General features: G+C 40.7%; 7 protein-coding genes and 2 long non-coding RNA genes across 27 annotated transcripts; 6 read left to right on the forward strand and 3 right to left on the reverse strand.

Moving 5' to 3' along the window:
- Window positions 1-4005: 4005 nt before the first annotated feature.
- TESMIN (testis expressed metallothionein like protein) lies at window positions 4006-80565 on the reverse strand. Its single transcript, XM_037403081.1, is given in 23 exon segments — window positions 4006-6717; window positions 11284-11385; window positions 31382-31462; window positions 33668-33774; window positions 36931-37040; window positions 39881-39950; window positions 44337-44454; window positions 50919-51035; window positions 52390-52541; window positions 52851-55526; window positions 56800-56882; window positions 65172-65289; window positions 66191-66343; window positions 68062-69574; window positions 70987-71162; window positions 71682-71819; window positions 73307-73388; window positions 73994-74065; window positions 74331-74372; window positions 74719-74810; window positions 76226-76302; window positions 78067-78175; window positions 80135-80565. Coding segments are annotated over 7 exon segments (717 nt in total). The 5' UTR covers window positions 74733-74810; window positions 76226-76302; window positions 78067-78175; window positions 80135-80565; the 3' UTR covers window positions 4006-6717; window positions 11284-11385; window positions 31382-31462; window positions 33668-33774; window positions 36931-37040; window positions 39881-39950; window positions 44337-44454; window positions 50919-51035; window positions 52390-52541; window positions 52851-55526; window positions 56800-56882; window positions 65172-65289; window positions 66191-66343; window positions 68062-69381.
- On the forward strand, window positions 29132-37266 carry GAL (galanin and GMAP prepropeptide). The gene is made up of 6 exons (XM_037403083.1): window positions 29132-29386; window positions 29466-29546; window positions 30156-30210; window positions 31631-31717; window positions 34619-34696; window positions 36941-37266. Exons 2-6 carry the CDS (start codon window positions 29466-29468, stop codon window positions 36991-36993), a joined length of 354 nt encoding a protein of 117 aa, XP_037258980.1. The 5' UTR covers window positions 29132-29386; the 3' UTR covers window positions 36994-37266.
- On the forward strand, window positions 34706-36924 carry LOC119154988. Its single transcript, XR_005106571.1, has 3 exons — window positions 34706-35051; window positions 35090-36004; window positions 36153-36924. It is a non-coding gene; the product is annotated as an uncharacterized LOC119154988 (long non-coding RNA).
- Window positions 80566-85319: 4754 nt separating the features above from the next.
- On the reverse strand, window positions 85320-131120 carry CPT1A (carnitine palmitoyltransferase 1A). Of its 11 annotated transcripts, XM_037403069.1 has the most exons (24): window positions 130994-131120; window positions 127176-127363; window positions 126984-127105; window positions 126754-126811; window positions 124980-125101; window positions 117932-118010; window positions 117638-117792; window positions 116436-116575; window positions 115875-116046; window positions 112519-112620; window positions 111663-111800; window positions 110736-110813; window positions 109760-109867; window positions 108732-108819; window positions 104395-104590; window positions 103089-103277; window positions 101972-102077; window positions 99999-100115; window positions 98954-99118; window positions 97554-97688; window positions 93194-93346; window positions 92002-92106; window positions 89889-89981; window positions 85320-88395 (listed from the first exon to the last, which is right to left on the reverse strand). In XM_037403069.1, exons 7-24 carry the CDS (start codon window positions 117776-117778, stop codon window positions 88309-88311), a joined length of 2313 nt encoding a protein of 770 aa, XP_037258966.1. In that variant the 5' UTR covers window positions 117779-117792; window positions 117932-118010; window positions 124980-125101; window positions 126754-126811; window positions 126984-127105; window positions 127176-127363; window positions 130994-131120; the 3' UTR covers window positions 85320-88308. The 11 variants fall into 11 exon arrangements, with proteins under 11 accessions (XP_037258966.1, XP_037258970.1, XP_037258969.1 ...); XM_037403073.1 differs by lacking the exon at window positions 126984-127105; XM_037403072.1 differs by lacking the exon at window positions 126754-126811.
- Window positions 131121-131461: 341 nt separating this feature from the next.
- On the forward strand, window positions 131462-135316 carry LOC119154760. The gene is made up of 3 exons (XR_005106529.1): window positions 131462-131590; window positions 132180-132479; window positions 134961-135316. It is a non-coding gene; the product is annotated as an uncharacterized LOC119154760 (long non-coding RNA).
- A 13595-nt stretch (window positions 135317-148911) lies between these two features.
- On the reverse strand, window positions 148912-173418 carry GTF2H1 (general transcription factor IIH subunit 1). Of its 4 annotated transcripts, none has more exons than XM_037401516.1 (15): window positions 173068-173418; window positions 169252-169420; window positions 167274-167466; window positions 164591-164753; window positions 162820-162913; window positions 161968-162117; window positions 160438-160517; window positions 159511-159641; window positions 158254-158341; window positions 156848-156936; window positions 155915-156032; window positions 154947-155037; window positions 153357-153472; window positions 152343-152435; window positions 148912-151674 (listed from the first exon to the last, which is right to left on the reverse strand). In XM_037401516.1, the coding sequence occupies exons 2-15, from the start codon at window positions 169403-169405 to the stop codon at window positions 151588-151590; spliced, it is 1647 nt and encodes a 548-aa protein (XP_037257413.1). In that variant the 5' UTR covers window positions 169406-169420; window positions 173068-173418; the 3' UTR covers window positions 148912-151587. The 4 variants fall into 4 exon arrangements, with proteins under 4 accessions (XP_037257413.1, XP_037257412.1, XP_037257414.1 ...); XM_037401515.1 differs by lacking the exon at window positions 173068-173418 and adding an exon at window positions 172385-172580; XM_037401517.1 differs by lacking the exons at window positions 152343-152435; window positions 173068-173418.
- Window positions 173419-173750: 332 nt separating this feature from the next.
- HPS5 (HPS5 biogenesis of lysosomal organelles complex 2 subunit 2) lies at window positions 173751-196777 on the forward strand. 5 transcript variants are annotated; one of them, XM_037401511.1, is made up of 23 exons: window positions 173755-173951; window positions 175388-175557; window positions 176001-176111; window positions 176841-176905; window positions 177532-177724; window positions 179823-179956; window positions 181195-181410; window positions 181742-181813; window positions 182046-182134; window positions 183146-183324; window positions 183550-183708; window positions 184811-184970; window positions 187011-187134; window positions 188894-189040; window positions 189858-189932; window positions 190449-191056; window positions 192407-192530; window positions 192733-192888; window positions 193431-193550; window positions 193864-193977; window positions 194300-194406; window positions 195058-195343; window positions 195816-196777. In XM_037401511.1, exons 2-23 carry the CDS (start codon window positions 175450-175452, stop codon window positions 195874-195876), a joined length of 3408 nt encoding a protein of 1135 aa, XP_037257408.1. In that variant the 5' UTR covers window positions 173755-173951; window positions 175388-175449; the 3' UTR covers window positions 195877-196777. The 5 variants fall into 5 exon arrangements, with proteins under 5 accessions (XP_037257411.1, XP_037257408.1, XP_037257407.1 ...); XM_037401510.1 differs by having other exon boundaries at window positions 173755-173934; XM_037401512.1 differs by having other exon boundaries at window positions 173755-173934; window positions 175394-175557.
- A 5096-nt stretch (window positions 196778-201873) lies between these two features.
- Window positions 201874-203519, forward strand: LOC119154953 (serum amyloid A protein-like). Its single transcript, XM_037403021.1, has 4 exons — window positions 201874-201983; window positions 202333-202465; window positions 202778-202916; window positions 203318-203519. The coding sequence occupies exons 2-4, from the start codon at window positions 202360-202362 to the stop codon at window positions 203457-203459; spliced, it is 387 nt and encodes a 128-aa protein (XP_037258918.1). The 5' UTR covers window positions 201874-201983; window positions 202333-202359; the 3' UTR covers window positions 203460-203519.
- Window positions 203520-203661: 142 nt separating this feature from the next.
- SAAL1 (serum amyloid A like 1) lies at window positions 203662-218464 on the forward strand. Of its 2 annotated transcripts, XM_037402185.1 has the most exons (12): window positions 203662-203833; window positions 204493-204606; window positions 209003-209086; window positions 211413-211492; window positions 211878-211937; window positions 212202-212317; window positions 213410-213593; window positions 213871-213953; window positions 214084-214272; window positions 215074-215270; window positions 215802-215894; window positions 216438-218464. In XM_037402185.1, the coding sequence occupies exons 1-12, from the start codon at window positions 203717-203719 to the stop codon at window positions 216528-216530; spliced, it is 1410 nt and encodes a 469-aa protein (XP_037258082.1). In that variant the 5' UTR covers window positions 203662-203716; the 3' UTR covers window positions 216531-218464. The 2 variants fall into 2 exon arrangements, with proteins under 2 accessions (XP_037258082.1, XP_037258083.1); XM_037402186.1 differs by lacking the exon at window positions 214084-214272.
- Window positions 218465-218832: the final 368 nt, after the last annotated feature.

Consider the following 218832-nt stretch of genomic DNA (forward strand, 5'->3'; position numbering starts at 1 on the left):
ACAAGTTGAATTAACAAGCTACGTAGCCGTGAAGGAGATACTGGCAGCAAAGCAGTTGAAACTACTTCAGCCCTGTTGCCGGCAGTTTGGCAAAGTCCTCTAGCAGTTGCCCTTCCTTCTGTTAATGACCTGTCGCATCGGTCCCCAGCCCCTTCACACCGAGCTCAAAACTGAAGAGGAGTGTTTTGTCTCCCCTCCATCCCTGATGGGTGGGATCAGTTGAGTGGAGGTATGAGAGGTGATCAGCAGAATTAACCCCTCGGTGTAGTTTGCCGTTTAATTAAAGGGGGGTGGTAGAGCTAAGCTAGGCTGGCTTACCTAATGCTGACGCTGGATTTAAGGGCTCTTCCCTGTTGCTGTGTTTAGTGTTAACAGCTTGTCTGGGAGGCGAGTTAAGCCTGGCATTTGACGGAGACGTGATGTAGTGTCAGCTTGTGCTGGGGAGGCGTAGGGTTTGTTTTACCCATGAACTGTAATACGTGTCCAAGGAATCCTGAACTTGAAGGGAAGGCTTCGGAGGTGTGTTGCTGGGGGGAGCGTATGGGCGCGTGTACACACCCACACACCTTTAGCTGTATTTTCCCAGCGCTGCTCACATAGGCTTACGAAGGTTTGAACACACTAGGAGAGTTCCTCTGAGTGGCTGCGTTGCCCAACCTGTTTAATCAAATTTAATTGTCATGAAGTGGAGTTTGTCACCTCTGTTAAGAGATGGACTGAACTAATATCCTTGTACAGCTTTGACTTCCTGCAGTGCATTTAGCAGCAGTGAGGATGAAATAAGCGTGCTTTGAATGTCCTGCGCTATCTGCGTTGCCACGTTTCACAGAGCTCTTTCAAAGGGCTAAAGGCTCAGTCACTTGAAACTGAGGAATAGTGATGTCAGTTGATAGCAAAGGGCAATGGATGTAACCCTCCGGACTGCTCTGGTAAAGGATTTTTACTCGAGCAACGGTGTGTTGCACAAGTGGCTGGACCAGCAGGATGTGCAGTAGCTTGCTGCCTCGTCAGGCCTCTGCGTTACCTGGCAGAGTGGATGAATCGCGCCTTCTCGGCTAATTAAACCCATTATTTTTAAGTGTAAGCCTTGTACTAGATTTTCTAGGAAGACTAAGTTAAATTATAAGCTGTGGTCTTGACTGTTTTTAAGAAAGCCTTCCCTCTGTTCAGTGAGTTGTCAGGTGCTTGCTGAGAAGAACGCAGGATAGTTGAAACAATCTCCTAAGCGTTGTAACTGCAACCCTGTGTGACCGTGCTCTTGACTGGAACCTCCCTTTGTGCTCCTGGTCAGCCTCCTCGCTACCTCTGGGAAACAGTGCGTTCGTGCTGATGCCTGCATACTCCTGTGGGAACTTGCTATGATACTAATTCTGCGCGTGAAATCCACTGAGGAGTTATGAAAGACTTACAAGGAAGATAAATCAGGTCGTTACTATTGTTCATTATGAACCTATTTTTCTGTTGTAATTAGCTTTAAATTTGTTTTCAGACATGCATCTTACACAGTTATATCAGGAAGTATTTATTGTATATAACTGATGGCTCTATTAATATACTTGAACAATCACTTCTGACTGTCTCAGAATAAATAGTGCTTTCTCCGGTGTAGTAGAAGTGCTTCAAGTTTCGTTATGAAAGTGTCTGTGTTGTTTCCCAAACCAGGATGGAGAACGGCAGTTACTGCAGCAGCAAGCCTTTTTTGGTTTTAACCTCTGTCTTTCTGCAGCTTACTTCCTAACAGGTAAGGATTTGGCATCCTTCTGTTCCATTATTATTTGAATATGTAAGGTTACAGCGTGGAGGAAGACTAAGGCAATAAAATAAAAAAATTAAAATACTCTTAGCATAAATACAGAGGCATCTTCCTACCTGCTTTTCATGAAATCTTTTGGACTTGCCCAGACCTGGCTTGGCTTTCTGGTTCAGATTGTTCCCAGCCTGTGATTTGCCCTGTGCTTAGCCTTGGCTAATGACTCGTGTGTAATTACGCTTCTCTTAACGATACCTCAGGGAAGTCGGCGTATGCTTCTTACTCTTCTGCTATAAGCTGAAGCAGTAATGACAAGTGAACTTTACGCTGTGTTTTGCTAGTAGTGTCTTTCAGAATTTCTCTCTCGTAGACGAATCTGGCCTTAGTGTTTGATGCATCTTTTTTCCTTGGAGAGGAGAACTTTTTCTGCATTTTTCTTCTGTAAATCGGTAAGTACCTTGCAAAATGCAGTAGGATTCCCTTCAGTGCATCTTTCTGGCTGTAGCTGAAGTACTGTAATTCTGATTCTAGGCCCTTCTGTAGCAGTGTTTTCCTTTCTCCCTCTGGATCTATGGTGTGGGTGTTCTCTGTGTCCCAAAACATGGATTCTGAAGGCTGTAACTGGGATCGTCTGTTGGCGTAGGGTCATCCAGAGAGCCAGATCTTGCCTAGTTGAATAGTTCTGTCACTCGTCTCTCACGAGATTCACCTTGAGTTTTTGCTCAGGTAAAGTTTATCTGGTTGACTTACTGCTTCAGCCTGTGGATGATAATTAGGTAGGTTGGTGATTGATTCTCAAGGCACAACACTTATTTTTTTTCCCATGGAGCCTGGACCTGTTCCAGATCTGTTGCAACTGCTTTTGAGCTCCGCTATGTGCTGTCCTTCCCGTCTGTCTGAACTGGGGGAGGGTTCTTCCCCTCTTACCTACGCCAGCGTATGTCAGATGTTGTCACTTTTGTCTTGGGGCATAGACTAACCTGGTTCTTTTGTCAGGGCACCAAGGCTGAATGTGTACACCGCAAATAAAACATGTGTTTCCTTACACCAAACAGAATTAAGTGTTTAGAAAATCCCTCTGCTTTCATTTTTAAATGAAAGACAGGAGCTGCTGACTGCCTTTTACTGGTTCTTCTATCAGACAGTGGCATCAGATGGCTAAGATAAACCTAGAGACTGCTAAAGCTCAGGTGACATTGTTTCTGTCTTTGCTCTCCAGGGCACCTTTCCTGCTGCACCTTTACAGAAGCGCTTGTTAACGCCGTGTCGGTTAAAAAGGCTTGTGCTGTCGGCGGTGCTAAACCCTTGTTCCGACGCGTGCTTTGGGCTTTGCAGCGAGCCGTGGTGGACTGTGCACGTTCACCAGCCAGCACTCCGATGAGAAGAGGTAGTAGCTGGGGCTTGGTGGGGCCTGGCCCTTCGCCGCGCTCCCTTCAGAATTAAGCGGCTTGGGAAGATAACGGGGCTGAGGAAGGTTTTGTTGTGCCGGTACTGTGCGTGTCGAGTTTGAAGTACTAGTCTTGAAGACAAGTCTTTGAACTCGGGAACCGGTGGGTGGCTTCCTTGTAACCACATTGTTTTAAAGTGTTATTTACGTGATTCCTACGTAATGCACATTGATTGCTATATGTAGGCGCCCAAGACAATTTTTAACTAAGCCGTATAAATATATAGGTAGCTCCACACTTGCGTGCACGCACATCAGTGGGTAGGGAATGTTCTTTTAACATAGCTAGCTGCAGCGTATGTGGTGCATTTCCTAAACGCGCTGAACTGTAGAATAGTAAGAAGAAAGAGGTACCTGGGCATATGGTACAGCCCATTCTGAAACACTTCAGTAAACAGAAAATGTTTTTAAGCTCCCGGCTCTGCGCGCGTAGACACGATCAGTGGTCTCCATCCAGCTGAGCGGAGTTTGGTGAGATTGGTGAAGGCCAACTTCAGCTTGTGTCAAAGATTCCTCTGCGTCTTGTCGCAGTCCAGCTACTTGAGGCATTTGAGCCTTTTTGCTGACAGGTTTATAGCTTCCCAGAAACCGAGGCAAGAATTCGTATTTGTGATCGTTGAATCGGCGCTCTCTGCTTCCTCCAAAAGTGGTTCATCCGTGAACTTGCACTGATGCTGTTAATCTGTTATATATATATGATAAAAATATATTATTTTATATATATATATTTATATATATATAACTGCTGTGGTTCTCCTAACAAAAAGGCTTTGTTAACCTCAGAGTGGAAAGGGTAATGGGGAAAGAACTTTTTTTTTTTTTTTTTTTTTATAAACAATGTATGGCTTCGTGTGCTACAAACCTCTAAGAATGTTTCAGAAACTCAACAATAAGCATAAGCTTTTCTGTTAGCTACAGCTTTTCTGCTGAGGAGGAATGAAGGTAATGATGTTTACTACTAAGCTGACACGCATCTATTAGGTCTTCAGCTTACTGTCTGTGAGGATTGCTCACTGCTTTTCTGCGAGGGAATTGATGAAACACCACAGTAACTATACCGCATGTATAGTACCTGGACTCTGAAACAGCTCTTACTCCAAGAAGTGAAGGAGCGAGCAGAATCTGTGTCCTTTAATACCCTTTAATAATAAGGGAGTTGTATCCCCTTTGCGTTAACAGCTTCATCATCAGGGTAATTTCTTGCAGAACTTAAGCAAAAGGAACAGTGCTAGAGATGAAGGGCGGGGGGGGGGGGGGGTTGTACGCTCAAAACCCGGCAGTTACAAATGAGGTGACAGAGAAATTATTCCAATTTTGAACTCTTTTTACAGTACAAGTAGCCCTTGCTTTCTGTGCATTCTATACGCAAGAATCGCGGCAGCATTGTATTTGGCATTCTCTTTTGCCAGATGTCTCATGGAAGATTTCACAGAAGTGAGATCTGGGGCCATGCAAAGTTAGAACTGCAAAAATCACATACTCGAGACAGGTATTTATGAAGTAAATGTTCCCTTTTCATAGCTGGTAGAAGCTCAACAGAGCTGAAAGCTGACAAGTACAAGCATGTGTGTCTGAAGCAGGAGGACGCGATTCAGAACATCTCTTCTGCAGCTCTGTGTGACAATAAAGAAGGAAAAGCTGGACAATTTAATATAAGAAAAGTTTTTAAAACTCTTTACAAAGAAGTATGCCAGAATTATCTTACTAGTGTATTAAAAAAAAAACCCTCAAAACCAATAAAAATTGCCAGTCTTGGCTGTAGTACTGGAATTCTGTCAGGGAATTCGTAATGTTCCCCATGCCCTTAAAATAAATCTCTAACAAGTCACTAAACTGAGATTTAGCCAGAACTGGTCACTTTTGCAAACACTTTTACAGCAAACGTTTCACCAACACGTTTGAATTGAAGACCAAGATAACACTTTTTTTGTCAATTACTGGTGGTGTGTTGTTGGCCTAAGACTAGCGTTACTAGTTGGTGTAAGACTAGGTTGCGTTTTTAGCATCTAAAACTTAATTAGCTGTACCCATCTATTAATACCTTCTCATATTTCTTTAGTCTGAAAGAAGTGACTTGTTTTTTGTATTTGAGAAGGCAGCATTCCTGAGCTGCAATAGGTAGATCCAGAGTGTTCCTCTAGAGGAGCCTGCCCCTCCAGTGATTGTCGGGAAAGCCCAGGGAAATAGCTGCCTCATTTAGCCATATAGTTAATTAACTAAAACTGAATGGTACAGGTAGGCCTTTATCATAAACAGTTTGGGTCTTCTTTCCCTAAAATACCCCTTACTCCCACTGCATCAGCCTTTTATGATAGACTGACTTGGTATCTGTGTTGGGGAAGGGGAAAGAGACCAGCTTCACAGTTACACTTGCAAATTTCTTGCTTACTAGTCAGAAGAATAAATAGAAATAAAATTTACGTGATGTTCTTTGACATTAGACAGCAGTCACATAGGCAGCAGTGTATTGTGTTTCTTAGGCAGGTCAACTTGCCGCTTACTGGTTGACTTACCTGGCAGAGCAGTAAATGATGTAAAATCCAAAGTGAAGACAAGAACCATAAAGCTTTTGAATGACAAAAAGACAAATCTTCAAACCGAGAAGGGTACCGTGAAGAAGCAGTGACAAGAAAAATGCTAAGGAATTAAGTAACTTGTGACTTCAAGTGGCACCATACAAATCAAGTGCCTCAGATGCGCATAAATTCTGATCAGTAATTTTAAAAACGTGAATTTAAAAGTGTGTTCCATTGCTATCGTCGGGACTAGCTCTCTAGGGTGCAACCCCATTTGTAACACTGTCTCACAGACTTGTGAGGCATGGCTTCCCTGTAACTGTCCATGTTTGCCAAAAAGATCGTATTTATTGACTTATTTTCTAATTTTATTCCTTTCTACAATCCACGTTTGCTTGTTACTAGCTTGGTCTCTTTAAAAACACCTAAAAATAGGCCTTACATTTTTAATTTTCTACTTCTCTAGTACAAAGCAGCATTTATCATCTAGTACCAAGAACAGTTATTCTCTATCCTGCCCTGGATTGGCAGCACTGATGTCAGGACTTCTCCCTTGCGTGAGCCTCTGGGAGGCGAGCACAACGATGTGAGCATCGCTGTACTGGCCGCTGCAGAGCCTCCACCCAAAATCCCCGAGGGCAAACACAAGAAACTTATTTTATTGCTGTCCCTCCTTTGGTTGCAAGCTAAAATGGTTTCTCCTCAGAAGCAGCTCATGAGGTCTCAGTATCTTTTTTTGTGGTTGCATCATACTTCATCATACCCACTCACTCCATCTCTTTTCAGAAGCATTTTGTGACTCACGTGGCAGGACACAACCCCCCTGTTGCTGCACCGGCCATGTGTGGTGGTCTGCTGCTGTGACCGAGGTGGCCCAGCACCGACACTTGGGTTCTGAAGCCTTCGGTTATGGAACTTTCTTGCCACGCTGCTGCACCCAGTCATCCACACGCTAGGAGTCCTGACGGTGCGCCCTGGGCAGAGTCTGTCGGTAGCTGGGTTCTCTGTATTGGATAGAAAGGATGAACCATTTTTTATTGGTGGTGATGACCTCTAAAATCAGACACATAGTACTCCTGGGTATACACACGTAAAAGCTTGGGGCTTTTTTTTAGCGATTTCACAGACGTGGGTTAGTGATTTCATGTGCACAAGCAGACAGGGTGACTGTTTCTTACAAACGCACGTGCTGCTGCCATTACAAAGGAGTTGGGTACTTGTAAAGCTATCTCAGCTGTCCAAAATTAAACATCTCCAGAGTCTGTTTGGGCCACTTTGGCTGCTCAGAAACGGGAACGTTTTGCCAACTAAGCTATCTAAAAGTTAAAGAAAATTTTCTGAAATTACAAGTTAAGAAAAAAGCATACGTAAAAGAGAGCCAATATGGTAACGGTTCTCCAAGCTCACAAACGAGTTGCTCAGATCGTTTAGATGACACCGCAAAGTGTGTGTTGCCAGCCGATGCAGTGAAAGTGAATACCTGCAGCTCTAGGTACGATTTCAGATTTGTATCTTTGATTCTTACTGGATCGCTCTCAAAAAAACAACAAGCCAAAACCATTTGTGGTCTATGTATGCAAAAACAATCAAAGAAATTGAATCGTATTAAGAATTTGATGCTTTGATATGAGCAAGGATCAGGCTTTTTATATCTTTACAATTAAGTTATTTTGTGAAACGTAAGACTATTCTGTGAAAGAGTGAGGGTACTGACATTAATGTCACATTAGCCACAGAGGTGGGTCATAGTGATGTATGTCATTCATATGAGTGCTTTCATGGCAAATTCCAAAATGACGAGGATTTTAATGAGCTGATTTGGAACTTAGTCTTAGAAAATGAAGAATGATGAAAAAAAAGTCATGATGTGATCAGACTCTGAAATGGCCTAATAAAAAATTGTGAGCAACCAGGTAATTTTTTGAGTGATAGACACATACCTGAAACACAATGTGGGAAAAGCTAAATTGCTGTAAAACAAAAAGGGGTCACCAGAGTTGTTGAAAGCAGATGTTCCCTTTATTTTTATCTGTGCATCTCTGTGTGTAAGTTGGGATCAGTCGGTTTGCCTTTACTGATCTTGAGATGATACGATAGCTTTGTGCTTTCACGTAGTCAGCGAAGCTGTGAGGCATAAGGCCAAACATCAGCTGAATATAAATCAGTAATTCCAAATGTCTGGATAAAAGCAAACTGAGTGGTGTAGTAAACAGAGTAACACATGAAATAGTTACTCCGTCCAGCATGGGCAAAAAGCCTCAGCGGGAGAACTTGGGAACACCTTTTATGCTTCTAGAAGAATGTACCCATTTAGACAGAGAACACAGACACGTGAACCAGAGAGGTCTAGTAAATGTAACTTACGTAAAATACTTGTAGAGATTATTGGTTAGCTGTTAGAAAAGTGAAGGGAGGAGGAAATCTTCAAATAGGAAAGAAAACAAAGTAGTAAAATGTGGTCTTTAAAGCTGCGTTTTCAGCCACTTGATTCTTGATAATTTAACGTCTGCCCTTTTGGACTGACACAGCAAATAACTGTTGCTCTACTTACAGCTAAGAAATTGGCTATAATAAATGGTGCAAAAGCCTGGATAGTTTATCTTCCTGATAATAATTTCTTGCAAATTCCCAAAACAAATACAAAATGGATCTTCTGACTCATCTGTTTTACTGTGAAATACAACTTGCAGTCAGTCTAAATTGATTAGATGAATGTTCTGTTGCAAATAATCTACATCCTGTTGAAGGGGCTATTGGACTATATGCAAAAGCAATGCGGATTTATTAATTTAGCAGAAATCAAACACTTATTTCAGAATAAGTGACTTGGAAATGCTTCATTACTTCAAGAGGGATGTAGAGGTGCTGTAGAGGTCCAGAGAAGGGCAATGGAGCCGGGGAAGGGGCTGGAGCACAGCTAGTGTGAAGAGCAGCTGAGGGCACTGGGGGTGTTGAGTCTGGAGGAGACTGGGGGGGGACACACACACCTTACTGCTTTCTACAACTACCTGGAAGGTTGCAGGCAGGTGGGGGTCGGTCTCTTCTCCCAGGTAACAAGTGACAGGACAAGAGGAAACAGCCTCAAGCTATGCCAGGGGAGATTTAGATTGGATATTGGGAGAAATTCCTTTACTGAAGGGTTGGTCAAGCCCTGGCCCAGGCTGCCCGGGGAGGTGGTGGAGTCACCATCCCTGGAGGGGTTTAAAAACTGCGTAGCCATGGTGCCTTGGGACGTGGTTTAGGGATGGACTTGGCAGCCCTGGGTTAACAGGTGGACTTGGTGATCTCAGAGGTCTTTTCCAACCTAAATGATTCTGTGATATCTTGTTCTCTATTGTGCAGTTCTTTGTTTGAAAAAGAAAATCAACTTTTCTATTATCTATTGTAGTAAAAGAATCTCTGATATAATAATATAGGAAAGAACACCAATGCAGACAACAGACAAGTGATTCAAAACAGATGTGAAATTCCCTCCATGTAGAAAATTATAGGCACTGGTGATGACATTAGATGCATATGACTAATCACAGTTAATGCTTGCTGTTGCCAATTAGCTTTATTAGCACAAGCAATTTGAGCACAGGATGACATTACTTTAATTACTGTAAGCAGCTTGTTCATTTATTGAGTAGTATGCATTTAGAAAAGGGTTATTCTATCTGCAAATTAATCATAACCCTTTTATCATTAGAATTCAGGAACACTGAGGAACAAAGACTTTACCATGCAAATAGAAAAAAATGGGTGATGAAAGTCTGGCAGTAATTTTAGTATTTTACTATTTTATTTTTTGATAAAAAAAGACAAAAGCTATTGTATGATTCCTGTCTGAAAGCTGTACATGAGTGAGACAAAATTGCTACCATTAGAGTTCAGGCGCAAGACATTATGACCATTAGGTGGTAGCAATGCAAAAAAAAAGTAATCTTGTGAAGGTGTACAGTAAAAAGAAGGCTAAAGGTATCTAGAAAAATCAACAACCCACACTCCAAGCTGCACAGGAAACAGAACTTATTTTTCCTTCTTTATCATATGAAGATATGTTTGTTGGTCTGTGGCACAGGTATCAATTTTTCACACAAATTCACATATGAGAATACAATCTTCGAAGAGTTAAATACGCATAATTTCATTAGCAAAATGCAGAAAGAGTCATTGTGCCAGTATGTTTACTCAGAATGCTATAGCAAATGAAACAGAGCTGCAACTGTGAGCTTATTTCATTTGCACCACCATGCTGGCTCACAAAACTATTGCTGCAGAAATGTCAGATACATGTTGATGTTTTGGAAACAAGAATTCAAAATAAGGTTTTCTTTTCTTTGTGGGTTTCTCCTAAGTCTTTGTTACATACCAGAAATTGTTAGTTCATAATTCAAAAGATCAAACTTATTTTTTCTATATTTTAAGTCTGTAGATAATTTGGGCTTGAATCAGGCATCGTATTCTCCTGATATATTTTACAATAGCTATTTGCAATTTTTCTTTTCAGCCATCTGTTGCAAATCTTGTTTTGAACAAGATATCCACTGTTCAAAACCGAATGTTTGTCTTTATAAAAAAGTGACAGTCTTTAGCAGTTGTTGACTTCTGCGCTATTGTTATTCTTCTCTTTTGTTCATCCAGAATTCCTGTAGAAGCCACAGTGCTAGAAAAAGTAGCCCGTCTGTGGCTTGTCTTACGTGGGCTCCTGTGGCAAGGCTGTGGACTCTGCTGTACGCAGGCTTTTAGGGAGTGTGAATCCCTGCTGTGGGGTAAAAATAGTTCGTAAAGGCCAGCAAGGCTGGTAACGCTGGCTTGCCCTTGGCAGCACAACCAGCTAAGGCTGCTGAGACGCTGGACAAAGTTGCACAGAGATGTGGAAGTGTCAGGTTGGACAGAGGAAGGTGTCCCTGCCCGGGGCAGGGGTGGTTGGAGCTAGGTGTTCTTGAAAGGTCCTCTCGAACCCAAACCACTCTGTGATTTGATGAATCAAAGGTTCATCCCTGTCTCCTTTTGCATGTAAGCTGTTTCTGGAAGTCTCCTTCTCCTTAAGGTAATACATGTGCCTTGCAGGCGTCTAAGCAACTTCAATGTTAAATGATTTTACTAAGCACAATGTTGGCTAAGGCAGGTTGGGTGACTTAACGCTTCGGTTTCCCTGTTGCCTGCGGCCACGAACGTTCCGTGAACTGTCCTTAAAATGAAGGCATACACAGGCCACACCACCGTTGTGTGCTGCATCAGCTGTGTTCAGTGTCCTGTCTCCATCTTGCAGTCCCAGGACATCTGCAGCTGGCTTCTGACAAAACTGGGTTTGCCAGCCTAAGTTTCTTTTCAGTAGCGTAGACGGCTTTCTTATACTGGGATGAGAGTTTAACTCTCCTGATGTACCTCTGTCCACAGAAGAAGAATTTTGCTGGTAGAGCGTACTGGTAGTGTGTACTGCTGCCCTTTGCTGTAAGCCGTTACACTAAGCAGGCTGATCAATCATCGCCCGAAGGATCTAGCCTTCAAGCCTACCTTTGACAACAGTCATCAATGACAGAACATGAATTGTTTAAAATACACTTAATTTTTTTCAAACTTACCATAGTTGAAAAATATCTTCTTTCTCCATAATCTTAGTATCATTTTCCATGTGTGATTCAATTCAAGTCTGCAGCGTGCACAAACTCCTATAAAGTATCTCCCTGAAAAACAACAAACCCTTAATTCTCTTCTAGCTTTACATCCATTTTCTACTTCCCTGGATGCATTCAGCATTCAAAAGCTTTGTAAATACAGAGGTTGCATCCGAGTTCTTTGGGCAGCATGCTCTGCACTTCCAGAACGCCAAAGGTGTCGATACTGAAACTGCTGAAGGCAGGGGGGCAGTAGGTTTGAAGCGTGCAGGCTTCATGGCAAGCACCTTAGTAGCCCCAGCATCTGAATCAACCGAAGAAGATACACTTCAAGTAGAATTCAGATATGCTGCCCCAAAATAAACACAATAAAAGAATTTAAATTATTAAATGGCTGTATGAATGTTCAGCTTTGTGATGTTTTTGATCTCATACTGTATTTTGTTTGTTGTCTTCTTGGCATGGAATGAACTTTTTTTCTTCTTTCTGGAGCAACAGTTGTCCATGGCAGACTGTCACAGCTTATTCCCCGGATGACGACAGTTCTGTTCAGAATGGAGCTCCCTTCTGACTCCTGTGCTGATGGTGATGCTGCGGAGCTCTCTAGCAATACACACACACGTATGAAAGGGCAGAGGTATGTATATACGCAGCAATGGTCCAAGGGAAAGCTTAGGACTTCAGAAAATGAGAGCATTTGGCAACTTGTGTCTGGCTTGTGTGGTGCTTCCTGATTTTTTTATGTTTGTTTTAGGGGGGAGGATTTTTTTTGGTTGTTGTTCATTAAGGTTACAATTTGAAAGTTTCTTTCCTTTGGGTGCAATATTGGCTGAAAAGTTATGGTGCTTGTCAAAGACTGGGATTACAGCATCATTCTGTAAGAACGTCATTAAAATAGTTGGGAGACAGGGATGAGATTATCCCTTTAGCGTGCAAATACCTACATTTTCATTCAACAAAAAAAATTACTATCAATAATACTTTTCACATTTCCATCTATGTGATACAACCACTACAGAAGTAATATATGTTGATGTGCAATTGACATGTAATATTTCTTTATTATTATGATATACTAAATTGCCAGGCATTGTTACGGAGAGTACCCTGCTGTAATTAATATTTACCTACATCCTAGGAATAACTATAGTTTATGAAGATAAACCCACAGAGTGGAAGGCATTGCCAGAAGTTTTATTTAAGTACTCTATCCCTTTTTCTAGAAGCTGTTTCCGGGGAGCAGGAAGTATCTGTGAGGGCTGAGGACCAGGCAGCAGGCCTAGTTCTTCGACATCCATCCTGCATTCAGGACAATACAAAGATTAACGTTCTTGTTAATTAAATTATTGGCCGCCTTTTTTTTGTTGCATCTATATATGCTGTGTAACTTTGAGTAAGTGAAAGTGTAGCCGTAAAAAATGTTTCTGGGAAACTTGGCATCATTCATTGAAATGTCTGTAAGTCTTTAGGACATAACTACGGAATAAAAGGAAAATTTACAGCTACGGCAGAATAGGAAATTGGGTATCCAGAGCACGTTTGTCACAGATGACAGCGAAACAAAAAGGCAGGCTAGGTCAGGATATGACCTGCAGTCTGGAAAGTGCTGGAATCAGCTGAGGAAAAAGGCAGGCAGGCAGGCAGGAAAGAGGGAAGGGAGGAAGAGAGGAATGCAGGAAGCCACTTGTATCATCTTAAAGTCAAGGATGGCAATCCGCTGGATTCTGGCAATCGCTTTTAAAAAAAGGAGTACCACTAGGATCCCTTTTTTTTTTGTCTTCTTAAGAATTACCTGAGCCCAAAATACTGTGATTTCATCCTTAAGCCAGGTGATGGAAGTACACTCATTTGATAAACTATTTAAAGAAATACATATTTAGTATTGACTGAAAGGCAACAGACACAACAGAACCTATTTACCAGTTTTACAGAACCTCAACAGAGGTAGCCAGGCCCTTTGGTCTTTAAGCGATCATCACCTAAAGGGGCTGACAAGGCTGGAGAGGGACCTTTTACAAGGGCAGGTAGTGACAGGACAAGGGGTAACAGTTTTAAACTGAAAGAGGGCGGATTTACATTAGATATTAGGAAGAAATAGTTCCCTGTGAGGGTGACAAGACACTGGCCCAGGCTGCCCAGAGCTGCTGTGGGTGCCCCATCCCTGGCAGTGCCCAAAGCCAGGCTGGACGGGGCTGGGGGCAACCTGGGCTGGTGGGAGGGGGCCCTGCCCGTGGTGGGGGGGTGGGACTGGGTGATCTTTAAGGTCCCTTCCGACCTAAATTGTTCTGTGATTTTGTGATCACACACAGAAGAATCATTGCCTGGTTCTGTGGACGCAGTTCTGCTAGAAGAGGTGAATTGTAAATGCTAGCAAAAAGCTGTAGCAGCAGTTGGGTTGCTAAGCATTTAAGAACTGTCCTGGGGGGTGGGGGTGGTACTAAAAATCAGATACACATCACATAGGGTCACGAACTGGAGGAAAGAGTCTTACCAGCCTACAAAAAAAAAAAAAAAATAATCAGGTTTGGAGAGGGAATAATGACCAACTAGCAGCCATCAATAGCATGGAACTGGTCACTGGACAACTGCTCATCACGAGCTGCAAGAAGTAGCTCAGGATCAGAGCCACAACATTTTCTCTAATTGCATAAGCCGTCCAACAGGCATGCCATGAAATGGAGGATACTGAGGCTGGAATAATTGCATTTCCAGATTTCTGCGTGAACAGATCTGGGACTAGGCACAACAGTGTTGGGGATGGGCGTTAGCAGAGCTGAGCCTTAAAGCTGTCGTCTGTTACTTTTTCTGTACCTGAATGGCAGACATACGTCATGGAACAGTACCAACGCTGTAGATTTTTCTCTCTGCTGAAGCTCACTCATGGAAAACGGAGATCAAGCTAAGCCATCACCTTGGTCAGTAGTATTTCTTACAGGCTAATGTGGATGGACAATATTGCCTCTTAGAACTGATAGCAGCGAGGAGTCAGCCTGGTTTGTGTTACAAATTGCAGGAATTCAGATGAAGACAAAGGAGAGTTCAGTACTGGTGCCAAGGATTGCTCACTTTTACGTCCCAAGATATTTCTCAAAAATGTATTGCTGGATGTATACCAAAGCCATTTTAATTATTTCCTGGGATTTACAGCACCTGAAGGGCATCTGAATCCAAATCCTTACTTATACAACACAAAGAGTGAAAACGAACCTCTGTGATAGGAATATGCCCATAACAGAATGGGCAAAGCTTGAAGACGTGTATAGGAAACGGGAAAGTCACCAAGCAAAAGACAAAATTAAAAATTAAAACTGGGAAAGAAATTACATCTAGCAAAAAATTATAGAGTAGGAGAAAACTGGCATGGGAGACAAGCTAGAGGCTTGCTGTCAATTTTGTAGGAGAAAAGATGGTAAAAACAAAAGGTGAAGGCAGTTTTAAGGGAAAGTCTGGAATGCAGCCGAATGCCTGACTCAGGACCCTACAGCCTGCACAATGGCTGTTATTCGGAGCACGTGGAGAGGCACAGCTTCACACCTAACCCCCACCGCTAAGGTAAAAAAGCTACTGCTCTGCCTGCTGGAGAGCGGATACGCATCCAGCAGGCACGTGAAAGGGGCAGCTCATGCAGGTGTGCTCCTGAACGAGCTGTTCTGTGTGCCTGCACTCATCGCACAAATACACCATCCACGTCTGTGTTGTGCTCAAGGGCCAGTCTGAGTAATTAGCGTCTATCCCACTTTTTCTGCACAGTTTCTACTCAGATATAGTTGTTGATAGTATAATTGAGAGTATGAAACGATGTGCATTTATGCATGTGCTGCATCGAAGTGAAGGGCGTGGTTGAAAAAGTGAATACAATTTATAACATGTAACTACATGGGGAACTGGATCCCCACCGGGTTTGCCACCTTAAAAAGCTCTGCAGCGGGGAAAAGTGAGGAAGAACGGGAGGATCTCACCACCGCCTTCCTTCCAAAGCCCTGCTTAGGGAAGGAACAGCAATCACTTGGTTTTGCTTAGACCTGACTGTAATAGTTGTAAATTACATGAACTATAAATGCTGATCAGTGTTACAAGGTAAAACTGCTTGGAGAGGTTTCCTAAATAAGGTTGGATATATGTTGAAGGTTTGGATTTTTTTCAGTCTCACCCTGACTAATTACAGAACCACAAACAATAAGCACCACAAATTTATGTAGACATAACAGTACAGGCAAATGGAGACAGAAGAGGCTAAATTAGAATTTACAGGTAATCACATATTAAGGTATCCAAATACAGAGTTAGAACCCGAAATTTAGGGTGTGGGTTTGTTTTTTGGGTTGGTTTTTTTTTTGGGGGGGTTTTTTTGGTTTTTTTGTTTTTAGTTTCAGATTTAAACACTGCTTAATAAATAAGGAAGCTTGGCAGTTAACACCTCCACATACTGCATTTTGTATAAGAGCGATGCTTATTTAAAAAGAACTGCTGTATGACTGGGACAACGGTTCCACACCCCCCCACCCCTAACCAGCGTTAATACAGTCTTGGTCCAAGTCCTGCTGAATTCCCTCGAGCTTTATGAACAGTTTCATTGGCAGGGCGGGGTTGAGGGGTGGAAAGGGAAAAGTTCAAAACAAATACAAGATGGAAAAAAAAAAAAAAAAAAAAAAAAAGCGAGGAACCGGAACTCTTTCAGCAAAATTCAATATGGAGAATATCCAAGGAACCTGACTAAGCAACAAAACAGTGTCTGGAAAACAGAACAATAAGGATACGTGGAAGTGCACACAAACAAATGTAATTCACATTGCTTACAGTGGAATTATTTTGCTGATGAGAAGACTGTTTTACTATTTAATATTTTTCTGAATAGTTTACGAATTAGTACTTTCTTTAAAAATGCTATCTTGAGAAAAGATGAGTCTGCTTCTTTATAGCCCTGAATGACTCACAAGGCTTCATGGCTGACACCAATTGCATTTTAAAGGTCTTCATTTACAGAAGCTAATAAAAAATATTTTGGACACCTCTAAATATTGAAATGGCTTTCAAAGCATTAAAATTTCCCTAAATATCACATACATTATTCAAATATGAGTTAATGCAGGAATAAAATGCAAATAAAATAAGCAAGCTAACCATAAATATACACAAAATGAGTAAATTTCATTTATATAAACTATGAATGTCATTTCTAACTGTAGGCCATACAGTGATAGCTGACAGAAAAAATGTGATGCTCTTTAGAGATATGGTAACAATTTCTGAAACCAAGAGCAAGATCTCAGTGGTGACAGAAAGCATGGAAAAGAAATTATCTAGCCATGTCTAATTCTTGAGGTTCGGATCAGAAAAAAGCAGAACTTCCACTTCAAAGGGTTTTTTTCTCAATCTTCAAAAACTGCAGTCGTTACTAGTACTACGCACACAGGATCTATAGGACCTTTGCAATAAAAGAAACTTAACTATAATACATAGCAAGTTATGCTGGTTTATGCAGTCAACGATTCTTCCAGCATTTTCTGTTTCATTAGCTGACTTGTTTATACCTGGGTTACAAGTGAAAAAGGGAAACATCGTATTTAGCAAGCACAGTTTGAAATTTGAAACCAAGTTCATAAACAATTAATTGAAACCTTAGGACAAGACAAAATCAGGTTTTTCTACATCATGGTTAGTTTATTTTGTTAACAAGCCGATTTTGTTCATGTTGAAAAATTAGGATTTAATCAAGAGTGACATTCTTCAGAATTAGTTTGCAAAGGTGTTACTTCTTGTTGCAGTTTCAGTTAACTTGCATGGTAAATCAATAAAATAAGGAAAAAATAATCAGTTATAATGTCAAATCAAAGACATACAAGCCATTCAACAGACAGGACTGATCATTCTTTCCTTCTGTTCCTCTTCTTGAGGTGTTTCGATTTTTCCCTGTGAAAACCTGGCACGTCGGTTTATCTGAAGAGGTGCAAACGAAAAGCATGGCTCATTTTTACTTTGCAGCTAGGTCAAAGAAAGTTCTCCGACACATTCAGATGTCTGCTGCTAAAGGCGGCAGCAAAAGCATTTGCATCATTTCCCCACATTATACAATGAAATCTTCCAACCACTTAGCTCCAAGTTCAGCTCTTAAAATGCCAAGGATTTCAGCAAGCCTTTACCCGCCGTTTGCCAGTGGGACTCTAGGTACTGTTTTAATGTCAATACCTAGAACTTGAAAGATCATAACCTGAACTGTGAAAATACCCTTTGCAGATTTCTTACTTCGTTCCACTCATCATCTTTTTCCCCATTAAGCTGAGGTCCAATTTCATCAGTGAGAACAAATGCCTACTTACAAAACATACAGTCTACTTCCTACAGCAGTTGACTGCTGTACTAATTATTATTTACATATATATATATATATAAAATTCTATGTATTACCAACAGGGTAATATACAGGACCAGAACGTCAATTCCCAGCAGAAATTTCTGAAAGCAGGCCACATTTACGTGAACTAAACAAACTTTCTGACCAAGTCATTTCGGAAGCCTGTGCAGACAGTCTGCCGCACCAGTCAGATATTAAGAATAAATGAACATATTGAAAATATATTGAAGTTGGGGACAGCTGTCCCTGCTGTGTCCCCTCACAACTTCTTGTACACCCCCATGGGGCACCGTGAGAAATAAAGCCTTGATGCTGTGCAAACGCTGTTTAGCAAGAGCTGAAACATTGGTGTGTTACCAACCCTATGAACCGCTGCAAAGAAAATTAAATCTATGCCAGCCAAAACCAGGACACTGATAAAGGTGAAACAAGTCACAGCAGGCTACTGAACGCTGGTGGAGCACTGAAATCCTCCCCTTATAAACAAGCACTGTATTCTCATTTTCCTTCGAGTAACGAGATTTGGCATGTTGGAAGACAGAATTTTGACCATTTGGTAAATAACTTCCCATGCCCACAGTGTAGGTGTTTACACAACAACTAGTTGTTCCAAGTTGCCATTATAGTTGAAAGACAGCTCATCAATGGAGTCCAGAAAACGACCTATCTCACCTTAAAATTAGCTACAGGTAGCCGTAGTTGCGCTCTTAAGTTCCAACAGCCCACGCTGTCTCTTGACTCTAACGGAGCTAATATAACTGACTAGCTCACGTGCAGCCGCCTAAAAGTAAGGAAGCAAAATAAATCCTACCCCCATTTTTTTCCACATGTTTTGACAAAGGAAATTTTAAAATGTATTTTGCTTTAGCCTAGAAAGACGTTTACAAGTAAAAAGAGATTTTTTTTCATTCCCCCCCCCCCATGAATCCACCTTTCTCAGTTAGCTGTTGTTTCTAATGAAAATACTCTATAAAATCTTTTAAATCCCCAGTAATTTAAAACTTCCTTTTGGGAGAACACTCCCCTTCCCATAGAATAACATCTTGTAACTCGGGCATCTGTCAAAGTGTGTAGTTTTTCAGTATTGTACTGGGGCTTTGATTATGAAACACTTCCTTTTCGCCTTCACCAGGGTCTGCATTTACGACTTTCAAGGACTAGAATAAGGTAAGACATTTTGATTAGCACATGCCAGACGGGGAAGCAAGGCTCTATTTTTATGCATGTGTGCGTATCTTTACCCGGTAGTGGAGGCAGTCCTTTTGGCTACCCACGCTATTTCCTCTGTTTGTTAAATTGTAACACAAGGGTCATGCCAGATTCTTCAGCTACTGGTATCAATTCTTTTTACAAAGATTTATTCATGATACCCAGGACATATAGAGAAAAATAAACTGGAAACAGTGTAATTATCCCTATTGTCATCATGCTAGCAAAATCTGCCTTAACACAAGTGTTTACTACAGAAACGTTTATGAAAGTGCTTGTTTTCTTCTTGAAGTGCTAAATGCACACAGTTTACTTTTTCAAGACAGTAGATATCTAATGAAAAACAGGCATAAGCATTTTAACAGTCTATAATGTTTCTTTGTTTTTTCAGTATATACAAAGCTTATTTGATAAATATTATTCAATTATACAAGAAAACTAGTAAACTAGCTGTCTGCCAGGCATATTTCTGCTTTTTTTCTGGCTTATTTAATTTGCTTTATTTGATTATTTAGGGAAAATGGAGCCTGTAAATTTTCAGTAATAATTGAACTGCTGTGGTGTAAGAAAGAAAGAGAAAGAAGGAATAAACACACAGAGAAGTATCTCACCACTGAATTAATCTGAAGGAAAACTACCGATTTGTTTTACCTCAGCATTTGTACATTTAGAGGATTAAAATTTCAGATGAAGGATGATTTTTTTGTATTCGATATAAAAAGAAAAAAGTACAATGAGGTACTAGTTAAAAAGTACAGGCAGAAGTTAAAGAAAGTAAGAGAACATACTTACATGAACATAGGAAATTCAGTCTGGACTGATCTATAGACTTAATGCAAGTATTACAGATCTTTAATGCTGAAGATTTTGCAAGTAGATTAGAAAAAAAGATAACATTAGCAATTGCATTGTGTATGATACCTTTAGTATCACATATATACGCATATAGTGTAGTTTTCAACCACACATGAGAAAATACGCATACTTAGGTGTATCATAATAGATCTAAAAAAGGTAAATGCAGGCAACGTTTGCAACATGCAGCTATTAAAACCAAGGAAGGGCATAATAAGGATTTCCTTCAGTTTCTTGTATGCCTCTGAATTATCCGTACTGTCAGTTGGTTTGATAACTAAGCCGATAATGTTAAAAGCTGAATGAATATTCACTGTATATCTGACTGGATCAGTAGGACTTAATTGCTGCTTGTAAGTGACAGCAGTGACCACCCTTCCCAAAGAAGGAAATGGGGTGCTCTCATTAAAAATATCCCTTAAAACAACCTGAGTCTGCTTCCTTGGGTTTTGCTTTGTGGAATCTTCTCATACTGAAGCAAGGATTGATTGGCAAGAAAACAACATTTCTCAGAACAAAATACTACATAGGAAATCTTTTTGTCTTAAACAATTAGTTGGATTAGTGTTGTAAGTACAAGAAACTGTAAATACTCTGTGTTGAAGAGAAGGACAGATGGACTCCAGTGAGGAAAGTTTAGAGAACAGATTGGGGAAGAGCTAGAAACATAACTTCTTCCCATTAAATATATCATTAGCAAAGGTTTAAACTATACCTCCTGCAATTTTATTAGTAATGATAAGCAAACTAAAATAATGATAGAAACTAATAGATCTAAAATGGAGAGATCATGTAGTTGAAGTGCTACTCTTCTGGAGTATTAAGTGTACCTGCATTATTCCTGGCATGTTCACTGAACCCGTTCTCTAGAGAAGCCGCCACATTAATCCTCTACCATTGTATTTCTTATTACATTCTTTTTCTAACCATATAGTTAGAAAGTTTTTCCGAACAACTAACCTCAACACATTTTCTTGCATATTAATCCAGCTCTATCTTCTTCTACCCCCATTAGGTATGGATAACAACTGATCACCATTTTCTAACTTTTTTTATTGTTTGACAAATTGTCATCACGGCTGGAATTATTTGCCAGTAATGTAGGTCCCTACAGGTGAGCTACATGTTAAAGGTTCTGTAACAATCAATGGACAGGTAGCCAAAAGAGTCACTGGAATCTAGACCGCCACTCAACTAACAACATGTAGGTACTTAATTATCTAAAGTGGAGTCATTCTTGACCATATCGATTCCCGCTCCACCGACTATCACGGGAGCTTGACACCTTACACATAACTTGCTAGAGCCAAGAAGCTGAATCCCATCCCATGTGTCCCTCTTCTTCATTCTCAAGCTTTTTCTTGTGGGGTGGGGATTACCTCAACCCTGTATTTATTTTCTGTAAATAGGAAACCTGGGGGCCAAGAAGCACTGCTAAGGAACCAAAAGGAGTTTGGTAGGAAGTAGCGCCCCTCCACAGCCGTGCACACCTGCCAGAGAGAATGCTGTTCTCTGACCACCCCGATTTATTTCCATTTTGCCAGGACTATTGAGGGATTCTTGGGGATTTTTTTCATTTGCTTGTTTTTAAAGCTAGTATTTCAGCAGGTTGTGTGAGCCCTCTCTGCACCTTAATGGCCTTTCATTTGTGGTTTTAGCTTGCCAAGAAACCTTCAGCCTTCTCTTATTGCCCCAAAATGCAAATAGCCTGGCTATTTGCATATTCTAAATCCCAGTCTAAATTAAGAGCATGAACTCCCTCTGTAGACAGTGGAAACAACAGGCAGTTTACAGGGCAAAAAATCTGCACACAAACAGCATGTAAACTGTTTTTGTTATACTGAATTCATAAATACTCGTTTTCCAGCAATACACCACCATTGCACAGGCATCTTATTTAGCTTATCTTGTGCATGACGTCATTGGCATTTTTGTTCTGCAAAGCTGTGGAAAAGGTCAGATACAGCACAGACATACCGACTTTTCTCCCCCTTATTCCAACGAAAATACTAAAACACATTAACGAAAGATTTTCAAATAAAAAAAATGCCAATACACCCACATTTGTATGTCAGAAAATATTGATGGAAAGTAGGATCTTGAGAGATGTTAAGCACTTCTAATTCCACTGAGAATCAGAAATGTTGTGAATGTTCAGCACACATCAGGATCTCGCTATATATCCGTCCAAATACAACAGAAGTTTTGCCTTCATATGAATCACAGGTGTGAGCAAAGATAACTTTAATTTTTAGCTTCACGCAATCTCTTCCGAACTGTATGTCTCAACATGTCATAACATTCTTGTTTTCTATCAGAGCTGAAATTCCACATTGGAAAGCTGGACCACTGAGAATTGTTTTTAGCCTGAGATCAAATTATTTTGGTCTTGGAGGGGGTTTTTTTGCTTGTTTTGGTTTTTGGAATGTTGTTTTTTTTTTTCTTGGGGAGAACAACTTCTGCCTCATAGTTACTACTAGTGTATTCTTATCACCAGGGCATCAGGTGAAAAAGACTTCTAGAGAAGAACAAAAGAAAGGTTTTTCCCTATTTATTCTTCTGTTGGGAAGATGTGGGAGAAAGTCTGTTCAGCTAGCACTGCCCGTCTGCCTTGCAAGAGATCAAATGTGCTCAAGCCATTCCATTTCTGGAATACAGTGCAAAACACCACATTTTCCCTAACCTGTTTTCAAATTACAGTGAGCCTGTAAGATGGAATGGGTTATTTCTTATCAAAGCAGAAAAAGACTAATTGGGTGCATTTACAGTAGGATAATGAAGGCTGTGTAATATCATCCTCTTAATGCCATTTTGTGTTTTAACAAAATAAAAACCAGTAACAGCAAAGATACAAAATTGTATTTTGTAACCGAGTATCTATCTTTTAACATTCCGCCTAATTGTCTTATACTTTAATGAACTTAATATAAAAATATTTTTGGAAAGTATTTGATGTATTATTCTGTAGCTCCTTTCTGCATTACTACGGATGTATTTTATGTCTGAAATGCCTACTTGTGAGGCTTTTTGTGTTACAATATTGCAACATACTTGTTAATGAAGCAATTGGCATTGTGTCCCGTTAAAAAATAAAAGCCATGAAAGCACTGACCTCTTTTCCTATGGGTCCCCTTATTTTAGTACACATAATTTGATGACTCACTTATTGTAATTTAGAAATAAGATTTTAAGTGGATAATAGAACATAGAACAGCCCAGGTTGGAAGGGACCTTCAAAAATCATCTGGTTCAACCTGTTATCTAGCACCCCGTCCACTCGAGACTTCAAAACCTCAGTGATGGGGACTCCACTAAGTCCCTGGGAGACTGACCGTTTCACTGCCGAATATTTCTTTTATCAAGATGAAACCTCTCCCAGTGCAGCTTGTACCCTTTGCCCCTTGTCCTCTCCACGTGGCTCCTTGTGAAGAGACAGCCTCCACCCTCTTTGTAGCTGCCTTTTAGGTACTGGAAAGCTGTGATGAGATCCCCCCCAGCCTTCTCTTCTCCAGGGTGAAAAGACCTAACTCCTTCAGTCCCTCCTCACAGAACAGGTTCTCCAGCTCTTCGATCCTCTTTGTGGCCCTCCTTTGGACCCTCTCCAGCCTGTGTCTTTTTTGAATTGCACAGACTAGGACTGGGTACAGTACTCCAGGTGTGACCTGACAAACGCTGGCTAGACCAGGATGATCACAACTCTGTTTCTGCTAGTAGAATGCATCTGTAGTAGATGCATCTGTGTAGAGTTATTAACACATGTACCCTCAGTAATAAAAATAAGAAACAATATAATAGGCATCATTTCACACTAGGCAGGAGGTTGAGGCAAAATACTTCAGATCTCTGTTGCCTATAAATAAGAAAAGCTTCTCAGCTTTTGGCAACGTTAGAAGTTGCTCACCAGGAGACAGGTAACTGTCATCAGCAGCTCCTCACATCATTTCTCATCAGTGGGTAAGCAGTAATTCCTCCTGAGATCTTGCAGGAGCAGAAACAGCTCCCTTGCATTTGGTAGGTGTGAGCTTCCACTGAGCTGACCGTTCAAAAGAGGAGGTAATTGGTGACTTAGGAATTAAATGGAAACATAAGCCAAGAACCAACCTCCTTCAGGCAAGCATCAGAACTTGGGAAAAGAGCCTCTGCATTTACAAGTCCTGGACCTGCCCTCTGAGTCAGAGGTTCCCAGCTGTGCAGGACTCTGCCAGAGTTGCTGCTTCCCAAAAAGCTGAGCTCTAACCTCATCAGGAGCTGAAAGCCAAGCTCTGTTGCCTCTTACAGAGCTGAGGTACGTATTTGCTTCTGAGAGAGGCGGCGGCTGCAAAGCCATCCTCCTCCTTGGCCCACGGAAAAAATTGCTGGAGCCGTGGGTCTCCTGGAATTTCAATGAGGCTTTGGCGTGTAGCCACTCTGCCCGAAGAGCCGTGGACTGGGGAGGCGTAAGACTAGAAATGGCAGTAGGGTGTGCAGTCTGTATTGATCCACTACTAGCAGAACTGGACACCCTTGCAAATGGTATTTCTTAGATTATTTCAAATCCTCAGTGCTTTTCTCAGATAAACCCTCATCAAGAGGACCTCTGCTTTAACCAGACTTGTTTTGGATATGAAGCTGATCTGATTGTACTGGCTAGCAACCTGTCCTTGATACAATTAGCCATTAGGTTAACATCTAACCAAATAGCACAGATACATTATTCTCCTGTCAGTTTTACAAAGCAAGAATCAAAACAAAGTGTTCTTTATAATTTCTCACAATTCTGATGGGTATATTAATCAACTTTCAGAATTTTTCTCTGAAGATTTTACTCTGTTTTTTCCTTTTTTATACACAACTAGTCTAAAAAATCAATGTGCTGCTTGAACCAAAAAACATTTTTAAAAGATATAAGATGATCTAACATGTGGTAGTCACAGTTTTGTTACAGTGTTATATGTTGTGTGAATAATAGCTCTGGCAGCAGACATTGATGTAATAACAGGAAATTATTAGTTGATATCAGTGTAATTCAGAACAGAAAACAGCCCTTCATTCAGAAGGTATCTATAATATTTAGCTCTGTTTGATACTGAGCTGCAGGTGGTAAAAATGGCCGAAAGATTCACTCAGTGAAAATTGCCTACATTGTACAGAAATTACAAAATGGGAAAATGATAGAGAACAATAGCAAAGAATTTTGAAGGATGAAGAAAATGACTCTTCTCTTACTACTTTTATTAAAAGGAAAAAAAAATGTTCTCTGTTCTACATCCATTAAAGAAGAAACAAGTTCTACATATATAAGGGAAAAAATAATCAAGAGGTTTCTCGAAGACTTAAAGAGCAAACTACTTTCAAAATTCTAGTTGCATGTTAAAGTTCTGTCATCTTCAGATAAATGCAGTGTCATCTTCAAATGATCTCTGCTTACCTTAACACTGAGCAGCTGACATGCAAGTATTTAAGGGTGGGGTGATAATGTTGAACAGAAAGAAAAACCCTAAGTAACTTTTCAACTCTGTGACAGTGTACTCATGTAAATATCACCAAAACAGCATTAAATCTTTAGATCAGTGAAGCAATTCACAGCCTTGTTAGCAACTGGAACGTCTCATTGCTTCTGGATACTCAGATCTGTCCCTGTCCATACTCTGTTCCAAAGAAGTTTGTGCCTTTCCCACCCAGAATTAGGTTTAGCCACAGAAAACCTTGCATTTTGTCATCTCCATGCTCAATTATGGTAAATCTCCATATTCGAGGTTAAAACACTGATCTCAAAAATCTAAAATTGTTTCCAGTGCAGGAAAAACAGAAACACGTTACTGGTGTCACTGATAAATACTGAATCAGACTCAAAGATGGACATCTTCAACTAGTTAGCTGGATGATAACAGTCCCCCAATAAAGCATTTGCTTTCTGTAACGTCGGTGTTTCAGTGGAATTACTCCAATGTACAGGAGACAAATTTTCCTGGTAACTTATATCTCAAGCCTAGAATTCACTGCCGTTGCTCATATAATATCCAAAGATTTTCTGTATGTACTTGAGGATGGTCTTAAACAACATATGCATAGTGATTTTAACTGGGAAGCAGGAACAAACCCCACTTATTTTTCATGCAGATGGACATGACTCTGTGAATGGAGTGGGGTTTAATATTCGATTTTAATATTCATTGGTAAGTTGCTGAAACCAAACCCGGCTATGCAACTTCAACACAGAAATTGCAGAAACACCTTTTCCTGCTTTATTCATTACCTCTCAGTAAGCTTGATCGTGAAGGGAGCCACTGTACCTCCAGACCCTTCCAAAATATACTGCAAAATCCACTTTAATTCATTTTTTTTCCCTGAATATTATACAAAGTAGCCATTCTTGGTGGTTTGTGGCTTTTGTTAAATAAAAATAAAATAGGCTATCCTATCTCATTAATTGTATATAATGGAAATTTCTACCATTAAACACGTAGTAGAATCCTTAGGATTTACTACTTGTTCTCAGAATTAAATCTCCAGTGACAAAAATGCAATTAATTTTCCCTCCAAGCCCAATGTTCTTATTTGTTTAGTCCACATTATCATTTCCTTAAAAACTCAAAACTTTTTACTCTGGCTGAAAATGGTATTCTCTCTTGTGCTTTCATTTTATTATTATGAAATGCAGTTACAATTACAGACCAGAGTACATGCTGTTGTGTGAGACAGCCAATGATAATCTTGTCATGTATCAATTTAGAGGCATTAGAGACAGTTTTGTTATAAATGCTTATTGTTCTTTTGACTTGAGCAAATTTCAGATGAACTTCACTGTGAGTTTGTCTGATGGTGAACCTCTCGTGAGCACTAGGCATAACCTAACAGCCACTGCAAATTGCGTTAAGCCTTGACAATTAGCCAAACAACAAATGAATCAATGGAGGAATGAGTACATTGAAGGGTCACCTCAATAAGAAAATAAACCATGTAGTCACAGAGATGGCCATTTTTCAAGCTAAGCTAGAAAAGGCAGCTTCAGACTAATTCTAATTCTTCTGTCTGAGCAGTGCGATTTAAAATTCCTATGGAATAAAAAACGAGTAATAGCATTCTTGACAAGGAAAATTGAGGGAATGAGAGCATCAATTGTAAGAATGACTGATAAAATTATTTAATTGACACTAACCTAAAGATAGATTTAGGCACAAAGTATGATGGGCAAGTGATGGATTAAGCCTTTGAGTATAGAAAGAGGCTTTATTTTGCATCTGACTCTAGCTGAGATGAAGAGATCATTTTACTAGTCATTTGACAAGGAGATGCAAGTATTGTGGGGAAAAATTGGAAGAGAGATTGCAGGTTAAAATACACCTTTTCAAACACTTTTAACAAGAACCTGAAGAACAAACTGCAGTCAAAGATAACAGAACTTACACATTTTTGTAATATTGCTTGAATACAAATTTTGACATCTCTTGATATAACTTCAGTGGTTTTGAGTAACACAAAAAAAACCCATTTTGTGTCACAGAGAAGCTTCAAGTTTCAAAAATGACTTTTGGGGAGCTATCAGTTGAAAGCTAGGATATTTCAGCCAGAAATGCATTTTTGGTAAGGTAAAGGGAAACAACACTTTGCAAAAATCATATTGCTATTTTCCAGATCTGTCTGGTCTGAATTGTGAGGATCATGCAGTGGCTGACAGAACATCCTCAGCAAATGACACAAAGCATCAGATGAAATCTGCAAAGTTGAGCTTCCCGTTTGTGCACATTAGCATTTAAGAACTGTATAAAATAAACTTCATTCAAGCAGTTTTAGATCAGAGAACCTACAACACGTCCAGACACCCTACTGCTCCTGACAAAAGGGGGTAGGAAAGAGACCTACAAGACAGAGCCCCTGCTTCTAGCCTGGATTAAGAACCTTACGCTACATTAAAGAAAAAAAAAAATCGTTTGCTTTTAAACTGGTGAATGATATGTGTATTGCATCGATCCATAGCCATGTCGGCTCTCCATTCAAGCTCACATACACACTGTGTGAAAGTTTGCAGACAACCTTAAGCAGCTTCAGAAAATGGAGCTGGAAGCACAGCTTAGTCTGTGCAACTTCTGTGATGTTTTTCCTACTGAAAGGTGGATCTGAGGGACTTGTAGTGAATAAACTCAGAGAAAATACAATTTGGTGGGGAATCTCTGCCTTGTAATTCAATGTTGCACATCCCAATGCCAGCTGTAACCACAGCTAAGGTAAGTAAATAAGTGAAACTTCACGGCTGTAAATTAACAAACAGGTAGTTTGAAAAAGGGGCTTGTCTAATCGCTGGGGAGAGGTACATCCCTAGCCTTTCACACATAACCTTAAAAAAAGAAAGGCCAATAAAGAAAAGAAAAGAAAGCGCAAAAAAAATAAGGGGGGAAGCGCAGGAAAGGAAGGGCAAAAAAAAGAGAGAGAGAGAGAAAGGAAAGGCAAAAAAAAAGAGAGAGAGAGAAAGGAAGGGCAAAAAAAAAGAGAGAGAGAGAAAGGAAGGGCAAAAAAAAAGAGAGAGAGAGAAAGGAAGGGCAAAAAAAAAGAGAGAGAGAGAAAGGAAGGGCAAAAAAAAAGAGAGAGAGAGAAAGGAAGGGCAAAAAAAAAAGAGAGAGAGAGAAAGGAAGGGCAAAAAAAAAGAGAGAGAAAGGAAGGGCAAAAAAAAAAGAGAGAGAGAAAGGAAGGGCAAAAAAAAGAGAGAGAGAGAAAGGAAGGGCAAAAAAAAAGAGAGAGAAAGGAAGGGGAGAAAAAAGAGAAAGAGAAAGGAAGGGGGAAAAAAGAGAGAAAGAGAAAGGAAGGGGGAAAAAAGAGAGAAAGGAAGGGGGAAAAAAGAGAGAAAGAGAAAGGAAGGGGGGGAAAAGAGAGAGAGAGAAAGGAAGGGGGGGAAAAGAGAGAGAGAGAAAGGAAGGGGGGGAAAAGAGAGAGAGAGAAAGGAAGGGGGGGAAAAGAGAGAGAGAGAAAGGAAAAAAAAGGAGAAAGGAAGGGAAAAAAGTGCTATCTCGGATAGAAAGCAGCAGGGGAGTACAGTAACAGGGGTTTAACTCGGCTCCTTCGGCTGCGGTGCTGGAGCGAAGGGCACGGCTCCAAGGGACTGCAAGGGGGGCTCCAGGGCCGGCAGGCACAGCGGGGGTCTCAGTCCTCACCGTTCCCAAACACAAAGCCCGCACCACACCAGCCGCACTTGGCTCCGCTCCCGTACCTGAGTGCCTGAAGTGACGCGTGTCCGCCTCAGGGCGCTTTATCCCGGCCGAGACCCTGCAGGCGCAGGGGGAGGCACCGCCAGCACCCCCCGCGGCACGGCACGGCGCGGCACGGCCCCGGCCATTACCGGCGCGCCCGCGGCGGCCCCCCCGTACCTCTAATTGAATCGCTGGAAGTTCACCCCTCCTCACGCGGCGGGCCGGCGGGGGGGAGCTGCCCGCCCCCGGCCCCTCCCGCGCGGTGGTGCCGCAGCCCATAAAGAGCGGAGCGCAGGGCGGCCGGGCAGCTCTGCCTCGCGGCCATGCACTGAGGGACGGGCCGCCCGCCGCCGTGGGACCGGACCGGACCTCAGAGCGCAGGCTCCTCACAGCGCCGCGGGGCGCGCGCGTCTCCTCACGGCGCCTCCCGCGTCCCGCCGCCTCCCGCGTCCCGCCGCCGGCCCCGCGCGCGGCAGTGGCGCCCCGGCTGAAGGTACGGCCCGGTGGCGGGGGCCGGGGGCTGCCGGCGGAGGGCAGCGCGGTAACGGAGGCCGTTTGCCGTCTCTTTGCAGATGCAGAGGTGCGCTGGCTTCCTCCTGCTGTCTGCCGTCTGCTGCGCCGCCCTGTCGGAAACGCTGGGGCTGGTTCTCTCGGTGAGTAGCGGGCTGACCCCGGCCCCCTGCGGCGAGCCCCGGGCGGTGAGGGGGGGGGGGTTAGTTACAAACCTGGGGGGCTGTCACAAGCTGCCCCGGGCGGTGAGGGGGGGGTTAGTTACAAACCTGGGGGGCTGTCACAAGCTGCCCGGTCACAAATAAGGTGGCCGAGGGGGGAAGAAGAGCGTCTCGCTCATAGACCCAAAGCTGGCGCGGGAAAGGGACGCGTGGGCTCTTGTAGGGAGGTGGGTAGGTAAGTGCAAGCAATTAAAAGAAAACACTGCTCTTTAATAAGGTGGTGGTCAGGTTGTGATAGTAACGTGGAGTGTAAAGCCAACATCTCTGCCTCCAAAGTGCGATTTGCAGTTTCCCTTATATATGAACTCTTCAGATAGAAGGGATGTCAGCAGCGGAACTACTGGCTTAGGCAGAGAGAATTCCCCATTAATATTTGCTTCAATATTACTGGCTTTCATTTTTTACAATATTGCTTCATTTCAAGCCTTTAGAAGATGCTTTCTGCTAAGAGAAAGTATGTTTGGGTGCTGTTAGCTTGGGCTTCAGAAAGCACAGTGTAGTTTGTGCAATAACACACTTGCATTATTTAAGGCAAAAGAAAAAAGGGGCTGGACTTTGAACAGTGCTGGTTACCTACTTGGGCCACGTAAGTCAAGCACTTTTTTAAATTTCTCATTATTTCAAAATGCAGAAAGCTTTTTTTCTTTTCTTGTAAACCAGTCTGCTGTAGTGTGCTAGGCACTTCTCTGATGTAATTCTGTCTAAACCTGCAAGACTGAACATTCTCCCAAACGAGTTTCTTTAGCTATTTGTTACATGCCTACTATATAATTGCGTTGTCTTAGACTGCAACTGTTATTTTCTAAAGCAGAATCGTGGTGAGGCTTTATATCCGCAAGCACATCTGGTCATGTTCTGCTTTCAAACTGTAACTTTCATATGACAAATACTTTCCCCCCCTCTGGTAGTGTTACAAAATGTTATAATGCCTTAGATACCAAGAGAAGAATAATGTAATGTGACGTTTTGGCACTTCTCAATGTATTTCAGGTTACACCTTTAAATCTATTTGAAAATGGCTTTGCTCCCTGGCTTTATTGTAGTACTTTTTTTTTTTTTTTTTCCGAATAAAACAAAACCAATTAAAATAATAACATGCAAACTAATGACTGTAAACATTAATGGTTCACTGTGTGAAAAGTATTTAATGTACAGGTGTTCAAAGTATAGGAACACACTGGTTTACAAAGTGGAAAATCACAAATGTAGATTATAAGAAAAGTGAAATGCAGTGATAAGCTGTCTGTTGTCTGTACTCTTACTACTATTTCTTGTTAACATAATAATACTCATTATCAATGTTTCTTTGTTTTCAGTCTTGGTAATAGATGACAAATACTACAGATGCTTACTGTAATTCTATTTAACCTTAAGGATACCTAAATAAAAAATAATGCATCTTAAATGTATTAACTGGTTCTGTAAATGTCTGGAAGTATATTTGCCCTGAAGCATAGCGAACCAAATTGGTGAAGATACTGTGGGGAAATGTACTTGTGCCATTTTATCTAAGACTGGATAATAGGAATCATCCTTTGCTGCAGGTTGTATTACCAGCTTTTACTGATAAAGGAATAGCCCTTTGCAAGGGGGACAGAAGAGGCAGCAGGGGTATGTAAGATAGTTTACACGAATAGTTTTTTGGAGGCTGTTTGCGGTTTTCCTTTAAGCAAACTAATTGGCAACATTTTCTAAAACCAGAAAAAAAATAGTAGTAAAAACAGCTTCCCAAATTATAAGCGGATGTACAAACTTACATTTTCTTTGACTTCCTCTGAATTCAGTAAAAGCTTCAGCAAGTATGTTGTACAGGACTGGATCTGTAAATGCTGTAAATCCTAAGTGCAAATTCAGAAGAAAAGTTATTTAGCAACACGTTAGTTGCTTCTCTGTCATTTTGTATATCAAAAGTGCCCTTCATGGTCTTATCTTTGAAAACTATGAAAAGCAAGCAATATACAAAGGTTAAGTCGATTAACTCCTCTGATTTTTAATTTATTTATCAGATGCAGTAGATAACCACAGATCTTTTAATGAGAAACATGGTTTCACTGGTAAACGTGAAATACAGCCTGATGAGGATATTAAAGCAGGTAATGAAATTCTGAAAGCCGGTGTTGTTGGTCTGAGGGCTTATTATAGCAAATAATTTAGCAATTTATTTTGTTATTGAGTTAATTACCTAGATACAAGGCTATTCCTGCACTTCAACAGAAATCCTAGTAAACATATGAAAGGAAGAAGAATTCAATTTGGCCATTCAGTGTACTCTGTATACACAGTCATAAAGTTTAAAACATCTTGGTGCCTCGGGAAGAGTACCATAATTATGTTGTTTTAAAAGTATAATAGATCATATTGCTTTGAATAAACCTAGCTTTTTTTTTTTTCCATAGGGCATATATGTATTTCAAATGTCGCCCTAGACAATCAAGAGTTCCTTCTTTGCAGCAAAGAAGTGAGCCCCTAAAGGAATCTTTCAGTAGGGAAAGCTATAGAAATTGGCAAATATTTTTTTTTTTTCTATTCGGATACTCCAGAGCTGAAACTAGACCTCAGAAGTTTATGGCACTGTTTGTAAGAGTCTTTAGTATTAAAAAAATAATGAAATTCCATGTTAAGTCTTGCAGTATTTCCCATATTTAAGCAAGATAGATTATCTTCATTAAAAGTCTCAGCCCCAGAGCTCTCACAGGCTATTGTAAATCCACCCAGCACCATGCAAATGTAACTAACACTAAATAAGTTCATAAATAAAGGAAATGTGGTTAATTACAATTTCATGGACATAATTACTTTGTAAATAGAACAGTAACGTTAATACATTTCTTAGTTGTTACATTCTCAGAAAGGCTGCCAGTTTAGTCCTGATGGTGTAGTTACATAGTGAGGTTTTGTGTGGGTGGTTGTTTTTTGGGGGGCTTGTTGAGTTTTTGTTTGTGGGGCTTTTTTGTGGTTGGTGTGGTGGTCCCCCTGCCCCTTTCTTTAAAATAACCTACCTCCTCAAACAGTGGTGTAGAAACAGTATTTTGCTAGTTAGAAACAATGTGAAATTAAGACTTTTGTAATCTAACAATGAGGCTCACATTGTATCAAATGCATTGCCGGTTGTGGGTATAACACTGGGTCATCTACAGGAATATGATTTTTAAGAGTTATGGAACTCTTTTGTCTGGTAATGCTGCACCTTCACCATTACAAGTAAACCCAACCAAACCCCTCTGGAGGGGGTCTGAAAATTATGTAACTGCCTCTGTTCCAAACCTAATCTTAGAAGCTCTTCTTTCATCAAAAGTTATTTATAGAGTTTATAATAACTTATTTATAAAGTTTCTAATAAAGTTCCTATCCAAAGGAGATCTGATTATAGAAAATGAAGAAGGTAGTCAGAATTCTTATTTTAATTGAAAATGAAGGAATCTTTTAAGTTCTGATTATTTACAGAAGTATCTTAAAATGGCAATATACCTACGTATTATTGTGAAAATTCATGCAAAGGACTGCTTTCTCTCCTTGAAGGAATGCTGCAAAATTCACAAGCTCTCTAGATAACTAGATGAACTTGTAAGCTGTATTAGTTACATAACACTGGGTCCAGGAGGATAAAAACCCAAACCAACCCATGAGCATAATTAGGAAAATCTGTAGAGTCTGCAAGTAATTGGCTATACAGATTTAAGGTCAACATATCAGAGTATATAGAAATATACATGTATGGTATGCTCAGGTCACTAAAGAAAAATATTTATCTAATAAATATAACATTTGTAATAAAATCTGGATCAATAAACTACTAATATAATAATGATTAATCATAACAAATCTGTAACAGGTTAGGTGGGAATAAAATTTTATGTTTTCATTAATTTAATTAACACAAGTATTACTAATCTAAGTAATAACAGCATCTTTGCTGGAAGACAGGATTTTTAGATGTAAATTTCTTAAATGCTGACACTAAATACCGGAAACCTCTGTGTCCCTTACAACTCCTCATCAATATTCTTTTAATTTGTGCTACAGAGCTCAGTCTGCCGCCTTACCTGTATGCCACTAGAGGCATAAATATTCTCTTTGATCGTGGAAGAAGTCCCCCCAAACACCTGCTGCAAAGTCAGTCTTCAAGGCTGTGTTCTGAGATTAAATGTCCCTATGATAACATTAAGGGACAGTGTTTTCAATGATGTAATAATGGGTTGCTAGTCAGATACTGGTGCTTATCTGTTCTGGATGCAGAGAACTGAAAATCTTAGGGAAATTGCCTACCACTCTCCATCCTGTTGATAAAAAGCAAGATATGTCTGTGGGGCTTTTCTTTTTTTATGTATTTATTTTTATTTAAAAAAGACACACAAAGTGTACTTCTCAGCCTCCTAAAGTGCAATAACAAGCTCCCGGGGAGCTTGATAAATTGGGCCGCTTAAAAAGCATCAAAAGGCCTACTTCCACAAGATCAGATCAGTATGTTTTATTAGAGATACAGGCAAAAACATACCTTTCTGAGCTTTTAGTGAAGTCCCAGGCCTAGCTTTTAGGCAACGTATCACTTCTGTATCACTTGAGTGCTTTATTTGGAACAAAGTCAGGCCACTTGAAGAATTTTTAACTGTTTTGCAAAGCTGTTGAACTTATTTGCCAAATTTGCCTTTGCCTTCAACCTCAGGCTAGTGGATACAAAGCAGAGAGCTGAGAACAGAGGATAACTCATCTGCAGCAGAACTGTGACCATTAAGGTGTCAAAGCAGCTCCTATGCAGCAATAGCTACGCAGCTGGGCCACTTTGATCCTGAGAACTGGACTTGCCTACCTTACACCGGCTTTGCTCTTCCATGAAAAAAGATTTTCCATTAATGATTTTAAAGAAAAAGTTCAAATAGCTTTGAGTACTCTCTACTACATAAGCTCTACTCTATACATATACTCTACTACATACGCTACATGCAATAGATTTTTATACCTCATTAATATTAAGTAACAACCAACTTGTTTTATAGGGGATCTTGGAAGACCGCTGGCTGATGAAAACATTGTGCGCACAGTAATTGAATTTTTGACTTACTTGCATCTTAAAGGTTAGTGAACACCTTTTCATCTGTCACTTTCTGGTGTGAAATTTACTGAGAAGATAGGACTATCCTTGAAGGTACAAGTCAGTGACAGATTTGAGCATGCAAGACTTTGAACAATATCTCTGGTGGGGGGAAGGAACTGTCAATTCCATTTTAGTGCGCTTGGGGAATAGGCCTGATTTAGAGACTGCAGGTAGTCCTGCCAAACTGCAGATGATGGATGTCCAACACAGCAGGGTTCTAATACCATTGGATTACTCCAGGCACTGTGAAAATAATAACAGCTGCTACTAGAATTGTATGGATCCAGCTTTTAGAAGAATTGAAAACAAACTATATACAGTCTGATTACATGGGAGTTCATTTAAACCAATTCAATAACAAATAAGACCTCAGTTTAATGACAAGAACTGTTGGTTGAAATTCTGAGACACTTGTTAGCGCCAAAGAACTACATCTCCCTTTCTGCATACCTTCAACAATAAAGTCACATCATAAATTGCAACACTAAGCTGAATGTTGGCAAATAGCTCAAAATGCTGCTAGTAAAAACTCTGCAGTCTCAAAATTGTGACAAGAACTGTAAAACTGAGCTTACAGCTGATTCTGTAAGAACGGTAATTTTATTATAGCATTAGGTAAAGAAGAAATCTGGCTGCTTCTGAGTTTGGCTTTTTAAAAAAACCAACCACTACCACAATTCCAAGTTTTTATAAACCTCTTCAGCCCTTCTAAACTGTCTACAAAGTGGTCAAAACCGTAATATGTACCTGAGAAGAAAACAACAGAAGGAAGACGGTTATTTTTACTGCAAACGTTTGAGGAATCCTCTGTCTCAGAAAGCAGACAACTCAACAAATCTATATTCATACCTTTGTATACATCAAATTATAAGCAATTTTGTGGCAAGTGTATGCTGTGGAATAGTAACAAAGAACTGTGTGTGACATTTGTATTTTGATTTAATTATTAAAAGAGACTTTCAAGAGATCTATTCATTTTCTGCATATCTAGGAAACAAAATTTAAAATCCCTTTGGCATCATCTTCTGAATGGTTTGTATCCACTCAAGCAAAATAATTCTCACCACTGAAAATAGCAACCCAGAGCTTATTGAGTCAACTTTGCGTTTGAAACAAATTCTTTATGGTTAGTACTAAGGTGCAGAGATAAATATATATTTAAAGTAGATTATTAGCATGTGTATTTACTCTGGCCAAAGTAGTAGCTTGCTGCTTGTGCCACTGTGAAGAAGGAGCCCTGAACACTCCTTTACCCTAGGAACCAATAACTGGGTGCAACAGAAAGGGTGTGAAACACGCTGAGCTCAAGCATGATGAGTAGACTAAGAGCTGCTAAGTTAGGCAAGAAAATTAAAATGCATCTTGTAGAAATATAAGTTACTGCTTCCCTGGGACAAATGAGCAAAAAAGGCTGTATTGTAACACTATGTAACAAGTCCTTGTTTAGGACAGTGATGGTATCATTTGTTATTATAAAAAGGAATCTCTAGATCATATAAAATGTTTTTTCCCTGAGATTGATGTACTCCCAGGTTTCAAAAGACATCTAGATCATACTATCCCTTAACAATATTTATTGGCAAGGCCTAATACAAGCTCTTAGACAAAATCAGAGCTGTAGATTTAGATGGGGGAAAAACATACTTTATGGTAGGAATGTTTAACGTTTTTGCCACATTAAAGATATTGGTTTAGGTATGTTCCTGACTCCTGCTCATAGGATTCAGATTCAGGGAATGGCTATTCAGGTTAGACATACATGTCAATCTGCAAGATAAAGTGAATATTTTAACTGTTCAGTAATATCTTGGCAATAACTAAAAGTGGCCTTCAGCTCTTTCTCTTGAAAAGTGTTTCCTCCAACTTTAAAGGCTTTTCATATAGAGCAGGCTGTAGCGTGGCAGCCATAATTGCATAATATTAAAATTTTTGAGATGCTGGGTTCTAGTAAAGTTAATTGACATAATAAAATTGATATAATTTCACTGTCATTCTGTCACTGCTGTTTCTAAAGTGGTGAAATTATAGTAGGGTGGTATTAACATTCACAAGAAAAAACCAATAGTTCATAAAATAGCATATGAAAAGTTCAAGGATTTGATCTCACAGTTAAGAGAAGAAAAATATGAAAATGTATACTACTGAAATTGGATTTCATTATTTGCTACGAATAATATGCATAATGACACATGTGTTAATTCTCTTGGTTTTTACCTTTTTGCAGAGGTGGGAGCACTTGACAAACTACCTTCACCAGACGAAATGAACCAGTCTTGAAGAAGAATGCATTTTTATTTGGTTGTAGTGTAGATTTAGATTGAATTCTAAACAAAAGATCCAAATGGGCTGAAGATGAGAAGGATTGTTTGCATTAATCTGATAAATGGTAAACAGCATTCTGCCCTCTATTGGTTGTTTTTTGTTTGTTTGTTTGGGGTTTTTTTTGTTTGGGGTTTTTTTTTTCCCTCTCCTGTGATGTTACAGTGTAAAGCTTTGCCTTGGTAAAACTTTTCTGTAGGTATATGATAAAATAAAAATAAAGAGCAACTACATTGTTTCATTTTAAAATTAAATACATACCAGCACACAATACATCCTATACAAACCCAGGTTAAATTGTCAGATTTCACTGTATCTGTACTCTGCACAAGTGCAGTAAAATAAAACATAAATGCTACATATTAGGTACTTCAGCTAACTGAGAAAAAGCACAGTGACTTCAAACTGCTGCCATACTTTTTAGTCTTTTTAGGTCACAGATCTGTCTGTACTGCTGCACTTCATGAAAGCCTTGCCTCCTGTTCATATTTTCACAGACATGAAATAAACTCATGTTCATTTTAAATTTTGTATGCTTTACCTGTAATACAGCTGCCCACTGAGTGAAGCATACCTTCATGCGCTACACATTTAACTGTTCTGTACAAGCGGTAGGTTTACACAAATCCTCTGTGTAGAGTTCCTACTCCTATGTTGTCAAGAATACTGGATCTGTATTCTTTAATGAAGAAACTCTCCTGTCTGCTCCAAGATTTAAAAAGTATTTTATGAGATGCTTTAGTGAGAGTCTGGCAAAATGCTTGGATATATGCTTAATCCCTAGGGAAAAGCTTTAATGCACTGGGACCAGAATGAGGAGAATGAGGAAAGGTTTAAGAGGAAAATCCTAGAGTGAGGAAAGGTTTGAGCCTTTCCTTTTTGGAAAGGCTTCTCATATTCAGATAACTTTCACTCTCTGCATAGTGCAATGAACTACCATCCTTTCAAAATGATGCTGTGCACTAGTGCACACAAATTGACAGGTTATTACGCAGCCTGTTTCTCACTTTTAGCATGGCAGTGTACATGCTAGGTGCCAAGCCACTAGTGTCTGGTTTGAACCCCCAGGGCTATCTCACCTTGTCAATCAGCCTGTGCTCTTCCTCTGGTCATAACTCAGCCTCTGATCTAATAATGCCTGATGTTCACTTTCCAAAGCATACAAAATATACTTTTTGTCAGACCCAATGAACTTTTGAGCAAGCCCTTCAGACAACGTTTTATCGTTCTTTTCTCTTTTTTTTTGAGTAATAAAAAAGTATACACTGCTAATATACATGCTGCTAGTTCAACATTATTTCGTAAATTTATGGGCTTCCAAAAATGTGAAAGAAAAAAAAAAAAAGACTGAAATTTAACTTCTGTATGTTAGTATAGTTCAGTAATTCCAAACTCTCATTTTCACTAGTAATGCCTGTATTTCCCATCACAAACTTGAAGCAGAGCTCTAAAATTAAGAGGCATTCTTTCACTGAATTCCATGGGCTTTGGTTCCTTGACTGCTAAGAACTACTACCCATCTGCAGAGCTCAGTAACAAGCCATCTGCCTAGGGCAAAACAGCTGAATCTATGATCAAATAAAAAGAATGTAAACTTAGCATTGATTTTTTTTCTTTTGAAATAGGATAAGAAATTGACTTCAAAATTAGAAAACAGTTATTACTTAGATCAAATTAGCACATTGTCAGCTCATTAAAGTTGAAATGGCCTTCCTAGACTGTTTATTTGAAATTCTGAAATTTGAGATTATTTGAAATACTGAAAACCTCACAGGATCAAGTTCCCTGGAAGATTTATATCTCTGTCTAAGCAGGGAGGCCCACAAGTTTTTATTGTGCTGCACTTCTGTATGCATATATTATCAAAAACACAAAGGGTCATTATAATCTAATTACCAAAAGCAGTCCACATACTTTCACTTGATAATTACTGCATTCAAACACGTACTGGTAATATTTCAAAATATAGAGAGGTAAAATTTTTGGACTGTTTCTTCACCCTCTACAGCTCTTACCTTTGCAAAAACAAAGGGGCAAAACAAAATAAAGGGGCATTCTCCTGGATCAATTTCAGTAACGTTCTTACTTTATTTAAAGCATGTGTGACATCTCAGACATAAATTCTGCAAATATTTGGAATGACATCTCCATAATCAGCCCCTCAGACAAATACCTGATAAAAGACGGCCTTTAAGCCACAATGTGAAAGCAATCCGTTTCAACGGGGCAAAGAGACAATAAAAAGATGTGACAAGTTTCAGTAGAAAATTTTTAAAAATCCCTATTTCCTCCTCATCGTTTCGTTTATTTGTTAATTTGCATACATTGTATCCCACTTTTGTGTAAGATTAGATCAAATATATATCTGCACTAAAGACAAAATCCAAAGTCTATTAAAAAAAACTTTTTTGCAAAGTTTGCCAGTGATATGAAATTACCCAGCATACAAGTTTAACTCTGACAATGGAGAGAAGGCTTGCATGATGCTGAACGACTGGACAATAAAATGGCAGATGAAATTAAATGCTGATGCAAGCAAAGTAATATACACAGCAAAAACCAACTCTAATTTTGCGTACACATAATGATGGTCTTAAATTATCTATGGAAAAATAGCTTAGACTCATTGCACACAGTCCTCTAAAAAACATCATTTTAAACCTCAGCAGCAGTTAGAAAGGCAAATGGAGTGTTAGGAATTATAATAAAAGTAGCCAAAACCAAACCAGAAAACATCATTATGCCACCATACACCCAACTTTGAACCAGCTGCAGTCCTGGTCAGCTCATTGTAAAAACTAAGCACTGTAGAACCAGAAAAGTTATAGAGAAAAGTGACAAATACCTTCAGCAACAGGGAACGAATTCTATACACAGAGAGACTAAGCAGATTGTGACTTAGCTAGGGAAAGAGGCTAGGAAGGAGAGAGATGACAGTCTTAAATGTCGTGGCAAAAGTGCTTAGTGAATTCACTTCTTGTAACCCAGGATTTAATGATTACCCAATAAAATGATCAAGTAATATATTTAAACCCCACCCCCAGAAAAAGTCCTTTTCCATACATCTCATGATGAAATTGTGGCACTGACAGGCACAGGACATTATGGAGGCTATAGGTGCCAAAGGGGAACAGTTATATTCACAGAAGAAAAGTCCTTCAAGGTCCAGATGAAACCACTACCTCAAAAAGTCCAATTAAATTGTTTCTTAGAACAGATTACGGACATGCGTGCACAGAGCTATAAAGCAACCCTTACAACCTGATCCATAATTCAGCAATTAATTAAGACAGGGCTTCCTCACCTGCACAGCACCTGATGCCAATTTACAAAAGAAAGTTGGAAATGACACATTTTTGGCTAAAATTTGCAGCAATTAATACTACCCACAACCAAAAAGGTATAATTTTATACAGTGCTTCACCTGCCAGGTAATCTCACTACGACTTTTTTAAATGCAGATCAATTCAGCACAAAAGAGGGAGTTTCTGGTGGCACGGCTGACATAAAGCAGTCTAACCAATTTAGGAAGTCATTAGCCAGCTGACAGGATACAAGTAGCTTCCCACCTGTCTACTTACGTAAAGGTCAACCTCCAAAATTAACATAAAAGAATTGGGTACAACTCAGAATACTGATGACATTTGAGGGGGGTTGATATAATTCTGCTTTCAAATTTAATGTTATCATAGCTAAAACCACTACAGCCCTTCTTGCTGAACTAGTGCACTCCCTAAGGTAACAGAGGAGCTTGGTGTGAGTTAGTTTACAAAAGATTCTGACAATTTCTTAGCTTTTCAAGAGGCATGATATGAGATAGTATATGAAGCGACACATGAATAACTCACAGAAAAAGTGATGAAAATTTTATACATGATTAAAGAAAAAGCAACAAGTTAGAAATGGATACCAGAAATACTTTGTAATTGGTCCAGGATACAAATTACCTCAGAAGATCTCTAAGGCATATATAGGATTAAAAGAAAGTTTAGAACTGAGTTTTATTAGCAGAACAAATGATTTTTCACCTATTAACAAAGTACATTAACACTGCAGTGCTTCTGTTACTACTTTGTGTTCTATGATTTATTTTTAAATAAACACAAATAATGATTCTGATCCTTAATTTTGTGAGGACTGAGCATGACATGGGCCAGCCATAGGAAACTGCAACTCACAGATCACTCTAGTACTTACATTCGGTAGTTGGGGGTATACAAATGCCAGTTGCTAAGATTTTTAATACCTGATAGCACAGGGTATTTGTCAATTCATGTGCCACACAGCATCTCCCAGAAACAAGCTTTAAAAAGCCAGAGTTGAGCTGTAGATGAGAATTATCTCCTTGCTTCTAAGGCACTACATTATTCCCAAATACTTGATCAAATCCCCTTGACATTCGACTCCCATATGTTCCATTATCTGTGGTATTTCTAATTGAATTGATCTCCACAGATTTTCCACTAATTAAGTACATATAAATCATACAAACTTTCTGTGTGCGGGGAGACGAGTCTCATATGGAAGGGCTGTCCAAGGGGAAATTCTAAAATACCAGAATACAATCTCTCTCAAACCAGAATAAAATGTTACCATTCAGTTTGCAATTTTTTTTCCTTTGATACATTTTCTAATATAAATTTTGACTATTTATGATTTTAAAATGCTTAAATAACTCATATATATATATAAACAACTCATATAAATATATAAAAAAATAACTTAAGTCATTCAGAATGAATTGCTTCCATAATTTCCCCTTCAGAATGTTTATAATGTCTTATGTTTCCTTGAAATCATTTATGGCATTAAACGTCACTCTATCAGAAAATAATTGATCTGATCTGATGAATGTTATGGCTATTATTTACATTTATCAATATTAAAGGTGGTATTTCTTGACCAGATTTTAAACTGAGGCTCTGATTATTTCCATCAACATAAGTTCCTATGTCATATTTGTAGAATGTGTATTCTTTGCTTACTATTTATTCAGATGTCAGTGCAGGGGAAATCACACCCTGCTTCCCCAAGCCCTTCCTGCAGTTTCATAGGGTTTCCTATCCTTCTTGAACTCCTAATTTAAAAGATCATAGATTTAGGAATCATTAGCTTTCTGGTGGTTTTCACATCTACTATTCTCTGCAGCTATTAAAACTCTACTCAAAGTAGTCTGCAAAGATTGGTGTGAGAATTTGAAGCATCTCTTCAAAACAGTTTGGGGACACTTCTGTTGGGTAACTTCTTTTAGGAGTCTTCACAGAAGCCTTAGGTACTTGAACTAAAGAGGGCAGCTCTCTAAGTGAAGGTCTGAATCATCTTCTGCTCTCTGCTAGCTAGAGAGCAAGCCCCAGCTCTGAACCTGGAGTAACCTTTCAAATTAGGTATTTTGGTTTGCTGCTTCAAATCAAGCAGAATGAACACAGGCCCTAAGACTTTGAGAACGTGGGAGCAGACAGGAAAAATAACCATGTTTTTACAGCTGTTACATTTTTGCACCACTTTTCAGATCACAGTTTTACGAATTCCGCCTGCTTGGCTTTCATGCTGGTTACATATTTAGTCACTGTTTCAAGATACAGGTCTTCAAAGACAACGTGAGGGCCAAATCCTGACCTATGAAACACAGTATAGTGGTACTGATGACCTTGAAAGTAAGTTTCTTTGTATCAGTTAAGATCTGACCTTCTCCAGTGGGACAACATTATAAAAAAACCCTCATTTTAATAATATCAGCTTTTATGCTAAATAGAATTTCAGAAATAAAAGCTACAGTCACCCTTATTCCATAAAAAATACTCCTCCTTCCCACCTGCTGCAAAGTACATTGTTCATTAAATCCTTCTGTCGCTTTGCTTTTTTTCCCCAAAATATTTACATTTTTCACTGCCTTTTTGTCCATTTTTGTTGAATTCCTTTTTCAGTGCACAGTACAGACACTATTTTACCTCTCACCACAGTCCTGAAACATCCATTTCCAAATCTCAGTTTGATTAAACATAATAGTTTTGTTGTGTTAATCATTACTCTGGTATTCCTCTCCCCACTCTAGCTATCTATTAGCATAAAACACAGTAATTACCAATAATTCATATTTGTAACAGTGTTGACAAGCCAGATATTCTTGGCTGGGTAAAGGGAAACAGATGTAACACATTTTTTTCCCTTCTACGATCTGTAGTAGGTATTGTGCATATGCATTATTTTTTGCCTCAGCCAGACTGAAAGGATGCTTTCCTTTTGGGGGAAAAAATATCCTTTTTACCACACTACCTTTTGTGAATTCAGAGTGGAATCGCATCTGTGGACAGACTTGAGATATATTTTTCAGAAGAATCAAAGCAATAACAGATTCTAATCCCCTATTTTCAAAAGTGATTTAGGGACAGGTTTTTGGAGGCATTAATTTATTTCGAGATGCAGAAACACACTTTGCTGGATTTATGGGAGCATGCAAGGATGTCAGATGTTGAACTACCAACAAGATTTGAAATTTTAATTATTTCCAATATCTGAACCATTATTAAAGCAAGAACTTGTGTACACTTACAAAACCAATGCAATACTCATCTGAATCTTAGGATGCCAAAATACATTCGAAGCCCTGGCCACTTATAGGTGAAAGCCTGGAGAACACTACTAACTTGTGCTAGCAAAAATTGGTCTTTGTTAATACTAGTTTACATATTCCTAAGCACAAATGTGATGTTAGCCAGCAAATAAAACAATGTCACCAACATCTCAAGGTCAAAAAACTGCTAGAAAAATGTAAAGGTAAATACATAGCTACGTTGTAAGTACAGGCTCTGGAGCCACGTGTAACATGGGTTATATCCTTTGCTTAGACGACACAGAACACCCTGCACCAGCAAATACCGCCTGTCAAGCGTGCGCAAGCTATGACAGTGTCTGGGTCCCTGCAGCTGAAACCTGACAGAGGCTTGGCTGGATGGATTTTATGATGCAGACATCACCTAAATTCCCTCTGAAAGATTATAAGACTTTGGCACCATAATGCTTAAAATTGTGCTAGAAAATGGGACTTGTACCTCCTTCTGAAAACTGTACCCTTATGCTATGCAATCTCGGAAAAAATTCTGCAAAACTTCCAAATCAGTTTAGAATTAGTAATAATAAAAACACATAAAACTTTAAAACTATGGCTTGCAGCAGGAAAGGCCTTTCTTTACAAGAAGGAACAGATAAATAAAAACATGAACACTGAATATACGTTCATGTTATGACAAAAGCCAGAAAGCCCTGAATGCACAGCCCTGTATATGCAAACCCTTCATCCTTACCTGTTATCATGGCACTTCCCTTCTGAGCTCCCTAGTGAAACTTCCAGGCAAAATCACAACCAGAGGGGCCACGTCCTGTATGTTCTCCAGGATCATTTTCTGTTCGGTTGCACCAGCCCTGAAGCAGTAACAGCAGTTAGGGTTCTAACTCAGCCGCAAGTTGCTCACACATCTTAACACCATTGCAGGTACAAAGCTTTAAAAGTTTCGAAGGCTGCATGATTTTTGTTGACTTGCTAAATTAGGAAATCTTAATTGTAAAAGACCTTGGTAGAATTGGAATTATAGCCTCATAGAATATTTTGAGTTGGAAGGGATCCATAAGGATCACCAAGTCCAACTCCCTGCTCCTCACAGGACTAACTAAAACTAAACCGTATGACTAAGAGCATCAAACAGACACTCCTGGAACTCAGACGGGCTCGGTGCCCTGACCACCTCCCTGGAGAGCCTGTTCCAGTGGCCAGCCACATTTTCAGTGAAGAACTTTTTCCTAATGTCCAGCCTGAACCTCCCCTGGCACAGCTTCGTTCCATTCCCTCCATTCCTATCACGGGTCACCAGAGAGGGGAGACCAGCACCTCCCACCCCCCTGCGCCCGCCCGAACAAGTTGTAGACTGCAATGAGAGGAGGCCACCCCTCGGCCTTCCCCTCTCCAAGCTGAACGAACCAAATGCCCTCAGCTGCTCCTTACAAGTCGTGCCCTCGCTGGGGCTGCTCTCCAGCCTCTCGTCCCCTGGGTTGTATGGACAGCCAGGGTTCCCCATCCCAGCTGCAGAACCTGGCACTTGCTCCTGTTACGTTCTGTACGGCTGGTGCCTGCCCAGCTCTCTGTCTATCCAGGTCTCTCTGTAGGCCTCTCTACCCTTGAGGGAGTCCACAGCTCCTCCTCATTTAGGATCATCAGCAAAGTTACTTCAGGTACGTTTGACTCCTGCGTCCAGGTCCTCCACAAAAACATTCAAGAGCGCTGGCTCCAAAATGGGCCCTGGGAGCCTCGCTGGTGACTGGCTGCCAGGCCGGTGTAACCCCATCTGTTAATGACCCTTGGAACCTGACCCGTCAGCCACTTGCTCCCCCAGCACATTATGGACTTGTCCAGCCGTGTGCTGGGCAGTTTGTCCAGAAGGATGCTGTGAAGACCCTTGGAAGCTTTGCTAAACCCCCAAACCCCACATCTACTGGCTTCTCTTCATCAGCCAGGTGGGTGACCTTGTCATAAAAGGAAATCAAGGTAGTTTAAACAGGATTTTCCCCTCATGAACCGGTGCTGGCCGTGACCAGTGACTGAATTGCCTCTCAATTGTTTTTCAATAACTCCCAGAATAACCTTCTCCATGATTTTGTCAGGCACTGACGTGAGACTGACAGGCCTGTAGTTACCAGGGTCTCCCTTCTTGCCCTTCTTGAAAACTGGGATAACATTTGCCAGCTTCCAGTTGACCGGGACCTCCCCAGATTCCCCAGACCACTGAGAAGTAACGGAGAGGTGTTCCATGATAACATCTGCCATCTCTTTTAGTATCCTGGGGTGAATCCCACCGGGCCCCGTAGCAGCATAGCGTACCTCCAGCAGCAGCAGCAAGCCTCAAACCAGTTCAGAGTCAGCTGGGAGTTTATCATCCCCCCAGTCAGAGCCTTCCAGCGCAGGGCTCTGGGGGTCCCAGGGCCATTTATCGGTGTTAAAGACAGAGGTGAAGGCGGCATTGAACGTCCCTGCTTTGTCTTTGTCCCTGTTTGTGAGGAGCCCTTTTTGCTGTCCTTCAGTGCTGGCTAGCTTGAACTGCAAAACACCATCTCTGTAGTCCTCCCATGTCACTCGTCCTTGCTTCCAATGTCCATACACTTTCCTTTTCTACCTCAGTTCTAGAAGAAGATCCCTGCTCAGCCAAACCAGCCTTCTGCCCACTTGCTTGGTAGCTTAACTATTGCTGAGCTAGAATGCCACTGCCTGGCACGGTACAAACTGAAATCATTCGTTGGATTCTGGGAAACAACATGGACTTCTAGTAGTTGAAACACCAGCCTGAAGTGGTAATATAAGAGCAGATGTTCGAACAACTGTTAAATAGGATGACTTCATGTTGCTATTTGGATTATTTGTTTCTTTGGGGGTTCCTCAACAGAGGCAGGCCACTTTTGGGAACTGGTTGATTTGGGGGAATCAACAGCAGTAGGTGGTCATGCATATAGTTTCTGGATGTTTTTTTCAATGACAAAGTTACATATAGTTTTTAAATGGCAAGATTTGTGAGTAAGTGTATATCAGCAGGGACTCAACCTTGTGCTAACCTCAGGGCTGACAATTTTTTTTAAGTGAGCAAAGGAGAAATCTTGAAGATTGATGCTGGTGTTGGAGAGATACATAGTGAGTGCAGCTACTAAACATGTGTCAAGAGATGGTTTCTATGGCTCTAACAAGCAAGAAGATGGGCTCTGATAACTCTTTCTTGTAGCTTTGGTAGTTGCAGCTTTATTAATTTATACAAGAAAAAAGAAGAAATCTAAGGATAAATTCTAGAAAAGACATTTTTATTCAGAAGCCAGTTCTTACATGACAAGAAGTTATTCTGTCATTGTATCCTTTCCTAACATAAATAATCAAGCCACCCAATCTACCCAGGAAATACCAGAAATTCCTGACAGAGGGACTTCTTTTCCCACTTGCAAGTCCAATAATTCTTCAGTTCATAGAGTTGTTGGACAGGAAAAAAATGCAAGAGGTCATCTAAATCATTCTCTGGTTCACAGCCAGGCCAGCTGCTCACAAACCGTACCTGAAGAGTGCTTGTGTTTAAGACCTCCAGGTCTCCATGATCCCTCCAACCAACTAGTCAGTGAGCACTTCACTGTCCTCTACTGTTAGAAAGCATTTCCTGATAGAGAATTGAAAATTTCTTTCTGCCTTTTCTGCCAAGCACTTACTCTATTGACCATGGACACAGGAATAATTTATCCTTTTGCTGTTATTAAACCAGTATGTTTCAAGACAGAGACACTACACCCTCTCTTACAACCCTTTCGGATTCTTTTCCTGAAGGTAAACTACCCACAACTTGCTAAGCTTTGAGGGAAACATGGTAAGGGTTTCCAGAAGAAAAGATTCAAGTATTTGCAGGATCAAGGTTTATAGCTATTTTTTCTGTTAAAGAAATGGTTTTGATTTTAAAATAATATGCAGAACATATTAGGGTTGTTTGTTCTTAATGCTTCAGTTCTTTAATTCTTGTGCATCCAGGTGAAAGCAAAGGACACCATAAAGCAGAGAAGGCTGCCCATTTAGAAGACTGCTGTATACGCAAGTCCTATTCTTCTGAGCGTAATGATAGACAGCCTAAATGGCCACAAGGTGGTAATAGTGCTCTATATGAAAGAAAAAGCACGAGTACATTTAACAAATTTAAATCCATACAAATGTCTGATTTACCTAGACTCACAATTACAACAAAAAGTAGAGCCTTCAGAAATGAGGAAGCGAAAACAACTAATAAAACACTGTGTGCTGGCTAAAAGAGAGAAATGCAGTGGCTAAATGATACATACAGTAAAATGTTATTTTAAAAATGTCCTTGTATTAGCATGACAAAAATCAAGAACATCATTGGAGTAAAGCCAGGTAATAAAACACACAAGAGTCTTGTGGAGTGGTTGTCTGGATGCTTTACCAACGTTTTAGTGAGAGGTAACAGGGAAAAAACACTCATGAGTTTTACACTATGAATAGGGAAGATTACAGTACAGTCCTCTCTTTGGAAATCAATCTTGTCAAGAAGTAATAGGACAGCTTCCAAAGTATGTCTTTCCATTAGTGCAAATTTCACATTGCAAAGAAGTTTTCCTGTAAATCTGTCATCAAATGACTGCATAAGAATATTTCCTTTATCTTAGTTATCTGAGGGAGCTACACTATCTTGCTAGTCAGAGCACCAGCTTAAATACAGAAAAAGGAATCACACAGAGAAAATAAAAATTATTCCTTTTCTGGATCTGACAAGTGTCACACTAAGTGACTGTGATCATTATTAATGTCGAGATAGTTGCAACAGCTTGGAGCTGTAAATGCCAATATCACTTTGGAGGCAACTGCCCATTTAGAGGTGGGCTCCTTTGCAAGGTCAACGTAAAATCTTATATGTGGAACTTCGGGGGTCACTGTCACAGATGCTACAAGGGAAGAAATAACTGCTCAGGAATGTACAATTTCCAGGACCGTGCTGAAACAAGATTTCAACAGAGACATTCCAATACTGAAAATGCATTTGTATTTCATTAAAACAACAACAAAAAAAAGTGTAGTACATGGCAGAGAACAGTCACAAGCCTCCAAAGTGGTAAGTGAGCATGGTCTGGGAAGGAAAGGGAAAACATGCATCTGCTTTCTACCCCTGTGTTTCTCATTACTTAGCTACTTGCAACCAAATCTTATTCAGAGCCAAACAGCATCCCATAAGCTACTGTGCTAGCTCACCTGAACTGCTCTGGGGTTCCCCTCTCTCTGAAAACGTCGTGAGTGCAGCCAACAACCCCAGGCTGCATCTGAACAGGGCAGTCTATTGGCAGCTGAATGTGGGGCTGGTGATTGGGATCAGACAGAGCACCTCTGCATTTAGGCAACATTTTTATGACAGTCAGACCCTTGGCACTTGTTCTCTGGATTCTGTGGCTTACTGTTCTCCATACTAAGGATTGCCAGACTTGCTTTCGTGGACTGACACCACAGATACTGACCAAGGTTCACAGCTGAGTGTTTGCAGTAAAAGGCTTGTTTCAGGGACCCAGTCTGCACGCACTGCTCTCTGGTAACCACTGATCTGCAAGAAGATTTGGGGTTGCGGATAGGTTTCAAAAGGGAATTACTATATCAATGCTTAGAGCATACAGAGCTATATAAAACAAGGTGGTTTTGAAGATATGAAAACCAGGGATGTCTGCAAGAGAGGATATCCCAGTGTGGACAGACCTGGCCTGTATTGCTCTGGGGTGTTAGGAGTTCCAGAGCAGGACTGACGCATGATGAAATAAGGAGACAGGATAGATGTGATACTGCTGCAGACAGACACACTACAGCTCTGTCCCAGCTGAATCTAGCATTATTTTCCTATCTGCAGAAAGTGGGTTTGACACATTATCGAGGAAAAAGGAGGGATGAAAGAGTTTGGTCTCTAAAAGTGCCTTTAAATGCTTTCTCAAAAAAATTAGTTACGAATAACAGTAACATGACACTTGTAATCACACAGCATGAACATCACTTTCAGTATGGTAGGTAACTGTACTTAAAAAGAAATTATGAGCTTTGAAAACAAAGACAGAGAAATAACATGGGCCACTGTACCATTAACTTACATAACTAGTGAAAATAAGCAGAAAACATGCCACCTGAAATTTCATTCAAGCTATGGATCGTTGATCTCTTAAGTGCAAACCTAGACCTAAATCTACCCACTAGCCAGAAGCACAAACTACTGTTTGACTTAGAGATCTTTCTTAACAACCCTTTCTCTAGTACCCCACTGATTGCAGTGGGCTGTTTGATGTCTGCAAAGAAAGTTAGGACTACTCATTGAATGTGAAGAATCATAGTCACTACTGTTATAGGTACAGGTCTCAGAAAAGGCAATCTCAGCACAGAGTCCAAAGAAGAAGCAGGGATCAAGAGGTCCTCGCTCATTTTAACAGGTGATCCTGCAGGTCTCATTTATGAATCTGGAAGCTGCATGATTGCAGTCAGTGCCAGGAAACTATAAGGCAAAGATGCCAGGCTTTAGCTTTTGTGTTTTGGTCTGACCTTTTCTGGCTGTGTCTCAAGGCTTCATAAATCCTCTAATTTAGTGATTAAGACATGATGTGACTGTAGCATTCAGACAGCACACAGGTCATAACCAAACAGAGCCAAGAGATAAAGATCATCCTGCTTGCTTACTCACGACAGCCTAATGCCTTAAAGACATACTGGTGACTCCGAGTTACCTGACCTGGAACAAGTACACTCTCACTTTTAGAGGCCTCAAACCTGAAATACATGATATCAGACACTGGTTGTACAAAAACCTGATGGAGCTAAAGGAGGGAAAGGCTTCTGAAGAGTAATTTTTCTGTACTTCAAATCACAGAAGGATACTGACCCCCAAAACTGTGGTAGAAGAGTGGAGGGAATGACAATCAGAAATTCATCAAGAGCGAATTAAGTCAATCACAATCAGAGATACTGGTAAAAGAGACAGACAGGTTTATATACTGTGATTTGTTATATGTAAGAAAAGAACTATCTAAAGCAAATCCTGACTATGAGATTTCATCCTAGTTGCTTAGTGCAACTTTCATCCAAAGAAAAGAAAAATTAATGACTCGTCATTGAGTGAGATCATAAACACAGAGTTACTTTCTCTCACCTGAGAGAAAAGAAACCCATCAGTTTTATGTCGCTATATTTACCTATCCTAGCAAGGCAATATTAAGTAGCAGCCTTTGATTCAAGGCTGCTGCTTATGTCACCCGCCAAGTGAAACTGCAAAGGAAAGCAAAGCCTGCATAGACATTTCATTCCAAAAATATAGTCAGTCTTTGGAACTGTATCGCCATACCTTGAGGGGACACCAGTTTTTCCAAATCTTTGGGATGCTATCATTAGTTTTGTTGTTTCTAGCATGCTGTTTAAAGTTCTGGGTACTGAAGTCATATGACAGTGTGAGAATTTCATCCTGTAATAATAAATAATGCAAAATCTTTGTAATCTTAGTGGTCACAAGAAAAAAAAAAGCATACTTTCAGTGCTCAAGAGCACTAGAAAATATTCCAATATATATATATTATTTTAAGATAAATGTATTAATTTAGAGAGCTTGAAATATGCATACTTGGATTTGGAGACTGTATCAGTCCTGGGAATAAGTCAATTGTCTGATCATTCAGATAAATCAGCAGAAACATGTTTTTAAAAAATTGTGTGTGTCTATGGACTCCAAAGAACACATTGGTGTTAAAGCTGTGTGGGAATTTCCAGAAGATGGAGGCGTGTTATATTTATGCAGAATAAAGGCTATGAAACACATAAAATGACACTTCAATTCCAATCATGCAGCTCAGCAATTATTCTGCAGGGAAACACTTTTATTACTAGGTTTACTGACCATAAGCTGATACTTGAAAAAACAGTATTGCAATTTAAAATTTATTTCAGATCAATGGAGACAACCATGTGGGAATTTGGATCTGTAATTCTCCCATTCCACTCAAAAACCGCTATCCATGGCAGATTTTGCAGCCTACAGTGTTCTACACGGGCTGTTCTGTGTGAAAAATGGAAAATAATGAATTTAAATTTTATCAGAGTGAATCATTCATCACTTCTGAGTCCAGACTTGGAAATCATCCCTGTAAAGTCAAGGCACTATTTGCACAATTAGAGATGAGCCCCACTAAAAGTATCAGAATCAGGCCTTTTGTCCTTGACCAAGTGAAGCAGAATGATTGCATCAATTGTCTGTGATAATTAGATGATTGAATCATGTGAACAATAGTTCACTCGTCTTCTAGCTATCTAATTCATGGTTAATGAGTGCTCTTCATGCACTGTTCACCATAAGGACTCAAGTCATAAATCACTCCCTATTCATGCAGGAGTTCAGTCTGAAGAAACAGACTATGTAATGATGTGATTTTGATGCTTGTCATCTCTTCAGAAGGTAGCAGGTCAGTGGAAAAAAAAATCATACTACCTTGCTCCACAGCAATTTCCTTTTGTCTTGGTACCAAGAGATTCCCACTTCAGTGTAAAACAGGAGAACGCCTAGTCCACATTTCCAGAAGACTTTCTGGTATTTTCCCCTCCTCTCCTTAAAAAGAGTTCACATATATTTTTTTATCTTCAATCATATTTTTCTCTTTTAAGATTTAATCATCATTCTGTAACTTCATTGTTTCCCTTCTCCTGACCTCACTGACCCATTTAACGATCTTAGTTGGAACCACTCTAAGGTTTACCGTACCCCTCTCTGTAAAAGAGGTAACGATGCAGTAGCCTTCATGCAGGTGAACAGGGAGAAACTAGATTACCTATGGGGTGCCCAACACTTGGATTTAGACTTCATGACTGATTCTCAGAACAACCTCCCCTCATTCTCACCAGAGCCATTGCAGCATGTACAAGAACCCATCATTTCTCACAGATCCCAGGATATGTAATATCAAGTATTCAGAGTAACGCACTGTAAAAAAATAAACAATAAAACAGCTTTTAGAATAAAGAATAAAACGGCTTTTAGATAGGCCAAGGCCAAGTCAGACATGGGCAATGAGCATGCAGAATTGCACAGCAAGGTTAAAGGGTTTGCTTTCGGGGATGGTAGAAATGGGCCCACCACATTCAGTTCTTTGCTATCACTGTTAACCAGTTTATATAAACCCTTTCCTACACAGCAAAGTATCAGGTGCTTGTTAATAAGATGGATTTTTTCCTAGTGTATGGAGACACTGTTGGGGTAAGTAAAATCTTGTCATGTTGCAAAATTACTCACTTTCCAACAGCTCTGTGATGGAGAAGCAAGGGCAGGCCAAGCCTCAGGGGAATCCAGCTGGGAGCTGAGGGTGATGAGGCAGCAGGCAGCAGCAGTGTCCACACTGAAAACAGCACAGTCCCGCAGTACCTGAGCAAGAAAGGCAGGGAAGGTACAGTGAAGGCAACCAGGTTCAGCCAACAGTCCACACTGCCAGGCAAGCTCAGAGCAATGAAGCAGGTCTGAGATCAAGCCAGGAAGTCAGGATCATGTGTCAAAATCAGGGCCTGTATCAGCCAGGCATAGGAATGGCTCGAACAGAGATTACGCAAAGATGATGCATGAGAGCCTCAGCTGAAAAGCTACTACAGAGCAAAGAGTACCTGCCCCACATTTAGGCTGCTTTCAGCCCAAACAGCCAAATCCACAGGGTAAGGGGTGTGCGCTTTGAACCCTGACACTCTGAAAGCATCTTGACCTCCTGTTGTACTCCAGTTTGTCTGCACTATACAGTGAAGTGCTGTGCAGAGACACCTGCTCCTCACAGGTGAATTGGCCCTGCTGCTCAGCCCGAGGGGTTCAGTGTGCTAAGCAGCACGAAGTAGAATGAGCATGCCCCAGGAAGCAGTGCTGTACACAGATGAACGCAGAATCTAGATGGATAGAGCTGCCTACATATTATTCCTCACTATGGCTATACATACTCAGGATAGGTTACCTGGGAAAGGTTAAATCAAACAACAGCTCTGCAGAGTTCAGTCCAGACGTGACATTTCTGACAGACACCAAAGGGGATGTGGGTGCCCTCAGCTCTTTCTTTATAAAAGCATATGCTGCATAGGCAAAAGCTGTGCCTTTCTTCTGCACAGTGAATACATTTGTTATTGTGTTACATTATGCTATTAGAGTTTTTATATAGTCCCTCAATTGTCATCACAGTACAGATGTTCTGAAGTAGCTAGTTCACAGAAACCAACCTAAAAAGTTACATCTTCCTTTGTCATAACTCATCTGATGTTCCTTTTTGGATTCATCATAGAAAGATAATCAAAATCCTTTCAATCCAGCATTAAGAGTATCAAAAGAGGACTAACCTGAACAAGGCAGAAAAGAATTTATGAGTGGATACCGGGGAAAATCCTGCCAATTTCCTTTAACAATTAGGCTACTATTAGTGTGTGGGGTGCATGGATGTGAATAGGATTCAATTTTTAATAAATTATCAAAGCTTTGACTAAAATGATATTAAGGGAGCTTGCTTGGGCAAATTGTTACAGATTGCTACAGTTTGTTTAGAAAAAGATGGGGGAAAAAAAGAGGTTTTGGACTGTTTGTAACAGCAGTGTATTTATTCTGTCCTGAACCGCGTGAGGAGGTGAGTGGAAAACTTGTTTAAAACATGCATAGGAAGATAAAAGGAGCAGTGATATGACAGGATACTTATTCAAAAACTCTTGCTCAGGGAGAGGGGGCTTTCTGCAGTACCACACTGTGGTGGGTTGACCTTGGCTGGCTGCCAGGTGCCCACCAAGTTGCTCTATCCTTTCCCCTTCTCATAAGGCTGGAAGAGAAAAACAGGATGAAAAGCTTGTGGGTCGATAAGGATAGGGACACCACTCCCCCGTTATCATCACAGGTAAAACAGACTTGGCTTAGAGAAAGTAACTTATTGCCAACCAATCAGAGTAGGATAATGAGAAATACGAATAAATCTAAAATCCCCTTCACCCACCCCTCCCTTCTTCCCAGGTCCTACTTCACTCTCAGCTCTTCTGCCTCCTCCCCCCAACAGCAGTGCAGGGGTGGGGAGTGGGGGTTGTGGACAGCTCGTAATGCTTTGCCTCTGCACCTCCTTCCTCCTCATACTCTTCAGCATGGGGGTTCCTCCGTGTCAAGTGGGGGAGCCCAAGCTCCCCATGCCAAGGAGGCATTCCTTCAGGAATGGACTGCTCAGCAAGGGTCCCCCATGGGGTCATATCTTTCCTGTTGGCCCCTTTAGGTACCGGGAGGCTGCAGTAAGGTCTCCCCAGAGCCTTCTCTGCTCCAGGCTGAACAGCCCCAGCTCTCCCAGCTGCCCTCACAGAGCGGGGCTCCAGCCTCTGCCCATCTCTGTGGCCCCTCTGGACTTGCTCCAGCAGTTCCATGTCCTCCTTGTGCTGGGGGGAGCCCAGAGCTGGACGCAGCACTGCGGGAGGGGAGGGGGGGGGGGATGTCTTATGGGAGTGGAGGGGCAGCATCCCCCCCTCGCCCTGCTGCCCACGCTGCTGGTGACGCAGCCCAGGGCACGGTTGGCTTCCTGGGCTGTGAGCGCACGTTGCTGAGCCCTGTTGAGCTTCTCATCCACCAGCACCCCCAAGTCCTTCTCCTCAGGCTGCTCTCCATCCATACTCTGCCTAGTTTGTATGGATACCAGGGGCTGCCCCATCCCAGGTGCAGGACCTTGCACTTGGCCTTGTTGAATTTCACGACGTTTGCTCAGGCCCACCTCTCAAGCCTGTCAAGGTCCCTCTGGATGGCATCCCTTCCCTCCAGTGGGGGTTCAATGGTACTTCAAGTGTTTACTCTTTGTTTGAAGGGATAAGTTGAAAGTTCCATACTTGTTGGGGTTTTTTCCTTGCACAGTTTTCCATAAATACCTGCAACTAGCCATTGTAAAAGACATCTTGCGTGCAAGATGGATGACTCAGAATTGCTGCCCTGAGAATACAAGAGTCAAAGTTTTGCATGAAATATAAAAGCAACTCTGATTTAAGTTCAGCAATTTGCGTATGTTTAAGGTAGTACTTGTAGTTGCAAAGAAAACACCTTAATCTACATAACTTTAAAATTTTAAGGTAAGAGGTGAAGCCATAAAGCAATCAGATATTTTCAAATTAAATCATTGGTTTGAAGCAGTAAATAGTTGTACATTTGTTGTACAACTCTACACATTCGTCTTGGAACAGTTTCAGTAAGTTATTTATCACACAGTGGATAATAACTCTGAGACTATAATTGAGCACATGTAATAAAGAAAATGATTTGGTTAAAGCTAAAAAGCACTATAATTACTGGAACACAAAATTAACATCAGCTGTAATTTGCTAAAATACTACCAGTTTGAGAATGAAAGAACACATGTATCGATACATTTAGTCTTTGAACAGATACAGATTTGAAAATAACACTCCCCTGCCTCACAAGAAATTATATTTAAACCGTCTTTCTGCTGCATAGGGATATATCCGCCCGTAATTTCTGGACCTGGAGAACGGATGAGAGAGCCAGCAAAAGAAAAGGAACAGACAGCTAGCTCAAGTCCACATTTCAAGAGTCTCTATGTGGAAGTTCAAGAAACCTGTTGGTTGCTAAACACAAACTCTGGGGCAGTTCACTGAGTTCTATCCAGGTCATGTGGACACAAAAGCCACTGACTCAGCCGCAGAGTACGGGCACAGGTGCTACTGAAGTTTCTGGGTTGGCACCCCTCTGCTTGCAGCTGCAGTGAACTCTACTTGCTGAATCTGCTTACCTCATCTCTCTCTCTCCTTCATTGTCCTGAACAATGGGATCCAATACAGGCAAAAGACAGTGCTGAGCAGAGAAATGCCTAAATACCAAGCACATCGAGACTTCATGTAGTTTCTCTATCTGTATCTAGTCACAAACACACTGAATCTCTAAGTTCATTGTTGATGAGCTACTGCTTAGTAACACAGCTTCTGAGATCCTAGGGCTCTATCTCAGCATTGGTTTCCCAAAGGCACAGAACGGGTTACTTCAATACTGTGTGCAACTCAAAATTTAGACCAAAAATTGGCCTGTCTTCCCTTTAATCTTTCTGACCTTTCCTAAATTCCATTTAACTACAACAGGAACTTGCAACTCTGAAAAAGGAACACAAAACCAGATTATATCTTCTTATAATAAAAACAGGTCTTCAAACAATTTTGGTACCACAAAAAGTTAAAAAGAGGGAATTGAAACTTACATCCATCGGGAAGCCCTTTGTAAGGTCAGAAAGTGCCCTTCCTGTAAATGAGGCATAGGCAATGGTGTTTAACATCTGGAGAACTGGAGAAAAAAGATGTTCATGCAGTCATAAACAAATCTTATTCTTTCAGGCTGTGCTTCTAAATACACTGAACAGCAAAGCAGAAATCTTGGAGATACTATAGCTTCCTTGTCCCTTAGTTGTATTTTACTCTGGACGAAATATTTTGCTATAAATTTTAGCTTCATTTTCATATATGTGTGTACAAAAAAAGGACCTTTTCTTCTGTGGTTGAAACACATTTTAATTTTGGAGTGTTCTGTAAGAGTAAGATGTTAAATAACGTTTTGCTTTTTTTTCATCTCATTGTTATTAAATCTAGAAATCATAACAATAACAGTGCAGTTACCATTATTGATCCTATGTGATCAGTGGGGCCACTTTTAACAGGAACAAGCTACTTTCCTGATGAATTCTACCATCATAATAGTCACTGAAATATATACAGTCATTGCTTTTGCAATGAAATTATTAAAGGCCTGAAACAGGAATATTAAAAAAGTGACCTAAGAATGTATTTTTATATAACAAGCCAGGGAGTAATATAAACATAAATAATGGCTGCAATGAATGCATGGAAAAATACTTGAAAGTAAAATAAATTCTTTACAGATACATGAACGCTATGACACTGCGTAACTTACAGAAACTGAAAATAAGAACATGACAGAAAAACACACACATAATAAATGGAGTCAGTTAAGAAAGGAGACTTTTTTCAAAAAATCTTCTTATAGTCTGTTGTTTGTTTTTGTAGAAGACAGGACTGATGATGAAGATTACATGTGTGCACCTCCTACTAAGAATGCCTGACATTTAGTCAACTTCTGTGTTGTGGGTTTTTTCTTTCAGGTACAGGTTGTTTCCAGATCTCCTGGGGCCAACTACCATTAACTACTCTGATATAAAAGAGCCTGACACATAATTTTCTAGCTTTAATCACAAAAGAAAGTGAATACTTTATACGTAATTCTCACAAACTAATCTGCATGCAAACATTGTTGGCTATAAGACAGATGCCTGGAAAGGACCACGATCAACTGAACCAAGATTTGTATTATTTCATGATCTTCAGCTACCTGAAACTTTTACTTGCAAAGAGCTGAAAGCAAATCTTTGACGGTATTTTGATGATAGATGGGAGTAACAGCAGATGTGACAGAATGGTAAAGACTACAGTGTATGCATGCAGCTGTTTATCATATCACTGCTCCTTTGTGCTAAGTGTATCAGGAAAAAAATATAATTACTGTTTTTTTCTTTCAGAAAACTAACATTGCTGTGCTTTATGGCTGTGCCATCTTCATGGGTTTTGTTATAGTTGAAACCAGGCGCGCTCCAAAGGTAAACATTGTGTTAAAAATGTCATTATCATATGAAAGCGTTCATTTCTGGTGAAATAATACCTACTTTCTCTCTGTAACTCACAGAGTAAAGCCATACTGAGAAGCTGGGGCCCACAATCAATGCTATACCTCAAAAGATGTTGTAAGTTATATTAAAAAACTTCTCCTATAAACAAGGAAGATCTATACTTATTTGGACTAAGATGTTAAAAACATTAATAGATATTTAAACTACACAGAAAAACAAAGCATGTTAATAAAATTGGTTATGATATGACAGCTGTGCTAAATGAAGTAATGCAAATCAATAAATTATATCAGGAAATAGCCATAAGAAAGTTCTGTTAAGCATATTTGTATTATGTATAATATCTTTTAGCAAAATTTTTTTTATGTTTATGGCATAATACTTTATTCAGGTACACATTTATTTCACATGTGTTTCTCACAGAGAAACTGTCCAGCAGTATTTGCACGATTACAGGTTTCTTAATTCATGCGGTAGTTTGATGGCACATGGTTAAAACATACCTTTTATCTTATATTTCTGCTTGTATTCAAGCTTTCAAAAATCAACAAACATAATGACCTGTCCTTCTACCTGCAAACTGAACTATGCATCTTATTGCAGGGTTTTAAACTCCAGTTCTGATGATTTTTAGGGCTAGCTAGTAAATAGGTGGTTTACTTTTTGCTGATACTAGAGGAATCTACATGGTATGCAATCACCTTATTAGATTAAATAACTGGAAAAAGACAAGCGCTTGTGAGTAATGATTGTGGAACGTGAAGTTTGCTTCTGTTTAACAACAGAATGTCACTGAGTAGGCAGCCCCTCTACAAGTATCTTTGAAAACAAGACATTTGAATTAATAAGGTACTTAACAGAGAAGGGTACACCTACTCAGTGTCTTCAGATATTTTTTAGGTGGCATTTGCTCTAGAGGTTGTGGAGTACATCTGGCCTACTCCTGCCTTAAAGATTTAGGTGCAGTATCTCAGGAACAATTTAAAAGAGTGATTGATGAGCCATGAGTCATTGCTATAATCCTATATGCCCTCTGGTATCTAATTTCTGAAGTCAGTCTTGCCCAAGAAGTGTTATTGTAGGTTGAGACATTACTAGAATGATCTTGGAGGGGTTCAACTTGAAATCAAAATATTCTGGAGGTGCATACACAACAGGCCTGAGGTGAATTTAACCAGTCACAGGATTATTCTTCAAAATAGGATAAACTTTGGCTAGCACTGAGATGTCATTATTGCTGTATTTCAGTTGCCCCTCTCTCATTGAAACAGTGAAAGGCAAGATGAGTAGCAAATGATTCTTCCACAGTTATTCCAGGTGCCAGAGTAGCTTTACGGAATTGCAGCAAGTTGTATCTTCTCCACACTTTCGAATCTATGCTGGTAGAAAACTAGTGCAGGCCAACAGCAGCGAGTCCATACTCAAAGGAAGAAGAAGACAGACTAAAAACTACTTTTGCTTTTCTAGTCTATCTAGTTTGCATTAGATTTGCTGCTGAACCCCAGCATTGGGCCCACTGAAACAAAACAGTGAAGGCCCTGATGTAAAATCTTGTCACACTCATGTCTTGGAATAAAAGGACCATGCTTGAAGAAGTACAACCATATAGACTTCTCCAGCAATATTAGTACTTCTTTCCTAGTGTAAGTAGTTCTAACTCCATGGGATTATTTAAACTACAGAGGATCCATTCCTTAGTTTAGCACACCAACTGACATCTAACAGAAAACAGGTGGAGGACAGGACTTTCCTCTCTCTTTTGAGGACTGCCTGTTACTGCTTTTGACAGTATGTACATCTTAATAGGCTTCTTAACAAGACACAAGAAAAAAGATAGGCAATGAAATGAGGCTGGATTAATCATATGAAAATGTGAAAAAAATACAAATTTGGACAGCTTCCTACTGAAGTTGCTTTCCATTGTCTTCAGTCCTGTTGGTATGTAGCAGAAAAATAAGTATTTTCTTCCATAATTTCTCTTCTTGCAAAATAGATATTTTTAAAGTTGTTACTCTGATCCCATAAGATTTCTCATTTCTAGACATTTTAAAGGAACTGCTTTGCTCACCATAAATATTGTTAACAAATGGAAGCTATACACAACATTTACTTAGGCCCTTGCATCAAAGGGACTTAGCTTAACCTGACACTTGACTTTCTCATACTCTGCTATGTTAATTGAACAATCCATACTCAGTTCCTGGGTTTTGCCTTTGTAATTAAAGCAATTTGGAGCACCATATTATCCTTATCAGTTTTATATATCATCTATTGCAAGAAATATACCACAAGTGAACATTTCTTTCCTCCTCCAGGGCCATCAGCTTGCACTCAGCAATTCAAACATGGCACATTAATGCAACACATTTTCATCAGCCCACACTCAAACACTAACTGCCACTCTGACATGACCTATTAGCACCCTCTGGCTATGAATTTTGACAATCCATAATACCTGTGAAGACACTGGCTTTTCAGTATCCCTTCTAGACTATCTAGTATTGAACTACTTGCTGAGATTACAGCCTGTCTGTTCTTCCTCAGCTGTTCTATTAAACATCTAACATTGTATTAAAGAAAATGAAATGTCAGTTTTCCCTCAAAGACACAACGAAAGGTGAAAATTTGAACACAAATCAAATTATATAGCATGCAGACTAATTAGAAGCCGACCCTGGTATTCAGGAGGTTTGCCATATGAACAAAGGCATACTTATTTACTTCAGTATAAAAATAAATCCATACCAGCATCTCCAGACAATTCAATTCAAAGAAAAGTGCACCTTCTGCATAATAATTCTACTTCAAAGACAAACATCTACTACTTTCAAAACACAGAACACAATCTCATTCACCTATTTCAAATACATTTCCTCTATACTTGTTAAGGGATCTAAATGCAAAAGACCTTTTTTTCCCCTTTATGGACTAGGAATTTGTAGCTTCAAACTATGATTTTGTTTCCATGCTCCTTTTTTCAGATATGAAAACTTCTCCTATGCCATACAGAATCATAGCATGGTTTGGGTTGGAAGGGACCTTAAAGATCACCCAGTTACACCCCCCTGCCACGGGCAGGGCCCCCTCCCACCAGCCCAGGTTGCCCCCAGCCCCGTCCAGCCTGGCTTTGGGCACTGCCAGGGATGGGGCACCCACAGCTGCTCTGGGCAGCCTGGGCCAGCACCTTGCCGCCCTCATGGGGAAGAATTTCTTCCTAATACCTGATGTAAATCCGCCCTCTTTCAGTTTAAAGCCATCCCCCTTGTCCCGTCGCTACCTGCCCTTGTAAAAAGCCCCTCTCCAGCTTTCCTGTCGGCCCCTTTAGGTGCTGGAAGGCGGCTGTCAGGTCTCCCCGGAGCCTTCTCCGCTCCAGGCTGAACAGCCCCAGCTCTCCCAGCTGCCCTCACAGAGCGGGGCTCCAGCCCTCTGACCATCTTCATGGCCTCCTCTGGACTTGCTCCAACAAGTCCATGTTCTTCTTATGTTCAATAATATAATTATACCTTAATGTTTCTCTTGTTACAAAGAATTGAGGCATTACATTGCCTTTTACCAGCTTTCTAGCTAGGATAGAATACAGAGGGATGTGTTTCTAGCTACAGTAATTACCTTAATTTCGTAGGAACATAAGATTGCTGTGTAATCGGCTATTACTAATGCAATTACTCTGAAGAAATGGCTCACAAAGAGACGTGTCAGGGGTGCTTCTACATCAGCACAGATTGAAGTAATTTAATAATGAGTCATATTTGGTCTCTGAAGTGGGTAATACTGAATGCCAAATATCCACACTATAATGAAGATTTATGAAAGCATTATTTGTGATATTCTTATAGGATGGCTACTGGATTTTGCAAATTTACCATATACCTCTTCTTTTCCCAAGCATGTTAGCAGTATTTCTTAGTTTATGTTATAGTCGAGGACCCAGCTGGGATCAGAGGCCCGTTCTATTAGGTACCTGCTCAGGGTCTGATACTCCTTATGCTTTCTAAAGGCCTGACTCAGAGCTTGCTGAAGTAAATGGAGAGTCTTTGGATGGGTTATGGACTGAGCACTAAATAACTGGCAGACTAAAGGAAAACAGGGGAGAAGGAGGTGTCTGTCATCCCACTTCCAAGAGTCCTAATACAAAAAGGTCTTTGACAACATGCATGACTTTATTATGCAGTATTCACTCAAATATTTTCCTGAATCACGACCATGGAAATTCAGTGAATCTCTCAGCCAGGAAGCATGTAGCAGAGCTAAGATATGAATGAACTCAGGCCTCTGAAGTCCCCCTTTAGTTCCTTAGCTACAAACTACATAATTTCTGTAAACAGGGCATTGACTATGACTGTAAAAAAAAAAAAGAACTATAATGAGTAAACAACGTAAAGTATGCCACAGCAGGCTGCCATACTGCATCAGTTGGAATGAAGACCATTTGTCTACAGTTCCCTATGTGCTCTGTTAATTGATCACAGGTAGCTCTACCAAATGAGCTGGCTTACCATTGCTTTACACCAGAAGCAGAAATACCAACATGCCCAAAGCACCGAACATACGGAGATCTGTCACTACCTCAGGTATAGTAATTTTTTTTCTATTCTATTTTTTATCCCTGCAACTGAAAAATGTAAACCAAAATCACCTAAACACAGGGTTTAAATGATGACAGTAGAGTTTTCTCATCCAATAAGAAATGACTGCTACCACTATCAATCAGTGCAGTAAAACAGAACGCAATGGATATATAATAATTTTATGTCAGTACAAAGTTCATCACTTTCAGTAATACTCATTAATTGTTAAGGTATGCATACAGAAAGCCAGACCTGGCCAGGGTTAATCCAACCCAATGGAAAGGAATAAATCAGCTGGCCAAACTTAATCTGGGGCTAAATTAATATGACAGTTAACAGGAGAAATTTCTAGATATAAAATACTGAAAAGGCAGTACCCAGAACTCCCTTTGGGTGAAGACTGTAAAGACAGTGAAAAAGGCATGTGTTGACTTACTGGGGTCACTGACAAAGGCTGAAACTACCAAACAAGGATGCACCTCTCTGCTCCTCAAACAAAAAAACAAAACTCAAACCCCAAAGCCTAATAGAACTGGGAACAATGGTAAAAGTGTAAAATGGGGACGAGCTGTTTATCTAAGAGGGAGAAAAAGGGGTACCTGCTTTACAGGTCTCTGCCTAATGAACAGAACCTGGAGCAGCCCAGTAAACCTGTTGTTCTGACCCTACGCTCAGGACCCCAAGGCACCAACAGATTCTGCAACCTCTTCCTCTGCCTGTAGGGGTCTGGCTGCCTGGGCTGGAGGCCAGCTCTGATACAGCGCAGCTGTAGCCTTGGATCAGACTTGTGTGAGAAGGAGCTGCAAGAAGCCTTGTTGAGGACCTCCCCCCTTCACTCATGAGCTGCATTTAAGCTTAGGCCTTGCTCCCTGCTGAGCTACTTCCTAGGTATATCTGCGCCTGGTTATACACCCTGCTGATCCTCACTGATTTCAGTTCTTGGTTTGACGTTGTATTTAACTTGTCATTATGGACTTGTCTGGCAACAAGCAGACTGTAGGGTGATTTCATTACAATCAGCCGAGCTCTTCTGTTCTTCTTGCTCAGGCACCATGCACTTCATTGACGTGGAATTTAGGCACACAGGGTCGGATCTTCAAACCCAGTCCTTTGTTGATGATAAGCAACATCTGTGTCCAGTTCAGAAGGGACTACAGAACATCTACTTCACATGCCCCAAACACTTCCCACCACTTTCTTGTATATTTCACACATGACTCAAGAGATTCAAAACAATACTGTGCTACAGAAAGAATCGGAAACTAAGAGCATCAACATCAAGGAGATCTTTCAGTTGGCAGAACATTAAAAACCATAGATGATGCTTATAGAGGATCCTAAAAAAATTCTCTACCTCATGTAGTTGAAAATTCTTTCATGATCCCAAAGTAAGTTTGATCATTTCACACCTGAGCATTGAAACAGGGCAACTGAATATCTCTGGGAAGACAGACACACACTGCCTGCATTTTGCCTCAGCATCTGTTGCTGTTCAGTACTTCGGGGTTCTCAGAATGACATATCAAGGAGAAGAAATATTTTTCTGGGTACCAATAGGTGACTAGCAAAAGCCCTGAAGTATGAGATTCATGAAAGGAAAATATGGTATAATCTACTGTCTTTCCTTTCAAAATCCCTTGAATATGACAATATATAGGCACCCAAAGCCTTGTACCACAGACCTTGTACCTTGATGTCTCCAGGAAATCTGTTTTCTTTACGTAATTTTTGAAGTTCCATTTTTAAATAGGTTCCTTGCTCACACTATCCTATCTGGAAGAACATTTCAGAACCTTACTCTTTGAATGGCTAGGAAAAGTTACTTTCCATTCCAGATTTAAGTGATAGGTATACTTTAACAGCTTCTATCCCTCTTCGATATATATTCCCTGAATTTATTTAATAAAGAGGAATTTTATTTCCTTTTAGCCTAGACTAAATCAAACTCCTTTGTTCTCTCCATCTGAAGACATTCCATTCTCTCATTCATCCCAGGAGCCTTTCTGAGAACTGCATCTGTTCCAAATTAAGGTTATATTTCTTGAACACAGATGACCAGAACTGTACACAATATTCTAAATGAAGATTTAGCAGCATTGTATGAAATAATATAAATATTTCCCTCTCTCTACTAAAAATATCTTTTCCAATATTCACTAGAACAGTATTAACATTAGCATTTCATAGCTATATGAAATGAATAAATACTGGTAGCTTAGAGTCATCTTTTGATTCACCATATAATTCTCATCTTTCTTTTTTCCTCCCCTAGCCTCAAACTGATGCAAAACAAACTGAGAATTAGAAGCTATTTCTTACACCTTGCTACTTTGCTCCAGCTGACATTCTTTCAAAGGTGTGTCATACCTCCATTTGCTTTCATGTTCCTCTGCATCCTGCTCTCTATTAAATTTGGGGCTCTTTTGACATTTACCCCTTTCTTGTTCTGTCCATATATGTCAGCTTCTCAAATGGACCAAGTAGTCTAAAAAAGAGAAGGGGTCTCCAGTCAGAATGTTTTACAAATTTTTATATCTGTACATTGAAAGGGAAACATTTAATTCCCAAGAACAGCTGACTAAATTTGATGACAACTGCTTTAATCAAACAGGGACAGACTCCAAACCTAACTAACAGGGAACGCATCGGATAGCAACTTTCAATTTTTATGTAAAGATTGTGTTTCGCTTCTCTCATCCAACATGTGAGAAACTGAATTTCTCATATACATATATATATATATATATTACAAAAGAAATATTCTGTACCAATCCATACCTCTAAATAAGATCTCACACACTACATTACAATATCCTTCAGCTGAACAACATGATTATGAGCCAAGAGAGTCCTCTTAGAAGTGTCTGGACTGCTAAATTTCAGAGACCTTTCTGAAATATTTTAATGTGTTGACCCCTGGTCTCTGTGCTGAAGATCTTGACAGTTTACCAAGCCTTCAGAGTACTGTCTGATATACCCGTAGGTAAAAAATGAAACAAATAAATAAAAAAGACATTTTATGAGAAAGTTTGCTTTAAGTCACTTTGCAATTGTACCCATCAAAATAATCTCTACCTTCACCTATTTTTAAAAGATGACTATTGTTATTTTCAGATGAGACTGACACACTGCCAGTTTCAAAAAGGTCTTCGTGTTTTATCGGCAAGATTAAATTTTAAATAGTTCACGCAGTTATGAATCCATGGGTTTGCTTGTTTTTTTATTCCTGCTTGTTTCGTCAGAAACATGTATATTGTGCATTTCTGATATATAATTTCATATTTAGAAATCGAACAAATTATAAAATACTATAAAAAAAAGAGATACATTACCAAGAACATCACAACAGGTGATACAAGGAGAGCTATCCATGCTTCATCTCTTACCTGTCTCTTCCTTTTTATTCATTTATTTGCTGGGGCCAAAGTTTCTTTTGTTAGATGAAGCAGCAGTGACTGAAGGCAAATCAACTTAGTTCTTCTCGTTCATGTAAAGCCATTTGAAGAAGTTCCATGCATTACTATCTAATTTCTAAGATCCTTATATGAAACAAAAAGGCAAATTATCAACTTATTTGAAAAGCTGTTTTCCCTCTAATACAGTACCCACGTGTTCTGATTCTGTTCAGTTGAATTTTTTCTTCCCAGTCTTTCCTGTACAGCTGTCAACCCCTTGACCTACTCAGGACTGGATTTCTGGTGCCCTTTCCCCCCAGTTTTCACCTTTGCTATAAAAGCAAACCTTTCTCTGGTACAAAAAGGACTACTTAGTTAAGAAAACCGATACGTATTTCCTACTTAAATGTTTCAGGAAGAAATCTGTGGCTGTGTCCATGCTGTTCTCAAATAATTCCATCACTGACTGCAAAAAGCATTACTTGTAAGACCACAAAGCTAGTTTTAGCTTTCTTTATTGAATACATAACCCTCTTTGACAGTTTTTCTGTTTGTTAACAATTATAGAAATTGCTTCTGCTAGGCTTGTCTATTACATTACATATAACCAGCTACTGCTTTGTATTTATTTTTTGTTTTCAGAATATAATTACAATCCTAGTCATCACAGAGGCTGGGAGTGTTTTTACAGACTGATTTTATAGCATCTGTAATATAAAAAAATATTAACTCAAACCAGGTTTACCTCTCTATAATTAAAAAGATAATTATATTTCAGCTCTTTGCATCTAGTAATTGCTTTTTTGTTGGTTCTGTGTAAACTCTTACTGATTCTAGTGCCTTGTATTTTTTTTCAATTGATATTAATCTCATTCATGCCCATCTCATTTATACGGTGACTTAAAAATTTTATGCAGAACAAGCAGAAACCTTCCCTCAAGGTTTCTTAGCTAGCAACCTGGGTGAAAGTCTTAGCATTTTATACATCATTTTTATCAGAGGCAAAAGCCTGGGCATGTTACTCAAAGCCGTAGTTCACATCTTCATTTATTTCCCTTCTTATGCTATTTGTATCTCTCCCCTGTACTCCTACCCTTTACTTTTGATGGTAGAATTTTCTTATCTTTCCCACTCTAATTCCATTTTAAGTGTCTGTATTATTTCTTTAAAATTTTCCCTGTTAATTTTTTCCTTTTTCTTTATTATTTTTCAACCTCTTGACTAGTCAAAATGTTATGATTTTTCCTCCTGATGTTTTTTTCCCCATCATTTGAGCTCACCCCTCTTTTACGCTTAATAACTTGTCATTTTATATTATGGCATTGCCTCCCTGTTGTGTATATTCAAATTAAGATCCATCTGAAGATGCGACTCTATTACACTACATTAAGTTTTTCAAGGATTCTAATAGTTCCTCTTACAATGTATTTAACTTTTTCTACTCCTCTCCATAATTTTTAATTTTATTTTGCATTTCTATTCCTAATTGCTATTTTTAATCTATACTTTCATCACTGGTCCTAACCCAAGTTTCTTGTTTATTAGGGTTAATCATACTGAACCTCACTTCCACTGGGAATTTTAGTGAGTTTATTTCTGAGATCTGATTTCAAGGCATGATTTAGCAATAAAGACTGGTTTCTTATCTTCTTCAAGCTTTGCTTCCTTATGGAGTGTCTACTGACTCTACAGCCCTTGTGTGCTCTTCTGATTTATGACCTCACAGTAACTCTATCTGGGGACAAATACTTTTTAAGATAAAGCCTTTATGTTGGTATTAATTCCAAATCCAAGAGAAATCATCTTAGCAATTGAAGGACCCAAAAGGGGTGAAATGTACCGATGGTGCCATTATCACTTACAGAGCACTTTGAGAATCCATTTTCTCCTGTGACCTTCAGCAGTCTCCAGCAGCAGTTGTTAAAAACAAAGATGTAAAATGCAATACTTTCACAGATCAACCACCACTAAAAAAAACGCCCTCCCTCTTATTAAAGAAAATTTTTAAATAGCATGCAGTCTTACCTACTGTTCTGGCAAGAATTTTTCATGAATCAACAGGACATAGAGAATATTTTTTTAAAATATAAATGCCAAAAACATCTAAGCACATATTATTAACTTAGCATAAATTTTTTCCAGAATCTACATGACATGGAGAATATCTTTATTTTTTTTAAGCATAAGCGCCAAAAATATCTAAGCATGTATTATTAACTTGGCACAAAATGTCTAAAAACAAAGACCATTTTTATATAATCTGTCAATTCATTTAGATGACAATTAAAAAAAAAATTTCTTTCCCAGAAACATGGCAGCAAATAGGTTACTTCTGTTACAGAAAATGAAATCTACTATCCCAACAGTGAGAATGAGAAGAGAAAAAAATGTCACGGAGAAAACGTCCACATAAGAAAAACGAATAATTAAACAAATGCTACACCAGGCTTTAAAGGAAACTGGATTGCAAATGTAGGATTCAGCAAATTTCAATCCTAAACCCTACGTACATAAAAGATTTTCCCATCACAAACTCTAGCACTTTACAATAGGAGTAAAAAGGAGGTCATCTTCCTCCTACTCTTTATGAGGCTCATCTGCCTAACAAATCTGACGTTGAACAAAGTCTAGTGTGGGTTTTTTTCCCCAAAGTAAATACCAAACCTACTGACAACACTGCTCTGTTTTCCAAAAATGGTAGACCTGCAGACACAAAAAATAAGTTACCAAAACAGAGAAGAATCAAAGCTAAACTTAGTCACCTTGCCTACTACCACTGAAAATAGAACTGTTTCACAATTCATAAAATAACCAAACTAAGATAGCAAATTCTTACTGCATCTCAACTCACATAAACATCCAATAAAGTAATTTAAAGATAAATTTACTTTTTATAAGAGTGTAGGTAAAGACTGAGAACCAGCTCAGAAAGCCCTAACTACAGAGAAAACCTGTTCTAGTAGAAAACTTACTTAGCAGCTTACTACAGTATTAAGTTACTTGGAAAAATGCTGGATGTGGTGCTAGTTTCACTTACACCAGCATAATTCAGAAGGAATTCAGCTGAACTGAATGAAATTATTCCTATGAAAGATCAAAGAAAGATCATTAAGCAGCAAAATTGTGGAGACTATGGCAACATATCAATATTAATAGTTATTGGCTTTATATTACATTGAATATTATTCAAATTTCAGTCCTTTAGATTTTAATTATGTACGTAGGATCTGGGATAAGCATCTCCCAAATTCCTCCATGATCACACGCTCAGCTAGACAGACAGAATAATTTCTATTTTCTGCCTCTTCAGCTTGCACCAGGAGACAAGAACATACTGCTTTCACTTCTTCCCAAGATATACGTACAGCTGGTTGCCTGACCGGGGGAAAAGAAAGGAAATACCTCCATTTTAAATACAGAAAATAATTTAAAAGACAAATTGTGAAACTCAGTTAAGAGCTGGAATGCACAAAGCTGAATCCAAGTAGCTGCACTGTTACTGTAAGATACATCCTTTTAGGAATTTCATTCTTCTACACTGAATAGCTTGTGCTTGTAACAGATTGCTTCTGAGATTTTCTATTTTATCACACAGGAGACTGTTCACACAATGTAATCGATCTATGAAAATGCTGCCCAACAGGTGCAGACAGAGAAAGTTTATACAAGTCTCTTCCTGCCTCAAGTACAAGGAAATGTGTTAAAAAGGCTTAGCCAAGGTCGAGGAAGTATGAAATGTAAATTCAGTTTACTCCTGTTGAAGGAAACAGCACCAAGTCCCTCAAGGATCCCTGAATGGCACCTTAGCAGCTTTGCATTGAACAAACTCTTGAAACTACTAGCTGTTAACATCATAACTCATTCTACTATATTAATAATGTAACTCAACCTCCTGTGTGATTCAAGCAAAAGCATAACTTGGCATGATCTACCCCATCAATACACTACCAAGACCAGAGATTACTAAAATATTTTTTAAATAGATCATCAGAAAGTATTTTAAAAACAAAATTAAGATAAGAATTTCAAGGTTGATGCAAAGGAGCGAAGAAATGATGTATGCAAACTCTAAGTTTTAGAGCCTAGAGTAAAGCTCCCTAAAATCAACTAAGAGGTGGTTTAATGAATTTTAATTATTAACAGCTGTTTCTATTTAGTAGGCAAATGACTATAAACCAACCAAAACCAAAGGTTAGGCTACTACTATATTAGAAATTATTACAACATCAGGATAGTACAACCACCTTAGACTATTTCACAATCCAAATTGCTAACACAACTAAAATTGAGAGGAGGTGGATCAAAGGAAGAAGAGATGGGAAAGAAGCAGTGATGCAAACATGCTTATTAATTGAATATCACAAACATATCAACAACATAATTTTCTTATCAGTTCTTTGGTCAAGGTTTTATTAGAAATGAATGCTTGAACATAGAAAAATTTAAGAACAGAGAAACTGAAGGAACAAGATAAAGTAGCTAAGGGGAAAAATGTTGAGAGAATGAAATATATCATCGATACATGAATAACTGCTGTTTTGTAAGTAGAACTAATACATATATCCTTAAACTCTGTACACTACATCCTTAATGGATAGTTATAGGCCATCCTTTGGATATTTTTTCATTTATAGAAACAGGATGGCAAATGCTATGTGAAGTGATGCCTTGTATACAAGCCATCTGTCATTCTAGTCATTATTTCTTAAATAACTATGATAATGGTAACATGAAAAATGAATGAAGTCAGACCAATGAATTATGCATTTCTATTTCCAAATATTCACCTGTCTGTCTTCAATTTTGGTAACGTTTTGAATGTTGATGTTAAAACTGGGCTGTTTCCTTCATTATATCTAATGTCCACGTAGTTTAGCATATTCAGCTGGGGTTTCTCATCTGGACTTTCTTCATAATTTTTGCAACCAATGCATTTGCAAATAGAGGAACACATAATTTTAGCCTGAAAATATAGAATATTTAGAATAAAAATTGTATAAATCTTAAATTAAACATACATTTGAGCAACCATTCCAACTATATCACTAGGGACTTATTCTAGCTGTGCTGATCTTGGCTAGTTCCCGAGTGAGACCATCAGTATGAAAAGAGTAAGGAAGCAGGAGGTTGATGCTCTGTACATCGACAAATCACTTCTCCCCTCAATTTGTGGATAACTTGGCAAGATAAAAAAATACCACAGATGCAAAGAAACTACCAGGATTAGAAGAAAACCATTCCTCATTTCTTGTGGAGCAAGGCATTGGCCAAGAGCTCCTGATGCTGAAATTTAGCTGACCAACTTCAGACAAATTCAGTTCTTTAAAGACATTACAACAAAGAGACTGTGCTCCTATGCTGAAAATTTATGGTGAAAAATGCAAAGAAAAAGTGACTATTTTTAGAAACTACCAGTTGCAGAATATACTCAACATTAAGGTAGTAACTGATAAGAGGAAAGTTCAAAGTTCACCTGACTCACCTCAAAGCACTCACAATAATTCTTGAGGCATTCTGAGCGCTTGCAATTACATCCTCTGTTATGGTGAAATTTCATTTCTCCTAGTTTACTTTTCCCAATCTTTGGTAAGAAAGCTTCTGGGTTTCTACCAAGACAGGCCTAAAACAAGAATTGCTAGATTATGACAAGTTCAAAGAAGTGGTTTTAAACACCTGAATGACTGTGACCCAATGTTTAACAAAGAAGTTCTTACTTCCCACTCTCATTATTGGTGGTATGAAGCCCAAGGATAAAGGAGTCTTTCATGACATATGAGAGCAGGAATTTAAAGATTCCAGAACATTAAGCTGACTTGGCTCTACCACAGAAAGCAATTTACATTGTTTCTATGGAATAACATAAATAACCCATCAGCTATTCTCTTGGAGCTTGTTTTCTTTCACTGCTGATACTACTTTCACCAGAAATAAAAAATTACCAGTGAAGAAAAAACCCTTGCATACATAGTTACATACATCTCAGAATTTTGAAACTTGTTTTATTAGTGGCCCAATAGAAAGTCCATTCACTGAAATCAGCATTGGATTGCAACAGCAGATTTTCATTAGGTCCCAAGACCTCGCAATGCCACAGACTACTAAAAGGCAGGTTAAAGGGGTTATATATGCCCTTTATGTACAATATTATGGATAGCACAGGTATGCTTTCATCAGTGACAAACAAGATCTATCACGCTCTACCAGGTGCTATCTACAGCAGTGAAAGGAGTGCTTAGACATCAACAACCCCATCAGCTGAACCACAGACAAGCATCTGATTTTAAAACTGGCTGTTGCATATTGACAGCAAAAAATGCTGTGGCTTGACCGGTTGGATGTGGCAAAGCTCTAACTTTAATTAGATCAATGTCTTGTACAAGACAATTTTATTATTATTATGTGAATGATACAAAAAGAGTTCTGGAGAGTTGTATACAAGCAGCAGAAAGCCATTAATATATATCCTTAGAGCATCAGCAGTAGAATAAGACTTTTCACTATCACTTTAAAACTTAGATAACATAACATGCATATGAGATCAAATTATTGCTCAGATTGTGCAGTTTGATATACACACAAAAATTAGGCCACATGTTGTTCTCTATTCTACTAATAAAATCAGTCTCCAAATGTAGAAGCAACCTGCTTCTCACTAGTGCAGGGTTCAGTGTCACTGTCATGAGAGCCAACTTGGCATCGCTGCATGGGTCAGCCAGAAAGACTAACACAGACAACTGCAGAAGATCTGTCAATGAGAGTAATAATTTAGATAGTAATAATTTGTTTTCCTTTAACTACTGTCTGACTTTGGGATACAAAAAATTTTCCTTCAAGTGAAAAAGTCTTCCAAAATTAAATTCAGGTTTGAATACTTCTTTCTAAGAATAAGAGTTATCATTCAGTTAACCCATCGCTGGTTTTAATTCAAAGTATCAGAAGGTACATAAAAGGAAGGAAAGAAGAATAATACAGAAGCAACACTTAGCTTTATTTAGATTAAAAAAAACATATTCCAAATACTATAACTAGTGGAAAAAAACAATACTGCTGTATTTTCATACGTGAAGCTGATACTAATGTGTACTATACTTTTTTTTCTTTTTTTACCTTAATGGCTTTCGATCGCTCAGTTTCATGAAGTTGATTGTTGTAACAATTATTGCAGTTGCAGTTGTTGCAAAAATCACTACTGGCAAAGCAATCACAATATCTATGATTAACACGTAAAATAACATAAGAAATGAAAAGAGTAACTGGTTTAAGAGTAAATTTTTTAATTAAATCCTACTTCTAGGCAGAATTTCCTGTTTCTACTCATAAATGTTTCTTCCTTTGTAATTTAATCACATCCTAACCTAGACAAAGAGCTTCTCTCTCTTTCTTACATTTTGTAAAATACATCCAGTCCATCAATGACTCAAATCAAAAATGTGTATACATCTCTGTGCATATTGATTATATATGTAAGCAGCAGCAAGACAGAGAAATTATATTTTAGTATACAGCATTTGCATTCTACATAGGATTTTCCAGATAGGATCTGAACAATTCTTCTAGCTTCTTTTTATTTTTCATACTTCGGATTATATTCAGTCATCTACACCTCTGCATCAAAATTCCAGCTTGTGTGACACTAGTTTACAACAACTGTGGATCTTTTTAACTCCATAACAGACGAGCAATTTTTGACATGTATGTGCGGTTCATTTTAAAGCACAAATTTCTTGTATGTTTGTCTTTTCATCTATACACTGTTATTAGCATTTTATTAAATATTGATAAATGATTACTTACAATTTAAGACACTGAGATTTTGCACAGTTACACGGTTTCTTAGGCTTTATAATCCCTGAACCAAAAGGCAAGCTACACAGGTTGAAAAAAGAAAAAAAATCAGAAGAAAATATGCAAATACAACTAAAATGAAAACTAATTTTTCTATAGTTTTGAAACGATAAATACTGATTTTAATTTTTTGCGCTACTTAATAAGTGTTGCCTTACAGCATGCATGAGAAAAAGGATAAGCAATGTGTAACCTCCCTCTACCCACCAGCTGTCACCTACTTGGGACAGGTCTGCCCTTAGTCATATAACCTGTGCAGGGCTGTGCAGCTACAAAGCACTCTCACCTTTCACACCGGGGTTGCAGCTGCCTCTTCCTTAAAAATGATCTACAATTAAATATAATTAAAATAATTCCATTAGTGTTAGAAATACAGGCTAAACACCTACTAATTTGATTTGGAAATATATCAATTAACTCCGAAAATTAAATGCTTTTTCAGGCAAACTGACAGCACCGTTGCATTGATCCTAAGAAAACCTGAAACCACACTACGTAGTTTTGACTACCAGCAACTGGCATCATGATACCAAGATACATACACAATGTGTTCTTACCGAACAGCATTTTTGTTACAAGAGAGAAGCAGCTATGCAACACGAAAATGTCTAGGAGTCATTGCCAGTTTAAAATTCAGAAGTCATCATGGATGTAAGATATTCCACGCATCTTACCCCTCTGAGGTCATTCTCACTGGCCTGTGCAGATTTGATTGTAGATGGAACGTGGCAGTGCTAGCTGCTGGTTGTAACGGTCCACTTTCACACTGTCCAAGACAAAATGGATATGTCCTGTTTATGTTAACTTCTAAAAAATACGCTTGTAAGTTAACAGATAAAAAGTAACAAAGAAAATGTTTCAGGATAATTTAATTACTAAGGTTACTGATAAAAACTCACGGAAGTAGAAAGTGAGAAATGAAAATGGCATGCATCTTTTCTCGGAAACCGTTCAGTATGTCAGGAATCTCATTTCTCCCAGTACAAAGAACCAAGAACAGCTTTCAGTGTTGCAGTGTTGGCACACTATTTTCAATTTACGGATCATTCCAGATTCAGTTGCTTTTAATTCCAGTAGTCAGTAGAAACTGGTTAGTGACTTCATGATTTAAATATCTGCAATATCACATCTAATTTGTTGAAGTCTAAGCAAAATTTTAGAAAAAGAATCAGTCCACAGGCCAAGAAAACACACTGCAGATCTGTTGTCTCTTCAGACACATGATTAATAAGGGCCTGGTTTTCGAGAGAGACAAGGGAATAACAATTAGGATTACACTGATATTACCAGTAACGGAAGGACAGTGAATAATTGTAAACCACTGTTATTGTAACAGGTGATGAATCTAGGTGACCATAAAGAAGAGGAAAATGAACATATTTAAAGCAAGAGAAGAAATCTAGGAAACAACTAATTTGGGATAAAGTTAGAGAAGAATTACAAGCCTGTCTGCCTCACTGCTCCAGAACGTTTAGGCACCAATTTGCAGATACACTGCCTCTAGAGATGAAAGACTCCCTAGGTTGTTGTTTGATCTCACCCTTGGGTATTTTCTTCCTTTTTTTATCACAGTGGCTGCTATCCACAAACCATTTGCTGTGTTTGTACCCACATGACATATGCACTTCACACAAATCAGAAGTTAACTATAAAAAATTTGCAGTGATTTTTACTACCAACTCTGTTGGAAGTAACACATAAGACAACAAGCATCTTCAGATTTTTAGTCTTCTGTTCAATTTTCATCCAAAAAAGAAAAAATCAACAACATTTATAAAGACTTAATGACTGTTAAATCCTAATCAAGAGAAAAAGGTGAAAAAAAAATCCTACTGGGGGAAAATATACCGCTTCTTATGGTAAAAATCAGTGTGCTCTCCTTCACCCCAGAAAAATCTTAAAATGGTTCTCACAATAGCATAATCTATATATTACCAAATTCAAGGTTTCAAAACTGGAATATATTTTTCTTATGGAAATCTGTATCTTTAATTTTGGTATTACTTCTAGAAGATGTTGAAATCAGAAACCTTTATATGCATAAAGTATACTAAGTGCAGAACTAATCTGTCCAAACTAGCTAAATTGTTACTTCCCCGCATAGAATTAACAGCCCATTTTAAGAAAAGGAAAAAGAGCGTATATTGTACTTAACAAGTTTAAAGGCTAAAGCTTCTTTACCTCTTGTTCATTCAGAACCGGTTCACCTGGAACAGGCAAAAACTGCTCCAGTACAGCTGTTACAGGGTTGTCCACATCTGAAAAGGCAACATTTACCTGAAGACAGCAGAACTACTCACAATGTATAAAGTTTAATTTATCCATAAGTATTTATTGAATTAAGCATACAGGCAAACTGGTATCTTAATTTGTTAATAAAAAAAATCACCTGGGGCTGGCTGTCCTCTGTCAGCACTTTCTCCTACAATTCAGTTTTTAATTCAGGCTTACTCTGCAGTAAATAGTGTCAATGAAGTACCTAGAAGTTTTCTCTCTAGAAATGTTTTTCTCATTGCAAAATAAGAATAAAAACCTGAATACACAAAAATACCCATGAGAGAAGAACCCACCACCAATTTGTCAGCTAGGAATTTGAACATAGATTGTTTACTCTAAGACATCAAGGACAGTCAAATTCAAATGCCATAGACTTAAAATATTTTGCTAAAATATGAAAACTGTGAGAAACAACTAAATCTATTTGTCCCGAGTTCTTAGTTTACAAATTTCCAGAGTTCTGAGAGCACATTTGGAACGGAAGTCTTTAGCTTATGAAAAAAGTTACTAAAAACCATGGAGAAAACAATAGGTGTAAGAGTAAGCGTAAGTCCTGGTGAAGAACTGCATATAAATACATGAGCATCCTAGCCTACGTAAAAAAAAGTAAACATCAGTCACAGTAAGATTACAAGATAAATCTTATACCTGTACTTACTTACTTCACATCTAAAAAAAAGGAAAAAAGAAAAAAAGAAAAGAAAAAAAAAAAAGGGAGCCAACAGACAGCTTAATTAAAAAGTGGAAGAGATTAGTCCCTACAAACTTTTAGATGTAATTTCTGGACCTAATTCTTTTACTTCCTATGAAAGACAAGTAAACCAGAAAAAAGCTCAAGCAAATAACTAAAAAAGATATGTTAGCACACTTTTCCTCAGCCTTTTTTCCCCCTGCTATTACAGTGAAGGAATGAGAATTTGAATTCTATAAAGGAACATGGCCTTTAACTTGAATGTGCCTGGTTTACTCTTCTGATGGCTTCTGACAAATACAAGTAAACAGGTTCCATAGCTGGAGCACCTGCTGAGAGATGCTCACACTCAGCACCTATTGGTATTGAGAGCAATACCTGTGTTTGCATGGTGCCTAATATTAAAAGGCTTTGCTTTCACATTGCCATCAAAATTCACCACTGTAATAAAATTATAATAATAAATAACAAAAAAAAAGTTAGTAACGTTTTTGAGGAAGCTATAGTTAGGTAAAGATTTATTTAAATTAAACTACACTTGAATACTTAGTTGCTGCTCAGATGAAAATGTTTTGCTCCATCTAAATAGCATTAACTTTAGGGCCTCAGAAACCACTTTAAAAACTGATGACATTTCAAGTTCACATAATAATGTAAGTACTCGTGAGACATTCTGAATCCCAAGGCTAAAGCACACCCATTGCCCTCACGGCTGCTCTTCATTTCTAGAGACACAGTGACACCTGGTGGCAAGCTGGGGTAAATGCAAATGGATGCGGGTGCTTAAGCTAAATGTGCTTTAAATATATGGAAATTAATCTGTGTATAGAGTTTCAATAAATTCATCATATCCATTACATCATTCTTATTATACCGAAGCGCCTAGCAATTTTTCAGTTATAAAATAAAGTAAAATGATAACTGGTATTAGCTACATCAGCTTCGGCTCATCTCCCCGCGTTGCTGCTTAAGAACGTAAACACGTGGAGTTGCACGTTAACAATCTGTGATACACTATCTGACAGACTAGAGACAATTTTCGGTTTTATTGTACCTGATTGAAGATAATTACGTTGGTCATGGTGATGAACAGGTTTTAGTTCTTGTGTACCACAACTATTTACATGGAGTATTTTAGTACCTCCTTCCAACTGACAGATAACCTGCAATGAAAACTAACGATTACCTTTCATCTAAGAAATTGTAATTCTAAGCACATAGATATAAAGGTTTTCATAAGAGTACCACCTGTCTTATAAAGCGTTATAATCACAGACTGGAATCTCTCAAACAAATGGATCATTACGCATTAAGATGTTTGCTTTTTGACCCTTAATTTTAATAAATTTTGGAAGCAGCTATTGAGATCTAAAAAAAGTAGCTCCTCAGCCTAGGTGATGTGGATTCCTGATTCTCTAAATTGCTCCATGGGGCTTTGTAGAGCATATACTAGCTATTTACTAGTGTGCTGGCTTCAGATTCAGTTCCCTAACCAGAATATGTCATTGTACATGTTTCATTTTATTTATTTAGCTGTGATTTTAAATCAAGACTTCTCCTCTGGATGAAGAAAGGGACTGACTTATTATTCTTGATACACCACTTACTAAGTGGGACTTCCTGCTGCTAGTGTGGTACAAATAATTTAATTTTCTCTAGCATATAATTTTGCTGTCAATTACAGGATATAATTACCATAGGATTGGAATCATTTCTCTGTGAACATCTGGATTCCTCTGCTACATTGTGCAACGCCACTACCTTGCAGCCAGACTCACCAACATTTGGACTCTGAAAAATTGCTCTGTCTTGGTGATTCTCGATAACATTACTAACTGCCTCTCTTACCTCAGCCTGAAATACAAGTTTTAAATCTTAACAGGCATGCTTTAAAATCTACTTTAAATTCCAAGCAAATGCAACAAATTAAAATATTCATCTGCATAAATCATATATTCTAAAGCAAGCATTGTTTTCAAATGTAATACTGAGAACAGTTAATTTACTTCACAATAGCAGCAAGATTTTTGCTTATATATCAAGTAAAAATATTCCTGAAGAATAACAATGAACAGTAACATACTTCACAGTAACAATGGTGTTCAGTGTCTCCAACATCATGAAGCATCAACTCATTTCTAAATTGCCTTGGAGAAGTTAGGCAACAGTCACAGCAAATTATGCGAACCAAGAATTAATCCTGAAATGTATAAATTGGCTGGGGATCATTGGGATTTAATCTAAGTAAGAAGTACTCATCTGAGACCAGACTGCAAATCCAGTTATAACTATAAATCAGATTGTTCCAAAATAAATTTTTGTTATGGTGATCAACTAGTGTGTGTCATGGCACTCCATCACAGATGTGGTGCTGCTTGCATTTGTTGAAAACCGATTTACCACCTGTCTTGCTGATCCTTTAACTTATTACAGTGTCATCTTCGCATAAGTCACACTTCCAGATGAAGCTTTGCCCTCTCAGTACACACTTTAAAACACCGAATGGATAACCTTGAAAAACCTGGCTACAAAATCCCAGTAATTTTCAGACATCTCCCTTTCATGAAATACCTGAATTTCTATAGTTAGTCTAGTACATATCTAGGAAATTATATTTGAAAAATTGAAGCATTTTAAGAGAATCATTAAGTTGCAAAAAACATCTCTCCATAGAAGGAAGGCTAATGTTAAAGCCAGATTTTCAGCCTCAGCTCTGTTCCTGCACGTGGGTAACAGCTAAAATACATAACTGCTGTTTGAGGGTATGTGGCAGAGTCCCACTGGGCAGTTTGTGTTCAGGTGGCCTTAGGAGAAGCTCCCTCCCTAACTGGCCTGAAATGGAACCAGAATGTGCAGGTGGCAAACAGGAGCCACCTAGACTTGAGCCAATAGGAACAGAAACAGGAGAAAAATCCAGATGCTAATCTTCCTTCCTCCACAATGTAGCAGCATAGGAAATCTACAAAGCAACACTTTTCTTTCCCTCTTTTTTGGAGCAGATCAGATAGGACAGTGTTTGAAGGAACCTTTCACCCTCTAGCACTCAGAATAAATCTCATTTTAGACATTCAACACTCACACAGATTCTTCCAATAATAATAAAATCTTGTATGCATACTTACTATTTTGTCATAGACAGAAGCACTAGTCTGAGGTAGGCCACAGGCACCACTGGAAGATTCTAGTACATAAAATAAAGCATGTTTTATTTACAAAAGATCAAGTGTTCTATATCAAGAACTCCTTTACAGCATCATTAGAAGAGATTTTGATGTCACTACAGCATTACATTCTGGTGAAAAAAATGTTTCATATTCTTTTCTAACAGACTTGCTGGAAAAAACAAACTTCAGTTTGCGCCTTTTTGATATCTTTAAAAGGTTTATTGTGCCCATTTGGTAAAATTCATTTAGCTTCAAAATAAACTGCCTTGTAATATCAAATCCAGCAGTCAGGGTAACCCTGAGCAGGACTGTGAACAGGTTATGGGCAGAACACAACTGTTCACGTGCTTACTGTCATCAGCAGTACCAGTGCTAACCACCTAACTTTCATAACCTGTGGTCAAACTTTGAAGTGAAATAAAAACATGGTTAAACTCAAAAAAAAAAATTTTAAAAAAATTTAATTGTGCTGCAAGGAGTATCTTCTTCACAGTCCCCTGAAGGAATCTGGAGATGATATGAGAGGAAAGGAAACTCAAAAGTAAGACTGAACTGTGACTGAAGCAACATGAACATACCTGAACAGAGGTCCATTCTCCTTTCAAACATTCTTAGTTACATTAACATTATCAAAAAAGGTTCAGACTGCAATTTGCCAAATCCAGAATATTTTTTTTTTAGCTATTTAACACCTTCCCTTATAAGAGGAGACAAAAAAAAAGATCCCCCTCAATTACTTGGGGCGCTTACATTTAAGCAATTCGTCACATTTTGTAACTGTATAGTACTGTTTTGGATTCCTTTAAATCGATCATAACAAATAGATTCATTCTCACCTGCAACTGGAAGTGGGAATGACCTGAATACCTGAAGAAAGAATGTTTTATTTACAACTATTTTATGCATTAAACTATTCACTTTTAAAAAGCCAAATAAATAAACAAAAAACTGACCTAAAGTAACCTTAAAAATTGGGTTATTTACAGTTTCATACAATGACATAATTAAGCACAGAAATGCTGCAGCCTATTCAGCATTACCAGACGCTGTTATCTACCTTGAACAATATTTCTGCTTTTTCTGCTCAACATGTACCTGTTGTTCAGATCTAATGCATTTACAACTGTAACGGCATCATATTTAATACCTACATTTATATTTTCAAAACCAAACCAAATGAATGGAAAATGGAGCAAAACCAAAAACCAATGAATTTGTAGTTTCAAATGAGAATTAAGTTTGATTTAGCTAGACAACCTGCTCACACTGTGCACTGTTCTTCCTCTTAATATAGACAGCAGTTTAGGAGGGTAAACAACAATCCGCTTTACTTCAATATAACCTGATTGGAATTTTGTTCTAATACCTTCAAGAAACAGGGTAGATTAAAGAAACATGCAAATTTAGTGCAATAAACTGTAAGGACACTAGGAAGAGAGCTGGTCAGCAATATTTTTTTCTAAATCTCATTTTTATCTCCCTGTACAGAGACTAACAAATTTTCATTATCTTCAACTGCACTTTGAATAAAGCAATTGTTACACCTTAATCACATCTTTATCTTCTAGAGCCTTTTGCATCTTATTAATGGTTCAAAAGACTGACAGTTAAAATTCTTAAAGAACTACTGGTAATACTGAACATGTGTGTAAACAACTTTCCAAGCCAGAGATACTTTTAAACTATAACCGTAACCTGAAATCAGAAAGAAAACCAAAACACCTAAGGTAATTGTCACAGTAGACCTCAAGCATTTCAGGATGAGATGCCAGTGGGAAACACACTGGGCTGGGTAGTGTCAGCAGTGATTTCTGTGACAGAAGGTTTCCTGCGCAGACAGCCCCCCAGCTGCCCCCTGGCTTCAGCCTGGCACCTCAGTGGGATACCACAAAGGGAAATCAGACCTTGTTTTCAAGCAAGCGATTTTTTGTGAGTTCTGGGGGCTTTAAAAAAATTATTTTAATTTTTGTATCTGAGAATAGCATGGTTTATCAAAAAATTCAACTGTTATGCTTACTTACTTCAACATAGCTTCTCAAAGGAAACCTCAGTGCCCATCTAGAAACAGCCACAGTGTAAACTTAAAATTTCAAGATTTCTTCCCTGATATTCTACATCCATAAACAAAGACGCAAGGACACATAAGTATTCTACATATGAATAGTCTGCATTAAGCAGATGGATTTGGTCCTGTGAGCATCACAAGAAATGTTATGCTGTGTACTTTTCTAGATAGTAATTGATCCAACACAGAAAACATAACTTCAAACTGTACAGAAAAAGCTGCCAAACGTACTAAGCAATAGGAAACCCTTCTCTCCTACACAACTACTTTTGCCATGGAGATTTAACAATACAGGCTACAGTTTACTGCTGTGAATAAATAACTTTTTAACTCCTTTTGACTAAAAAAAAATATGATTACAAGTATGTCACCTGTGGAACTAAAGAACAAAACTTAACATCCTATTTTTATGTACTTTGCACAATTATCTAATAGTTGCTAATACAAATGGTAGTATTTAAAAACATAGTGGGTATATTTTTGACATGGTAAGATTTTTGTTAATGATCAAAATAACTACCCAGCTATTTATAAATATGACTTATAACATGGACAAAAAAGAACAGCAGTCAGAACCGTATGTTCACACTGCATGCTATTTCTGGCAATGTACAACATTTATTTCTCTGTTTGCTACTAAGTTTTTTCTAGTATAAAATTTATGACATAACTTTAAATGTTAAGTGAATCCCATGGAAATGTTATGTGGCAATTCCCCACATTTATGTCACAATATATAAAAATTTCTGTTTCACTTAATCTTACTGGTACTGTTCTGACATTTTGATTGACTGTTCCTTCTGGAGAGAAAACGCTTGACGTTGGACCACTGCAATTTTTAAGCTGCATTGCTACAGAAGAAAGGAGGTGGACACCATCTGAAGGCAGATAAGGTGAATGCATGTGATAAGCTTCTTCTGGAAAACCTAATTCCTTGTATTGTTCAAAATCTTCACCATTGCAGCTGTTGTTTCCATGTGGGTGGGGTTCCAGTTTTACTATGGTATTTTGCTTGTCAATGGTAAATGGATACTTGAAGTGATCTAACGAAGTCTCCTCTGCTTTTACAGTGCATAAACGATTGTCTTGCCTAGAGAGCAATCCTCCTTCATTGGGATTATTAATTACTGCAGTTTCCAGATTGAAGTTTTCAGAACAAACAGGTCTATTTTGATTAAATGTTTCAGTTACAAGACCGCTATCAATTACTGATCCTGTATCAAGCAATATCTGATTCTCCATAGTCGTGGACTGTCAGCTGCTTCGTATTTACTTTTTTCATTGAAGACAAATAAATTTTCTGTTTCGCTATTCTTCCGAACAGTTTCTCTATCTAGAAGTGAATGAAATAGTCTTAGCCAAACACGTATCTATAATACTGAAGTTTAACCCAACTAACATGTAACTATGAAACTTAAAAACATAATGCTGGAAGAGGTTGCTGGGGTTCTGAATCTAGCTTATAGAAAACACAGGCCACCATGCCAACACAAAACTAGCTGCTTTTACCTTAAGAACACATTATTTGTTAACTCTTAATAATGTTAACAGCATCCAGACTTCCGAAGTTTTGCTACTCAGCCTTAGTAGTCAAAAAAAGCAATCAAATTTGACGTAGTACACTTATTAGGCAGCTATAATTACACTGTTTGAAGTTTGTGTCAGCAAGTAGCACGTTAAGACTGAACCTTATCTGTACTTTCCACATCGCTGCTGCCAGTTACCAACCACACAAGCCAAAGCACCTCTACCCACATGATCGCCAGGCCAGCATTGAAAAGACATAAGCCAAGATGCACCTGCGCTGCCATCACTATTATTTCTGCAGTTAGAGTAAGGCAATGTGGGGAGGGCCAAGCGACCCGTGTCCCCCTGACTGGACTGGGAACCGTTAAGGGCCGAGCACCCCTCATCCGCCTGACTGGACTGGAAGCCATCGAGGGCCGAGCACCCCTCATCCCCCTGAGTGGACTGGAAACCATCGAGGGCCGAGCAACCCGCGTCCCCCTGACTTGTCTGGGAACTGTTACCGGCTCTGAGGCGCCGCGGGGCAAGGTAGGGAGACCCCCCTGCCCCGGAGCCCGGCCCACCCCCCCGCTTTCCCGGGCAGGGGCAGGCGGCCAGGCCGCACCTGCAGCCCGCGCCCCCTCCCTCAGGCGCCGCCGCGGCCGTTGGCGCTGGGAGCGCGCCAGAGCGCCGCCCGCCCCGCTCCCCCTCCTCCTCCCCGCCCCCCCCGGCAGCCTGGGCGCCGCCGCGCTTCTCCCCTCCGTTTATGTGTCAAGTATAATTTCCCCTTGGAAATCACCTCGTGTTACAAAGAGGCAAAGATTAACCCGGTCCCTGGCACCGAGTAAGGGGCGATTTGTTACAAGCCGTGTGGAAGAGCGGTAAGGCCGCAGCTAGAGGGCTGTGGGTGGTTCGGGGGTCCCCAGCACAAGGGGCACAGGGAACCACCGGAGGGGGTCCAGCAAAAGGCCGTGGTGATGAGGAAGGGCCCTGGAGACGATGAAGGAAGGGCCCGAAGCACATCTCCTGTGAGGAAAGGAGGCCTGTTGAGCCTGGAGCCATAAAGTGGAAGGGAAAATGCAAAGGAGACGGAGCCTGGCTCTTTCCGAAACTAGTCCCCAGTTTTAATGCCATTTCAAAGGAGTCTGCAGGTACTGGGAATCTTCAGATAAAGCAAATAACATTATAACAACGTTAACTTTCTGTGCCCACACTAGTTCTCCACTGCCTTACCATTCACATTCTATGGGTTATTCACTGTAAAGATCAAACCAGCGCTACCCACTAGCTTGCAGACTGTTTCACAGAAACATCCCAGCAGTTATTTGGATCTCAGGAATAAAGCTCATCTAAAGCAAACCCTAAGTTGTTTCTTCTTTCTACTGAACCTGAAAAAGAAAAATTCTTCATTATCACATTCCTTATTAACTAGCAAGACATGTATAAAACACTGCTAAATAGTCTGCTACTGCCATTCCTAACTGGATTTAATAGCAATGATTTCACAAGTCCAGAAACAGCAGCAAGGGAGATGGGAAGAAGATACAAAAGATATTAAACATTGTACTAAAGTAGTGGTAATTGTGAAATTTTATTTTATTTTTTGAAATCACAGAAGAGGGTAGAAAATAGAGACAAACTATTGAATGTAAATAACCAACCATAGATGCAGAGTAAATGAACAAGATTTTAAAAAAATATCTAGCTTAAATTAATATCTTTTATATGAGAAAACAATTGGTACAAGGGGTGAATTAGAACCACAATTTTCAGTCAGACACACACTTCCTTAGTCCCTCAAAAAAACCCAAGCCTTAAAAGAATATTTAGTTTGGAATGGTGTTAATGCTGGACAATGGTTGCCTCTAATTTGCCACTGGACAATGGTTGCCACTTAATGCTCTTCTAATTTCTGGCATGAAATAGCTGAGATAAGTAATTTGGAATATGTACACTTGAGGTATTCCATCAGTTCCACACTGCTGTTTATTAAACAGGTCAATTCACCATCATCCAACCTGACTTCTACTACCTACTTGACCCTTCGATCTCTTAAACCAGTAACTAAATGATTCAAGGTTTTAGTAACAAATTAATAATTTTCCTGGAATATGAACATTTTACCTTGTAATAAAGAACAGTGTACTAGATGGTTCATTCATATCTAGGTAATTTCAGTTACATTCCTAAGGCTTTTCAGGAAAAAAGCAAGCAGTTTTACTGTATGTACAGAATATTGAATATCAAGATTTAAATTAATTATTAATAACCTACATTCACTGTGGATTTTCAAGATTTACATCCAAAAGGCATATTTTATTTACATGCTGTTGACATTTTAACAAAAATGAAATAAAATCTTATCTGTTTAGTAGTTATGATCTATCCCAAATTAAAAAAGGTACATTTAACACCACAAAAATGTTTAAAACATTTACAATAAAAAAACAGCTTTCTGTGCCAATTATACTTACTCTCTAAGAATGTAAAATTGCATTGATAACTGCAGTAACTACAATTAGACTTGAAACATTTAAAACCTGAGAGTCAAATCTAAACATTTTTCGTTCTAAAGAAAATCCTACAAGCCAATATGCCCTAATTAGTTAATTTAAGCACAGACTGGTCAGTGGTCAATAAAAGAAAAACTAAACAGTGCATTATTTCTGCAGCTCCAAAAGACTGGATCAGTATAAAATTGTTGCAGTATGATAAATGACAGGCCTGCCACCTGCAGTAAGGCTTATTTCAAAGTGTTCCTTTCCCACATACCGTACTCTAATCAAATGCTGAGTGTCTTTGGCCAATTTCTGTGAGTGCTCCTACATTTATTTAAGCATGCATTTGCTTAAGAATGCATGTGGGATCTTTGAGGTTTCCCCCTTCGAATGTACATACACATGTGTTTTAATAGCTAGATCAGAGTAAAAACAACATGAAGAGGCATAGAAAGTTAGAAATACTGGCCAGAAAACATTCAAAGTTTAATGAGAAGTATTCGATCGACCCCAAAGGACTTTTTAAAATCAGCATAGCTCTGGAGCAGCATTCACTGTATTACTAGACACCATGTACCTTACGTTTAAAAAAAAAATAAATTGCTGTGCTAACAGGTTCACTTTAATGCACTGCAGAATGTAAGAAGTAACCACACCTGTAAAGCCTGGGGAAGAGAAGCATCACGCACAAGGTTACTCTTTGTAGTAGCCATTTTATTTCTGCACTTGGAAACATGCTCCTTTTTGAGTGAAATAGCTCCCCCCCCCCCCCGATCCTTCAGAAACTGTGCTTGACCAAGAGCATCTCCCAAAAGGGGTTTGAGAAGGCCAGGATTTTCCCATTCTGGAGCTATTTTCCACAGCTTTAATAGTTTGCCCCTCTCACACAGATGGTTGGCAATGTAGTAGCGGTCCTTCCAGGCTGAAAGCAGGCAAACTGCAACTCAGCAGCCACCGCAGGCAGCCTTGCTTCATAGACTATCCAACAGGTTGCATTTAACTGAGACCCAGAAACTCAAGTGACCGCCAATACCATTCACCAAAAGAAACACATGAGCATCTGTAGCTCTGCAACAAAGTTACTCCTGCATTTGGTAGGGACTCATCTTTGCCATTTAAGATGGGAACATTTCCTTAGAGCTTTAAACCTAACTGCACCATATGGCAACATATTGAAGTCTACTTCTGCAACATCAACCTAACAATTTGAAAACTAGATCTTCATTACTACTACTTCACCTCCTTTACCACTAAGACAATGTAAAACCAACTCCCAGCATAAGATTTTTTCCTGGGTTTAGGATCTTTCTTTTTCTAAGGCACTCTCATGAACAAGCACACAGGTCCATTTCTTTATGTGGAAATAAAGTCAATGATGTGGGCAAACATGCTTGTAAGTAGTAAGAAAAATGTGATACCTGCTAGTTAGGTGACACCCAATGTAGCACTACCCAATGGTGGTTGCTGGTTTTTCTTAAAAAAAATATTCCACTATTTGATATGTTACAGTGTGTTATATCAGGGAATTATTGGGGGTTTTTTATGTTTTACAGCAATTACCTTTTAAAAAGCCAAAAGAAGCGATGAAGGTATAACAGCTACAAGTTTTGTCATTCATTGACATAAAGCAGCAGATACATTGAAGAAGATTCTGCTATTAATACATAGCAAATTGTTCTCTAGTATTTGAGTTTAAAGACTGTGTGCTTTATCCCTTTGATTCTGGAATACAAGTAGACTAATTTTAAGTAAAAAAAGAGCAAGCATATACAAATTAAGAGAAAACTGCAGGAGTTACAATATACATGGCTTCATGCAATGATACTATACTTCATCCCTAAAAACATACAAGATTCCAAGTCATCCTTTGTGGAAATGAACTCTTTAAAACTACTGAAAAAAGTATGAAACATTCAATACACTGCTAAGGTTTTCATAGGTGATCAAGATGATGTTGACTTAATTTCTTCGCCAGCTACTGTTTGACAAACCTTGCTCTCATTCACTGTGCAGAAGAGTTCTCATCCCGACAACAGGAGATTGCTTGGTACCAATAAGGCAATTTACTTGGTACAGTTTTTACTAAGGTTAAATAAACCCATGATGTCAACCATTGCTTTTTGGATGTTTTTTCCAAAACGATGAGAATCCTTTAAAAAAAACAAAAAACAAAACCAAAGACTTACACTGTCAATCAACAGTTAACTTTTATGCAAAAGGAGGAACCTTTTAACATCTTGTAATTTTAGAGGTTACAGAATTAGGGCACGTATTTCACCATAAAATGAGGAATTTAAACCACAAAAGTTTTAATGTTATACACATTAATCCAGTTTTATGCTATTACTAAGCAGTTCTTCATTATGCATTTACTTTCCTACAGACAGAACTGAGATCATCTCCTTTTGAGATCAGATTAATCTATAGCTTTCTGTTACTTTAAAACAGCTGGATTTTGGTACTGTTTTTTTTAATATAAGATTTTGCAAAAGCTAATTTTCAGAAAACAAAAGAATGTTCAGAATGTGTATGACTAATTATGTAGAAGTACTGAAAGAACAGGAAAACATTTTGTATCTGAGCTCCCATCAGACACCTGAATCGTTTGCCACTGAAAAATTATATGAAATACTGAAAATGAAAATTTAATTGTAAACAAACTATGACCTTGTTCTGTTCATTTTAAGTGTCAGATGAATGGAAGTACAAGGAAGAAATTAAGATTACATATATAAATAATTAGCTACATTACAGGACCTACTGCGAAGACCCTACTAATATCAAGGCCATGCACATGAAATGCTGCTTTTTCTGTATGGACCTTTGACTTGACTAATAGGTAAAAAACAGGGAAATTTAAAGTACAAGCTAACAGGCACCTGAAGAACAATCTGAACAATGAAAAAACCTAAGTTTTATTTCCTAATCTTTAATGATTAACCAAAGGTACCAAGATCTCTCGGGCAAGTTAAGGTCAAAAGAAGAAAAATAGTTCAGCAATGTAATCCTGAGCAAACTCAGTATGTTTAATGAAGTCATAAAAATCTAAATGGGAAGGATGAATTGAAGCTCACTTAAAGCATGCCTCTGCAATGGCAGGATATTGAATTCATAGCATCTACTACATTCTGATAAATTTTTGATTAATTATGTTTCTCAAGCACAGATTACAATTTATGGGCCAGCTTCTTTCAGTATTATCTAAATCAAGAAGATTTAAAGAACATCGAGCGTACATTTTACAATGTCTTTACAACTGCAGCCAGAGACAAATCAAAGCAAAACTGTAATAACAAAAAGCAGGAGACAGCCATCTTACTGTTTATGGGACAGGTAAGAGTCATTTTACATGAGTTCCAGGGAACTACACATGTAAAGATGACCTTGGGCCATATGCTTTCTCTATGCTTGAAAACATAAGTAAAATAGAATGCTGCTTCCTTGGTTTGTAAAGCTATTAAATGTATGGAAGAAGAGGAAAAAAACCCCCAAACAAAACCACGTATGCTGAGAAAAAAAACACCCCACATTATAACTGTATGTTGAAAATCGTACTAAATTTTTTTAGACAATGAGCAGAACAGTTTTAGAAAGCAGATATCAAAAGAGATTTATTAGACCATAGGAAAGGACTGACTCTTACCGTCTCAGAACAAGATATTTTGCTGGAGACATGGAAATGAATGGAATTTTCATCCAAGATAATATAAGAAACACCATAACCATCATCAGCCACCTAGGGGAAGACAGAAGAGAAAAACAAGTTCTAAACCTTTCTTTTTCCTTCCATTTCCGAATTATCTTATATGTAATTATGCAATTCTTACCATACACTTTTAAAAATCAGCTGCAATTTCTCCTTGAGCAAAATTTAAGCTCCCACATTTAATGCATCATTTCTGAAGACTGATTCCGCTTAAAGAAACAGTTCTAGTCTCATCTGAAGTGCATGGAATTAATGTTTTCTAAATGTGCACTAAGTCTGAATAGTGTCTGTAATATTTCCCAGCTCTAGTATTTTTAAGTAGAATGACTGTTTAAAGACCTTCTTCTATCGAGGTCTGGTCCTAAGCAGCTATACAGCTTCAGTGCTTAAGTAGAAAGGAATAAAATAGTTCAGTTGTATGCTTAAACATCCTGTTTCATGGGATCACTCTGCGGATGTAAACACACACAGAACATAAATATTGAGTAAACAAACCTTGTGTTATGAAAACTTGCCCAAAAGCAAAGTCATCTGACTCTACAGCAAAGATACAATTTTGAAGACCTATATCACGAGCAGAGCTCTGGTCTGGTTTCAACATCAGCAGCATTAACTGTCCCAAGCCTCAGTTTGATGTTACATTTAAAGTGTGCGTAGTAAAATGACTGTCCTACTGCCACCCTCCTTCATCTCTTTCTTAGAGGATCACAGCCTTCAAGCTCTTTGCTGCCACTGCTGCTAAGCAGCCCAATAGCAATTTCTCCATTAGTGTTACAGGGCTATATTCTACAGAATGCTTAAAAAAAAAAAACCCAAAACCCAAACCAAACCCCCAAACCAACAAACACACACACGGAAAGCCTTATGTACTGAATCTCTGGGCTACTTCAGCAAGCCAAAGGACAGTTTTTGTAAGGATACAAGACATGATGAAAAGAAATGTAAGCAGGGTTATTTGGAGAGGCAGACAACTGAAGGAAGGAAATTAAAGGAATGAAAAAATAATAAGAAGGAGCAGTTAATGTAGCATTAGAAAAAAACAAAAAAAAAAAGGAAAAAAGCATTAGAAATTCCTGCAGCCAAAACCCTATTTTATTGTCAGACCACACCTTTTGGGGGGTTCTACATACAGGCTTTACAATCTGCTGGAGCAAGCCAGTTTTTCATGAATGAGCAACACTGCAATAGCTAGACTTCCTTGATACTGCAATTTAAACTCATTCCAATTTCAATAACTACCAAAAGCTGTATCAGAAACACAAATAAATTAATAGCCACAAAACCCCAACTTCCACTTGACAAACCAGTCAAAATAAACTGTACTTGTCATCCTAATTTCTGTATGGCAAAGAGCAGTGCTGTGATCCCTCTCATTGTTCTTTCGCTGGAAACAGATTAACCTAGTGTATAGCCCCATAAAGTCTGCCTGCCCGATCTTGTTAACAACAATATCATCGTCAATGTTCATGTTCAAATCCCAGTAAAATACTACAGCAAGTAAAATCTCTAACAATACACTAGTTCTTGAAAGGTTACAGAAGCTGTAGAGCATGGTTTTATTCTTGACTCTAGCCACTGTTCACACTTCGGAAGGCAAGCAGAACACTGTGAGCAGCTTAATTTGGAGGAAAGCACAGACATTTTTTTAATTAATCAGGAACTATAAAGAACAAGGACAATTACTTTTACAAATCGCAATCTTAAAATCTAGTTTAAGTAATAAGGCATTTGTCACTGTAATAATAGCCTGATGTACACAAGCTCTGGGCACAGGTAATGTGATAAAAGCCCCCACTTTATTAGATTTCTCTGCCATGAAGCCATGTACCACATTTGACAACTGTGTATTTCCTTAAGAATAATTTATTCTTGCAGCAGGATATGAGAAAAAGGAGATATAGATTTTTCTGAGCACATCCACATCATGGGAAAGCATTAGATGCATGCATTTAAAAGCACGTGTTGCACCTTTGATGTGCAACATTAAGGTACTACAGATTTGAAATTTTTAGACTCATTTTAAAAAGGTACCTATATTTAGCAAACATACCGGTCCAAACCCTCCACCACAGGATAACATCTCAGGGTTCTTCTTTAGATCAATATGTTGCTGTGGTGTTTGACTCGTTGACAGCCTCCAAGGCTCTGACAAAACCTTTAGACACGAAAGAGATGCAAACAAGTATAACACACTGTTTAATAACATGCAAACTTTCTCAAAAACTAGCCAAGGTAAGTTAGAAAGCACTCAATAAAGCAATACTAAGGATAAGTCCAGTTCCTATTTCAATGGAATAAACAATTAAGAAGGTTAAAAGAAACAGCTAAACTTGTCCTGATATGCAAACCATTAACATATGAGGTCACAACATCAATTCCTCAAAGAGAATAAAAGTTCTTCCTATAGAAATGCTATTTCAAAATAGATTAACCTAGTCTATAATGTGGTGAATTCTGCATAACAAGTCTTGTCAACAACAAGATCATTAATGGCCATATTCAAATCCCAGTAAGATACTACATCAAGTTAAAAGCTTGTAAAAATCTCTAACAATGCACTAGTCTCTTGAAAGTCTGCAGAAGCTGTAGAAAGTTGTTTTACTCTTCACTTAGCCACTACTCATATTTAGGGGGGCAAGCAGACAAATGCAAGTAGCTTAATTTGAAGACAAACTGGAACACACTTTTTTATTAATCAGAAAGCATGAACAAGTGCAATATAATTACTTCGATAAAACCCAATTTAAAACCTAGGTTAAGTAATAAAGCATTTGTCACTGTAATAAACAGTGACATTAATGTTGTGCATTAAAAAACAAATTGCAGTATACAGCTCCTTTGACTTGCAGTAACTTAAAAAGAAAGTGATTTTGTTAACAGTGCAAAAAAATTCTTGAGAGAAAACTCACAGGCTCTGTTGTGCTGTCTTGAAAAATATGCAAAAACCACTAACAACCAGTATTTTTTTATAGTACTGACTATATCTCTCTTATAATGCTTAATAACACGTATTACACTACAAAGCTCACAGAAAGCGTTACTGTAGGTATATTATTAAGTGTATACATAAAGCAAAATGAAAGTAATTTGCAATCTACCTGCAGATGTTAGGCAAAGCTAGCTAAACTTTTACATTTTTTCTTAGGAAAACCAGATTTCTACAAGTACACAGGCAGATATCACAAAACACTAAAAAAAGGATTATTATTGATAACTGTTAATTACAGTAAAAAGTCACTTACTTCCTTTAGGAAAGGAGAATCTACAGCAAGGTACTTGGACACAACATAAAGGCAGAACAGATGGCGGTCAATGCCAGCACCAGTCATGGCAAGACGATACAAGTGCTGATGTTTGGCAGCAGCAATTCGAAAGAACTTCAGCTTATTTTCACTCTAACAATTTAAAACAGGTGAAGAAAAATCAGTTAAGTAAACTGGGTTGAGGATGGAGGTGAAGAAACTGATGTACAGCAACGGTTCTCAAGCCTAAAGCACTTAAGACAATGCACGCAACTAACACCAAATACTAGTATCCTCCATTTTTTTCAGCTTCATGTATTTAACTTCAGGTATTAGCAAGTGTCAGCTATTACCTGCTATAAACAGTGCATAATGAGAACAATGTGATCTAACCCCATAAACAAACATGATTACAACTCAAGTTTACTACATTGTTGTATAGTTTCTAGACACACTGGTCTTAAAAGGTTTGAAGTGTAAATCTCAACATGATTTAAGAAAAGGTGGAACTGCAACAGCCATTTTAGAAGGCAAACTGACAAAACTGCAAGTATTGGGGTCCATGAACGCTGGTCATTTTTTAAAAGCCTTCTTTAAGAGCTCAGGAGCGGGCAATTCCAAAGTGTTGGAAGGACAGCAAAAAGGGCTCCTCACAAACAGGGACAAAGACAAAGTAGGGACGTTCAATGCCGCCTTCACCTCTGTCTTTAACACCGATAAATGGCCCTGGGACCCCCAGAGCCCTGCGCTGGAAGGCTCTGACTGGGGGGATGATAAACTCCCAGCTGACTCTGAACTGGTTTGAGGCTTGCTGCTGCTGCTGGAGGTACACTATGCTGCTACGGGGCCCGGTGGGATTCACCCCAGGATACTAAAAGAGATGGCAGATGTTATCACGGAACACCTCTCCGTTACTTCTCAGTGGTCTGGGGAATCTGGGGAGGTCCCGGTCAACCGGAAGCTGGCAAATGTTATCCCAGTTTTCAAGAAGGGCAAGAAGGGAGACCCTGGTAACTACAGGCCTGTCAGTCTCACGTCAGTGCCTGACAAAATCATGGAGAAGGTTATTCTGGGAGTTATTGAAAAACAATTGAGAGGCAATTCAGTCACTGGTCACGGCCAGCACCGGTTCATGAGGGGAAAATCCTGTTTAAACTACCTTGATTTCCTTTTATGACAAGGTCACCCACCTGGCTGATGAAGAGAAGCCAGTAGATGTGGGGTTTGGGGGTTTAGCAAAGCTTCCAAGGGTCTTCACAGCATCCTTCTGGACAAACTGCCCAGCACACGGCTGGACAAGTCCATAATGTGCTGGGGGAGCAAGTGGCTGACGGGTCAGGTTCCAAGGGTCATTAACAGATGGGGTTACACCGGCCTGGCAGCCAGTCACCAGCGAGGCTCCCAGGGCCCATTTTGGAGCCAGCGCTCTTGAATGTTTTTGTGGAGGACCTGGACGCAGGAGTCAAACGTACCTGAAGTAACTTTGCTGATGATCCTAAATGAGGAGGAGCTGTGGACTCCCTCAAGGGTAGAGAGGCCTACAGAGAGACCTGGATAGACAGAGAGCTGGGCAGGCACCAGCCGTACAGAACGTAACAGGAGCAAGTGCCAGGTTCTGCAGCTGGGATGGGGAACCCTGGCTGTCCATACAACCCAGGGGACGAGAGGCTGGAGAGCAGCCCCAGCGAGGGCACGACTTGTAAGGAGCAGCTGAGGGCATTTGGTTCGTTCAGCTTGGAGAGGGGAAGGCCGAGGGGTGGCCTCCTCTCATTGCAGTCTACAACTTGTTCGGGCGGGCGCAGGGGGGTGGGAGGTGCTGGTCTCCCCTCTCTGGTGACCCGTGATAGGAATGGAGGGAATGGAACGAAGCTGTGCCAGGGGAGGTTCAGGCTGGACATTAGGAAAAAGTTCTTCACTGAAAATGTGGCTGGCCACTGGAACAGGCTCTCCAGGGAGGTGGTCAGGGCACCGAGCCCGTCTGAGTTCCAGGAGTGTCTGTTTGATGCTCTTAGTCATACGGTTTAGTTTTAGTTAGTCCTGTGAGGAGCAGGGAGTTGGACTTGGTGATCCTTATGGATCCCTTCCAACTCAAAATATTCTATGAGGCCATGAACACGATGAATGTTGCAAGGGCAGAAAGAGTGTGTCTGTTCAAAACATGACAAATACCCTGTTAAGATTTTATAATGTGGAATGCAACACACTGAGTATATGGCAATTTGTCTCTTTTTATCTCCAGCGTCACTTCATTTTACACCATTTAACTGGGACAAAGTGAGCAGCCTGTTTGCCTCCAGCATGAGAAACTAATAAATCACTAGTAGTCATGCTAAGCATGCCTACTATTGGCAGTCAGGAGCAAAGCTTTGTGGATAGTCCACGGAGGATAGAAGTGCTCAGCAAAAATTCTAAGGAAAAAGCTTGAGAACAGTAGAAGCAAGGAGTAAAGGCAGGCAACTCTTACTAAAATAATATATAGATGCCTATAATATAACCGTCATGACACACAAAACCTAAAAATTTCATTATGAAGTCAGAGTTCCTCTGCTCTGTGGCCGATCATTCCAGATGAAGGGCGGTAATGAATCAACAAGTCTAAAAGAATCCTGTTTGTAGTAGCCATAAAAAAAAAATAAATATGTGAGCAGAACGAAGCCTGAGATATATAGATAAATACATACATATGATCTTGTGATGTATGGGCCTTCTTATTCCTTCAATATATACGTTAATGTTAACTGCAGAGATGTAATAGCTGTAACGTCAGAAATAGGTGCTATGCCAAAATTACTTTCTATACACAGGGTAGTTGTATATAGTAAGCTGTGGCACATTATGTATCACGTGTCAACGCAGCTGGATTTTCAGACTTGCACTGGTCTGATCACAGCTGCCAGCAGAGCACACTGAGAAATCCAAAGGGATTTTACATACACAGAACTTCCAGAAAGAGGAGGGAGAAAAAAGTATCTCTCTTTCTCTGTGCACCTGTTTTCTTGAAGTAACATTTAATCATAGAATCATGGGGTTCTTTCTTTCTAAAGAACAAACCTCAACTGTTCATGTGCTTAGACCTCTTTGCCCTAAGATGTGATCAACTAAAACTTTTCTCAATGACCCATTATGTAACTTTTAAAGCTTTTCCAAACGAAAAAATAAGCTCCCAAGTAAGCAAGCTGTTTCAGGCTTCTCACTATTTCCTTCCTTACCTATTCTACTTACCAGCAGAAAATGTTTCCCTAATGTGTTTCTTTCTGAAATTTAAGTCTATTACTTCTTGGGACAGAGGACAGATTGTTCCCATCATCTCTGCACCAGCCTTTTTATCCTCTTGAGCACAACCTGACTCCCAACCTCTTCCAGTGTTCTTTCTTCTTTAGACTAGGCAAGAATAATTAAGTTCAAACTCTCCTCACAGATCCTCTTAAGAGGTTTATAACCATCCTTCTTGCTCTTCTTTAAACTCTTTCCAGTCCATCCGTACCTCAAATGTGGTATCCAAAACTGCACACATCACCCTAGCTAATGCTGCACTAGAAAAGAAGTGCAGTAACAAAAGACTATTAAAAATTAAAGGGCAAGACTAAAGCGAGTGCTCCAGTTTTTCCAGTGGTATGGCACTGAATGTCAGTGTTCAGTTACTGATTGTTACAGTCCATCTTTTTAATGAGAACTTCTACCTGTGCAGCTGTTACTCAGGCCTGGATGCAAAACCTTTAGTACATTCATATTTAAGAAAAAAATCTGCTTTTCCAGTGAAACCTGTAATTATTTATTTCATCAACTGTATCTGCAAAAACTGTGGCTAGCGGTGAATTAAAGAACAAAGAGCCCTCACGACAACTGTCCTCCACCCTTCCATTTTGACAGCAAACATTTTGACCAGTACTGTCCAAGATTTCCAAGCCAAGAAGTTTTCCCCTAGGCCATGCTTCCTTTGTTTACTAATCAGAATATTACAAGAAAGATTAAAAAGCCCACCGAAGTCAACATAGAAGAGCAACTACTTATTTCCTGAGAATAACACTTGCTTCCCTATCAGGAAGGAAAGCCTAACTAGTATGACCTTATTTGATTTACAAATCTATGCTTGAGTTCTAGAAGTTACAAAAATTTCACAAGTCATCTCAGTTTTCTGAAGCTTAGGAACCGTAAGAAATGGCATATTTGGCTAAGTTACTGCCGTTCTCTTTTGGTATAGCCCAGAAAATGTGGACAATTACCTTATGCTGCACCTCATTGCTAAAAAACAAAGGCATCACTCTAAGCGTTTAAAAAATAATTTGGGAACTTTTACAGATATCTAGTGATAACTCACATGCCTTATGGATTGTATAAGGCAACAACAACATGAACTTACACTTTCGGTTGGGTCTTCCATGGTTCGAACAAAATTACATGATTCAACAGTACACGAACGAACAGTTTCAGTCCTGCCTTCTCTGAACAAGCGTGTCATAGAGGCTTCATATGTTAAAGAAAATTTTCCCATGTCCTTGAAAAGGGAAAAATAAGAATTTAAAGGTTTAGACAGACTTAGTCCCACTTTCTTAATCAACAGTTCAAGGTAAGCACACAGGATATGAATCACTCCACAAATTAAACTCAGCATTAAGTCTTTAGTAGCCCACCATTAGCAGTCTTACCTAAAGAAAAAAGTCAAACAAGATGAGAGGCTGGATTTGACAAATGCTAATAGAACAACCAGACTCACAAGCACTTCCCTCTGCATTTTATATTCGGTCGCCTTCAGCTTATAAACAGAAGCTGATTCAAAGACTATCAGAAAACTATTTCAGTGGCTTCCTAATTAACACAGCTGTGGTAAGCAATCGAGAAAACTAATATCCTTGAAAGTATTTTTAATTAAAAGTTTAATAGCATGGAGGTGCATGCCAGCGTGGGGATTTTCAAGAGTGTGAGAACTGAAAATAGTCTGCAAAATCCAGAAAGCAGGGCTTCTGTATTTCCTGTAGATGTGCACAATCTACAGATTAAAGGTTGCCAAATGATAGAAGTTTATCTAACACCTTCACAGCTCTACCTGTCTAAAATACACATCAGAACAGATCGTGAAAGTCTGTTCAGTTTTAGATTGAGGATGGGTGTTCAAAATAGAGGAGCTAGGTAAGTAACTAGAGTATTTGCCATGTAGCTAGCCTAAACAAAGGTAAGAAGGACTGTAGGTGCTGAAAACAGCAAGGAAATCTGGATGCTTTGAAAAAACATTTGGAATCACTTTTCTTTAAAAAAAAAAAAAAAAAAAAAAAAGAACACTATTTCAACCGTGACAGCTAGAAGCCAAAATGAAAAACATGCATGTTGCTACACTGGTGTTTTCTGAAAGCACATTATAGAAAAGGTGAACTAATAGAAGAAAACACAGGTAGGCCTTTCAGTTAATCCTGTTTGGGAGCGTTCATGACCACTGAATTAAGGGTGACCCCAAACTGAAAGTGTAACATCATTTAGAGTGTAACATTGGCTACTAGAAGTTTCATGGCTACTTCTTTCAAGTCCAAAATGCCCAGGGATAGACCAACTAAGCAGAAGAGAAAAAAAAAAGTTACATGGGTGTCAATACACCAAGCTTTGGACAATTAATTTCTAGCTAGTAATTTCCATTGAATGTCTTTAATAACTTTGCACAAGGAGTCAAAGATCACTCTAAAGTAGTTTACACAGTCACGTTTTAATTACAAACATGCTATACCAAATTCAACGAGATTCTATAAGCCAGAAACAGTCTGTTCTTCTTACCCGATAGTGAGCAAGCTGCAGGGCGAGCTGCACGAAGGCATCAGGGCTGGTTTTTGCTTTCTTTATCAATCCCTTCCCAAAAGCATCAAAGAAAAATGAGTAGAAGTCCACATCATCTGCTAAAGCTATGGCAGTGCTCAGAGACCTCTCAATCACTTCTTGACACTAAAATAAATAAATAAATAAATGCATATATGCCTATACATACATTCGATGGCATTCGAGAACTGTTGAAAAAGTGCAAGTATTTTTAATTGATAAATAAGAAATGTTGTCTTTATGCATGCCAGAAACATCATTATCTAAACAAACTCCCTTTGGAGAAAGAGAAGCTATGTTTGCCAAAAAGTTAAAGTTTTAAGCCAATACACATCTGGAGTCCAAAAATTATATTTAAAAAAACCCACCAGCATTAAGACCATTCAGATCACTTGAACATACCAGAATGATCCACAGAGAAAGAATGGCAATAGCTGTGTGGCTTCCAATCTGTCATACATGTTTAATTAAACATATCACCAACCATCACCTTTTTATTCAAAATTAAAATCTAAATAGGCGGTGGCAGTTTCTCTTGAACTCAGGCAAAACTATCAAATCTTATTAGACATGTATGCAGAATTTTGAACACAAAAAAGACAGCCAGTCTCCAGGAAGTGTTACACAAAGGCACTTGTTGTGACAACAGTAATGAAACCCCAGCAACATAAACTTTATTTGAATACAGTTACTATTTAAATTAGGTGGTCACTTATTTTAATATAGTTGATAATTAAAATAAGTGCCCACTTATTTTCTTGGTTGCCAACCAAGAAAGTTTCTAATAAAAAAATTGGCATTTCCTGGCCAGAATTTTTTAAGAATGATGTTAGAAAACCCTGATATCTTTTTAAGTAAACTGAGTAATGTCCACACATGAAATACACATCTTACAGGACTCAAAGAAATTTTAAGCTGATTTATAGGGTTATCAATAATTACTTAAATGATTTGACACTGAGGAAGAGGAGCATCTTCCTCAAATCACTAGCTGTTCTGTACTTACTTCTGCTGGAATTTCCCACTGTAGTTTGGTAGGAATAGGAATATTTTGATTGATATCTCCTTTGCAATGCCCATCTTCCGAATAGCCCAGTTCAAGGTACTCAGTTGCCATGACATTCTGCAAAAAATGACACTTCATCAGAATTACAACACATTACATATTGCTGTGGAATTAGGGTTTCATTGTGAAAGCAATATAAGCCATTTTCAGTACACAGTGAAATAAATATACAATCCATTTCTAAATACTGAAAGGGCCTGCCAGCGAAGCCCTCTGTTTTACTTTTGTTCTGAGTGGGAAGAATACCAGATATGCACAAACATCTACTCAATTACACTCAAAATGCACCACGTTTTGTTAGGTGCTACTGAATTAATCAAAACGTTTCAATTAAAAACCCACCTCAAACTTACTAATAGTAAAAACTACTCAGCCTTAGATTTCACAACCTTTGTTCAATTTAGGTTCTAGAGAATTTCTTCGAGTTTGTTATTTGTCAAAACTTGTTCATCAAGAAACAGTTTATTTCAGAGTAACTGCACATCCCTGCATGAATGTAATCATTTTAAAGATTCGTATCCCACTCAAAATTGCCATTTATTTTATACGTGCACTAGAGCTCTTGGGTGGGGAAGCAGACTGTTTTCAAGATGAACAGAGCATGAACCACAGACAAAAAAAAGGCTCTGTCTTACAAGATTTCAAACATCCTCCTCAGTGTAAAGAAAAAAAACCCAAAACCAACCCAAAACAAACAAAACACCCAAACAAAAACCAACCCAGAATTATCAACAGATTGGAATCTGCTCAATATGGAAAGAAAAAAATTGACAAAAATCTTTTGCATATTCTACATATATATTTCTGATCTCTTAATTTAATTTTTTCACTTAGTAGTCAGAACATGCCATTTATGAAATAAAGTTTAATCCATTTTATTCTAAAAATAGACAGTCTATAAAGAGCTAACAACAACAGGTCATTTTTTAAGAAATTAAATCCTGCTTAGTTTATTTTAGTCATCTTAATTCTTAGCAGAAAAATGAACCAACTAATAGTAAACACAGAGATATGAACTAAAGCATATAACATTATTCAATAAAAGAAAACAAAGTAACTTTGCCATTGAGCTAGTCCAAGCTGCGCTGTCAAGTCAACCTCAAATCAACTTGGCCTTCTTTCTTCCCTGGTTAGAGAATGCAATGAGTATTTTTTGTTCTTACGCACATGGAAACTTTCGTACAATAAAATAAGGAAGTTACTTGGGGCACCAGTCAGACCTGAGACCCATTTGCACAAATATATAATGAAACCAGAATTAGCTAATGTTTATGAAATAGTTTTGAGTTATTAAGTTATGCAACTGTTCATGGCTTTACGCTTTAAAAAGAAGAAAAAAATCAAGTAGGATTCCAAGTAATAAATTAAGCTTATGATGAACAGACCTGACAAAAAGTGCATTTATTCCATTCATTTCAAATAAATACAAGAGATAATTGAAACAGCGTTTCAATCTGCATCTCGCCAAACAATAGCTTAAAGGAAAAGGCAAACTCTGTACCATTTCTTTAAATTTTGAAATTAAGTGCGACTCTTATAGCACAAGAAAGCTTAAGTGCTTCAAAGGCATATATACATATATATGCAAAATAAAAGAGTCAACCTATTGATTTAGAATATTATGAACAAGGTAGATGGGAGCTGTATCATTTTTCTCTGAAGTCATCCATGCTCATTAAAAATGCAACAAAGACATTAAATTTAAAGGACAGCAACTTTTAAGTAAGGGTTTGCTGTTTGGTTGGTTGGGTTTGGGTGTTTTTTTTAATTCTACAGTCGCTGTGGGAACAGGCCCATAATCACTCATCAGAAACATGAATGCAAGAGATTGAAAGTAGCTGCTGAACTTCAGGACTGTTGCACGGACCGTATCACATTATCTTCTGCATTAACTTTTTGCACTAAACACCTACCTCCCACAGGTGTCCAACAATAGGAGCATCTGCCCAAGAATGTTCTGCATTCAGACCTATTCTGCCATTTTTGAATACTATCAGAGTGAATGTTTTGTCAAACCACCTACAAAAGAAATTAAGATCTCCTTATGATTTTGTACATTTCAAAAGCATTTTTATTATTGTAACTTCATCTCTCTCAAAAATTCCAGTACTAGTTCTCAGTGTCTTTTTTTAAAAAAAAAATAAATAATAGTATATTTAAATAAAAAGACATAAATTTGAACCTCATGAAATTCAACAAGGCCAAGCATGCAAGGTCCTGCACCTGAGTCAGGGCAATCCCCAGTACCAACAGACTGGGGGACGAACAGATTGAGCAGCCCTTGCTGAGAAGGACTTGGGAGCACTGGTTGATAAAAAGCTGGATATGAGCTGGCAACGTGTGCTTGCAGCCCAGAAATCCAATCATATCCTTGGCTGCATGAGCAGCAGTGTGGCTGGCAGGTTGAAGAGAGGTTGTTCTCACCCTCTACTTTGTTCTTATGAGATTCCACCTGGAGTACCGCATCCAGCCCTGAGGTCCCCGGTACAAGATGGATGTGGACCCGTTAGAGTGAGTCCAAGGAAGTACCATGAAAATAGAGGGCTGGAATGCCTCTCCCATGAGGAAAGGCTGAGAGTTAGGGTTGTTCAGTCTGGAGAAGAGTTTGCAGCCTTTCAATACATAAAGAAGGTTTAGAAAACTGAAAAAGGCTTTTTACTACAGCCCATACCGATAGGGCAAGGGGCAATGGTTATAAACAGAAAAAAGGTAGTTTTAGATTCACCACAAGGGAGAAATAATTTTTACGATGAGGGTAGTGAGGCACTGGGACAGGTTTGCCAGAGAAGCTGTGGGTGCCCCATCATTGGGAGCGTGCAAAGTCAGGTTGGAAAGGACTTTCAGCAATCTGATGTAGTTGAAAGATGTCCTGCCTGTGGCAAGGTGGGTGGACTAGATTATCTTTGAAGGTCCCTTCCAACCCAAACCATTCTGTGATTCCATGAAATTCATCAGCTTAAATCACTCATTCATATGTATTAGTGTAACTCTAAAAAAGAAAAGGTGTTTTCCACCGAATTAATACTGTACCTGTCATAACATCTGCCATGTATTAAGGATTTTGCATATGCATCCAGCGACTTGACCGGATCGTCTTTCCTGTACCCTTGCTCAATGTCATCCAATGTCACAAAAAATGCTGCTTTCTCAACAGCATCTAAGGACTGCTTGTTCTTTCCACGGCTAAAATAAGCCTGTCGAGCTTTAGCCCATGGCACTCTGCAAAAAGAATTTGGGTTACAGCCAGATTATGTGATTTTGTCAATGTTTTATCACCCTTAAAGATCACTGAAACATTCCTCCTTTTATCAAATTTGAAGCAACTACTTTCACTGCATTTAAACTATATCTGCAGTGAAAAGTTCTGAAAACACACATACAATGTAACCCTAGGAACCAATTTAACGTATCATCACGTGTGAAGCTTAAGCCTCAGAAATCCAACATTTCTGCAGCATGAAATACTTACAGCATAGATCATCTGTGTTTATAACTGAACAAAAGAAAATATCTATTATATGGAAAAAGAATATAGTAATAATAATGAAAACAATCAACAGATCTCTATGTCCATTACTGTAACATCCAAATCTAAGAGTCTGGACAGTTGTCAATAAAAAGTTCCATGGTAAAGGTCTGAAACAGATCTGAAGTTAAAGAAGTCCTAGACATTGTAATTTCTGTATGATTGTGCCACAAGTATTTAGACATTTATGTGGTTTTCCCAATTTAAAAAGTTTGTTTTAAAGAAGAAATTGAGAAAAAGGATGGACTGCTAATAAGAAAGTATATTAAAATCCACAGCTCTTTCTCTCCCTTACCCAGAAACAACTAGACAGAATGAACTAAGTTTGTCACAATTTAATTGAATTAAATGATTTTGCACCTGTAACTGAGTACACACTGCTTTATTTTGTAGGTGCACATCATGAATATGGAGTAACACTTACTGAATTCACTTTCTCAACCTAAATTGTTAAGACATTCTTTAAAATGACAGCAAACCCCAGAGTAGATATAAAACTCAAATTGTTCAATGTTTAAATCTGTAAAGCTTCCAATTCCCACTCTTACGATAAACCACAAATAAAACAAACTTCTCCAGCTAGGTACGGGTAACCTGTATAAAGGGTTGCCACTGCAAAATTACTTTTAACTCTGCCTAGTCAGAAACGACTGAAAAGCTGTTACATGATACTAACATAGAACATCAGTCATCAAGCTGAAAGCAACAGACCACAGACCATTTTAAAATTCCAAAGCCAGTATTCAAATTATGTTACACAAATATTTCTAAACGTTAAAATGAATTAACAAAAAATAATAACCAACATACCTATCTCCTGCAGTAAGAGCTGCTAGTTTCTCTTCACCAGCCTGAGGCTCTGAATCATCATTAAGAATTCTTTGAATCTGCTGTTCAATTTCTCGGGGTTTCAACAGTCTACCATCGTGGTACAGCCACACTTTGAAGTAACGGCCCTTATGATACACAACAATGTGTTTGCTGTCTTTCACATGCTGGAGAACATCTAGAATTGCAATCACTTATATGAAAACAAAGCTGAAGTCTCAAAACACTAAATAATATCAAATGCCTACTGCATGCACTACCAGTTAGCCACAGCTTATCTATTTTAACAAAGCAATAAACAGTGTGGAATAAAACGCTCACCCATGTTATTTCAGCACGGATTTCTGCATGAAACAGTCAAAATATCCAGATTTGATAGTCATTTGCATGTTCAGCACTACCAGTTTCCACACTGGAAGCCAATATTAAGCAACTGAATCTATTTCTGCATCTGAAAAGTGAGCGCTAGTAGTGTAGTCTGACTGAGCAGTCATCAAAAGAACACACTAGATGAATCTGAGGAAGGGTACTTCTAAATCATCCGCATTCAAGTGCCAGACCACTCACGGTACAATCTGCAGGGAGCCTTAAGAAAGACCAAATTTAGTACCATAAGCTTTTGTTCACATTTATCCTGGTAGATGCACAGTGAATACTCCATCTATGGCCAAAAAGTAGTGTTGTGGAAGTCAGCAAAGCAGAAACCTAAGCCACAAATTTTTCCTCACTTCATTATTTAATGGCTTAATTGGGGTAAGTCTGAACTTAAGTCACGAGGGCATCGTATCAAACTGCAGATGAAAGTCTCTACAGCAGCCAGGAAAACCCCTCAACTGATGAAAACTGTTAATTGAATTCCTTCACTACCCCAAAGAACTGATATATTCCTATTAATTTGAAAAGGCCCATTACAGAGATGGTAAGAAAGATGTCAAAAATGAGGGCTGAGCCTAAAAGTCACGAGTCTGAAAGATCTGAGGAACATTTTACCAGGGAAGAGTTCTATACTTTGGGTGCTCTCAGCTACCCATAAAGTTTTGGTAGGTATGCTCCACCTACTGATCAGGAACAGTTTTATGCTAATGGTGCCTCTGGGCCATCCACTTTGCAAGTCTGCCAAAGATAGGATGCCTGTGGGGAAAGTGCTAGGATTGGCAGAAGCATCACTCCAACTGTCAAGTTCATTAATACAGTGGGTTGTGAATTAAGAAGAAACCCCAGAGAGGTGGAAAAGGCGCAGCAAAGTAATCAGCTAGTGAGGTAACATTTTTTCTATAATCCTGACCTGAGTCAGGACACCCCAAGTATTTGTCTCATGTACATGATGCGTGTGTACAAAAGACAACCCCTCTTCAGTGTAAAAAGCAAAAGCGAGATCATTAGTCATCTACATCAACAACTGACGTGACAACAGTCAGTTGCTGAGCCCTGGCAATTACCTTTCAGTCACCTTACTTATGGACCTAAACACAGATTTATGCACCTGGAGTACAGATTTTTTTTTTAATACAAAAAAATCCTTCCTTTTTCTTGCCACTCCAAGAAGCCATTTATGTACAACTGAAGATGCATGTAACATGCTGCATGGATTTCCTATTAAAAAACAAACGGGAATGGAAAGACATAAAGGCTCTTCCCTGCTTAAAAGAAGTGATTCACTTCATAGTGTGTTTTGTTAAAAGACCCAAAGATTAAACAACTGCTCAAGTGAAAGGATACTGTATCTGTTAAGATTTTACTAGCAATTAGTATGAAGATATGCCAAAGAATTTTCTTTTTTTTTTTTTTTTTTTAAATATGCTGCTCCTGTAGGAATTGTAACATAAATAAAATAATTGAAATCAGGCTGCAAGAAATCAAGCTACTCATGAGAACCTGGGAAAAATATAACTCACTTATCTACATAAGAAATATCAAAAGGAGTTTTTCCTTTAGAAAAATACAAACAATGAAAAACATAAAAAGTAAAATAGGAAAAGTGAAGTGTTTAGGAGGAAAATAAGCTAGTGTTATGATGCTGACTGTACTTTAATTTGAAAAACTTTAAGTAGGAGAAACTGAGGAGAACTAATAAGATATACAGGATATATTTTGATCAGGTGTTACAGTTAGAATGGGCCACTTCCACAATTCTGCGAAAAACTCATTTTACACTAAGGGAACACCAAATTAAAAGCTAAATGCAAACAGTTCACACCTTTTACTTTATTGAGGACAGGGAAGGGGCAAGGGTTGCACTCTCAGTACTTGAATTATTCTAAATAGCAATAGCTCATACACTACAGTTGTCTATTAATAGAGATTTTAAAACTTGCTAGTTTACTTGAGGTACTTGTTCATGCTCAGGAAGTAATCACATCAGGGATATGTTTTTCTCCATTTTGCAGATAAAGGAAGCTGAGGCATAGCTGGGAAATAATTTCTCAATAATCTACTAAAGGCCAGCAGCGGAAGTGCGAGTAAAATCCTTATCTGACCCAAGCACCTACTGCTTTATCCACTAGCCAATGCCAGTTCCCCCCCTTATTCAACTTCATACAATAAAGCAAGCGTCAAACCTCCAGCAGGGAAGAGCAGGCACTTACTGGCACCTATTTAGAATCTCTTAGGTTTTTATTCTGTAGTTGAGTGGGACTAACATGCTTAAAGGCAGCTTGAAACGTAAGAGTGAGTTACGGATATCAAAGTTAAAAAAAAAAAAAATATCCTGTCTTCAAGTGACAGCCTATACATACATTCCCAATGGAAGTGACTAAGCAATAACCCCTTGCATTCCGAATTCCTAGTGATTGTCCTCTGCACCAATCATGACTGTTAGGATAACTCTGCCAAATCCTGTATTTCATTCTGGTGTTAACAATGCAGTGTGGGATACACATTTGAACTCAGTTCTAAAAGGTTCTTCAGCATATAACCAGATCAAAGATGCTTAGGTACAGCTTAAGCTTTTGTAGATAACACAACAACAGATGCCTCCACTTACATTTGCTGGGAAATTATTACTTCTCAAAGAATGAGAAAATGGATAGCAACATTTTCTTACACCTGTTGACTACAAATGTTAGTATTTCTAGATGCGCTCTGCCTCCTTTTAAAGTGGGGGGGGGGGGAACAAGCTAAGAAGCCACTTAATTTTAAAGATCATAAAAACCAGCTTGAGCCTGGAAAAATTTAGGCTACACTAATGGAGATCTTTGGAGGCTACCTTGGGGAGAAACACATGATGAACATAGGGATACATTACTTTAAGAAAATCAATACCATACAGAGAAAAATCAGCTTCAAGATCTTGGATAACGTATTGACCATCAAAAAAATATGATATTTTTATGTTGAGATACAACAACAATTCAGTCAGTTGCAAGTCTCTGATAAAGTGAAATGCTTTTATGTCTGTAGACAGTGTTAATGAATGCATGCAATGAGAGCGTATGTACACCTACAGTGAGAAAGCATATATGAACTATCACTTATAGATACAATTTTTTTTGACTGAGCTAATGTGATTGCTTATGATCATGTAAACATATCCTTAGTCTCCAACAACAAGCAGAAGCTGCAAGAACACTCAGGTGAAAATGACCCTGCTATATGCCACCAGGTACACCCCTCCATTCAACATTAAGATGTGGAAACATAGCTCAGGATAACCAGACCATTGCTGGGAGTTAGGGCAGGGCAGAAACTAACCAAACCCAGTTACAGAGAAAGTTTTGGACACAGTCCTTATGACAGGTGATTTCACTTAGCTGCTGTCTTACAGTGCATACAAAAGGTCAAGGTAACAGTAGCTATGAAAACCTTGAGAGAACTAAGACAGTACCTGCCTCTGAACCAGGTGAACAACTAGTGTTAAATGTATGTTCATACTGAGAAGAACACATTGGGATGTTAGGAGTCATAAGCTGAAAGGAAAAAGGGAAAGCCAAGCCAGCAAAAGATTTTAAAATGGTTGAGATAAGAGAACACAAGATCTACAAAGATAAAATCAAGGATATCAAAGGATCCTGAAAGAGTAGAATGGAAAAAGGTAAAGGTTATTTGTACATTAAAAGCACAGGGCAGACAACAGGTTCTTGAAAGTAGTTCTTAAATTTAAGGAAGGCAGAAAAAACACTGCAGAAGTCTAAAAATCACCCTAAAAGGAAAAACATCTATGCATTCTATAGCAATTAATTACTTCCTGAGTACTAGAACACAGTATTGGAGTGTCATTGTGTCTGTCAAATCCTTACCTGGAAAAACAGGATTTTAGCAGAATACACCCCAAAACCTGAATCCCATCAAAACGTTTATTCTCCTTGGCTGGCCCTGCTTACCTGATTCCACTCCTGGGATACGCGAGGTATTAAACATCCGTTCCCACTGAGCTGAGCAGAGTGGAACAGTAGATCCCATCAGAAGAATCTGTGTCACAAATGTTCATTAAAATTTAGTTTTGCATATACAATTAGCAAATTAAAAAAGAAAGAAAAAAAGATGATCTGGTTAAAGACAGGCTGTAGAACAGTAATATTTATAATACCTCAGCTCAGGTTCCACCCCTGCCCTGCCCTGTTCATTGTCTTTCCTTGAACTACATGTGGAAGATTCCACTGACATTTCAGTAACTGTATTTTTTTCCTCTCCTACCAAAAGCCCACCCTTCAGAAGGGATCACTGAAGCTAGCTAGCGTCTGAAATCCATAGAGCTCTCAATGCCCAGTCTAGATACAAAACTTAAACATGCAGTATGCACTACCCCTTAATTTCTTCTTCTAAAGCTATTTCTGGCTGTGTAGGAACAAAAGTTCACATTCCTCAGATTTGTAACTACATACAACTAACCACATCCCTGCCATGACTTTTGACAAAACTGCTTAATTATTTCAATATTTGTTTGCTACAACAGTCAGTCACTGGACAGAACAAACTCTGAATGGTATTCACATTTCTAGGTAGCGAAGACAGGCAATTAGTGCAACACGAAACTTTATCATCTATACAGAGGCTGCCACTGTCCCACCTACCCCTGTACTCACACTACACGATGCCACAGATTTTTCAGACTTCGGTGGCTCAAAGGTACCATTACATGCTTCGCATATACCAACAGCATCTGCTATACAGAATACTTAAACATATGCAAGTACAAGCCTCTATTTGTCTTTTGGCCAAATACACACGTTCATTTCAAATACTGCAATTAGTTGGCATGAGATAACCAAGATGTTTGGGACCACAAATTTAGTTACATCTTACATGTAGTTCTGACAATAACACATTCCTCTGCTCTCCCCTTCTGAAAACTTATCAGCTTCTTACAGACTGGAAAAAGATCAAAAGCCATTTAAACTGATATACATACTGGCTTGATTTCTTGCCTGTCCAGTTTTTTCCGATAGAGAAGGATGGCATGGATAACATTACCAGCTCTAGCTGCTTGCAGGGTTGTGGGAGATAAATAAAGGAAGTCCTATAAAGTACGTAAGAATCATAAGTTAATGATTACCAGACTACATTTTAAAAGAATACTGACAGTAACTTCTCATCCATATTCTTCAAGTTTATTCTGGTCAGGATAGAAAATGCATTAAAACATACAAAGTGCACTAGTGCAGTGAGTTGGTGTCTTGAAACTTAATTTCTTTAGCAGTAACAACCTCCTTAAAAAGCATCAGTCTTAAAACATACATGATAGCTGTTAATCAGCCCAGTAGAAAAGACAATGCTACTTAAAACTTGAATCCAAGACTACTGCATTTCCTCTTTTTGCATTTAATTTTAGGGTCTTTTACAATTTCATTTCCCATACCAACATTTGCGAATAGGAGCACACACCTTGTTGAATTTTGTTACCCAAGAAGTTTTACATAGAGCTTCTGAAAGATTGTTTGTTGCAGTAAAAACAAAACCGTAAGTCATTACTGCATGAGTGTCCTCAGTGGCAGATGTGCTAAGTTTATTATTAAGATAGCACTGTACTTGAAGACATTGGCTACAGGTTATACTAGAAGAAAAACAAAGGTCACAGTGGCAATGGATTTCTGAACAGAAGGATATAATGAACTTTTACATAGAGCTTTTGAAAGATAGTTTTGTGTTTATTGCAACAAGCAAAGTCATTACTGCATGAGTGTGCCTCAGTGGCAGATGTGCTAACTTTATTATTAGGGTAGCACCATACTTGAAGATACTGGCCGCAGGTTATACTAGAAGAAAGAAAAACAAAGGTCACATACTCTGTAGCAATGGATTTCTAAAAAGAAAGGTATCATGAAGATACCTGGCAAAAAATGTACAGTGCTTTTTTGACACACAAGGAGTTTATAGTATTTACTTACCATTGCAAAATAGTTACTATTAACCATAATTGGTCCACGTCCTCTAAGGTAGATATATTCTTCCCACCAATCACTAACCTGTAGCAGGAAGGAAAACAAATGCAGTAAGATCTCATGATTTCCACAGTTTGTTTTCTGTGTTAATGACTCCACAACATTCCATACAGAAGCAGGAAGGAAACTGCTAGCTTGCCCCCCTAATTAAAAACAACCAAAAAAACCCACCTAACTTGTGTTAATCTTTAGGGAAAACAGGAAAAGAAAAAAAAAATGATGAGACAAATTAAATTCAGCTATAGCTCTGATAATCTTCTGAAGAAGTCATCATCATCAGATGATAATACTTAAAATACCAGATCTCCTGAATGTTTTGCAGCCTTTGCCAGGAAAGCTTAGGCTACCGGGTACACCTTTATGTTAGATAATATATCAGGGAAGAATTATATTACAGTTCTCACTATGACGTTGGAGTTTTGTTTTTACCAAAAAGAAAACCCAACAACAAGAAACTAACACCACCACCCAAAATTCTTGTTACAATTCTTTATTCCTCTTCTATATGCTTTAGCTGTTCTATATAAAAATGTTGTCTTACATTACCCTTTACAACTACCTGGGTAGCCAGGCCCATTGTTGAGTAATCAAGCTTAACAAGCAATCACAACAGCAAAAGCCAAATCACCTGCTCCAGAATAAGAAAACAAAACAAGGATTCATTCTTTCAAGTTCCATTCACCACACTGTTCGTTTACCAAATCACACAAATTATTTCTGTGCAAATCAGGTGACCTCCCATGCACTTTACAAAAATATTAGTCAGTTGCCTTTTTACATTTAAGGAAGAATAAAAGTTAAGCCAAAAACCGCATAAGGGAACATATTAAGTTATGACATTTGAATGATTGAGCCTCCTATTTATCTACTCACATAGTTTGTGGCCCACCAGGATTTTAGCTTCAAATACCACTGAAGCCTTGGTCCCAAATTAAATGCAAAATCTTTGGCAAGACCCTCCATTCTTCTGAACTCTTCATCATCCATAAGTGGCCGAACTGATTCCAGATACTAGAATATAGGAAAAAAATCAGCATCAGTGTAGTAACTAATATGTAGCTTCTTGACATTCCTACACAAGGCATTTGAAGAGTAGACAAAGATTATCCAGACACAATTCATAACTATGCTGTTAAAATAAAGAGTATACACTATTCTAAACACCCATCTTCAAACTACAAAAATGAGATCTTTTTTTCAAGACATTTGTCAGCAAAACACAAGTGGAAGAGGTTACTTTTCTAAGGATACATCTTCCACTCAAAAGGAACTTTTTTCCACACACTGCTCCTTCAGTATCAGGCAGGCAGATTTTTCTCATCTCTAAAAACCAAATCTTCGGTTTCTGCGACTACTGTCCTACTTCACACTTTGCAATAACGTTTTGTGTCATAAAACACACATTTATATATTCAAGCTGTGGAAGATAACAAAACCAGCATGTTTCAAAAGCCCTGGAAATTATACTTTGCCATACAGTCCTACATAAACAGACATAACGTCATCCAATCCAAATTACGATGGCTTCAAATTACCACTAACTTTTCAAACTGTCACCAGTTTCACTGGTTTGTCACAGCCTTTAATTTCTATGTAGAAGTTTTAACCCATTAAACCATATTAATGCCACCACGCAACACTACTTACAAGACATAGCAAACACACCCACAATGGCATCCAAATAGGGATTCAATGTTACTGAAGGAAACTAATTAATGAATGTACACACCCTATTGACTGTGTCATTAACAGCTGGAACTGGCAATCGTGGTAAAGATGTCTGGAAACTGTACAACATGGGTTTACGTCCTGAGAAGAGTTTTACAAGTGCCTGAGCAAAAACAAAATACACACCACAAATTACTACATTCAACAAAAGAAAAACGACAGAGTAATGAAGTGTAACGTAACTCAGTTCTTTTCACTGGTAAATTATACTGCACTAACTTTAGCAATGTATTGTTTATCACCATTTCACAAATAAAAAAGGCACTGACATAAACTAACTTCCTAAAGGTTAAACAACATGTCAGTGGAAGGGAAAGACCGTCATAGCCGTTCTTGACTTCCCAGACAAGCTTCTAGTAACTAGGCAATGTTGTTTATTAATGGCACACCTTGATCTCAACAGAAAATACAGACAGTTACTCAGCACTTTTTTTCTTCATACATTTCCCTCTGCAAAGATTAAAAAAATAAGTCTACCAGTTGATCTTTTACTATATAGTAGATATTACTGTATCTACTATATCTCTATAGTGTTTCAGAACAGGAATCATTATCAAGCCCGTCACTCAGCTAAGGATCCCAGATAATTATAGCCACCTTTAAAAATAGTAACTATGCTTTGGAATCATGGTTCAATATTTTCCAAAGTTACAGCTCCACATCAATACTGTTACTGATGTTACAGAGAGTCTTTTCAAGCATGAGTCTGCATGATTTGAACATACCAAATTGTGCAAGCATGCCAGTGTTATACGCAGTGCTTGTGTTACAAGAAAACAGCAATGAAACAAAAAAGCTAGGTATGACAGTTCCCACCTTAGCTTCAGATATTACAGCATCTCCTGTTTTCTATGGGAGACTGAAAACAGAAGCAGCATTTCTGTCTACAACTGTTTCTCAGCTGCAACATGCACTAGGCTGGAAGTCTAGACCATGCAACTTCCAGGCTACACATGAAAGGATTTTGACATTATCACTCTATTTCAGCATGAAAGTAAGGTCAAATATTACACCGACAATCCAGTGGAACCTTTATTATCAAAGTCCACTCCAGGTCCAATATACTATACCATAGATTGCATGCAGGCCAATAGATTAAAGACAGAAGATAACAGAGGATGTAATTTCAACAATAAATTCCTAGAACTTCTCCTGTCTCTGCCCCCCGGCAACCGATAAAATGCCTTGTTAAAATGTAGTTTCCTCTTCCCCCTACCCCCACCCCACAATTGCCTTGGTCAGTACAGCTTAGAGGAGGTTGTTTTAGGCAGGAAAAATCTGCTAAGAATTGCAGAGTATTACCAGCAACAAAGACCACCCTGCAAATCGATCTCTATCAGAGTTGTCAGAGGTACGTGGATGCACCACAGTGATCAGCCCAATGAAATTCATGTGTGCTTCATGACAAGAGAAATTTGAAGCCAGGCAAGTAAAAAAAAAAAAAACAACGAAACAAAACAAAACAAAAACCTCAGCTTTTTATAAGAAAATCTAATTCCATACTTGGAGGCAATTTTATTCCAGAACTCTTAAGCCAGGAAAGGCTGAACTTATCTTCAGAGTACCTGCTCAACCGACAGAGACAGCAAACATCTCACAGTATTTATCTCTTAGGTAAACTTGTAGTAGAGAATTTATAACAGTTTGAGACCATTCAAGTGATCTGATGGACACGCATACTTAATTACATCTCTGATTTCATATGCAGATGCAGCAAGTGATCTCATTCTAGCATGCGTTGCATCTGTTCACAGATTATTATTTTTAACTTACTTTTTAAAACTGCAACTAATACTTGGATTTTTCCCCTAATCCTGTTACAGAAAATTTAACTTTAGAAGATGAAGTATGTTCATTACAAGTGCCACCAGGCTCTCAACCAGCCTGAAAATCACTTTGTACTGTGATTGAAATCAGAGCTCAGGTTTTTGATCTATGTGACTATTTAAACAGAAGACAGTATATTCATGACAGCATTTTTCATGCAACAGCATAAAAAACATCCAAGGAAAACCCCTTCAGAAAATTACACATATTAAAAGGATAATAAAAATATAGATAGCTAAGTAAAGTTGACACTGTTTTACTAAGGAAACCGCTCTTCTCTTTTCTTGGGACTGGCTAAAGAACGAACAAGTTATCGAAACAGAGCTTCACATTAAGTATGGATGAGACTCTGTTGGGCATACACCTCTATAGTGTTTCGTATTTTAAAACATATATCATACACAAAATATAATGCACAACAAAATACATATGCAACATAGAATAGACAAATATTTATAAATACAATACACAACAAAGCATGGTAAGTAGCATTACAGTTCATACTGTTTGAGGTTGATAAGGCAATATTAACAGCTTTTAATTATCTATCTGGCAGGACATGCTGAAAACCCAGACAGCTACAGCTTCAAGCAATTGACAGAAAGCCTTACCATTCAGAGCCTGTACTGTACAAATTCGAGTCATGAGGCTCCTGATACCGCTTCCAGGAGAAACTATCAATCAGAAATTTGATTTTTAACAGATGAATATTAAATTCTATTTTAGTGTACCATTCTGGAAACCTGTTCTTGAACATACTTCATAATAAATCATGAAATGTTGTTAGTCTAACACAAATTAGTTAATTTTTTGAGGCTGCAGAGACTAATTTTACCCTATAGGGAACTGAAGTGACGACTTCTACAATATGGGCAAAAGTGACTCAAAACAACGGAGTCCAAGTAACAAAAACCCACTTCATCTCTTGGAGCACCTGTCCTCACTTTATACCTATCACATCCTTTAAGGATCCTTTTCCAAAGCACCAAAATAATCAACAGGAGCCAGATCACTCTCATCCTTACGTGAAAGCTGCATAACAAGCTACCTTATTTACACTGTTTGTCCAACTCATTTTGGAGGCATATCACTAAATCAATCGAAAGGATGTTCAATATCATTTCTTCAAGCATAAGATTAATTTTAGAGTAGAGCACCCAACATTTCAACAAAGATTTTGGGTAGCACTTTCTGGGGAGGACAGCAGTTCTTTGGTACTGCAGTCCAAGTTCTTTAAGCTGTACTTGCATACAGAGAAAAAGTAGGTATTTGAGTCACACAGTCCCAAGGCATTAGCAAATTTAGAAGTTATTCTTGAAGCATTTACTCTTACTTCTACAAGGCCATCCTGTATAGTTTAATTATAGCATCAGAAGGATGACAGTAATTAGTAGAAATATCTACCTAAGAGCTTCCTGTCCCATGACACAGAAAACACAAGCAAGGAAAAACCTACAAAGTTTTCTTTCAGGGCTTTGAATATAGATCAGCTAGAAGTTAAGATGAAACAGGAAGACAATATATCCTTACCATCCAAAACTTGGTGCCTGCAGAAAGTTTGCCATGTTCAGCAAACATCCAACCGTGATAGGAAAGCAACATTTTTAGAGAGTAGCGCATCGTGACAATAAGGGCAACCCAAAGCCCTGTGCCAAAAAGTACTCCGCTCACAATGTTCTGTGTTTGGTTTGACATATAGCCGCTGTTTAAAACAAAAGCCAGCATATGCCAGTTAATGTCAGTTTAAGTTCTAAAGAGAACGTAATATTGCAAACCTAAGTCTAAAAGTAATTACACAAGCTTCATTCCAGTTTAGCCCTTTTTCATAAACTCTTTTCCAAACACCCTCTCATGCAGTAATATCAAAGGCCACAGAAGTTGCCCAATGTGCTTCCCAAATACTCAGAAAACAATGTAGTAATACTTGTCTAACAACCTACCCTACCTCTTTCATACATCTGCTTAATTGGGGTTACTCTGTCACAACCATACTGTTCAAAACCTGATACACTTTAACAGGATTAGCTTTAAAAGTAGCTACAAATAAAACTGATTTCCTTTAGAGGAACAGTAACTTTTCAGTCTACTTACGTTGTATCAAGTGTTCGGTTGATTTTAGCTATTATTCCTAAAGAAGGATCAATTTTGGCATACATTGTTGACATCACACCCACAACTACAATAAGCCAGCTAGATGGGCTAGCAGGATAAACGCCAGTGATAATTCCATTCTGGAAAGAAAAGCCTTCACATAATTTTTTCATACCAAAGTGGTTGACTTCATATTACCATGGAAAGAAACACAAATCAACACATTTAAGTCAAGATTATCCAACATTTTCTTATGTATGCTTAACTCAGGAGTACGGGATGGATTTAGTTAAGTTTGACAGCTACAGAAAATCATCACAATGATATCAAGAATTAAAGGCACTTAAAGTTTTTTTGTAGACAACGTTGAGCCTGCTGCCAGTATTACTAAAAATACTGAAATCAGCAGACAGCTTTGGAACAAACGACCCTTCAATAATACCCACCCACACTGAGTTCGGCCTCTCTAAATGAATACATGGCAAAAATATTTTATTGAACAAGACACTGAAAACTGGAATCAAGGGGGGTTTATATCATGTAACTAGTCCTTCTCATAGTTTTATAAAATATTATTGACTACTGTTAAAAATGAGGTTTTGACAGAGGTATTGAAGACAGCTTGTACCTTATCTAGTTTGCTACTAATAAAATAGATATTTACCATTTCTGATCCCATGAACAAAACAAATTCACAACAATCTGCATCAAATACTTCATCAGAAACATTACAACTTAGCATAACTTGTACAAGACATGTTCAGGTAACTTTTTGAAAACAGCAAACATTCTACTTAATTTGAAAATTTAATTTTGGCAAAGAATATATAAAAATCAAGAGTGTAGTCTTTTACCACTAAGTGATATGACATTAAAAATCACCACTAGTTATATTTCTGACTAGTGCTAAAAGATTACATAATTATACGATGCGTTATGGAGACAATGAAGGAAATTAAACCAACTGTTAATTCCAATGTCTGTTTCATCTTGCTTCCATGGAATAAATCAAAAAGATGTATCCTTTCAGTCTTTACAGCATCACCCAGTGCTACCTTCCTCAGCATCCCTTGTCTCAACTAAAACCCACAGAAGTCTTTCACAATAAGGAACTTTGCCACAATGGGGAAAAAAAGTTTTCCCTGGACAAAACTTGAATAAATCTATAAAATATTACATTGGACTTGACTGATTTAAAATACCTTGAATCTGATGAACTTTTTCTTCCATGAATGGACACCAGATAAGTAAATTTGTTTGAGTGCCTCATGGCTCATTCGCAGGTCAATCCCATCTGGAGTTACTGTAAATTGAAAAGCTACTGCTTGATGAGCTTCTGCCATTTTCAGAGAGAATTCTGTCAAAAAGCAAAGTTAAAAAATTATTTCCTTTTTGTTCAAAGGAACTAGGAGATAGTCCATTTCTAGCAAGGTATTTTCTACATAGTAATTTTGGGAAATATTTCAAAGTATGCCAAATTTACATATGATACTTGCCTCTTCCTTACAGGCTACGCTTGCACTTCAGTCTGAGCGTCTGGTATGTTAATTAAGGTATCTCCTCTAACCACAACAGCTGAAAATGGAAGCAAAACACTCTCATGTAACTTAGGCCCTTTGGCAGGACTGTAGCAAGCTGAGTATCATACATACATGCAATATATAAAAATTCAAAGCAGAGCAGAAAATTAAATCTGTTAACATTTAGAAAAGCATACTGCAGGTATATCACTCTGTAATGATAAAGGAGGTCCAGAAAGTGTTTTGTTCATCATTTTGAATCAAAAGGTATTTAAAGTCTTCACCTCTGCTAGCAAAGCTGCTTCTGACCATATCTCCCTCTGAATTTATGATTAGCCACAGCAATAAGGCACTACAGCCCGTGTGGCTCCGAGTTCCGACTGGCAAACAATTGCAAAAATCAAAACTAAGCAGAGCTGAGGAAACCAAACCTTCACATAAACAAACATGAAATTAAGAGCAAGTTTAATTGAACTGCAGCTCAGTTTAACTACTCAAATAAGTATCAACAACAGTTCCAATATAAACAAAATACCATCATAATGGGCAGGTATAACAGGCTCAAATAAAAACATTGTGGCATTTAAAACAGAACTATCACTGTGATTCTATTTACATATTAATGTCTCGACTCCTGTCTGAGGATACAGGCAATTCAAATTGAACTGTATGCTCTTATTTACCAGCTCATCTTCATAGCTTCTTTCTTTCTGTAATCAGCATTTCTATATAAATATCTCGGAAGTTACTCCTACTTATCATTAACTCAGACTAATGTTGTTAGAGCACCTACAATCAGAACATACATTTTTGCAGATAGGCTGCAGAATGTGTAACATTGAAATGGTCCGAACTACATATTCCCGAGGAGACCATCATGGTTCCAAAGTCTTTTGTCCACATTCATTTATTAGTTTACTAAAACTTCTGCGCATAATCCTAAAAACAACCCTCAGAAGTGTGGCAAAAAAGTAGAGGAATCCACAATCCCATCTGTAGGTCAGGTTTCAAGGGCAAGCTTTAATTTCATGTTTTTACTAGGACAACAGGCAATGATATCAATACCAAGCGCTTTAAGGTGGCACTGGCATTTGTTTAAGCAAAATCAAAAGAAAGTACAACTACTTCATGCCTTTGGAATCGTAAAAGCTGAAAATGTACACATCTTTTGCAAACCTGAAGCTTAGACTTCGTAATTAAATTCTGGTAGACATTTATCCTCTGTTTGAACAGCATGTGAGGGCTAACCAGTGCAGTTTAGCTGGGTACTTCAAAAGCAGTTTATTACAACTGTAGTGCTGCTCCTCTAGTCTGTAAATATTTTACTATGTCAAAGTCATCTGGAGCACAAAGAAGGGGCACAAAGGCGTATGAGTAGACAACTAGGGAATATAAGCCCTGGGAAGGTTGCAGTAATGGCAGGCTTAGGAAATAAATACACCCTATAGGGAAAGGAGCATTAGGCAGAGATGAACAAGGCTTAAGAAATAAATACAGACTATAGGAAGAGAAGGAGCATTAGGCAGAGGTGAATAGAACTGCTGTTGTGCAGTATCTAGTAGGGTTGCTGACCAATAGGTAGTGACTGTTTGCAATATTTAAAGCGCCTACCTCTAGACCAGCCTGCAATGATCAACCTCTGCAATACAGCTACTGCTACAGTGGCTGATGGTAATTCACAGATCTTCCAAATCCATCAGCCACTACTCAGGTTTTAAAGGCTGAGTCCTGGGTAACTCAGCCTTCTGGGTTACTGGAAGAGTAGCTAAAGCTCACAGTGTTATACTGATAGTGTGCAATTTGACCTATGTACCTACAGTGTCTGATTAGGACAACAAAGAAATCAGATCAGCTTTGATCACTGGTTTCAAAACCTTTAACACAAGCCCCATATGCCCTAGGAACAACTGCAATTTGTAGTACTTAATGACTCAGTGACTAACAACTGTTTATTCACCGGGGCCTTGCTGTAGACAAGTATCAGGAAGTCAAAGTCAGCTGTCCATTCATTCATTCAAATCGTGCATCACCAAGCCATAAAACAGGCAGCAGTAATACATGCTGTACCCTGGACTCAACAGCATTTGCAAAAGGGGAAACCACTCAAAGTTAAGAATCCATCAAACGTTTAGCAGTACTATTAAGACCAGGATTGGGAAAAAAAAAAACAAAAACAAAACAACAAAAAACACAAACAAAACAACTATAGCCTCATATAAAGAATCAGGCACCTACATTTGTCTCATAAAGGGCCAAGAGGTTTTCGAGTTCATTCATGGAATTTTGTATTCTGGAATGCTAGTGTCTGAACTACCAGGTCAACTAATTTCTATTTCTCTTCAACTCCCCCGTGATTTCTCAGCCTGGGAATTTGTAACTATTCTCTCTTCTCTGTTTCTGAAGTAAAATTATTTCAGAAACCCTTCCCTCTTTAGGCACAAGCATTTTTACTGTCCAAGGCATAAAAAGATTATAAATAGCATTAATCAAAACAGTCAACCTGATATTTTAATGAATTAATAACTTGGCACGATCACGAAATTAAATAAGCTTCACTAAGGAAAATATTCCTTATTCTCAAATGAAGAAATATTAATCCAGCAAGAATGAATTCTGAATCAAGCAAACAAGCCCTGAAACCAAAGAGAAGTCTAGTTCTAGGACCGTATTACTTAATCCTAAGATGTAAAACAAATTATTTGTTTCCTTTCATATCCTTTTCCTTTACTTAAGAAAACTGTAAGCCTTTAAGGCTGTTTGGAGTGATGATGGCTGAACACCAAAGACTTCCTGAAGTCCCTTTCTTTGAACACTTATTTTCCTCCTTAAAGGCCAATTTAATCATAAGCTGCTGTACACTTCCCCTCCTTTGCATTCCTCTGCTGTCACGTGCTCGCTAGCAAAGTAGGTAAAAGGGCACAGGCCAGCGGAGCATGCGTAAAACTCATAAACTTGACTGCCAATGTTAGTAAGGCAGCACCTCCATCAATCAGCTAACACACACTGAAGCAATAACTTCTTCTAACTTCAGGCATTTCGGTCAGCAAAACATTTCTGTAAAGCATATACTAATTAATCTTTCCCAACAGAGAGCCTTAAACAACAGCTTTTTACTTTCTTAGCAGCTTGGCCAAGTCTTACTTAAAGGGATGGGGGGGAAGAGCAGAATAATTTCTAAAAGTAATCTGAAATGACTATTTTCATTCCTTTCAGTGTTCTCCCAAAATACTGATGTCTTAAAAAACATACTTTGTTTTGTGGTTTTGTTTTTTTTCTTTTAAAGGCAAAAAGCTGCCTGCTCATTGCTCTTTTCAGGTTTTACTTCAATTCAAACATGCTAGAACAGCTGCAGATGTTTCTCCTCTTTCTCCCCTTCCCTTCTCATACCTCTGCTTGAGCCAACCAAAACGTACCACAATGTTTTTCCATTGTTATAAACAAGCACTGCTAGGTTGGATGTCACTTCTAAGTCAATAAAACACACAGCACACTAGGAGGCCTAAGCCCCAGTAGACATGAAGGTCTGAAAAACCATGCTGCTATGCCTACTATTCATAAAGTGTCCTCAGATTGTCCTTCCTGCAGTTTCAGAATATTTACACTACAAAGACCAAGGTTTAACTCCAAGTGCTCGCAGACCTTATGATTTCAGGTTGCAAACACCGAACAGTCAACTCTGTATTAGGGCTTACATGTTCCTACAGCCACAGAAGGAGATGAGGGCCTCAGCTCTGTAAATCTAAAGCTAAAAGAGATCCCATGTGCAGGATTCTTCTATTTAGTCAGGCATGCAAGAAGTCAGTTGTGGTTGGTAAAGTCTCTCTGAAGCACATAATGCAGAGCACAACGTCTAAAAGACAGTGAAAGAATTAACATGCGCATCTTAAAAAGCACCAAGCCACAATACAAGAGTTAAAAGTATTACAGTATTGCACAAAACAAGGTACTAATTCCTGAAGCAGTTACTTTTGGAAATGCTGTTGAGTATGAACCTTGATTTCATGAGCTCTATATGGACAAAATGATAGTGCTAAAAAAAAAAAAAGTTAAAGTTACCACCTCTACCTCAAAAAAAGCAACTCCTCTGCTCTAAGGGGATGTCACCTCTTACCTCAGAACTCATCTTAGCCCATACATTACTTGGCTCATGCAATCCATTTCCCCCCCCCCCCCCCCCTTCATGTCCTATTCCTCTTGGAATAGGGAAAACCCTGCCATTTCTCCTTGGCAGGAGTCCAAACATCCACTGGAAAGAGACATACTATTTAAATGTAGTTTTCACATCTATAGCTCCTTTTCCTGCAAAGGAAGCAAGTTAATAAATGCAGAGGAAAACTGGAGAGAAGTATTCACATGACCATGAATAGCTAAAACCTTGGTGAAAGACTTAATTCTATGACTCTCGCTTGCCAGCTACCCCAACAATTTAGTTCAATGCTCTCCTCACAGATTTCTGACATCTATTTATAGATTAGCTCTTGTATACAGGGCATACACCTGTCAGTAACCAAACTAAGCTCACAAAACAATTCTCTCCTATTATTCTGCTGCGACAACCAAAGGTTGACAGTTTTTTTGGTAAAGCAGTGACTACTGCATGCAGTTTCTCCAAGTACATTGCTACATACCACCCCACAGCACTCAAACCGCAGGTTATTCATAGATGGACAGACTTGCAGCATTACATGTCCCTATGCTAAAAGCTAGAACATGATGCATCTTGAAGTATGATGGCAGTTCTGAATTCAGAGGCGCCTGGAAGCCCTCATAACTTCATGCACAGGCATGGTACCAACAATAAAGCAATGAGAAGCACCTTATCACATAGGTAGTGTCTCCGACTCCTGCCAAGTTCCTTCCAGCACGTAAAAAAACCCAACAAAACATCCACAAAACAAAAAACCTCACACAAAACAACCACCAAAAACCTCAACAACCAGAAACCTGACCTTGAAGAATTCATCGCTACTTTCTTAAAATAAACTAACAACTTGAAAATTTAGCTTACTGCTAAGGTTTCAAATAGAAATAGAGACTGGTGAGAAGAGTGTGATACTAAATCATTTACAATTACATTGTTTAAAGAAGTTTTCAAGATGGAATGTTGAGAGCTACCAGTTGAAAGTATATCAAACCAAATTTTAGTTAGGAAATAAGATTCCCATTTAAAGCTGGACACCTTGAACTCTGAAGGTCTTGCAAAACCGGGCAAGTGCCCCAATGTCTTTGTCTGGAAAAAAAACCCACCTGTTTTGGGGACAAAGAGAAGCAGGGCAAGGGGGAATTCCATTTCTATCAACAAGCAAAGGTATTAAGAATTACTGTTTGAATGTTAAAAGCAGACATACAGAACAGGAAAAAATTCTGGAGCTCTCAAGTTCTCTTAAAAGACTTAATTCTGAAACTTAAGTATTGGAACCATTGAAGAAGTTTTCTGCAGTATGTCATTGTCCACACATCAGATCTCCCTTCAGGAAATCAGTTTGCTTCAGCTTTTGGAAGAAAACAGACATTCAAAAAGTTTCATTTCTATGTTCATTTGTTAACGTATTTTGACACTTGAGGATAGACCACCAAATTCCATCAGTCTGAGGACAGACTTAACGAAATCAGAGTCAGTAATAAAACACTAGAACACCTGCACTGTGTTTGTGCTGAGACAGTGATCAAGTATCAAGTATTTTCTCTCAGCTTTTGACGTTATTACTATAGAAATTTGCATCTTCTACTCTCCTAGAAAGCCAAAACTATGAATGCATTGTTTTACACAGATTAATGAATAATTGTTGATGCTCAAATCTGTTGATTTCACACCAGATACTAAACTAAAAGCAAGAGAATTCCAAACACCAAGATGTCCACCCAAGTCTCTTCATGCATTATTCTGAATTTTAAATTGCTGTTACTGATGCTCCCGTCAGTACAAGCCTTCAGTACCACATACACAAAGTAATTCCGACCACCCTACGGCAGCTGATTTTGCTTAGAAAGTGCGCTTGCGATGAAGTGGTAGGTAGTGAAGTACAGCAAAGCCAGTGCTAACATCCTAAAATAACTTGCTAGCACGTCAATTTACTTCCACGCTTTGCCACCAGCTACAGTTTAATGGCAACACTGATCTGTACAGCCATCCCGGAAGTAGATGCAATCTACAGATAATCAAGGTTGCTTGATTTTTTGGGGTTTGTTGACAAAGACTCATGCAAATATGGTTCTTCAAACCAAAAAGTGTACTAAACACTTATATCAAGCGGCAAGATATCATCTTAGACAAATGGAAAGGGTTAGAGTCTTTAAAAAAATTTTTTTAAGAGTAGTTGTCTTTGTAACATTCATCAAGTCTTCACCTGTCTGAATTCTGCAGAGGCTCTGAAGCCTATCAATTTGACACCCTTCCAGATGTTTGATGCACAAGCAGTAGCTGTAAATCATATTTTAAAAGTTGAAGACAGTAAAAAAGAACCAAACTGCAGATGGATTTACAGGTACAGGGACTGAAACAGACAGGAGCGGCTAGGGATAGACCAGAGGATTTCACTGCCATCCAGACGGACCTTGACAGGCTGGAGAAATAGGCAGGCTGAAACATTATTCAGTTCAACAAAGAACTGGAAAGTCCTGCACCATACACCAGTACACACTGGAGACTGACTGGCTGGAGAGCAGCTTCACACCCAGCTGCTGCACACAAGCCAGCAAGATGTCCTTGCCGCAAAGGCGGCTAACAGAATCCCGGGGTGCACTAGGAGGAATGTTGCCACCAGGTTGAGGGAGGTGACTCTTCCCTTCCGCTCAGCACTGGTGAGGCTCCATCTTGAATACTGTGTCCAGTACTGGGCTCCCCAGTAAGAGAAATGAAACTACTAGAGAGAGAGTCTAGTGAAGAGCCACTAGGAGGATTAAGGGCTTGAGGCATCAAACCTATATTTTTTTACACAGTTTGAACAGTATACATAGCAGAGATGCTTTAGGAAATTTAATGTAGCAGTTTTCATAATAGATCTGCTTCAAAAAATAAACTTACTTTACAACAGTTAAGGCCTGAACAAGAAATCCTGTGCTTCAATTGCTTTAAATGAATGGCACACCTTGGAAGCCAAACTGGTAGTAGCAGTCAGACATTCAAAAGGAGCTAATTTTCTGCAACTGACAAAAATGTACTGTTAGTTTGGAGGGGAAAAGAGGGTAGATTTTGCAGCAGTAGAATTTTTACAGATTTTGCATAAACTTTTCAGACAATGATTCATCTGAATTTTTTAACATTGTTCTGGTAATGTTGCTCTCACTGAAGAGCACTAGTATGTCATTATACAAGGTTTTTAAATGTACACTGGTATTTTAAATACCAATACACCGTCCAATGAGACTCTGCTAGTCTTAAGGCAGCAGGTAGATTTCGGGAGCTGAACTTAAGTGCCACGTATACTGCAGTGACACAGTGGGAAACAGTACAAACTCCTGATAAAAAATAAGCCCTTGGAATTGAATGTTACAGGTATACATGTCTATCTAGAGGAAACATTGACCTTTCCTATCAAATTAAGAAAGCCCATATTATCAACAATAAACCAAATGTGACTTCAGTTAAGTGTTTTCATGAAGTTTTCTATAAATGCAATAGTTCCACACACTCAAGTATATGCTGTACAGCAGCATCCAGCACTGACTCAGGAACTCAAGGTCCCATCCACTCTTACGTGAGTGACTGCTTCCCCACCACTATCTGACATACATACCAGAATTCTGCCTAATGCTAGCGGGTCAATTCAGTAAGGCAGCTAACCAGAGAATGCTAGAAGGATGCCAAAAACACTTTCCGTCATGTTCATCTGGTGGTCCTTTGATACACAGCTAAAACTAAAGCTAAAGCTTTTGCTTTAACAGAAATCCAAACAAAGATCAAAGTTGTCTAGAGTTCTATGCCTTTGAAAGCACATTAAGGTTTTGATTGAAAAAAATTTGATTGAAAGTAAGCAGTATAAAAGACCTCTCTCCTGTTCCGTTTCTTGCATATTCTACCAGCTAATGTCACATTCCTGCAGCGTATACTGCTCTTCTGTAAAAAGAAAACAAGATATCAAAGCCTCAGAAAGAGTAGAGAGCTTATTCATCGTTCATGTGATATTCTGCAAGGTACTGACTTCTGAACCTGCTATAAAGATGAACCAGATACTGTTCTTGAGAATTTCTATTTCTAAATAGCTTCCTTGCATACTAACTTTCAATAACATCTAAACATGCTTCAGCATATCAAAAGACACTGATACTTGCTGGTCTCAAGTCTTAACAATAACTCAGCTACCTTATAACAACTAATAATGTTCTACAGACACAAAATCATTAAGACAAATCTGAGAGGAGTGAAGCCAAATCATTTCTGTGCGATAGCCACGTGGATTAAATTCACACAACAGGGCTTCTCAGATGAACCTAATGACTACGACATAGAAATAAAAGAGAAACCAAAGAACAGCTCTCCTTTAAAACTTGAATTAATATACCATTCATTCAATTATAATCTCTTCTGACAAACACAAAGTTAAACGGACAGGTTCTCTCATGCCATTTTAGTTGTGACTGACACATGCTAAAACCAGTTTAAGCCTCCTAAAAGCCGAACCTGTTGTTCACGAGGCAGTTCCCTCTCATATGGTCTCCAAAGTAAAATTACTATGCCACGACTGAAGCAGCTTGAAGAGACAGAAGCCTCTCCTCCAACAGCCGCCATTTGACATTAAATTTCAAGTTCTTGTCTTTGGTTACTGCTAATCATCAGCTCCAATCTTTCCCAGCCTCACCTGCAACTGACAGCTGTGGTCCTTTGGAACTGCAAATGTCTTAAAGGATTCCTCACATCTGAAAAAATGAACAAATCCTGTGGTTCAAGCCAAGGTGGTGAACTGAATACAAGTATTTACCCAGGTACAGCAACACTGGGACCTACTGCAAACTTCACCCACAGCAGACAGTTGGAAATCAGAACAACTACAGGGTTTGCAGTAACTTGCTGTCCCACTAACAAACGTACCAACTTGCGTCCTGTCCTCAGCAATTTTCCAAGATCACCTGTGGGTGAATATCAGCTAGCCTCTGCAGGCACTTCCTTTGGAATCTTGGGCCAATCTCTTTATCCCCTTCCCAAGGGGTAAGCTGGAACAACAGGTATGTGTGGAAGTGAAGAGAGAAAACAAACAGACTAATGAAATAAACATAAGTATACCTGAACAGCTGTCTTCCTTCAACAGCAGACTTGAGATCTAGTTGTCACACAGAGATCTTCTGTCCTGCAAGCTCACTGCTGCTGGGATCTTGAATAGGTTAGGACACACTGAGAGACAGATTCATTTCAATGCTGCTAGCTCCTAACAGACATTACACTACAGCAATGGCAAGCAGTCAGTTGTAGCTCTGAAACAGAAAGAAAAACAGTTTGAGCTTTGATTCACACACAGCTTTCAGCTGCTCAGAAGGGACTGGATCAGACTGGAACCATTTTAGAAAAACCGATGGCAATGGAAAGATTAGTCACAAACAGCAGTCTGAAACACTTTTTTCCGTTACACTGGGTGAATGTATTATCTGCATCTATGTCTTCATTTAACAGGTCTGAGATGGCAAAGAACTGTGGAGCAAAAGAAAGTTCCTTTGCTACCCACTGAGTCCTTTCTGAGGGCTCAAACTAGCAATTGCTAACTAGTGTGATAAACATGGTGATCTCAGGGGAGAAACTCCAACGCTAGTTTCAGCTTAAGACATCCAAGTGTTTTCCTGCAGGCTTTTAACTGCCTTACACTCAACACAGGTGCCATCAAGATTTCTTGGAGAGATATTCACCGAACAGGCTGTTTTCTCTGGCACTTCCAGAAGAAAAGCCACAGTGAGTTGTCTTCTCACCTGATCAAACTGGCAACAGCCAGGCAGAGAAGTAGAGCAGACCAGCTCTAGCAGACGACATGCTAATTACTAGGCTAACAGTAAGGAATATTAATCTCTACAGTTTCTGGATCATACGGCCTCTCTCCTCTTCCAAACAGCATGCTTCTCTAAAAGATGGTTCCCAAAAGGTACACTTCCAAAAAAAACCCAAACAAAACAGTGACGTGTATCCACAACTGTAATCAAAACAGAAACATTTACAACTGTCATTATTTACAGTTATTTCCCTTATACAGGGTAGGACACACTATACTGTTCCTAGACCTTTTAGAGTATTCTAGTTTCTACTGCAATACATGTTATATTGTAACTTCCCCACAAGCTACCTCCTCTGACCTTCTAGAAATTCAGAATAAGCTTGCTGAGTAAGAGACAAGCATACAAAACTAAAACACTGCACCGTTATCATACCATGCAGAAAACTCCCCACCCCCCAAAAACTAGGCTCTAGATCTGGGTCATTTCTTTTTAACACTGCTATAAAAGACATACACCTAGGCATTTAGATTATACAGGTTTTATCCTTCTCCCTCCCTTTGCACTAATGAGATTCTATGTTCATGCAGTAAAGAAGAACTATAATCTTCTCTGTAACAACAAACATTTCTGGAATGGCAGGACTCTTATGAGGCATGCAAGATGTCACATCGTAGGACTCAAGATCCTGGAAGATGGAAACAATGTTTGGTGGCTGAAGGCAAACTGAATGGATTGCACTCTCGGTAGTTCAATGATCATTTACTGTACAAGGATGAAAGACCCGAACAAGGTCTTTCAGCCTGTTTAAGGTCGAAAGACTGAAGAACCAGTTCCAAACATTTTGCAAATATTTAAATTGACCATCCAAACTAAAGTTAACCTAGGCATAGAAAAAGAGGGATGATTTTCAGTCGTTTAGAGCTTGTTTTTCTGAACACGCGGAGTTCAGGACTGTGATGCAGCACGCTGCAGGACAAAGACAATAGGGCTGGAATATAAAATAAATCACAGGTTTGGGGTTTTCTTGTTTGTTTGTTGGGTTTGTTTTTTTTTTTTTAATGCAAGCATTCGTTGAAGTCGCTTTTTACCCAGGATTTCCCAAAAGCAGTCGGGCTGGGGGTCCGACATTGCGAGCCGCCCGCGGGCAGAAACACACACACCCACCCCCCCCAGCCAGGCGCCCATCGCCCCACACCTCGCATCCGTTTGCGTTTGCGGGTGCTGCCCCCGCCGCGGGGTCAGAAGGCGGGAGGCGCGGGGCACCCCCGGCGCCCGCCCCCCCGCGCGCCCACGTGACCGCTCCCGGGAAGTGGGTGAAAGGTCGCGCCGCCGCAGCGCCGCGCAGGCCAGCGGCAGCGCGGAGGGGGGGGCGGCCCTGCCGGGAAGGCGCTGCCCGCCCCGCGCTAGGGCTGCCGTAGAGGAAGGCAAAGCGATGAAGGCAGCAGAGCGTATGGCAGAGGTAGCAGAGAAAAGGGGCGTATTCGCTTGTGCAGCTCGGCGGTTTCTGTTCTGCTTCTCCGGGCTAAAGAGCCTCGGCTGTTTGATGTCCCGGTTTTCTTTACCCAAAAGTAACGTTTTCTTCCTGGAAGAAGCTCTTGAAGCAAGGCTACAACACCTCAAAACTCTAAACAGCCCTCAGATCAACTTCTCTTTCACACCAAGTCACGGCTATGACAGAGCCCCGATACCTGCGTAATCATGCTAAATTACATTTATACAGATCCACACCACACTCACCTACGTTATCGCCTGTGCCACTACAAATTAATAATTACCACTTTATATCGATAGGCTTACAACAGGAAGAGAACCTGCCAATTACCACTGAGGACTACAATACTTTTTTTTATATAACACCCGTTCATAATGGTCAGAAATCACATAGCACAGCTTGTAGATCTGGAAATTGAGGAGGTCAGACACTCAGGAAAATGTAATTGTTTAAGGAAAGGAAAACAAAAGGATGAGACCTTCCTCGTTCTCAGTGCTTACATTCCTATAAACTGTGATAAGGAAGCGAGCAGGTTTCTGAACAGTAATCTTTGCTAAACTTGCAATTTCAATACAATTGTCCTTTAAGTGCTGACAAATTGCCAGGTAAGAGGAAGAATGAGATATTTGTCTTGATCCTGCTTTGCACCTTTCTCTTTCCAAAAAAAGCTGCTTCCCATTACAGTTCCATCAACACTAGTATAGAACTGTTATAACCAGAGTCATATTTTAGTTCGATTTTTTTTTTTCCGGCCTCGACCAGAAAACATAGCACAAAACACGAAAGCTGTACGAAAATGAGGCAAGAAAATGAAAGTTCCAAGATGCTGCAACGATCTTAACCTTTTGCAACAAGTCTGATCCGCATCCTCATTCGGTAAACCTGCCAGGCCATGAACAAAGCGTAACGTTTTCCATCTGTGTTTATCTCAAGAGCAGTTTGCAGGGACTGCGGCTGCTATAGGTGTCACCGCCTGCAGTCACACGAGCACAGGGACTAGTGTCTCACACGCACCGGTCAGGACGTAGGCGCCCCGACCCCACCGCCACAGCCGGGGCTCGTACCGCCGGTGGGTCGGTGCAGCGGGTCACCCAAGCCACCGTGCTTCAGGCGGCGTAGCTGCAGCGAGCGCCCCCGTGTCACTGCGTGCCACCGCTCCCCGCCGCCACCCCCGCCCCGCTCTGCGGCACTACCGACCCCCGAGGCCGGGGACAGACGCCAGCGGGACGGCGCGGGCACCGTGCCTTCCCGGGGCGCTCCCGGCCCCCTCCGGCCGCCCCCCCGGCGGCTGCACCCTTCCCTCCAGCCCCGCGCAGGGGTCAGCACCCACCGCACTCGCACATTTACCACAGAACTTCGCGCTCGCCCAATGAAAATAATTATTAAGCTAAAAACAGACCGAGCGAGCCCGGTCTCGCCGTCCCTCAGCGCCCAGGCGCAGGGTGGCGGGGAAGGGGCGGAGCGGCAGCCCGCAGTGAATCAGCCGGACACGGAGGAAACCACGGCCCGTCGCTGCCCCCTACCCCGTTCCCCCGGAGCCCCCCGCCTGCAGGCGGCGGAGCTAAGCCGAGCCGCGCTGGGAAAGCCGGCGATGGAGGACTTGCGCCCAGCAGCCGCCCGCCGCCACCCACCTGCCGAGAGAATGGCGGTAACCGGCGCTCAGGCGGGGCGGGCCGGGCCGGAGCGAGCAGAGCGGCGAGTGAGGCGCGGCCGCTCCCTCGCGCAGCCTGCCAGAGCCGGGCTTGCCGCCCGCGCCCCCATTGGCTGTCGGCGGAAGGGGGGCGGGGCCGGGACGGGGCCGCAGGAGCGGCCCGTGTGGGCGGAACGGAGGCGGGAAGGGAGGTGGGCTCTGATAGGCGGGGAGGGCGGGGCGCGCTGCGTGATTGGTGGGGAGCCCGGGGCGGGGCCGAGGGGCGTCTTGCGGGGAGCTGAGGGGATGTGGGCTGGGGGCTGCGGGAGTGGGCTGGGACGCGGGCGCCGTGGGGAAGGGGGCTCCGGGGCTGCGAGGAGAGGCCCCGGGGGTGCAAATGTGTGGGGGGAAAGGTGCACGGTGGGAAACGGGGCGCGGGGGGGCTCTGCTTGGTGGCGCCGTGAAGGGGCTGCCGAGAAAAAACGACTTTACGAACAGCTTTCGGTCCCCCTTCTGTGTGGGAGCCCTAGGCGATGGCTCCTTCAAGAGCTCCTTCAAGATGGGCTCTGGCAAGGCTGAGAGTCAGGTGTCAGCGCAGGTGCGGAGCGGCAGGGTTGGTGGGGCTGGGAAGGGGTTTCCAAGGGGAGGTGAGGCCCGACGATGACTCTCACTCCTGGCCCCCTCTGCAAGGGAGCCCTCACTGGCGCCTTTTTCTGTCGAACCTGGGCTCTGGCTACAGTGAGGCGACGGGCGAGCGAGGTTCTTAGGGGGCAGCACAAATGCAGAGCTCCCGTGTTGGTGGGGCTGGGTTGGGGCTGCCCAGGGAAGGTGTGGGCCAGCAACAGCTTTCAGTGCTAGCCCCTCAGCAGGGGAACCCTGAGCTGGAGGTTCGGGGTGCAGCCGTGGAGCCAAGACAGCCTCCCTGGGAAGGCCCAGCCAGTCTGCTCTGCTCCAGCAGATACTGGGATTTGAAGGAAATAAGTACACTCAATACATGTCAGCAAAAATAATTCTATTCTTTAAAAAAATGCAGAATCATGCAAGTAATTCAAATGAAAGCATGCATGTTAGTCTCTGGGCAGAATGGCACTCAGCTGGAAATGAGTAATTTTTAATAAAAAATTTTAATGGGCTGGTCACTTTCAAGAGCTCACAGCTTGAATATCTGATGCTCTGTTTAATTTCAGTATGATAACAGCAGGAAGACTGCTCTGTCCCAAAAGGAGGTCATGGCCTGTCAGACTGCAGCGGTGCCAGTATGAAGTCTCTTCTTTGAGCTAGTACGCGTTGGGATTCATCCATTTTTCCTTTGTGGGCAGACCCACCCAGCCACACACTCCTGCCTGCTGCAATTTCCTGGATGTGTCTGAAGGCTCCAAAAGACACAAACATATGACCAAATCCAGAAGCACGGACACTACAGACACTAAGGCTCTCCCTTACCCTTAAGATCATGCAATGTCAATGGGAAGAAAACCCCATTTCTGGTCAGAATTTTCCCTTCTAGTGTTCTGTGCCTAATGATGCAATTTTAAGATGTTATTGTTTCAGAAGGACACAGAGAAGAAAGCAAGGGAAGGAGGAGGAAAAGAAGAGGGATTTAGGTCTGTTAGTATTAGCAAGGGGAGAAACAGGACAAAAGAATAAATCAATACAAACCCAGCTACATGCCCACATTTGGTAGCATTCACATTTACATATTTTTAGCAATAGCAGATAGGAATTAATTTGTAAAGTTGCAAGAAGGTAATTAATAGCTTAAAAAGAAAAAAACATCTGCAAGTTTTTCATCATGCACAAAGGCAACCTAAAATGTCTTGTCAGGTCTTGAGTTTTATCCTCCAGGTACCTTTTACCTTTCAAATATTGAAAAAATAAACCAAATCTGCTCGTGTTTGTTTTACCAGGAGTTTCATCCATATCTTAATTCCCCAGCCAACATTTTCATCTACACAGCAAATCAGTCAGAGGGGAACACGTGTTGGTGTTAATTGCTTTGATTTCCCAATAATTGTGCAAGCATTCATGAATTAGGGAGCACCCAGATAGAGTGCTTACTTTAACATAACTTCCAAACCCCCTGCAGCTAACCTTAGTAAAGACATGACAAGTATTGCGTTAGGTACGGCTGTAATTATTGTAACTTAGCCAAACCTGACATGGCTCTATTTAGCTGGCAAATGTAAACCTTACAGAAGGAAATCCTGTGAGCAGCTCCCAGTGGTCCTGACGCTGACACCTAGGTCAGGCTCCATTCATGCATTAACCCACAAGGAGCAAGTTAGATGCTTCTGTGAGACCATCCTGTGTGTGTCTTCACTGTGCCAAAGTGCTCTGTCTTCTCTGATAACCATGTTTCTTCAGCTAGGGGTGTAAGGTGATTCTGCCTCTCATGGCTGTAACTGCAGTTATCTGCAGGCCTGCAGTGTGGCCTGTGCTTCTGTAGCAAAGTTGCACAGCTCAGCAAAAGTCAGTCAATTTTTCTTCTGTAAATTATGTATTTTTAATTTCGAAAAAATTATGAGTACGATCAGCACAGAGAACATGTGCTTGGTGCTGTAAGACCTCCCTAGCAGATTAATTTTGACTCTTGTAATCCAAAGAAATCAAACTAATCAATGACAGGCCACATTTATCTGTACTGCAGCAGACTGAAATAATGTCAGTTTACCACGATGGATATGTAGCTCTTGGATTAAATACATTTGGTTATCTTACCCCAGGCATTCAAGACTTCCTGGCTTCTGTACATGCAGCACAGCTTATCTGTAGCAGCTTTTCTTAACCGCTACACCAATCTTTCGTTATATTTACACTTGTCTATTTTTGAACAGATTTTAATGATGACAAACTACTATGGCTTTAACATGGATCTGGTCTGGAAACCTGGCTATCTCCAGTGAAATTTTGTGTTGTTCTGTTTTGGTGTATATTTTTGAATTAATTCGGTTTCTCAAGTTGCTTAAGTCACGCAGTTTTAATATAGACAAGCAATTCTCTTTGTTGTCTTGAAACAGAATTATTCTGCTTATTGAAATTGAATTATTCAAGACCTTCAGAGCACAAATTTACCGGGTGCAGTCTTAGTTGCTTGGGCAGATATTTTCCCAGTCTGCTTGCTAGTCAAAACACCACTGCAGTTTCATTTTAAACAGAACCAAGACCATTTGGGTTTTTTCCTTCCTGTTATCTCCCGTGATACTTGAAAATGAAGGTTTCCACTTCATAGTTAGGATGTAAGCACAGGGCAAGTCAGTGTCTCAGACCAACTTACTGTTGATAGCCTGAGTGGCAAACCAAATCTGTTGTAAGTGAAGTGTAGAACAGCCCCATAATGTAACTTTTTGTAGGTAAGTGTGTGCAGGGCACCTTCCCATGGCACCTGAACAAGGTGAGCAAGACAGGTCTGGTGACAACAAACAGGGTTGGCCAGATCATTAGATCTTCAGTGATGAGGCAAGTCCAGGATTGTCAAGCTGGAAAACTGTCGGGATTAGGGTTTGGATCAACAGGGAGCACAGCCAAGTGCAAGACAGCTGCAGGAAGGCACCGAGGGTGAGAACCTCAGCTTCAAAGCTACTCCAAAGCGAAGCGGGGAGCCCCACTGGGACCTTGCAGCGCAGCTTCCCCCAACAGCTCATTTCAAGACACCTGCACCCAGTGTCTAAACAGGCCCAGAGGTCTGGCAGCCAAAAGCCCAGGAGGGGTGGAGGGCAGATAACCCCAGGGCCCCGACAGTGTACACACATACACGTGTGCAGACTCACAAAATGACCACGTTTACCTTTCTGCGAGATGATGCAGGAAAAGTGAAGATCCTTCCAAAATGCAGTGTCCAAAAGGGTATGGGATTTTTAGTCAAGGGCAAGATGTTGCAAAACTGTGTAGTGCGCATTACTGATGAGTGAAAATCACTGAGTGATTTCACATACCACGAATAATGCCCACACCTTGCCTCCTTTTCTTAGGTGTTCCAGACCACTCCTGTTTCCCAAGCCCTCACTGCTATGATTCAATCGTCTCAGCCACCGGTGTTATACCAAGCAATACCGAGCTCTGCCAGCACAGTTATGTCTCAGACTTTGATCCGGCTTGACCTTTGTTCATTCTTAAATACTTTCTCGTGATGATACAGTAGCAATTCAATATATATTTAACCTGAACAGAATGAGTTGCTATGTCTTGCCCTGCTTTTTTTAGACCAGATAAAATGGATATTACTAACCTCACTTGACTGAGTTGTCAACAGGTTTGTCACCCCATCCTGTGGCAGCCAGAGCTAGCAGAGAACATAGAGTGAGCATCTGTGAGACATTTTGGGAAAAGAAATATGCCCCTCTTCTAAGCAATATCCTTTTTAGAACTGATTATTCACTTTCAGTGTCTTAATGAGTGTTTTGTGTTTGAATTCATTGATTAAGGAATTGCAGAATGATCACTCAAAACGTGTTACAGGTTTTGCTCAGCGTTTATAAATCAAAAGAAAGCGAGTGAACTTTTTCAGTGCTCTGTCAAACTAGCTAGACTTTACGATCTCCTTGGAAAGTGAACACTTGTAGATGCCATCTAGCCAGTAAGTAATGCATTATTGCTTCAGAAATGAAACAATGACAAATTTGCAGGTGGTGAAAACCCACCTAAATTCCATAGATCTGATCTAAGAATTCTCCGTGGCCAGGGTTATGCTCCCAGGGCCTGGTATTACTATTTTGTACCCCTGAGAGAGTCTTACCTATTGTAACATCACCTCCAAAGAGAGGACCAGGGGACCAAGTGAACACAAGCACTGATCAATATCCATTGAGATGAGGATAGGTATAGATCTAATACGCTGCTGACCAAAACGTCCATAAATTTAGCAGGTGACCTAAGTTTTTCCAGAAAAGTTAAATTTATAGCCAAGTAATTCTGGATAAATCCTACTGAGATTTTCTAAAAGCCTGAGCATCTGTGGCAGAAAAGTCCAAAAGAAATTAAATGACATCTGCGTACTCAAAACACCGCATTTTAAACAATTCACTGTCTTTCCAAATTATTTTTGATACATATTGACCAGTAAGAGCCAAATGAATAGTACTGCCATGGCATACAGATGAGATTGCCCAGCAAGTGATGGATATGCCCCACACACAGATTTTTAGATCTCCTGGTTTTAGTTTCTCTCCTGATGTTTCACTTCTTTTCTCTTACTTTGTATGTTTATGACTCCTGGCTTTGTCTTTCACAGTCACATTGGGTGAGGAATATGGATCTCCCTATGCCATCCTGGATGTGAGAAGGTGGATGACATCCCATGTATGAAGGACATTACTTAAGCCTCGCAGCATGTGCCTAAGGTTATGTTAACAGTAGCAAAATGGATCCTGGCCAAGCTTTGAAAGGGAAGTATGGAGCAGGGAGTTTTCTAAGGTAAGGGAACAAGTCAAAAATACAATACTAAAGGTCATGGTATGTTAGAAAAAGCCACAGTGAATGTCGCAACCTAATAGTGCTTGTGTTTGTGACACTCCCTAAACTCTGCAAAAGAAAGAAAACTCTCTGACCTGAAAATACACACCATAATTTCTAGCATAGAGTAGAGGTTTCTTTAGAGAGCATTTGGAAGGTTATTTAGAGGCTGGTTTGTTCATATTACGGAATCTAGGAGATACTTTTGGGAAGACACTGTTACATCCATTTATAAAATATTTTTTTTTATTGTCAATAGAAAATCTGTCCCTCAGACCAACAGTAGCTCACAAATTGATAGCATTGTTTTCCTGAACAGTTTCAAATTCAAGGCATAACTAAAGGGGTTAAGTACTGCAGATTGTTTTGCTCTTTGGGCATCAGATACTGTATGTACTACTTCCTATTGCAATCTACCAGATGGAAGCAGAGCTGTTTGTTTACTACCCACACAGGCCTGCAAGGGCAACGGTATTAACTAGCTGTGTTTATTTGATTTCTAGTATAACAATTATGTGCCTTACAGTAATTCTTAGACTGTGTGCAGAGATTGAAGGAGATGGAACTGCTGTTTAGAGGCTAAGCCTAAAATGAAGGAAGTGAGTTCAATTCCTTGCTACTCTAGGGACAAAGTGAGGTCCTCAATGGTGGTCATCGTTCAAGACAAGCAGAGTACGTGGGAAGTCCATGCAGAAACCAATCTGTGCAGGTGGGGAGTTAGGAGGAGAAACTTCCCTTAATTTCACGTGATTTTGCCATTTTAGACAGAATGCAAAATGCACAGGAAAGACTACATGCCTCCTCCAGCTGAGAGGATTGGAAGATTCCCCTTCCACTTCTTTCATATCTTTTGAACAAATAAAATATAACTCCAAAGCATCGCAACGCTCACTAGAACTGCTGTCGGTTACGTAGCGTTGCTGTGTCAGTGTAGACTTTTCCCTTCAAATGCCAGCAGTTCATCCATAGGTGACTGAAGCACATCCACACTTCATGATGGCATTTTACTTATTAATTGTCATGTTCACTCAGATATGCCTTCTTTAGTGACAAGTACAGCTGTGTGACGACATATTCTTCCATTCTGCCTAGTGCTTTGTGATTTTCTTGCTCTACATTTCAGAGTATCTCCCAGAAAACACAGGGAATTTGGGTCAGACCAACCCTGCCCTTCTTCTCTTGGCATCTAGTATCAGTGCCAGAGCTATTTCCAAAGCGAGCCAGATGAAGTATCCAGTGCTGAACACCATAGCCACAGCAATCAAAATGAGATCCATAGTGCTACTTTTTACAAAGACTTCCTTACCACCATTTCAGGAAAGAAAAGGATATTGTAACTACGCAACATCCTGAAAGAGGACTCATTTTCATTGTAACGTTCATGCCCATGTGTCTGTGCTGTAGTTGCTCTCTTATCAACACCAGCAGATTTCCATAAACAGACTGCAATATGAGCTCAGTTTCATAGACTTTGTTTCAGATGTATAATGCATAACCAAGAGATTTGAAGGCCCTGTAGTCTGCAGCATATGCAAGTCTCGTCTTCAGTCAAAGCTGAGTGCACACTCACAATTAAAATCTACCTTTGTACCTTTTCTATTTAATTTCCTTATCTTTCTATATCTGCAGCCATAATAAAGCATAATTTATTTGCAATGTGTTTCCTTTAGTTTCTGTAGTACAGCCAACTCAAGTGAGGCAGAGTGCTGAGTGAGTAAAAAGAGGAAAAAAATCCTCCAGGAACTGGAGCAGGACAGGAGAAAGCAAGTGTGAAGCTTGGGCAGGGACAACGATTGCACTGGAAGAAAAGCAGTTTCCAATCTCCCTGCATAGCTATACTGCACATCCAGGTTACTGATGCGACTCCTCACCTGCAGCAGTGGTGTGCAGGCTGCTGCTGGGGGCAGGTCCTCTATGGCATGGTGCTCTGTGTGTCATCCTTGCTACAGCTGCTGGGCCTCAGCACCCTCCGCACCCTCAGCACCTGATCATCTTCCTCATCAGATACTCTGGTATGCTTGTGTGCTTGCTGTGGCAGCAAATATCACAGCTCTTCTGTGGATTCATGGTGCTAACCCTTGCATAAAGATATTTAGTTCCTCACTCTGCCTGTATGAATTCTGTTGCAGGATTCTGGGCATCCACTTTCTTCCCCTTCAGCTCCTGCTGTGCCCTGTTGCCTTTGCTGGCCCTGATGACACTTGGAATCTTCTTGCATCCTTACCGGGAAGAGATGAAACATGCATTTAAAAGGCAAGCAAACATTGCCATAACCTCTCAAGTGGTCTCTAGGAACACTGTGGGGGTAAGGGGGGAAGCACAGACATCAAAGCAGTGCCAGATACTCATAAATAGTACCCAAATTGGGCAGTACCCACAGTTATGCTGAGATTTTTTAACTGCCCAAGACAGCTATGATGCAGTGGGAACATTCTGATACCAGCCCTGGTTCTCCAAGAGTGAAGCAGCACAGGGTGATGAACCAGTTAGCAGACTGTCCAATACTGTGCTTTAAATACAGGGTTACAAAGATGGATCCCAACTATAAAGTTCAAAGCTGCAGCTGCAAAACCAGGATCTTAGTTAATGTTCATAAATGTTTAAATTAGAAGCCCAAATTTTCCATTCATCTGCCATGAAACCTCTGTCGTCAAGCTAGGGGTTTGGAGGTTTTTTTGCCTTTTTTTTTCCCCATCAGAAACTGATGTCAACACCAACAAAGTCAATGGCCAGTTTTTACCACTAATGCCTTACTAGGGAGGAAAATTATTTAAAGACTGGAGAACTGCCAGGTTCAAAAGCTAGTTAGGTAATTGTTTTATTCTACAGTTTTCTGTTCTCCTGTTCCATTTATTCTCCTCCCTGCATGAGGAAGCCCCTTCCAGAACAAGCCATTTGTCATGTTGATCTTTCTTCCTCACTTAATTGGCAAAACTTATTGCCTTTATATATTTATAATTTAATATTTCCTGAGCACATTGATGTATCTACATATATAAAGGCAAAGCAAGTCTGGAAAATATGCTTTACACTTGGTGCAGTGGAGTTTATGGCACTCTTCACCTAAATATAAGCAGGTTAAAGATTGGCTCTGTGGGTAAGTAGCTAAGAAAATCACTACAATATTTTTCAGTTTCTGGAGAAATTGAAGCATTTAGTCATGTTTAACAGAGACCATCCTAATAAGCAATAAAAATTGTTACAGACAGCAAAATGTTTGACTAACCTATTTACCAACATTAACTTCAGCTCCTATCAAGATGGGCAGCAGAAAGTAAACCAAGCAGCGCACAGGTACTTTTGTCCTGTTTGGCTGACTCTTTGTAGTGACGTAAGCATGCAGCGGACTTTGTCCATATTTTTGACTGAATAGTTAAATTCAGTGTAATTCTGCTCAGTTTTGTGGTTGTACAGCAAGGACAAGTTCTACCCATACATATCTAAAACATACATCACAACCACATGAAGAGCTGAGAACAGATAAGAAAAGGTGCCTGGAAGCACAGTTTGCCGAAGTATTTCGCAAACAAGTTTTCCAGGACCTAAAAAAAAATAATACACATGACTTTGTGGGCTATTTACTAACCTGTAGGCAGGTCAGCTTCCTTGCCATATCTGCCAGGCTGCCTCTCAAAATGCTGGCAGCCAGGGAATGACTATTGCAAAGCCCCACGTTCTACCTGCTGGAGCTTTACACTCCTGTTGTCTGTAAGTCTAAGGCTACTTTGCATTTGTGCCTGGTAAGCTAATGAGTTTAAGAATCACATGGACGACCTGCTGGCTGACTAGAATACCACTACCTAGAAATATGTTCCTGCAGTTTAATGAAGGAAGAGAAGGATCATGGGAAAAATAGCTAAGACAAGAAAGCCATCAGTATGTGGAATTATTAAAAGCATCTAGGGCTGAAAAGTCTCCGTGTTCTGTATGACAGTATAGGATGAACTAACTGGTCAGAGAAGGAACTGAAATTGCACCTCTCCTTCAAAGACTATACTTTTCTGAATGATTTAAAATGAATAGTGAGGAAAAGCAATATTGTGAAACATCACGGAGTGCAAGGGGAGACTGCTTTCTTCCAAAGCTCATGAAAATAGTAAACAGTTGTTTCTCAGGATATAGTAATGCAGGCCTAATGTTTGTAGCAAAGTGTTAGTGATTGCCAGTAAGTGATTTTATGTGACTTTCCTAGGAAGCTAATACGATTTGAATCATGAACTTGATGCAGGCAGATTTTGGTTTTTGAAACAAATACATGAAAATGACTTTGTGGAGAGAATACCCGTGGGAAAATCACATGCCCTAGAATAATGCCATTTGTAAAAGGCCATAATAATTGGTCCCTAATAGATGTCCTTATTTTCATGAACACTGAATTTGATTCAGTATCTCAAAATGATCTTAACTTCGAAGGCTTGGTGAGGTATTGCATTGCTTCACATTAGGTCCTTAGTGTGCAAATATCAGCTGCATACACTACTGAACAAGCACTTTGTGCAACATGTTCGGAACCTAAACGAAAAAAATAATTCCTTCGGTAGAAAACAGGGCTTACTGCCCTCGTGTGGCGATTGCTAAAATTAAAAAAAAAAAAAAAAAAAAGAAAAAAAACCCAAGACCTTGGAATACTTATGCCTCGGGATTTAACCTAACGTAACTACCAAGAACAGGCACAGAGCGCAGACTGCGCATTTTTCTTGTTGTGAGACTTTCTCATCTTTGAAGCAGCCGTGACTTGTCATACCCCAGCACTTGACCAGATGACCCAGCCATCTTATATTTTCCGCCTATTCCTTCCAAGTGTGAGAAGGTGGTTTAGCTCTTCTGTTTGGAAACAGGAAGTTATGGATTCATTTTTTCATCCTGTAATTTTTGTGACTGATCTTTTTTTATTTCTTATCTTTCTCAGGAGCATAGGATTACTTGCATGGAGGTCAGTGGTCTTCTTAAAAACGCAGCATGAAATGTGTTTCGATAGTTTTTGGTTACTGCATTTGAGAAATTAGCTAAATGCAGAGTTTTTCTACATACTTTCTCAGAGTGTACTTCTATGAAGCCCCTTTGAAAGTCTGTTTGTTTTTATCTTCGTAAAAACTCTCAGACACTGCAGGCTCCTCACAGATATCTCGCCCCTCTCGTGGGATTTGAGCTGGACATAGCTTCCAAAAAGAGAAGTGTACAGTTTTGCTGGGCTTCTTCTGAAAGTGTGCAAAATGCATGAATATAGATGCAAATATAATTGGACTGTTTGGAGATTAGCTAACATCACTCACCCTTACATCACTAGCTTTTGCAGAGGAGCTGCTGGCTCTATCCATCACTACTTTTCAGCAGCTATAATAATAATGCAACACAGATGAACTTGCACAATCTCTGGGTTTTTTTTTCCACAGGGTACATGCCTTCATAATCCTCCTCTAATGCCTGGTGATTACACTGATAACATTATTAGCCCTGCCAGCTCATGACGGACCTTCCCACATTTAACTGCAGCCTTCAAATGGCAATGTCACTCTCTGCTGTAACGAGGTGCCAGCATTGCGTGGAAGGCCATTACTCACCGAAGATGTCCTTGCCTGGAGTTTCGTGTGTAGGATGCTGTCAGTTGGCCACGCTCCTTGTTTGAACCGGGCATGTTAATTAATGTATATGATACATGCAGGTGTATGTGACATGCATACGGCAGTATATCTGCGGGGTAAATATCAGATATATGACCTGACTTTACTGGGAAAATTTAGACGTGTTCTCTGTTCCTGCCCTTCCCTCCCAGACATTCTTGCTGCAGTCAAGAGACAGTGGAGACCTTTGAATCTGCCTTTAAAAACAAGTGCTGGGGACAAATAGAGCGAGTCTTTCTCAAACAGCCTCTCCTTTCAAAAGAAGGCCACAGGCATGAAAACACTTGGCACCCTTGCCCAAAATGGACTCTTGAACTGGACAAAATATATGGTTTGAGGTTTAGCAACTTATTTATTTCTCTCTGTAAATACTGGTGCTAGGACACTATCACCTACTCTGGTGTTTACACTCCAGCCTGCTGACAGACAAGGTGGACAAACGTGGCTCAAACACATCTTGTTCAGCAGAATCCCACCAAATACTAACCAGACATGGTGGAAATGGTTTAATAACTGATCATGTTGTTCACACGAACCAAAAGAAGAAGAAAACCAAGCAACATGCTTGGTTGCTAGCACTAGTAGAGAGAGCATCCTTGCTGGTGCCCCAGGTCTCAGGGGCTCTCCAGGGTGGCACAGGATTTTCGCTTGGCCCCAGACCTTAGTCTGCGCTGGTTAAGCAGGGCACTGATGGTTTCGTGTACATGGGGAGTTTATGATTTCTACCATGGAAGGAGAAAGCGCAGGTTATTCAGCAGGCTAAAGTGGGAAGTGTAATAAAAAGAAGGGGACGTAAAACCAAGGATGTGTTTTTTAGGCCCAGCAACCCAGCTTAATGAAAATTCTTCATCATCCAGGCAGTTGCCCCAACTAAATCTGCCATCGAGACAAGTTCATCTTACTTTATGGTGGCTCTCTGACAGTTGGCTAAGTCTGATCCCAGGTCCCTCTCTGTGAGCAGTGGCAACATATCCTCTTCCAGGCAGCTGAAGCACAGCCCATGGGCATTGCCATCACTCCAGGGCTAAGAAAGGAGCCCACAGCACTATCTTACACTTAGGTAATTCTTAAGACACCTAAAACTAAATGAGATGGATTCCTCTGCAAATAAGTTGGTCCAGTGATGTTTATTTACAGCCAGCTCCCATTGATGACCACCGTACTGTACAGTTAACACCATTTCTTCCAATGTGAATGAAGTGTGAGGCTGGGGGAGTTAGAGCTACAAATCTGGTCCCCTGACTAGAATCTGTGTTGTATCTGTATAGCAACTGGAACAATGAAACATTTAATTTGAAAAGGAAGCGATACAAAACATGAACTTGAAAGGGAAGTATTTTAACTTAATGAAGCAAGACAGTTGCTGTGACTTATTTTAGCGTCATCAGAAATGACAGGGCGTCCCAAGAGATACAGGCACTTTGAAATCCAACCCAGTTCACTTATTTCTCTTGGTTACAGCCACAGCATGACAATGCCTGGAAGCCTAGGGTAAACTTTTCACGTGACACACTCTATGACAGGCATTGGCTTGCTGGGGGAAGAAGCTGCAGAAAGATTTGTGCCCACACTGAGACTGCTAATTTAGCCTGCTGAGATCCTGATTGCCTTGACTATTTCAAGTGGCTCATTCAAGCCCATGCACGCTCTTCTAGGCTACAGCTCGTAGCACACACCCCCCCTATAAGAATCTGCAGCGTTTCAGTAAAATTACTAGTTGCACTTGTTGCACCTGCATCCTGGGTACATTTAAATAAACATCGTCCTGGCTGAACTTTGGGGCAGGCCCTCACCATTTGTAACGATGGATCCTTATCGAGAACAGAACCAAAGTGCAGATCCTCCCTCTTCCCAAGAAAGGTCACTACCCTGAGATGTGGAGTCCCTGGCTTCAATCCAGCAAAGCACTTGAACCATTTACATGTGCATTTGGTGACAGCGTGCATGGGCTCGAAGACGAACCTCCGTTTCGATAGCTGCTGGAGAGTACACCAAGTCTGTAACATGCTGTGTCATATGCAACACCAAGAGCAGCGTTAGTACAAAATACGGTATTGGAACTTCTCACTTTTCAGGTTTTCAGGCCTTCCATCTAAGTGACAGTGCTGAACCTTATCAGTGCTCAAACAACTACATTCAGCAGTGATTTTTATATTAAAGTCTGGTTTTGCAGTCTAGGTTGTTCCACAGCCACAGAGAATGGGACCTGGGGTTCAACTTCCAAGACCTCTAATCCCACTAACGGGAGTGACAAATAGGACAGAAATGTTGAAGAATATGTATTTTTGGTGCATGTTCGGTATTTGAAATCCATTCTCTGCTAGATGCCACCACCAGTTGAATTTCAGAAATCATTTTCACAAAAATATAGATATTTAAGATACATGAATAAGGAGTAACACAGTGTGAAGTACAGAACAAGTTGCTGTGAGACATGCAGACTCAGCACCAAAGGCACAAAATCGTACAGGAATCTCCTGTAACTGAGAACTTATTAAACTAAGGTGTGCTTATGGACTACAGGGGTTGGTTAGGTATCTACTTCCTGAAAGTTCTTAAGTGTTCCCAGAAATATTCAGTTCACTTTAACTGAACAAAGTTGACTATAACACAGAAAAATCCCACAGGTCAAAGACAAAACCTGGCAAGGTTTAAAAAAGGGGAGAACAACACTGGTACGTGAAGTAAATCTCTAGAGCAAACTTCCGGGACAATCTCAAGTTGTGATTTATTTGCTGCATGCCTGGCTTGTCTTCACAAGCAGCCCAAGCTCTTGGTGCTTTCTATTCAACAACCTTGTCCTGTGAAAACTCCATTGCGCTTGGATAAATTGGAAGCTCAGACAGAAGGGGAGACTTTAGAAAGCAAGCTAAAGAAAACAAGGGAATTGTGAGCACAACAGCAAAGTCTGGACACCTGGATGCCCTAGAAAATGATGGAAAGAAAAGAAGACAATTGCAAGCAGAACTGGAAAGTCTGTAGAACCAGATGAACTGGGATAAACTGGAAACCCAAGTACAGAGGGACATGCTGGAGATCCAGGTACGCGCAGTTAGGAAGCTAGGGCGTAGCGTCTGTACTGGACAATGGAGCCATGGGGGTCATGTACTTACCTAGCCCAGCAAATACTAGGATGGAATCAGCTGGGATTCCTCTACCCACCTATGAACTGAATGTCCATGTGAGGACAAAAATGGTGCAGCACCCCCCATACGCTCCTTGCGCAGAAGGTGGCGGACTTGTCTTGGCAGCTCAAGCTGCAGGAAGCTGACACTGGCAGCAGCAGCTGTTGCCACATGCTGAGAGGAGTGCAAGGCTTGGGAGGTCCCCAGGGGTGACTGAGGAGGTTTCTGGGCCCCAAGCACCCTAGGGCTGTATGTGTGTAGGGACCAATCAGGGACAGGTGAGAACTGAGCGGTGCCGGGGGCCCCCATGGCCAGTTCAGACCATGGAAGGTGCATAGAAGTGGCCCCTAGGAAGAGGCAGTGGCCAGGAGCGCTGTGGGGAGGGCATGGCATCAGCAGTTTGCACAGGTTGTGTGTGAGATCTCTTTGATAATACAATTAGATTCCTACCCAACTTTTACAGCAAAAGTATCCAAATATATGATTTGTTGGAAGGTAAAACTTCCGTGATGATGGGAGAACTACTCTTTTGTGATTCGTACTATGACTGCAAAAATGTTGCGATGGCTCCCGTTGTTTTGGGCACCCTGCGTTAGATCCAGCTAAAGCTTCCTTTGGCATTGGAACAGCTAAGGAACCACAGGAGCAACGGGCATTCTCAGGGGTGTCAGCAATGGGCCTGCACGGGTCTGCTCCAGGGGTATCTGCATCGATTAGCCACGGGCTGGTAGCCCAGCATGTGGAAGACTGCAGTATTTCCTCACATCATAAACTGGGGCGGTGGGGGGGTCGGGGGAACCCACCCTGTGCACAGTGCATCACTGGTCTCTGCTGAGATCTCGGCCTAAGGGTCAGGGCTTCCAAACTCTTAATTCTGGAACATTGTGCTAATATCCCTAAATATGTTCTGCAAAATTGAATTGACAGAAAATGGGGAATTCAGTTTGTGTTGCAGAATGTGCCTGTTGATACCCCACTGGCCAAGTGTCACAGCTGCACTAGCCCAAAGCGGTGTCTGATCTGTATACTACTACAAACTCGGGTTTGAACCCCCACCTGTCCAGCATATGACAGACTCTCTTTAGGGCCCACCAGTGTTGTCCGCCTGGATTCTTCCAAGCACCCTCTGCGGCCATTCAGCATCCTCCTGGTGCCTCCCTGTGGGATCTGGGGGCTCCCAGTGCCTTTCAGTGCACTCCAGTGGTTTCTGAGTACGCTTGGTGCTGGCAGAGTGTTGTGGGTTTCTGTGCATCTGAGGGTCCCCCTGAATCCCTTTTCCTATAGCACCCGTTTCCTTTCTGTGCTGTCTATGGTCATCTGAATATCTCCCATCCTGGATTTAGATCCACAATGGATCTAAATTGTGGACAATTTAGGGATGTGGGATTCCCAGGTGACAAGGTACTTGGGCATGGTGCCCAAGCGTGGCAGCAGCACCGTGCGGAAGAGGCGATGGGCAGTCGTGTGGGTGAGCACAGAGGGCAGGAGCTCACTCGAGGAAGGTGGTGCAGGGGGGTGGGGGATGTCAGCAGCTCTGGAGGACGCTTCTGCAGGGCGCAGTCAGTGTAGCAGTGTGCTGTGAATGCTGTGCCTGTGAGCCAGCTCGGGCTGGAAGGGGATGGAGCGGGGCTGTGCAGATGCTGACGCTCTAGAGAACAGAACTGTGTCCAGGTTCCGCTGCTGTTTGGAGAGGGGGGGCTGCCTTTCAAAGCTTCAGATTTAATTTTTTGTTTGTGACGGCTGTGGGTGAGATAATAACAAAGCAACCTTGTTCAAGGGGGTTTTAGCAGGCAGGGAGGTCAGGGTCTGTGTAAGTCCAGGACATTTTTCCCTTGGGGATATGCTGACATCCGAACACTGGAGTAGTTTGGCTTTACCAGGATGAAGGGTGTATGCACTGTTGTGGGGGGAGGAAGAGCAGCGGGCTGTCAGGTTTTGGAGGGGATGGGGATGTTCACAGTGTGCTGAGGGCACCAGGGCTGAGAAAATGCCCGCAAAGAGCCCCGGCCTCCGCTGCACCTCTTGAGGCGTCTTTCACATCACTACTGTGGCACTCTGCCACCCGGCTGTGATCCTAAAGCTGACGGGAGGGCAGAATAAAGGTGCACCGGCACGGCACGGCACAGCCTGGCAGCAAGCAGGGCCGCCTGACCTCCCTGGGCCAGCCCGCGGGGGTGCTGGGTGCCCGTTGCCCAAGGCTGGGCGCATGGAGGCACCCGGGCTCTGGGCCCTACCTCCAGCAGGCACTGCGCCCTCCGGCCACACCGCTCCTCTAGCCTCACCAGCCGCTCTGCTGCGTCTCCTACCTTTGGGTCTTGTCTCTCATACAGCAGACAGCCCAAAAGAGCCCCGATACGTTATCCTCTGTCTAGGATGTTATCAAGGAGTGGTGAATTCTCTTCCTCTCACTGTTACAGGGAAGGACTTGGCTGTCTTTTGGGGAGATGTTCAGAGGTAGCCAAGGGGAAATGCAGTGTCCTGAAAAAGATCTGGGAGATTGGGTTAGGTAATTTAACGGTTCCCCAGGCTTTAAACTCTCTACTCAGGAGCACATCTGCCATCAGTTGTCAGGGTTTACGGAGGATCAGTATTAGATCCCCAGTGATGCCCGACTGCTATTCAAACTGAAGTTGCCGTGTTCTGTTTGGATCAAGCTCTAGCTCTGGCTGCAAGGTCAAGGGAGAGCTGGGGAACAGGTCCGGAACATCACGGCTCACACACTGAAGCTCTGTTGCAACACACACGCTCCAAAGCCACTGAATATGCTGCCTGCAGACAGCAGGGATGTGCAGGTAAGCCCTTCTTTTAAGAAAGGGAAACAGGATGGAGAATAGAAAACTGGATCTTAAGCTTTCTTATTGCCTTCCCTGCTCACCCAAGTGACTTTCTGGATAAAGCAGCTGTCGCTGTTGGACAGGAGCTTTGGCAAGGCCAAGGTACACTTTCTAGCCGATAGCAATACCTCACGACAGAAACCATAAGGATGTAGTTACAGTGTAAATAAGGGAAAACAGCTGTAGCTGTAAAAAAGCATCTTAAAGAGTGGTGGGGAAAGCCACTCGTCAGGGAGAGCACAGGGCCTCGGTCATCAGTGCTTTGTCACATTAGGAAGCTGAAGATCATAGTCTAGAGAGCTACTCTGTGAGCATGCAAGAAACCACTGGTAGGAATGGCTCCAGGGGAAGGATGTCACCCCAGGCTGAGGTAGAGCTCTTGCACCGTGAAGGCTGGGCTGTTTCTCTCTCGGCATCTAAGTATTTTCATCTGCTGAAATTCACAGGCCACAAATAAGCCGAGCGAGACTTGTGTTAATACCTGTTTGAAGTTACCCCTTCTCCGTTACTAGCAGAGCTTGGACCTGAATGACCGACAAAGCAGGCGGTGCAGCCCTCCTGAACAGACAGCCGCTGGATCGATACATGGAGCAGGCAGAGCACTAACCCCTGGAGACTTACGTGGGCTTCGGTACGATCAGGAAAAGAGGGGCAGTGGCACTACTAATGGTGTAGAGACCCTGCGCAGCAGGAAAAGTTCTTGACCCTTAAAAATGAAGTAATTTGACAGTAACTGTATTGTAACCCTTCTGCTCCTGACCTCTTCTACCAGCATGAAGGCACAGGTGAGCTAGTGCTACCCACAGCGCTCTCCAATTTAGACCCGAATGGAGCCTGTTTGGGATTTAACTGAACATTAGAAAACAGCCTAAGCATTCGAGAAGACTCCACTTTAGAATTCAGTAGGGTTTATTCTACAAATCTTAGATCAATGCCAATGATACAAGTTTTATGAATTCTCATTAAAAATACAAGTCAGTATAAAGATTCCAATAGTAATATAATGCATGATGATTCTGTTTCAAAACTTAAGGAATGAATCTGGGTTTTGGACCATGCTACAGAAAAGGGGAACACAATGTAGAAAGAATATTTAGTTTACCTCCCTTACTCCAGGAGGGGCCTGTGCCTTATTGCCACAATACCTGAAAAAGCAATATGAAGTGCATAGCAGCCTTGCCTGCTCTAGGCAAAACTGGTGAATTTAATATCATAGTCCTCTTCCCGTCCCCAGTCCTGTTAATTAAGGTACATTTTGATAGCCTGATATCGCTATAATAACTTAAAGCTATTGCAACACCATCCCCCATAATGACTATAAACAACAGTCCTTTGAACTGTAAAATGCTCTTATAGCGCACTGAAACTTTGCCACCACGCTAGCCGTTTTGCCCAGTCTTTCCAGGAACACTAAAATACTGATTCAAATCAAAGGTGAATTAGTTCCCCATTTGAAACTCTCATGTCTATGGTTTTTTTTTTTTTTAATGAAGTCTCAGTGCAGCCTAATACTTAAATATGTTGTTCATAGCATCAGGCACAGTTAAGAGTATAAATCAGACATTTTCTTGAACCCAGCCCTCTGATATGATGAAAGGTGTTACAGCTTTCACTAAACAGTTGAAATTTGGCCACAAAATTGCTAGATCAAATGCTTTGGAGTGGGGGAAGACCAAAACTACCCTTTCTTTCGGGGAGCTGCCTGCGCTTACAAGAGGATTAGGCTTAATAAAGCCATACCCTACGCCTACATTTTAGGAAAAGTTTATCACAAGAGGTAACTCTTGACAAGATGTGCACCTCATCCCCCAAATGCTGTATGTACGGCTGTTGATTCCTAATGACATTTTCACCCTGCCAAAAATAACGGGTGTCTCTCTTACTGAGCCCAGTCATTTCTTGTAGCAGAACCACATTAACATCACGGAGCAGGTATCATGCATCTATCTGCGAAAGCAGACAGGGAAACTAGACTTAACAATACACATACATTTCCAAACAGAATTTTGGTGCAGACAGTGACATTTTAACTGAAACTCAGCTTTTAACAACATGTTAGCATAATACAAAAATTAAAAAAAAAAAAAAAAAAAAGGGGGGGGGGGGGGCAGGGAAAGCTGCTGACTTCCATGCACCAGTGAAAGAAATAAACCCTCTTGCATAAATGGAGCAGCAGCACAGAACAAGCACAGACTTGGCTATACAAATACATCTTTTCTTCTGTAGGAATTTGCCAGAATTATCCACCCAACATCACACTGTCATGTCTCAGCACCATGCCACCGGCGGGAAAACCTAGCATCAGGCCATCATGCAGGCAAATGGGAATTTCTTCTGCCGTTCTGAACATGGCTGTGCTTGCTTTGAATACGTATCATCACTCTGATTTGTCTTTGTAGTAAATGCATCTTAAACTCTTAACAGTCACGTTTAGTCAGAAGTAAAAAAAAAGTTCAGCAGCCCATACCAGGCTTCAGTACAGTCAAGATGACTACAAAATACAAGGATGTCATTAAACTGCATATATTATAGAGAACAGGTTTACTTTGCATTTAAGTCACATTTAATACAAGTTGGTCTGAAACTGTGAACGGATTCTATTTGGAACAAAGTATGGCACAGATTCCCAATATCTATGGACACTGTCAATAATACGTTTTTCTCTTTGCAATGATTATCAATTCGCCAAAAATAGTGTAACAGTCCAAAGGGAAGAGTGAAGGAAAACAGATTTAGGAGAAGAAATAAAAAGTGTCTAAGAATTGAAAATAAATGACTTCTTTTGTAAGAAACTTTATTTAAATTCATTTTTAAAAATGCATTCTCTCCTCAGAACAAATGCCACCGTAAAAAAGAAGATTGCAGTAGCACACACTTGCACTCAAAGGAAAACATGCAAAACTGATGGCTGAAAAAATTCTGCATAAAACTCCAAGACTTCAGCCAAAAGTTTGCCCCCGCGTGCCTTTAGCGGCCCCGGACCAGAAACAGCTTTCAGTGCAATGTCTCTTGCTTCCAATTGGTGGGAAAACATATGGCAGAAGCTTGTCTTCCGACAGTTACACTCTCCCAGATGTTTGAAGCAAAAACAGTCTCGGCTATATTTTAAAATATCACTGTTAAACTGTTGCAGAAAGTACAAACAGAATTCAATAAAACGTCAGAATCCAGTGAAGAAAAACTTTTGAGTTCTACCCTGTGCCATACACTTCTTTAAAAAAAAATTAGACAGAAAAACAGATTTTATTAATACACCCTCTTTAAATTTATTTCTGAAAGCAGCTCTTTATGCAAATCAAAAGCAGTTCCTGAGTAACTGCAGTAAACAGTGTCTTTTAAATATTTTTGCACCTCAGCTCTTCTGTTTTGGTTCTTCCTTGTTTTTCTCCCTAGTTTTCAAGTTTAATTTCAGTTCTTTTTCAGAAATGTGCAAGTTGAATTAGCATCGTTTCCAGAAGTCCACAGCTTGCAGGTCTTCCTGCAACAACTATAAGATCTGCACATACGCTAGGTTGTACTCCTATACCTATTGCAGATTTTGCTCTCAAACCTGTACAGCATGCATTTTCACGTCTTCTTCAGCATACGCCGGGACTGCCATGTATGGAACTTATTGTAGGCCGTCTGCAGCATCTCTTCTATATGACTTACCAACTGCAACATTAAAAGGGAAAAAAAAAAAAAAAAAAAAAAAAATCACTTTCCCAGCTACTGGAAAACAGATCCCCTCCCCTCCCTTCAATCTGCTATTCAATTGGATTCTTCCTTTTATTCACTAGGAGTCACCTCACTAAAATCAGAGGCATACCAGATCAAGAAACAAAGAAATAACTTAAGGACCCTGAGGCTCTGCTGCAAAGCGTCTGGAGAGGGAGCAGTTCAGAGGGTTACCAAGCTGAGAAGGTCACAGGGGACGCCACTCGATTGTGCCCTCTGTTCCAGTACTTGGTCTGTGACCACTTCAAGTCTGACATGGTGGGAGGCAGTTTGGAAGTTGTTAAAGTTCCACTTCATGGTGGAAGTGAAAAATGAAACATGACTTCCCTTTTTTGTTGTCTCACTCAGGTAATTTCAAATTACAGTTCTTGACAGTAATTCTGTTACAAACCCTGCCTTGTGAAACAGCGATTCTGGTATTAGCAAGTTACAGAGGGAGAGACGACATGCTTAACTGTGTACCCCGCTCCCCTCTGCCCATTTCCTAGTTAACCAACAAAAAAGCCCTAGGATAAGAATTCACAAAGCTACCATCCTCTGAGAATTACGATTCAAATTATTAGTATTGCACCCACATAATTAGAGAGATTTTTTTCCCCCCTTACATTTGTGCTTAAATACTGTCTCCGAATCTTTTCTTGGAATGGGCAGAGCTTTGTAACCTGAAATCTTTCCAAGTTGCTCCTCATTTTCACAACCTGAGAGAGACAGAAACCAGTATTACAATCACTTGCACCTAAGTTTCACTTCCTTTAATAAATTGTTCTCCAACAAAACACCTTGGAACTAACTCTGGGGACTACTTTAAGTATGTCTAGTTTGAGAAAGGAAAGTTATTAAAGTATCAGTCTCTAATGATTCCTGAGCGCGGTTGACTTTTGAGGGAAGTGCAATATGACCGAACATGCAGTATGCCACTATGATCACTATTCATTTGTCAGTAAATACTATAGATGCAATATTCACAAAAACTTTTTTTTTTTTTTTTTTTTTTTTTTTGCTTCAGGCAAGGACCGTACCAAGGACTTTCAGGCCACGTTTTGCAGCAGAAAATCCAACATATCTGACTGTGATTTTTTTTACCTTTGTGATCCATGCGAGAAAGAAAAGCAACAGGAAAAAAAAGTTACAATCATATACCTGGTTGTAGACAGACGCATCTTCTTGAAGAACACTTTGCTCTAAATAACAGTGTATGTTTTGAAGCTACGATTGACTGATTTTTGCAATGGATAGAATAAGGCAAACTGTAACTGTCACTGCAGAGATTATGTCTTGGAGTTGGGGAAAGGGGGCTTTAGTCTGTGTTTTACACTGACAGTGAGAAATCTGCAGCTGGAATATAGCTGACCATTCTGATCAAAACTACCTTACAGCGACTGCTCCTGAAGGGGATTAACAAGCAGGGAGGGACAAGGATGATTTAACCAACAGCATGAGCAGAATTGCTGAAAAAGTAGTGTTTTACATTGTTTTGTGACCTTCAGTTCTACAGATGAGTAAGCACTGGACTGATTTAAAGCAGGTGTATTAGTTCTATACTCAAGTTAACGACAAACATTCTAAACCATGATCCAGCCACATCACAACCAGGGCCTCACTAGGCGGCTCCACCTTACCTTCTCTTCTAGGAATGGCGTGTTAACAGGAAAGCAGGACCAGAAGTGTCGTAGCAGTTCCCCTACTGCCACATACAAGTGTTTTAGTTCAGACTGAACGTCATTTGGCACCATCTCTGCAAGAGGAAAAAGCTTTTGTCACATCACTCAAAACTACCGTATGAAAAATGACAACGTAAGGCTGACGAATGTATATTCAGCCAATACACGTTTCTACTAGAATCACAGAAAGGTCGGCTGGGGGGGTGGAACACGGAGGTGCCTCCCTCCTGAAGGAGGACTGTCAGCAGTATTAGATCAGGTCAGCCGCTACTTACAGCTACATACGTGGAAGCTTGTATATTTTATAGAGAGACTATGCCAGGCAAAGAACGGACACCAACTTAATCCATACTAGAAGCAGCGTATTTGTGGTGTTCTAGCAGTGTGGCAGCACTGCTTCTGGGACCAGCACCTTGTTCTCTCAACAGCACAGCGCTAAATATTGTGTGGTGGATACTGCAAGCTTATCCCTCTCTCTTACGCTGGCAACGAGAATACAGCCACAGCATGCAGAAGGTGAAAAATGCAGGCAGAAACAACAAACTGTATCCCAGATACTCTTAAAGAAGAAAGGGCATCAAGGTTCAAGAACAGGGAAGGAACGACAATCATAAAATCCAAAGACAAAAAGCGCCAAGAGGTCATTAAGGATGAGAGGAGCACAACAAACTGAATAGTGGGTAGCCACTCTAGGATGAGACTGTTTGAAAAACAAACAAATTAAAAAAAAACCCACCACCCAACCAAAAAACCAAAACAAAACCAACAAGAACAGCAGTGGCCGGGGTGTAGCACTCAGTGTCAAATGGGATGGGTAGGAAAGCCTCAGTCCTGCCTGCCGACTCCTTTTCTCTCAGTACTACTCAGCTATCTACATTAGTTCATGCTGCTCTTCAGACCACAGAACAAGCCAAACTGTTATAAACCCTGCCTTGTGAGAACAGGGATTCATCTGCTGTGAGACTGAAGAGAAGTGAACTTAAACTGGCAGGAATGTGCCAACAGGAAAGGGGTGGTTGAACGGAGGTGTGAGAAGGAAGGGTAGTCTGTTTTGCCCTTGCAGTCTACCAGAAAGCTGTCCTTTTCCACAGCGGCAAGCTGTGGATCTTAAAGGCAGGCTGCAGAAAACCTAGTTCCAGACAATTATCTAGACCTCATCTCCTTAAAGCTTTCCCAGAGTACGCCTTTATTTTCTGAAATCCAGAAGGAAAAAAAAAAAAACCAAAACCACCCCAATCAGAAAAATGCTGAACAAGCAAAACCCATGATCTGTAACAGGACTTGGTATCAAGCACATCCTTCGTCACTTGCTCTGCAAAACTTTTCTCATTCATTTGCCTCAGCACTGGTGCAGCCAGTGCCACCCTCATGGTGTGGCTGGGTCGCTCTTTTTTTGCTGCTGTAACTCAGTATTACTCCAGCTACATGTTTCCATAAATTTCCTTCATCATTGAAACATATTCTAAGAGACAGATGAAAGAGCAAGCCAGGTACTGCTGTATAATGCAGTAAGATACAACTGAAGTATTATATATCCTAAATCCTTACGGTTTATGGCTTGCTGTGTTCCACCCTGCATAAGTGCTCCTCCAGGTGACAGGACTGCAATAGTGCTAGTAGCATCACCACTTGAAAGAACCTGAAGGGAGAGAGGGAGCAAATATCTCAGATCACTTCTTCCAACAAAATCTTTTTAACCTAAGTTGTATTTGAACTCCAATGGCAAAGACACAGTTGAGCAGATACAAGGGAAGTTCTGATGAAGACTCTGCTCCTCTCCAGAATTAGATACAGTGCCTTTAAGTGCTATAGCTTACGTTTTCACTGAAAGCTTTCCAATTAATTACGGCCAAACAAACTTCTTCTTTACCTGGTACAGGAACTGGCTGTGCAGCTACTTTAAAGTGAGACAGAGAACTACTGTACAGAAATGTGGCACATTCACAGTTGTGGCTGCTTTATACTTAGGGCCAAATCTAGGTTTACTAACAGAGAAAGTTCAGATACTAGCTGGGGAGACTGGCTACACAGCTACGCTGCCCTCCAGTTGCCAAGACAGAGCTTCTGTGCAGCCCACAGTGAGATCTACACCCTGCCTAAGTGTGCTTAGGACCAAAAGACCTGTTCAGTTATAAACCTGCTTACTGGGGCCTCCTCAGATCACTACATCCTGAATTTCAGGGTGCGGCATCAATAATACTGGTCTGTGCTTCAGGTTGCACAGCCATCCTGCTTTACTACTTCATACTTTTACCATTTCCTCAACAGAACATGGTAACAGTAGAATATAACTCTGAGTATCAGCAATGACTCAGTTTACTATTGTTTAGTTTGTAAACACAACAGCTCAAAAGGTATTGCCTGAAGTTGTAAAATAAACTGAATAACAGAAAACTATTGGAGATAATTAAGTTCACTCTCAAAAATTAAAATTCCAGTAGACATGAGACACAAAATTATATAGAGAGCAAGATGCTAACATCAAGAAGGGAATTTTTTTGAATGTTCTTTCATACCTGAGTTAGTTTGGGTACATATGCTTCCATTTCTTGCTTAATACTATTAAAAGAATTAATTATATCCTGACTGGTTGCATATTGCTGTGATTGAATTGGAGTTGGACCATGATAATACCTGTGAAGTGAGAAAAGAGAAAAGTGTATTAATATGAACAGTTGTTCAGATGTTTCCAATTATAGACGCTTTGCAACTGTTGACACTATCTAAATCTTATTTACTGACACAGTAAGTGTGCTGCCGCATGGGAAGAGGTTGGATTAGGGATGGTATGGCAGCAAACTAAGAGAAAAGCTTCTATTGTTGAATCTGTGAGCATCATTTTGCTAATGAGAAGCTATCTGTGCCACCTAGTTCTGGGAATATCTCTAGAATGGAAGAATTCACTCCACTTCTGATTGAAACTAAGCTAAATTAAGTTAGGTGCACACTTAGAATCGTTCTCTTCCCTGTGGTCTCACTCCTTTTCTGAAATTACATCTACTTATTTTGAAGTTACAAAAATACTAGACCAGGGAACAGTCCAAACTATCCCGACTGCACTTTTTTTTGCCTGGGAGCGGACTTTCCTCAGAATCATGTATTTCCACATGTAACACATTTTTCCACTGTAAGCTGCAACAAAGTGGTGAACTGTGAATACAGGTCTGTTCGACTTCCACAGAAATGACACGTCAAAGCCCTTCAGCTAGGCTTACCAAAACTTACCTTGCTGAAAAGCAAGATGAAATCAAAATACAAATATAAATGGGAATTATTTGGAAGCTGGTTTATGCAGGAGGTCATGTTAGGTTCCTAAACGTAGCCTAAACACACTTGAGTGTGGCACAGTAGAGACTAAATCATCCAAATCAAAAATTCTGTGCAGGCTGTGATGAGAGACCTGCTGGACTGAACATACTGACATAGCTGCGTGCATTTTGTTAACTTACCTATCGGACTTCTTTAAGTTTAGTGCAATAGTTTTAGTGCTATTATTCTTTGCTAAATCTTCATATTCAATGGACTCCTGCAGTTTCACCTAAAGTAAGTCAAATAATTACAAACATTACTAATGAGGACACAATTCAATGCATCTAGCGCTTTTTTTTCAGTTCACTGAGTGAGCAGAAGGGTTACTAAAACCTTTAGAAAGAGGAAAGTGTGGAACGGTTTACGTCTCCCTCCAGAGGGAGCAGTGCCCAATACTTTTTAAAATGTGCAATTTGGAAGTCTCGGCACTACTGCTTTTTCTGCAGATTCTGGCCAAAACTTGCAGTCTCTGCCACATCCAAAAAGTGTTCTGCTATACATAGATCATTCTTTGTACTCTCTATTTATGTCCATCCATATCCAGGCTGGCAGAAAACAGATTTCATAGCTGGCGTACTGGAGTGTAAGACCAAAACCACAGTAATTACCCAAGCTATCTGATGACAGCAGAGCTAGAGCATCAGCGGTGAGAGGTTACAGCACAGTGATACCAGACTTTGTACAATCAGAAAACTACTTCTGAAGTCTCCTACTCTCATGCTATTCTCTCCCTTCTCTCTTCATCGCATTTATTCTAGACCTGGTATATAATTTTCTCCACAGTAGAAATTGCAGCTTTTCAGGAAAGTCAAAGCTGTTGACTACCTCCACATTAAACAACATGTGTATTCTACAACCTTTTCTCGCAATATATGCAGGTTTCGAGTCCCCTTAGCATTTTCTATTTAGGCTGGCAACTCTTGCAAGAGTATTCAATTCAGCTGCAGTTTTGTAGCAGTATCTCTTCCACTTTGTGAGCTCTATGGTTAGTCTAGAACAGGCTGCTGCCCTGTATTTCAGAGCACCAGGCAGCACTATGCTTTCAGCTTAACCCCACTTCAGCTTCTGACCTCAAGATGAAGGATGCCAGGTGCCAGTTTGTCATCTCCTCTACAGACAATACACTTGATAGGTCAATACTGGTGCTTGAACACCAATATCCCTTTCAGATGGATGTTCTCTAGAAGTTTTCAGGCATTTGGAGGAAAAAGAAGGGGGGGGGCAGGCAGGGGGCAAAAAATAAAACTAGACTGAAAGGAAAGAAGCAGATTTCTGGGTCCAATCAGAAGCATGTTGGAAATTTTTATTTTCACTGAGCACTACTGAAGAGATAAACAGAGCAGTTCATCAATGTGTAATTTATTTGTGGTTAATAAAGAGGTACAAAGCCTCTGACAGGCCCTCAGCTTTGCTCAGAAGTATATAGAATGAGAACCTAAGTATCACTTCAGATGCATCATAAAACAAGTAAGGAACTTTCAGCAATCTTTTGAGAGACAGAGCTTCCAGTTCCATTCAATTAGAATTGCATCAGCTAACTTTATACCTTTTTCAGTGGTGGCTGAAAGAAATCTGAATCCCTGGAGTTTCCATCCGTACTGCTGGTCTCACTGTAATGGTCATTTTGTGCTTCTCTTAAAATAGAGAAACAGCATTAAGAAGAATTCACCTCACAGGAAACATAAGATACAAGCTAGAGACAAAGTAAATACATCCGTTTCAAAAACTTTATATGCACGTTCACATACTGTACGTCAACTTTTTTCCCCTCACATCTTCATTTCTAGCAGTTGATCTAGATAGAAGGAACCAACTCCTCAAATAACTGTGTTTGTCAAGGAGGAAATTCGACAGCAGGGGAGGGTGCTTCCCCCTCTCTTCAGAAAGATCAGCTTGCCAACGACTCCAGTGGGACACAGCGAAATCATGACTACATTAGAAACACTTTGCATACACGCTTACGCCAATCAGGTGTTAGCAAAACGACGGGAGCCCTGAGATACTACTGTTTCAGAATGAGAGCTATTGTTTGGTCTCTTTCTGTACTGAGAAACAGAAACACACATTACCCAGCAGAGATTGTTTAAGGTCCAGTGTTCGATTTGTGCAAGACTGAAGAACATCACGAGGGAGCGCAGCTACGCAGAAGAAAGTATTTAACTCAGATCTCTCACGCTTAAGGCCTGTAGGATTTGGGTAGAGTAGCAATCCTTTGGTGGTTCTCTAGAAACCAGTCGTAAAGCAGACTTCACATCAAACCCATTTCATATTTCTTTTAAGAAGTTTCATTTGTAAAGTTCACTGTAAATATATGGGACGGCCCGATACATTTTATTTTTGGATCAGGGGCAGGGTACTGCACCAGAGGAATCTTTCATTTGATCCACTTTGCTTCCTCATGTACCTAAGCATGCACCCTACTACAGGAAGCCCCAGCGGACCTGCTCCTGGAAGGCAGGCAACACGAACTGCCTGCACCACACCTCACCTCCACACGGCCAACAGAACACTGCTGCTGCAGCCTTCACCAGGGCCGGAGAGCTAAGGCAGAAACAGCCTTGCCTTTACCTGCTTTGTATGATCACTCAGCTAAAAATAGCATTTTTCATCTCAGGCAGCTCTGAAGAACTTTCATAAAGTAAAATGGAACCTAAAGGTATTTTCCTTTCCAGAACAAAATATTTCATTCATAAAAAATTTAAAAAAAAAAAAAAAAGTTGAATGAGTAATTGAAGATGTATTTTTATTTTGGAAATTCCTTAAATTTGTTACAAAAAAGCTTTTGCACAACACTGAAACTTACTGTTTCCTGAGGCCAGCTGCAAGGACCATGGCACTGTGATGATTAAAGCGTTTTATAATGGCAGCGTTGCTACTTTCTCTGGCAGATTTTGAGGCGTTTGATGTAGAGGCCACAGAAGCAACACCATAGCCCTACGAAGAAAACAACATTAGCTACCTCCTGCCCAAAACCAGAAGGACAATTCCCTGTTTTCCATTGAGTCAGGAAGCCTGCCACCTCCTCTGAACTCTAATGAGAGCTACTGCATCATCACCTGAAGCAGTATTTTCCTACCCTGCCCCACCATTACCTTATGTACTTCAAAATAATCTCCACAGACTGTTTTATTCTGCTAACCCCTGGCAGTTTAGAGGTGTCTGAGAGAAGAAAAAAATTTGTAACAGATCACTTACTTTGTAAGACCATGATCTGTTATAAGTAAAAAGAGAACTGGCTTAAAAAAAATTTAAACAGATGGCCATTGATGGCAAGGAAGAGCCAGCAATTGTTGCACTGACCTCTTTTTAACGTCTGGTGGGACACCAGCAGCCCACAGGCTACATGACACCGGTCAGAAGGATGTGATACCAGTAGGAATTCAAAACACCTCAAGCCTTAATGTCAGCAGTGTCCCCAGTTACCAGGTCACTGAAGGCAACTCACTTGACCCCACATGCAGTTTCACGCTTGCAACTGCAAACCTCAAAAGCAAACCAGTGCATGCCTCAGATGTACCTATCCTGAACTCCTAGTCCACTTTCAGACTCTTGGCTTCATATTTCATCACAAAAAAAAACCCAAAAAACAAACAACCCCAAAAGTTTAAGTTAAATCAACAGCAGGAAAGTGCATCTTTTTGTAGTTATTTTAACAGAAGGATCCACTTTCTCCTTACACAAAACTAAGCTCAGGGTGGGTGTTTGTTTTTTCTTTTTGCCAACTACTTACTTCATCTAATGTCTTATCTTCCAAAGCTGTTAAATCTATCAGGGGGTTTTTTACTCCTTGAGACACCATTGTTTTCAGCCCTGTATGGAACAGAAAAACACAAGAAAAACTGTATCTAAACAAATAGAAATAACTGTGGAATAAATAGATTTAAGCTTTAAAAGGAGCAGACAAAGGTTCTGCAGATGCCCAAGTACCACCGTGACTAAAACTTTCAACCCTTTTCAAATTACCATTTAAAATAAGCAATAAACTTGGAAAGTTATTGTAAAAGATCACTCTATGTGGATAACTGGCTAGCTGAAAAGGGTCACATAGACATAGTCCAGCTGGCTGAACAAAAATGCACATCGCTCTCAGCTTATCTGAAGTAAAGCAAAATACACTGTCTTTGGCTGTCCTTGTTACACAATAACAGGAAGATCGCGGTGGGAAAAGAATGTTGCAGGTGGGAACAGATAACTACAGGAGAGAAACAAGGGGCAGGCTTGGTATTTAGGCAACTAACCAATAATGAGCTTAACTTTTGTAATATGTATGAGCTAATTATAAGAAGGCATAAAAGGTGACTGTAAGAGACAATAAACGAAGTCTGCTGATCACTCATATTGAGTGACTGTGTCTTCCCTCCGTCGCAACAACTCTACTCATTAGTGCAGTCTTCATCAGCTTCTACACATCACTGAATATTGTTTGGTAAAAAAGAAATGAAAATTTAAGATGCAGTTACATTAGCAGTATTAGTGGGAACCGGGAAGCCGTAATTGTGCGCTGCTTTTAATTTTGGCGCTGTTTTTCTGCCCTGTCTTGGGTCGAATGGCAATTTATCTGATGATAGCTTGTGAAGTGTTGTGGATTCCTAATAGAATGCTTTCATTAGAATACATATTAAAGAATAGTGTTAAGTGATCTCAGCCCTCCACACTTCTGTATCATCACAAACCTATCTCAAAAGTTCAATAAAAACTCAAGTTAGGTAGTATTTAAGATTTCACGTTAAACATGTTGACAGAGAACAGGGATGGCAACTCCTCTGGAAAATCTTAAACAAGATCCATATCAGTCTATTACTGAAAACTGATCCATAACAAAAACTATACCTGTTGTAAATTACGCACTAACCACAACATGAAGCTTCATGTAAACAAAGTTATACCATAGTAATAATAACATAGCATAATCAATCTAGCATGACAGCATATTATGGAATTTATCACAGATTTGTTATTGCATGGGTTGCAATAAAGCTTATTCCTAGTGCTACCACCTCCCAAAGGCTAATTTATTTCAAGAAACGCACTCACTATGAACCATGCCAAGAACAGTAAAGCTATAGCTAATTTTCAATGACAAAGTGTAGCTTTCACTTTACAGTTTGACAAACAAGATGCTGAGTAAACAAACATAAGCAACTTCAGCTCTGACTTCAGCTTTGCTAGGTTTACTACATATACATCTTGAGTGTTGTGCTCTATGATGTAACTAAGACCGTAGCACGGCCTAGTGCAGAAACAAAATCAAAAAGCTTACCTTTTTCATCCAGTTTGGCACATTCCGCAAAGAGGTCTTTTGAGCCTGTATTGAGCCTGTCCCGATGGAAATAATGAGACTGAAAAAATCGTGTCCAGAATTCCTTCTCTGTCATGTTATGTGGAACATTTTCTGCATATTTCATTTTTACTGTGAAGAGAAAACATAATGATTACAAACTGTTCCTCAAATCTTAACATGGTATTTTACGTTAAAATGTCCTTGCTTGCTGCCTTGCTTTCTAACGCCGCCTTCATTCATGTTGACGTAAAGGAATGCAGTAGCTAAGCAAGAGCAAACAGGTACTCCTTTATGCCCTGCAATGCTAGCCACTGCTTTGAAAAGAAATGCATGTAACAGTGGTCTGAATACTCTAATTTGAATTGCACACACACACACAAGAAGTCTGATTTGCCAGAGTTCTTGTTATTCTCAGAATGAATCTAGTCTTCTTAACTAGGGGCCAAAATTAACTAGTGTCAGTGTTCAATACAGTGCAGAGGCATGACGAAAATCAGATTCTTTTCCTCTCAAAGGTGATTTCATGAAAAGTAACAATTAATCAAAATGCTGAGTAGTATCTATCAAGTATCTACACACAAATATATTAAAAAAAAAAAAAGGGGGGGGGGGGCTGTCGATGTAACAAGTTACAACGTTTTCATTTCAAAAGTCTGTTTTAACACATGCTTCTTCCCATCCCTCAAATGAGGCCAGGAAAGAAATCCAGAAGACTGAAGATAGGGTCTTGTATAATTCCAGGCTCAGACTAACATTCTAGTCTTCCCACAGAAAGATAATAAACCCTAAATCTTAAATACATCTATTTGTTATGTAAAGTACTATTCTTACCTGCAGGATATGTTCGGAATATGGATTCAATGATATCTGAAGTCAAATTATACCTCAGACCATTGCAGCCATCTGTTTGAGGCCGTACATCAGCCTAAGAAAAAGCACAGGGGGAGGAAAACCAGTCATGTCTGAATGCCTTCTGTAACTGAAGAAGGAAAAGATCTGGCATCTTGCAATCAAATTCTGCTGCAGAGAAAACAAGCTTCTCGTTCCAATAATCCATGGCATATTTGATCATAAATAGGTATTTTTAGAATGAGAATTGAAAGAGCATGCATTACTTGCTTTATTATACTCGCCACTTCAAGGAAGATACAACAAGTAGACTGTAAGCTTTAGAAGATGGAAAGCAAAGACCACCGTAAGTCAAAAGCTGTGCTTAGTTTAATATATCCTTGTTTCAAAGTAAAAATAGGCATGTTTACTGTATACGCCTAATCTTTTATTGCTTGTTCAACAATTCAGTTAGTGAATAATCAGCGATGACAATGAAATGACAGAAAAGGATTTATGGCTCTTATACCTTATTTCCTTACACAGTAAAAGCATCTCAGTATAACTGGTAAATAACATTGAACTTAAAAATTGAGCGTAAGCGTTAGTCAGAACTTGCAAGTTAAATCTCAGTGATCTCTTTGTGAAGTTCTGGAGCAAGCAAGTGCTCGGTCCAATTCTCAGCAACAGGAAGAAGTGTACGATCGCATATGCGGCATTCTTTTCTTCATCGTCCTATACACCCAAATTCTAGCTTTTGTACCACCTTCTTCATTCTGAGCAGGGTCAGACAGTTACTTAACTGGGAAGTAGGGCACAAATACCTGAAATTTTCTTCTTCACAAATACAGAGTGCCACAACCAGTTATTTTAAGAAAGCTTCAGTTTTGAAGGTTTAGGGTTTTTTGGTTTGTGGTGGTGGGTTTTTTCAATGTTAAATTGTAAGAATAATGGGAGACAGGGAATCAGAGCAAACAAGGTCATTTGGTAACTGGTTTGGTCTTTCTAGGGGGGGAAAAGCAAGTGTTTGTACAGTGGCTAAGTCATAAACCAATTCCCACCTCCTCTTCCCCTCCCAAACTCTTGATGTGTGTACAGTCATTACCAAGGCGGAAATGGGATTCCAGCTAAAGAGTCATAATTGGTATGAATTTTGTTGCAGAAGCAGAAATGTGTCTCTGTGGGAGGAACCTGGATTGTATCTAGATTACTTTTAGACTGCACTCATATGGAAGCATGGTTTCTGCAAATGGTTAACAATTGAAAGCTGGGGAAAGAGAGAGATAAAACAAGCCTTCAGATACACATGTTGTTCTTCAAGTAGCTGAAAGCATGTACTGGTTTTAAAAAATTGCAAGGGAATACCACCTTTTGCATGGAAAGTCTTGCAGCTTCACCTATGCATGTCAATGCTGCAACAGATACCCTTTTTAACTTACTGAGTTAATACACTGTAATCTAGTGACTGTAAGTTTGCCATTATTCCTGTTTTACGGAAAGTAGAGCAGCAGTATAAACATCAGCCTACTGTTAATATGAACTTTGAGCATCTTACATTGACAAAATTTTGAGGTTGCAGATTTGCGTAAAACCTTTGCTTTCTGCTCCTCTGCCCTGCCCCCTGTACTCTTGCCATAGTCTAACTAGCACGTGGACAGATGTTAAGCTGAGGAACCAGGAAAGAACAGCATCAAACTATATGGGAATAAAGTACATGAGCAAACTCTCCCCAATTTGTTTGCCTAAAATCCTTTAAGTTAGAAGCTCAACATACCAGAAATGCTGCAGAGATGCCCACATCCTGCTTACTAGGTGCTGCTGAATTATCCCCTGCATTCAGGCTTAGACGGTTGGCCCAGAATTCTTCAGCGCTGATTACTTGGCTCACAACAAGGTCTTTATAGAGCTGAAACAAAACAGGATCTTCTTGCAGCATTCTGGTAAAAGAATGTATTAAATAGAATTGAAATGCTGCAGAATAAATCACTAGGATTTCCATAAACAACGTGAGATCACAAAAGGAACAGAAACCAACTTTTCTTTCAAAATGCTGTGCATTTCTTAACAAGATTGTCTAAACAACCAACCTCAATAGCTGTATTTGTCTCAAAAGACTTACAAAATGACTAAACAAAAAGTTTAAGGAATAGCATTAAATGCTAGAAAACAGCAATGCCTAAGAAAAAGCTAATGTGGGATTAACGTCTTGCCCTAAAATAGTCTGTTGTGCTCTCGTGTCTTTGCACATCCAGGACTGGAGTCTCCTGAACTGTAAAAGCACAATGAATTTTCTTGAACTTCCATAACAAATGTCTCATGGGGCAGGAAGGAGATTTCAGCATTATTCAATTCCTGTTAAAGATCTTAAAATTCAGTAGTTACGGGTCTCTGTTCTAGTGCAGAATAGATTACAAAATAGGCATGGGATAAGATACCTTGAAACACACGTTACCTTGAGCTGTTTGTTCATTTATGTTTCTGCTGGTGACAGTAGGATCTTCATCCCTTAACTATCACATGCAGCACAAGCGCTACAGAAACGTTCAGTGTCACCACTTCCACCAGGGAATAACATTTACAAAAATTATCATCCAAATAGCAACTATCAACCTCACTATCCAACATGCAAAGAATGTATGCACCTGAAACTTCAGTTAATTAATGTTTAAGCAGCTTTCCATATAGCTGTGTACCTAATTTGAAATCCACTAGGCTATTCTCAGGGAAACGCACACACAAGTTCACAATCTGCCAATAACCTCAACAATCTAGCATGTACTTCAGTCTTGGATCATTTGCAAACAAGCAAAACAAAAAAAAAAAGAATCTTATAAATACACAGTACACGGTCTAGGGAAGAACACAGATAAACTGCATTCTGGCCTGAATGAAAGTCTGTAGCTGCTCTAAGGATGAAGTAGGATGAAGTGGAAGTGAAAACTTTGTGGTAGGGCAACCCCATTATGTTTTAACCACCAAGTTTTTTCCCGTTTTGCTTCTTGGTACAAATATGGATTAGTGGCAATTCTTACAAACTTGTGCAGCAGAAAGCAGTCTGTCATTTTAATTATTCCATTAAAACCTGCAGGTTTGGTATATACCTGACCCCCACCTCTCAAAAAATGGAGGAAGTGCCACAGGGACTCTGGATGTAGCACCCTTCCAGAACAGGTGGAAACTTTTTTTTTTTTTGCCTCATCTGTTGCAAATTAAGCTAATGAAGCCCCATCACTAGACTTGGACTTACAATAATCAAAAGAACACTATGACTGATTCTGGCTTTTCTGTAACTAGAAAAGCTCTTAATGCCACAAGGCATAATACAGTAAAACTCCATTTAAGGATACAAAGACTCAAAGCTAAGACTGCCCACATACTCAGTATTAATACCGTTAGAAATACGGCACACAGCATAAACAAACAAGTATGGTAACAGTGCCAAAGCAGCTTGCACTGCTGTAGACCTTAGTGGTCACTGCAGTACTGGAAGCAGTTAATCCTGGATGTGTCAGAGCTCTAGCACAAGGGCTCTTGCCCTTCTGCTGGGAAATCTCCTTGTGAAGATCCAATCTGCCCAATGAGGCAACGCTCCTATGTTTTGAAAAAAATCTACCTTTAACTTACCTAAGTTCAAAGCTAGAACAGTCTTTGGAAACAGAAGCTAGTAGATACAGGATTCACAGCAGATGCTAGAATGAAGTGAAACTCATCTGGGGGGATGAAGAGAAGGGCGCCCTATGGCTCCAAGGACCGGTTTAACACAGATATTTTAAAGGAATGAAAGCATATCTCAAAATCCCTTTTGGGAAGAGGGCTTAGGTCCTGAACATCTTCTCAAAGCATTTTTTAGAATAAACATCCTGTATTCCAAATAACAAACTATTGCATCTCACTTGAGATGCATGAAAATACCTAGCAATTTAGAAGAGTATATAAAACACCAGGAAAGATTTGAGGGGGAAGAGGTTACACAGGAAGGGAAAAAAACCACCACAACCCACACCCCCCCAAAAAAAAAAAAAAAAAAAAAAAAAATGAATCAAGGAAGGTGAGAACTTCTTGAAAAGAAAAAAAAATATCTTTCAAGCAGCTTCTATAACTGATACATACATACTTAAGAAGACTAAAGAGACAGACTGCCAGTTGGGTGCTTTCATCTCATATCCATGGATAACAAAGACTGGGTGGCAGCTGGGCTGGCTGCCTTTACACCTCAAGAACGTGTCACTCAGAACACAAGTACAGTCTCAACATGTTACAGTTACGTAAGTCTCAAGGAACTGCCTCTAAACTGAAAGTGGAGAGATTTTTACTAGGGAAACACATGTATATCACCAACGATGTTGAAATAACAACTGTTAGCAGAAATACACTACAGTTAGGTAACAATTAAAAAAAGAAAACAAAAACCCCAAGAAACCAACAAAAAAAACCCCTTAAGGCTTCTTTGCCTTTACCTGTTCTTCTCCTCAAGTTCTTTATTAGCTTTCCTTTTGAACTTGGGCAACAGTTGTTGAAGAAGATCCTTTACTGCATCTCGCTCCTTCACTGCTGTGCTTTCATTGGAGAAGTGAAAGTTGGTTGTGTCCCCTGCGTGCAATACTAGCTGAAGCTGAATTTTAGCTTTACCTTCTGGACTGATTTTCTGGCCTAGATTACACAGAGAGTATTAATTAGCAACAGACAGTAAGCTTATACAAGAAATTCTCTACCCTAGAGTATTTGCTTATAAGTGGTTAGCCTCATCATCCCATTTTATCATTATCCTGTGTGTGATTTTCAGCCATGAAAGGGGAACAGACTGTCTTCCCCTTAAATTGGTTTGAAGCCTCCACTTTGTTCTCTCTAAAACACAGACACCAGTAGCCTGTTGCTCAGTATCCTTCAGCTACTGCTCAGCAGACCTGATTCATCCTTGCATTCCCCACATCCTCTATTAGAAAACTGCTGCAAATTAGATTGTCATCACCTGGGCACTTTAACCTGGTACCGATCCAGGCTGCTGCCAGAAGGTGACAACCTCAATCCCCCTTTCCACTTCTTCCTGCTGCCTTTCTCGTACAACTGTTAGTGCCCCTGCAGCAAGCTGAACCAAGGAACTGATCCACTGAAAAGGAACCCCCTTCTGTTTTCCAGCCAGACCAGTTCCCACAGAAGAGTGGTAAGAAAGCAGATGCAGGCTGGGGGAACAGCAAAGGTACGCTGGTTTCAGGTGGTGTGGGCAAGCACATTTAGCCACTAGTACTCCTAAAGTCGATCACCAGTGCCTCCAAGGTGCTATTACACCCCATGACTCATAAGAAAAACCTAACTCCTGCTTCTTTTCTTGTAACCAGAGGGAGCAGAAGCTAGAACGAATACGTTTATGGACTGTTCAGCTATACTGACTTCAGTGGAGCAGTGCAAATGGCACTAACCTAGCTTTGAATCTTACCCCTTTCTCCAGTGCAAGTGGGAGACGGGAACCAGATGTCATCACTAAATCATCATCTCCATTGTAAAATTACAAGTACCACCCCCCCACCCCCCATTTTATTTTTTATTTTAGATGACATAAAAGAGCATCTTTCATCGAAGTTACAAAGGCTTGTACGTGTAAATCTTTAAAATATAAGCTCTGCTTAATTGTAAGTAAATAGCTAAATAAAACCTTCATGAAATTGGTAATTATAGGTGAACAGAGCTTTTAAACGCCTTATCACAGCGTATCGGTTCTGATCCATCACACACTTTTGACTATGCTGCAGTACTCATATGTGACTTTAATCAGCAATAATCACAAAACCTTTACCAAGTGACATATACAACCTTCTTTCGCATTACAGCACATGGAATATGAGCACTAACTAGAGCCAGAAAGACAGCATGCTACAGACATCTACTGTTTAGTTCTGACTTGCGAGTACTCTGCTGTTGCAACAGCAAACACTTATTCAGAATGTTACTAGTTAGGCCAAACTACAGAAGCTAGTGCTTCTGAAGCTATGGTCTGCTGGATGAAAATAAAAAGCAAGGTTCCTTTTATATGAAAATTGAAACAGCTTTAGATGCATAGTTTAATAGATGACATGCCAGGTAGTCTCTGTGTCAGATCCTGAAAATCCTATACTCTTCCTCAGCCGTCCTCCCACAACGGCATGGCATAGATCATTTTTCTGTTCGATTCATTGCAGAAGTTTACGAGAAGTTAATAGTAAATGCAGTCTAACTTAAACATCTGAAGACTACAGAAGTTCTGCAGTAGCATCCTTAATAAACTGGTGACACTTCACTATGGTCCTGATCCTACATAAGACAACCAGCTCAAAGATCCAGACCCCTGCAACCTTCCTAACTTACCTATGAGTGTCTTATGGCAAATAACCTTTGGGTTGTATTTAAATGTTTATCGAAATACGGCTTACTGAAGCTGGAATAGGAAAAGCATTCACTTACATTTTATGTCTGCATACATATGGCTGACTGTGAAACGGTCTTTGCCTTCGGGTGCCCATGCTATCCTTTCAGCCATAAGGTAGAGAGCTCCATCCTGCTTCTTCTGACGTACCTTCTTTACGATCAGTAACACTTCTTCAGATGACGTTGCCATTGTGGTTATAAGGAACTATTAAAAACATGCAGTTGAGCTGATCAGTATAATTATTTTTGCAGTAACTCTTTCACTACTCCTATCTACATCAAAGTATTACAACCCATATTTACTTATTAACGCCCACATTCTTGAAACATTCCAGATAAACGTGGTCCCCTCTGTCAGTGCAATCAGCGAATTTACTTACAGAAAGTACCAAAATAATTCATCTATTTAGACTGCTGATACTGCTTCTGCTCCAGTAAAAGACCCGCAAATCTTACATTTAAACTGATAACCAAACTTTCTTGTTTTAATGTTCCTTTACTGGCTTTTTTTCCAAGTTCAGAAAAATACTGAATCCAAGCAATGACAAATTCCAAATCTCCTCTGGCATTTGGCAGCCATTCTCTCCTTCAGTGCGAATGGCAGATGTTAAGTCATTTCAGAAAAGGGAAGGATACAAGGTATGTGAAAAATCACGGATTTTCAGTTGTTGGTGCTAGATACAGTAGCCCAGTTACACTCCTGTTCTTATTGTGGTGGTTTTCGCCCAAGCCTTGAACAATGTTTTTTACACTCAATTCCAGCTGGCCAGTTTCCTGTCCCTCTCCCGCAAAGTCCAAGGGACTAATGCTATAGTACTTCAATACAATGGCAATCTTGTCAGCAGTCTCACATCAACAAGCCTTTTGATACTTGCTGCATTCTTCTCCCCAGCAGTCACTACCATTCCCCTCTACAGGTTCACCCTACAGCCTTAAATGTCTGAAGAGATTAAGGAAGCTGCAAGTACGACTACGTTCTACCAACAGACTGTTGTCCACCTGTCACGAAATTAAAACTTTGATATATTTGCCATCAACGTGTAGTCTGTCCAATTGCTGTATTTTGTACATCATAAACTTCACTATTGATATGTAGAATAGTATTTTCAAATGCCGATATGCATGTTTCACATGTTTTAGAATAGCTGTAATATTTGCTGGGGCCATAGCAACCTGTATCAGCTGTCACACTAATAGTAGGTATCACAAAATGGTAATTCTAAGCATTTAAATTCACATTCATATTCTTTTCTAAAAAAAACCCCAGCATCAAGATAGGATATTTCACTCTGATAATCTGGACAGTAGCATAGCATTCTCTTCAGCAAAACTCTTACAAGCCCATCTCCAAAATGAGTTAACGGAAAGACTTAATGGAAAAAGGGCTCTGCACTTAAGCTTTTCATTTCAGTCATCCAAAGCTTGGCCAAAAACTTCAGTGATGCTGAGCTGAACGTGGGGTTTCACATCAGCACCACTGCAGCAGTCACTGGAACACGCTGTGCCACATTGAGAGCAGCCCTGCTAATACTTCTCTCCCAAAGAAAACTGCATGGCGTGATTTCAGGACCGTTTCCTAGCGTAATCCATTACAGTCTCCCCAGCAGCAGCATTATTCTCTTTCACTGCTATCCGCACTACCATTTTATGCAGTTTCCTGTTGCAGGTCTGTAGTCTCTCATCAGCACCTTATCCTTACCGGAAAAAGGCAGCTGGCCACAGACTCACTAGAAACCTCAACACATGCAAGACTAAGGATTTTGACTTTCCCCCGCCCCCTTCATTACTTTACAGTCCTTTAAGGTCATTATCATCCAATGCAGTAAAGACAAAGCCACAGAATGCAAAGGAATTAAACCTGTACTGAACAGAAAGAAAAAGGCAGGCATCTCCATAGCCAGGCTCATTCTGATGCAAGATGCTTTGCTTTTCTACCACGGTGTTTCACCCACCTACAACCAGTCTTTCAACTATGGAAGAAAATGATCAGCAGCTAGCAACTTCTGCTTTACAACCGCAGCGTTTCTAGCACAGTGCCCTGCAGTGTGCAAACTGTGAATGCACAATTATCCCACAAGTGGCTCATTCTACCTTCTGGGAGGGTGAACACACTAGCTCACTGCTGTTCTTATTTATGTCATTGCTGTGCTTCCTTTTTCATGCAGTGATTTACGGTGGCAGTAGGATGATACAACTCACAGGCACAGCAAGCAATACCCAAAATGGAGAAAACCTCGAGCTGCCTTTTGAACAGTAAATCAGAAAGAATAAAAAAATATTGATTATCAGGATTTAGGAAAGTTACCATCTTTCACTAATGAAAGCAAGATGGCTTCTTGTTACAAGAAGTACAGGACAAATTCTAAAATAGAAATCTCGCCTAGCTGCTAGAAAAGCATGAGGATGGACTCCTACAGACTGCAGAGGGGAAGGCTACGTCCTCGCTACGCACACACAGTATACAAGTAATTTTCTTTTCTTTTTGGAACACTTAAGGCTTACTTTACAGAAAGGTAAGAGCCATCAATGATCTGTGCCTGCCCAAATCTCATAACCTCTATATTTAACAACTGAAGTTTCCAGGAATCGGTACTGCAGATGATGACACTGCTGCTCAAAGGGACAAGAACTGCAACATGCATGCGGCGAAATTCTGTTATTTTACAGCTTTAAACGATAATTTTAATCTGCTGCTAAAAGAAACAGCATCAGAGTTCTTCAGCTGCAGATTTTGGAAGACAGATATTTCTCTGGTTCAAGTATCTTCCAGAACAGGAAGGTCAGGCATGGTTTATTTTAAATTCTTCAGCAGTAGAGCTTTTGAAGTGATGGTTAGTATTTCCGAGAAGCATTTTGATCCATCAGTAGCACTAACGCACAGGGTATGACCTGCCATCAGGCCTGTCTTGAGGATGGGAATTTCAGCTGCAGTTTACAACTGGAAAGGTCTATCAGGAAGCTTCAGTGATGGCATTAAAAAAAAAAAAAGTCCTGTTCTCTTATCCACCTATAACCCCTCCCAGCTCTGTGGGAGTGAACGCAGCTTCTGGAAATGCCATCAAATTCCAACAGCTATCCTTCCTCCCACACAGCAACTCTTCCTAACCACCTTATAAAACCAAGTGCCTCTCCGCTCCGCACACCGCCTGCCCCGAAGGCTCTCCGTTACCTGCACATCGCTCCAGTCTCTTCCCATGGGGTTGGCCAAGTTCTGAGGAGAAATGCGGGAAACCTTCCCACATGCCACTAGCCCCGGCCGGGTGCGGGGCTGGCAGAGCCGCTGCAGGCCCTGCCGCCAGCCCCCCGCAGCGGGGCAGCCCCCCGAGGGGCAGCGCCAGAGCCGGCAGCGGCGGCGGCACAGCGGGGAGCTGCGACAAGTGCCACCTGCCCGGGCCGCCGCCGAGCTGAGGGGACCCACCGCACGGCCCTCAGCCCGCCGCCAGGCTCGGCCCGGCCCAGCCTTCCCCTGCCCGGCTCCGGGGGCCCCGGCCCGCTACTGCCAGGGCCCCCCTTTGTCTGCGGCCCGACCCCGGCACCCAGCCCTGGGGTGAAGCCCGGCGCCCCCCTCCCCGGGGGGTGCGGACCGGCGGCTGCCGCCGCGCCTCTCGCCACCTCCCCTCCCGGCCCCGCCGCCGTTACACGCCCGCCGGCTGCGAGGGGGCAGGGGCGGGGAGCGGGAGGCCAAAGGCCACGGCGGCAGCGCGCCCCGCTCCCGCTCCCCCGCCGCCCCCGCGGAGGGAATCACTGGGGCGGCGCGGCCGGGAGGCGGATCGGGCCCCGCCGTCGTCCCCCCCGGTACAGGCACAGTCGCCTCCGCCGCCTCCCCGTCCGCCGCGGCGCCGGGCTCCTTACCGTGCGGGCGGCGGCGACGGCTCCAGGCTGCTGCCGGCGGGAGGGGCCCGGGGCGGGAGCGGGCGCTACGGGGGTCGGGCCGCCGCCGGGGCCATGGGGCGGGCAGGGGGCGGGCACGTGACCGGAACAAGCCGCGGGGCGGGCGGGGGAAGAGGACGGGAGGGGGGACGGCGCCCGCCTCACGTGACAGGGGAACGGGCCGCCGCCGAGCCTCCCCAGCGGTCACGTGGTGCGGGCCGGCTCCCCTCCCGCCCCCTCCCCGCTCACGTGACGGCCCCTCCCCCGTCGCCATGACAGTAGCGGGCGGAGGGGGGAGCAACGGGGCGGTTTAAACGGCGCCGCCGCCCCCACCCCCACCGCCCGCCTATCCCCGCCGCCCCCCGGCCCTCCCGGTCCCCCGCCGTCACCCGGCCCCGCGGGCCCCCCGTTCGGCGCCCGCCATCGGCCCAGCAGGCCCGGCTGCTCCGCTCCCAGGTCGGCGGCGCCGCCGCCACCGCGCCGCGGGGGAGGGGCCTCCCCTCAGCAACGGCCCGCTGGCGGGAGGGGGGCGCCGCGCGTCAGCGTCACGTGGCCGGGGCAGGCGGGCGGGTGCGCGTGACGCAGCTTCCTCCGGCACCGGCGCGTCCGGCGTGACGCTGCACGGAGGGGCCGCGCGCCCCGCCCCGCCCGCCCTCGCTCGCTCCCGCGGCGCGCCGGGGGCGGGGCCAGCGGCCTGAGGCGCCCGCACCGGGGCTGAGGCGGCGGCCGGTGGAGAGCGGCTCTTCTCGGCTGTTCGTCTGCCCGGGGTTCGGCGCCTTACCCGCCGGCCGGGGGCTGCGCTGTGCTCCTCCGGGAGGGTCTGGGCTCGGCTCTCGCCGCCGGGGGCAGGTCGGTGCCCGGCAGCGGTGAGTGCCAGTGGGAGGGGAGGCCGGCGCGGCCCCGGGGAGCCGTGGCCGGCCCTGTGGTTTCCCCAGTGCCGGTTCGGGACGCGCGGAGCGCTGGTGTCTCCCGCTGGGGCGGGACGCGCTCGATTTGCTGCTGCTGGTGCGCGCAGGGTCCGGTGCGCGCGGGGCCGGCCGGTTCTGGGGGAGCGGGCGCGGCTGTGCCCGGCCCTTGTGGTGCTCCGCGTACCTCGGCGGAACCCCGGCGGGTCGGCCGCCGTTCTCCTCAGCGGGGGGCCGGCCCGGGGCAGCGTGCTGGGTAGGCCGGCCGCCCGGTTCCCCAGGGCAGGCTGCCGGGGCAGGGGGTCCCGGGGGCTGCCCAGGTGATATGCCGCCTGCCGCAGGGCACAGCATGTCACACGGGCCTTGGGGTGACCTTCTGCACCAAATACTCTGATCTAGAACAGAACAATCCTTTTGTCAGTCCTCTGAGGCGTTCTATCTTTATCTCTCGGTGGAGTCGTTCTCAACTCCCAAACAAAACAAAAAAAATCCAGGGTTTTTAAGACATTTGAGAAAGCTGAAATAATTTTTACCCTCTCTGGCTAAACATCTATCTTCCCTTTTCCTAGTTCCTGGTGAGAGTAAGCGTTCCCTTGTAAGGAAATGTGACGCTGTCTCTGGGAGGGAGTAACTTAATTAATCAGATTGCATGCTGAACATTATTTAGAAAATCAGAGACTTGAGTGTGGAGCGTAACAGGCTGTGGGGTTTTTTAAGCAACATGGGTTTAAACTTTAAACATTCCTCCACAGCAGGTTCTTTTAAAGTATGTGCTGTTTAGGAAAAACATGTGAGGTTGCATCTTTGATAACTATTTAATTCCTTTTTTTTTTAATGCTGTATTATCTATCTTGTGTGCTGAAAAGGGGGTATTGTGGAAAGGAGAGTTTATACGTGTTTATGTATAGTTGTATTAAAAATGCACAAATGCAGGCAGTTCTAACTTTGGTATCAGTTGAGGATAATACTCCTTGAATTTAGTTTTGGGGGAGATGATGATGATGTAGGTATAAAACACTAATGCTAAATGTTAACCATGAGAAAATTGGTTTCAAATCAAATATGCATGTTGTGGGGAGAAGTGCATTTTACCATAAACCAAGGCTTTTTCCATAGGTAGACGGAACTTGTTTTATAGGTGATGCAAATAGTTCTTGTAGCTATAATTCAACTGTTTCCAAGGGTGGTATCTGATAGGTTAAGTTTTCTGAAATAAACTTCAACAAAAACTTCTCATGAATGAAGCAGGGGTCTAATTTTGCAGCCCTTGGGCCTTTTTAGCAAATTTAAATCTGATGTTCTTTGAACAGGAAGAAGTTCAGGATTTCTTTAAGTGCAGGAAAACAGATGTAATAGTAAAAAGTGAACTGATCAAGAACTTACTTTATTTTTGGCAGGTACAGCTAAAAGCTGAAGCCATAATGCACCAGTGAGCGAGTAGCGCCAGTAATGTACATCAATGGCTTCTGTGCCAGTAATTCCAGACTCTTACAACCATGTGCTGGCAGAGTTTGAATGTTTGGATCCATTGCTTTCTGCACTCAGGTTGGATTCTTGTCGTCTGAAGGTGAGTTTGTGGTGTTTGTTTTTTTTTGTGGGATGTTGGTTTTGTTTTTTTAAATTCTACTAATGACATTATTTGGTTTATTATCTGATTAACTCACAGGACTCATTCTTTTTGGGTGTGTGCATGCTAGCTTGTTGGGGGGGAACACTTTGGGAAGAAGAAGCAGTGAAGACAAAGGATCCTATTACTCTATATGTGCATTTTCTGAATGCAGCTGTGGGATAAATAATACAGACTTAGACGGTTGCTGTCTTACACTGTTTGCTTGAATCACAGAGAGTCCAATTCTAGTATCTCTGACTGTGCTGCCAGTGTTTCAGGAGGGGTACACACAGCTGGCCAACAATGAAGCCTTTAAAAAAAACCTAATAATTTAAGAAAAAGATCCTGTTGTTAGTACTTAGTAGCAGCTGTGTTGTGCATTATGGTTTTTATTCTTTCAGTGCACGTGTATAGCTGTGTCGAAGAGATGGCTAGCTCTGGGCAGTTCGGGAGGAGGACTGAACCTTATACAGAAAGATGGTTGGAAGCAAAGACTCTTTCTCACTCATAAGGTAAGGGTAAAGAATCCTTTAAAAAAATTTCCAGGGAAAATGGGACTGCAGAAGAGAGATTGTTTCAGGTTGACTTTTAATAAGAGTCAACAGGCGTTTTCAGCTTGCTGAATTGTCCAAGTAAGGTGAAGTTTTGGACAGCTCCATTTGAAAAATGGTTGTGGTACTGGAGTGTATCCCCAGAGTGTGTGGTGTCATAGATTTCATGAGGTGTGAAAGAAATTGCTTGAGGGGGTCAGGCCTTTGTTTTTCAAATTCTTTTAACAGCAGCAACAAAGTCACCTGAATCTTTAAGAACGAGAAGAAAACTTTGAATATGAAGCCAGAGCAACTCCTGTGTAGATAACTACCAGTGTTTGAATGTCCACACTATGAACTACCTGGATAAGCAAAGGGAAGATAAGCTGGCTTGCCTTTGTTGAAAGAGATCATGTAGCAGGGATTACTGTTTTTACAGCCAGATGCTATTTCCTTCATTTCTCTTGATGTTGTCAGCTGCATCTTTTTAGAGTAAGCTCACTGTTTGTAAAAAAACAAAAAAACCAAAAAAACCCCACACAAACAAAAAAAACAACAAAAAAAAACCCCACTGAAGAAACCACATCACAGCAAAGTGATAGCAGCTGTTGATGTGAATCTGGTTTATGTCTTAAAAGATAAAAGTTGCATAGTGGTGAAGGCAGTACAAGAACAACTTTCACCTGCGCTTACTCCCATCCTTGCTTTCAGGAAGGTGCCATTTCCCGGGTTGCCTGTTGTTTGCATGATGAAGACTATGTTGCTGTTGCCACCAGGTGAGTGATGTACTCACAAACCTAAATGCTGGATAAATATTTTAAAGTAGCTTCAAAGGTTCAGATTTGAACATCTGCTGAGAACTTGGAGTTGGGCAAGGAATTAACCAGTAGAGGCCCCTACGGAATAATTGTCTGCACAGACAGCTTGTGTAAATTTTTTTTCTGGAATAATTGTTCCAGAATAAGTATCATTTCTGTAACAGAACATCTATGGGAGAGCTAATGCATATGATGTTATGACGATAAATGTGTTTCTGAGACCTTTCAGCATCAAAAGAATTATCTTCATTAACTTGCCAGAGTGAGATTGGTAGTTAATACCACTTAGGTTGTTCAAAATCCATTTGGATGCTTGTTTTTCTGCATCCTCACTGCAATTCCAGTAATTGAGAGCACCTTTCCAAACAAAACTACTGGTGCATCATAATGCAAGGAAGGACACATTCTTCTTCAGAATGAAGAACGTGAAACTTCTTGAAAGCATGCAACCTCAAACACAACCAACTCTGAAATGTACTACTTTGCTTAGATTTTCTGCTTCTTTGGAGCAATGCATCTTTATCACTGATAAAACCTTAGAAAACTTACTCTCAAATTGTGTTTTCTTTTTTCAATTGTTGCAGCCAAGGTCTTGTAGTAGTCTGGGAGCTGAATCAGGAGCGTCGTGGGAAGCCAGAACGCATTTATGTTTCCTCTGAGCATAAGGGCAGAAAAATCACAGCTCTATGTTGGGATACAGCTGCCCTTCGTGTTTTTGTAGGAGATCATGTGGGAAAAGTATCAGCCATCAAGATTAACACATCGAAACAAGGGAAGGTAAAATGTCACATACTCTGTTTGAGATGAAGAGGTTCACAGGGGATGTGTGGAATCTTTTTCTTTAGTAAAGCAAAGCAGAGGAGGACTTGCCAGCTGATGAAGTTCTGGTAGCTTTGACTGCTGGGATGAAGAAACAGTCTCTTGACACAACGATAGAAATCCTGATCTGAGAACCTTTCTCATCCCCTATTTTAGCTATTTTAGTAATGCAACATAAAAATGCTTTCAAACATACAGAATTAAAAACTGGCCGAGCTTCTTCCTCTTGGAATTTACAAGTATCCAGGGCCAGGGTCTTGGTGGTTTGGAGCCTGTTGGAGTCCATGGGCTCCAACTGCAGGTTCAGCTGTGTGTTTTAGTCCTCAGCTGAGCTGTCAGTCTGAGAAAAGCCATCCCAGACTCTGGGTTTGCTTGGCTCTGTCTGGGTGCTCTCATTCTTAAAGTTAGTTCTTAGTTAAAATAAATGGTAGGTGTACATCAAGCTTTCATCCATTACATTTTGCGCAAAGGACACATGTGTAAATGATATCAGCCTGATTTCTAGTCCTTGAGTGTTCCTTAACTTTTTACCATTAGTAGGTTCTTTCCTTCTCTTTTTAATCTGTGAGAAGGAGCACAGCCTGGAAATAGGTGTCTTCCTCCAGGTCCTTTCTCACCCTTATGAAAGATTTTGACAGAAAATTGACTTTAAAGTAGCAAGACTATTGCATGTAAAGAAATATGTGGCTAATAGAAGGTCAGTCTATTATTTTAAATTCAGACAAAATATGTAAATATCTATAATGAAAAAAGAAAAAAAAACTGAAAACCAGATGATGTTACAAGTACTTGACAAGACATGGCCTTGGGAGAGAGAATAGACACCATAAATGTGTCAAGCTGGGACATAACAAGATAAGCTCAAGGAGAACCAAATGCTTAATGAGATCAAACAGAAAATTACTCAAACTGTGTGTAAGCTGTCCTAATTAGTACACTAAAAGATCCACCCTGGAGCAAAGGAAGCCCCCTACTAACAAAGCCCCCTCCCCTCAGAACAGGAGATGAAAGGAAAGAACACTGTGCCTTTAAATGGAGGAGAGGCTGGTAAGAACCAATGAGAAACATAATTGCAAACAATTGTTCAAAAGTATCTAAAATATATTACCCTGTGTTAAGAGATGTGCTAGCTTTGTGGATTTACCATCTAGCACCCCTCATGCAATGATGCACGCAGACATGCAATAAATAGATCTCTTGGCTTTGTGTGTGAGATGGGCTGTTTTTATACCAGGTAAGGAGCATTTGTACGACAACAGAAAGAGCAAAAAATTCAACTGCGGAAAGAAAGGGAAAATGAGAGAAGGGCAAGGACCATGGAATATGTTTCTGCTCTGCCTGTTAAAGGAATTGGGCTGTAGAATCTCTCATCTAATGCGTTGTCACATTCCTAACAAAGAAAACAGCTTTAAGCTGTCATAAATGGTGACTGTCTGCTGGAAATTGGAGTGCAGTTCTCAGTAGCTTCTTCTTCATAGGAAGTCCGTCTGTCTGTCACTTTGTTCTGCCACCCATGCAAACTGAGACATTTGCATAATAAATAGTATTTGGGTAATTTGCTGCAGGGTAATGGAGAAAGTGAGTTTATGTAAACCACCTACATCAGATGGTTTAAAGTGGTGTAGTGTTTTTTTGTATCAAGTAATCCCTCAGGTGTCTCTCCATAAAACTTTGCTGGCTGAAAGTACCCATGGGGAGAATTGAGAGGATTGACAAAAGTACAAAGCTTACAAAAGCAAAAGTAAACGCCCCTCTTAATATTACAGAAAACACACCCTTTTTATAAAGAAATGTCAGGATGCTACAGGGATAAGATGATTTTTTTTTTTCTTAAATCTTCAACAATGGTTTTGTGAAAAGGAGGATTAAGTCTTCTATGCCTCTAAGCATTGAAACCTTGTTTTGTGAAAGAGAAGAAACCAACTGTTCTGTTTTATGCTCTGTATTCGTAGCATATATGAGTCTTTTCTGGATTTTGCAATCTTAAGTTAATGAAAGAATCTTTACTTTGAACTGATGACCAGTATGTTTTCTTTTTTTTCCTTTCTAACTGTAGGCTGCTGCTACTTTTGTGATGTTTCCTGTTCAGATTATAACCACTGTAGATTCTCGGGTTGTTCAGCTTGATTATTTGGATGGAAGACTGCTCATATCTTCACTTACACGCACGTATTTGTGTGACACAGAGAGGTAAGTTACGTTTTACTCGTAAAATATTGGGCTTTACTGAGTCACACAGAGGTTTTTGAAGTGACGTCTGGAAATCGTGTAGTCCAATATTCCTGCTCGAAGGAGAGTTGTGTAGAGTAGATTGTGTGGGACTGTTCCCAGTTAGGTTCTGAGGATCTCCAAGGATGGAGACTCGACAAACTCTCTGGGCAACGTTTGCCAGTGGTTCACCACCCTCACAATAATAGAGCTTTTTGTTATGTTGAAATGGAATTTCCTGTATTTCCATTTGTGCCCATTGCTGCTTGTCCTTTCACTGGGCACCACTGGAGTAGTCTGGCTCTTCTCTTTTTACTCCCTCATCCGGTATTGATACATGTGGGATCAGATGGATTCCCTTCTGAGCCTTCTCCTGTTACAGGCTGACCAGCCCAGCTCTCTCAGCCTTTTACAGGACAGGTGCTGTCATCCCTTAGTCATTTTTGTGGCCTGTTGTTGGAGCTGCTCCAGTATGTCCCTGTCTGTCTCTTACTGGGGAGCCTGGGACTGGACCCAGCACCTAGATATCTCGCTAGTGCTGTGAAGAGGGGAAAGACCATCGCCTTTGACCTGCTGGCAGCGCTTTTAATGCAGCCCACGAGGCTGTTGGCTGCCTTTGCCAAAAGGGTTCGTTGCTGCCTCATGGTCAGCTGCTTGCCTCAACCAGGACCCCCGGGCCCTTCTCTACAAAACTGCTTTCCAGCCAGTTGGCCTGTACTGGTGCCTGGGGTTGTTCCTCCCTCAGTGCAGGACTTCATGTTTATTGATGTCTGTTATCTAGCCATGCTTCCTCAGTTTTGTCTGTGGAGATGTTAGCAGGGGCGATGTCAAAAGCCTTACTGAAGTCAAGGTAAAGAACATCCACTGCTGTCATCTGTCAAGCTAGTCAGTCTGTGGTAGAGGGCTGTTAACGTGCTTTCCCCTTCATAAATCCATGCTGACTATTCATAATGACAGTCTTATCTTTTTAGGGGTTGGAAATGGTTTCTGGGATCACTTTTGCACAATCACCTTTCCCTTACCAAGTTATTTCTGCACCTCGTATTTTATAAACTTTATGCAGGCTTTATAATATGCGTTACAGATATTATTATATTTAAGCACCAAGTCCAATTGAGCAACTAGGATTTAGTATTTTTATTCTTCAAGAAAAGCATAAATTAATTAGAGCCTTTACTAATGCTGCCTTGAGTATGTTTTGGGTTTTTTTCCCCCACTAGAGAGAAGTTCTGGAAAATTGGTAATAAGGAGAGAGATGGAGAATTTGGAGCATGTTTCTTCCCTGTTGGAAAAAACAGTGGGAATCAGCAGCCATTAATATATTGTGCTCGTCCTGGCTCAAGGATGTGGGAGGTGAACTTTGACGGGGAAGTGCAAAGCACACATCAGTTCAAGCATCTGCTCTCATCACCGCCTCTCCCTGTTGTTTCTCTCAGGTAGAAGCATGAGTGTTATCTGTGATAAACTTGCTTGGGGCTTCTAGACTAGCTGAAAAGAACTGCATTAAGGCTGAGAAGATTAAATAAACTCCTAGTGCAGTCAAATGTTAATCCTAGCTGTCATCTTAATAAGTTTTCCTCTAATAACAGAAGCCAGTAGTTATCAAAAATGCCTTGCTTCTGTGGTATGTCTGTGTGACTGACAATGAATGCTGCTGTCATAAGACTCTATTTAAGCCAGCCTTGTATTTACGGGGTTAAGAATATTATGTTAATAAAGTGACATTATTGTAGTTATGCTTGTAATGGATAATAATTTATTTTACAGGCAGGATCCTCATTATACTAGTTCCAGCTGCGCTCCACAATCTTTATCTTTCCCCAAGCTACTGTATTTGACGTGAGTATTTGTCAGCGTAGCTTCCTGTTGATAAAGTAGACTTAAAAATAAAAAAGTTGTATATTCTCCTAATTTATATTACCAACTTCTTTTTGCCTAAGAGTTTTCCAAGTATCATGCTAAACAGCTGTCTCACTTCTTGCTTGCTATAGTTAAGCCAGTGCCATCCCTGCATATTTACAGCAACTACCACAATTAACTGTTGCGCCATTAACATCTGCTTTGCTTGCAGTGAGCACTGTGTGATGACCTGGACAGAAAGAGGCATATATATTTTTCTTCCACAAAGTGTTCAAGTCTTACTCTGGAGTGAAGTAAAAGGTAAACTTTTAAGAATCTTTGGTTTGTAATGTTGTCTGTTATGTTTGTCACTTCTGAAGCCCTTGCCTAACATGGAGGCTTTTCCAGCTCAATTTCTGTAGCTGGATTGCAGAACATTGATCAGAAAACCTTTTCCTTTTCATCTGCCAGGTATATCCTTGAATATTAACTCTCTCCCTGCCTTCTCCAGCCATCCTCTCTCTCCAGACTTCTGAATACATGCTTGAGAAACAAAACATTGTGTAGAGTGGGTTGTAAAATATGGTAGTAATCAAATAGTGAGAGGTAGTAACCTTCAGTGTTAGTGGGGTAAAACCTGCGCTATTCTTTTCTCATTTCTGTTTATTCAGGTTTGTCATGTGTCCTGTGAAGGATAATCTAGCTGCTGAAAGCCTAAAACCTGGGGTTTTTTTCTAACACCTGTCTAAATAGGAGCTAGGGGATGTACTTATTTGACAGAAGAGTGAACCCTCATAAACGGTTTTGTGTGTATGGTTATAAGCATAGTCCTAGAATGGTTAGTCATTGTCAATCTTTCCTTTCCCCTTCTCTCCTCAGCTTTTGGCGTTAAGTTTCCAATGACTGTCACAGAGTGTTTGCATACAGCATAACTATTTCATTTGGCTGAAAGGTCAAAGCGTTTTTCTACCATCTAGCAAATGTTCTCCTACTGTTTCAAAGCTAACAATGATGTATTTCTCATCTTTATCAGTCTTTAGTTTTTCACGCCTGTTCAGAAGAAAAGGAAATTTCAATAACTTGAGTGAACTTCTTGAATACTTTCCAGAAACACAACTCTGGAAAGTTTTGATACCTCATCCATGCTTTATAGTTGTTAGATGCTAGCTTCAGTGGTTGTTTTCCCTGTTCTACTCCTGTTACAGCGTATTAGGCTTTTGCATGCATTTGCAGTCAGGTGGGAAAGAAGTTTTCACCTTCTTTCAGGAACAGAAAGGAATGTTGACTAATGATTTCAGTCTTTTAGATATTTCTGTGCATCTGGTTTTGCAGATATTCAGGATATTGCAGTTTACAAAAGTGAGTTGTTCTGTCTCCATACAAATGGAAAAGTTGGACACCTCTCCCTTCTGCTGGTAGACCGCTGCGTAGACCGTCTGATAAGAAGAGGGTTCTGGAGCCTTGCTGCCAGGGTCTGTTGCCTCTTCCAAAATTCAATTATTTCTTGCAGAGTAAGTAAATACCTCTTTGTAAGTGAGCAATGCAACTTCGCTGTTTCCTGTCCCCCTCTTCCATTAAATTCCATGGGTTTCTGAGACGCATATTCTTGGGAGTTTTTAAAAAGTCTTCTAAACGTTATACTTCTAGGATTAAAATTAGCCTGCATATATGGTACCTTTTGCTTTTCACATGTGCGTTAGAAATAATAATGCTTCTGTTTCACTGTGTACTTTCAGGCAAGAAAAAATTTGTCTTTAGACAAGCTGGAGCACTTGAAGTCTCAGCTGGATGCCTCAACTCAGCAAGATCTCATGACACAACTGGAAGAACTAATTTCTAAGTTGGAACCTATGGATTCTGCATGCAGCAGTAGAAGGAGTAGTATTTCATCTCATGTATGTGTACTGGTAGTGCCAAAAATGATACCTGCAGTTTTTATCTTTGAGGCTTAAAATCACCTCGTTGCACACTTTGAAGATGAGACTTTAGTTTTACCATGTCCACTATGGCTGATAATGCTACTTGGTAAAATTAGGTGGGGTATAGAGACATAAAGTACTACTACTTGCTTTCTTCAGGCTCTTGGACCTCTGCCTTTTTTCCGTACTTTTTTTGTGTCTAATGATTGAGATGTGGATAACGGTTGATGTGAAGAAGGCTTTCTCCACAGATGTGTCGGTGTCTCAATAAGCTTCAGTAAAGGTCATCTTGATTGCTACTGTAGTTTTATGTGGTGAAAACTGAACATCTGAATGCTCAGAAATAACCTAGCCCTGTTCAGAAAAAGATTTTCCACTCTATGAAGCTCAACCAGAAAGCTCTAAGGAAAGAAAAAACCCAAAGCATATTTCTAATACTCGTTTACATGTACAGCTGCTTGGTATTGTCTTGGCTTCCCAGCAGCTTTTCAAGAAAGGGGAAATATTTCGTAGTTAATGCAGTATCAGTTGCTGCTTTCACTCTAACAATGTTTAAAAAGTAAAGGTTAAAAAAACAAACTAATGTAAATTTCATCTTGATATGGTAGACAAGTATTTTCCTTAGGAGATGGGAAAGTAAACTACATAGACTGACCATGAGGAAAAGAATGTACATGTATCCTGGATCTAAATAGTTGTGCAGGGTCTGTGGTTAACCAGCAAAAAGAGTATGGACTCTTGGGTACAAAGGGGTGAAGCGACAGTCTCAGATGCAGGACTAAAGCAGAGATGGTTTTTATCTGGTACTAGGTACACCAGTTGTTCCACAGGCTGCTTTCCTAAAAGCAATTGCAGCATATACATCTTTATGAAGTCACTGGACTGCACATTTGCTGGTATCTGTGTACTTTTCTGTTCTGGATATGTCAAAAAATGCTGTTACATGGGTTTTTCCAGACAGTGAATTTTGGAGTGCTGTGAGGTTATTTGTATGGGTATGATTGTTTAGTTCATTGCAGGAAGTTTAACAAGGAAGTACAACTCATGCAACATCTAACTCCCCTCGCTCGTCTGACAGGAAAGCTTCAGTGTCTTAGACTCTGGAATATATCGTGTTATCAGTCGAAGAGGCAGTCAGTCAGATGAAGATTCATGTTCTCTCCACAGCCAAACTTTCTCAGAAGATGAGAGACTTAAAGAATTTCCTGCACACCAGGAAGATGAGCAAGTAGAACTTGGTAACGTGTCTTAATGAAAATATGTTGTTCAGATGCATTTTTTTTATATTTTTTCTACAAGAATTTGGTTGGGTTGGCTCAGTGCTCTTATTTTCCACTATCAAGTTACCCATGGTTAAGTCCTCTAATTTGATCAGTGGGAGCACAATCACCCCACCTTTGAGTCAAACTCCTTCTTGAAACATTGGAGTATTATGCTGGCTCCGCAGAAATTCAAGCTTAAAAGCAAACAAAACCCAGAGCAACAAAACAAAATGTCTGGAGGGCTTTTACCAAGCTAGGACTTCACTCAAGCTCCCCCGCCCCCATGTGCAATTCTGTATTAATGCTAGGATTCTCTCAGCTGATGATGCCAGTTAATTGAGCTTCAAATGAGATTTGTTTGCTGCTGCTATACTTCCAGTAATACCTGTTCTAGGAAAGATGTTCCTAATCTTGATTCTGGCTTTATATGTCTTCAGCAACAACCAGTAGGCTTATGATGTGTTTTCAACTTTCTTGCAGGGTTTCATTCTCTTACGCGTATATACATTAGCACGGGGATGATAGAACTGTTAACAGCTAACACTGAGGTCATCCAGGGAACATTTTTATTTCCTAACAAATACCTGTCACTGGATGAAAGCTTAAGTGAGACAATAATAGGTCCTGTTCTCTGCACTGGTTGGGATCAGGAAGGGATGCAGAAATCCAGGATGATGAGAAGCTGGGTTAGTTCCAGGTATGGTAGAGAGGCTTTCCAGTAGAAAGGCTGCTTTTTAGCTTTTGCATAGACTAGATGCCAGTTGAGGATGGAGAGTATTTTGATGCTTTGGAGAAAACCACAGTGGGGAAGAAGAGTCTAGGAATTAGTATTTGCTCCCCTATTTAGTAGGACAACACTACTGATGACTAAGCCACATGCTGTTTGTAGCACCTAATGTTTATATGTGCGTCTTTACCTACATCGCCATAAAAACAAGAAGTGAGCAGACTTGGAAGGAAGTGTATCATTTCCAATATTAAAACTCTGAAGTGAAGGGAAGTAGGTCTTGAATGTCAGAAGATAAAAAAGTTCTATCTGTTCAACAAGAGATAACCAATTTACTGATTATTTCAAAATAGAGAAGTTCTAGATGCTTCTTGGAGCATGTGTACTTAACTTGGTATTTAAGAGAAATGGACTTTGTGTTTCCCTGCTCACATTTGTAAGATGTCATAAGTTTTTTAGGTTTCTAATCTGCGTAATGAACAAAAGCAGCCTTATTTACAAGCAATCATAAAATCAGTTGTGACCTTTAGGCACTATCTAGAGAGACTGTGGATTCTGAGTGTAGGGTTTCTGTAACAGCACAGCATCTTTTCCTCTCAACAGTGCAGATAGTGCTGACTTGCAAAATGCAGTGATCCTTACTTGAAAGGATTCTTTTTTCTTATTTACGTCACTTAAAGATACAGTATGCATTTGTACCTGGAAATGATTACTCAAAACACATTGCAGATAGTTAGGGATATAAGAGTGAAAAGGAAATAGTCACTGTCTCTGTATTTCCTGTGATTCTTATCAGAAGCCAGTTCAATTTTAAGTCCATTCAAATAAAAGGGTGATTTATGCTTTAACCATGGTTTATATGTTTCTGTATCTTCATGTGTGCTTTAGACTTCAGGAAATCATGCAATATAAAATGATGTATGCCACAGTACCTAATTTTCCTAGATCTTAAAGTAACTGTCAGTGGATTAAATCAAGGGGTTTGGCCCCTAAATGGACTGTGAGTCTACTTTTAGAAGATAGTTTTCATACAGTTGTTGATCACCATTTGCCTTGTTACAGAGCCAAAAGACTATGAGCAAAGCAGAATTATTAGGTTCAAAGTCAGTAATGAAATGGCCCTTGAAACCAAGTGGCACTTCCTTGGCTCCCCACATTCTTGAAAATTGAGCAGAAAAATATTGCTTGCAGGTTATCCATTAATGAATTAGTGACTTAGAGTTTGTTTCACTGTTCCATTTTTGCCAGGCCACTGTTTCATGACTCTTTATTTCAATTCCATTTGTTAGACAACGTATCTCATGCATCTGTGACGGTTGAGGCTGACCGGAATGAGACATTTCTCCCATTCAGTATTCCTTTGTCATTTCGTTCCCCATCTCCTCTCGTCTCTCTCCAAGCTGTCAAAGAAAGGTAAAAGTTGCAGCAGGTTCATTCATCCATTACATCTTTCCCTTTTCTGTCCTCTGAATTTGTAGCATTGTCTGGTTTAGTTCATACTCTGTGCTGCAAAAACGTAACATCTGAACTGAAATGCTGGAGATTCAGTTAAGTTTGCTAGGCAATTTAAAGCTTCCATCTTGACTCTAATGAAGACACGAAGAGCTGCTGTTAACTTCAGTGGAGCCAAGACTTCTGCCTCAGTTTTTAAGTGGCTAAGAATGCTTAACATTTGCCCTGTAAGCTGCAGTTGTGGTTTGTATTCAAAGCAAACTGCCTGAATATTGTTTTGGAATCTTGTTTTTCTGGTCCTTAGATTTCTGAAGAATGAGTGAAGGCTTCCTATGTTGCTTGGGAACAGACATTAGAATATTCAAAGCATGCTAGATATTGTTAAAAAACACTTGCAAAGTGTACAGTGTGGTCTGCCATCTCCCCGCACACACCTTCCAGTTGAATGTAATCAATTCCCCAAGTGTTTATGGAATAATGGTAGCTTATACCTGCTGCAAGTAAATACGGTCCGTTTTATGCAGAAATCAAATTGGTATTTTAAAACTCCCTTTGAAAACAGGGACACACAAACACAAATGTAAAGGAATGGTGTTAAATACTTGAAAATTTGGAAAAAATTGTGTATGTTAGTTTCTTGTCTATAATGTTGCTGGCCCATAACAATGGTCTGAAAAATTGTGTAGCCTTCCCTTGATCACTTCGGTATGTGAATAATGTCCTGCCACAAAAAATTGTAGCTGATATCATGAATAACCCTCAGAATTACATGCAACGTTTTGAATTATTTATAAACCATAAGGAGTTTTTAGGACTTCGCTAGTAATAAGTGTTACTTGAAAATTTAGTTCTCATTATTAGTAGAATTTGCTGCATTAAATTTATAATTAAATAAAATACTATCATATTTACAGTTAACTTTTAAAAGCTTACCTTTAATCCTTCCATACATCAAAGTCCAATTGTTTTGCTACATTTGAATCTTTTCTCTTTTCTGCCGCAACTTTCAACTTTTGCTTCAACCTCGGTATAGTAAAAGATGCTATATTCTCTGGAGAGCGAGTAAAAGGGTTGCTTTTTTCTTTTTTTCATGATGCTTTCAAACTAGTTCTTGGCCAGAAAGCAAGAAGCTGATTTTCTTTTCAACTCCTGCTGACATGGTTTTCTTGATGGCAGTGGTAGAAATAATTGGGGTTTGGTATGTTCACTGGGCTTTCTCTTCTGTAAAGTATCCGAAGGGATAGAGACTGATGAAATGAAAAGGACATTTTTAACGAACTTTGTAATCTGAAGAATTAATTTGGAGTATCGTAAAGTCATTTTTTCCCACCAGGGAAGGACATAATTTCCTAATTATGTGTTCTGGTTTTAAGCTTTCAAATGCAGTGTAGCCAGCCTGCATTTATTTGCCTACAAATACTTGTCAAAATCTAAGTGTTAATGTTAGTGTGTGATCCTGTTACTCCAGCAGCAAAAAACCCAAGTCTTAAAGGCTTCAGGTTTTTATTCTGTACTGAAAGTATGGACCATGACTGAAGTATGAATTTTGAGCAGCTGCTTAGTGAGTTTTGCTCTGATTGGCCATTGCTGCTTTCATGCTTTTCTCAAAAGTTCTTCAGATTATGGAGTTTTCAGAAATCATGGCTTGAATGGAAAGGAAGTACTAGATTTGTTCAGTTTTTAACTTCTAACCTTAAACGTTTGAACTTCTGACTCCTAGTGTTTCCAGCTTTGTACGCAAAACTACTGAAAAGATTGGCACACTTCATATAAGTCCTGATACTAGAGGGAGGCAAGAAGTAAAGGATGATGAGCAGCTGCAGGAGTTGACTGTTAACCTGGCAGCATCTCCCCAGGAAGAAAAAGAGTGAGTGCAAAATCATATTTTCTTAGCAATTGCATTTGCTGAATGTTCTGAGGATAACAACCTAAAGAAAAATGACTGTTTCAAGTGGAATGAGGAGCTCAGCATTAGTTTTTTTTCTAGCTGTCTTCATTACTATGGTGAGTGTCACTGGTTCTCCCTGACTCCTTCCCTAAAAGCTGATGAGGCAATGAACAATTCTGGGTGGTGGAGCATGCAGTCTCCACAGCTCTGTAATGCCTGAAGAGCAAGGATGTAGCGTATTCCACAGGTCTCACATAGTGTGTCTGCGATGCTCGCTATAGTTATGGACAGGAGCCCAACAGTTCACTTTCTTGCTTGCTGAGTAAACACTATTATCTCCCTAAAAATATTATTTTATTTTTTTTTCTTTTGGGTTGTGTGGGTTACGTGTGCCTGGGGGGGGTGTTGTTTGTTTGTTTGTTTGTTTTATTAATAGAAGCAATAAAACATGGAACAACTTCAATGGTTGTCCATTTACTACAGAGGTAAGTTACTTCATATTCCAGTGTCTTGCTAATTTAACATATTTTTTTCCCAGTACCTGCAGAAATCTACTGTAGTTGGAGTAGAAGCCATTATAAAAGGTCACAAAATAGTACTACTGGTTGCTCTTCATGCCCAGTTAATCTATAATTTCTGCTGAACTGTTCCTTCTTTAGAAATGAAAGCTTTGTATTTTTTTTTAATAAAGGAATTGATGTTGTTTCCTCACAGATTTGAGGAAATTTGTGAGGAAATCCGCATGTAAACTAAAGGTAATACCGCAGATAAGGCTAAAATGAATGTTTTTTTCTAGGTTAGAACCACAGAGCTGCCAGCTTCCAGAGGAAGACTGTCTAGGAGATCTCAAGGCTGCAACAGCAGAAGCTATGTAAGCAGGGAAACTTTTTAGTGTATAGATTATTGGGCTTTGGTAGAAAAAATTATATTTATTGTTACTATTCTTCTTTATGTACATGTAAAAGCAATGCTCTGAATATCTACTAACATGATCTGAAAAGGATCTCGTCTGGTTAATGATTTGATTCCCATATTTAAAACCAAGCAAAATCAACTAAGAGCTTATTTAGGTACTTTAGCATTACCCTTTTGTCCTAATTACAGGCATAGTTTTAAAACAAACAAAATAACACACACCCCCTAAAACTACCTAACAAATAAAATTCCATTCTGAAAGTAATCTTGGGGAACTCTGATTGTACTAAGATCAAATGTAGACAGCATTAGTAGTCTAAATTCCATTTACGCTCAAAACCACAAAAACCAGCCTGACCGTAAGTCAAGTTCAGGAGTATACTTCTGAGTTGCACAAGACATACATAATACTTCTCTTGTGGCGTCTTATAACTCTTAAGCAACTTAGCAAAGTTCTTTTTTTATGCTGCAGAGCCAAACTCCAGGATCCCCTGGTTTTGTTAGAACCACCGTGTATGAGGAGGGTTTTACGGGAATGGCTAGTCCATCTAGAAGAAAAGTTTGGCAGCAAAGAGCCTTCAGCTTCCCCTATTAAGAAAAGCAAGACTGTGTGCGCTGAAGAACAGGGGGCAGTCCTGGAGGAAAACCTACAATTGGATCCAACTGATGAAGACTCAGTAGACAAAGAACATGGTAGTATCGTGGAAGACTGCACTAAAAAGGAAAATACTGATGAAACCTGTGAAAGCAAAACCACATGTGAAAATAGTACTGACTTGAAGGGACCTTTGGACTGCAGCTTTCAAGTGTCTTCTCCATGTGTCATAGAAGTGGATGTTCAGAAAGATCTCGTTGAATTGACAACACTGTGTTTTGAGCTGTGTGTCTTTACTTGTGGAAATGGTGATGCTGAGGAAAGCTCTGATGGAAGTCTGCCACTAGCAGCTTCGTCGACCTTGGCTTGTAGGTTTATGCGAAGCTACTTCTTTCTTTTGGATTTAAAAAGACTAAAGCAGTGTATTATAACCATGTATGCAACCAGTCCTAATGTGTGGGAAACGTACATTGCAGGACTAAAAGGTAACTAATGAAAAATTTATTACTAGGAAACTGAAAGTAAGATTGGGGAAAAAAAAAGGAAAAAAACTTGAAGACCCTCAGTTTTGTGTCTGCAAATTCTGCTTCTGCAGGTGTAGTGTGGGAGGGGGAGGATGGTTGGTGTCTGGGAGTTTTTGTTCCGTTTTTGGGTGGGTTAGTTGGTTTTCCCACAAAGGCTAATTCAGGAAGAACTGCTGGCTCCTTGGAGAGACTGTTCCTCCCGTCCCCCCAGCTTTGCAATTCTGATCCTTTGATTTGTATGGAGTTTGATTGAACACTGTAGTGATTACAGACCAGATCTATTTAAAAACATATATATTACTTCAGAGAGCAAAAGCATCATAATTGGAATCGTATGTGTATAGAAACAAGGCAAAAGCTATTCAGTATTTGCACTGGAAACAGAAGATTTGACTTGTAGAGAAATGTGGTTAATGTGAAACAAAACTGAATGGTGGTTCCATGCAAATGACTGACTTGTGATCACTTCAGACTTCCTTTCTCCACAGAAATCCTTTTTGATCTTTTTGGTGCCTCTTTAGCCTTACTGAACTAAAGCTTCCCAATTATGTTGGAGAACAGAACTTCATCTGTTCCGTGCGTTCAGCTTCTGCTTTATGCATTTCTTTTTAAGAATGAATTAAAGTCTTAGCATTGACTTGGTGTCAACAGAGAGTAGTCAAACAACAGAATCTTGCTTTGAGTGTTGGTATATGGCATTTGGGGTTTTGGGGATCTGTTTGGATTTTGAATCTTACTTGAATTTTGGGAATCGCTCATTTGGATTCTAAGAGCCTTAGAAGTGAAAGTAATATATGCGTTCCTAGTTTGTCCTCAGTTGGACAGCACTTGGGCCTGTAGGTTAGTACTCACATTTCATCAGGATCGATGTTTGTGTTGAATTCTGCATTCTGTGAAGTCAGTGCCCAAGCTGAAGGTTTTATTTATTAATAGAAGCAAATAGTAATATATGAAAACTGATGCAGATCTGCATTGTATTCAGCAAACCGTATCTCCTGCAGTGGGCTATCTTTTTTTTCACAAGAGGAAAAATCACCTCCTCAGAAGTGTAAAGAAAAGGAGAATAGATCAAGAATATTATTCCATGCCTTAGCTGTATCGTTTATAACTGTAATTTGCTGTAAGTACAGATTAGTGATGTTGATGTCTATGAAATGAGAAGTAGGATCTGTTCACTTGTCACTACCGTTAGCTGCAGAGTTCCATGAAATTAGTGGTAACTCTTGTCCTTACACTTAACAACAGCTGTCTGTGAGTGTTAAAAGAAATAATTGCTCCTATCTTGTAACTTATGTGATGATTTATTTTTAGAACTAACTTGTCACAGTCCAGTGGCTTTAGCAATGGAAAGTGAAGATATGTTGAAAATACTGAAACAGCTGCATGACCTGGGGCCTTGGGATGATAGCCCGCTGTTATTGGTACATGCTCAAAGGTTTGTAGCCTAGTCCTTGGTTTTTTCTCTTCAGTGTTGTTAACTTGCTACCAGGACTTGGTTCACTTAATGTTTCATAAAGCTTTCTGAGAATCTTGTAAAGAGATCACCTTTCAGTACTCTCTTGAACTTGCAAGAGATCTTGGAAAAAAGGTAGTTTTGCTGTTTGATACTGAAAACAGTTTTTATCCTCTCTTTCCAGGCTTTATGAAAAATTTGGGGAAACAGCCCTTCGGCCCTTGATCAAGTTCCACCCCTCTATTTTGCCTTCTGATATCAAACAGCTTTGCAGGAATGATCCAGCTCACTTTTTAGCATATTTAGATAGTCTGGTGAAATCAAAGCCAGAGGATAAAAGGTAAAGAGAATATAGGCTGTCTTTTATCTGTCTGCTTTCTTCAAAGTGCAGCTGTGTGCAGATTTTTTGTTTTGGCTTTTGCGGGCTTTTTGTACTGTTTCTGTATCTATCTGCTTGGTGTTCTTTAGCATTAAGTTCCAACTCAGTCTCCCTGTTTTAGCTGGTCTCAGACTGGATTTTGTTTGTTAGATGCTAGTTTTAGAAGGGTTTTTCGAATTAATACTTTTAAGTGGAACTGACTATTTTTGTTGCTGTGCCTGCAGTTCAGTATACCAAGGTTAGATAACTTTTTAAAAAAAAAAAAAAAAAAAAAAAAAAAAAAAAAAACAAAAAACCAAACCAAAACTGTGAGAACCCAGCCTGCAAACTTGACAGTTTTCTGTGATCCTTCAGTTTCTAGAAACAGAAATCATTCTAGGCTTTTCCATACTTAATTTTAAGCCTTTTTTTTTTTTTTCTCCTTTCGTCCACACACCATCTCTGCTTCTCCCTGTGTGGTATATTTAAAACTGGTAGGTTTTTTTGTGTGTTTCATTTTCTAGGTCATCTCTCCTTAGATCTCTTCTGCAGCCTGAATCTGTACGACTGGATTGGTTGTGTTTGGCAGTTTCTCATGATGCACCACAAAGAGCAAATACTGTGGATGCAGAAGGAAATCCCAGGTAAAGTAGGGTTCACCCAAAATCCTGAGTGCAGCAAAAAGCTTTAACGGGTCTGTAGGCTTTTGGCTTAGATTTTGTGTGACAGTTGGGATGTCACTGAGTCCTTGGTGCAATTTTGCATATTGCAGAGTTCAGCAGAAGCAATCAAAGGGTTAAGTAACTTAATCTGTAGTGCTTTCCAGAGTGATGGCTCTACTGAGACTGCACACAGTGTTTCATTTGTTTTTCCTTCTCTTGTTTCATAAGCCTTTCCTGTTGAAGAAGTTCTGAAGAAAATCATTGGTGCTTTAAAACTGAATTTCTCATCTTCTAGGCCACGATCGCATTTGTTTACTTGGGGCTACAGCCAGCTCATTTTGCTTTTGATTAAACTCCCAGCTGATTTTGTTACAAAAGAGAAGATGGCTGACATCTGTAAATCACACGGGTAAGAAGAAAACTTGGTGATTCTTGGTTAGTAGGTATTCTGACCCCAAAAGGATGGAAGTGAAAATGACCCATCTGCTGCTTACTTGGACAGGCTTTATTTTAAAACCTTTCCTGTTTTGAGGATGAGTATTGAGTGTCTGATGTAATGTACCAAGTACCCATTTTGATTAAGGGGTATTCCCTGTGTCCCCATTCCGCAGTGAGTTCTGGCATTCAAGAAATTCAGTTGCTTCTGATCGTTTAAATGAATATTTAATTATTGTTGACTTCAGTTTAGACTGAGTATTTGATTCCTGGAAATCTTTACTCTTTCATTCTAGATTTTGGCCTGGGTATCTTTTTCTCTGTCTGGAGCTGGATAGAAGAGCAGAAGCCTTTACTAATATTGCTCATTTGGATGATTTGAGCCTGTTGAATGGAGAAGATGGTTAGTGAGTCTTAAGCTGTGTAAACACGTTTCTGTAATTCAGGAGCTGCCCTTATTATATACTGATTTGTCCAAAGTTGAGTTGAACTTCCGTTTCTTAAGTCTTTTGGTAGCACTAACTGTGTGCAGTGCAGCACATTTGAAACAATAAAAGGGGGTTAGGCTCTTGTATCTTCACATTGTGCTTTGTGAAATCTGTTGTGCTAGAAGGTGCTTAAAAATTCAAGAATGTAGGTTTGTTTAACAGTTGGGAGTAAAAGCTAAACTTGGTGTTGCAGGTAGAGGAATAGCTAGCCTGCCTGCACACATACAAAGTTACAATGAGCAAAGCATTGTATCGTATGGCAGAACTTAGAATTCCTAGTAGCCCTAAGAAGGACAAAACATTTCTTTCTCTCTTTACTTAATCCAAAGCCTTAAATAGTGAACTGTTGTGAAGCTTTGTGTAGATCACCACCAAATTTTTACACTGAGTCTGTCATAGCAGTACACTTCTGTATACAATTTGCTTGTTGATGCTTGGTTTTCTTAAATCTCCACAGAGGAAACCAGAATAGCTAGCTTCCCTTTTAAGTACAGATCTATTTGAAATAGTAGGCTTAGAATAACCCTTGTTTTACAAATAATGTAACAAACTCATTTTACATCTAGGTTCCATTCCAGAGACCATAGAAGAATGGAAGTTTCTTCTGCATCTTGCACAAAAACACAGCACAGCTTTCCACCACCATGACTCACAGAATGGGAATGCTGTCAGCAATGGTAGTCTGAGCTGCCCAGATTGCATCACCGTGGAAAACGTAGCACTCTTACTGGCCAAGGCTATTGGCCCAAATCGTGCCTTGCCTCTCCTGCAGGAGTGTGGCTTGATGCTAGAATTGTCTGAGAGGTTTACTGGTGTCTGCGAGATACTGAGAATTGCTGAGAAAAGGCAAAGGTAAGATGGAACCTCAACAGGAGATCCACAGTATTCATTTTGGATCTTCTTGGTACTTTAAACTTTCTTTTCAGTTCATAAAAAGAAAAAGTACTTCACACTTACCTCAGATTTTAAACTCAACTAAAAGCTCTTCCATTATTTAAGAGCTATGTATTGTGCAATATATGCATTATTTTAAAATGGAAAGTGAGGAAACAGGAAATCATACATTAATGATGTATGTGAAGGAGATTCTCTGAAGGAGATAATGTATCTTGCTGAGTCCTGCACAAACTCTGATCTCTCCTATCCCTTCCAGAGGAGGCATGCGTGGTGATGTCATGATATTACTTCTGAAATACAGTATCATTTTTGACAAACTTTTCTTTAAAAATCAAACCTAAGTTCTGTTGTTCTTTCTATTGTTAGCTTTTTCTACTGTTTGACTACTTTTTTTTTTTTCCCTCCCTCCCCTTTGCTTTAATTACAGAGCGCTGATTCAGTCCATGTTGGAAAGGTGTGACCGGTTTTTGTGGTCTCAGCAAGCATAGAAAACAACTTGGAAAACCTTGGGACCATTTTTTACTATAATGTTTGTATATTAAAGTGCCTCTCAAACATAACAGACTCTTAAAGAAATGAACTGTCTAAAAGTTCAGTTATATTAAGCCAGTCTCTATCTGGCAGGTATCTGACCAGGAACTGTTGACAGTTCTTCCTTATTCCTTTGGAGATGAGTTTTGAACTGTAGAACTTAAATCCAAACAATCCAGTATTTATCGGGATGTTAAGCTGATATGTATCTGAAGTGAAAATTCCTGAATTTATTTTCCAAGTCAATATGACTTAAGTGTTAAGGGTATGAGCCCCCAGGTATTAAATTATGGTATATAAGATGTTTGTTGCACACATAAGAAGCCATTCCTCAGAAATATCTAAGCCTGTACTTGTTTAGTTTTCCTGTAAATAACATCAACTTTTTCAAATTACTGTAGAAGTGCTTTGTACGATACCTTTTATTTTCTCTCTTAAATTACATCACCTGGTCTTGCACATTTGAAATGCATTAATCAAGCCAAGTCTTAAAATGGGAGGGAAATACTTTCAAGAGTGGATTAATGGTTAAGAAGGCTGACAAACAACAGAAATTGTTACATGACCTCACTGTTAAACTGTAAGTGTGGTACTTCTAAATTGCCATGACTGTAGATATCAGTTGTAATATTTCAACAAACCTTCAGAACAGTGGGATTCCTATAATCATAGAACTGTTTAGTTGGGAAAAGACCTCTTAAGTTCATTGTGTCCAACCATAAACCTACCACTGCCACGTCCACCACTAAACCGTATCCCCAAGCGCCACGTCTACACAGCTTTTACATACCTCCAGGGATGGTGACTCCACCACCTCCCCGGGCAGCCTTTGCCAGGGCTTGACCGCCCTTTCAGTGAGGAAACTTTTCCCAAAATCCAACCTAAACCTGCCCTGGTGCCAGTTGAGGCCATTTCCTCTCGTCCTGTCGCTCGTTACCTGGGAAGAGAGACCGACCCCCGCCTGTCCACAGCCTCCTGTCAGGGAGCTGTAGAGAGCGATCGTCTGCCCCGAGCCTCCTTTTCTCCAGACTCAACACCCCCAGTTCCCTCAGCCGCTCCTCACAAGACCTGCCCTCCACACCCCTCACCAGCTCCGTTGCCCGTCTCTGGACGCGCTCCAGCACCTCAGTGTCTGTCTTGCAGTGAGGGGCCCAAAACTGAACCCAGGATTCGAGGTGCGGCCTCACCAGTGCTGAGCACAGGGGCACGGTCGCTGCCCTGGTCCTGCTGGCCACGCTGTTACTGTTACAAGCCAGGATACTGTTGGCCACCATGGCCACCTGGGCACACTGCTGGCTCATGTTCAGCCGGCCACCAGCCAGCACCCCCAGGTCCTTTCCCACCAGGCAGCTTCCCAGCCACCCTGCCCCAAGCCTGGAGCGTGTGGGGTTGTTGTGACCCAAGTTCAGGACCCAGCACTTCTCCTGGCTGAACCTCATACAATTGGCCTCAGCCCAGCCTGCCCAGACCCCTCTGCAGAGCCTGCCTGCCTCCAGCAGATCAACACATCCCCCAACTTGGTGCTGCAAACGTACTGAGGGTGCACTCGATCCCTTCATCCACATCATCGATAAAGATACTAAGCAGGACCGGCCCCAGCACTGAGCCCTGGGGACGCCGCTTGTGCCCGGTGCCAGCGGGGTGTAACTCCATTCCCCGCCGTGCCTTGGGCTGGGCCAGCCAGCTGCTTACCCAGCAAAACAAACACCCCTCCAAGCCATAAGCAGTCAGTTTCTCCAGTATGCTGTGGGAAACAGTTGTCTGCGAAACGCTTTACTAAGGTTCAGGTAAACTGGTAATTCCACAAGGAATTTTGACATTGTGGAAGGGGAGGAGGGCTGCATGTCTTATTTTAATAATCTTTTTTTTTTTTTTTAATAGCTGAAGGTTTAGAGAGGTGTTTTTAGACGGATGCTGTCAAGGAAGAAGTCCCTTTAAATATCTGCTAGAATATGAAGATTGATAAAATCACTTGGATTTTATCTCTCATTACAGAACTATGCTTCGTACCGGTGCTCTTCCTGCATGTGCTGTTTTTGAACAAGTTTCTTTTTAGGCTTCTTAGTTTCAGCCCTCTTCACTGTCAGACACTCACATTTTTAGTAGAAGGTCACAGCATCTGGTCAGTATTTGATTTTCACAAATATTATTTAAAGAAAAAATTAACACATGCATTGAAACTAAATTTTATGAAAATCTGTAATTTTATCATTAAATTACTTGAAAATATTTCTTTATATAGCATCTTTTTATGTAGTCTTTGCAGCTTTGTGCTGCAAAATAATGCTTTTTGGCAAAATAGGACTTAATACAGCTTTCAGACTTTTGAGGGGTGCAGTCTGACTCTACATCTCAATTGCAAGAAAGACTTTATCGCGGAGCGTTGGTTACTTCGCTAGAGGAAATGAAGTTACAGGGAGACAATTAATGGTAGGCTTTCAGCTGTTAATAGTGTCACTTGTGAAACAGCTAATATAGTAGTACGTCTAAAAAAGAAAATGTTAAATCCTTTAGGGTTTAGACCTTGACATCAGAAACACCCCAAGGCCTTACAGTAAAACTTGGAATAGGAGCCAGGCTGCTGCAGCGTGTGATGAGGTTACACGGATGCCGTGGCGCTGGTGCCTGTTCTCTTGCCTGCCCAGTGAGCATGCTGCTACCTCAGTGGCTGTTGCATTTAACTAACTCCATTTTGTACAGTGTGTCAGTGTAGTATAGCTTCAGCTGAGTACTTGTGTTGCCCATCTTAGAGGAAGCTGGCTGACTTTCCTGGGATGTACCTGCCTTATATCTGTATGTAACAGTTCCATTTTATACGCTCTGTGTGTTTTGTGTACACAACAGTGTGTGTCTTGCTTCAGTGGGACTTTTGTATGCTTGGTTAACTTTGACTGAGGGCTGGGGCTTTTTTGGGTGGTTCTGTTTTGGTTTGGTTTTTTTTTTTTTGCAATAAATCATAACTTTCCATTCAGAATTGTTGGGTTTTTTTTTAATTTTGTGTTGGAACAGTTACGTAGCTAACATAATGGGAAGTGTTTGTTCAAATTTGGTGTCTAAAGTGAGCTTGTGTTGATGGTTTCAATTCATTCGGCTGTCAATAAAGAGTAAGAATTTACTCTTTGAAGACTTGGAAAATCAGTTTCTTGTTCTTGATCTGTGTGTTTTCATCTCGTATGGGTAAGGTGAAGGGACTGTGAAAAGAAATGGTGTCCTGTTCAGAAGTCACAGCTGTAGAGAGCAATGCTCTCATCCTAAAGCTACAGCCCCTGCCAGCTCCTGTCAGCCAGCTCAGCGTGCACTGCTAATACTTTAAGCCAACCAGTGCTGAAGCAGATGAGCTGTGGCTCATCTTTGGTTTTGGTGACTGTTGGAAAGGGAAAAGCAGAGGTGAATAAAGGGGGCTCTGCCCGGAGCAACTTTAAATGGAAGCTGTGGTGGTGGTGGTTGGGTGGCTTTTCCAAAAAATATATATAAAAGCTTCATCCCTGCCTCAACTATTTAACTGTTAAAATCATAATAAAAACCTATGGGGAAAGCAATGTTATTTAAAATAAATATTTGCATATGCAGTCTGTTTCTTGAAGAGGGGCCAAGTTTGCAGTCATTCTACACGTCTATAAGCCTGAGGCCAATGCTAGTAAATATTCCATATACCAGCGTGGCAAAACTCCTGAGGTGAACTATTGCTTGTGTAAACTTAGATAAGGTGCTGTTGCTTCCCAGAGTAAGGAATTACTGGATCTATTATTGTGCCTAAGCTGGGAATTCACCTCATCCCCTTTCTCAATCTGAGACTTAGATTACAAAACGTCTACATTGCAAAATGTTTGCAGGGTGTAGCTTGCATTTATAGGTATTTAGAACTACAGGGCAACCATTTTGAGGTTGCTTTTTATCCTAACTACATCAGAATGTACAAACCCAGAAAACAATCTTCCAGGTGCCTCTGTACGTGTATGTTTACCCAGCGTGCGTGTGCAGCCTGTGTTTTAGTGCTAGGCCAGAAAGGAATATTCTGTTCAAACCCTTCAGCACACTCGGGGGCAGCTTGCCTGTTTCTGTTGCAAAAGCAACAGTTTTGGCTGCAGCTTGTTTCTGTGGGCCAAGGGCTGTGACCTGGAAAGCAGGCCAAGAGGGTATGGGAAATTAGTGCTCAGGCTGTTAGCTGCCCTCCTTGTCGGAGACAAGTCAAGGGGCTGCAATCCAAGAGGTTCTAAAGATCCCCTCCAGCACCTACCTTCTTGCAATTATCCTCACGCCTGTGCTTTTTGCAGAAAATTTTGGTTTGAAAAGAGTGTAAAACACAGCAGACCACAGCGGAAGACTCACAGATATCCTCTGTGGCCCAAAATGTTTGAACTCTTGTAGGGAAAAGTTCTACTAAGTCACTTTTGAAGGTAATGCTGTGTTCTAGGTCCCTGGGCACAACGGCATGTTAGTGAGCCTGTACCCCAACTTACAGGGATAATTTTCCAGTCTTTTTTTTTTTCTTTTTTCTTTTAAATCGAAACCAAAACGGTGACAGACAGGGCTACTTGTGGCCAGCAGAGAAGGCACTTGAGCTGACAAGTACTCTAAAGGTGTAAGTCATCACTAGGATGCAGAGTTGCAGCAAAACACGGTCTCTGCAGTTACTGAGCTGTTAAGTATCAGGTTCAGGGGTGGCAGGGGACAAAATCATGTGTCTCACCCCCTGATTTTTGGAAGGTTTCCTTGTCCATTAGGTTAGGGTTTAGATTCTCATCTCAAATTGTTCTGTTCAGAGATGCAGTTTGCTAAAGAATATCTGTCCTGCCATGCCAGGCCTGTCTGTGGAAAATGTCTCGTCTTCCCTTAAGCTAAATTCTTTGAAGTTCAGTGATGCCCAAGGAAGTTAGCTGCTGGCATTTGTTATTGCACCTCTTTTATCTCATGCCTCTGCCCTTCAGCTCTAGTGGCTGTTTCAAGCGACAGAGTTGTGAATGAGGCGTCTACGCATACCTCTTCTGCAAAGAATTTAAAGAAGCTCTCTTAGACTTGTTAAGTTATGTAAGAGACCACTCAATGGGGAGACATTCTGCATGTTCATTCTGCAGTGCATCTGCACTCAAACCTAGAGCTTTCTGCAGGGATAACAGTTGTGTCAGTTGTTAACAAAGGGAAGCACCCAGGCTTCTATGCAGAGAGAGCACAGTGGGTGCTGAAGCTGTGAACCATGCCAAAAGGGCCTGACAGTTAATATATTGATCTTAAAATCTAGTAGATTTGTATCCGTATGGATCTGAACTTCTCCTTAGGTAAAATGTTTATTGCTGCATCAAAAACTCTCCTTAGTTTAGCCCACTTGAGCCCCACTGAGCCGCTGTTGCAGCGGGAGGGCTGGAAGTCCCTCAAGAAGGATCTGTGAGAGCAAGCAAAGGCAGGATGAAGCAGCCATTCACACCCTCGTATGTGCAAAGTATGACCAGCAGGGACGGAGGTGTACGCAGTTTGCTTTGCAATGGAGTTAAGAGCAGTGCTTCAAGTTTTCCATTCCATCAACTCTGGAATCCATCTTGTCATCCCAGCATGCATGGAAATTTCATTTAGCAGTTCTTGCAGCCAACCTGGTAATGCAGCTGTCCATTCCTTATGCACTGGCACAGACCTGACTTTTTGTTTCAACATACAGCGTGGGCTGTCGGCTACCTTCTCCTCCAAGCTCTGTCCAGCACAAGAGCCGAACAAAAGTGTCACCCTGAAACCAGCTATAACACTTCAAGTGTGCAAAACACTTCAGTCTTCTAGGCAGTTTCTCACAGCCTGCTTGTTCTGAGGAGCAAATAGTCTCATGGACAGCTGAGGAAGCACCACATACTTTCTAAACAATTCCGTAACAGGAGCAATGAACTTTCAGTAAGGACAAGGACAGGCTTACCGTAATGCTTTCTGTGTTGGAAGTGGAGTGGTGGTGGGGAATTCCCAGAAATGGATATCCTTTCCAGGTTCCTGTTTTGAGGGGTTTGAATTGCTTATAAATACCCTCTCTGAGCCTGAGAGCAGAAAAGACAAGCTCCATCTCCTTTGGCTTTGCCTTTTTTCAGTGGTGAGTGATACTCTGAGCTATATGTGAGCTGTATGTGATAGGTTTAGCTGGCGTTCAGGAGCAGGACTAATGCTTTAGCACGTGGGGCTTCCCTGTACTTACGATAGCCGCAGCAGGGAATGCTAAAATGCAGGTTTCTCGTGTCCATCTGCCTCTGTTGCTGAGTGCTTGGCTAAGCTTGTGGTCAGGCAGAGGGTGTCACTCCTTGTGGAGGGAGAAGCGGGCTCCTGGGCTACAGCCATCAGCGCTGGGGCAGCTGCCCGGGCACAGCTATGGGTGTGATGGGTGCCCTGTCGGCAGTCCCTCAGAGGTGATCCAGAGCTGCTCATCTCTCTTGATTGTCTTGCAGCTCCGTGTCAGGCTCGGGCTGGGAACCATGAGGCTCTGTGTCTGCCTTGTGTTGCTCTCCTTTATTGTATGCGCAAATGCTGACATACCAGGAATACGCGAAAGCGGACGATTTGTCTGGGATGCAGTGGGAGGTAAGCCGCTGTTAGCTTTCCCTCAGGAACCCCCTCCCTGAGCACAGGTTACTGGCGGTATGGACGCAGCCCTCGGAGCTGGGGGGTCCGCTGCTCCACGTGAGGGACCTCACTGTGTCCTGCTGCTGGAAGAGGGCCTTGATCAGCCCCTGTCGGCCCCTCCCGTGGGCTCAGCCCTGTGCAAGGGCTGATGTGGGGAAGCACCTCCCGGTGTTACTGCTCCTTGGGCCTTCCAGCTCCTGGCTGAAATGGTGCTTGACTCTTTCTGGGATGACTCTTTAGTCATCACCTCTGTTTCTCTTCTTTCTTCAGGGGCATGGGATATGTACAGGGCATACCGGGACATGCGCGAAGCAAATTATATAGGTGCTGACAAATATTTCCACGCTCGTGGGAATTATGATGCTGCCCAAAGAGGACCTGGTGGTGCTTGGGCTGCTAGAGTGATCAGGTAATGGATGCTATTTGACTTGTTAACAATGAGTAGCTAGGGATCCAGCATTCTGGTGGGAGTGAAGTCCTTTCTCTTGTACCGAGCTTTTGGCCTAGAAGGGCAGTGGTGGGGGAGCCGTTTGTGTCTGAGCAGCCTGTCGCTGTAGGAATGGTGCCTCTCCTCCCACATCAGTGTGAGCCTTTCCTCTTATCCTCCTGAGGAGGCAGATTCCCTGCCTCTCCATTCCTGGCGATAAGGAGCTCTCCCTGTAACAGTTCTGGATTCCACGGTGGTTCCCAGACAACTGAATCTCACCCCGAGGAGTCCTGTGGAAAAGTTAGTTTTGCAGGAGTGAGGAAACCAACACCGAGTGGAGTTAAATGCTGCTTAGTTCAGGTGGCCTTTTCTCCTCCTGCTAGCGATGCCCGGGAGAAATGGCAAAGCGACTTGAGCGGCCGAGGCGCAGAGGACACCCAGGCGGACCAGGAGGCGAACAAGTGGGGCAGGAGCGGCGGGGACCCCAACCGCTACCGGCCCGCCGGGCTGCCCAGCAAGTACTGACGCTGCTCCGCTGCGACACCTCCCCCGTGCAGTCGAATAAAGGAATTCTGCCGAACGCTGCTCGCCTGGCTGCTGGCTGTGCTCCCGGGGGGACTGCGGCCGGGCGGGGCGGGGGGCTTGCGGGCCCGGCAGCCCAGGGGGGGTCCGCAGCGGCTGCCGAGATCCATGGGCTCCGCGCCGGCAGGGGGCGCGGGGGGGCGCCGCGGGGCGCCGCTCTGGCCGCCGCCTCGTTGGTGCCGGGGAGGCGGTGGGCCGCCATGGACCGTAACCCGTCGCCGCCCTCCAGCGAGGCGGAGGAAGAGGAGGGTGACGCGGTGGGGAACACGGTGTACAGCAAGCACTGGCTTTTCAGCATCCTCAGCCGCCTCATCGAGGTGCGGGGCTGGAGGGGGCGGGGGAGCACCGGGAGGGAAGAGGCGGGCGGGCCCGGTGAGCGCCCAGCGCCTCACGGCTGGCGGGCCCGGTAGGATCCCAGCGCCTCACGGGGGGCGGGAGCGCCCTGAGGGAGGAGGCGGGCGGGCCCGGTGAGCGCCCAGCGCCTCAGGGCGGGCGGGAGCACCGGGAGGGAGGGAAGATGCGGGCGGGCCCGGTAGGTTCCCAGCGCCTCACGGCTGGCGGGCCCGGTGAGCGCCCAGCGCCTCAGGGGGGCGGGAGCGCCGTGAGGGAGGGAAGATGCGGGCGGGCCCGGTAGGTTCCCAACTCCTCACGGGGGGCGGGAGCGCTCTGAGGGGAGGCGGGCGGCCCGGTGAGCGCCCTGAGAGAAGATGCGGGCGGGCCCGGTAGGTTCCCAGCGCCTCACGGGGGGCGGGAGCGCCGTGAGGGAGGGAAGAGGCGGGCGGGCCCGGTGAGTGCCCAGTGCCTCACGGCTGCTGGGGGCCGCTCCCGGGGCCGCTCGGCACGCTGAGTTCCTGCTTGTGTGTGTTTGTTTTGACGCTGTGACAAGCGACAGGTGGTTGTTAGCGTTTGATGGCATCTGTCGGTGGTAGCTCACGTAACGCCGTACCCCTGTGTGCCCCCCACCCCTTCGCACCAGGTCATTAGCCCCGAGAAGACAGATCCCACTGTAAGCCCCGAGGAAACCCAGACGGAGCTGGACGAAGAGATGGAGAATGACATTTGCAAAGTGTGGGACATGTCCATGGATGAGGTAGGAGCGGTGTGTGGGAATTGGACCCAGAGGGTGGTTCACAGCTACGGGCATTTCTGCCCTGTGTGTTGTCAGGATCCTTCTGGAAGCGGGCGAAGACACAGAATTATGTGGACTTGGTCAGCTTCTGGTTGTACTGATTACTCTATCGTTTGGCTGACAGTGCCCTGAGAGTCCTTAGGCAGGGCAGGTGTGGTGAATTGGCATCACGCAGGCACATCAGGAAGGCTACCTTTCAAAATGAGCAAGAATGTTGTGTGCACTCTTAAGCCTGGACTAGTTTGCAAAAGCACTCCTAGCTGCTGGGCCCCATGCTGCTGCTTGAGGATGTAAAGCAGAACAGTGTATGATGTAAAAGAAACGAGGTGGTCTGCCCGACCCGTCCCTCCAGCTGGCTGAAGGATTGTGGGGTGCTGTTGCTTTGAGTCAGCTGACACTAATGGGGCCGTATGCACACCTGTTGGTTTCTGTATTATATGCAGGAGGTGAACCAAAGCTCAGAGTTACTAGAAGACAGCACCTTAGCTATAGCTGAATTTAACCCAGGTGCATAGCCTGTATCTTCAGCAGTTTGATTATGGAGATAATATTGATGCCATCTCTAAATAGGCATATTTCCTCTAGCATTTGTAATGCATCCTGGTGGGAAGTGTAGTTTCTCTGATAGATCAACAACCTTTTAAAGTTTAGCTACAGACCTGCAGTCAATGTCACATAGCTTTTTTGGGTATTTTCATCAACATTCTCAAATTGCTGGCACAAATATTCAAGTAAGAGGTATTTTTTTATTGCTACTATTATATGTCCTGGCTGTTTATTTAGGTATTTTAAATAAACATACGAAGATGTGTACCTTTCCTTCCCAAATAGAGAACTAATCTTGTGTTTCAGTGTGGTAAAATGAGGAGATTTTTTCTTTTCATAGAATGGTCGACTTGTAGAATCATAGAATGGTTGGTTGGAAGGCGCCTTAAAGATCACCCAGTTCCAGCCCCCTGCCATGGGCAGGGATGTCTTCAACTACATCAGGTTGCTCAGAGCCCCATCCAGCCTGGCCTTGAACACTGCCAGGGATGGGGCACCCACAGCTGCTCTGGGCAGCCTGTACCAGTGCCTCACCACCCTCACAGTAAAGAATTTCTTCCTAATATCTAATGTAAATCCACCCTCTCTTAGTTTAAAAACCGTTTCCTCTTGACCTGTCACTACATGGCTTGTAAAAAGCCCCTCTCCAGCTTTCCTGTCGGCCCCTTAGGTACTGGAGGCTGCTGTAAGGTCTCCCTGGAGCCTTCTCTTCTCGAGGCTGAACAACCCCAACTCTCTCAGCCTATCTTCACAGCAGAGGTGCTCCAGCCCTCTGACCATCTTAGTGGCCTCCTCTGGACTTCCTCCAGCAGTTCTTTGTCCTGCCTGTGCTGGGAGCCCCAGAGCAGTAATACAGGTGGGCTCTCAGGAGAGCCGACTAGAGGGGGAGAATCACCTCCTTCAGCCTGCTAGCCCACAATTCTTTTGATGCAGCCCAGGATTCGGTTGGCTTTCTGGGCTGCAAGTGCACATTTCCAGGCCATATTGAGCTTCTTAACCACCACACCCCCACTTCCTTATCCTCAGGGCTGCTCTTGTTCTTTCTCCGCACAGCCTGTATTTGTGCTTGGGATGGCCCCCACCACAGGCATGACCTCACACTTGGCTGTGTTGAACTTCACAAGGTTTGCACAGGCCTACCTCAAGCATGTCAAGGTCTTCTGGACTGGCATCCTTCCCTCCAGCATGCTGACCTCACCACACAGGTTGGTGTCATTGGCAGACTTGCTGGGGTGCAGTCGATCCCATGCCTGTGTTGCCAACAAACATGTTGAGGAGCGGCTGGTGCCAGTAGCGGACCCCTGAGGAATGCCACTTGTCACTGGTCCGCTTGGAGCTGGTGACCACAACTCTTTGAGGTGATCATCTAGCCAGTGCCTTATCCACCCAGCAGTCCATCTGTCATATCCATGTTGTATCCAGTTTAGAGATGAGGATGTTGGCAGGATAGTGTCAGATGCTTTGTACAAGTCCAGGTAGGTGACATCAGTTGCTCTTCCCTCATTGGACCAACGCGTAACCCCATCACAGAAGGCCACTAATTTGTCAGGTGCAATTTGCCCTTAGTGAAGCCATGTTGGCTGTCACCAATCACCTCCTTATTTTCCCTGTGCCTTAGCACAGATTCCAGGAGGATCTGCTCCATGATTTTTGCCAGGGACAGAGGTGAGTCTGACCAGCCTGCAGTTTCCTGGGTCTTACTTATTTCCTTTTTTAAAACTGGGAGTTAAATTTCCTCTTTTCCAATCAGTGGGAACTACAGTGGATTGCCATGACTTATCAAATATGATGGATAGTGGCTTAGCCACTTACATTCGCCCGTTCTGTCAGTATCATGGATGCATCTATCAGGTCCCATGGACTTGTGCACCTTCAGGTTTCTTAGATGGTCTCAGGCGATCCTTTCCTACAGTGAGCAGTTCATTCTCCCAGTCCCTGCCTTTGCCTTCTGCGACTTGGGCGGTGTGGCCAGAGCACTTGCTGTTGAAGACCGAGGCAGAAAAGTCATTGAGTACATCAGCCTTCTCCATGTCCTGGATAACTAGGTCTCCCATTTTCTTCTGGAGAGTGCCCACATTTTCCCTAGTCTTCCTTTTATCACCAGTGTACCTATAGAAGCATTCCTTGTTGCCCTTGGCATCCCTGGCCAGCTTTAATTCTATCAGTCTGATAGAATTAATAAATCTGGTCCCTGGCTATGTGGACAATTTCTCTGTATTCATCCCAGCTACCTGTCCTTGCTTTCACCCTTTGTGTTTGATTTTGTCCAGGAGCTCCTTGTTCATACCATGCAGGCCTCCTGGGGTTTTGCCCAACTTCTTTGTTGGGATGCATCCCTCCTGAGCTTGGAGGAAGGGTGATCCTGACTATCAGCCAGCTTCTTGGGCCTCTTTTCCCTCCAGGGCTCTATCCCATGGCATCTACCAAGCAGATCCCTGAGAGGCCTGTCCTTGTTTTGGTTGGGATAGAGTACTTTTTTTTCTCAGTACACTGGCACAGTGCTGTGTTTTTGGATGTGGTGTGAGAATCATGTTGATAACACCATGAATTTCAGTAGTGTTTATACTAAGTCAAGGACTTTTCCGTTTCTGAGACCCTGCGGTGAGAGGGCTGGAGTGGCAGGCACTAAGAAGCTGGGGGGGACACAGCCAGACAGCTGACCCAAACTAGCCAAAGGATATTCCATACCAGTATATAACTGGGGGAGTTGGCTGGGGCCAGCCATCACTGCTTAGGGACTGGCTGGCATCAGTCAGCAGGGGGTGAGCAATTGTATTGTGCATCGCTTGGGATTTTTTCCCCTTCCCTTTGGATTTTATTCCTCCCCTCTTATCTCTCTCCTTTTCGTTATTGTTATTTTATTTTATTTTATGTCAATTATTAAATTGTTTTTATCTCAGCCTTTGAGTTTTACCTTTTTCCCAGTTCTCCTCCCCAGTGCTGCTGAGGGGATGGCGAGTGAGACGTGAGCGAGCAACTGCGTAGTACTTAGTTGCTGGCTGGGGTTAAACCATGACAAGGCCAAAGTCAGCTCTCCTGAAGTCCAGGGTAGCGATCTCGCTGTGCACCCTCCTCACTGCCCTAAGGATCTTGAACTCCACCATTTTGTGGTCACTGCAGCCAAGGCTGTCCTTGAGCTTCACATTCCCCACCAGCCCCTTCTTGTTGGTGAGAACAAGGTCCAGCATGGCACCTCTCCTCGTTGGCCCCTCTAGCATTTGGAGAAGGAAGTTACTGTCCATGTGTTCCAGGAATCTCCTGGATTGCCTATGCCCTGCTGTGTCCCTCTAACGGATATCAGGGTGGTTGCAGTCCCCCATGAGGACCAGGGCTTGTGAACATGAGGCAGCTCCTGTCTGCCATCCAGAAGGCCTCATTCGCTCACTCTGCCTGGTTGGGAGGCTGTAGTGGACCCCCACTGTAATAGCACGTGTCCCTGCCCCTCCCTTAACCCGACTATTTGTGTGGTCTGCTCCGGGGCTAATGGTAATCCCTTTCCTTTGTTTCTTTTTGTATGTCAGGGTGATGCCACTGAAAACACGTATGGCGGACTCTGACTTAGGTCTCTGAGCCTCTGTTGAGACCGAAAAGAAACTAAGTGTGACTTTGGGGCTCATGTATAGCAAATCACTGGCATCCTGATCATACAGGGGCTTGTGATCTCATTGAAAAACAGGAGTGTTGGTATTAACGTCTCTCTTGTAGTGAGTGTGACCTCCTTTGGTTCAGTCCTTGTGCTTTGAGAACAAATTTGATTTGTGTTTTGGTAATTGTAGAGGTCCATTTACTTGGCCATTCATTTCTTCCACAGGATGTCGCTTTATTTCTTCAGGAGTTCAACGCCCCCGATATATTCATGGGAGTTTTTGCCAAGTCAAAATGTCCTCGCCTTACTGTAAGTAGGAGCTGTCAAAAAGCCGTCACATATTAATAGCAATAGTAGATAGCTCTGTACATGGGTTTGCACGTATCTCTCTCATTCTGTCGCATGTTTGAATACATTAGGGGAACAAGGAGAAAGCGCAAAATCAAATTTTGAGATGCTTTTTCGTAGTGTTTTTAATAGTCTAGTCAGTAACTATTTCAGTGATGTTGAAGCTGATATATGTCATTAATGATGAAGGACTAAGTTTATCAAACCTTGTTATAAGGCTTGTTATAAAACCCCGTAAAGACTGGCCTTTTTTTTTCTCATTACTTATTTCATGATTACTGAACAGAAATGTCGTGAATTTTGTTTAGTCAGACATACCAAAGTGTGGTGGGTTGACCTTGGCTGGAGGCCAGGTGCCCACCAAACTGCTTTATCACTCTGCCCCTCCTCAGCTGGACAGCAGGAGAAAAAGATGACAAAAGGCTTATGAGTTGAGATAGGGGCAGGGAGATCACTCAGCAATTACTATCATGGGCAAAACAGACTTGACTTGGGGAAATTAGTTTGATTTATTACTAATCAAATCAGAGTAGGGTAATGAGAAATAAAACCTGAATCTTAAAATGCCTTCTGCCCACCTCTCCCTTCTTCCCAGGCTCAACTTCACTCCTAATTTCTCTGTCTCCTCCCCTGAGTGGCGCAGGGGGACAGGGAATGGGAGTTATGGTTGGTTCATCACACGCTGTCTCTGCCACTCATTCCTCCTCACTCTCTGCCCCTGTTCCAGTGTGGTGTCCTTCCCATGGGGCACAGCCCCTCAGACACAGACCATTTTGTGTGAGTCCCCGCAGGGTCACAAGCCTTGCCAGCAGCCCTGCCCCAGCCCAGGCTCCAATCCCCGTGGGACCATTGGATGGGGATCTGCTCCACTGTGAATCTCCATGGGCCGAGGGGGACAGCCTGCCTTGCCATGGGCTTCCCCTCGGGTTGCCAGGGAATCTGCTCTGGCACCTGGAGATACTCCTGCACTGACCTGGGTGTCTACAGGGCTGTTGCTCTTACATAGTCTCACTCCTCTCTCTGGCTGCAGTTGCTGTTGTGGTGGTTTTTTGCCCCTTTTTAAACATGTTGTCCCAGGGGCGCTACCGCCATCACTGGGCTTAGTGATGGCTTAGCCTTGGCCAGCAGTGGGTCTGTTTAAGAGCCAGCTGGCATTGGCTCCATTGGACATGGTGGAAACTTCTGGCAGCTTCTCACAGAAACCACCCCTGTATCTGCCCTGCTACAAAACTTTGCCACGCAAACCCAATACAAAAGCTAATCTTGGCAGTTAAGAACTCCTAGACACCAATGTGTAATACTTTTTTGTTTGTTTGTTTTTCCTTCTTCCTTTGTTTTGATGTCATTGCTTTGCAGCTATACTGTAATTCAGTATAGGTTTTCAAAGGTATTCAGTGTTGGTATGACTTCCCTTTCTCTGAAGTTACCGGACACTTTACTTCAGGAGATCAGTAGAAACACACAGTTGAAAGTTCAGTACTTTATCTTTTAAAGAGACAACCAAAATATGGAAGCGAGTGCAAATTGTCCGTCACAGCTGCTTTCTTGAAATAGTGTCTTCTAGAGTGTCTGCTGTAATGTAGTAGAGGTAATAGCATGTTAATTATTAAGAAAATAATCTTGAACAGCCAGAGTTGATTACAAACTTTAAATTGCTGAAAATGAATGATTCCCAGGGCATTCTCTGTTAGCACGAGTTACCCGCAGGTATTTCAGAGCTCTTATAGAAGTATGCATCCTTTCAATGATTGTTTAGCTGTGAACATCCTAATGGGATGCACTGCTTTTGGCTTTGTTTTGGTTTGGTGGTTTGTTTTTGGTTTGGTTGGTTTTTTAGATCTCTGCAATCAGAAAATGGGCTTTGCTGGAAGCTTGTATTAAGACCCGTTTCTTTTGGCAGGAGATGAATATCTGTGAGGGTTACACTTACATGGCAATAGTTTTGTTCTTGAGATTCTTCATTGTTTTAATAATAGGGATGCCAGATTAGCTTCGAAACAGTATATGTAGAATATGCAAGCAAAGTTGATTTCAAGATATATTTGCTTTTATGGAACACCTTAGCACCTAAATATCTGAATAGTACCTGTCATGAGTATATTTCAAGCTAGTCTAATAGCATTCTGTAGAAAAATCAGTATCTCTGTCCTGAAATTGGTGGGTCATAAGAACTTGGAGACCAAACTGGAAAATGTCTGAAAATTTCTTACTTTTGTCTTACGGGTGTGGAAATAAAATTGTGAACTACGTTGCAGTTGCCTCATTATACTGTATTTTGGCTTTTCAGGAAATCTGTGTGGGAATATTAGGAAATATGGCCTGTTTCCAAGACATATGCATGTCCATTAGTAAAGATGAGAATCTTGGGTAAGTGCGTATGTGCTTTATACACTCACGACTACTGCTCTTCTGGACTCAAAATCATGAAATAGATGTTCAGAAGGAACTAAGTTTGCCTGCCATGCCTCATCTTCATTCACACCTTTCTGGCTGACTGTATGTGTGGGAAGTGTTCAGTGAAGGAAAGAAACAATACAGAGCACAATTATTTTTGTTTTTTTCATCACCCAAGTTCTTGAATCTTTTATTTCTAAGTTTGGCAATCTTGAAACACTGGAAATGCATGCACAGTCAGAAGAAGCTGGTTTTAATCTCAGAACATGGCTACAGTTATGAAATCAACCTTTTTATAATTATTGTCTTAAGCAAAGATAGATTTTATTAACTTTTATTTTGCATTTTCTCCTTAAAGCCAAGTGTTACTGCAACGTTTGTGTGATTCAGACTCCCCGACTCTTCTGGAAACGAGCAGGTAGGACATCTCAGAAATTTATGCATCATTAGTGTAGTTCTGCTATGTTCTGAGGCCTGGGAAGAAAACTGACAAGTGGGTTCACTGTTTTATTATCCTTTCTTTTCCTGTCCTTTTTATCATTTCCACATAGTTCTGGAATCAGTTCGCTGTGAGCTAACTTCCTGTTTCTGTCACATCATTCTCATTATTTTGGATTTACACTTGTACAATTAAAATGAATGAATTGGCTTCTGATTTGTTTAATGGGCAATTCTTGTCTAGGTTGTTGTTAACTTGCCTCTCCCAGCCTGAGGTTGCTAATGTCTGGGTTGAGAGAATCCGAGAAAACCCTTCCGTGTATGACTGTGTGTGCTTTATCATGTCCAGCTCTACAAATGGTAAGTTGCCAAAACAAGTTGGGAATTGGTGGGTGTTTGCAGAAAAAAATGAGAACTGAAGTATGCCATTTCAAAGACAAATATTTTCAATTGGAAGTACAGAATTGCTCTAAAATAAAGCAAACCTCATGAATTTAAAGGATGCCAAAATAAACCTGTTCTGCCTTTGCAGGTTTATAAATGTATGTAAAACCAACCAGAAAAGTGGCCACAGTAGAAGAAAGCTTTGTGGGGGAGTCAAAATAAGTTGAATAGAAAAAATTGTTATTTGGCACAGCAAGGGAAAGGAATAGTCCTCATTCAGGCCTATACACGTGTTATTTTTGGTCCTTGAAACAAGACCTCATTTACATTTTTTTTTTTCAAATCAGATAGGTATTTCCATTTCTAAAAAAAAACATTCTTGTGGAATGCGAACTGGAGGAATGATTCAGTTATTCTGAACGGCAGCTGAATACTGCACAGGGTTTGCATATGCAGTCAGTAGCACACAAATCTCTCTAGCACTAATTTAGTAAAAAACACACTAAGCACCTATTAATGGAAATATTTTGAATAGCATTTATGTTTCACGTCCGACTCAATTGTAATAGCAGTTATGATTTGTCTAGGAATCCTAATAATTTAGCTTTTTCAATTTGGTTGGGTTTCTGGGTTTTTTTAATGACAGTGCTCAAAATTCCTGCTCTGTCCAATTAAAATCACAGATCTACTTCAGTGAAATGCAGATTGGCAGATGTAAGGTTAGCAGAGTGCTGCATGTTCGGAACAAATCTTAGAAAGTTTCATTTCAGAAGCAGAAGAATGAGACTTTTCAGGAATGTGAAGTCTCTTTGCAGAATAAAGTTTGGCTTCATAAGTGGCATGATAAAGTGTCGGTGGCCTTTCGAACAACCCGGTTTATCAAGCTCTTCACCTGATCTATGCCACAAAAAGGAATTAAACATAGTAACCCTTAGTAGGTCATGAACGAAACTAACATATTTCAGCACTGCATTTACTCTGAATATTTCTATATATTAGCATTTTGTGAGCTAAGTTTTGCTCTTCAGTTTTAGTCTTGTTGAAATTTATACGTTCTCTCTTGTGCAGTTGAATTGCTGGTAAAAGTGGGTGAAGTGGTGGACAAACTCTTTGATCTAGATGAAGAGCTAATGTTAAACTGGATTAAAAATGGTACTTGTCGGTCTGTGGGACCATCTGTAGATGATTCCCCTGAAGAACTTCCAGATTTCAAGATTGTGCCTTGTATACTTGAAGCAGCCAAACAAGTCCGGTATGTCAGATTTCTTTTTGGTTTCATGGTTGGGGAGACTCCTCTTAACCTTGTTGAGACCTGTGTCTGAACATTTTAATTTCAGTGGGAGCTGCATAGTTTGACGGATCACTAGAATACATTTTGCTGTACTTGTAATTTGAAATGAGTCAACTAGTTTGTTAGCAAAGAGAGTGGCAGTGATTGCTGATAGTCTTCTGTGTGTCCAGAACACACAGAAAATAAACTCAGCAATCAGATCTTTAATAAGTCTTTGTTTTTTGTTTGTTTTGTGTAGATCAGATAATCCGGAAGGACTTGATGTTTATATGCATATCTTGCAGCTTCTGACCACGGTGGATGAGGGTATTCAGGCTATTGGTAAGACACTTGATGGCACCAAGAACGGCAGTAACGTCTGGATCATCAGATATTTAATGGGGAGAAAAATAATTCATGTACCTAGAATAAATTTGTTGGGTTGGTGGGTTCTCTTTATTTCTTTCTCAAGTGCAGGCTCCTGATGGAGGAAAAGAGACTTGGAGTTTGCTTTATGACCTCGTTTGCCATGAACTTTGCCAGCCAGATGACCCACCGATCATTGTGCAGGAGCAGAAGACTGTGTTGGCCTCTATTTTGTCCGTGCTGTCTGCTATGTTTGCTTCACAGACAGAACAAGAATACACCAAGATGAGGAAAAGCAAGTTGTGCTTTTTTCTGGGTTTTTTGTTTGTTTTTTTTTTAAGTTATTTTCACAGTTGACTTTGTGTACATGAGGTGAAAGGTGATTAATTTATTACTGTTTATTAGAGATCGGTTCAGAACACAGAATTCAGTTACATGTTTGAATACCGTAAGACTTTTTACTGGTGACTCTTAAAAATCACAGCTAGCTCAAAGTTCAGTTACTGGATATCTCTGAAGAGTTACAGTAATAGAATTTACAGATTCTGTTCAGTCTTCTGCACTGGGTAAATTAATGAAAATTGCACAATTCATCTTTGCTAAAATACGAGGTCTTGATAGTAATACTTTTTTTTTTTTAGTAGAGGGAGATTCTGCACTTTCTTAAATCCATCTTTATCACTTGTTACTTTTCAGTCCATTGACAAGTCTTTAGAATTAAAAAGCCTGCCTTGGGAAGGTCAGAGTCATCTGCAGCAGAAAGATGTTATATTGGTTTGGTTTATCAGATAGGATATCTGGATGCAAATTTGACATACCAGCCTCTCGTGAGACATTTTCCTTCTCATGTTTCTTACCACTGGCATATACTTTCTATAGATACAGGGTAACTTGCAGAAAAAATGGTTTGGGTTTTAGATTACATTTCCATTGCTACTTGCTCCTTTAAAACAGTCTTTGACAAAACAACACTGTCAGAATGTACATACCTAGAGCTTTTGTGTAAAATCTGGCAGTGTTTTCAGAATTCTCACACCTTGAAAGGATGGAGAAGAATTTTGAGTGTTAAACTTCCATTTTCTTGTTACTTTGTTAGATATGCCTCTGATTGGGAGCTTGATTCGTATCTTACAATACATGGAGGGCTGTGGGAAGAGAGCTGTTGATAACTCAAAGGAATCCGAACAAGAAGACACTGGAGGGGCTGATATTAATGAGGAAGATTTCCATTTAAAAATTTTGAAGGATATTTGCTGTGAATTACTTTCCAATATGCTTCAAGAACTGACAAAGGTAAGAATAAACAAAATTCTAAGAGAGGGATTTCTGCAGAACAGGTAAGAAAACAGACATTGCTATTAATGTGGTCATCTTTCTGTGTCAGTGAAGGTGCATGCTGGACATTCATTAGAGAATCAATCAGAAATTGAGTAGCAACATGTGTGTTAGATGGCAGGGAGAGATTTTCTGAGGTGTGTGCCTCCAGGGTCAAGATTCTGTGTGATAAATTCTCTAGGTGTATGTCACCATTTCTTTTGAATGAAAGCCAATTTATTTAAGAAAACAAAAGAATATTAATATATGAACTCACCTTCTTAGCTGGGCTCCCTTATTAGGGGAGCATTCAGATTAAAAGACTTGTGTGTGAGCTTTCACACTGTTATGTATTAGCTACATCTGGCATTCGCTGAGAACTGTAAGTTCTGGTTGTTTTACCCATTTTTGAGAACAAAGTGCATACTGCAGACAGTGCAGAAAGTTTTGAGTTGGTTCTTCAACAGCTGTTCATGATGTGCAAGCTGTATTTCTCATTTTATTTTCCAGGAAAATACATTAGAAGGACTACACCAGGGACATTTAAATGAACAGACATGTTCCTGTGCATTTCAGAACCTCTTACCTCTGTATTTTGCATCAGTGAGTATGTTGCAAGGTCTTTAATATAGCTGAAAAAATACTATTCAGGTGGCAAGACCTTTGAGAGTCAGAGACAGAAATAGGTCAGAATTGCTCAGACACAGGTAATACGCCATTCCAGACAGTCTTTACTCTGTCTGTTCTGGCTTACTTCAGCCAGAGCTTTGCCTAAATCATCAGCTGGTATAAGGATCAAACTGTGCTGAGATGAGTGGATGTCTGCAAATTTATGATAGTTGAAAATGTGTCCTGTATATTTTTATAGAATAATTACTCTAAAGATTTTTCATAGGGAGCTTTTCTTTATGTACTTTTAATCAATAAAATAAGCATTTGGGGAAGGTGATAATGTTTCAGAATTGAGGCCAACTGAAATGGTGGGGATTAGGAGAAAGGTATGTACAGTGTTGGCTGCTGCTGGTGGGCAGGTACAGAAGTAGAAAGGCCCCCTATACCAAGCGTAGGAATTCTGTGTTCCGTGCAAGCTGTTTTGTTTTGTTATTTTCTTTTTGTGTGTGCGTGTGTTTATGATTTCATTTCTAGGTGGAGAGTTTCCTTGAAGTTCTGCGTGAGGCTGATCAGACACTTGCTGACAATCTAGAAAAATGTTTCCCAAGCCTGAAGGTTCATGCCTGAGAATATACATGAAATATTTTCCTTCTTTGGAGTGAAGATTTTGACTGTTCATTACAGTGTTTCAGAAATCAGGTTCAGAAAATGCAGGAGAACGAGGCAACCTCCTTACCAACAGGTGGCTTTTAAGAAATTTTCCAGGTTAATCTGATCTGCCTGGGGAAGGAAATTGGTGTAAATTCAGTTCTGCATCTTCCATCCTGTTGGCTCTGGTGATGAGAGACTGTTGATTTCTAATTGCTTCTCTGCAGTGTAGTTTTCTTGGAAAAACTCTTGATTCTGTCCTTTTCAATTTAAGTTGAAACAGCAAAATCAATGAAATGCACTAAATAGTTTTTTATGATGCTGGTTTCTTCCACTTTGCTGTTGGTAAAAAGAGGATTGATCAATAGGAAATCCCAGATGTCCTCTGCCTGAAGACCTTCAAGTACCTGATAAAAACAGAGTTAAATTACACAGTTGTTTGTGTTTGGTTTTGGTTCTCTTTGAGATTGTATGAGTACCTTGAGCAGGTATGGCAACAGAAACGTTTCATCCTGCTTCTTTAAAATCTTCATACTTCTTACACTGAAGTGTCTTCTGCACCTCAGCTCTGAGTTGTGGCGTCTAGGTCCTGTGCAGTTTAAAGGATTTGAGAACATGGTTACCAGTGGTCTGTGCTGCAGCTTCCAACCATTGCAGCCAGTTATCCAGAGTTAGAGTTGCAGGGCAGGTTTGGATTTTATTTGTGGCATACTTGCAAACTTTCTGCTTTTGTAAAGCAGTCTCCGCTTCCTTTTAGGAATGTAATGTGTATCGGACCGTTCTTTCCTCATTTGTGTGTCTTAAGAATTATCTGTGAATGACATTAGAAATGCCGTGTTAGCCTTGCTTTTTCAGGGGACCTTGAGGTGTTAGGTCACTTACAGTAAATTCAGTCTTCTAAAAATCCCCTTTTTAATTTCATTATGTTTTAACTGCATTAGATTTTTAGATCATGTGCCTGCATGCAGTACAGCTAACATATTCAGTGTCTGAAAAGACAGTATAACAACACATCAGCTTCACTGTTCTTATAAATGAGAGTAAAAAACAATTGGTCTTTATTAGGTTTGAGATGTAAAAGAAAATGGGAACCAGAGTGTAGAGAATAACTTTCTACTATATACACACATTCCCTGGCTCTCCAGGTTTTTATAGACTTTAAGTATTGTGCTGGGCCATGTTTTGTTTGCCTCGAGTTACCTATACATGTGGTAAAATACGGTATGTGTATATGTATATAGCTTTTTCATCCAAACTTCCAGTTCTCAAAAACTGTGCAATTTAATCATTCCCTTGGGCTGCCAGCAGCATCTTGGTTGTCAGCAGGGGATTTGAAATTACAGATATCTGACTTGTGTCACCAAAAAGAATTGTCATGGTTTCTATCAGTTTTTGTATGCTATGTTTATTGGAGAAAGCTGGTAACTGTGAATAGGATGACAGCATTTTTCATACTACTTTGACAGTTTTGGGATATTTTCTTAAACCTATAGATTTGTAATAAACTTTCTTTTAAAAAAACCCTGTACGCTCTCCTTCATTCTAAGTGTCAGTTAGACTTGTTTTCTGAGCCACTGGAAATCTCTGTTACTCTGAAATATGTCATTTGTCAGAGGAAAATTGAACCTCTTTGTAATGTCTCAATGTCCTGTAAAATACGTTGTTGATCACTGGATATTCATTTGGACTCTCTTTGGCTTTCTTTGCTTAGTCATTTTTATGGTCTGGAAGTTAATCTGTCTTTCATGTAGTTGTTAACATTTTTCTGAGCTTAATTTGTCCCCAGATGTATTCTAAGTATCTCCGTGATAGCCCACTATAGTTAGAATTATTTCTGGTTTGTGTCTCTTGAAATTTGTTGGAGTCATTGAAATTTTGTAGTAGTTGTTTAATGTAACATACAAAAACCCTGAGACAGGATCTGTTGTTTTATTTTGTTCCTTGTTCTTTCCAATACGCAAATACCCAGTATTGCTGCTTAATTGTTAAATGTGGTATCACTAATTACAGTGAGTAGATGAGATATATAATTTCCCTGATATAATTGTTGCCTAAGTGGGATGATATCCAATGCCTGTCGTGCTAGAAAAAATGGCCAGTGGCAGTAAGTGGGAAAAGAGCTGGGTCTCATCCTGCAAGAAGCTGTAGAAATGGGTCAGTCAGCCTTGCTTCAGCAGAATGCTAGTTAGGTGTGCTGGGTGTTTTTATCCTTGGTAAGCCTGGTGAAATGGAGACTGAATTCCCCCTTTACCCCGCCGAACCGCTGCCTTTGTGCAGGCTG

The sequence above is a fragment of the Falco rusticolus genome, chromosome 10, assembly GCF_015220075.1.
Source record: "Falco rusticolus isolate bFalRus1 chromosome 10, bFalRus1.pri, whole genome shotgun sequence".
NCBI lineage: Eukaryota > Metazoa > Chordata > Aves > Falconiformes > Falconidae > Falco > Falco rusticolus.

What these genes read in the sequence shown, in the direction of transcription:
- GAL (XM_037403083.1), top strand. Translation starts at nt 29,466, where the DNA reads ATGCAGAGGTGCGCTGGCTTCCTCCTGCTGTCTGCCGTCTGCTGCGCC. An exon ending in CGCTGGGGCTGGTTCTCTCG is followed by an intron (nt 29,547 to 30,155) that starts GTGAGTAGCGGG and finishes GCATTATTTAAG; the next exon opens with GCAAAAGAAAAAAGGGGCTG. An exon ending in TGGTTACCTACTTGGGCCAC is followed by an intron (nt 30,211 to 31,630) that starts GTAAGTCAAGCA and finishes TTTATTTATCAG; the next exon opens with ATGCAGTAGATAACCACAGA.
- CPT1A (XM_037403074.1), bottom strand. Translation starts at nt 117,778, where the DNA reads ATGGCAGAAGCTCATCAAGCAGTAGCTTTTCAATTTACAGTAACTCCA. An exon ending in AACCGAACACTTGATACAAC is followed by an intron (nt 116,047 to 116,435) that starts GTAAGTAGACTG and finishes TGTTTTAAACAG; the next exon opens with CGGCTATATGTCAAACCAAA. An exon ending in ATTCTCCTTTCCTAAAGGAA is followed by an intron (nt 92,107 to 93,193) that starts GTAAGTGACTTT and finishes TCGTGTCTAAAG; the next exon opens with GTTTTGTCAGAGCCTTGGAG.
- GTF2H1 (XM_037401515.1), bottom strand. Translation starts at nt 172,411, where the DNA reads ATGGGAAGAGACTGGAGCGATGTGCAG. An exon ending in ATTCCGAACATATCCTGCAG is followed by an intron (nt 162,118 to 162,819) that starts GTAAGAATAGTA and finishes TTCTCTTCACAG; the next exon opens with TAAAAATGAAATATGCAGAA. An exon ending in GACAGTATTTAAGCACAAAT is followed by an intron (nt 151,675 to 152,342) that starts GTAAGGGGGGAA and finishes TTAATGTTGCAG; the next exon opens with TTGGTAAGTCATATAGAAGA.
- HPS5 (XM_037401511.1), top strand. Translation starts at nt 175,450, where the DNA reads ATGGCTTCTGTGCCAGTAATTCCAGACTCTTACAACCATGTGCTGGCA. An exon ending in CTCCAAGCTGTCAAAGAAAG is followed by an intron (nt 187,135 to 188,893) that starts GTAAAAGTTGCA and finishes TCTGACTCCTAG; the next exon opens with TGTTTCCAGCTTTGTACGCA. An exon ending in GACATCTGTAAATCACACGG is followed by an intron (nt 193,978 to 194,299) that starts GTAAGAAGAAAA and finishes CTTTCATTCTAG; the next exon opens with ATTTTGGCCTGGGTATCTTT.
- LOC119154953 (XM_037403021.1), top strand. Translation starts at nt 202,360, where the DNA reads ATGAGGCTCTGTGTCTGCCTTGTGTTGCTCTCCTTTATTGTATGCGCA. An exon ending in TGTCTGGGATGCAGTGGGAG is followed by an intron (nt 202,466 to 202,777) that starts GTAAGCCGCTGT and finishes TTCTTTCTTCAG; the next exon opens with GGGCATGGGATATGTACAGG. An exon ending in TGGGCTGCTAGAGTGATCAG is followed by an intron (nt 202,917 to 203,317) that starts GTAATGGATGCT and finishes TCCTCCTGCTAG; the next exon opens with CGATGCCCGGGAGAAATGGC.
- SAAL1 (XM_037402185.1), top strand. Translation starts at nt 203,717, where the DNA reads ATGGACCGTAACCCGTCGCCGCCCTCCAGCGAGGCGGAGGAAGAGGAG. An exon ending in CAAAATGTCCTCGCCTTACT is followed by an intron (nt 209,087 to 211,412) that starts GTAAGTAGGAGC and finishes TTGGCTTTTCAG; the next exon opens with GAAATCTGTGTGGGAATATT. An exon ending in AGTAAAGATGAGAATCTTGG is followed by an intron (nt 211,493 to 211,877) that starts GTAAGTGCGTAT and finishes TTCTCCTTAAAG; the next exon opens with CCAAGTGTTACTGCAACGTT.